The sequence below is a fragment of the Bos indicus genome, chromosome 15 (genome assembly GCF_029378745.1).
Source record: "Bos indicus isolate NIAB-ARS_2022 breed Sahiwal x Tharparkar chromosome 15, NIAB-ARS_B.indTharparkar_mat_pri_1.0, whole genome shotgun sequence".
In the NCBI taxonomy this organism is placed as follows: Eukaryota; Metazoa; Chordata; class Mammalia; order Artiodactyla; family Bovidae; genus Bos; species Bos indicus.
In genome coordinates this window covers 74,281,520-74,560,033 of record NC_091774.1, presented here as the reverse complement: position 1 = coordinate 74,560,033, position 278,514 = coordinate 74,281,520, and the positions used below count along the sequence as shown (strand labels likewise).

Here is a 278,514-nt window from a genome sequence, read left to right as displayed (position 1 = left end):
CCACTTCCATTTCCCCGCCCCCACGGCTGGACCACATCGGGGGTGGGAGGATGGGGATTTTCCTACTGTGGGAACACCTGCTCTGATCAGTTTGGTGGAGGGCACCCTGCACTCCCACCCCGGCTCTGCTGTGGACTGAGGAAAAGTCCTCTGTATTAGTTAGATGAATCCAAAGAGACTCAAGAGGAAGGCAGTGGTTTAGAGAAGACTGGAGTCCATTTCTCTCTGAGAACGGTTCATTTTGAGTCCACATTCCACCTCCTCAGGCAGCTCCCGGTCCTGTCCTGAGGTGTCCAGCACCTCCCTCATGCTTGGTCACTGGCAGGCCACAAGAATGCCCACATTTATCTTCAGGGGATGGACGAAAGCCACGTGCCCCCCATCTTAAGGCCGAGGCCCTCTGTGGCACGTGTCATGGGCTCGCTCCTTCTGGAGCACTGGGGCCCTGCTCAACACGAAGAGGGGAGACTGCAGCCTGGCCCTGTGCCCGGGAAGATGCAGAAACAGATTTCATTGGTCTACGGGCAGCCAGTATCCACTGCTCACCTGGCCACTAGGTACCCGTCCTTCCCACAACAGAACACAGGCACACCCTTTCTGAAGATATGGATCCCAAACCCCCATCTGGTTACACTTTCAGATCAAAGTGCAGGAGACCTGGGGAAAAAGGAAATCCTCTCCAGAGCCCCACATGACTCCTCACGGTGCACGACAGAAACTGTGAGATAATTCGTCTGCCCCTTTCCCACCACCCCAGCCTCACCTCTCCCCAGCTGAAACAGAGTAGTGGGAAACAGGAAATAGGAAAACCGCAACACAAACTCCCATGTGGAAAAGGGAAGAGGGAAACATTCAGAAGTGGCTGGGGCGTGCATGCTTGTGCTAAGTCACTTCAGTCGTGTCCGACTCTGTGCGACCCCATAGATGGCAGCCCAACAGGCTCCCCTGTCCCTGGGATTCTCCAGGCAAGAACACTGGAGTGGGTTGCCATTTCCTTCTCCAATGCATGAAAGTGAAAAGTGAAAATGAAGTCGCTCAGTCGTGTCCGACTCTTAACGACCCCATGGACTGCAGCCTACCAGGCTCCCCCATCCATGGGATTTTCCAAGTGAGAGTACTGGAATGGGGGGCCACTGCCTTCGAGGTAGGTAAATCCTACTGGCCTGAACAGTCAGGACTTGCTCTGGCAGAGGAAGCTAATCTGGCCAGTCCAGTTCTGGAAAATTCTCTCTTCCCCAATCTTCTGTGGCTACATCTGAAGCAGGTATTAAATAGTTTGGCCTCCTTGAAGGTTTCTTTGGGGCTCAAACAATCGTAATCACTGGCCAACTGCTACTTGCCTTGGCAATTCTCTCAACAAGCTTCTGGTCAAGGTGCTTATAACTGATTCCAGGGGCCAAGAATCATACCCAAAGATGTTTTCTCAACATGATTCTGAAAGCAGTTTTATTTCACTGTGGCCTGCTCTGGCCCGGCCCTCTTGAAACAGGTTGGAACCTGGGACCTGTGACACTTTGCTGCAGTACTTGCACCTGGACAAATGTTTACCCAGGTAACAAAATACAAAGAAACTGTAAGGGGCTAAAAATAATTGCATGATGTGCAGTGGGGGCAAATTATGGACAACAAGATTCAAAAAGACCAAAAACACCCCCACACTGCCACTTCGGAGGAGCCAGAAGCAAAAGCAGGGTACTACTGCGCATGCCCGCTTCACATACCCAAAGAGGTCATGTGAACCAAAGAGACAGGCAAAACACCTCAGCCACCCCCATCCCGACCTCTGGCCACATCCCTACCCTCACCCTGTATTAGGAACCAGCTCACCCCACCCCATCAGCGAACAAGAAGGAAGAGAATCTGCCTCTTGCTGCAGAAGGAGCCCCAGTAAAACCTTGCCTGAATTTCTGGTCTGGGCTCTGGTCAATTTCTATTGATTCACAGAGGCCAAGAACCCTCCTCAGTGATACTCTCACTCTAATTTGGGCTGTGTGGGGTGGCGGAGGGGAGGGGCAGGGAGGGGAATGTGGATTCTCCCACAGTAAGTTTGAGTGGGCAGATGATATCCTTAGTCTAACCTTGCTCCAGGGCGAGGCTTCCTGGGTGGCCTTGGAGAAAGGCTCTGAGCCTCATCAGCTGATCTCCTTCTGCGTGGGTTACAAAAAGGGGTGGCTCTCGCCCCTGTGAGGTCCCATGTTTCTAGATACTCCCTATTCTTTCCCATCACTCATGTCTTTCCTGTAATAATTTGCTAAAAGCCACAAAGCCACAGAGGATAGCAGACCCATGCTAACATTCCGGCTCTTTCCAACCGCTTCTCCTAGAGCTATGCGCTCGGTCAGTACACGATCAGCCTTCCAAAATGTCATAAACGTGATTTTTCCAAATGCTCTTCCAAAGCATAATGAGGGACTCTAACTCTCCAGCCTGCAATATTTATACCCTCCCCACAGGCAGCTAAGTCAAAATCCCTAAGTCAACGCCTGGCACCGCAGGAGCTTTTTTTAGGACAGCACCCCACTGCCATCACCAGATTTTGTTTATTCAGGGTAAGGTAAGGTTGCCATAATAAAGGGACCCAATAATGATTTACTGGCACAAAGAAGACGGGAGTGTGTTTCTCTCCTGTGTCATAGTCCGTGGTGATCATTCCAGATGGGCAGACTCTTGAGTTCCACGAGGTCATACTGGGGCCTGGGGTCCTTCCCTCTTGTTTCTCTGCCATCCCCTAGGCCACAGGCCTTGGCTTGAACACGGGGTTGCAGGCACATCCATTGGAGGAGGGTACGTATTAAGGCTGAGGCCTGGGAGGGAACACATTTCTCTTCCCAATCTATGCCATCGGCAAAAACCTACCTCATCGACATACCTAAGGACAAAAGCATCTGGGACACAGAGACTGCATGCCCTGGAGGAAGCAGAAAATCAGTGCTGGTGGACATCAGCAGTCTCCACTGCTAACCGGAGACTGGGAGCTGAATGAGTAGGTGGCTGCTGTGTGAGCCACGTGGCCTTGAGCCTAGGCTGAGAGGACTGTCCTCCTGGGCTCCCCTTGCCCCCTCAGCGCATATACACACACAGGCCACAACTGTTCTCCACCCAGAACCACAGGGCGAGCAGACCTCCCCGCACACCTCTGCTCGGTAAGCCTTGCCACGCCCCTACAGTTCTCTTTCCGGTGATGCCTGCCACCCTCCCTCGTGCCTGAGGGGCCTGAGGGAGACTCAGGGCAGGCCCCGAACCTGCTGGGAGATGGAAGCGAGTGCCTGCCCGGGTTCTCTGGGAAGCAGACGCCAAGCTGGGATTAAGTGTGCAAGGCTTCCATTAGGAGGCGGGCTGGTGTGACATGAAACACAGAGGGAGGTAGAGTGGGCTGGGGACGCCAGCCGGCAGGCTGTGAGGCAAGAATGAACCTGAGAGAAGGAGAGAGAGACAGGGTGTCCATGGACGGCCCTGCAGTCTGAGAAGGCTTCAGCAGAGCCATTGGGAGATCCTTGAGCTGAAGTCCAGTTCAGTTCAGTCGCTTAGTCGTGTCCAAGTCTTTGCGACCCCAAGGACCGCAGCACGCCAGGCCTCCCTGTCCGTCACCATCTCCTGGAGTTTACTCAAACCCATGTCCATTGAGTCGGTGATGCCATCCAACCATCTCAGCCTCTGTCGTCCCCTTCTCCTCCCGCCCTCAATCTTTCCCAGCATCAAGGGGTCAGTTCTTCACATCAGGTGGCCAAAGTATTCGAGTTTCAGCGTCAGCATCAGTCCTTCCCATGAATGTTCAGGACTGATCTCCTTTAGGATGGACTGGTTGGATCTCCTTCTAGTCCAAGGGACTCTCCAGAGTCTTCTCCAATGCCACAGTTCAAAAGCATCAATTCTTCAGCACTCACCTTTCTTTATAGTCCAACTCTCACATCCATACATGACTACTGGAAAAACCATAGCTTTGACTAGACGGACCTTTGTTGGTAAAGTCCACCAACTGAAATCCACCTACAAAGAAATCTCAAGTCTCCCAGGAACTGGGAGAGTTCTGTCTTAGAACCCCAGCCACCCGCGAAGTTGTTGGTGGGGAGCACGTCTAGGGGGAGGGGCCTGGCCTCAGCCAATGAAGGAGACGGACTGCAAAGCCAGAGCTGCTCTGTTCTGTCCCCCCGTCCCCAGAGGCTGCCACAGGACAGCACGGTGGGAAGTTGGGGACCTAGGAAGAGAACAGGCTTCGGAATAGAAAAGACAAAACACGTCATGATCCAGCTCGCTACTGACTAGCTGTGTGGCGCTGGGCAGGAAACTGAACCCCTCCGATCCTCAGCTCTCTCCTCTGTAAAATGCCTGGGAAAGGATGGATTTAGAGTGCTGGAGGTGCTCACTAAGTGGTGGTCTTTGTCCTCTCCCCTACTGTCTTAGAGAAGGTGTGGGCCTAGGGGCTACTCCAAATGTGCTCCCTAAGGGAGGACTCCCAAGTCCATGCTGCTGCTAGTCAGTAGCCGGGTCCAACTCTGTGACCCCATGGACCACAGCCCACCAGGTTCCTCCGTCCATGGGATTTCCCAGGCAAGAACACTGGAGTGGGCTGCCATTTCCTACCCCGGGGGATCTTCCTGACTCAGGGATCAAACCTGTGTCTCCTGCATTGGCAGGCAGATTCTTCACCACTGAGCCATCTGGGAAGCCTCCCAAGCCTATAGCTGGCCTTGATTCCCTGGGAGCAGACAACTTTCCCTCTCACCAACACCGCCCCCCCTCACCGCCCACCAAGCAGACCTGAAGTGGCACATGGCGGACCACAGAGGCCAATCTGGCTTTTAAACAAGTGCAAGAAAAACACCCTGAGAAATACTGCCCCCAGGGCCAAGAGAAACGTTTAGAAGAGGCTGCCAGCCAGGGCTGGGATGGCAATGTGCTACCTCCTCTGGGCTCTGGCTTGTTTGAAAACTCATCACCCAGGCTAGGGCTGCAGGCTAAAGCCCAGGTGGGGAAGGGAAGGAAGGAGGCGTCTCCTTGTACAAGCTTGTAAAGCCAGACGGCTGTAAAGCCAGACGGCTGGGCAGGCTTCCACCCGGCCCTGGCGCACGCAGGCTCCCAGCTCCCAGCGAGGCGCTCTGGCCCTGGTTTTCTCTCTCCTGCAAGGCCCGTACCCAGAGGACTTTGTATGTCACTTTGTACGTCGCCTCTCCTCCCCTCTACTCTCCACGGATCCCGTTCTCTCGCTCTCTCCAAGGCTGGCCCCGCTTCTGCTCAGTCTCGTGACATTTTCTGGCTCCTAACTCTGGATTTCCCCATCTCTCTCTGTCTCTGCATTTCCCCGAGGGCCTCATTCCTTCCCGTCTTTCTGGTTCTCATGCTCTCCTGCTCCCTCAGCCCATGTCTCCCTCTCTTCTCTCCCCTCCAACTATCTGGCTTCCTAGCCCAGCTCCTTGGAGCCGTGTGGTGCTTTGGAGCACACGGGGGGAACTGAGCCCTAGAAGTTGCACAGGCACCTCAGAGAAGCCCCTCCTGACTCTCTTCCTTCTTCCCCCGAGCAGAGCAAAGATGTTCGGAATCAGAGCGCATCCCCAGTGTAACGTGGGGGCCCCCAGCTCCCCAGACCCAGCCTGCTGCCTCCAATACAACAGCATCCCCATCTCCTCCCCTTCTCCCTCTCACTACTGCTTCCAACTTCTTTCTACACTCAGTCCAGGTGGGGCTAGTGGTAAAGAACCCGCCTGCCCGGGCAGGAGAGCAAAGAGACATGGTTTCAATCCCTGGGTCTGGAAGATTCCCTGGAGGAGGCCATGGCAACCCACTCCAGTATTCTTGCCTAGAAAATTCCCATGGACAGAGGAGTCTGGCGGGCTACAGTCCATGGGGTTGCAAAGAGTCGGACACAACTGAAGCGTGTTAGCACACGTGCGTGCATACTCAATCCTTAGAACTAATGTCAGTTATAGGCAAAACTAAGAAACCAGAACAAACGTCACTTTTATGCCAAAGAGTGGGAAATTCGTTTAGTTAACTGTGGGGCATCGATTCAACGTACTGTGCTGTGATAAGTTGCCTCAGTCATGTCCGACTCTGCGACCCCATGAACTGTAGCCCACCAGGCTCCTCTGTCCATAGGATTCTCGAGGCAGGAATACTCCTAGGCATGGAGAGTTGTCACGCCCTCTTCCAGGGGAAACTTCTCGACCCAGGGATCAAGCCCTCATCTCGCACGTCTCCTGCACTGGCAAGCAGGTTCTTTACCACTAGCACCGCCTGGGAAACACATCTATTCAGTAGGATTTTATTACAAATCATGATATACATCAATACTGATATTAAATACAAATCCAAGTAAGAAAACAAGCAGCTTAAAAAAAATAGTATTGGGGTGCTTCCCTGGCAGTCCAGTGGTTAAGAATCTGCCTTGCAATGCAAGGGACCTTGGTTCGATCCCTGGTATGGGAAGATCCCACATGCTGCGGGGCAGCTGAACCCATGCACGACGACTACTGAGCCTGCGCTCTGGAGCCTGTGAGCTGCAACTCCTGGAGCCTCACGCCTAGAGCCTGTGGTCCCCAAGAGAAGCCACGGCAGTGAGAAGCCTGAGCACGGTAACTACAGAGTCGCCTCTGCTTGCCACAACTAGAGAAAGACCACGAGCAGCAACAAAGACCCAACACAGCCAAAAAGTAAACAAACATTAAAAAAAAAAAATAGTATTTACAGCATAAGCCCATTTTGTGAAACATGTATATATGTATACATATATATATATACACACAAACACACAATAACATAGGCATAACCTCCAAAATGTTGACATATTTATCTCGGGGTGGTAGGAATATGAGTTACTTGTTTTTATTATAAGGAACAAATAGTTCTTGGGTAATGAAACATTAGAATAATTTTAAAGTGAACCAGGAAGTAGGCAAGATGAACATCAATCTTCCTCCCTGTCCCCTTACTCATTTTAACCCAACAAACTTTTCAGAAGTGACTACTGGGTGTTGGGTCCTGCCAGAGGCTGAGCAAGAACTGGAATAATGACATGTGGTCCCCCCAACATTCCCAGGTCCTGGCTAGGGTGACTCAAGGAGACCCTATAAGTAGGCCTTCAGCTGGGGTATGGGCTGAAGGTGGTGGAGAAGGAGGTTCTTCAGCAGGGAAAAGGGTACTGGCAGGAGCATGGTGCCCAGAGGGAGACACCTAATCGGGATCTCAGGCATTAAGGATGAACCCATAGGAAGGTTGGGGGCGCCTGGCTCTTGAAGAGCAGAAACAGGAACTACTGCTAAAAATGTAAGATAAGATGGGGGTGGGGGTGGAACAGGATGAGGGAACAGAATGGGAGGAGGTTCTAGGAGGGGTTTCTGAGCTTCAGCCACCCTCCTCCCACCCAAGGAGCTCAAACCAGCCTAACCAGGGCGGCTGCAGAGACTGGAATCAAAACATGGACCCATGGCTGCCTCACCACGCCAAGTGCCCTGTTGATGCATCCCAGCAATGGAACTGGCTGTTGATGGGGCCCACAGAGGCCAGTGAATTCCGGGGGTAAGGGCGAGGATAGCACCGAAGACTCCTATCCCCAAGGCCCTGAGCCTGGCCCCGCCTGTGAGCCAGAGGAGAGGACATTCTATTAGACCCCTGTTGTATGCTCAGTCATGTCGGACTCTGCCACTCCATGGACTGCAGCACGCCAGGCTTCCCTTTCAGACCCTGTGTGATCCCTTTTTGTTTCTTTGTTTTGTTTGCTCTGCCTTCTGGTTTTCTGCAGAGCCCAGGGCCACGACAGGTGAGGTGTGAGGAGTAAAAGGCAGTGCAGGTGCCCTGCAGGGCTGGGCTGAGCTAAGCACCAGTGTCCCCTACCACCAGGGGACACCCGAGCACAGACACACGGCGACCTGGAGAGACCCGAGTCGTCAGGGCATCCACCCTCTCCGTGTTCCTAATAACTACGCAGAGGAAAGCCTGGTCCTGGTGGCTCAAGGCTGGCGTGACCCCAGAGGGATGGGCTGGGTGGGAGTCCCAAGTGTGGAGAAGTGCTTTCCTTACCACCTACTGCCAGGGACGCCGGCCGCTGCTGGAAAGCACTGGAAAGACAGAGTCGTGGGACGGAAGGAGCACTGGACGCCGAGTCAGAGCTGGCTGCGCAGCGCCTGCTCTTCATGTGACTTTTCCCTGTCTGCCGGGTTTGTTTTCTCATCTGTAAACAAAGGCGGGGTTGGGGTGCGGGGAGAGACTCCGTGGTACCCAAGCGCCCTTCAAGGCTCTGACAAAAGACAGATTCCTTGCTGAACCTTGACGAGGGCAAAGGGAAAAGCTGGGGAAAAGGACCAAACCAAAAGCAGCCGCTGTTTGCTGCCCCAGCGCAGGGGCGCCGGGGGCCCTCGGACGTAGGCGACTTGGAGTGCGCGCGCGCACACACACACTCTGGCCGGCTCCCAGCCGGCCCTCGGATCCCACCACCCAGAGACCCCCGCCAGGGTCTCTCATTGCTGGCTGGGGCATCTCTCCACCCACTGCCTGGAAAGGGCGCGGGGTGAGTGGGGTCTTCCGTGGTGGGTACGGGGCGGTGACCCTGACCCCAGTCTCCCTGAGAGGTCAGTCCGCCCCAGGCAGGGGCTCTGCGTCCTCACAGCGCCAACCTTCAGCTCCCTAGCGGCTCCACCCCGTCCTGGACACTGGTGACGGAGAACAGTCCTGGGAGGCAGGAGAGCTCGGGCCGGCGGGTCCCCTGGGGAGGTAGGTCATGGACCCGCGCACTGGGGCTGCGACTTCGTACCGGTGACCGAAGCTGATGGAGTTACTTCCAGCCGGGGATTCCTGTCCGCCCCCCCATTCCAGCGAATTAATCCTCCCCACGTCTCCCCTAGTTTTGGGAACCTGGGCACTAAAGGAGTCCAAGAAGTCAAGAGCCTTGAGAAATGCACTGTGCAAATATATTGACTTTATTTGTCTCCGTTCGGGAGCCTCACAGACATATCTAGGTAAAAAGATCGTTAAATAAACGCCGTCAGCCATCGCAATGCAAAAATAAATATCAATCCTCCGGCCACAGCGCCAGCTGCGCTGCGCCCCAAGTCCCATCGGCCGCGCCTAACAATTATAAAAGTGTTCAGCGAGAGTGGGTCGGCGTGAGTGTGAACGGGTGTGCGCGCGGGGGGTGGCCGGGAGGGGTGGGCACGGTGGAGCGGTGTGCAAAAATCGGAGTTTCAGACCATCGGACAAGGGCGTGGAGCGACTCTCCGCGAAGCCCCAGGGACCCGCGGCGACTCAGTGCGGGTGCGCCTCCCCGCACACACTCACAGCAGAGTTCGTACTGGGAAGAGTTAAAAAATAAACATTTACAAGGGCAAAGAAAGGCGGCACCCCCTTCCCCGGCGCCCCGGCTTCCCGGCGCGCGCTCCCGCCCGGGGCCAGCTCAGCTCGGGGCGCCCGGACCAGTTTGCTGTCGGGTGAGGGTCCAGGCGGTCCCCCAACCAGGGTGCTCAGCGGATAGGGGACCCCGAGTGCAGGGCGCGGGGCCCCCTCGGGGTTCGCACGCTGGTCCGTCGCGACGCGCCGCCCGGGCGCGCGAGTCCCGGCTGCGGGCGGCGCCGGTCACAGGGCCGAGTCGGAGTCGCTGGAGTCCAGGCTGTTCCTCAGTTTGCAGCCGCTGAGCGGCTCCCTCTGCAGCGACAGACTCTGCGTGCTGCGGCGCAGGCACTCCAGGCTCTGCAGGAACGACTTCTTGGCCTTCTCCTCCTCCATAGGGGACGCCCCCTCCTCCTCCACCTCCTGGATCTCGTCGAAGGTCACCGGCTGCGTCTTGAAACGGGACTGGCGCGGCCGCCGCAGCCGGCCCTTGCCCTTGGACAGCTTGGCGGGCCGCATGGGCTGCGGGAACTCGTCGGCCAGGCACACGAAGTGCGGCATCACCGCCTGGTAGCTGGAGCAGATGCCCATCAGCTCGCCGGGCTTGGCGGCCGCCATGGCGCGGCCGGCGTTTTCGGGGTCGGCCGGCGGGGCGGCGGGGCTCTCCGGGGGCGGCCGCTGCGCCGGGGCCCCCCGGGAGGCAGCAGCCTGGGGCTCGCCGCGCGGAGGATCCAAATCTGCTGCGGGGTGGTGGCGGCCCTCACGGGCCCGGGTCGGCGCTCCTCTGGAGGGCGGGCGGGCCCGTCGGGGGGCGCGGGCCTCCGGGGCTGGGTGGGGTGGGGGGTGCGCTGCTCCGAGGCGCTCGCCGCCGCCGCTGTCGCCGTCTGCCCGGCGTCGGCCCGGCCCGCCGCTTATATAGCCGGCTCCTGCCCACACGGCTGCGAGCTCGGATGACAGCGAATGCCATTTAAAGCGTGCGCGCCCCGCGCCCTTCCGCCTGACGTCGCCCCGCCACTCTGGGAAAGTAGCGGCCCTTTCCCCGCCCCGCGCCGCCCGTCAACCCAGCTCCGGAAGGCAGGCCCCGCCCGCGGGCGTTCGGGAGCATCCGAGGCTGCGGAGCGGGCGGCGGGGCCCGGGCGCGGGGCGGTCGGGGAGCGAGGCGGTCCTGCCCGCCCTGGGATTCCCCAAGTCTGGACCAAGCGTGCTGGCCGCGGGGGCGCAAGTCAGCCCCCCCACCCCTGCCCCATCCAGCCGCCTAATCCCAGAAGCACACAATCGAGACGCTCGGTTGTTTGGCCTCGGGTTCTGGGCTGAGCGTGCGCGGGGCGGAGGCAGCTTCCCAGTCTTCCTTGCCGCAGGGAAAGCCAGGCCCCTCGGGCTCCCCAAAACCGAGTTCCGAGGAAAGACCGGATTTCTCCTTTGGATCCATGCCGCCTCTCCTCCCCACGCGCGCACACAAACACACGCACAGAGGCACTCATGAATACAAACACAGCTGATGACTCCAGTCCACTTCTCTCCCCTAATTGTCTTTATGTCTGTGTCTTCAACTACCTGCACCCTCCAAGTCCCTCGCGCACCCCCATTCATGCTCAGAAGAATGACACTTAGATATGGCACTGACAACAACAATAATGATAACTAACCATCTGGAGAGCTTTACTCCAAGCCGGGCAGGGAGCTGTGTTTTACATATATTATCCCACTTAATCTCCCTAACAGCCCTGTGAGGTAGCTGGTATTCTCGCAGTTTTACATGTGAGAAAGTGGAGGCACAGAGAGGATCAGTAGTCCACTAGAGACTGATGGACCGAGCCGTCTCCAGTCCAGACTCCAGGCTCTGATTGTCCCCTGCTAAGGGTTGGTGCCCACCAATGCCCCCAGGGCTTCTAAAAGTAGGCCCCCTGCCTGGGGTTCCCAGGCTCCCAAGAAAAAAACCCTGAGCATTGTTTTTGACACGTGGCCCTGGAGTGCCAGCACCCAGCTCTCAGGGCTGCTGGGAACGGAGGGAATCAATGGACTTCGGCCTCCATTCCTTCCACAGCCATTCAACAAAGATTTATTGAGAACCTGCAGAATACCAGCTCAGGAAAGTCCTTGCCCTCATGAAAGTTACAGTCTAGGGAAGCGGGCAGAGTAGACAATAAACACCTAAACAAGAAACGTACTGGGGGTGGAGTGACAGGGATGCAGACAGAGAGATGGGGGTGTGGAGGGGTGGGGGCGGGGTCTGCGGTGGCCAGGAAAGGCCCCTCAGAGTATTTAAGATGCTCCCTGCAGGACAGTAAGAGCACTGTGCTGTGCTGTGCTTAGTCGCTCAGTCATGTCCGACTACAGCCCCATGGACTATAACCCAGCAGGCTCCTCTGCCCATGGGGATTCTCCAGGCAAGAACACTGGAGTGGGTTGCCACGCCCTCCTCAATAATAGCACTACCAAGTGTTTTATAGATGCCACAGCTTTTGAGTCTTTTTTTGTACATTAACTCATTTAATGGGATCACTTCTATTTAACCCTCTCAGCAACCTTGGATAACAAGTACTTTTACTATCTCTATTAACAGATAGGAAAATCAAGGCACAGAGGAGCTAAGCACCTTTCCCCAAGGTCACACAGCTAGTAAGCAGCAGAGCTGAGATTCAAACCCAGAAGACTCAGCCCCCAAGACCCCTCATTTATGCATTCCGCTGAGGCTCTTTGCCCTGTGGAGGACAGAAGGAACCAGGGTGTGACAAACGGGAGGCAAGTGTTTCCCACAGAACAGCGCCAAGGCACTGAGGCGGTGAAGAGCGTGGCGTATTCCAGGAAGAGCAAGAAGACTCTTGTGGCTGAAGCAGAGCGGGCAGGGAGCTCGAGAAGTAACGGCAGTCACAGAAGGCCTTGATGATCATGCCGTGGAGATCGCCATTTTTTTTTTTTTTTTTTTTTTAAATAAAAACAACCTAGAGGGATGGGGTGGGAGGTGGGAGGGAGGTCTGAGAGAGAAGGGACATCAGCATACCTATGGCTGATTCGTGCTGATGTATGGCAGAAACCAACACACTATTGTAAAGCAAGTATCCTCCAATTAAAAATACATTTTAAGATGGGGAAAAAATAAAAGCAGGACTTAAATCTTCAAAAAAACATTCTTATTGGAGTACAGCTGATTGAACAATGTTGTATTAGTGTCTGATGCACAGCAAAGTGAACCAGTTATACATACACCCGCTCTTTCTTAGATTCTGTTCCCATATAGGTCATCACGGAGCAGAGCAGAGTTCTCTGGCTATACGGTAGGTCCCTGTGGGTCACCTATTTTATATGCAGCAGTGTGTGTCTGTCAGGAGGTTGCATTTTATCCTAAGGCCAGTGGTGAGGCGCTGGAGGGTTCTGTGCAGGGGAGCTACATGCTCCCATCTGTATTGTTAAAAGCTTACTCTGGCTGTGGAGTGGAGAGTTACCGGAGAGGGTGTGGGGTAAGAAGCAAGGATCCTACATAGAAGATCATCACATGACCCCCAAATATAAGACACGGAAGACTTGGATGAGAGTGAGGAAAATGGAGATGGAGGGAAATGGTTAGATCTGGGATTTGTCTGAAGACAGAGGTGAGAGGACTTGCTGATGGATTGGAGGGAGAGGGAGGGGTTGGGGAAGGGGGCTGGAAATCAAGATTGACATCTTTGCATTTGGCCTGAACAAATGTTAGATGGTGGTGCCGCTGACGGACAAACGCAGGTTGTAGGGAAGAAAAGCTCGCGGAGGGGCGGGCCCTTGTGCGGTCTGCAGGTTATGCATCAGAATCCATTACCCACTGGGGTGAGGCCTGAAATGATCATATCAGAATTGTATTATGACACAAAGATAAACTCAAAATGGATTAAAGACCTAAATGTCAGACCAGAAACTATAAAACTCTTAGAGGAAAACACAGGCAGGACACTCTATGACAAATCACAGCAGGATCCTCCGTGACCCACCTCCCAGAGAAATGGAAATGAAAACAAAAACAAACACATGGGACCTAATTAAGCTTAAAAGCTTTTGCACAGCAAAGGAAACTATAAACAAGGTGAAAAGGCAACCCTCAGAACGGGACAAAATAACAGCAAAGGAAACAACTGACAAAGGATTACTCTCCAAAATATACAAGCAACTCATGAAACTCAACACCAGAAAAACAAACAACCCAATCAAGAAGTGGGCAGAAGACTTAGACCTTTCTCTGAAGAAGACATACAGATGGCCAATAAACACATGAAAAGATGTTCATCATCGCTCATTATTCAGTTCAGTTCAGTTCAGTCGCTCAGTCATGTCTAACTCTTTGCGACCCCATGAATCGAAGCATGCCAGGCCTCCCTGTCCATCACCAACTCCCGGAGTTCACTCAGACTCATGTCCATCGAGTCAGTGATGCCATCCAGCCATCTCATCCTCTGTCGTCCCCTTCTCCTCCTGCCCCCAATCCCTCCCAGCATCAGAGTCTTTTCCAACGAGTCAACTCTTCGCATGAGGTGGCCAAAGTACTGGAGTTTCAGCTTTAGCATCATTCCTTCCGAAGAGAGCCCAGGGCTGATCTCCTTCAGAATGGACTGGATGGATCTCCTTGCAGTCCAAGGGACTCTCAAGAGTCTTCTCCAACACCACAGTTCAAAAGCATCAATTCTTCGGCGCTCAGCCTTCTTCACAGTCCAACTCTCACATCCATACACGACCACAGGAAAAACCATAGCCTTGACTAGATGAACCTTTGTTGGCAAAGTAATGTCTCTGCTTTTGAATATGCTATCTAGGTTGGTCATAACTTTCCTTCCAAGGAGTAAGCATCTTTTAATTTCATGGCTGTAATCACCATCTGCAGTGATTTTGGAGCCCAAAAAAATAAAGTCTGACACTGTTTCCAATGTTTCCTCATCTATTTCCCATAAAGTGATGGGACTGGATGCCATGATCTTCGTTTTCTGAATGTTGATCTTTAAGCCAACTTTTTCACTCTCCTCTTTCACCTTCATCAAGAGGCTTTTTAGTTCCTTTTCACTTTCTGCCATAAGGGTGGTGTCATCTGCATATCTGAGGTTATTGGTATTTCCCCCTGCAATCTTGATTCCAGCTTGGGTTTCTTCCAGTCCAGCATTTCTCATGATGTACTCTGCATAGAAGTTAAATAAGCAGGGTGACAATATACAGCCTTGATGAACTCCTTTTCCCATTTGGAACCAGTCTGTTGTTCCATGTCCAGTTCTAACTGTTGCTTCCTGACCTGCATACAAATTTCTCAAGAAGCAGATCAGGTGGTCTGGTATTCCCATCTCTTGAAGAATTTTCCACAGTTTATTGTGATCCACACAGTCAAAGGCTTTGGCATAGTCAATAAAGCAGAAATAGATGTTTTTTTGGAATTCTCTTGCTTTTTCCATGATCCAGCGGATGTTGGATATTTGATCTCTGCCTTTTCTAAAACCAGCTTGAACATCAGGAAGTTCACGGTTCACATATTGCTAAAGCCTGGCTTGGAGAATTTTGAGCATTACTTTACTAGCGTGTGAGATGAGTGCAATTGTGCGGTAGTTTGAGCATTCTTTGGCATTGCCTTTCTTTGGGATTGGAATGAAAACTGACCTTTTCCAGTCCTGTGGCCACTGCTGAGTTTTCCAAATGTGCTGGCATATTGAGTGCAGCACTTTAACAGCATCATCTTTCAGGATTTGGAATAGCTCAACTGGAATTCCATCACCTCCACTAGCTTTGTTCATAGTGATGCTTTCTAAGGCCCACTTGACTTCACATTCCAGGATGTCTGGCTCTAGGTCAGTGATCACACCATGGTGATTATCTGGGTTGTGAAGATCTTTTTTGTACAGTTCTTCTGTGTATTCTTGCCATCTCTTCTTAATATCTTCTGCTTCTGTTAGGTCCATACCATTTCTGTCCTTTATCGAGCTCATCTTTGCATGAAATATTCCCTTGGTATCTCTAATTTTCTTGAAGAGATCTCTAGTCTTTCCCATTCTGTTGTTTTTGTCTATTTCTTTGCATTGATCGCTGAAGAAGGCTTTCTTATCTCTTCTTGCTATTCTTTGGAACTCTGCATTCAGATGCTTATATCTTTCCTTTTCTCCTTTGCTTTTCGCTTCTCTTCTTTTTCACAGCTATTTGTAAGGCCTCCTCAGACAGCTGCAAATCAAAACTACGATGAGGCATCATCTCACACCAGTCCAAATGGCCATTATCAGAAAGTCTACAAACAATAAATGTGGGAGAGGGTGTGGAGAAAAGGGAACCCTCTTGCACTGGTGGGGATGTAAACTGATACAGCCATCACGGGGAACAGTGTGGAGATCCCTTAAAAAACTAGGACTAAAACCACCATGTGACCCAGAAATCCCGCTACTGGGCATGTACCCTGAGGAAACTATACTGAAAAAGACACATGCACCCCAAGATTCCTTGCAGCACTATTTACAATAGTGAGGACATGGAAGCAACCTAGATGTCCATCAACAGATGAATGGATAAAGAAGTTGTGGTACATGTACACAGTGGAATATTACTCAGCTATTAAAAGGAATGCATTTGAGTCAGTTCTAATGAGGTGGATGAACCTAGAGCCTGATATACAAAGTGTAGTCAGAAAGAGAGAAACAAATGTTGTTATACAAAGTGAAATAATTCAGAGAAAAACAAATATCGTGTATTAACGCATATATATGGAGAAGGCAATGGCAACCCACTCCAGTATTCTTGCCTGGAGAATCCCAGGGATGGGGGAGCCTAGTGAGCTGCCGTCTATGGGGTCGCACAGAATCGGACACGACTGAAGTGACTTAGCAGCAGCAATGCATATATATGGAATCTAGAAGGGCTTCCCAGGTGGCTCGATGGGTAAAGAATCCACCTGCAATGCAGTAGATGCAGGCAGACTCAAATTCCATCCCCGGGTCGGGAAGATTCCCCTGGAGGAGGGCGTGGCAACCCACTCCAGTGTTCTTGTATGGACAGAGGAGCCTGGTGGGCCACAGTCCACAGTGTCGCAAAGAGTCGGACAGGACTGAAGCGACTGAGCACGCGTGCACGGAATCTAGGAAGATAGTACTGATGAACCTATTTTCAGGGCAGCAATGGATATTCAGACATAGAGAACAGGCTTGTGGACACAGAGCAGGAAGAAGAGGGTGGGACGAATGGAGAGCGTAGCGTGGAAACACATACCGTACCATACGGAAAACAGACAGCCAGGGAGAATTGGCTGTGTGACTCAGGGAGCCCAACCTGGCGCTCTGTGACAACCCAGAGGGGTGGGAGGAAGTTTCAAGAGGGAGGGGACAAATGTATACCTGTGGCTGATATATGTCATGTATGACAGAAACCAAGACAATATTATAAAGCAATTATCCTTCAATTAAAAATAAATGTGCTGTGTGCTTAGTCACTCAGTTGTGTCCGACTCTTTTTGACCCCATGGACTGTAGCCCACCAGGTTCCTCTGCCCATGGGGAGATCCCCAGCAAGAATACTGGAGTGGGTTGCCGTGCCTTTCTCCAGTAAAAATTTAAAAAAAAAAAATTTTTTTTTAAAGAACTGTACTATGCGAGAGAAAAATTCATTTCTCTAATCCTAAAGCCACTGTATTTTGGAGTCAATGGTGCCCCACTCCAGTACTCTTGCCTGGAAAAATCCCATGGATGGAAGAGCCTGGTAGGCTGCAGTCCATGGCGTCACTGAGGGTTGGACACGACTGAGTGACTTCACTTTCACTTTTCACTTTCATGCATTGGAGAAGGAAATGGCAACCCACTCCAGTGTTCTTGCCTGGAGAATCCCAGGGACAGGGGAGCCTGGTGGGCTGCCATCTATGGGGTCGCACAGAGTCGGACATGACTGAAGCGACTTAGCAGCAGCATGTGAGAGAAAAATTCATTTCTCTAGTCCTAAAGCCACTGTATTTTGGAGTCCTTTTAACAGCAGCTTAGCAATCCTCTGATACATAAATTGGCACCAGATATGGAAAGGTGCCATGTATAAAAATCTTAAAACATGTGGCACTGGCGTGGCCAACAGGTGGTGAGTAACATGGAAACAAATATTGGAGAATGGAAAACCGGTGACCCTTCTTGCAGCTGCTGCTGCTGCCAAGTGGCTTCAGTCGTGTCTGACTCTGTGTGACCCCATAGACAGCAGCCCATCAGGCTACCCTGTCTCTGGAATTCTCCAGGCAAGAACGCTGGAGTGGGTTGCCATTTCCTTCTGCAATGCATGACAGTGAAAATTGAAACTGCAGCTACTCAATTGTGTCCGACTCTTAGAGACCCCGTGGACTGCAGCCTACCAGGTTCCTCCCATGGGATTTTCCAGGCAAGAGTACTGGAGTCGGTTGTCATTGCCTTCTCCGACCCTTCTTATGCTGTGACAAAACATTTAATAAAAAACATTACCTGTGGTAATTTGGAAGGCAGACCACATGCCTACTTGAGCATCTAATTCTAGAAAAAATGGTTGAAGTGAAGTGAACGTCACTCAGTTGTGTCTGGCTCTTTGTGACCCCATGGACTATACAGTCCATGGAATTCTCCAGGCCAGAATACTGGAGTGGGTAGCCTTTCCCTTCTCCAGGGGATCTTCCCAACCCGGGATTGAACCCAGGTCTCCTGAATTGTGGGCAGATTCTTTACCAACTGAGCCACAAGAGAAGCCCAGGAATGTTGGAATGGGTGGCCTACCCCTTTTCCAGCAGATCTTCCCAACCCAGGAATCAAACTGGGGTCTCCTGCATTGCAGGCAGATTCTTTACCAACTGAGCTAAGGTTAGAAAGAGCCGAAAACATTTGCATGTGTTGGCTTCTCAATGTTGCCTTTAGCAAGATATTACAAGAGATTGGCTAGTTTCGTTTACAATGAGAGATGGACAGAAAAGGAGATAATGTGGAAAATCATCCTATCCTCAGGGTTGGAAAAACCAATTGGGTTTTGTCCAAATGACAGGTGATTAGACCTCAGGGCTCAGAGCCTTTCTCAAAGCCTGTCTATTACAACAAACAGGAAGCCGAATAACAGAATCACACTTGCGGCAAAGTATTATATTAGGGGGGTTGCCTTGTCATCCCTCCAGGTCTGTTATTTCAGATGTCCTTAGGGTAACTTTCATTTAAAATGGGAGAGAAAGAGACAGGTTGGGCAACACAGACAAAAACTCCATGAAGAACAGAACTTGGGAGAAGGGATACATGTGTATGTATGGCTGAATCCTTTCGCTGTTCCCTTGAAGCTATCACAACATTGTTAATTGGCTATACTCCAAAACAAAATAAAAAGTTTTAAAAAAAGAACAGAACCTGGGGTATGGTTACTGCACATGGAATGACTAAGCAGAAGGACCTGAATGAAGCCTGCTACATTTTTGAAGGGACTGTTATCATCAACAAAATTGCAAGACCAGACTTGAAGAGCCCATGATGGTCCCAGCCTTAAAAAAAAAAAGCACCCAAGGAGGAAAGACTTTCAACATCCTGTGGGGTGGCAATCGAGAGCCACAGAGAACAGCCAAGGGCAAAGCTAGGGGCCAGGGAGACACAGAGGGGCCGCCCTTCAGAGCACCTCCTCCACCACCAGGGCAGGAATCCCCCTTGCTGCTCGTCCGAGTCACAGGTCTGAGCTTTCATTTGGGGAATTGTGAGCAGAAGTCAGACTCCAGTCTCACTTGCTTAAGAGGAAAATCCCGCCCGGGACTTCCGTGTTCCTCCCCTCATATTGGCTGTAAGCCCTAGAGGTTTCGTGTTAAAGACCGCAGTGCCAAATCAGCCCGGGTCCCCAAATGACCCTGTGGATTGGAGCTCTCTACTGACCCGAAACACTTCTTGTGGAGCTATTTTGTGAGAGAGCCATCAACTGGACACTTTTAAACTACTCTATGTTGGAGTCTCTCTTACACTGACTTGAATTATCCCAACCAGGAGAGCCATTAGACATCAGGCAGAGAAGTCAAGTGGGACTCTGGAACTTAGAGGAGGGCGGGGGGCAGATGGGGGCAGTTTAGGAGTCATCGGGGTGTAGATAGGGAAATGGGTAGAAACCCGCCTTCCAGACAGAGAGGGGCTCAGACGAGCCAACATGGAGAGGAGTGTGAATCAGTCAAGGATTCAGAGAACCAACGTCCATCAGGGTAATAGTGTGGACAGCAGGAGAATGGGTCAGAATCCGGGAGAAGGATGCTTCTAGAAGGAGGGAGATGATGGGAAGGGGAGTAGAGACGGGGCCTAGCCAGGCTCCACCTGAACTTACTGAGAGGCTGGGGCCACGCCGTCTGTGTCCCTGCCCTGTGGAGATCTCAGCTCTGAGGCAGCTTCCTCACAGTGGCCTTCCTGCCTACCTGCTTCAAGGGCCCTGCTCAGTCGCTCTGTACCACTCTCTGCAAGGCCTTCTCAAGTATTTGCGCTTGTCGGTGTAGCCTGCCTTCCCAGGACAGGCTAGGTTGCCTCCCCAGCCACCCTGGAACACAGGTGGTCCCTCTCCTCAGCAGGCCTGCACCCCGGGACTGCACGGGGGGAGAGAGACTCACCCGGGGCAACACTTACAATGTGCAAGCAGAGCTCTGTGCGTGCCTTATCAAGTCATCCGCACAGCACGCCTCGAGGGGGACCTTGCTCTCACTCCATCTTACAGATGAGGGCTGAAGGCACTTGGCAGCTGACTGGGGTCACCTTTGGTGTTAAAGTGCTGAAGCCGGCACTCAAGCCAGGTCTGCCGGACTCAGAAATCAGTGCTCATGGTTTGCAACACCCCATCTCGCCATTCCCCCATCTCATCATCCCCCCCTACCCTTTTTCAGTTTTAGGGGTTTTTTTCTATTTGAAATTTTGTTTCTTTGCTTACATATACATGTATCTATTCTTTTTCAAATTCTTTCCCCAGTTGGGTTGCTAGAGAATGTTGACCCAAGTTCCCTGCACTATACAGTGGGTCCCCACTAGCTATCCATTCCAAACACCATCCCTTTGATGCCATGGGAACAGCACTGGAGGAGAAGTCAGAAGCCCAGGTTGCAGCCTCAGCTCCATCCTCCACGTATCCTGTGGCCTGGAAACCACCGCTTCCCATCTCTGAGCCTGTTTCCCCATCTGAAGTGAAGAGGCCAGACTCTGCTTTGCTGGGGACCCCTCCAGCTCTGATAGTCTAGAATCCTCAGAAGGAAGTGCCGATGAGGGGACCCAGCTGCAGGAGGGAGATGCTTGCTCTGGGGCCAGAGCGTGGCAAGCAGCCAGGGCTAAGGCTGCAGGGGGAAAGCTGCCCCCCAGGGAGGGAGCTGCTGGGGAAGCAGATGGGGAGGAAGATGGCAGCAGCCTGGGGAGGGGCTTGTGCCATCACCTCCTCCACCATCCCCACCCACACTCTGGCTTTTGGGCAGAGCCAGGGTTTAAAAATAGCAACCACCAGTTCTTCAGCTATTAGCAGGGCTTCGTATCCAATGGAGCCCGCGGTACCTGATCCAGATCAAAAGGGCCCAGGGATGCTGTGTCTGTCCTGGGATGCAGAGAGGCAGGGAGCCACGGGGTCTACACAGAAAGGTGGGAAGGACCAGGTCAGGGCAGTGCTGGTCACAGGTCCCTTCTCTGCTTCCTGACAAGAGGGCCTGGCCCCTTCCTGTGGCACTGGCAGAGACCCATCGCCGGCTAGAAGCCTGGGTCAGCTGGTTGTGCCCTCAGACTCAGCCAGAAGTCTCTCCAGGGGGGATCTTGTGCCTCTAAGTGCTGACTGAGATCATGGTTATTCCAGATGTTGCTGTTTGGGTCAGTCTGTACTCTGGGAGTATTTTGGCTCAACTAATACTTGTTCACTTGTGTGTGTGTGTGTACATGAATCCAGGTGGAGATGAGTGATGGAGGCGGATGAATGTGGCACTGGGGCGGGGAGGAGTCAGCTGTGGCAGGCTAGTGACAGGGCCTTCCCCAGGTGGTCCTGCCTCCTGGACCACTGCGGCCCTTTTTACCCCGCAGAGGGCCCTCTGCACAAAGCCCGTGGCTTCAGCATCCTACCAGCTGCTTCTGCCTCACTCAGAATTAGCACTTGGTCTGGTACGATTGTGAGCATAAAAGTGACTTGATAATTTCGCTGGAGGGTTGCCATGACAATCCCCAGCAAGCTCTACGGGAGAGGGTGTTGGGTGTGTGCATAGGAGATGGGGAGAGACAGAGGCAGAGAGTCCACGAGACAGAGAGAGGAAGGGAGAGGGTCCAGGGAGATCCCCAGTGATATCCCCAAGTCAGATCTTCAGCCGCCAGTGTCCCCGCCCCAGCGGCCCTGTTCACGTCTCGATGAGCTCACTGTCTAATCTGGGCCTCACTGTACATAGGGCAATGGCATACCAGCTGCTGGCAGGCCGGCTGCCCGAGCTGGCACAGCAGGCCTGGCCCAGCCGGGGGAGGCACCCTGACAACCCCGACTCCCAGGATGAGCCCCAGGGAACACCAGCCTGGAGTTGGGGACGGGGAGAGTCTTGGGCACTCGGAGAGCCGGAGCCCAGGGAAACCTCCCAAGGATTTTGCCCAGGTTGTGGGGCCCGGCTATGCTGATGTGAATAATGGGAACGCACTTCCCTGCTGGGGGCTTGCTACCTGACACAGCTTTGGCAGCCCAGGGTGTGTGGCTCAGTCCTTCCCACGCGCTTTTCTTTTTTTTAACGTTTATTTGGTTGCACTGGGTCTTGGTTCTGGCACACAGAATCTTTAATCTTCGTGGCAGCAGGTGGGATCTTGAGTTGTGGCGTGTGAACGCTTAGCTGCAGCATTGGGGATCTAGTTCCCTGACCAGGGATCACACTCAGGCCCCTGCCTTGGGAGCTTGGATTCTTAGCCACTGGAGCACCAGAGCAGTGTCTCCCGCCACACACACATGCTTTCTTGCAGGCCTAAGCGTAGCCTCCCCTGGGCCCGTAGGGCTGGGAATCGCTCCGTGGCTAATGATGAAATAATGCACAATCTGTGGCCTCAGAGCTTGGCCAAGTAGTCTCCCCTCTGTGACCTCAGCAAAGCGCTGCTATCTTTGCCATCTTTTGAGATGAGAACAGAGGCTCAGAGAGGGGAGGAAACTAGACCAAGGTCACACAGCAAGCAGCAAGGCAGTGGCAGCATAAGGACAGAACCCAGTCCTGAACTTTAGCCCAGCATCGCTGCCCTCTGTGAGGACAGGTTCTCCACAATGGGTCCAGTGGGCACTGCCCTTGAAGGCAGTGAAGGCAGGGACACTGAGGCCCCGAGACATCCCTCCAGCTAGTAAGCATAAAACTGCGCTGGCAGCCTCGGATCCTGAGAAATTTCACAGCCTCTATTGAACCACGAGCCAGCCCCATGTGCCCCCTCAAACAAGCCCCAGCAACTTATTTATGTTCCAAGGTTAAAGAGCCAGCCGCTGCCTTGGAAGGAGATTCTCTGGTTATTGGCAAAACAGAGCAGAGGGCAGCAGAAGCTGGCCAGGAGCACAGAGGTAAGGGGGTCAGAGGTTTCCCCAGGCAGTGTCAAGTCCCAGCTGCATATGGCAGCCTTGTGAAGGGCCCCTAACCTCTGCTGTTGGAGCTGTGTGCCCCTGGGCAAGTCACCTCGGGTGGCAGAGCCCCAGGGTCTACAGCAATCAAGAGCCAGTGCACCCAGGAGCCCTGAGAGGAACGGATTTCCATGTTCTGAGAAGCAGCTGCCTGGGAACAGCAGTCCCGGAAAACAGAGGTACCCTCGTGCCTATCTCCAGTGAGGCTCAGAGCCATGATAAGTCGGATCTGAGCCAAGATGTGGACCTTTCAACAGTTATCACCGTGGGATGGCACCGAAAACAAAGTGAGATGGACTTTGGAGACAACCTGCAAGGAAGACGTGCATACTGCCTGAGCAACGGGTGACGTCAGGGGGGACAGGCGAACAACCCGTCAAGACAGCCTGCTTAGACACTGTTTCCAGGGTCTGCTAGAAACTTCTTCCTACCCTGTGAATATGGAAGACTTAGGCCTGCCCCATCTCTACCTGGGCTTCCCTGGTGGCTCAGCTGGTAAAGAATCTGCCTGCAATGCAGAAAACCCTGATTCGACTCCTGGGTTGGGAAGATCCCCTGGAGAAGGGATAGGCTACTGACTCCAGTATTCTTGGGCTTCCTTGGTGGAACAGATGGTAAAGAATCCACCTGCAATACGAGAGACCTGAGTTCGAGCCCTGGGTTGGGAAGATTCTCTGGAGAAGGGCATGGCAACCCACTCCAGTATTCTTGTCCAGACAATTCCATTGACAGAGAAGCCTGGCAGGCTACAGTCCATGGGGTCGCAAAGAGTTGGACACGACTGAGTGACTAAGCACAGCACAGCACATCCTTTACCCCAGTTCAGTTCAGTTCAGTCGCTCAGTCGTGTCTGACTCTTTGCGACCCCATGAATCGTAGCACGCCAGGCCTCCCTGTCCATCACCAACTCCCGGAGTTCACTCAGACTCACGTCCATCGAGTCAGTGATGCCATCCAGCCATCTCATCCTCTGTCGTCCCCTTCTCCTCCTGCCCCCAATCCCTCCCAGCATCAGAGTCTTTTCCAATGAGTCAACTCTTTGCATGAGGTGGCCAAAGTACTGGAGTTTCAGCTTTAGCGTCATTCCTTCCAAAGAAATCCCAGGGCTGATCTCCTTCAGAATGGACTGGTTGGATCTCCTCGAAGTCCAAGGGACTCTCAAGAGTCTTCTCCAACACCACAGTTCAAAAAGCATCAATTCTTCGGCACTCAGCTTTCTTCACAGTCCAACTCTCACATCCATACATGACCACAGGAAAAACCATAGCCTTGACTAGACGGACCTTTGTTGGCAAAGTAACGTCTCTGCTTTTGAATATGCTATCTAGGTTGGTCATAACTTTCCTTCCAAGGAGTAAGCGTCTTTTAATTTCATGGCTGCAGTCACCATCTGCAGTGACTTTGGAGCCCAGAAAAATAAAGTCTGACACTGTTTCCAATGTTTCCCCATCTATTTCCCATGAAGTGATGAGACCGGATGCCATGATCTTCGTTTTCTGAATGTTGAGCTTTAAGCCAACTTTTTCACTCTCCTCTTTCACCTTCATCAAGAGGCTTTTTAGTTCCTCTTCACTTTCTGCCATAAGGGTGGTGTCATCTGCATATCTGAGGTTATTGATATTTCTCCTGGCAATCTTGATTCCAGCTTGTGCTTCTTCCAGCCCAGCGTTTCTCATGATGTACTCTGCATAGAAGTTAAATAAGCAGGGTGACAATATACAGCCTTGACGTACTCCTTTTCCTATTTGGAACCAGTCTGTTGTTCCATGTCCAGTTCTAACTGTTGCTTCCTGACCTGCATACAGGTTTCTCAAGAGGCAGATCAGGTGGTCTGGTATTCCCATCTCTTGAAGAATTTTCCACAGTTTATTGTGATCCACACAGTCAAAGGCTTTGGCATAGTTAATAAAGCAGAAATAGATGTTTTTCTGGAACTCTCTTGCTTTTTCCATGATCCAGTGGATGTTGGATATTTGATCTCTGGTTCCTCTGCCTTTTCTAAAACCAGCTTGAACATATGGAAGTTCACAGTTCACATATTGCTGAAGCCTGGCTTGGAGAATTTTGAGCATTACTTTACTAGCATGTGAGATGAGTGCAATTGTGCGGTAGTTTGAGCATTCTTTGGCATTGCCTTTCTTTGGGATTGGAATGAAAACTGACCTTTTCTGGTCCTGTGGCCACTGCTGAGTTTTCCAAATTTGCTGGCATATTGAGGGCAGGTGGCACTCCTTTACCCCAGATGGCAGTTATGAGGATCAAAGCAGACTATTCCAAGAGAACATACTATGAGAATCCCTTCTTGCCCTGCAGGAGGGTGAATTTTAAAATGGATTCCAAAGAACGAGGATTGGAACGAAGTCCCATGGTGTGGTGTGCGGTGAGCCTGGCCTTGAGCTGACACACAGCGTCAGCCTTGTGAGAAGCTCCTGACCCACTCTGGGGGCCCAGAAAGTCCGTTCTCCCCAGCCCCTGCCTGTGTTCCTCCTCAGATACTGTCTCAGGCCACCCAGTGGACACGAGATGCCTGCTGCACCCTTGACTCTGCACTCTTGGGGGCTGGGGAGTCACTCCCAGGACCGCCACCTTAAGGCAGCCTCTCTCCAATGTCGCCCCTCCTGTAGCTGACCCTGGAAGGCATCTCCCCTTTCTTTCCTTAGGGCAGCAATAGCTGCCGTTTCTCCAGCCAGTCCCTCACAGAGACACCAAGAGGATGGGATTTAAAAGGACTGAGTTTTCCTCATGCCGGGCACCAACACAAAGCACTCTACCTATCATCTTAAGCTTATCCTTAAGCTTATCCTTAAGCTTAAGCTTATCCTCAAAGACAGGGGTTGCCATCTCCAAGAGTTAGCTGAGGAAACAAGCTCAGAGACGTTAGGGAACTTTCCCAAGGTCACACAGCCAGGCAGAGATGGAGCTAAGGTTTGCACCCAGGTCTGTCAGCCCAAAGCTCATCTCATCCATCAGCAGCTCCCACGATGGGGACTCCTGGACCTTCAGAGAGCAGTTCAGGGTGAGCCGGGTGCAGGGTGAAGAGGGAAAGAGCCTGGAATTCCATCTAGGAGCCAGGTTCCACTTCCCAACATCTTTTCCAGAGAGAAGACGGTGTCCTCTGGCCCCGGGCAGCAGTCGGGTGGGGTGGGGAGAGAAACGCAGATGCCATTCACACCCACTCCTCTTCCCCGTGGTGATGGCACCAGCAACTCTCCCCACCCACAGACACAGAGCAGGCAGTGCCCAGCCAGACAGTGGGCGCGCCAGGACCTCCCACGGAGGTGGGGTGGGGGGGACTCACATCAGCGCTGTCCGTCCAGGGGCCCTCTCCTGCATCTGAGGTTACTGTTTGAAGATATGAGGAAGGAAACCACAAAGGCTTGGCTGATGGGGGTCATGAGGCCAGAGGAAATGGAACAGAACTGTTGGCTGCCAGAGCAGGAAGGAACCTTCCAGATGAGCTGGGTCAGTGTTCGGAGCAAGGAGGGCCATGACCAGCATTTTTTAATGATGCATAACAGAAAACATCAGAGGACAGAAGTGTAATAAAGGATTGTTCCATGAAGCTTTAGTTAAATGTGTGTGTAAACCTTTTTCTTTTTTTAACCATGAATTGTGGTCAAAACAGCTACAAAAAATTGAATTGGTTCAACCCTGTATTCTTCAGATGGAAAAACTGGAGCTAAGTGTGGGGAAAGGGCTTTGGCCTGGGGGCCAGAGACAGACAAGACTCAGAAAGTCCTGATGCTGTGATGCCCCAGCCCCCAGGGGCCACCTTTCAGAGCCTCCCTCCTTACTCACCTTTTGGCCTTAAACACAATCAGCCTCTCCAACTCTTGCCCCAGGTTGCTCCCAGGCTAGAGTGGGAAGAACCCAGTGCTTTGCACTGAGGCACTGGGGTGGGGGTTGGGAGTGAGGTGATGGGGAGGGGCTGTAACAGAACATTCTCCTTCCTCTCACTGTCCTTTCTCAGTCTCTTTCCCTGTCTCCTTTCCCTCCCCACCCTGCTCCGTGGAAGTGAAGTGAAGTGAAAGTCGCTCATTTGTGTCTGACTCTTTGAGACCCCATGGACTGTATAGTTCAAGGAATTCTCCAGGCCAGAATACTGGAGTGGGTAGCCTTTCCCTTCTCCTGCGGGTGTTTCCAACCCAGGGATCGAATCCAGGTCTCCCGCATTGCAGGCAGATTCTTTTACCAGCTGAGCCACAAGAGAAGCCCTGGGAACACCCCAGAATCGGGTCCCTTTCCATGCTTCCTCCCACCTGCCCCAACAGTGGCCTCTGTACAGACTCTCCCCTGCCTCTCTTGGCCATGCTGGGCCCTCTCTCCCCCAAGGCCTGCTCCTAGACCCATCTACACAGAAGTCCCTCCGTCTCCATCACAGTGAGGTCGGCCCCAGCCGGCAGGGTGGAGGACCTTCATCCCATCTCCATTATTTGATGATGACAGCCACCCAGACGGAGACAGTTACACTGTCACACTCGATATTCACAGGAACCCAATATTCATTAACAACCCTGTTGACAGGTCAGGAAGTTTGCCAAAGGCCGCACAGCAAGAAACGGAGGGGCTAGCTCTAGACCCAGGCAGAGATGGCGCTGGAGCTGACACCTGGACACCCCCCTGCCTGGCCCATTCCTAGCAGCCTTTCCCCCAAGGATCCAAGCAGGGGTCATAGATCTGCAAGCGGGCAGGAAAGGGGCTCCCCGTTCCCCCCGTTAGAGACGCGTGTCCTCTGCAGGAGGAGTAATAAGGGGGCCTCAGAGAACATGTCCGATGTTTTTCCCTCCTGGGGTTGGAGCGCTCCTTTCCTCACTGGTGCTAAGGTAGGAGATGCTCGCTGTCCTCCACACTGTCATCCCGCCCCATCCAGGATCCTTGGGGCAATGGAACAGAAGAGTGCGTGTACCGCTTGGCTCCTGGGTCCCTGCCTGGGAGGGAGGGACGCCCGGAAGGTCCAGCGCCCCCTGCTGGAAGCTGGCCCGAGGCCCACCTCCCCGGCTCCCCCTGCGCCAGAGCAGCGGGCTTGGCAGTGACTCTCGGGGCAGCTGGTGGGTCAGAGCCTGCTGTGCTGTCTCCTTGAACAGAGCGCCCTGAGGCCTGGACTTGGTGAGGGGGCATCAGGAGTCTGACTGTGGCCGTGGATAGAAGCCAAGGTCTCCCGTCCAGCTCTGGCAGACATGTTGACCTCATGGCTGAGTCCCGCCATGAGGTCATTTTTTTCTTATGTCTGTTTTTCTTACGCTGCAGCACTCGAGGCACCAGGAAACCAGACATATTTTTTCCTCACTGCTCCCAGAGTATCTACCGGGCAGCACACCCAGGCCCCTCTGCCTGGGCCGCCGCCCTGGTCTCCCACAGGTCTCCCCAACTCCAGCCCCATCCCCTTGCTCCCTCCTGATAAACATACTTCCTAAAAGTCTCAGTGCTCAGAGGCTCCACACCACCAAAGCCTTCTGCCTGGGGCAGCTCCCAGACCTGATTTGGGCCCATCTTCCTCTCTCACTGTCTCTCTTCCAGCTCAACACTCCCTACCTGAGCCCTGGACACAAGCCACCTAGGGCTCCACCGTTCATGAGCCTTCAGGTTATCGCTCATTCTCCAGGTGCCCCCTCTACCGAGAAGCCTTCCAAGACTACTATCCCAAATTACATCCCATAGTCGTCCAACGCCTGGCGTACTCCCTGTCAGGACCCCTCATTCCACATTCACCTTGTTATTGAGGTTCTTCAAGTATGTGGCTTGTTTACTCAATAAATGACACATCATGTGACAACAATGCTAAAACGTACTGAGTGCTTGCTTGCTCTCTGCCGGGCACAGGACAGTCTCTCTTTCACAGACAGAAACTTGCTAGAACACTGGCCTGGCACATTATTGTTGCTCAAAGCATGGCATGAGTTTCTCAAATACACACAAACACACTGTTGGTAGGAGAAGTTGGGGCAACCTTTCTGGAAAGCCATTTACATTATGTATGCGTGCTCAGTTGCTCAGTCGTGTCCGATTCTTTGTAACCCCATAGGCTGTACGGGGTCCTCTGTCCATGGAATTTTTCAGGCAAGAATACTGGAGTAGGTTGCCATTTACCTACTCCAGGGGATCTTCCCGACCCAGGGATCGAACCCAAATCTCATGTGTCTCCTGCACTGGTAGATATATTCTTTACCACTGAGCCACTTGGAATACATTATGTATTCAAGGCCTTAAAAATATGTATAGCCTTCTGAATCTGGGCCAGGACCCCACTTTCAGGAATGTATGCTAAGAAACATACATGTGCACAAAGGTTTCACCACAGGATGGCTGCATAAGTGGAGGATTAATGCTTTAGTTTCATCAATTGTAAAATGGAGGTAAAAATAATGCCTAGTCTATGGCCTGTTTTGTGGATTTACAAGTCATGTGTTAATATATGTAAAGCACTTAACAGTGCCTGGCACAATATTCAGGCACAATATAAAAATGTTACTTCTATCTTCTCTTATTATTTGGGGCTATTTTTTCCTGTTTGAACAAACATTTCCTTTCTTTCCTTTCCTGTACCTTAGCTGCAGCATGGGCGATCTAGTTCCCTGACCAGGGATCAAACCCAGGCCCCCTCCATTGGGAGTGCAGAGTCTTAGCCACTGGACCACCAGGGAAGTCCCCTTCTTTTATTATTTGAATTGAGGTCTGATTGAGGCCAAATTCTAGGCTCTTAGCCAGAAGAGCACCACTCCACCATCCATTCTCATGACTTCCAAAAGCAATAGAATGGTTACGAATAGCGAAAACAACTCCAACGTCAACAATGACTGAATTATCTAAGACAACAGACTTGTTATATAATGATAGATCTATCTCTACAATTTTATGCTGTCACTCCTTAGGGAACAACAGTTAATGTCACACAGCAATTTACAAAATAAGTAGAAAAACACACGAGGGGTCAGTATGAAGTTGCTTTTCTTTTTTTCCAAGGATACAAATATGTAGAGAAAAAAATCCACTACAAAATGTGAAGAGCTGTCAACTCCAGCGTAAAGTCAGAAAAGATTTTCTTTTTTTTCCTTGTATCTTTCTTTGACATTTCTTACCAAGAACACATACTCCTTTTGTAGTTAGGAATAAAAACTAATTTTGAAGGAGAAAATAAAAGCCACTCTGGTTTACTTCTGTCTGTAATAGGAAGAATCGTGTCTCCCTTTTATATGCTCCCCACTGCAGCTAACACACAATTTCTGGGCATAAAAGCCCTGTCTTGAGCAGAATTCCTGATTCGAGACTGCCTGGTAATCTTGTTTACGCTTCCAGGCCAAGGCGTTCTGTACAGAACCCAGAAATGGCCTGCAAGGATAAGCAGACAATGTGACTGGTGGGGTGCGTCACACTGACCTGTGACTTGCTCACCAGGCTGGGAAACATCAGGAACTGACCCGGGGGTGGGGCGGGGGTGCGGGGGGAGGCGGGGGAACCAGGCCAGCGCCGGGGGCATCAGGAGACCCATTACCTGGGGAGCATGTGGTGAGGCTGCCAAGAGCCTCGATGCAAGGCCACTTCAGCGTCTGGGAGGGCTCTTCGGCTTGGGCTAAAGACCGTCCCAGGAGACACCAGTAGGTGCAGCTGGACCCTAACAGGATCAGCCTCTTTGTGCACAATTTCCCTTTTGCCCTTCCTCCCCGAAGGCTCTGGGCCTCCCCTCGCTGACTGCAGCAGAGATGCAGGCACCTAGGCACCCTGGCAAGGGGAAAGGCAGGGTCGCAGGGTCATCTGTCAGTTACAGTGGGACTGCCCGCCCAGCACAGGGGTTAGGGTCGGGGCTAGCAGGGCATGTGGAACGTTCTACTTAAAGCAATTAGGGTTAGGCTAGGCACATGACTATCGGGCACATCACATTCAGGATCTCACCCCTCACAAGACCTCGGAGAGGTGGCTGCTACGATGTCCATTTCACAGGTGAGGAGACTGAGGCTCGGGGGCTGATGGACGGGGTCCAAGCTGGCTCACTGGGAAGGAGAGATGGGATTCAAGGCCACATCAGCCTGGCTCAAGTTCAACCAGCAACGGCTCTGCAGTGTGTCTGACAGAAGTGGAGGCTGGGACAGAGGGTGTGTCAAAGTGAAAGTGAAAGTAGCTCAGTCGTGTCCGACTCTGCCACCCCGTGGACTATACAGTCCACAAAATTCTCCAGGCCAGAGTACTGGAGTGGGTTGCCATTTCCTCCTCCAGGGGATCTTCCCAACCCAGGGATCGAACCCAGGTCTCCTGCATTGCAGGCAGATTCTTTACTAGCTGAGCTACAAGGGAAGCCCCCGGTGTGTCAAAGCTCTTTCCTAATTCCACCCTCCCAGGCAACACAATGACACTCAGCGGGGCATGGGCCCGATGCAAAGGTGACTCTGAGGCAGTCTTGCCTGAAGTTGTCCAGCCAACTCCCTGGAGCCACTGGTGCAGAGCTCGGCTTGCTCTGTTTTCGGCAGCAGGATGCTACCTGGAGCTGCAGCAGGGATCATTGCCACGTACCCAGACACCTGGCTGGTGTGACATGGGAGACCATCCATATCAGTCCTCCGAGGGCTGCCCCTTCGGAGGGGCAGGCACTGCGACCTTCTGGGGCTGTCTGTGCCCAGGTTCCCTCTTGTCACCAGGTTCTGCTTTTAGCTGGGAATCTCAGAAGAGGTCAGAGAACCCCAGAGAGATGCAAAGGACACTGGCCTAGGCACCTGTGGGTGTTTACGCTGGTTCTGCCAACATGGCCCTGGGTGGCCGTCAGAGGAGCATCTGTCCAATAGGGACAGTGGTTCCTAACCACCCTCGCAGGACTGCCAAAGACAAGGGGCAAGGTGTGGAAGACTGCGCCAGCCCTTCTCTCTGCCCCCTCTCCCCGCAGGCAGAGGAGGCCTCCAGGAGGCAGACTGGGGGCCCGGTAGGGTCGCAAAGGGAAGCCACACATTCAGACTCCTCTTCATCCACTCCCCCACTCCTCTACCCCCAATTTTTGCCTCTAGGCTAACTGTCCTCCTTTCCATCTTCACACCAGGTGAAGAGGGGCTAACAGCTACCATCAGAGACAGAGTGCAGGGAAAAAATTATTGCCTAATCCCTTGATACATTTTCAGAGAAAACATTCCAGCAAAGCGTTATCTAAGCAACAAGGGCCTGGGGAGACCCTTCCAGGGGGCCCTCCTCCTCTCCAGGACTCTCCTGAGATCTGGCTGGATGCTCAGCTGGCCTGAATGGTCTGGGCCAGAGTTAGGAAGGCCCCCAGGGCATCCTTCATCCGCCCACCCGCCCCACAAACGTTCTCCAGGAAGAGAGGATACAGCCCTCCACCCAGAATGGCTTTTTGGAGGGTGTGGATTCCCTTCCCAGATGGTCCCAGCCACGTGCAGATGGGGGCAGGGGGAGCAGGGAGGGACCTCGCAGGCAGAGCCTCCCGGGGAGGGCCTTCCTGCCACAGCTTCTGAGAAAGGCAAGGCTGCTCCTGCAGGCTGCCGCTCGCCTTCCTTCCCAGGGGCGCCTGGAGCATCAGAGGTGCGGCTCGGCAGGCGGCAGGCGCTTGTCACAGCGCTCGCCCACACCCTTCCTGCAGTGGGCGGCTAATTGCAACCCGATCACGCGGCCCTCGAGAGCCCTGCGCCTGGCCCACCACTTCCTCCTGCTCACCCCCCCTCTCCAGGGGAAGAAGCTTCGTGGTTCCAGGCACAGACCCAAGGTTTTGCCGGCTGGTGAAGAGGCTGAGAATGCGTAGTTCCTCCAGCCCCAGCCCAGCATGGGGAGAGGGGGCACGGGGATGGGGGGTGCGTGGCGGTGGGGGTGCAGAGACCACCCCAAACACCAGGGATACCCAATCTCAGGATCTGAGCTACCCTCTAGTACCTGTTTCCTCATCTGTTTAAAAAAAACTAAGCAATCAAATTCAGAGAAGGCAATGGCACCCCACTCCAGTACTCTTGCCTGGAGAATCCCATGGACGGAGGAGCCTGGTAGGCTATAGTCCATGGGGTCGCTAAGAGTTGGACACGACTGAGCGACTTCACTTTCACTTTTCACTTTCATGCATTGGAGAAAGAAATGGCAACCCACTTCAGAATTCTTGCCTGGAGAATCCCAGGGACAGAGGAGCCTGTTGGGCTGCCGTCTATGGGGTCACACAGAGTCGGACACAACTGAAGCGACTTAGCAGCAGCAGCAAGCAATCAAATTTTGTGGTAACTCAGCAGTAAAAAAAAAAAAAAAATCAGCTTGCAATGCAGATGCAGGATCTATCTCTGGGTCAGGAGACCCCCTGGAGGAGAAAACGGCAACCCACTCCAGCATTCTCGCCTGGAGAATCCCATGGACACAGGAGCCTGTGGACTACAGTCCATGGGGTCATGAAGAGTGGGACACGACTGAGCAGGTGTGTAATAGGTCCAGTAAATACTCAATGCTTCCTTCTGGCTTTCACCTTTCCTTCCCTTTTAGAAACCTAGCATTTGTGTCCAGAGTTAAAAATGAGTGGGGTCAGAGGCCAGGATCCTGCCTGAGCACGTCCACACTTGTGGAGCCCACATGAGAACAGGGACCGTTCTCCTTTCTATCATTGGTGTAATGATATCACCATTACACAGAGGGCAGTGAGAGCGATCATGAGAGTGTCATCTAAAGAACTGCGATGATGACAGTGTCACACAGGCCCTGGTCAGCTCCAAGCTTGCTCATCTGAGAAAACGCTCTTTTGGGTAATGCTGGCTACAGAAACACTACCTAAGTTATGCTGAAGGCCCAGCCCAGCATGGGGCTCTGGCCACAGGCTGAGAAAGGCTTTTCTAATTTGGCACAGGAGCACCAAGCCAGCTGGAAAAGGCACCATTAGCCTGTGTTCCACTCTCATGAATAAACATCAAGATAATTTCCTTTCTGACCCCCTGACACAGGAATCACTGTATCTAAGAGCAGATTTCAACAGCACAAAACTAACAGGGCTCTCGTACAGGGGTTCCTTGAAAAGGAGAAAATGGGAGGGTGGGATCAGGGGACAGTTATAGACTAGGTCCCTCTGAGGAGAGCATGTGGGTGGAATCACACACATGTAAAGATTTCAACCAAAAGAATGCATCACTATGGAAACATTCAGCTTTTTCAAAGAAATAGTTAAGAAAATAAAGCAATCAAGACTCCAGATTCAACACTACAAGTGTTTATGACCAGAAAAGGCAAATGGGTCTCAGATATTCTGCAGCCAAGTAAAAGCTGCCAGAACTCAAGGAAGAAATATTCCCAGTGGGGCAGGGACCCATCACGTGTCAGGGCTTTCTCCGAAGCCCTCCAACTAGTCTTCTGCTCACTGCAGGGCCCACTTAACTCTTCTGGGGTTGCCATGACACGGTCCAGGAGATGGTGCCACTTACTGGCCAGGCCTAGACAGGTCTGCCACTCGCGGAGGGCAGGTCATGCCAGCCATGGAGGCAGCAGGGAGTGTGTCACAAGAAAATAGCAGGTTAATTAATGAGCTGTGACCCCAACTTATAGGAATCATCAATGCCACATGAGTTGGTGGTTTAGCTGACAACCACTTGGAACCTGATTTCAATATGAAGGACCCTGAGGTAAGTGTCAGACTGCTCCGAGGCCTGCTTTGGGGCAAGCTGCCTGTGGTCCATGTTTTCAGTGTGCAGTCTGCCCTGCTTCTTGGGCTTTCTGCTGACTGATCGGAGTCGTGGTGCTGGCCAGCATCATGAGGGAGCCTGATGCTGAATCTAGGCATTAGGGTCCCAAAATGGACTCACAGGTAAGAATGGAGGGAAGAAGGGACCACCCGCCTATGACAGAAAGGTTGCTTGGATTGGTCAGGAAACATGTTCTCATTCACCTGCCAGGAAGGCTGGAGGAGAATTTGTCTAATTCATCATAAAATGGATTGTATCCCCCCACAATGAGCCTCCTCTGTTAAAATGGACAGTTCTAGCCCAGTTGGCAGCAGAGTTTCTGACTAGGAGATGCCAGTGTTAAGGAGGTGCAGACATCTGCCCTGGTGCACAGGAGAGCCAGGGGACCAACAGGCTGGCATGGCAGTCAGCCCAGCCAGCAGGGCACTGAGGTGAGCTTGGGCTGCCAGCCCTGCAGGGGCAAGCCCTGAGGCTTGGGCCCAGAGGTGCCCACTAGACGATTCTGCCTAAATTCTGCATGGCAGGAGAAGCAGTTAGGGGATTAGCCTGTCCTTTATGTTCTGGTTCTGCCATTCACAAGTCCCATGAAATGACTTCACCTCTTGGAGACTCGGTTGCCTCATCTCTACAATGGGAACAGCAGCTGGTTCTGGCATGGCTTCAGGGAGGGTTAGGGATTATGTATAAGAAGCTCCCATGTTAGTTGCTCAGTCGTGTCTGACTCTTTGCGACCCCATGGACTGCAGCCCACTGGCTCCTCTGTCCGTGGGATTTCCCAGGCATTTCCTCCTTCAGGGATCTTCCTGACCCAGGGATTGAACCGAGGTCTCCTGCATTGCAGGCAGATTCTTTACTGTCTGAGCCACCAGGGAAGTTCCTAGCATGGTTACTAAATTGTCCTGGCAGGTTATTAAAGCTCAAAAACAGGGCAGCTAAAAAACCACACTTGTTTTTCCCTTCATGCTACAGCTGCTTTATTTGTCCCCTCAACTTTAACAAGTAATGCTGGCAAAAAGAGCTTTGGCCTGAATTGTTAGTTAAGATCTACAATCAGCGAGACACAGCAACAGGTTGGTGCAGTCTCCGAGCACGGGTATCCTTTGCCAGGGCCCTTTTACTCTACAGCGACCACCTCCTCGACATTTCAGAAAGGACATTACCTTAGTAGTAGGAAGAGTGGCTGTTCTGCCATCGGAGAGCCAGAAACAAAACCTCAGACCGCTGCTCTCAGATGAAGAAACCCAGGTAGTGGGCCAGGCGGTCAGGAACATGTTTCCCTGACAGACATGGCCGTGATGAGGGAAGAGATCAAATCTGCAGCTGACGCAATGCACGGCCCGAATTGGGAGGGATGTGGTAACAAGACTTGGAGTCATCTCCTGGCTCTTTCACTTGTGGGAATGGAAGAGGAATTTCCCCGGGGTCACGCATCCAAATCACAGCCAAAGCTGGCGGCACCTCCCTGGCCAGGTTGTGTGTGTGTGAACTGCAGGAAAGCTAGGAATTAAATAGGCTTTGTTTTTTTGTTGTGGTAATTTGTATCTCTCTCACAGGAAGGCTTACTGTGACACTCAGATTTTATAAAACATTTGGTATTTTTTAGACAAAGGAGCTACACACAGGAAACAACATTTAAAAGAAGAGACTCTGGTTCAAGAAGTCATAGAGCTCGACAGAAAAGCGCCTGGCAAGGCAAGGCATTCATCTGCCTCTGGCCTCTTATCGTGATCCTGGGGCTCATCAATCTTACAGCATGGAATGGAAACAAGACCAAAAAGCACGAAGGCTGGGTAAATTTTCCCCATGGGGCACGAGGGAAACTCTAACTCCCTCGCCCTACTTTCAGCCGTTTAAATCCATCCTCCTTCTCTCTGGTTTTCTCTGTCTTGGTTTGGACTGATCCAGCATGCTGCTCCTAAGTCTAGGGATCTGGAAGACACGTGCTTTTATGATGCAACAAGGGGCAGCCGCTTTGTCTGTTTTGGGAACCTTGGTGACATCAGAGACTAACCCTTGAATCTCGGGAGTGTGTACAGAAGACAACACTGAGTCAGAAGAAAGCCTTAGTCACGGGGCTCCTGAACTCTACAGGGAAAAGCACTATTAAGGTAACTGAGTCTGTTCCCTGCAGGACGGCTCCCGCTTCTATCTGGCTTGGGTTTAAGTGACTCAAGTAACTCTCCAGGGGGAAACTAATCTACGTGGAACAGCTGCCACTAGCAGGGCATTTGCCGCTCTTCAGCTGAAATTTCTCATGACATCACTCAATTCCTCCTCCCTTTGAGAGGACAGTTTCCTCTTGTATTACGAGGAGTCCAGGGGCAGCTTGGAGATACACTGGAGAATACCACCTCTGCTTTTCACTCAGAGGCCTGAAACCTGTCTGCATGTCTCCCAGGAAATGGACAGGCAAGGAGACTCGGTTAAATAAAGTGCTCCCAGAGTACGCAGCTTTCCATTACCATAGCACACAAGCCAACATGTTCAGGAGTCGAGGCAGACTTCAACAAAACTCTGTTTGGGTTGCAGCAGCTGTCTGCCTGCGGAAGGCTCCCGAGTCACTGGTGTGTATTACTATCTCCACTCTGCTGCAGGCACAAGGAGCAAAGATGTGGATTTACCCTCCCCCGGAGGCAAAGTCCATTCATATTTCTTCAACCAAAACCGGAGATGGCAGCGAGGAGGGGGGAAAACGGCTTATGGGCAAAATCATTGGTAAACACAGCCACAGCGGTTTTTAATCTGCCTAAAGAAAATATGTGATTTCACAATGTGATTAGGGATTAGTGTTCTCACAGTAAATGTATTTTGAACACGAACTGCAGGCTGTCATTTAATAGGACTCCGAGCTGGAAAGCAAATCCCATCCTCATCCTCCAGACAGCCACGAGAGCAGCTGGACCAGCCTCCGGAAGTGTCTTCATGGAGGAAGGTTTGCTCAGTCTCAGCGCGGCTTCTCTCTCCAGGATCTCACATCACCAGTGCGCCCCTCGAGGGTCAGGATAAACTGTCCGAAAGGTCAAGTTTATTCTTGGTTCTCTGGAGTGGTACTCTTTGGGCACTCGATGCTAAATGGAAATATGAATAACTCTGACATAAACACACTTACACTTTTATTCCAAAGCCATTTAAAACTTATGAGGACACAAACATATTTCAATTTTATCTCCCTTCAATGAGCAGCAATAGCTCTTCAAAGTCTTGTGGAGAAAGGTCGTCTTCTCGGAAACAACTCCCCACCCCCACCCTCACAGGGAGATCTTTTCATTTTCTTCTAAGTGCTATTCTTCCTCGCGGCCTCCTGCCATTTCTCCAAAGCTCAAAAGACAACACACAAATGACTGAGACCACAGAGAGGCACAAGGTGCTCTCCCATGCTAGGTATTCTTACATTAATTTGCACACCTTAAAAATGGCTTGGCCGAAGCTGCGGAGCTATGCAGCCCCATATGAGAGCCACTGGCTGCCTGAAGCTCTAGCTTAATTGAAAATGCAGTTCTTCAGCACTCCAGGCATATCTCAAGGGATCAAGAGTCACATGTCTGGTGGCGAGTGCACAGGGCTGCACAGATACAGAACACTTCCTTCATCACAGGAAGTTCCACTGGACAACGCTGCTCGAGAGGGCCGTTCTGTCAGCAGTATCAAAACTTCTTGGAAATGAGGTCAGTTTACTGCCTCGTGCTCCTTATAAAAGCAACTTGCTATCACCACATTTAATACAGAAATTAATCATCGTGAGCCCGTCAGCAAACTGCCTCCCCAGGACAGCGAGTCCGTGTTACCCGCACGTCCTCACCTGCCAGTCTGCCTGCGTGGCCCCTTCCATGATTAACAGGGTCCCATGATCCAAGGGTATCTTCACTCTCTCCACATACGTGTAGTCTCCATTGTCTTCCTAGAAAACAGCATTCATGGCACTGAATTTTTTTTTTTTCGCTTGTGTGATCAAGATGCAACAGAACACGACACTGGTCAAGAGAAATGGCAACTCCACCTCAGCCAGGCGTCAGGGCTTCATTTACCAGCTCTGTCACTTGGCAGCTGGCTGGCCGTGGGCAGGTTATTTCACCTCTCTGTGCCTGAATTTACTCATCTGTAAAAGGAAGATGTGGTATTACCTGCCTCACAGTGCTGCTGTGAGCCTCAGCTGATGCATGTGTGAATCACCTGGAGCCCAGCGGGTACTAGGTACAGTGTAATAGCTATTAGTATTCATATTATCAGCATCCAAACTGCAGAAAAGTACATTCTGGCCTATGAAGGAATTCAAAGTCATTTATACAATAATTCTTTACATCTGCCTTATTCTGCGCCCTGTGTTTTGACATGTGTTAGGAGAACAGGCTTTCAAACAAGATGTGGTGTGATGAGCTTTGACCACCTTTCACAGTTTATGCTAATTCACTAATTAATATCTATGTTAAAACTGATCATAACTCTCCCTGTAGCTACTTTGGTATTTTGGAGATACATTCTCATTTCTTTCCAGAACAGTCAACAGCCAGATTTTCTCAAAGAAGGGGACTCTGCCATGACCAGAACAGTGTTGCTAAACTGAGCCTGGCTGTGTAAGCCTTTGAGAAAGGATGGCAACTTGTGAGCACCTAGAATACAGATGCCCATATTTACACTGCCCTTTCTTCCAGAGCTCAAAGTCAATTCACGGACAACATCGTAATGTAGCTTCCCAGCACGGGCTGCGATACGGCCCACAGGCGGTGTCACTCCTCCGGCATCGCTAGGGGCACATTAAACAACTTCCTTACTCACGCAAGAGAGAGCACGTGGAGAGCTGAGACTGGGACAGACCCGAGTGTCCTGACTTCACTCCATTCTGAGCAGGCCCATCCATTCATCCGCTTCACTTCCAATGCAAGAGATTACATTTAAATTACTGCAGGACTGATTTCGCTGCAATGCTGTGTTTATGTTTATCATTGCAGGGGTGCTTCTGAGAATGTAACTGTTTACAATGATTTCCCCCAGGAAAATCAAAACCAAAACAATAATGAACTTTTATAAACAGTCTAGATTCCAGGCCCCAACCCTTGGCAGTGACTTTGTCAAGCACTGTCATAACTTTCATAAGCAGAAGACACAAGCAATGTTTGAAATAACTTTCAGTCTCAGTGACTGATTTTGTGTCTGCCACCTTCTGCTTTCCAGTAGCAAGCACCAAAACATTTACCTCTGAGCCCCAGCCAACCACAGAGGACTGGGAAGGTGACCTTGTCTGCAGTTCCAGCTCAGAAAAGCAAAAGGGTGCTCTCTGAAAAAAGGACTGCAGATAGATGTACGTCCTACTGAAGAAAAGATATCAGAAGGCAGTGCGCTGCTCATGATCAGAGGGTCCAAGGCTCCTTGATTTAGGCTGTAAGTCAGTCACCAGATCAAGGTTCGACACAGCTACAGACAGAACTGCTGCTGCCCTCTGTGTAACCCAGAAGTACATCGGGGCTTTAATCTATAAATCGAGCACTGGGACAGGAGAGTACAGCAGACAGGAAAGACACTTAACACAACAGGAAGACAAGTCTGAGATGATCTCCTAGAACATTAAAGCATTACTGAGATAATACTGTACATCAACTACACTTAATTTAAAAAAACAAAACACTAAGAAAGAAAAGCATGTCCTAGGAAGGAGGAGTTGTATATGCGACAGCCAGAGGCCAAGAAGCCAAGGCCCATCATGCACACACAGGTCTGTGAGACCAGAGGGCAGGTCTAAGGAGTGATTTGGAGAAGAAGTTAGGAGAGTCAAGAGTCAGCACTTTCTAATCCAGGGTTGCTCTGTCAGAGCCACTGTAATAAAATGCAAATCTGATCTCAGAATTCCCCTCCCTTGCTTAAAATACATTAATGACATCCCAAAGGTTTCAGGATGGAGTTCAAATCCATTAGCCTGGCACCCAAGGCCCTTGATGACCTGCCTGCTTCCTTCTCTTTAGCTTCATCTCCTACATCCCTTTCACGAGCACCCTGTGCTCCAAATAAATGGAACTCCTTAACACTTTTCCAAATGTGGGGAAAAAAAAGTCATTATTGGGGAGGAGGAGGTGCTAAGGCCAGCGGAAGAGAAGAGGTGAGCACTGTAACCCTATCTGGAAACACGAAGCAGGGAGACAGGATTCCAAACCCAGGAGGGGTATATCAGCACGGACTGAATGTGATGCTCAGCAGAGCCACGTGTCCCTCTCCAATTCTAAGATCTGAGTTCTTCAAATGAGAGAAAGCCTCAGGGTGGTTTGAAACACATCACATCCAGTATAACCCTTAGTTGTACCAAATAGCAAAAGAGGGTGAGCCTTTTCTTGGCAGGGAGCTACCTTGATCTGTCCCGGAAGGAGATGGTAACACCAGCACATCCATAGGGAGAGGTGATGTCATTACTCTGCTGCTCGTCATTTGTTCCTTCAAACAACCTTGGCTCAGCAAATGCATTCCTCGTTTCCTTCACAGGGGAACTTCCCGACCCAGGGATTGAACCCAGGTCTCCTGCACTGCAGGAGGATTCTTGACTAAGCCACCAGGGAAGCCCCCCATAATTCGCAGAAGGACACAGATGGGATAGAGGACAGGGGATTCTACCAAGGCAGCACTGGGCTCACAGACGCTTCCCTCTCCTGAGACTGGGGCAGCAAAAGACCACACAGCCACCCTTCAACGCAACCAAGATCCACAGAGACTTTTTCCACCAAGGAATCAGATAAAGGGCCAGAGGAGCTCACGTGGCTGAGCATAAGAGCTCAGTTGATAAATGGATAAGTGACAGTGGAAGCCTGGGTCTGACTGTTTAGAGGAGCAAGCTCACGGCTATTAAGCACGGTTGTTACCCAAACATGGCTCTGAAACCCTTTTGATTTACTCAGGTCTTTCTGCAAAACAAAACAAAACACATCCTCTAAAAAGCCCTGGCTTAGGATAAAATTTTCCATTCCTGATCCCCATTCAAAGAAACTTGTAGGGCCAGAGTCAGTCTACAGGGTGGGTTTTGCTACTGATATTCTTGGTTTCCCACACACTTGAAAACTCACAAGTAGATGGAAAAAGAAAAAGAAAAAAAAATTTTTTTTCACATTAATGCTAATCAACATTCTCACTTTCTCCTCAACCATAGCCAATTCATTTGAATGCTTAATTATACTTTTCAATGAATGCTAGGATTTTCCAAAGTTTCACAACTCTTACCAAGATCTGAGTCTATGCAGTTTCCTTTAGAAAAATGCTATTTAGGGGGAAAAAAAAAAGCCTGGATGTATTTATTGTCATATCATTACACACCACCCAACAGATAAGAAATCTAAACATTCTTCATTCCCTTGGAAAGGAAATCTTCACACTGTATGAGATCGATGTAGATCTTTCCTGTAATTATGGCTTTCTTGTCCTAAAAAGGTGTCTTAGAAATTACAAACATCAGTGCTTAAAAACCATCATTGGCATAGTTTTTTTCCCTACTGTAAAAGTTCACTAGAGTAAATGATACGCTTGTAATTACCTGTTCAATGTCTGCCTTTTTGATCTCTGATAAACTCCATGAGGGGAAGACGATGCTGTCTTTCCCTTTTGAAATATGCTCAACGCCTATCACATATATCAATAAATATGTCCTGAATGACTGAAGAAAAGCACCAAGAAGAAATAAAAATCACCTTTAATCCCATCATCCAGAATTCGTACAACACAAACACAGGGAATATTCTATACATACAATCGTGCACTCATTTTTAACACTGTCCTGTGAGCATTTCCTACATCTTAGATGTACAGTATTTCTTTAAAATGGTTATATAATATTCCTTTGCATGAACATATCCTTCCTCCTTTAAACTCATAAACTATTTTTTGACCACCTGGATATGTCAGGCACTGTGCTGAGGATACAGCAGTGAGGTACGCGTGGTTGGAAATAGATTTTAATATACCACTAATACTTTAAAAAAAAAAAAAGGAAAAAGAAAGAAAAAGCTACTGCAAGTAGATTTTGGGCAAAACATCTCTGAGTGTATTTCTAGGCTATATTCTTTTCTCTTTTTTGGCCATGCTGTGCGGCATGTGGGTTCTTAGTTCCCAGACCAGGGATCAAACTCATGCCCCTACATTGGGACCGCAGAGTCTTAACCACTGGAAGTCCCTAGAATAAATCCTTTAAAATGGAAAAACTGGGTCTAAGGGCATGAACTTAAAGGCACTTTGATTTATAGTATCAAACCGCTTTAAGCAGATTGTGGCAATTTATAACTCCATCTGGAAAGTATGATAGTACCTACCTTCTGAGCACATCACCAGTATGGAACATTATCAACTGACAATGATGAAAAAAGTTTAGGGAGAAATGGCAGCTCATTCTTCAGACATAAAGTTCTTTAATTACTAACCAAGTTCACCATTTTCTCATATGCTTATCTGCTGTTTGCATTTCTTCTACTGCAAACTCTGTTCCTGTCTTTTGTCCATTTTTCTACAGGATGTTCACGTTTTTATTGATCTGCAACCATATATAGTAAGATATTTCCCCTTTGTTATATTTTCTGTAAATATTTTTCTTACTTGCTATTTGACTTTTGACTGTATTTATGATGTTTAACACAGAACAGTCAAAAACTTTTACAATCAACTCTGCTGATCTTTCTTTGATTCCCCTTCATGGTTTTTATGCTTAGAAAGCCTTTTTCCCATTCTCAGGAAACCTAAATATACAACTGCATTTCCTTTCAGTTAAAAAAAAATTCTGTACTTTTTAGATTTAACTCTTTAATCCACCTAGAGTTGGCTCCCCACTCCCCTGGGTCCAAGTGTTTTTTCCTAACAATTTCCAGGTACTTAAACCAAGTCATCCCGCTAGACTTTCTGGACACCATCAACCATGGTGTAAGCTGCTAAAATGCCAGGCATGTTAGGGACCGTATGTACCCAGCACTGCTAATTCTTACCACAACCCTGCAGGGGACGTGATATTCTTCATTTTATTATAAGCAAAGGAAGCTGGAGGGAAAGTACATTTCTAAGGCAAAAGGCTGGCAGGAGACATGGAGGCAAATATTTGAACTAAGACCTGCCTGGTTTTAAAGTCTGTATTTTTTTTTTTTCCACCTTACTGTGCTCTCCAAAGTGCTTTCTTTCTTCTGAAATCCTGTAATACTTCCTGTCTGAACGACACGGCCCCTGTCTCTTCTGTAAGGGTCACAATTACCAGCAGGTGACATAAGCAAGCGGCGTGGGGCAGGTGCAACACAGCGGGGAGTGGGGACCATGGACACCAGGCAGCCCGGGACTTGTGTACCCTCTGCCGCTTCCTCGTTATTCCCCGGGTGTTGCCTGATCTTCTGGATTTTCTAGGGAAGCTGATAAATGCGATTTTTATGTGATCTCTCCTGAGTTATAAATTTTGCCAACTAACTTGGTTTCTTTAAAAATACTGGGAAGTATATACACAAGTCTGAGGACCAGTTTCTGCTTAAGAGCTGCCCAACTGAGCTGCTGGTGGACCCATCACAACTCCTTCTCTTATGCTCACCTCTGGCCATCCCACGTAAGCTCCCAAGCAAGCCCAGATGTCACCTGCCCAGCTTCTTTGACGACCCTTTGCCATTCCACGTGACAGTGTCTGAAACAAAGCTCAGTACACATACGCTGCTTCAAGTATCGTATTCTTAATCTCAGTGATCCCAACACAATCAGAAAAGGCCATGGATGCAAAATATGCTTCCAAATTAATGATCTTAGTCAACAGTGAGACATCTGGTTTTCCAAGTCATCTCTGATCTCCTGGATAAGCTACTTACCTAGAAATTCTTCCATCTTTTTATTAATAAGATGCTTATAATAAGAAAACAAATGAACAGAAAGGTCAAAACAAAGTAGAAGCCTGCTATCTGTTTCTCATTTCCAAAGCTCAGGAAGCACCTGACATGCAGTAACTATTATTACTTTGTTCACTGAAAGGCTTCAAGGCTACAGGAGCCCTTGAAGGCTGGAGAGGACTTAAGTTCATGGTGTGTATGTGTGCTAAGTCGGTTCAGTCATGTCCAGCTCTTCGCAACCCTATGGACTGGGGCCCACCAGGTTCCTCTGTCCATGGAATTTTTCAGGCAAGAATACTGGGGTGGGTTGCTAGGCGCTCCTCCAGGGGATCTTCCTGACCCAGGAGTCGAACCTGTGTCTTTTACGTCTCCTGCATTGGCAGGCGGGTTCTTTACCACTAGCGCCACCCAGGAAGCCCAGTGAGAAGGCGGACAGCACGTCTAAGGAGCAAAGAGCTAAGTCAGCAGTATGGTGCAATCACACAGGGAATCAAAGTCAGCTGGGCATAGATGTGGCGAAGATCTGAAATCTGGCTGGGAGAGTTTACAGTTTATACCCTGTGCTCCAGCAGGAGCAAGTAAAGACTTCTAAGCTGGAAAACAAACTGATGAAAGCAGCGAGCTCAGTCTTGGCTTTCTGCTCCTCTTTCTCTATTCTTCTGCTCTGAATTGATAATGGGCAATTCCATAGCTTTACATACTATCTAGATTATTAGTTTCAACTCAGTTCAACAACCGATTGTCCATGCCATGTGGAGCAAGTGCCTTAACACAGGGCCTCAGCCACCTCACCTGTGCGATGCAGATGCCAGCAGCATTGACTTCTTAAGATTCCCGGAGGCTGCCAGGGAAGCACTGAGAGCGGAGCCGGGCACAGACTCCATACTAGGCACCCGCTGTTCATCACTGTCCCTTCACCGTCGTTACTGTTGTTATCCTGACAATTCCCAAACGACACCTCTAGCACAGGCCTGTCATCTGAAGCCCTGACGCCATAGCCAATTTGGGAGCCTCAAGAATCTTGAATCTAGCATGTAGAAGAAGGATCTCTTGATTCCTTCACAATCCTCCCTAAACAAGAGCAAAACAAAATGCAAACCCCTGCTCCTCTTCCATCTGAGTAAATAGCACCTCCATCTACCAACTGCTTGAGCCAGAAACCTGGTTCACCCTCAAAAATACACCTCAAATTCATCTACTGTGTTCCTCCTCACTGCCACCATCTGAGTGCAAATCAGCAGTCTCCCAGTAAAAACACTGAACAACCTTTTAGTCTCCTATTCTTGCCTCTCCCTGAATTATTCTTCACACAGCAGCCAGAGTGTTCTTTTTAAAATATAAACCAGAGCATGTCACAACCTCATTTATTCCCATTGCGCTTGGAGTAAAATCTAAATTCAGAGCCATAACTGCAAGTCGTAATTACGCCTCTCCATTGAATCAACAGTTCTCCAGCTCCCGTGACATCCAGGAGGGCACAGTCCGTGTCTGCCACGTTTACTGCTATTTCTCCAGAGTTGAGCATTGTGCCCGACACATAGTGGGTGCTCAATTAATATTCGTGAGCAGGAGGAAAGAGAAGAAAGAACAAATAGAGAAAATAAACTGTTCCTGAAAATATCTGGCATCTGGTTATCAGAACTGAAGGAGAAGAGTTTAGAATTACGGATATCAGAGTGGAAAAAGGCATTTTAGTATTTTAGGCATGTGGTAAAGAGAGCCTGAAATGAAGCCACTGTTAGAAGGATGAGTTTTTCAGACCTTTCAAGAAAGAATTAAGAAGATTTGGAACTAAAACAATTGAAATGAGAGAATGGGGAAGAACTGAAAATAATTTACGATTAAACCTGTCCAAGAGAGTAGTGACATCATGAACATAATGCTACTTATGAGCAGGTAGAATTGTGGAGTTTTCTGAGAGAATAACAGTAAATCTACAATTTCAGGTTACAAGTCATGTGCTGTTGTAAGTAGAAATGTCTCATGACAAAGTGATGACTAGACTGTGAGATAAAAGTCAAAGCTGGAATTGAGATTCACAAGTTGCTCCACCAAAGAAGAAATGGTTGAAGCCATAACAATAAATGAAATCCATTTATGTATTCAATCAAAATACACATATACACACAGTGCTAAACGCTGGGGATGTAACGATAAAGGAGACAGAAATGGACCTTGCCTACATGGCATTTACAATCTACTCCTATTTTATAATTTCCTTAAAAGTTATGTAGACAAAGATGACAGAATCAAAGACAATCCTGAATATCCATATTTAAAGGGGTTGAATGTAAAGGGAAAAAAACACCGAAGGAGGCAGAAATGTAGCAGTGAGAAAAGTGTGAGAACAGCTAAGATAATACAGTATTTCAGAAGCCAGGAGGAGCAAGAAAGGGCAGCTAACCGACAGCTGAGTTTCAGGGAGAGAGATGCTGGATGCTGGTGAGCAGCATCACAAAGAGGAAGACAGTGACAACTGAGGAAAGGTCAGACTACTTGCTCTTCAGGACGATGGTATCACCGTATCGCCGTATCACGGTGAGATGGAGCTAGAGAGCAGCTTCCAAAAGTGAGTTAAGCTGTAGGAAAGGGAACCTGCAGATGCAGACAACTGATCCCAGAATCTGTGCTTCAAAAATCAAGAAAAAACCAAGATGTTGGAGCGTCTGCAGAATCAAGCAAAGGGTTTTCACAAGATGGTAACAGACAGAATAGGAATTTCCCTTGCTCTCTGGTCCAAGAATCAGATACATAGTCGAGCTGCTTGACAAGTATGGTTAAGGCTTTACTGCAGATTAAAATGATAATTGAAAACTAAATGCCAGCATGTGCTACAGCTGCTTAGACTGCTGGAGCCAAGTGTCCCTTCGCTGGCCCTGCTTCCTGAGTTAGGACCATGCCAAAATGTCTCCTCTTCTCTCTTTCAGTCTTTTCTTTCCAGCTTGTGTTCCCAATCAAACTACGGTGTGGCCTTGCCCTTGAGAACCTGGCTGGCTTCTAGACAGACTGATGGATTATCAAAGTCTGCAGCTATATTTGGACTGTAAAGTTGTTTCTACAATGCCAATATAAGAACACAGCTGGACCCCGTTGTTCATAGTGGTAATATATTTTTTAAATTTGACATAAACAAAACATATTAGTTATGGAAATTATGGAAACAAAATAAAGCTAGGACCCCACAAAGTCATCTCCACAGCTAGTCTGCTGACTCAGACCAAACACTTTCAGAGATGGCATCTTCAACATGATCTGAAAAACATTACTTTAAAAAAAGCAGCAGCTGGTTTTGAAATAAGATCTGATAAAGTAGGAAACTAGATGGGATAGCATAGACTTTTTTTTTAGGCTTCGCCATGCAGCATGCAGGACCTTAGTTCCCGGACCAGGGACTGAGCCTGTGCCCACTGCAGTGGGAACACCAGAGTCTTAACCACTGGACACCAGGGAAACCCTCAGGAAACCATAGATTTAAAGTGACTTGAGGTTATCCGTTCGAAACAGTTTTGAACTCACTTGCCACACAGAAATATTTGGGCTTTTATCAAACTCTTTTCCTGATTTTTGACGTGGATTTGGCAGGGAAGGTTCCAGTGAGGTGAGTGAGAACACTAGGCACGAGGGCCTGGCACGTGCAGTCGGCCAGCCCAGACAGGCACATCCAGTGATCGTAAGAGGCAAATGCAGTTTACACTGCAACACCTGTCACCAGTGTCTGTTGCTGATAGAGTGTTGGAGGTAGGAGGGTTGAAAAGTTACTGAATTAAGCAAAAACAAGGTTGGCTTTACTCTTACTGTTATAGTCACTCTAGCTATACTAAATGTGCATTTAAAACCAGAAGATTTAATGTAATGAAGATGCTGTTCTTGGTGATATAATATTTCCAAGAAATGCAACTTAAAGGAATTGCTATTTTGAAAGAGCTTCTACTCAAGACTGCAGCACCAGAAATAAATGCTCTCCTTCCTCGAAGAGCATACAGGACAAATTCCATGAAGCCTGACATCCAGCTGACCCTAGTTACCAGGAAAAGTGCAGGGTTCTCCAGTCATCCATTACATCAGAACACTTATTCCCAAACCATCCCTGGACATAACCTGATTAAACACAATCCCCCACACCCATCTCTGGCCCTGCCACTGGGTCTGCTGGAATTCTCATTCAGGGATGAGTAAACGCCCCCAGATCCTCAACCTCGTGCTCTGAAGGTTCCCTCTACCTCCTTGTCCTAATCAAAACCTAGCTCTCTCCAGAAGACTCCAAACTCTCAAAAACTCTCTCTCCTGTGGAAGGTGATCATGTCTCACATCGACAGAGTGAGCGGATACTCCTCATTAACACCTTCAGACCATAATTCCCAGGCATGTCTTAAAAATGCTTGCTCCTTTGAGCTCATGTCATTGAAGCTGTCCACCTCTCTCCTTCTCTGCCTTGGTCCCAGGAGGTATAACAATCTCTTAATTGGTCTCCTGGCTCCCACTCTTGCTCTTGTCTAGTCTGAGCTCCACGCAGTAGCAACTGACCTTGTAAAATTTCAATCAGATCATGTCACTCTTCCGCCTAACACATTTCAATGGCTTCCTGATGTACTTAAAACCCACTCCTTCCTGAGGATCCTGAGTCCTTGTGTGATCTGGCCCCGCCCACCCCTTCCATCTCATCACATGCCCCTCTCTGCACTTGCTCACTCTGCTCCTCTGTTGGGCCTCTTTCTCCTTCCTCAAACTCAGTAAGCTCTTTTCTGCCTCAGCTAAGCAGTCATCCACCAGGAAAATGTGGCTTGTGAAAGAAAATTACCAGAAGGCTCAGGAATAGTTTTTCAGAGCATGGCAAAGTGGAGGGGGGGGAAAACTACCAGTAAGGCAAGGTTTTAAAAAAGTTTGCAAGCAGACCTCATACCTAGTTAGGACACACACGAATTTGACAAATCACTTTGGAAAATGCTGTTCTCCCAAGATTAAAAGTGCTCTCAGTGGCAAAACCGGGAGGTTCTTTGCAAAGATTAGTTATTCCCAGTGGCAGTCAGGACACGGACTCTAGCCTGAGACAGCCCCCAAAGAAGCAAATGACGATCCCAACTCCCCAAAGAGCTCGTCTGTAGAGAACTGAGGTCCTACCAGGACTACTTATCTTTATCCACTTACACATGCACCAATTTATCCCCCACTCACTCACTCACTCTCTCCAAAACACTGCATGACCCTAAAGACAGGAGCTCAAAAACTCAACCTCCATTCCTGATCCACAGGCCACTTGACCCTCCCCAAGTCTCCCCTGCACCCCCTCAATGAATGCCATTCACAGGGTGAGGCAACCCTGGAGGTTAGCCTCACTGCCGTTCCTTTTCTTTTTCAATTTCCACATCTGAAAAGTCACTGTAGCATCCACCATTTATAACAGCTTAAAAATTCACAACCTTCGTAGTGCCTTTCATGGGAAAACTTTCCTATTACTCCCATAAAGTTGCTCCCAATTATCGTCCCCATTTACAAAAATGGAATGAGTATAAATGAAGCAGATAAGTGCTTTTTACAGGCATCAGTAACAGAAACAGGAAACGAAACCTGATATTTTAAATTTCATTAGGGACTGTATTAAAAAGATGATGGTTATCAACAGTTCCTTTCGAGTACTTCTTGTAATTTCTCAGAACAGATGCAGTAATCAGAAGATGGACTAAGAAGAAGTATGGACGCCTGGAAGCGCAGCAGTGGACGTGGTGGCTGAGGCCGCGGCTCGGTCGCCACCCCACGAAACACTGCACAGTCTAGTTTACCCGATTTTCAAATTTAAGCTAGTCAGCTTATATTATTTTGGATTCCAATATCCTCAATACTTCTAAAGCCCTGGAAAAAATACTGATATTTATGATTAAAATGACCTTTTTATATCCCACTCTTCCCAGTAGTGTGTAAACAGGGAGGTACTAGGAACTCGAATGCACTGGCAACTCTCAACCTCTCCCATCACAAGTGGTTTTACAAACATCTCTTTTGGTATTATGAACAGAGCTCTCATTCTTCAGAAGGTGCTAGAGAAAGGAATGGTTGGAGAAATTTCCCAACTTGCCTCAACTCAATCATCTTGAGGTAGATAGAAGCCCCTCACATTTTCAGGATTCAGCTGATAAAGGATAGTGCTTATGCATGGGTAATTTGCTAGAAAACAAGGCTTTTGGCATCTAAACCTCCAGTGCATCACAAACTTCCTATTATCTAATACTCACCCCCCCCAACTCAGCCATCACTGTTTCTATGGTAACCGACAGAGAAATAGCAGCCTGCCAAATGGCTTTTGTAGTTCCTTTTCCAGCCTGTTTTTCAGTATAGAATTAAAGCTATACTGGGAAAAGAACCAGACTAATCTTTATAACAGGGACACGACGCAGCCTGAAAAGTACAACTGGGTTTGGGACACAAACGTAGAAAAGCTTTAATGAGCCCACCTTGGGAGAATAAAAGAGGTTTTTGGTTTCTTAAAAAAAAATGTCTACAGAGGTATAGTTGGTAAGCTTTACTTTTGTCTTAAGATAGTATATTCTGATATTGGACAGAAGATAGATACAATGCTGTTCACTCAGGTTTAACTGAATTAACAAAACAAGGGATGGGTGAATGAAGGAAAGGCTACCATGTCTCCAAGTAGCTTATTATCATTAAAGGAAGTGGTAATTGACTATAAAATCAAAACAAATGAGCAGAGTTGACAGACTTGGACAGGGAGATGAGGATCAAGGATTGGCATCTTAGAGGAGTGAATGTTTAATCCTAGGGATGATGCATGCGTGAAGCCGCCTGAGCCAACTGCATGAATCAGAGGGACACTGATGCTTAGGGAAACAAAGATCTCCTTACCATCTCAGCACAGCGAGAAATTGTTAGGAATGCAATGTGTGGAACTGGGGCAGCTTTCAGAAGATCAGCGGCTACAGAGAACTACTCAAGGTGCCAGACTGCAAAACAGACAGCTGCCGCAGGGGTGGGGGAGTTTGAATGTTAAAAAAAAAAAAAAAAGGCTAATTCCCTTTGAAAGTGGCCCCGAACAGATGCTTTTCTGTCTCAAATCTGCATACTTGAATCAAATACAGGAAATCTCATGATTCCTCTATGTCAGCTTTAGGTGAGAAACTTTGACTCAAGTCAAACAGGTATTAACTTCTCCTTTGATAGGTTAAAACTAACTGGCTCTTGAAAAAGATGCCCTCCCACGATCTCTAGCACATTCCAAATGTCTTGTTGACAGACATGAAAATTACAATCTTTAGTGGCATAGCGCGACAGGTTCCTAGGAGCTACAGAAAGTCAGACTCCTACAAATTCCACACAGAAGACTAACTTGAATTACACTTTTTATTTTATGCTTTTAGCTTGAGTTATATGAATCATGAGTCATGTTCTCAAAGCTATCACCATAGTTAAGGAAGAAAAGTAGACAGATTTGCAATAACCATTTTCCTTTCAATCCTTCAGAAAAGGGATAAGGTAAAGATGATGTGCCCTAAGATACAATCCCAAAGATGTCAACCCAGAGAAAGGCTTCTGTAGTTCAAGTTTAGCTAGATTTGTGAAGCCCAAGATGTTTTAAATCTGTTAAAGAAACTTGAAGAAATTTTTCCAAAAGTTTAAACCTGGGTTTTGTTTATCCAAGAATGGAGTTTATAGGTTTTTGGAGAGGGGCAAGGCGGGGAGGTGGCGGGGGAGGGGAAGTAATTTTAAAACTGTATTCACTAATGCATGATTATAATTTCAAATATATTAGCCTTCAATTTCCCCATCTTAAACAAAAGTCAGAATTGAAGGAATATACAACTGCATCAAATTCAATCACAGTTAAGACCATGCCAGAAGCAACAACTTATTAATCAGTAACGTAACATACTGACGGAGAAGGCAATGGCACCCACTCTAGTACTCTTGCCTGGAAAATCCCATGGGCGGAGGAGCCTGGTAGGCTGCAGTCCATGGGGTCGCAAAGAGTCGGACACGACTGTGTGACTTCACTTTCACTTTTCACTTTCATGCATTGGAGAAGGAAATGGCAACCCACTCCAGTGTTCTTGCCTGGAGAATCCCAGGGACGGGGGAGCCTGGTGGGCTGCTATCTATGGGGTAGCACAGAGTCTGACAGGACTAAGCCACTTAGCAGCAGCAGCAACATACTGACATATTTGTATTTCTTCCCATATCTGTTACCTCAGTTAACTTTGTTTCAAGATCTCAGACAAATTTTCTTACTTATCAGATAGGTATGTTCATCAAATCAGCTACTACAGTTATAGTGCAAATTCCCCTGCTATTGACAGACAATTAAAGGGATTTAATCACATTTTCAGTGTTTCACAGCCTGTGTTTTCACTCTTGTTCATCAAAATAGACTCTAAGAAGCCTTGAGAAGACAAAGTTTCAGTAAGTATGGTCAGTGTCCCTCTTAGAGATTTTGTTCCAAATGGTTGCCCTCAGACACAATGCTAAGTGGTAGTTACATTTTCTATCCACCCATTAACCTATAATATAACTGAATTATATTTCCAAGAAATAATTCTTGATCACCATGAATATGTTCTCATATGAGAAAATGACCTTCAGCTGCCTAGAGGGGAAAAGGAATAGAGGTATTCTGGGCACCAGAACACTGTTAATGCTTCAGTTCAGTTCAGTCACTCAGTCATGTCTGACTCTTTGCAACCCCGTGGACTGCAGCACACCAGGCTTCCCTGTCTATCACCAACTCCTGGAGCTTGCTCAAACTCATGTCCATTGAGTCGGTGATGCCATCCAACCATCCCATCCTCTGCCATCCCCTTCTGCTCCCGCCTTCAATCTTTCCCAGCATCAGGGTCTTTTCAAATGAGTCAGCCCTTCGAATCAGGTACTTTGCATCAAATATTGGAGTTTCAGCATCAACATCAGTCCTTCCAATGAGTAACGCTTAACAGTTGGAAATTGCTTGTACAGTAAAACTAATTATCCTACAAAGCATGCTTCGGGAATTCTTAACCTTAAAATCTGGAAATAGGCCAAAAAATGTTTTTTAAAAAGGGTAATGGTGGTGGTGGTGGTAAATGTACGTGTAGAGAAAAACGGTAACTGAAAACTTAAATACCTGGCAACAAAGAAAGTCACTGCAAAGAACCAGAGACTCGGCTTACACCAAAGATTATCCTGGATCCACCAGAGTTTGCTGTCCACTCAGAAAGCTGGAAGGATAACCGTGGAAGGGAGACAGAGCACTAACAGGGGCCAGATCATCAGCTCCAGGAGGGGAAGGATGACTTCATCTCACTTACTCATGGCTATAATCCCAGCTCCCAAGACCAGGCCTGGCAAAAAGGTGGTGTTCCGTACGTCTGGCTTGAGGGTCTGAACTTTAAAATAAGACACCTGGTGTTTCTCTGCCATTCACACAACAGAGGACTTAGGAAGGGCGGGATGAACTCCTCACATGTGCGAACGTAGGATTTAATCAGGTGGAAGCCTGCATATAAAAGCTAACTGTGCCTGAAAGGAACATGGCAAAGGCTGGGGAGCCTGCTTCTTAGGCAGTTCTCCCTGGTACACTGAGACTGTGAAGCTAGTCAGAGTGCCCAGGGAGCAAGTTCACTCAGGAAGTCACTGGCAACTGACAACTACCCTCGATCCCCGCCAACACAGACCAAAGCTTCTGTGTAAACAAAAGCAAATACAACCCCATCGATGGAAGATATGCCAAGGAAAGGTGCTTAATGGAGTTAAGTGCAAAACAACACAATATGCTTCAAAATACCATGTTTGGAAACCCAAAAACATGTCAGGAAAACAGCCCAAGAAGTATATCTGATGAAGAACAGACACAAGCACTGACTGCCTGATAATTACGTGGTCTGGATTAGGTCATACTCAAAACACAGCCCTGTAGGCCGTCCACACTGACTGTGTCTGGTTTAATGTTATAAGCTAAATGACTGGGAGCCTTGGTTTAAAAAAAACACCCACACGCAAATCCTGGAAATAAGATAATTTGGTAGAGCTTTGCTCTTTTCTTAGAGTTCCTAGTATTTTTCTATCTATTTCAGTCCTAAAGTTCTACACTTCTTGATTAAAACAAACAAAAAAAAACACAAAGAGCCCTCATACCCCTCCAATGTATTAAAATATAGTAAGAGCTGGGCTGGACAACTGAAGTTATTCTACAGTTTAGTCACTGCTTGTCTAGTCACCTGGCTGGAACTTCCTCTCTGAAAGAGGTACCGTTCATCTGGATTTTAGGAACTGGCTAAGAAGGAATTGGGATGAGTGTGGTTCAGTTCAGTCGCTCAGCTGTGTCCGACTCTTTGTGACCCCATGAATCGCAGCACCCCAGGCCTCCCTGTCCATCACCAACTCCCGGAGTCCACCCAAACCCATGTCCATTGAGTCGGTGATGCCATCCAACCATCTCATCCTCTGCTGTCCCCTTCTCCTCCTGCCCTCAATCTTTCCCAGCATCAGGGTCTTTTCCAATGAGTCAGCTCTTCGCATCAGATGGCCAAAGTATTGGAGTTTCAGCTTCAACATCAGTGCTTCCAATGAACACCCAGGACTGATCTCCTTTAGGATGGACTGCAGTACTTCCTTTCAAAGAGGACAAGCAACACTGCCATGAAGAACACTTAGTTAAAATAAAGGCTCCTGAAGAAGGTTATCTTCCCTGAGCCTCCTTCCTTTCCCTTCTTGCCCCTACTCACTCGAGCTCTGCCTTCCAATTACTTGAGTAATGAATAATGTCTGTCTACCCCCATTTCCATGAGGATGGTGACTGTGTCTGTCCTTTCCACCAATGAAAATAAGCCTCTGACACCTGGCACATGGCAGGCAATTTCTGTTGCAGAAATGAATGAATGGCTTCTTTGGAAGTCAAAAGCTATCCACAGGATATAAGCCATCAGTTGAAAACATTTCATCAACCAGACACATACTCCAATCCCCTAAATCTGAAAATAGGAGCCTTTTAGGAGCCCAGCTTTTTTTCCCACAGATTATTAGAGAGCGGAAGGAACAGAAAATAAATAAAGGGACTACTCACTGGTGGGGGCTTCTTTCTCATCTCAAACATGCGTGTGGCACCAAAACTGAGTGAAGCAATGATGGGGCACCTCCCCAGTGAAGGTTCATCATCGCTGTGCCAGTCCACGCTGTCCTTCTCATTTCGGTAAAGATTGCAAAGCAAGGAGTTGAAGCTGTGGCCAGTGTTCTCTTCAATTTGGTTCTTCAGCATGAGCAGCACAGGATGCCACTGCAATCAACAGGTCAAGAGAAGGGGCAGAGACAGTTCACATGAGATACAAGGTGGCAGTCACAGGGAAAAACAGAAAGTGTAAAATCAGTCACGCTATAAACAGGGGCTTGGAATAAGCAAACCATCTGAAACGTAATAAGGCCAGAAGAGAAGTCGCATTCTCTCCCATTATGTCTATTCTGAAGCAAGCTGACCTCTGCGATTTTATTAAGGTGCTAAATTTGGTGTTGCAATGTCATGAAGACCAGGCCTATCCTCCCATCTCATCCTTTCCATGTTAAATGTATGACCCTCCAGAGAAGTAACTGTCAGTACACTCTGGGCGGTCGCCTCAGTAAGGCATGGAGGTGGCATGTGGAGCAGGAAGCCTGCTTTGTCACCACAGCTGATGAGCCATCAGGAGTCGGCAGATAAAGACTGAAGTCTGAGGGTGAAAGAGCTCTCCTTCGGGGTGGCCCTCTGTTCCATTCCTGTGCTGTGTATAGTCACTCAGTTGTGTCTGACTCTGTGACCCCATGGACTGTAGCCCGCCAGGCTCCTCTGTCGATGGGGATTTCTCCAGGCAAAAATACTGGAGTGGGTTGCCATGCCCTTTTCCAGGGGATCTTCCTGACCCAGGGCTCAAACCCAGGTCTCCTGCATTGCAGGCACATTCTTTACCGTCTGAGCCACCAGGATTCCATTCCCATTTTATCACAAGTGGCAAAATTGCTCTTTGAAAGGATATTTAATATTTCTAGAGTGGCAAACTTCCTAAGACCAGAACCCAGAGGGGAAAAACATCTACAGAATGGGAGTCATGAAATGGCTGTGAACCACAAAAGATTTAAACAGTCCACAGCCCTGCCTCCTGAGCACCGAGTTCACATCTGTAGTTTATATTCAGAACTCACCATCTTGCCATACATGCTTTAGGAAACTGTGACCCTTGACCTTAGGTTGCACTAGGGAGCTATAATCAGTGCAGCTCTTATGGTTCTGGTTAGAATTCTGTGTGTCTTGCCTTCCAAGGAACCTCAAGTGCTTTACGGAAGCTTCCTGTAGGACAGGGCTTCTCGCTCCACTACCAAAGATGACTGAGGAGGGAACTCCCTGGCAGTCCAGAGGTTAGGACTCAGCATGTTCACTCCTGAGGGCCCGGGTTCAACCCTTGGTTGGGGAACTAAGATGCTGCAAGCTACGTAGCACAGCCAAAAAACATTACTGAGGACCCCAAAGAACTTCTACTTGTTTGAGTTATAGCTGTGACAGCTACCATATTAAAAATTAAAACTAAAAAATTTTTAATTTTTGGTTAATTCGTTTAAAAAATAACAACCCCATTACATGCTAACCCAAGTAGTATTTTATGAAAATTAGCTTTTTTCCAATACAAAAAAATTAGTGAGAAGAGTGGCACTCTTTTGCAAATCTCTTCAATGTCTGATTTAACAGAAGAGAGTTGGTTCTAATATCTGCTTCTGCATTCAACCTGTTAAAATGTTTTTGTTGACACATACAAAGAAAACTGCCTTCACACAGACATGTAGTTTGAAAAAGGAAGAAAAAAATCTTTTCAAATAACCGTAGATATTCTTTGCTATTAAACCAAAGCTCAACTGTACTGATTTCTTAAAGGTTAGAGGCAATGTGGAATCTGAAACAACATCAACACACTTTTTATATTATTACATCTAAATCCATTGGTCCAACTTGCACTTTGAATGGATCTTTTAATCTTGCATGATTCTGTAACATCAAGCACTGGTCATTTGGAAAATACTGGCTCACTGAGTCATGTAGATCCTCTTACTACTGACGTGTTTCATTATACACCATAAAAAAGTCATCTCCATTAACATTACCACTGATCTCTTCAGAAAAAGCTAAGTAATGGGAAGGATACGAGTTTTCCCAGAATTCCTCACATTTCCTTGAAACCTCAACTTTTATTAGTATCAAACTTTTATTAAATCCTGTCCATTGTTTTCCTAGAAGTGACACTTCACTCACTTATGAGAAAACGTCTGCTGAATACTCAAGTCTGAATAGTGTGTGTGCACCAGCTGCTCTTCCAAGTAAAATGGTCCAGGATAAAAGTAGCCAGTTCAGCTTCTACCGTAAACAATCACACATAACCATCATAAATCACTTGTAGCAGAAATGCCTTATGCATACTTTCCATTTCATGAAACAATTTTAAAAGATCAAGATTTAATAAAACAACGCTTATCACTTCTTCAAAGGACACCCTTGAATGAAACCATCTTTTTTTTTTTTTTTTTACTGGAAGTGCACGTGGTAAAGAAAACAATGATTACTAGTACAGTCTGGTGGCAATGCCTTGATTCATACTGCTGCTGCTGCTGCTGCTAAGTCGCTTCAGTCGTGTCCGACTCTGTGCGACCCCATAGAAGGCAGCACACGAGGCTCCCCCATCCCTGGGATTCTCCAGCCAAGAACACTGGAGTGGGTTGCCATTTCTTTCTCCAATGATGAAAGTGAAAAGTGAAAGTGAAGTCGCTCAGTTGTGTCCGACTCTTAGCGACCCCAAGGCACCACAATTTTAGTCACCGTTGTTTTTGTATAGTGAAAACTCAACACAGTGAAAAATGTCACCTAGTCTTAGTAATCTCATAAAAATAATTTTGACCCTGTGGATTCCCAAAAAGAATTTCGTGGACTCCCTCCAGGGATCCACAGATTCTACTTTAAGGACTGCCACTCTAGGGTTTCCCTGGTGGCTCAGTGGCAAAGAATCTGCCTGCCAATGTAGGGGATGTGGGTTCGACCCCTGGTCCGGGACGATCCCACAGGCTGCAGAACAACTAGGCCCATGTACCACAAGCCACTGAGCCTGTGCTCTAAGCCCAGGAGCCGCAACTCCTGCAGCCCATGCACCCGAGAGCCGAGCTCTGCAGCAAGAGATGCCGCCACAGTGAGAAGCCTGTGTGCCGCAACCAGAGAGAAGCCCCCACTCTCCGAAACTAGAGGAGAGCCTGCGCAGCAACAAAGACCCAGCACAGCCAAAAATAAATAAATATTTTAAATTATTAAAAAAAAAGAACTGCCACTTCAGAGAACCCCTTCAGCGTTCATGTTCTGTGTTTTGAAGTGAAGAAATGTATGTTCAGCAAAGGAAAGCACAATATCATTCTTAGGTATATACCATGACTATTATCAGGTAAAACTTCCAGGAAGCATATGTGGGAATCAGCTTCACTGTCTTGTGGAAATCATGTTAAAAGCTGGCATTCCGTGTTACGGATAGAGGCATTACATTCTTAGCAGAGGATTTTCTTTATTTTACTGAAGTAACACTGGTTTATAACATCATATTTCTACCATGCATATGCGTGCGTGCTCAGTCGCTCAGTCGTGTCCAACTCTTTGTGACACTAAGGACTGTAGCCCGCCAGGCCCCTCTGTCCATGGGATTCTCCAGGCAAGAATACTGGAGTGGGTTGCCATGTCCTTCTCCAACCATACAGCACGTCCAGCTCCACCAAACACTCAGTTTCCATCCGTCACCACACAGGTGACCTCCACCTGTTGTGCCCTCCATTCTTTCCCCTCCCCTTCGGTAACCACTACTCTGCTCCTTGTACCTACATGTTTGGTTTGTTCATTTATATTATTGATTTTTTATATTCCACACATAAATAAAATCATACAGAATCTGTCCCTCTCCACCTGACTTATTTAACATAATATCTTCAAGGTCCATCCGTGGTCTCACAAAAGGTAAGATTTCATCTTTTTTTAAACGGCTGAGTAGTAGTCCATTTATAAATATAAGAGAGTTGGACCATGAAGAAGGTTGAGCACCAAAGAACTGATGCTTTCAAACTGTGGTGCTGGAGAAGACTCTGGAAAGTCCGTTGGACTGTGAGGAGATCAAACCAGTCCATCCTGAAGGAAATCAGCCCTGAATATTCATTGAAAGGACTGATGCTAAAGCTGAAGCTCCAATAATTTGGCCACCTGATTCGAAGAGCCAACTCACTGGAAAAGACCCTGATGCTGGTAAAGAATGAAGGCAAAAGGAGAAGAGGGCAGTAGGGGATAAGGTGGTTAGATAGCATCACCAACTCAATGGATATGAACTTGAACAAACTCTGGGAGACAGTGGAGGATAGGGAAGCCTGGTGTGCTGCAGTCCATGGGGCTGCATAGAGTTGGACACGATCTAGCGACTGAACAACAACATATATATAGACACACACACGCCCCCACATCTTCTTTATCCATTCACCTGTTGATGGGCACTTAGGTTGTTTCCGTATCTTGTTTATTAGGAAAAATGCTGTGATGAACACAGGGGTGCACATATATTTCAAATTAGTGTTTGCATATTCTTTGGATAAATAACCAGAAGTGGGATAGCTGGATCATACGGTATCTCTATTTTTAATTTTTTGAGAAATTTCCATAATGGCTGCACCAATTAAATTCCCATCAACAGGGTATGAAAGCTCTCTTTTCTCCATATCCTCACCAGCACTCGTTATTTCTTGCCTTTTTGATAATTGCCTTTCTAGCAGGTATGAGGTGATGATACCTTACTATGGTTTTGATTTGCATTTCCCTAATTAGTGATGCTGAGCATCTTATCACGTGACTATTGTCCATTTGTCCTGGAGAAGGACATGGCAACCCAATTCAGTATTCTTGCCTGGAGAATCCCATGGACAGAGAAGTCTGGCAGGCCACAGCCTACGGGATCACAAGAGTCAGACACGACTTAGCAACTAAACCACCAACACCACCACCATTATCCATTTGTATGTCTTCTTTGGAAAAATATCTATTCAGCTCCTCTAAGGCAGAGGATTTTAAGAACTACAATAACAACAAACAAAACTTAGATCATTAAATAAATGTTATTAAACTAACCGACGTTCAAGAGTGAAATTCCATAATAATGTTATCAAGCTGTATTTCCTATTTATTTTATGGCTTTAAGCCATCTTTAACCTGTATGTGGGTCAAGGAGTAACACTTTCATGGAACAACTGACTGGTTTGAAATTGGGAAAGGAGTACGACAAGGCTGTATATTGTCACTCTTTATTTAATTTATATGCAGAGTACATTATGTGAAATGCCAGGCTGGATGAAGCTCAAGCTGGAATCAAGATTGCTGGGAGAAATATCAACAACCTCAGATATGTAGATGATAACTGTCTAATGGCAGAAAATGTAGAGGCACTAAAGAGCCTCTTGATGAAAGTGAAAGAGGAGAGTGAAAAAGCTGGCTTTAAACTCAACATTCAGAAAACTAAGATCATGGCATCTGGTCCCATCACTTCATGGCAAACAGAAGAAGAAAAAGTGGAAGCAGTGACAGATTTTCTCTTCTTGGACTCCAAAATCACTAGATGGTAACTGCAGCCATGAAATTAGAAGACACTTGCTTCTTGGAAGGAAGGCTATGACAAACCTAGACAGCATATTAACTTTGCTGACAAAGGTCTGTATATTTAAAGCTATGATTTCTCCAGTAGTCATATATGGATGTGAAAGTTGGACCATAAGGAAGGCTGAATGCGGAAGAATTGATGTTTTCAAATTGTGGTGCTGGAGAAAATTCTTGAGAGTCCCTTGGACTGCAAGGAGATCAAACCAGTCAATCCTAAGGGAAATCAAACCTGAATACTCATTGGATGGACGAATGCTGAAGCAGAAGCTACAATACTTTGGCCACCTGATGTGAACAGCTGACTCACTGGAAAAGACCCTGATGCGGGGAAAGTCATTAGTAGTCATTAAGCATAGTCAAGGATATTTAGTTCTTTCTCAAGGGCTATAGATAACAGTTTAATCCCTAAGTCATATCTGACTCTTTTTGTGACCCCATGAACTATAGCCCACCAAGCTCCTCTGTCCATGGGATTCTCCAGGCAAGAATACTACAGTGGGTTGCCATTTCCTTCTCTAGGGGATCTTCCCAACCCAGGGATTGAACCTGTGTATCTTAAGTCTCCTGCATTGGCAGGCCATTCTTTACCACTAGGACCACCTGGGAACCTCGATACTGGGAAAGACTGAAGGCAAAAGGAGAAGAGGGCAGCAGAAGATGAGATGGTTGGACAGAATCACTGATTCAATGACATGAACTTGGGTGAACTCTGGGAGGTGGTGAGGGACAGGGAGGCCTAGAATGCTCCAGTCCATGCGGTCGCAAAGAATTGGCCATGACTGAATGACAACAAGAAGCAGCTTATCTTCATGGGGATAAAGATCAGATGCTAGAATCATACACTTAACAAGAAACACAAGAACATAAAGGAGGATGATAGCTTTTCGGCAATGTAACTGAGAAACTAATTAGCACTTCCTTGACTTGCTTAGGGACTGAGCTAACACCAAGTCTGCATTATGTTTCTAAGTGAATATATTTTTTTTTCTTGGTTATTTTTGGTGGTGAAGTAAGTAGAAAAGGAGAAAACAAGGAATAATGAACTAGGGGATTAATTTAGACTCTCCAACCAATACGCTATATACAGATCCCGCAGAACTGAAAGTCTAAATTAAAATCCAGCGTCATCTCACTGTTCAGTGAAGACATTCTATCCTTAAAAGACATTTGAGGAAAAGAGTATGAGAAAATACAAGGACCTATTTGGTGGACTTCAAACAGTGTATTGCAGAGACCCAGGTACCACAGAGACGCCTCTGGGACCACAGGAGAAGAAAGGAGGAGAGGTCAAGCTGGTGGGAATACCAGACAGTGTGGGTCCTCTTTTATTTCCACACAGTGGATTCATATAAGATTTAGCTTGGAAAAAAGACTAAGAGGGACTTCCCTAGTGGTCCACTGGTTAAGAATCCACCTTCCAGTGTAGGGAACATGGATTTGATCCCTGGTTGGGGGATAAGATCCCACATGCCGCGGGGCAACTAGCGAGCCCACAAGCAGCAACTACTGACCCCATGCGTTCTAGAAGCCACCCACCCATGCTCCACAATGACGGAAGCCTGCAAGTCGCAACCAGAGAAGCCCCCACTATGCTGCAACTAGAGAGAGCCTGCATGCCGCAATGAAAACCCAGTGCTGCCAAAAAAAAGACTAAAAGATGTTTAAGTACCTATGATTGAACCTCCTCCTGTGCTATGGAATACTAAGCTTGAGGTAAAAATAACTTTAAAATTAAACTAATATCCCCAACACATATATACACATTAGGGAATCATCCCTTAAAAAATCTGAGAAAGGGACGTCTGTTTTGATTTTGTTCCAGATGGTATACAAACTAAATCTATTAGCAATAAATACAAAGTTATGAGCCAGTCAAATTCAAATTAAAGAATTCTAATATGACATTATACTAGAATATGTTAATAATACAGCAAAATTAAATGTAGTATATGAATAACTGATTTTATTTTTATAGAAAAATTCTCTACATATATTTGCTTAAAAAGAAAAAAAAGACTAGAACCAAATCATCAGATGGAAGCACTATCCAAAATTTTAATATTCTTCATATTTATCTGCAGTTTCTAAATTTTCAGTAATAAACACATATTACTTACGATATAAGAAAAGCGTTGTCATTTAAACAATTCTTTTGAAGAGGTGACAAAATGTCCCCAAGCATAAGTGGTCACTGTATCTCAGCAGACCTTACATGTCTTACGTTTAATCTAAAGCAGTGGTTCTCAAGCAAGGTCAATTTGGAAGCCCCACAGATGTTTAGCAACGTCCAGAATCATTTTTGGTTGCCTTGACTGGGTAGGGGGTGCCTCTGGCATCTAGGGGGCAGAAGTCACAGATACTGCTAACCATCCTACAATGCACAGGACAAGCGAACAACAAAGAGTTATTGTGCTTGAAACATCGGTGATACCAAGGTTGAGAAATCCTGTTCCGAAAGATTAGCTAGAATGAAAGAACTTCTTTCCCACAGGCTATTTAATCCTCAACTTCTCTGCTATAACTGTTGACAAGAAGATACACTAATTCTGACAGAAACATAGCCAGCAGTTTATGCTGGACTGGCCTAGCTCAATTCTCCTCATGTTTTCAAGTCAATTTCAGATTTAAAGGGTCTCTCAGTACTTCCCTGGGTTACATTCTAAATGCAGCCTTAGAAACCAGAGCACCCATCCATCTCTTCATGTGAAAAAGTCATGTTCCCTTCAGTCAATATTTTATCCCTGAACATTTTAGTAAAATGCTAGTTTATGATAAGAAATTACTAGGAGTTCTAAATGTGTCACATTTCTCTTTATTCCAATGCCATAAGCAAAAACTCCATTTTCTTCAAAGTCTCCTTCAAAAAAACAAAAACAAAACCCACAAAAACCATATTATTATTTGCCAAAGGCAAAATTCCAAGGACTAAACAGAGAGCTATTTCTTGGATCTTAATTCCATTATCCGGATAAGCTTAATTTATACATTATACTTCGTCTTTCATGGACATTTTTAAAAACACAAGAAGCAGCAGAGACAAGCCAAAGCAATGATAAATATGAGAACTGCAGCCACAGAATGAATACAAAGTCAACAAGAAAAGCAACAGATTTTTCTCACAAATGGGAAAAGAGCCTGAGACATGGAAGCAAACATTCTGACTTCACTGGTCAGTCGTAAGGATTTGGGACCAGAGCAAATACGTACCAGGAGACACACAAGGGCTATGGCGGAAAAGCTTGGGGAAGGGGGAGATCAGGAAAAGAGACCATTCATTTCTCTGAAATCCTTGCGTCTGGCTCTAGTTTACTCTAGTTCCAGTTTTTTCCTCATCCTCTGACTTCATCTGTGGATCAAAAGCACACCAATGGTGATAAGCACAAAGACTCAGTGTTTGAACTCGGAGGATTTTTTGAACTAGGATCCACCGCACAGCTCTGCAAGGTCATTTATTGTTATTTCACAGTACTCTACAGTCACAGTATATCGTCTATAAAACCATACCAATAACAACATTCCAACATACGTGAGGATTTGGTTGCATAGTGATTCTTGAATAAGTGTAAGGAAGTTCTCCATACCATGCTGTAAGTCTTGGTTGCTGGTAAGTTACATCTAAGAAAGAAAATACAGGGCCTTTGAAAGGGTTCAATGCTATTTTAGGTGTACCTACCGAGTGCCAACACCCTGCCTAGTAATGGATAAGGAGCTATGAGAAATACAAAGGAAGAGGCAGGATGGGCTCTGACCCAAGGTTCCACCTTCATAAAGGGCACGGGACTTCAGGAGTGGCATGGGGACAGCTAAAAGGATGGCAAGAGAGGGTATATGGCAGAACCAGTACGGGTGCAGCTCTGGGGTGAGAATGGGTGTGACCCATTTGTGTTAGTGGTGACACAAACCAGAGTGAAGGAGTCACACCGCAGGACAGAAGGATTCACGTTAGGGAGGGTCTAAGATGCAGGACATGGAGTCTGAACCCTGGTAGGCAGGAAACTGTGGCATGAACGTCCATACAGGAAACAAAACCAACTGTTCACCCACGTGCCACCACTATCTAAGCCCTTTTAATTCCAAATAAAGAAAAAGGTGCTCTGACCCACCACAGCACATAGTTAATTTTAGTCAGAAGTTTTTGATGTCCACTTTATAATTAGAGAAGCAGCTACCCGCAGATTTGCTATTTTTCCCTACAATTGACTTCAACCACCACAACAATAACAATAATAATAAAAGCAGTTAACATTCATGGAAGGCTTTATACTATTCACAGAAGGCTTACTATGTGCCAAGCATTCTGTTAAGTATGTTATTAGGCACTGTCTCATTTAATTATCACAACAACCTTGCAAGATAGGTATTATTATTAGCTCTATTTTCTTGATCAGAAAAATTAAGAATCAGAAAATTATTTAACTATCATTTGTCTAAAATAAACAATCACTTTGAAAGAGCCAGCAATTGAAGCCAAGTCTGTCACCGAAAGCCCTGCTATAGAAATTGCTGGGAATTAGAAGCCTGCCCTCAAAGAGCCGACTCTCCTTATGATGCCTGTTACAAAAGTGATGCCAGTATACTTTGCCTCTTTCTCCACAGAAAATTTAAAATCACTCAATGTGCCAGGAAAAAAAAAGAAAGATTCTATGCTAGAGCACCGACACCCCCTAGTGACCACCTTTGGTATAGCAGGTACTGTTGCTTGTGTGGTACCCACTCCAAGCCAGGTCATCTTGACAAGCTCAGGAGAAGACTACAAATGCTGGAGCTAAAGGAGACTTCTAGTGAAACTAGAGTGACAATAAAAAGATGATAAAAAGAATGTATGCTGAACAGAATCAGAAAAAAATAAGTTCTGGAAGCTTCTATGAAGAAAGAGGGAAGCTGGCACTGTCTGAAGTAATGAACAGTGATCAAACACCAAAGGAGATAAGCATGTCAACCACAGCTCAGCCAAACCAAACTTCCTTCCTCTCCTTGAAGGCCCACCTTCCGCCACACACTGAGAACCACGTGCTGTGTCTTCTGCAAGGAACACGCTTCCCTGTCCCCTTTGGCGAGTTCCTGCCCATGCTTGGGTTCCAGTTAGGTTTTGAAAATCTGTGTAAGTCTGGCTGCGATGCCAAGAAGCAAGGGTACTGGAAAACAATCTGGAAAGGAGGGCCAAACACCAACAACTGTGATCCCAAGATATCCACTTACCGTCTCTGATGCCAGTCCTCTGCTTCCAGGGAACATCCCGACAAAGCTGTTCAAACACTGAGTCGGCCTCTTTCAAGTCAACAAAGCCAGGACACAAACACACCCTGGATGCAGAAAGAACAGTTACTAACTAAAGAACACAGAAGATGGGGTGGACTCCAACCATCAGCAGAGTAAATGAATCTGGACGAAGCTTCCTTTCATGGGTAGATGAAATCATCTTACCACACCCCCAGAGGGTGATATCACCCAGATCATGATGCTCCAGATGAAAAACCAATCTCTGCCAAGTTAAGACAGGCAATAAAACAGGCAATGAAGGATGAGGAGGTACATGATGGCTTTCACAGACATGGTTCAAATACTACCCCAGCACTGCTGAGCTGTGAAACCTTGGACAGGTTACTTAACCTCTCGGAACCTTGGCTTTTCTCATCTGTAACACAAAGATGATCTCACCTGACAGCATCACTGTGAAAAGCAGAATAATAAAATGCTTAGCCCTGTGTTACTGTAACAATTGAGAGTCTTCCGGGACTATGCCAATCGTAGGGAAAGCAATCATTCATAACTATAACAAACTAAAGATATCCAAAAGAGGATTTTTTATTTCACTGAATATACACTTATTTCAACAATGCCAAGTCAGCTCAGAATTGTTTTGGATATCTTTTTTTTCCTCTCCTTTACTGAGGTATAATATAATATACTGTAAAATTCAACGTAGTGTAATGTCTTCAAGGTTTACCCATGTGTACCACATTATCAAAGCAACATTTCTTTTTATGGTGGAATAAAATATCCCATTATACAGACATAACACCTTTTGTCTGTCCATTCACCAGCTGATGGAGATTTGAATTGTTTCTGCTTCTGTCTGTTTTGAATGCTGCTATGAACCTTCACACACAAGTCTTTGTATGGATGTATGTTTTCATTTCTCTTGAATAAGATACCTAAGCCTGAAACTGCTGGGTCATATGATAAAGGCATGCTTAACTTTTTAAGAAACCACCAAACTTTTTTTAAGTGGATTGTACTATTTTACATTCCACCAGGAATACAGGAAGGCTCTAGTTTTTCCACATTCTCTCTTATAATAACACTTATTACTGTCTTTTTGACTGTGGAAATTCTAGTGAATATAAAGTGGTATATCATTGTGGTTTTGATTTCAATGTCCCTAATATACTATTTCATTTTAACAATGCATTTGGATTTCTGGATAACTTTCTTAAGAAATGTTCTGAAAGATAGGAACATGCTCTTCAACAGCCTTGCTGGTAATAAATTTTCACTCTTTGAAGGTACGTTTGATTTTTTTTTTAACAGTTTAACAAGGAATTTATTAATTTTAACCAGCTGTACAATTTACAATGTTTGATCTGAATTATTATTTTTTCCAGTTTTACTGAGATATAATGGACATACAGCACTATATCCATTTTCAGTGTAAAGCATAATAATTTGGCTTACACATACGGTGAGTTGATATTTTAAAGAGCCAAAGCTCACCTGAAGCCATACCAGGTTAACAATGACATGTAACAAAAAGAATGCAACTGGTTTTCTTGTGTGACTATTAAACTTGCTCTAAAAGGGAAGTTCTGAAAACGGAAGTTCTGAAAAGGGTTGTAACAATGGCAGTGCCACTGGACTAACTATAGAGACTTGCAAATCCAAAAGCAACTCTTTCTAAGCAATTCACTTAGATACATAAATTCTGATTTATTTAAACATCTCATTAATTTACAGTAACATGGAAAAGGTCAGTTTTCATTCCAATCCCAAAGAAAGGCAATGCCAAAGAATGCTCAAACTACCGCACAATTGCACTCATCTCACATGCTAGTAAAGTAATGCTCAAAATTCTCCAAGCCAGGCTTCAGCAATACGTCAACTGTGAACTTCCAGATGTTCAAGCTGGTTTTAGAAAAGGCAGAGGAACCAGAGATCAAATTGCCAACATCTGCTGGATCATGGAAAAAGCAAGAGAGTTCCAGAAAAACATCTATTTCTGCTTTATTGACTATGCCAAAGCCTTTGACTGTGTGGATCACAATAAACTGTGGAAAATTCTTCAAGAGATGGGAATACCAGACCACCTGACTTGCCTCTTGAGAAACCTGTATGCAGGTCAGGAAGCAACAGTTAGAACTGGACATGGAACAACAGACTGGTTCCAAATAGGAAAAGGAGTATGTCAAGGCTGTATATTGTCACCCTGCTTATTTAACTTCTATGCAGAGTACATCATGAGAAACGCTGGGCTGGAAGAAGCACAAGCTGGAATCAAGATTGCCGGGAGAAATACCAATAACCTCAGATATGCAGATGACACCACCCTTATGGCAGAAAGTGAAGAGGAACTCAAAAGCCTCTTGATGAAAGTGAAAGTGGAGAGTGAAAAAGTTGGCTTAAAGCTCAACATTCAGAAAACGAAGATCATAGCATCCGGTCCCATCACTTCATGGGAAATAGATGGGGAAACAGTGGAAACAGTGTCAGACTTTATTTTTCTGGGCTCCAAAATCACTGCAGATGGTGATTGCAGCCATGAAATTAAAAGATGCTTACTCCTTGGAAGGAAAGTTATGACCAACCTAGACAGCATATTCAAAAGCAGAGACATTACTTTGCCAACAAAGGTTCATCTAGTCAAGGCTATGGTTTTTCCTGTGGTCATGTATGGATGTGAGAGTTGGACTGTGAGGAAGGCCGAGCACTGAAGAATTGATGCTTTTGAACTGTGGTGTTGGAGAAGACCCTTGAGAGTCCCTTGGACTGCAAGGAGATCCAACCAGTCCATTCTGAAGGAGATCAGCCCTGGGATTTCTTTGGAAGGAATGATGCTAAAGCTGAAACTCCAGTACTTTGACCATCTCATGCGAAGAGCTGACTCATTGGAAAAGACTCTGGGAGGGATTGGGGGCAGGAGGAGAAGGGGACGACAGAGGATGAGATGGCTGGATGGCATCACTGACTTGATGGACGTGAGTCTGGGTGAACTCTGGGAGTTGGTGATGGACAGGGAGGTCTGGCGTGCTGCGATTCATGGGGTCTCAAAGAGTCGGACATGACTGAGTGACTGATCTGAACTGAACATGCACTAAGGTGATGCTTTCAAAATGAAATAATTACTACCGCCTAACATACCCTAAACCGCATATGCTTTAATGTTATTGAAATCTACCTTTATATAGCAATACAATATAACTTAACATATATTATATATAATAATGCAGGATTAACATAATAATGCATACAGTAATAAGCAATCCCCTTCGTGGATCACAGTCTTGTCATGGTGAAGGGGTTTGTGTAACTCAATGAAGCCATAAGCCATGCTGTGCAGGGCCACCCAAGCAGATAGGACATAGTGAAGAGTTGTGACAAAACATGGTACACTGGAGGAGGAAACGGCAACCCACCCTAGCATTCTTGCTGCAGGAACCCAATGAGCAGTATGAAAAGACAAAAAGATAGGACACCAGAAGATGAGCCCCCTCCCCCTGCCCAGGTCTGAAGGTATCCAATATGCTCCTGGAGAAGAGCAGAGGGCAATTACTAATAGCTCCAGAGAGAATGAACTGGTTGGGCAAAAGCAGAAATGTCACTCAGTTGCGGATGTGTCTGGTGGGGAAAGTAAAGTCCAATGATATAAAGAATGGTATTTCATAGGAACCTGGAATGTTAGATCCATGAATCAAGGTATACTGGACATGGTCAAGCTGGAGATAGTAAGACTGAACACTGACATCTTACAGATCAGTGAACCAAAATGGATCAGTGAACTAAAATGAATTAAATTCATGAACAGGTGAATTTAGTTCAGATGATCATTATATCTACTACTGTGGACAAGAATCGTTTAGAAGAAGTGAAGTAGCCCTCACAGTCAACAGAAGAGTCCCAAATGCAGTACTTGAATCCAACCTCAAAAATGACAGAATGATCTTGGTTCATTTCCAAGGCAAACCATTCAACAATACAGTCATCCAAGTCTATGCCCCAACAATTGATGCCGAAGAAGCTGAAGTTGACTGGTTCTATGAAGATCTATAACACCTTCTAGAACTAACACACAAAAAAGATGTTCTTTTCATCATAGGGGATTGAAATGCAAATGTAGGAAGTCAAGAAATACCCAAAAGTGAAAGTGAAAGTCAGTCAGCCGTGTCCAACTTTTTGTGACCCTATGGACTATATAGTCCATGGAATCCTCCAGGCCAGAATACTGAAGTGGGCAGTCTTTCCCTTCTCCAGGAGATCTTCCCAACCCAGGGATCAAACTCAGGTCTCCCTCATTGCAGGCAGATGCTTATCAGCTGAGCCACCAGGGAAGCCCAAGAATACTGGAGTGGAGAGCCTATCCCTTCTCCAGCAGATCTTCCCAACCCAGGAATCAAACTGGGGTCTCCTGCATTGCAGGCAGATTCTTTACCAGCTGAGCTACCAGGGAAGTCCACAAAAAATACCTAAAATAACAGGCAAGTTTGGCCTTAGAGTACAAAACGAAGCAGGGCAAAGGCTATTAGTTTTGTCAAGAGAACACGCTGGTCATAGCAAACACCCTTTTCTAACAACCCCAAAGAGGACTTTACACATGGACCTCACCAGATGGTCAAAACTGAAATCAGATTATGTTCTTTACAGCTGAAGATGGAGAAACTCTATACAGTTAGCAAAAACAAGACCTGGAGCTGACTGTGGCTCAGATCATGAGCTCCTTATTGCAAAATTCAGGCTTAAATTGAAGATAGTAGTGAAAACCACTATACCATTCAGGTATGACCTATGTCAAACCCCTTATGATTGTACAGTGGAGTGACGAATAGATTCAAGGCGTTAGATCTAGTAGACACAGTGCCTGCAGAGCTACGGACTTTATATAGTAGGTGGTGACCAAAACCATCCAAAGAAAAAGAAATGCAAGAAGGCAGTGGTTGTCTGAGGAGGCTTTACAAACAGCTGAGGAAAGAAGAGAAGCAAAAGGCAAGGGAGAAAGGCGAAGACACACCTAACTGAATGCAGAGTTCCAGAGAACAGCAAGGAGAGATAAGAAGGCCTTCTTCAACGAACAGTGCAAAGAAAGAGAGGAAAACAATAGAAGGGGAAAGACTACAGATCTCTTCAAGAAAATTGAGATACCAAGGGAACATTTCATACAAAGATGGGTACAAGAAAGGACAGAAACAGTAAGGATCTAACAGAAGCAGCAGAGATTAAGAAGAGGTGGCAAGAATACCCAGAAGAACTATACAAAAAAGGTCTTAATGACCAGGATAACCATGATGGTGTGGTCATTCACCTAGAGCCAGACATGCTGGAGTATGAAGTCAAGTGGGCCTTAGGAAGCATTACTGCAAACAAAGCTAGTGCAGGTGATGGAATTTCAGCTGAGCCGTTTAAAATCCTAAAAGATGATGCTGTTAAAGTGCTTCACTCAGTATGTCAGCAAATTTGGAAAACTCAGCAGTGACCACAGGACTGGAAAAGGTCAGTTTTCATTCCAATCCCAAAGAAGGGCAATGTCAAAGAATGTTCAAACTATCATACAATTGCACTCATTTCACATGATAACAACAACATTATACTCAAAATCTTTCAAGTAGGCTTCAGCAGTACATGAACTAAGAACGTCCAGATGTACAAGCTGGGTCTCGAAGAGGCAGAGGAACCAGAGATCAAATTGCCAACATTCGCTGGATCATGGAGAAAGCAAGGGAATTCCAGAAAAATATCTACCTCTGATTCACTGATTATGCTTGCTAAAGCCTGTGACTCTGTGGATTACAACGAACTGCGGAAAATTCTTTAAGAGATGGGAGTACCAGACCACCTTACCTGTCTCCTGAGAAACCTGTATGGGGATCAAGAAGCAACAGTTAGAACCAGACATGGAACAATGGACTGGTTCGAAATTGGGAAAGGAGTACATCAAGGCTGTATATTGTCACCCTGCTTATTAAGAGTACAACAGGTGAAATGTCGGGCTGGATGAAGCTCAAGCTGGAATTAAGATTGCCACAAGAAATATCAACAACTTCGGATATGCAGATGATACCACTCTACTGGCAGAAAGTGAAGAGGAACTAAAGGGCCTCTTGGTGAAGGCGAAAGAGGAAGAGTGAAAAAGCTGGATTGAAACTCAACATTCAAAAGACTAAGATCATGGCATCTGGTCTCATCACTTCATGGCAAATAGAAGGGGAAAAAGCAGAAGCAGTAACACATTTTTTTTCTTGGACTCCAAAAATCACTGCAGATGGTGACTGTAGCCATGAAATTATAAGACGCTGGCTCCTTGGAAGGAAAGCTATGACAAACCTAAACAGCATATTAGAAAGCAGGACTACGACTTTGCTGACAAAGGTCCATACAGTCAAAGCTATGGTTTTTCCAGTACTCATTACAGATGTGAGAGCTGGACCACAGACAAAGCTGAGCACCAAAGAACTGATCCTTTCAAATTGTGAGGCTGGAGAAGACTCTTGAGAGTCCCTTGGAATGAAAGGAGATCAAACCAGTCAATTCTAAAGGAAATCATTCCTGAATATTCATTGGGAGGACTGACGCGGAAGTTGAAGCTCCAATACTTTGGCCATGTGATGTGAAGAGCTGACTTGTTGGAAGAGACCCTGATACTGGGAAAGACTGAAGGCAAAAGGAAAAGCAGGTGGCAGAGGATGAGATGGTTAGACAGCATCGCTAGCTCAACAGACATGAGTCTGAGCAAACTCCGGGAAACAGTGGAAGACAAAGGAGCCCGGCATGCTACAGTCCATGGGTTCTAAAGAGTCGGACCTGACTTAGTGACTGAACAACTACGACAATCTAACAATAATATAGCACTCACAGCACAGAAGTTGAGACCAGACTCAACTTTAATGTTAAACTACTACGTAGCCCCAGGACAAAGTATTGAATCTCCCTGGACCTCATTTCCTCACATGAAAAACTGGAGAAGTAATAGTTACACTATACCTGACAGAGAGGTTATGAAAATGTTTTGAAGCTAGTATAAAAGGAGGTATTACTACATATTTGCTCTCCAGGAATTTAAGGGGCAGATGTTACCTACTTTAATCAAGGTTAACATTCTACAAGGAAAACATTCTAAATATTTCAAAAGACTTGAAGTAAGTGATTAATTATAGTCCCTTTCTAGTGAGAATTCACTTACCTAGATATGCCTGTGGGTGACATGCTGATTTCATACACACCCTCTTTTCTAAAGAAACCAAGAAAACAAAGACTTATTAGTACCAAGGTAAACAACATACTGCATGTAGTGGAAGGAAGAGTTGTCCTTCGGAGTGCACAAAGTTCCAGCTCACCAAAACCACTTCCCGATGAGGGTGCACGATGAGGGAAATATAGCCCCACCTTCTTCTACCGCTGAGATAAAGGGTAAGATGGTGGTAACCATTACTGGCCTTGGGTATAGAATCCTAACAAAATCAGGCCATGAAGGCAAAGGCCACAATAAAGTAAATTCTTATTCTGTACCTTCATATTTCACCCATAATTCAGGTTGATGTGGCATAGGAATCTATCACACAAAGGGGTGCCAAATTGAGCATCCCCTTGGAGCCTGGAATAGAGATACACGGAACAAAAGTAGAAGGTCCTCATGATAGAGCTCCACCTCCTAGAAGTTGCCACAGACTCAGCATCCTCCAGGGTAATTACTGCTTGGAATCTCCTGAATACACCACCATGTGTCTGATCCCACGCTTTTCTACATGCTGGCATGTGTCCCCACTATCTAGCACCCCCAATCCAACTTGCCCCCAGCTTTGGTCCAGTGGAAAATTCTAATTCATCCTTCAAAATCTCAGCTCAGTATCACTTTGTCTAAGCCTTTCCTAACCTGTGATCCAGTCAAATAATGTTACATATCTCATCCTCTGTGACCACTGCACCTCACCTAGAAGTATACTGTTCCAAGATAGTCAGGATCACAATTTGTCAGACTACATGTCTATTTCATTTACTAGACTATGAGCTGCTGAAGGGCTGGAATGGGCGACTTTTCTGTCTCCTAGTGCCTAGCACACAACAAATGAACAGTAAAAAGTTTATTGAACTTAACCCAATATATGAAAGTACAAAACTGTCACAGAAGGGCACGTCATGGTAAGAAATGTGATCCAGACTGGACAGGTGTTTCCATCCAGATAGCTGTGTCAGACGCTTCTCACGGAGATAAGTTATGGAGAATAATATAAAGGGATAGTATTTACGTCATCCTTTTCCAGGTGACTTAGCAGTTCATAATCTCTGACCTGGGCCCTTAGGTGGATGTATAAGCCACTCTGAGTCAAAATGTAGGCAGTTATTATCATAAACATATAGCATGTTTCAAAATATTAGTCGGCTATAAAATTTCCTAGAGTGCTCATATTCTCAGTGCTATATTTTGGGCCATATTTAGAAAATGGTTCATTCCAAATATGAAGGATATTTCTGGCTATTAAAAAAATCTAGCATAGCTAATTTTAGATAAACAGAATTAACAAACCCTATGGTCAAGTAGGAATGCGTACCATCATTTTTTGTCTCTGTCTGGGAAATTCACAATTGTCCCTTTTTTTCAACCTGAATGTCCCATTTGTAGCTTAACAGGTTTCTTGGCTTTGTTTCTTTTCCTTACCATCGATGGAGGCAGTATCACATTTGTATTTGCAAAACAAAGACTGTTAAAGCTACCAGACTGGGTCTTAAGTGATTATATAGTCCAATCCCTTAATATTACAGGCAAGGAAACACAAGTCCAGAGAGACAATAATAACTTACCTAAGGACTAGTTACATAGCTGACTAGTGGCCAGGCCATAACTATACACCCTCTCTGAAAATATGATGATACTTGTGTTAGTTTCAAACTTTTCTAAGATATACAAGTTGACCTGCAAATAGCCAAACAGCTGAATACTTGCTCATGAGCAACAGTACACATTTAATGTTAATTTGCTAAAATAAAAGCATGCTTTCTACAGATAATTTATCTGCATTAGATGGAAATTGAGAAGCAGGACAAGAGAAATCAAAGCATCTTTCATCATTTTGAAAAAGAATATTTTTAGACACAGATCAATATAAGAGAAATGTTTATTATCATTTAATTGCTCTGGAACAATTCTGTGGTTTTAATAAATGAACTGTAAAAGCTTCTAGATTTCTAGCAGTTTTCATAGCACTGCTAGTAAATTGATACTAAAAGGTTTTTTGAAGAATCATGTTTCAATGACTCAGGAAAAAAATTCCTCTGTGTCTTTACCTAAGAGATATTTTAGCTGCTATCTGTATATATGTTAGTCAAACAGAGCCAGGAAATCTACACCAGTCAGAGTTTAGGGAACAGATATCTGGTTGCATTTTCCACACCATCAGCAAATTCGGAAAGGCTTCTCAAAAGACCAGGTTTAAAGATATCTGAGACAGGGATATCCCAGCTTAAAATTTAAGACACTAATTGACCATTATCTTTTCCAGATGGAAACACCAGGCCAAGGGAAAGATCTGGGGCTCTCCATTCACTGTAGGCAACGGTCCCAGGAGGGCAGCAGTGTACTTACTCAATCACTCGTGGCTCTGGGGCTCTGCGTACCCCCTGCAGAGAAACAGTCAGATATTATTTCTGAATGATTCCTAATCCTCAGGGAGGTTTCCTTGCAGAATTATGGTATCCTCTCATTCCTAGTTAAAATAAAGCAGGTTTAAAACTATCCCTGTTTTATTCTAAGCTCTTAGTATCCCACCAGAAACTTCTGGTTCTACTCTTCTTAGAACTACTCCAGAGTGACTAGTAGGCAGTAAAGGATGACAAAACTAGAATTAATATGTTTTCCTAGCAGTAAGCATTCTGAAAAACAAAAACAAAAACAAAAACATTCTTTCCAAGGGATTTTTAAAAACAGAAGACATACTAGGAAATAGGAGGTTTTAATCATTATTTATGCAATCGTTACTATAGCAAGATACCTGATTTTTAGCGCCTTTTTCCCATGTTATTAAAAACAGCAACTCTTCCCCGTTTCTTACATTTTTCCCAGCAAGATTAAGCAATGCAATAGCTAAAATTTCAATCCAATTCCACAGATACTTGATACACTAGCATTTTTACGACTGTTAGAACTTAGATAACTAATGCAAACTCCAGTCATGGTATAACCTCTCGTCACAGTACATCTCCTTGGCCAAAAAAAAAAGGGAATTAAAAATGCCTATAAATTGGGGGAAGACTACTAAGAATTCTCAGACATACTAAGAAACTAATACTCCACATTTCATTATTATTACAGGCCTTTCAGTTCTCTATTAGTGAGCTTATTCAATCACTATTTATTTGAGTGTCTACCATGTGACTGTTGCTTTTATAAATAAATCTTTGTCACTGTTGAAGAAGAAACAAGAATTTACCTCCTGGGGTTCTTTGAACACAAACTGTCTGTCAGACAGATGCTGCTCCTTGTTCATCCAGGCTTTACCAGGTCTCTGTTGGAGATTGTTCTCAGCAGTGGGAGCTGAAAAGAGACAAGATTCAAACCTTAACATCAATTAAAAGAGAAGGATACTGGTCCACACACATATACACACAAAAACAGGAGATCCCCACAGGTCCTTGCCTGGCTGAGCAGTGGCCTGGCTCTTAGCAGGACCAGCCCAGGCTCCCTGCACTCGGGCTCGCCGTCTTTTGTCCTCCATGCTGACCAAGACTGCTACTCTTAGCTTTCAGAAAATTTCATTCCTGATTCAAACTACACAATGGTATCTGTTTAAAGAGAAAGAAAGAAAAAAAAAAAGATGCTTTAAGTTGGGGTTGTGAAAGCTTTGACTACCAAGCTTTGACTATAATCCTTTCAAGTAGATGAGATGACTCAATAGCAATCAGTGCGTCTACATAAAATCAACTCTGAGATCACAACATCTCAATCAGGAGCCTACTAAGTTACTTGGGGATGCTGCTTTTAATGCTTATCTTTTAATGATTTAGCTTACCGCGGTGCTTTCACTTCATTCACAAGAAAGTAGATACTAAGAAATTCTATAACCAGGATCTCCCATGAACCACATTACTCTTATTGGTCCCCCAAGATGACAACATAACGGAACTGTGATATGCCACCTCCATGAAGATTCAGAAATAGGCTAAAACGCAGTTTCCCCGGGCATTTCCATACTCCATCATCACAGGCTCCATCAAACTTCCCTTGAAGCTTGTTAAAAACACCTATGGCCCGTCTCAGAAGATTTGATGTTGGATGGATACACGTGTCTGTCATTGAAACAAGCATTGTAGAAGGTGATGATAAACAGATATGTAAGGGCCACGAGGTTAAGTGGTTCACCCAGTGTCACTCAGGAAATCAACAGGTAATTAACGTTCAAATTTTACCACATTCCGGTCTTAAGTAAAACATCCACACCATAATGACCAGTAATATTAATTTGACATTTTTGCCAATAAAAGTCTAGCCCACATCAAATACAGAGCATACACATCCGCAAAACAAAACCAAACAAACGAAACGGGAACGTTGGGGGCACGTACGGACTTACAGTCCATTTTCTCATAGGTCCAAGACAACTTCACTCCAAAGTTCTCAAAGGTTAACAGGCTCTTTTTAATAGCTTGTTTAGCCTACAAATTCCCAGCCCCACTCCCAGACTTTCTGATTCAGGAGAACTAAGCTGGTCCTGGGAACCTGTATGTTTAACAAATTCTCCCAAGTGGTAAGCATGTTAAGTTTTCTTATTTAATAAGTGGGCAGAGGACAGAGGCTGCCATCTGCCCACAGAGTTAACGGCACAACAAGTATCTACTCTCCAGTTCCACATGATTTGTAGACGAAGCTCTCGTATGATATTTTCTCTCAGTTGAGGCCTTAAAACCAGCTATCATTCTTGCTGTGTTCACAGGGCAGCGATGTGTTATGTGCACCGCACGGCTGCTGAAAATACAGATTCCAGAAATCTGCGGAGTCTCGGAAACTATTAACTAACTCCTACCTTCCACGCCGAGATTCTTTACCCGAATTAAGCACGAGAACCGCGCTTCCAAGGCCAAGAGCGAGCGCTCCTGCGGCAGCCAAAGGACTAGCTTTGAATCCGAATCTGACCCTTCCCAGCGGCGTGGCCTGAGGCAAACGCCTTCCCCTTTCCGAGTCAGTTTCCTCCTCTGTCAACAGAGGAGCCAATACCTCTCTCATGGTCCGAGTGAGAATTAAGCGATGCTCGAAGGTGAGAGAGCCTGGTCCTCTCAATAAGGCTTAAGCAACTTCATTTTAGACCCGTTCCGCCCCACCCCCGGGAGGCCCTGACTGAAGTCCCCTGAAGAAGGGACCTCAGGAAGGTCCCCACAAGTCGCAGCGACAGGCCGGGAGGCCGCACCTGCCAGAGGAGCCGGGCGCGCAGGTTTTAAAGCCGCTCTTCCTAAAGCAAACCCCGGGCTGCCTCGGGCCTGTTCTGCCGCCGGCGGTATGTGGGGGTCTCCGAACCCCGGCCTGACACCAGCACTTCCCAACCGCAGGCCCACGGCGGCAGGCACGTCCCCTGACGTCACGCGCCGCCGCCGCCACCGCCTCTTCCGGAGCCACAGCCCGGATGTCCGGGCGGCTCGGTATCCCTCGAGCCGAAAGGGCCGTGTCTCTGACGGTGAAGACGGCAGCGCCGGGGTTCTAGGGTAGCACAGAGATTGAGGGTGCGGTGGAGCCCTGTTAAGGGTCGGCTGTGGCGATGGTGGGGATGAAGACGTTTCCTCGGCCGAAGTCCCACACCCCTAAGCAAAGACAAGAGACATCCAAGCGCCCGCTTCTTTGGTCCGTGCCGGAAGAGCGACCGAGCCCCAGCGGAAGGGCGAAGGCGTTGGGGAACCTAGTCATGATGCGCGGAGCAACAGGGTTTGACTTTTATCCTGAACTCCACTGAGAGTCTGAGATGCACCTCGTTTGTTTTCCCTGCAGCCGGTGCAGACTTCTGTCATAGCACTGAGAATAGGACCGCGCCCTATTTGCAAACAAAGTTTGCTTGAGAGAAGAGATTTGAGTTTCACGCTATGCACATTTTTACTTGGTGTATAATCTCGGTCGGGTACCCTGCTTTTTTTTATGAAATGGGCATAGCTTTTCTGTCGGGAGGATTACATGAGATAATGTATTTACAGAATTTAGCACGATGCCTGGAACACAATAGAAAATAAATGTTAAGTGTCTTCAATCTGAGTTCTTGAGACACATCTTTAAGTGGCCGTGTTAAATCATGTATCTTACAGTGTGAAAATAGCAGAAGTAGTGCTAAATTAACTACACCCGGTGCAAGTTATATTGTGGAAGTATTTAAAATGAACTTTGTGTTATATAGTGCTTAACCTGCTGGAAGCTCAGTATACCCCATCAACAACCCTACATTGCTGCTACTATCAAATCTAATTTCACAGCATCCGTTACTGTTTATTATACTTTGTGACATTGAAGGAGAAAGGATTTATCCTTGAACTGAGAGGAGAGAAAAGTGGTAGGGGCAGACTATAATTTTTATCTTTCCCCCCATCCCATAAACTAAGGCTTCAGATCAGATCAGTCAGATCAGTCGCTCAGTCGTGTCCGACTCTTTGCGACCCCATGAATTGCAGCATGCCAGGCCTCCCTGTCCATCACCAACTCCCGGAGTTCACCCAGGGAGTTCACCCAGACTCATGTCCATCAGGTCAGTGATGCCATCCAGCCATCTCATCCTCTGTCATCCCCTTCTCCTCTTGCCCCCAATCTCTCCCAGCATCAAAGTCTTTTCCAGTGAGTCAACTCTTCGCATGAGGTGGTCAAAGTACTGGAGTTTCAGCTTTAGCATCATTCCTTCCAAAGAAATCCCAGGGCTGATCTCCTTCAGAAAGGACTGGTTGGATCTCCTTGCAGTCCAAGGGACTCCCAAGAGTCTTCTCCAACACCACAGTTCAAAAGCATTAATTCTTTGGCGCTCAGCCTTCTTCACAGTCCAACTCTCACATGCATACATGACCACAGGAAAAACCATAGCCTTGACTAGACAGACCTTTGTTGGCAAAGTAATGTCTCTGCTTTTGAATATGCTATCTAGGATGGTCATAACTTTTCTTCCAAGGAGTAAGCGTCTTTTAATTTCATGGCTGCAGTCACCATCTGTAGTGATTTTGGAGCCCAAAAAAATAAAGTCTGACACTGTTTCTGCTGTTTCCCCATCTATTTCCCATGAAATGATGGGACCAGATGCCATTAGTTTACCCATAAACTAAGGTTCTTAGTGGTAAAGAACCTGCCTGCCAATGCAGGGGACATGAGACATGTGGGTCTGATCCCTGGGTCAGGAAGATCCCCTGGAGAAGGAAATGGCAAACTGCTCCAGTATTCTTGCCTGGAGAATTGCATGGACAGAGGAGCCTGGTGGTCTATAGTCCACAGGGTCAAAAAGAACCAGATGCAATTGAAGTGACAGCCCTGTCAATAAACAACTTGTCAGTGTCTTCTTCTGGCTCAGGAACCTTGCCTCTAATCCCAAAGGGTGTCATTTCTTTCTTTTCAATGATTGTGGTTTTAGAATGGAAAGAAGTCCTGGACTGTCCTCTAAGTAAAAGTTCTTAAAAATCACTCCATGGTCTGCTTGCACCCAAAATAACCTTTAACAGATTTAATAGAATCACCTGTATTTTTACCAAGTGTGCAAGGCAATTGTGATGCACAGAATGTTTGAAAACCTTTGGGATGCATGTAGGGTGACAAATATGTTCCAGGTTTTCTGGGACTGAGGGGTGCCCCTAGGATGCAGGACTTTAAGTGCTAAAGCTGGGCAAAGAGCCCTGGGCAAACAGATGGTAGGTCACCCTAGATACATGTGAGCATATAGCTTTCAAAAGATGTTCTTGATGGCTGTTGGCATCCTGGGTTTCCTCATTTCTATTTGCAGTATTTGTGTTTTTGTTTTTGTGGGTGGTAGTGGAGACCATGGGAGAGACAATAAAGGTAGGGGTGCATTGCCAGTCACCAGTGTTGATCTCAGCCCCAATCCTTTCTGCCTTGCTTGCAATACTGGAACGTTTCTTTCTTGCCATTTGGCCCAGTGTTAAGCTTCATCAGTAGAGGATGCTGGAGGAACATTAGAATGAGAAGGAGCTCTTTCCCCCGATTCCAGGGTGCTTCTCTTAGCTAGCTCTTCAGTACATGGTAGCCTGATGTGATTGGCATCTCTCTGCACTGAATTAGTTGAATTTACAGCCTTGTTAACTCTTGTGAAGTTGACATCATCTTCAACTGGAAGAAATGGGATCCCAAAACTTGAAATAGGGAACATCTGCTTGGACCCAGGTAAAATTGACCATATGGAACTCCCAAGCCACCCTGAGCCTCCCTTGGCAATGCAGCAGTTTGACCTCCTGTGTGTGAGGAGCCTGGTCATCCTCTGCTTAAAAGCCCCCTAAAACCCTCAGCTGGAGCAGACAACATGAAAAATACAGCGCCGGTCTGTGCTTCCTGATGGGTTGGGAGTGCTTCCGTATTTGTGCCTGGCTTCGTGTTCTCCTCAACATCAAGGTAGGTAGTGGCTATATATTAGAGTTTTCCTTTACCCCTTGTAAGTGAAGAAAGTGAAAGTGAAGTCGCTCAGTCATGTCCAACTCTTTGGGACCCCATGGACTGTAGCCTACCACGCTCCTCCATCCATGGGATTTTCCAGGCAAGAATACTGGAGTGGATTGCCATTTCCTCTTCAGAGGATCTTCCCAACCCAGAGATCGAACCCGGGTCTCCTGCATTGTAAGCAGACGCTTTACCATCTGAGCCACCAGGGAAGTCTTACCCCTTGTAGGTAATACCCAATTTCCCTCTCCGAATCACTATATGATTTCTGTCTCCTCTTTGAGTCCTGACTGTTGTGGTGTGCTTGTGATAGCAGGGGTGGGAGCAATAGCTAGTAAGTGGCTGGCTCCATGGTGGGCCTTCCACTGTAAGGGCAGGCCTTAAAACTGCCGCTGATTTGGATCCTTGTCATCCCCGACCCTTTACTCTTGCACTACCCTTCTTGGGTCTCTTCACCGGAGACAACCCTCCTGAAGCCCCAGTAGGTTTTTGCAGAATCCACTGGCTTGCCTGAACTCCAAAACCAGCATTTCTCAGCATGTGGTTAGACGACCATCTGCTCTGGAGTCAGTAGGGGATGCTTATAAATATGAAGATTATAAATATGCTTATAAATATGAAGATCCCAGGCCCCCTGCAATAAGATCCAGAGTTCGTGGATCTGGGGCAGGGCCCAACAATTTGCACTTTCAACAGTGCCTTGTCTCATTTTGTAAGAATTTTCAAAAATTCTCTTTACCCTTTGCTGCTGTGTGCTCTCTTTAAGTGATTCGTTTTCTGCCCAACATTTATCTTTGCCTCGGGATGGAAAAACTGATAGGTAGTTTAAACACTGGTCAGTATTCTTGCCTGGAGAATCCCAGGGATGGCGGAGCCTGGTGGGCTGCCATCTATGGGGTCGCACAGAGTTGGACATGACTAAAGTGACTTAGCAGCAGCAGCTCTGAAGAAATCATTCTGGGTAAGCTGCACACCACAGCTTATTTTCAGTTGCTGATTGTTACCCCAGACTCTTGCCAAACATTTAGTCCTGTGCTGCCTGTAGAGTACCTGCTGCTGAATTCTGTGAAAATCCAGTCCAAGGCAAATGATGGCCAACACACTAATAGCTCTCAGTGAAGATGTCATAAAGATATTCCCAGCTCCTGTCTCCGCTGCCAGAGGCTCAGCATTTCCTGGCTGGAGGCTGGAGGGTGTGTGCATGGAGTTTTTCGGGTCTCTGCCAACTTTACACCATGATGAGGGAGAGAGGATGTTTCCTCAAACTCTGGACAGGAATGCCTCCTGTTCAGTGCCCAGCATGATTGTGGATACCGCCGGAGATATGAACCACAGTGTAAATGATTTGTTGCTGTTGTTTAGTCGCTACATTGTGTCTGGCTCTTGCGACCCCATGGATTGTGGCCTGCCAGGCTCCTCTGTCCATGGCACTTTCCCAAGCCAGAATGGGTTGCCATTCCCTTCTGCAGGGGATCTTCCCAACCCAGGGATCAACGCCAGGCCTCCCGCATTGCAGGAGGATTCTTTACCAGCTGAGCCAGCAGGGAAGAGCAAGAATGCTGGAGTGGGTAGTCTATTCTATCTCCAGGTGATCTTCTGACCCAGGAATCAAACCAGGGTCTGCATTGCAGGTGGATTCTTTACCAGCTGAGCTACCAGGGAAGCCCCTCTTTGTAATTAAATAGTAGCAAATAATATTATTTGTTGACATTTCTTGAGAGGTTCTTTTTTAAAAAACACATTTATTTTTATTGTAACAAAGTTACTTGTACAGTTTTAAAGCTGAAAACTGAGAAACATCTTTCCAGTGAAACAAGAAAAAATTTAAAACAGGAACAAAATTACGATTTTGTTGTAGAGAATGTCAATTGCAAATAAGATACTATAGGTTCTGCTGATTCTCCCATTGAGTGGCAAGGCTCCAGGCATCATTAGAAGAGAATTCTATTTTAACAGTGTCATCTTAAGCTGCAAAGATGTCCATTATCCATCACAATTAAATATGCCAAAGGAGAAGCCATGTCATCAAAGTGCCCACTTAACCCACCCAAACATCTTACGAGCATCTTCCACGTCAAGCACTGCACCAATTTTTTCATGCTTACACCAGTATACTTTTCAGAACAATCTTATAATGTAGGTAATATATATATTATCATATTTCTTGTATATAATATAATACAAAATACTACCAAATAGTCCCATTTTCAAAGGAGAAAACCGAACCATCATGCTTCCTGATGGCACCATGCTGCTTCTGTACAGATGTACAGTAGAATGAAAGCCAAATAGCAAAGGCGTGACTGTTCCCAAACGATACATGGAGCCGTTTCCCAGGACCTTGTAGCTGGTTTCGTTCAGTGATTACAAAACTGAAGGGTTGGTAGCAATATTTCCCAACAGACCCTGGGTTATGGGTCATTCTTAATGGCTTTATCTAGATGGCTTAATCTAGATGGCTTAGCAGATTCCTCTTTAGAGTTACCTACTCTTCAGAACTGGAGAAGGCAATGGCACCCCACTCCAGTATTCTTGCCTGGAAAATCCCATGGACAGAGGAGCCTGGTTGGCTCCATGGGGTCTCGAAGAGTCAGACACGACTGAGCGACTTCACTTTATTTTTTCACTTTCGTGCGTTGGAGAAGGAAATGGCAACCCACTCCAGTGTTCTTGCCTGGAGAATCCCAGGGACGGGGAAGCCTGGTGGGCTACCGTCCATTGGGTCACACAGAGTCGGACACGACTGAAGCGACTTAGCAGCAGCAGCAGTCTCCAGAACTGTGTGAACTCTATTATTTCAAGTGTATGAACTGTGTCTCAGCCTCACTATTTCCTTGGTGAGTAACTTCAGAAAGGTTATTTAAGCCCTTCTGACCTTAGTTTCCTCATCTGTTAGACTGTGTGAAGATTTGCTCATACGTTCACTAATACACTCGTTTAATCAACTAATAATGAGTACTGACTAGAGCCAGCACCATGCTAGATGCGATGGACAAAGTTGTGGTCAAGATAGACCTGATTCCTCCCCTCATGGAGGTAATAGTCTAGCAGGGGAGGTAGACACTTAAAAAACAGATATTACAGTTGTGGTATTTTATATGAGACATGGGGGACCTAACCTAGTCAGTAGTGTCTGCATTGTATGCTGAGTCCTGGGTTGACAGGGAGTTCTGATTTGGATCTTATTCAGCAGGTAGGTCAGCAGTTGGTGCTTGGCTGGTCCAGATTCGTTCCGGCTCCACGTGGTCTCTCATCCTTGAACAAGCTCACTAGGCATGAGTGGTGTCAGGGGAGGTGTATGTAAACACATACAGTTCAGTTCAGTTCAGTTCAGTCACTCAGTCATGTCCGATTATTTGCGACCCCATGAATCGCAGCACGCCAGGCCTCCCTGTCCATCACCAACTCCTGGAGTTCACTCAAACTTACATCCATCGAGTAGGTGATGCCATCCAGCCATCTCATCCTCTGCCATCCCCTTTTCCTCCTGCTCCTAATCCCTCCCAGCATCAGAGTCTTCCAATGAGTCAACTCTTCGCATGAGGTGGCCAAAGTACTGGCGTTTCAGCTTTAGCATCATTCCTTCCAATGAACACCCAGGACTGATCTCCTTTAGAATGCACTGGTTGGATCTCCTTGCAGTCCAAGGGACTCTCAAGGGTCTTCTCCAACACCACAGTTCAAAAGCATCAATTCTTCGGCACTCAGCTTCCTTCACAGTCCAACTCTCGCATCCATACATGACCACAGGAAAAACCATAGCCTTGACTAGACAGACCTTTGTTGGCAAAGTAATGTCTCTGCTTTTCAATATGCTATCCAGGTTGGTTATAACTTTCCTTCCAAAGAGTAAGCATCTTTTAATTTCATGGCTGCAGTCACCATCTGCAGTGATTTTGGAGCCCAAAAAAATAAAGTCTAACACTGTTTCCACTGTTTCCCCATCTATTTCCCATGAAGTGATGGGACCAGATGCCATGATCTTCGTTTTCTGAATGTTGAGCTTTAAGCCAACTTTTTCACGCTCCTCTTTCACTTTCATCAAGAGGCTTTTGAGTTCCTCTTCACTTTCTGCCACAAGGGTGGTGTTATCTGCTTATCTGAGGTTATTGATATTTCTCCCAGCAATCTTGATTCCAGCTTGTGCTTCTTCCAGCCCAGCGTTTCTCATGATGTACTCTGCATAGAAGTTAAATAAGCAGGGTGACAATATACAGCCTTGATGAACTCCTTTTCCTATTTGGAACCAGCCTGTTGTTCCATGTCCAGTTCTAACTGTTGCTTCCTGACCTGCATATAGGTTTCTCAAGAGGCAGGTCAGGTGGTCTGGTATTCCCATCTCTTGAAGAATTTTCCACAGTTTATTGTGATCCACACAGTCAAAGGCTTTGGCATAGTCAATAAAGCAGAAATAGATGTTTTTCTGGAACTCTCTTGCTTTTTCCATGATCCAGCAGATGTTGGCAATTTGATCTCTGGTTCCTCTACCTTTTCTAAATCCAGCTTGAACATCAGGAAGTTCATGGTTCACATACTGCTGAAGCCTGGCTTGGAGAATTTTGAGCATTACTTTACTAGCATGTGAGATGAGTGCAATTGTGCGGTAGTTTGAGCATTCTTTGGCATTGCCTTTCTTTGGGATTGGAATGAAAACTGACCTTTTCCAGTCCTGTGGCCACTGCTGAGTTTTCCAAATGTGCTGGCATATTGAGTGCAGCACTTTCACAGCATCATCTTTCAGGATTTGAAATAGCTCAACTGGAATTCCATCACCTCCCACTAGCTTTGTTCGTAGTGATGCTTTCTAAGGCCGACTTGACTTCACATTCCAGGATGTCTGGCTCTAGGTCAGTGATCACACCATCGTGATTATCTGGGTTGTGAAGATCTTTTTTTGTACAGTTCTTCTGTGTATTCTTGCCATCTCTTCTTACTATCTTCTGCTTCTGTTAGATCCATACCATTTCTGGCTTTATCGAGCCCATCTTTGCATGAAATATTCCCTTGGTATCTCTAATTTTCTTGAAGAGATCTCTAGTCTTTCCCATTCTGTTGTTTTCCTTTATTTCTTTGCATTGATCGCTGAGGAAGGCTTTCTTATCTCTCCTTGCTATTCTTTGGAACTCTGCAGTCAGATGCTTATATCTTTCCTTTTCTCCTTTGCTTTTCACTTCTCCTCTTTTCACAGCTATTTGTAAGGCCTCCCCAGACAGCTTTTTTGCATTTCTTTTCCATGGGGATGGTCTTGATCCCTGTCTCCTGTACAATGTCACGAACCTCCGTCCATAGTTCATCAGGCACTCTATCTATCAGATCTAGTCCCTTAAATCTATTTCTCACTTCCACTGTATAATCATAAGGGATTTGATTTAGGTCAGAAATATCAATAACCTCAGATATGCAGATGACACCACCCTTATGGCAGAAAGTGAAGAGGAACTCAAAAGCCTCTTGATGAAAGTGAAAGAGGAGCGTGAAAAAGTTGGCTTAAAGCTCAACATTCAGAAAACGAAGATCATGGCATCTGGTCCCATCACTTCATGGGAAATAGATGGGGAAACAGTGGAAACAGTGTTAGACTTTATTTTTCTGGGCTCCAAAATCACTGCAGATGGTGACTGCAGCCATGAAATTAAAAGATGCTTACTCCTTGGAAGGAAAATTATGACAAACCTAGATAGCATATTCAAAAGCAAAGACATTACTTTGCCAACAAAGGTCTGTCTAGTCAAGGCTATGGTTTTTCCTGTGGTCATGTATGGATGTGAGAGTTGGACTGTGAAGAAGGCTGAGTGCCAAAGAATTGATGCTTTTGAACTGTGGTGTTGGAGAAGACTCTTGGGAGTCCCTTGGACTGCAAGGAGATCCAACCAGTCCATTCTGAAGGAGATCAGCCCTGGGATTTCTTTGGAAGGAATGATGCTAAAGCTGAAACTCCAGTACTTTGGCCACCTCATGCGAAGAGTTGACTCATTGGAAAAGACTGATCCTGGGAGGGATTGGGGGCAAGAGGAGAAGGGGATGACAGAGGATGAGATGGCTGGATGGCATCACTGACTCGATGGACGTGAGTCTGAGTGAACTCCGGGAGTTGGTGATGGACAGGGAGGCCTCATGTGCTGCGATTCATGGGGTCGCAAAGAGTCAGACACAACTAAGTGACTGATCTGATCTGATATGATCTGAATGGTCTAGTGGTTTTTCCTACTTTCTTCAATTTAAGTCTGAATTTCACAATAAGGAGTTCATGATCTGAGCCACAGTCAGCTCCCGGTCTTGGTTTTGCTGACTGTATAGAGCTTCTCCATCTTTGGCTGCAAAGAATATAATCAATCTAATTTCAGTGTTGACCATCTGGTTATGTCCATGTGTAGAGTCTTCTCCTGTGTTGTTGGAAGAGGGTGCTTGCTATGACCACTGCGTTCTCTTCACAAAACTCTATTAGTCTTTGCCCTGCTTCATTCCATATTCCAAGGCCAAATTTGCCTGTTACTCCAGGTGTTTCTTGACTTCCAACTTTTGCATTCCAGTCCCCTATAATGAAAAGGACATCTTTTTTGGGTGTTAGTTCTAAAAGGTCTTGTAGGTCTTCATAGAACTGTTCAACTTCAGCTTTTTCAGCGTTACTGGTTGGGGCATAGACTTGGGTTACTGTGATATTGAATGGTTTGCCTTGGAAACAAACAGAGATCATTCTGTCGTTTTTGAGATTGCATCCAAGTACTGCATTTCTGACTCTTTTGTTGACCATGATGGCTACTCCAGTTCTTCTAAGGGATTCCTGCCCACAGTAGTAGATATAACGGTCATATGAGTTAAATTCACCCATTCCAGTCCATTTTAGTTCGCTGATTCCTAGAATGTCAGTGTTCACGCTTGTCATCTCCTGTTTGACCACTTCCAATTTGCTTTGATTCATGGACCTAACATTCCAGGTTCCTATGCAATATTCCTAAGCATCGGACCTTGCTTCTATCACCAGTCACATCCACAACTGGGTATTGTTTTTGCTTTGGCTCCGTCCCTTCATTTTTTCTGGAGTTATTTCTTCACTGATCTCCAGTAGCATATAGCAGGTCAGGAGAGGTGGCAGTGAGGAGATACCCCTCGTCCAATGTGAGAAACCCAAGTAAGATGGTAGGTGTTGCGAGAGGGCATCAGAGGGCAGACACACTGAAACCATAATCACAGAAAACTAGTCAATCTAATTACACGGACCACAGCCTTGTCTAACTCAATGAAACTAAGCCATGCTGTGTGGGGCAACCCAAGATGGGCGGTTCATGGTGGAGAGATCTGACAGAATGTGGTCCACTGGAGAAGGGAATGGCAAACCACTTCAGTATTCTTGCCTTGAGAACCCCACGAACAGTATGAAACACACACAAGACCTCTCCAGTCCCAGGTTTCGAACCACTTCTTCATTTATTGGCTAAAGCAAGTTAGCCCAGGTTCAAAGAGTGGGGAAATAGACTTTACCTCTTGATTGGAGTTGTAAAGTCACATCCCAAAGCGTATGGAAAATGGGGGGAAAAGAGTGCTGAAGCATTTTTGCAACCATTCTACCACACTCCATGATGGGGAATATTGGAGAAACAGAAAGTTGCTGCAGGAATAGAGGGTGAGGGAAGCAGTTTTTTGAGATGAGGTAGTGGCTCCAGTGGTAAAGAATCCACCTGCAATGCAGACCTGGGTTTGATCCCTGGGTTGGGAAGATACCCTGGAAGAGGGCATAGCAACCCACTTCAGTATTCTTGCCTGGAGAATCCCCATGGACAGAAGAGCCTGGCGGGCTACAGTCCTTGGGGTTGCAAAGAGTTGGACACGACTGAGGAACTAAGCACAGCACAGAAAGGAGTCAGATTGTGCAGGCCTTGAGAGGCACAACAAACTCTGAACATTAATTTATATATGGTATGAAGTATATGATTAACATTAAATGTTCAAGGGCCCTTCCTCCCTTACTTTCCATCTCATAGAAAACTTTGAAATGATTGTAAAGTCCACATGTTTTAAGAAGGTGAAAGATTTATACAATCTAAAGAGAAACCAGAATATTGGCCCTTTTGTTTCTAGATGTGTCCCAAAGCAGGGACTGTTTTCTTTCAAGTGACTAGGATTCTGGTCAGAAAATAGTCAATAAAAGCTTATTACTGAATAAATTAAAAGTACCTGAAATTATTAAGTTAATGATTAGTGGACTAAGTCCCTTAATGCTTTAGAAATAAATTATCCACTTTGTAGAAGCAAATCCATTATGTAGAGAAGCACAGAAGTTAAATTGATCTGCCTAGGTCTTTTTCCTGGAAAGAACCAGAGATGACAGAGCTTTAAATAGAGTATTCATCCAAGGTTTCACTTATAACTTCCCCATAGGTTGTGTAGTGCTTGCCAGTCACAGTAGGCTTGTCCAATTGTCAAATGCAGCCAACATCTGCACAAGGGTGGATGCATGAATGAAAAAAACATAGTAAGCTATCAGCATGGGGTGTGTTAAAAGTGGTCTTATATTTTTCATCCTTCTAGTACCACTTGCTGGGCAGAAACTACATTTATAAGGTATGAGTCTGCAAGGATTCTTCCAGAGCAGAGCAGTGGCCCGGGGAGATGAGCTAGTCGGTAGAACGTTAGGTAGGAGAATCTGGCTCCATGTGGTGAAAGTACGTAGAGATTGTTTTTAGAAATTAGGTTGGAGATCCTGAGGGATATCTGCTATAAAACACTAATAAAAGATGAAATGCTTTTCAATAAATAAATTAGCCTGTGCAAAAAAAGATTTCTTCTGAGACCAGGTGGAGAAGGCAATGGCAACCCACTCCAGTACTCTCACCTGGAAAATCCCATGGGCAGAGGAGCCTGGTGGGCTGCAGTCCATGGAGTCGCTAAGACTCAGACATAACTGAGCAACTTCACTTTCACTCTTCCTTTCATGCATTGGAGAATGAAATGGCAACCCACTCCAGTGTTCTTGCCTAGAGAATCCCAGGGACGGCGGAGCCTGGTGGGCTGCCGTCTATGGGGTCGCACAGAGTCAGACACAACTGAAGTGACTTAGCAGCAGCAGCAGCTGAGACCAGGAATAATGTGGGAATCTGAGTCCAGAGAGATGAGTAAGCTGGGACATACACACTCCTGGGTGGCCAACTGCTTGTATATTCCTGGGGAAGGGGGCAGATGGGTTGGGACAGGATGGAGACCAAGCTCAGGAAGGAGAGTTATAGCAGACACCCGCGTAAAGCTGGGACCCAGGAAGGAGTCAATACCAGAAAGGGGTGCAGAAATCTCACAGAGGCCAACAGCAAGAAAACCTTTTTGTCTTGGCATTAACTAAGGGTAGGAAGAACTCTTCCCTGAGAACTCATGGCCACTAGCCTAATTTTCCATGGGTTTAATTGGCAACCCACTGCAGGACTCTTGTCTGGAAAATCCCATGGATGGACAGAGGAGCCTGGTAGGCTACAGTCCATGGGGTAACAGAGAGTTGGACACGACTGAGTGACTTCACTTTTTTCTTTCTGTAAGGATGAATTAATACCATTTGTACAAATTCCCTGTCCCCTCCCCCACACCCAGGAACAGAAACCCAACAGCTGCAAAGCTGAGAATTTTAATATAAAGCAGGTGAAAATCAGTAATGCCCCCATACCTGATGAAAACAAACACAAATCTCCAGGAAAATTTACAATCAATAAGATTCTGAATAATTTCAATAAAGGTCTAATGAAAAACTCACAAGAATGATGAAAAATATGGGAAAAGTCAGCAGAAACAACATCTACAGAAAGTACTGGATTATTGGAACTATAAGAAACACAACATAATGGTGTTTAATATGTTGAAATAAATAAAACAATTAAAGACATAAGTATAGTTGAAACCATAAAAAATTCAAAGCTTTTTTTTTTTTTTAAAGAACCAAATGCAACAATTAAATTTAAAAACTCAGTGAAGTCCCTATTTTTCAGTGGGACATGGTAGTAGCCAGCAGGCACTATTAGAGCAGGAAAAAAAAAAATTATAAATAAATTTTCTTTGAAGACCCCGGAGATATTTGGATGCAATGACTAGCTTACCTAAAATTTTAAAGAAAGAGCCCTCCCTAGGTGAGCTGGCTATGTTCTTCCCCTGGGACATTTTCCAAGCATGACAACTGATGACTGGCATTGCCAAAGACAGTGGTATTTCTACAAGGGGAGAGGCTCCAGCAGATCTTTTGACAGCCACTGGGGTGGCGTGATGGCCTGGATGGAGAAGCACTCTCGGATGCATGACCAGTTCCCCTGACAGGGCATCTGCTGAGTACACTGGCTGCACAGAAGGGTAGAAGTCTGGGGTGAAAAGACAAGGTGAAACCTCTCATGGTCTTACTTTGCTTGAGAAGCTAAATTTTCAGAAAGATGAGCCCACAAGAAACACATGCCAGGTTTCCTTCTGCTGACATGTCAAATGCCAGTGGCAATGAGTATAAGGAAAGTGGTAACCTAACCCCAGCTCAGCTCAGGACTCATCTGGGCTGAAGTGATCGGTCTCCATCCTATCTACTAGGTAGGAGGCAAGGCTGCCTAAAGAAAGACAGCGTTGACTTCAGCCTTGGTTCTTTTATATAGAATCTCTGGCATGCAGTATTTAAAAATTGTGGGACATGTGAGGAGGCAGAAAAATGTGACCTCTTCTCAAAAGAAAAAAATAAGTAGATCCACAGATGATCCAAATATAGGACTAAGCAGACAAGGACTTTAAAACAATTATAATATTTATAAAAATAGAGGAAGTGGGCAAAACATGAAAAAGGGAGTATTTAAATAGATGACTAGAAATTAAAGAATCAAATGAACATTCCAGAGGTGAAATGTATTAATACCTGATATTACATGGATTTAACAGCAGAAAGTACCTTCAATATGGTAGGATTAGTGAACTTAAAAGATAGTTGATAGAAAAGAAGCTAAGCAGAAGTAACCTGAACACTCTTACTATATAATCCAGTAATCATGCTCCATGGTATTTACCCCAAATGAGTTGAAAACTTTTGTTCACATAAAACCCTGCACACAGATGGTTATAACAGTTTTATTCATAATTGTCCAAACCAGAAGCAACCAGTATGCCCTTCAATAGGTGAATGGATAAACAAACTGTGGTGCATCTGTACAATGGGATATTATTCAGCAATAAAAAGAATAGAGCTATGAAGCCTTGAAAAGTCATAGAGGAAACTTAAATGCATGTGAAGTGAAAAAAAAAAACAGTCTGAAAAGTCTGTGTACTATAGTGATTCCAACTATAGAATTTTGGAAAAGGCAAAACTATCGAGACAAAGATCATGGATGCAGGGGTCTGGAGGTGGAGGAAAAGGGAGGGATAAATAAGCGGAACATGGGGTTTTTAGGGCAGTGAAACTGTTCTTTATGATACTGTAGTGACGGTCACATCACACACATTGTTAAAAGGTCCGGGAAACCCTAATGTGAATTGTGGACTTTAGTTGATAATCACATGTAACAATATTGGTTCATCAGTTGCAAAAAAACAAACCACACTGATGCAGGATGTTAATAAGAGGGGATATATATATACATATATGTACAATAATACATATAATTTTGGCTGTACTGGGTGGCATGTGGATCTTAATTCCCAGACCAGGGATGGAACCCACACTCCCTGCAGTGAAAGTGTTGAGTCTTAGCCACTGGGCCACCAGGGAAATCTCTCCAGATAACTTTAAATTGCATTGTGCATGCACTGAAAATGTTCAAGAGTAAAGACAATGAAGATAAAGAATGTAAAACTTCCAAACTAGTACAGGAGGAAAAATGAAGTAAAAGAAAAAAAAATTTAGCCAATCAAAAAGTGAGAAAAAAAGAAGCATGAAAGAAACCAAGAGAAGAAAATAACATTATAGAAGTCTTCATGTTTTAAGAATCATAAGTTACACAGGAAATAAACTTGCCTGTAAAAAGAGACTACCAAATTAAAAGAAAACTACCCCCCCCCAACCCAGGTTTATTTTGCTTACAAAACATAAATATGTAGACAGAGGTACCTAATTTGATATCACAGAAAAGAGATTTTAAGGCAAAAGCATTAGCAATAAGGATGTTAGTACACGACCAAAAAGTTCAACCCACCAGAAAGTCAAAATTCTAAAATTTATTCATCGAAAAAGATAGCCTCAAAATGTATAAAATAAAAATGGATAAAACAGGGGAATTTGACAAATTCATTACAGTGAGAGAATTCAAAACACTTCTCTCAATTACTGACAGATCAGGCAGATAAAAGTTAGTAAAGAGATGGAAGATTTGAATACAATTAACAAACAACTTAAAGGACATATATTGAAAAATAACTATTAGAAAATAGACATTCTTCTTAAGCATACTTGGCACATTTAAAGTATTGGCTATACCTAGACACAAGTCTCAAAAACTTCTGAGACTAGGTAATAAGTTTACATTTGTTAGGGATTAGTTTCCTACAGTGTGTAACACACTCAGTGGCTTACATTAAGACTATCTTCTCACAGTTCAGGAGGCCAGAGGTCCAAATTCAGTTACTAATCCAAAGACTGGGCCCTGTATCTTCCAGAACTAGGGGAGAATCTATTCCCAGCTCCTAAGAACACTGGGTGGCCGATGGCACTCCTTGGCTCGTGGCTGCATTATTCTAATCTCGGGGTCACATGCTCGGGGTCACACTACTTTCTCCTCTTCTGGTTGTGTGTGTGCTCAGTCGTGTCCAACTCTGTGACCCCATGGATTACAGCCTGCCAGGCTCGTCTGTCCATGGAATTTTCCAGGCAAGAATACTAGAGTGGGCTGCCATCTCCTACTTCAGTAATCTTTCTCTGCTACTCTCTTATTACGAATATTGTGATTCCATTTAGGGTCCATCTGGATATCCTAAGAAAATCTCATCTCAAGATCCCTAACTTAACCATACCTGCCCCTTTTCCATATAAGGTAACACTTACAGATACAGGGATTAAGACCTGATATCTTTGGGTACCATTCTTTATCATACACTCACTCCTTGGAAGACAAACCTAGACAGCGTATTAAAAAGCAGAGACACCACTTTGCCAACAAATGTCTGTGTAATCAAAAAGTGTTACTTGCTCAGTCCCGCCTGACTCCAGATGTGAGAGTTGGACCACAAAGAAGGCTGAGTGCCGAAGAATTGATGCTTTTGAATTGTGCTGCAGACGACTCTTAAGATTCCCTTGGACAGCAATGAGATCAAACCAGTCAATCCTAAAGGAAATCAACCCTGAATATTCATTGGAAGGACTGACGCTAAAGCTGAAGCTCCAATACTTTAGCCACCTGGTGGGAAGAGCTGACTCACTAGAAAAAGACCCTGATGCTGGGAAAGATTGAAGGCAAAAGGAGAAGGAGGCAGCAGAGGATGGGATGGTTAGACAGCATCACCAGCTCAATGGACATGATTTGAGCAAACTCCGGGAGTAGTGGAAGACACAGGAGCCTGGCGTGCTGCAGTCCATGGGGTCACAATGAACTGGACATGCCTTAACATATATATATATGTTGAAGCTATACAGGCTGGATTCTTATGCTAGGCTGGATTCTGAGCAGTTTAAAATATTAATTTGTGCTCAAAACAATCTATGAGCTAGGCACTATTATTCCCATTTTTCAGAACACAAAACTGAAGTGGAGAAAGGTTAAAACTATGTCATATTCACATGTTCTTTGATTACAGTGCAATTATTTAGAAATCAACAACAAAAGATTTAACTTTTTATTTTGAAATAACTTGAGATTTACAGAAAATTTGCAAAATAGCACAAAGAATTTCCATTTGCCTTTTGCTTAGATTCTCTAAATGTTAACATACTAATGCATTTGCTTTATCATTTTCTGTATACATATTTTTTCTGAATCTTTTTCGATTAAGTTGCATATATAATGTCCCATTATCCATAGATGCTCTAGTGTGTATTTTCTAAAAAGCAAGAACTTTTTCTTAAGTAACCATAGTACAATGATCAAACTCAGGAAATTAACATTGATATAATGCTATTATCTAATCTTCAGACTACTCAAATCTCACAAATTGTCTCAAAATTATCCTTTGTAGAAGAAAAAAAAATTTTTTTTTCAACCAGAATCCAACCCAAGATCATGTCTTTTGCATGTTTCTTTTGTCTTCTTTAATCTGAAAGTTTTGACAAGTATAAGGTGGCAAAGTATAAGAAAGGCAAAGTGTTTTTTGTAAAGCTAAATTTATTCAATTTAAATGACTATTTTTTATTCTGAGATTATGCTCTTCCTATTTTAAGGGTACTAAAGTTTCTTTACTTCTATATGATGATGCCAGTGGCAGATGGTGATTTGGGTTTTTCTGGGTTTTTTTTTCTTTCCAATGTCCTTGGCTGGCAAGTTTAAAAGCTAGAAACACTTTTAAATATGCCAATTAAAATGGCTGTTTGTTTTGTTTTGTTTTGCAAATTTCCTGGTGCTTAAAACTCAGAATCTGGGAACCACAGCCTAGGTAAAGATCCGCCTTCTTGCATATTCCACAACACTGAATTAATTTCTTAGCAAGTTCTCCAAACAAGTTAGGTATGTAACAGGATAAAAGTCTTAATATATATTAAACCAGTGCAAAAATGGCCTTAATTTCAAGCACCAAAGAAATACATTTTCAATCAACATCACAGTTATATCATCTTTCATTACAACTAATTGTATCAGTACCTATAGGGTAGCTATTTAAAAGTGTAATACCACTTCCCTAATATCATCACTGCCCTAGGAGTGGCCTGGTGTCATTCACGTGAGCGGTATTGGTGCGGTGCAGAAACAAAGATCCTGGGGTCCAAGAAGGCCACCTTCCTGGGTCAGGGTTTTAGCAGCACTGGAAGGCCTGCCCATTGGTGTACATTTTGACCTGTTTACCTTTAGAAATCATACCACAGAGCACTCAGTGTTTACATACATTTAAACTGAGAAGACGTCTGTATTAGAGGAAAGCATATTTTAGTGGGCATCATGTGTCAAAAATAACTCCATTATTTTTACGTCATTAGCTACCCTTGTGAAAGGAAAGTTCTACATAAATGTACAAATATACTTTTAGAAAACCTTACAGTGTGCTCTGCAGATTGCATGTGTCTTCCCATATCAATGAATCCCCACTCCCTTAAAAAGTTAAAAACAAAACCAAAAAAAAAAGTAGCTGGGCATTTTAAAAAAAGTACATTTCAGCGCAAATACAAGAATCATCATCACCGGCATTTTCGACCAGATGAAACTGTTTAGCCTTATGTCTGACTCTTTATCATTCACTGATTTGCTATAATCATGTTCCTTCTATTAATAGTAAGCAGTTCTTGCTAATGTTAGTTCTATATCCATTTGATATGAGCATTTATGTTAAACTTCAAAATAACTCCCGGTGGCATCCAGAACATATGTCAGGAACTTCTGAAAGCAACCTCTGTTTTCCTCCTAATTATGACAACATTTAGCTTTATCAGTAACTGTGAATAAGCATGACAACTGAAGATTTGGAACTGGTGGGTGCCTTGCAGCAGACACGCTTAGGCTGGCGCATCTGCCGAGTTCCTTGAAGGTGTTACCATGCTCAGTTCTTCTTCATTTTTTTAAAATAGCGAGCCCGGAGGGATTTGTTCACATTCATGACTATTTTAAAATACAACCAGGAAGGCAGGAGTGAGGTTACTGAGGCCTAGGGAAAGAAACGAAGAGATATGCAATTAAGGCCTGCAATCTGAATTCATTCGACATATAGGATCTTATGTCTTACTATATTACTATTTTATTTATAGATAGATTTAAGAGTTCTTGGATGTACAGTGGAGAACATGGAGGCCTTGCTAGTAAGTCTAAACAATGTATATATGCTAATGTATCACATACTAATTTTGTGACTCGAAGGGAAAGAAAACCCCAAACCAAAGTACTAATTTGGGACTTAAAAATCGACATACCATAAGATAATGGATGAAGTATCCACTGGTCCGGGATTGCACGCCAATGGTTTTAATGGCACACTTCACAAACTTCTCCGAAGAGGGCTTATCCAAAGTTGGCTTTCCGATTTTAGCCAGTTTGGTTGCAACAAAGAAGGGCAGGACACTCTAGAAAGGCAATATACCCCACAAAAAACATGCCATTGGTTAGCAAGGCCATAAACTCAGAATTCACTGTGATGCTTGATTGCTCTTAACAGCAGAAACATTCTGAAAAAGTATAACATTTGTATCTTTAGAGAGAGACAGAAGAAAAAAAGAAGCAGCTATCTAAAGCTACCTTGATAGAAGAAATGACTGCATAAAACAAGTTTAAAAAACAAAACAAAACAAAATCTATCACTTCCCTGGTGGCGCAGTGGATAAGGATCCACCTGCCAATGCAGCGGACACAGAAAGCTACAGAGCAACGAAGCCCGTGAACCATAACTACTGAGTCTGCACGGTAGAGCCTGGGAGCTGCAACTACCAGCCCACACGCTGTGACCGCTGAAGTCCAAGCGCCTAGAGCCTGTGCTCCACGAGAGGAGCCACAGCAGTGAGAAGCCTGGATGCTGCAATGAAGAGGAGCCCCTGCTCACCGCAAGTAGAGAAAGCCCGAGCGTGGCAATGAAGACCTAGCACAAATAAATAAATAAAACAAATATCAAAAAAAACAAAAAGCCTTCCCTAAAAAAAAGAAAAATTTCTTCATTGCCGTGCGCATCCACATCCACGGGGTCACAAAGAGGCGGATGCGACCGAGCGACTGAACTGAACTGACCGATCAATACAACAGAGTTCGAGACTAGAGAAAGTTAAAAAATAAGCAGAAACACACTTTTTTGGGTCTTTAAAAAGAATCATTATACAAATCTAGAGCAGAGATTTGGAATAGGATGCTTTCTACTCTGATTAAACAGCATGGTTACAGAACCACCACACAGGAGGTTTTTGACATTTTATGCCCCTATAGAGATAATATTAACTTTCTCCCTACTTTAAGCTTGTTCTATCAGCTTTGGCCCATCTAAAATAAAAAGACATTTCACACTCTCAGCTTTGGGCTACCCACTTTTCTCCCCTAGTTTCTTACCATTCTGCTTCTGAGTTTTATGAACTTTGCTGTTGATGAGCTAGGACCACCATCTGTCTTTGTGTTTTTCCTTTTTGCTTTGTTGTGGGGGAGACAGGATAACATTATGGAAACAGCTCGGGCAACTAATAGACACTTGACAGCACTAGTGTGGGATGACAAACCTGGACGTTACCTTTCAGGAGAATTAATTTTTTATTACTATTCATTATTTAGGGGAATTCGTTCTTTCTGATGCTTGCTATATTTTAGATATGCTTCAACACAGAACGCAAGGAAACCCTACTACAATGACTCTTGAGTCATGACACAAGAGGTCCCTTCTATACTTTGAAATTACTTGGGCATGCTTGTATACCAAGGAGTGAATGTACTCTCTTTATCTGAAATGTGTGAAAGGAAAGGGTATGAATTGCAATGAAACTTCTATTAAGGAAGGGGATCTATTTCAGCACATGGTGGTCAAAATCAAAAACGTCATTACTAAAGGCAGAGACAAAACTGAAATGTGCTCCCGTCTCGAGATCTTCTTCCTGCTAAGAGCGGGGAGTCCCCATATCTGTCTTTTGTTATTTTTTCGTCACTCCCAAGTATGAGTCACCCTCCTTAACAGGTGACCCGAAACTGCAACCCACCTAACAGAACCGTGAAGCCAAGGGCCTAACCACTGTCCTTCTCCAGCTTTTTCTTACTCCCTGCCATCACAAACCTGACACTGAGCAAACTAACTTCCCAAAGTGCTTCAGTACCTGGGCCAACTCTGACCAGGTGACTTTTTGGTGTTTGACAGTTTGTTTACTGGAATTCGGTTTCCTTGGTGGCTCAGATGGTAAAGAATCCGCTTGCAGTGCAGGAGGCCTAGGTTCGATCCCTGGATCGGGAAGACCCCCTGGAGAAGGGAATGGCTACCCACTGCAGTATTCTTGCCTGGAGAATTCCATGGACAGAGGAGCCTGGTGCACCATAGTCCATGGGGTCACAAAGAGTCGGACACAACTGAGTGATTAACACACACACTTACTGAAATTATTACTTTACACTTATTCTTCACTTAAAAAGCATTTTTTGGGGGGTCAAACAGATCCTTATTTTTAACACCATGTTGCTAGAAGGATCCAGTATATGACAGTACAAACCAAAGAGAGATCTCAGGCTAACACACCGTATGAAATGCAGAGCTCAGGAGGCTCTGACAATGGGTAGGGAAAGAAAGCTTGTTCATCAAGCTGAGCAGCAAACAGCAGCGAGAATGTATGCATGTACTCTGACTCAATAATGAAGAACCTCAAGCAAATGCCGTCACACCTCTGTGCCTTGGGTTTCTTGGTTACAAAAAAGGAAAGATTAAAAAACAAAAACAAAAAACCTTTCTCATATACAGATCACAAACCTATCAAGAGTGAAGTTTCGAGCCTCTCAGTATAAAGGTGGTCCACTAATGATACGTTCCAATTACATTATCCTATTCTAATCCTCCTGGCCTCCCTCCTCTTGGGGCAGCGTAAATAAGACTGTTCTGATCTTAAATTAAGTCGCACTGCCTGGGTGAACCACTTGATGGTGCCAAATGTTAACTCATCGTCCAGTTACAGCTCCAGCTTGTCTGGAGGAGGTCCTGGCTCTGGAGGTGGGGACAAGAGACACACATTCTACTCTGGGAAGGGTATTTATTTCTACAAAGGTTTAAAATGGAAGCAGTTCACATGGCCTAGCAGAGGATGGAAAGGATTCGGAGATGGGAGTTTGTCAGGTAAACGAATAAGTGAAGAACATTTTGGGTAATGGAAACAGCAGGAGCAAAGAAAAGGAGACACAGGGCGCAGGACGTTCTCAGGGACCTGCAACAATTCACTACGTCCACACAGGGAAAGGCACGAAGTGGTGGCAGGAGGAAGGCTAAAGAGTACAGCAAACGAAGTCCAGTCACCGATGGTATGGATTTCCAGAGCGGAAGTTCTGTGATGGCACGGTCTTATTCACCATTATATGCTTAGCCACTGCCAGTGCCGCACATGTGTTAAGAGTGCCAAGAATATCTACTGAATGAATCAGCAGCAGAGCTCTCGGGACAGCCCTGAATATACTACTGGGGTCCCTTTCTACTGCTGCAGTCCAGAAAATTAATGACACCAGAAAGCTGACAACATGATATGAGATTTTAAACCACAACTTTAGATATTCTGACACTTAAGATTATCTATCTATCTATCTAAACAAAAGCAAACGTATAGCTTTTGCTATAGCTCACCTAGAGTTTCTAAAGCAGTATTTCAAATCACATAACAGTTTCCCTGGTGGCTCAGATGGTAAAGAATCTGCCTGCAATGCGGGAGACCTGGGTTTGATCCCTGGTTTAGGAAGATCCCCTGGAGGAGATCATGGGAGTCCACTCCAGTATTCTTGCCTGGGGAATTCCATGGACAGAGGAGCCTGGCGGGCTTTAGTCCACGGGGTCCCAAAGAATCGGACACAACAGAGTGACTAAGCATAGGACAGTATAAGGAAATACCTAAAGGAAGTCAACCCTGACTATTCACTGGAAGGACTGATGCTGAAGCTGAAGCTCCAATACTTTGGCCACCTGATGAGAAAAGCTGACTCACTGGAAAAAAACCCTGATGCTGGGAAAGATTGAAGGTAGGAGGAGAAGGGGATGACAGAGGATGAGCTGGATGGATGGCATCACTGGCTCAATGGGCATGAGTTTGAGTAAACTCCAGGAGATAGTGAAGGATGAAGGACAGGGAAGCCTGGCGTGCTGCAGTCCACAGGGTCGCAAAGAGTTGGACATGACTTAGTGACTGAACAACTACAAGGAAATATCTTATAGGTCAAAATGTCATCTAAACAGTTAAACTAAAACCCAATAAATGATCATTAATCCACCTTTCCTGTCTTTCCTGTCTATGCAAGGAAACATTATAGTGAACAGGTCAAGAAGATACCCATACTTTCATAGGAAGTATTTTGGGCAGAACACAACAAATTTTAAAAGTTGCTTAAGCTCAACAATTTGCTGTGATAAATACAGTCAGCCTGGAAACAGCTTGACCCTTGACAGCTATAGATGCAGGCACATGCCCTGGTCTTTACACCAAAAATCATTAACTAGGCCATAAAGCAAAACTGTTGATGTTTCACCCTTGCATCAGCCTATTTAAAAAAAAAAAAATCCCTGGAGATAAATTTTATATCCTTTTACCTCACCCATTGAGTAGCCTGCTGAGGTATCTGGTCTTTAGGGAACAGCTTAGGGGGGGCCCTCGATTCAGAACTGGAAGTTTAAATACAACTTAATGTCATAGAATAGGAGAAAGATGGATGACCAGCTCTGCACGGCAAGTGTTCAAGAATCAAACACCAAACCTTCTAACTTCACAAGGTAGTGATCTTTCATGTCGTCATCTATGTCCCGAACATGCCTTCTCAAATTTAAAGATGATTACAACAACCCCCAACTATGCTTTGGGAAACAAGGATCCAGAGAACACCAGGCTCCAGTCTGTTTGTACAATATGGAATTCTCAATATGGGGTCTGATCTGTCTTTTATGAGCATTACGTTTACCAGGGAAGTCGGCACACATTCTCAAGGCAGAGGCTGCAGCTCCTAGGAGGCGTTTCAGGGAATCTCTTCCCTTAAGTCTGTATACTCATCCTCCATCGCAGGTCTGATATCCTCCAGAAAATCTGAATGATCACATACCTAGATCCTAGTTTTGGAAAGGAAAGTGAAGTCGCTCGGTCGTGTCTGACTCTTTGCAATTCCATGGACTGCAGCCTGCCAGGCTCCTCTGTCCATGGGATTCTCCAGGCAAGTATACTGGAGTGGGTTGCAATTTCCTTCTCCAGGGGATCTTCCTGACCGAGGGATCGAACCCAGGTCTCCCGCATTGCAGGCAGACTCTTTGCTGTCTGAGATTGGGCTATTTCACTTGCAGACCATGAGATAAGCATTTTCACCAAAGGGCCCTTGATTATCTCATTGGCAGAAACAAATCCTTGGACTTTCTAGAAAATGTTAGGAAAAAGGAATCATTCTGATGGTGCAGAGATCCCTGATTCCACGCCAATGAGCAAAGGCCCCACAGTAACATTAGCTACAAAGGACCTAAGCACAAAAGAAAGGAGTTGAAGTGTTGTGCTCTGCACAAAGATGATCCTTGATCAACACTGGCTGGCTGATAATCTTACAAATGACCTACTTCCATATATGTGGAATTTGTACATTAAAATGCAGAGAACCAAAGGACAAACAGTGTAATCTCACCCAAAAAAAGCATGTATTCAACAACAAGCGCTTCCTAAGCACCTACTAGAACACTGATTTAGGCCCTCGGAATTCAGTTATGAACAAAGACAGAATCCCTGACCTTACTGAGCTTACATCTTAGTTGGGGGAAGGCCTGGTGCGTAGAATCCACAAACAGACGGTAAAAGAATGTCTAAGACTGGCAAGTGAGGATAAAAAAGGAAGAAGGGAAATAAACCTGAGTGAAGGATGGAGGTGATGGGGCTGTTACTGCAGGTGATCAAGAAGGGCCCTCTGTGATATGGTAACATATATGTGATCATATCACATATAAACAAAGATTACAATGAAGGGAGAGAGCGAGCCAAAAGGATACCTGGATAAAGAGCCCTAGACTGGAAGAACAGCAAGTGCAAAGGTCCTGAGTGTGCTTGGAGTGTCTGAGGAACTGCAAGGAGGTTATACAGAAATAGCAGGGGTGGGGGCAAGCTAATGTGAAATGCTTGCAATCAGAACAAGGTAGGTCATAAGAACTCATGATTTTACTCTGAAAGAGATGAAAAACCACAGGACAATTTTGAGCAGAGGAGTACAACGACCTGGATTATGCTTTGAACAGATCACTCTGCAGGAGCGGACTGTGGGGCTGGCAGGGGAGGGAGTGGGGAGGCCACACAGGAAGAGACTGCAAAAGGCCCAGCCAAGAGGTCATGGCGGCTCCGGCTAGCAGCAGGGGTGGGTCATGAGAAGTGGTCAGGTAGTGGACGTGTTTACAGGATCAACTCAAGTCAGGAGGATTTCCTGATGGATGGAATTTCGGGTGTAAAAGAGAGAATAAGCTAGATACAAGGGGCAGAACATCAGCTCTGAAATCAATAGACCTGGATTCAAATTCCACTTGATCACTTACTAGTCGTGAGATTTTGAGCAAAATATTGAGCTTTTTTTTTGAGGTTTCTTTCTTGGGGTATACAGCATCTTCCTTATTGCATTATTACAAGGATTAAATAAAACATTGTCAGTTAGAAAGTGTGGGACTTGAACTCTCGTATGTATTAGCAATTATTTTCCAAGTTTTCTAATATTTATATTTTTCATAATGGATTTAGAAAGAAAAACTTAGCTAACATTTAATATCCTGTAAGAGGTATAAGAACACCATTTGCTATAGAAAAATGACTCTGATAACCACCTGGATATCTGAGTCCTTTATGGATACAGATTTAATGTGTTTAAAGAAGGGCTTCCCTGGTGACTCAGGCAGTAAAGACTCTGTCTACAATGTGGGAGACCTGGGTTCAATTCCTGGGTCAGGAAGATCCTCTGGAGAAGGGAATGGCATCCCACTCCAGTATTCTTGCCTGGAGAATTCCATGGACAGAGGAACCTGGCAGGCTACAGTTCATGGTGTCGCAAAGAGTTGGACACAACTGAGCGACTAACACTATCACTAAAGGACACTTTGGGTTTTTAGTTCTTGTGGTGCAACGTTACTAAAAAGGCCAAGGAAAAACAGCCATGATCACTGACAAAAATAAGGATTCACCTAGTTGGAAGGGGTCTGCGTCCAAAGATCCCAACGGGACTAATTTTATTATTCTTAAAGATATTTCTCAAAGTTGGTACAGTTGACCAGATATACCTATCTCCTGTGAGAATCTTTCTGCTGCTTCATTGTTCTCTGTATTTAGACTCCATTTGCACTAAAGACATACACCATTGCCTTCTTTTATTGTCATTGGCAATTAACAAGAAGAATGTATGAGGACTTACATTTTCATTCCCAACACCTATTTCTCCACGTTGAGCTTTCTAGCTCGTTGAAGCCTCGTAGATCTGTCTGATTACGCTAAGCAATAAAATGCTTTAACAAAATATACACAAAGAATATCTTCTTTCATTAACAAAATAAACTGGAACCTTGTTTGCTCCCTCACTTCAATTTGTCTGACTTGTTTTCTAAATTTATTCTAAAAACTATGTTTTTTAAAGAATTAGCAAAATTGCCAACTCTCATCACCGAGGAGAAACAAAGAACTGGAAGGCAGGATTCTAAGAGAATGGAGCCCTGAGATTTTCTCCATTATTATAAGTTCACATTTAAATGGAGCATTCTTTTGTAATTTCGTGCTAAGTGCGACAAGCCCCCCCTTCGTTTTTAGGCCAGACCGGCTGAAACCTACACCTACCTTCTTCGGGTCTGGATGGTCTCCACCTGCATCCTCACCTTTCCTCTGGTAAAGAGTCAGGTAAACTAAACCTGGGCTTCCCTGGTGGCTCAGATGGTAAAGAATCCGCCTGCAGTGAGGGAGACCCTGGTTCGATCCTTGGGTCGGGAAGATTCCCCTGGAGAAGGGAATGGCAACCCACTCCAGTATTCTTGGCTGGGAAATCCCATGGACAGAGGAAACTATAGGATCGCAAAGAGTCGGACGTGACTGAGCAACTGACTTTCCCTTTCAAACTAAACCTAATGGGTGGCTTCAGTTAGCAAATGATCCCCGTGTTGAGAACATTTCCAGAGACCTGGCTTTCCAGCTCCAAGCAAGAAGACTATGGTGCAGGATAACACCCCAGGGAGAAGCACGGGGGCCTGGCAGAAAGAGCACAGACCTAGGCGTTACTCAAACCCATGCGACCAATCCGGAGGGGGAAATTCCTAAATTCCCTATACCTCCCCCATGCCCCCAACACAGCATCCTCCTTTAGAGTCTTCATAGAATGGACAACTATGTGAAACCATCTCATTCATGTGTGTGTTTGCTTGCTTATTGTCTGTCTCCTTCCCACTAAATATAAACTCTGCCACAGCAGGGACTCCATCTGTCTTTTTGCCATGGCAGCCCCACCTCCCCAGCAGTTCCCTCTCAGTATTTTGAGAGTAATATTATGAGAAAGAGTTCCCTGATGGCCTAATGGTTAGGATTTGGGGCTTTCACTGCCATGGCCCGGGTTCAGTTTCTGGTCGGGGAATTCAGATCCCATAAGCCACGCAGCTCAGCCAAGATGAGAGATACTATGAGATCAAAAATTAGAACGCAGGTGGTAGGTTAGATAAGAATACTACATCAATGTTAATGGTAAAGTTGGTAACTGTATTGTGATTAGTTATTAAGGGTATCCTTATTCTTTGAAAATACATTGAAGGATCTGGAGGTAAAGAAACATGATACATGCAGCTCACCTCTCAATGATAAAACAAATGGAACAAAATATTAACCACAAGTGAATCTGCATAAAGAATACTGGGGTGTTCTTTGTACTATTCTTACAAGCTTTCTACAGATTTGAAATTACTTCCAAGGTGAAAAACACACACACAAGAAAGCCTGTGAAAGTTTTACAGAATAAGTGTTCAAGAAGTACAGTTTAAGGATGTCATCTTAGTTTCAGCTCTTTCTTACTTGCTTGGCGTTAAGAGATGGAGCCTGGTACTGGGGCCCACCAACTGGCCAGTTAGATCACTTATGACTTTGTCCTCTGAAAGAGTTAAGTATAATTTTGACTGGGATTTAGTTATAGGGTAATAATGAGAACAGATCATTCTTACTGACAGAGCAACTTTCAATGAGATTTACAAGAATGTATTTCTTAGCCTCTATTCTAACGTCAACAGAGTCAAAATGCACCTCTAAGATGTTTCTTATCACTTGTTGTTGCTATTGTTTGTGTTTCCAGGAAATGCTTTGCCAAATCTATTGGCAAATCTGAATTCATGAAGGAAATGTTAAATGCTCTTACAAAATTATAGGAAAGAAGTTGAAGGAAAGATGAGGAGAGCAAAGCAAAGAAAAAAAAATATAACAAAGGAATGAATAGAAAACAATTCAGAATCTGAAAAACATTCTCTCTCCCTCTCTCCAAAGAGCAATCTGTCATATTTCCACGTGGACACAGACCTAGAAAGCGAACTTGTCTTCTAAAGATTAGAAGAAATGGAAATGTGACATCATAGCATTAGCCTGGAAACCCTCTAGATAGAGAATTTGAAAATTCAAGACCAGAGGCCTATGTGAGCAACAGAAGAAGCTCAAAAGGCCTTAAAAACAGAGGACCGTGTATCACCACACATAGCCATGCACAGCCAGGGTCCTGCATGAGGCCAGCAGAAGGCAGCTCTCTGGTGTGCACCACACTACAGGTGCCATAACAGAGACAGACAGGATAAAAAGCCCCAGTACACTGGATACAGTGTATCCAAGAAAACACTGGTTGGGAGGGGATAGGGGGAGTTTGGGGCCAGAGAGTATCAGACACAGATATGTAATAAGAAATGAGAGAGGGGCTTCCCTGGTGGCTCAGGGGTAAAGACTCCACCTGCCAATGCAGGAGACACAGGTTCCACCCGCGGACCGGGAAGGTCCTGCATGCCGCCGAGCAACTAAGCCCATGCACCGCAACGATACAGCCTGTGCTCCAGCGCCCAGGAGCTGCACCGACTGAGCCCATGGGCTGCAATTACTGGAGTGCGAATGCTCTAGAGCCCATGTTCCGCAGCGAGAGAGCAGCCCCTGCTCACCACAGCGAGAGAGAAGCCCGCACATCAGCAGAGACCCAGGACAGCCAAATAAATCCATTTTTCAAAAAAGAAAGAAAGAAGACAGCAAAAGGTTTCCCAGGTGAAGTGAGGCCGAAGCCCTGAAAGATGGGCAGGGAGAAGGTGTGAAGAGGAGACTGGCAGAGGAGTGGGGGTGAGGGCGTGCCGGCAGCGGAGGAGCCAGTCACGGGCACCGCTGAGCGCACAGCACATGACAGACGTGACAGGGTCCGCTCTGGCTGGAATTCAGGGTGGGATGATGGAGCGGTCAGAGGCGATGGCCTCATGGGGTCTGAATCCAACCCTGAACTTGATGGGCAGCCACCGGAGGACTCTGAAGGAAGGCTACACATCCCGGTTGTTTTGAATCAGATCACCCAGGAAACGGGACGTGGGAAGGAGTGGAAGGGCAACCAGCTGATGAATACTCCTCACCTGAAAGACTGCCCAGACCACACACCACCAGAGAAAAACCAATACTCTGTAACGGAGCTGCATTTAGACCGGATTTTTTTTTCTTATCCCTTCGGTCAGAGTTAACATGAGAGTCTCTTCTACTTCAGCATTCTGATGTGTTCATGCAGAAATGACTACTTTTCCTCACAAACATTGCGGTTTTTGGTTTTTCACCAAGTTCACCCTAAGTCTAAACTTTGAGTGAATTCTCATGAAGGAACACAGGGATCAATGAAATCACATCATTGATAATTCATCTTTAGGAAAAAGAAACGTGTATCAAAGTAAAATATTTCCGAAACAAATGCTAATGTGTTTCTATAGTAGCTGCTGGTCACAACAGATCAACAGGCAGTGAATATGCAGAAAAGATCTTTGAGGGAAATCAGACCTGGAAATAAGAGAAGAAACAGCCTTGTCTGTTGACGGAATTTTGGAAATTGCTCGTCTGCGCTGACAAGGCCTAAGACTGCCTTTTGTCAGTGAAACACTTGGCAGCTTCTGGTCACACTGCCTCCAGGTCACTCACCAATGGACCTTTAAGATTCCTACTGCGTCTCCATAGTGTTTAAAAATTATTAGTTAATAGCTTGAATATAATTGATTCATCAGAATGAGAAGATGGCATGACACAGTGTGGCACATGAGGCCTGACCTCCCCGAGTGTTTTACTGATCTCCTGTTACCAAAATACAACACATTCTGTGTAGCAGGTTCAGACTATTAGCATTAAAATAACTGGTGTCAAGAGACGGGGAAGTGGGGAGCATATAGTAGCGCCATATAAAATTCAGGAATCTTAAAAACCCTGACCTCCCAGGGTACCCTGTATTCATGGGGAGCTGCAGACTGGAATAACACCAAAGAACTATATATGGAAGGATCCCTTCAAAGGATCCCTCGAGGGAGACATTTAGAGGAACAGGCTCTAAACTGACCCTGGAAGATGAGGAAATATTTACCCTAAAGATATCCGGGAGGAAATGGAACTAAGCAGTCCAGCACCTTCTGCCTGACCAGATGGATCCAAAGAACCTTCCTGCAAAGCAGGAGACATAGGAGACGTGGGTTCAATCCCTGGGTGAGGAAGACCCCCTGGAGGAGGTCATGGCAGCACACTCTAGGACTCCTGCCTGGAGAAGTCCATGGACAGAGGAGCCGCGCAGGCTCCAGCCCGTAGGGTCACAAAGAGTCGGACACGAATGAGTGACTAACACTGAGATCATTAGGAGATGCTGTGAAACACACAGAGACATGAAGTGCCTAGCACAGTGCCTGAAAAGTATTCCCTCTAACATTAGCTATTTGTATTGTGATTGATCATCTGGGGCTTCAGGGTACAAAAAGGAAAATACTAGGCTCACAGAATGGAAAGCCATAATGAAGACTGGGTGTGTGAGGAGGTGGGCGCAGGCCGTGGGCAGGAGCAGGAATGAGATAAGGATTGCAATCTCCCAAGACATTGATAAAAATGTGGCTAACCACGGAAATACTGTGAGCCTTCATTTCTTTGTGTTGAGTGATAGCTGATTTGAGACTGATACCCATAAAAGCCCCTTCACTGGATTCGTTTTGTATTTTCACAGCATTGTATCTGTTAGCTACATAATAAAATCAAAGGTCTCTCTAAAAATTAAGTCAAAATAGATCAAAGGCCTAAATATTAGAGCTAAAACTGTAAAACTCTTAGAGGAAAACATAAAGGGGAAAATCAACTATACTTCAATAAAATTTTTTTTAAAAAACCCAGCTGAAAAGCCTCATTGATTTGGCAATGGTTTCTTGGCTAGGACACCAAGAGCACAGGTAACAGGAATGAAAAATAAGTTGGACTGCATCAAACTTTAACACTTTTGAGCATCAAAGGAGACTACCCATAGAGTGAACAGGTAACCCACAGACTGGGAGAAAATGTTTGTAAACCATATATCTAATAAAGGGTTAATGTCCAGAATATATCTAGAAATCCTACAATTCAAAAATAAAAAAGCAAACAACCTAATGAAATAATGGGTGGAGAACTTGGATACTTCTCCAAAGAAGATAGACAAATGGCCAGTACACACTTGAAAAGATGCTCAACATCATTAATCCTTAAGGAAATGCAAATCAAAATCAAAACCACAATGTGATACCACTCCATACACATAAGCATCAGCTCAGATCAGTCGCTCAGTCTTGTCTGAATCTGTGACCCCATGGACTATAGCCTGCCAGGCTCCTCTGTCCATGGAATTCTCCAGGCAATAGTACTGGAGTGAGTTGCCATTTCCTCCACCAGAGGATCTTCTGGACCCAGGGATCGAACCCATGTCTCTTGCGTCTCCTGCATTGGCAGGCAGATTCCTTACCACGGTGCCATCTGGGAAGCACTCATAAGAATGGCTATTATTAAAAACAAACAAAAAGAAAATACCAAATATTGGTGAGGATGTGGAGAAATTGGAACCCTTATACATTGCTGGTAGGAATATAAAATAGGGCAGCTATTATACTGTGGAAAACAGGAAGGTGATTCTTCCAAAAAAGAATTATCATATGATCCAGCAATTGCATCTGTGTACATATCCAAAAGAACTGAAAGCAGGGTCTCAAAGAGATGGGTGTAAACCCACGTTCAAAGCAGCATTATTCACAGCAGCCAAGAGGTGGAAGCACCCCAATGTCCATCAACAGATGAATGGATAAACACACGTGACATATAGCAGTAACAGAATTACATTAAGCCTTAAAAAGGAAATTCTGACACATGCTATAACATGGATGAACCCTAAAGACATGTTAAGTGAAATAAGCCAGTCACAAAAAGACAAATACTGTAGGATTCCACTCCTATCAAGTGCCTGGTGTAGTCAAATTCAGAGACAAGGAGAATGGTGGTTGTCAGAGGCTGGGGGAGGGTAAATGGAAAGTGACTGTTTAAAGGATACAAAGTTTCAGTTTTGGACAACTGCAAAAAATCCTGGAGATGGAAGGTAGTGATGGTTGTAGACAATGTGAATGTACTTCACGACACTGAACTGAATACTTAAAAGCTACAGAAATGGTGTTTTTGGTGTATATGTTACCACAATTTTAAAAAAGTAAAAAAATCACTACCATACCTATATCAACCTGGTAAATGCAGTCATCCTCACTTTAGTAAAAAGTTAGCTTTATTCAGCACTTTCCTCTCCTATCATTAATAAACAGTGGCACTCCTTGCATACTTGGCAGCTAAGAGATACTGATGGTCTAATTCTTTCAAAATAAAATCATAAGCACTTACAATTACTATGCACCAACTGTTTATGCTGCATAGTTCTACTTTAGGGTTCATTGATTTAAAATTCTAGACAATAACTGTTTTAAATCTAGACTTAAGGGCATAAAGGAAAAGAAACCATCTCTTTAATGGTGTGCTAACGTCACATTCACTTACCTAGGAATGTGATTTTCTTTCGTTGCCAAGACAGCAACAGTTGCTGTGGAAACCACACAAAAACAGGGATACTTAACTGAAACGAACTCTACTCACCTGCACAAAGATGCCCTTGCTCTTATATTCCTCATGGAGGCATTGAGAGAAGAAATCTACAAAAGCCTGGGAGGGGGTGGGAGTAAGAACACACACATTACATCAATCGGCCTGATCTGTAGCCATGGAAACAAAAATAATCAACTAACCATTTAACACTATAATTTCTAATCATTCTTTTCACTTCAAATGAAGAGACCTTAAAAAAAAAAAAAACCCTCAAAACCTCACGTTTTCTTTATTTGCCACTTAATTAAGTATTCTTTCACCAAATATAATATCTAATTCTGATTGAACTGGAAAAGGCTCTTCTTATCTTTTCTGTTTTCAGAAAATTACTTTCCAAGAAAAAAAACCCTCTTATTATATAACAAAGGATACGTTCCTCTTCCCCACCTGCCATTCGAACAGAAACACAGGATGAATTCTGTTCAAGTCTGTTCTATGGGGATTTTGTTGTCAGTAAAGAGAAGAAAAGAGCAAGCATTCTCTTTGTCCTTTGGGATGGCAAGATCCAAGAAGTGCAGAGATGAACGTGACAGCCCATCTTCTTCCAACAGAACAACTCTAAATCTATTTGTAAAATATACCATTTTTTCAAATGTGGACTCAATCTCAGGCTTGAAATGTATCAATGATGACTCTACTAGAGTCCCTGTTAATAATATTAATAGTCTTGTGCCTGTGGAGCAGAACAGGCAAGAAGAAGTTTACCAATCACTTCAAGAAACATGGTGTTCATTTTAAACATGCCTACTGTGTGTTTCAGAGATATAGAAAGCAGGTAGATTCCAGGGTGGGGGGTGGGGCCAAACTTTTCAGTTTTTCCAGGGGCTGAAAGGCAAGGGAAAAGAGGGCAGGTATTTTGCTCTTTTTTACCCCCTGCACAGTGCAAGTTCTTACTGTGCATTTTATTTTGCTCATTTTCCCCTAAAAGCAGCATCTCAGTGGTCACCTTTACTTCAGAGATGTATCCTATGCTTCAACAATGTATTTGAGAATCATGCTATTGACCTGCAGGCAGTATAAAATGCATTCTAAATCACTACTGTCCTGGTAGCAGTGTGAAGAGGTGAATGGTGGTGTGGTATAGAATTATGGAATCTTACAGAGAGCTCTGGAAATTCTTATCTCACTTCAGAAGTGGCAGTAAATATCTCTGAATTTTGAATAATGTTGCCAAACATTCACAGTTTCGCGTCTATGTTGTGTCTGCTATGCTTACCTATGTGCTGACTAGCTGCAATCCTGCTATTCAGTTCTGCGGACTTGGCACTCAAGCTGTATGCTGAGTCATTCATGAACCAAATCCCCAGTCTTAGACTCACTAACACCATGTTCTGATCAGCTGAGCTAACTGGCTCAGACCAGCTCTCTATTGGAAAGTACAAACACCAATTTTAAAACCAGTGAACTGTGAGGGAAAAAAAAAATATCATCTGCGGATCTGAGATCTTGGCGCTTCAGTTCGGCTGTAAAGTTGATACCAATCCGTCTATCTCCAGCTCCAGCTCTTCCGAAACTAGGCTTGGCTATTTTCCTTTTCTCAGTCCATTTGAAAATGGCTAAAGAGAGAACTTCAAGAAAGTCCATCTCTTATTTTTCAAACTGAAAACTATTCTTTATTCTTCTTCTGACACCATTTACTAAAAAATTGTTCACCTTGGTTGCAGAGTAGATGGTCAACAGCGGGACTGGGTACCTGCCAGTGGCAGAGGAGATGTTCAGAATTACGCCTTTAGATCTAAAAAAAGAAGATGCAAGTGAACAGAGTGAAATCAAATATACAATTGTAAGTTACAGATTGAGATATATAAAACTATTTGAAATAGAATAACCTGGCTGTTTTTCTAACCCACCTCTCTCCTTGCCTTTCATCAGCAAGTGCTATGCTTGGTCAGCAAAGAGGCATAACTCAATCAACTAGAAACAGCTCTTCTTTGCAATTAGCTCACTTCTCAGTCTTAGTAATCTGGAGCATGACCGGATTAGATCTTCGGTCTTCTCGAGTTGATTTCTATCCTCTGAGGTCTTCTCTGGCCATAGCACCAAGAATTATCACCCTTAAAAACACCCTCATACTCCTGGTATGCTTTAATTTGGCACCTTATCACATACTATCATGCTGCAGCACTTAATCACTCTATGATTATCAACATTTGTATCCCTCATAAAACCCATCAGCTTCTGGACATCAGAGCTCTTAACTTATGCTTTTCCTCAAAATACTCTGCCTGTGGTGAGCATGTAACAGGTACTTACATGAATGAATGGCTATGCCCCGCCTTCTTATCTTCCCCAGGTGGTAGGCATTCAGGTGCTAAATGAAGAGCTGACTCTAAAGTCATGCTACTCCATAGTTCACCAAATCATATTCTTTTGCCAAAAGGCAAAGCTCAATTACTACTGTAACTTTTAGAAACTAGTGAGATTTCAGAGTCAGAAAGTTACCAGGAACGACTCGTTCTACAAATAAGTAAAAATTAGTTTGAGAAAAGCAATGCTGCAAATACACATGTTGTTAGCAGTTGTATATGGCTTGAGTAAAGTGTGAAATTAGGGTTTTAGGAATTTTAGACAGAATTAACAACCAACTTTTGGTCCTCAAATCCATTCTCCCCGGGGAATTGGTCCCCTTATTCAGCTACGTCAACCTGACCCTGCCTGTCCCCTGCCCTCTAGACCAGGTTCCTGTCCTTCATCTTTCATGCTCAGTCGCTCAGCTGTGTCCAACTCTGTGTGACCCCACAGACTGCAATCCGCCAGGCTCCTCTGTCCATGGGATTCTCCAGGCAAGAATGCTGGAGTGGGTTGCCATTCCCTTCACAGGGAATCTTCCCTACCCAGGGATCAAACCCGGGTCTCTTGCATCTCTTGAGTTGGCAGATGGATTCTTTACCACTGTGCTACCTGGGAAGCCTTTCTTTCAACTTGAAAGTGAAAGTTGCTCAGTCGTGTCCAACTCTTTGTGACCCCATGGACTATACCATCCATGGAATTCTCCAGGCCGGAATACTGGAGTGGGTAGCCTTTCCCTTTTCCAGGGGATCTCCCCAGCCCAGGGATCGAACCCAGGTCTCCCTCACTGCGGGTGGATTCTTTACCAGCTGAGCCACAAGGGAAGCTCCAGAATACTGGAGTGGGTAGCCTATCCCTTCTCCAGGGGATCTTCCCTACCCAGGAATAGAACCGGGGTCTCCTGCATTGCAGAAGGATTCTTTACCAACTGAGCTATCAGGGAGGCTTGCTGCTGCTGCTAAGTCACTTCAGTAGTGGCCGACTCTGTTCGACCCCATAGACAGCAGCCCACCAGGCTCCCCTGTCCCTGGGATTCTCCAGGCAGGAACACTGGAGTGGGTTGCCATTTCCTCCTCCAATGCATGAAAGTGAAAAGTAAAAGTGAAGTCGCTCAGTCGTGTCTGACTCTTCTCGACCCCATGGACTGCAGCCTACCAGGCTCCTCCGTCCATGGGATTTTCCAGGCAAGAGTACTGGAGTGGGGTGCCACTGCCTTCTCCAATCAGGGAGGCTTACTTTCTCATTATTCTTGGCCTGAAATTTACTTCCCAAGGCCTTTTTTTTTTTTTTTTCGTATTTTTTAAAAGGACTATATAGGCCCTTCTTATGCAAAATAATAAAAGAAACAAGATCAAATGGCTTCTAAGTTATTTTAGACATAAATCTGAGAAGAAATAATCCCGAAAGGTCATTCAGTCCATCTGCCAGCCTCTAGGCAAGATGCCACTTCAACCATCAAATGGAAGTCTGGACCCTCCACTTAATGAGTCACTGAAAATGAGTTGTTTTTTTGCTTCTGTTTTTTTGAACTGAAGTCTTTATTAGTAATATACACTTTCCTAAGTGGTGACTCAATTAACAGGTTGGACATAGAAATCAAATTTCAAATTTTCTGAAGAAAGTTCGAAATATTTGGTCAACGTATTAATTATACCATTCTTGTAGTTTATGCCTGTGTCTCTCACACAGACAGAAAAGGCTTTTCTTTTTAAATTTTAAGAGTAAGAATGTCTATCAGGACTTAGAACCCAATTATTCTAAGATAAAAACAGGTGAATTAGCAATTAGTTATCTAGTAATTTCATTTTATCTATATTTGTGAGAAATTCCTTTGATTAAAAGGGGTTAAAAACCACCTTTGTTACTGAGACTTTTAATACAGTATTAATTTATGATGTTTAAAATATCTTTATATTATATATTATAATATATAATATATATATATATATTAGGGTGTTAAAAATATTCTGAAATTAGACTGTGGTGATGATACACTCTGTAAATATACTAGAAACCACCAAATTGTACACTTTAAATGAGTGGATTTTAGGACATGTGAAATATAGCTCAATAAATCTATATATAAAGAGAGTGAAATATATTTATAATTTATTGGAATGTGTTGCCTTTGAGTTAAAAGCAGATCCCAATCAAGTAGAAGCTATCTCCTGCAGTACAATCTGCTTTCTGAGAATAAGCCCGAATCTTTGCACCTCGTCCTGAGCCCCAAGCACCCATGCGAGTTTAGGTGGTGTTTATTTTAACATTTTCTCAAATAACCAGGAACTGCTATATCCTCACTCATCACAGCAAGTGAAGAAAACCCATTCTGAAGTGGTTGTAGAAGATGATGTTTTTCACTGTGGCTGGTCACTGCTGGTTCAATCAGTGGGACTCTGGGCTAGATAATACTCAATTTGGCTAAAAGAGCGGCATGTGCCCTCAAACAAAAATCTTACATTCTGTTTCTTTCCTTTCTCACAAGTGAAATACAATTTAAAGTCTTGTAAAAGTTAAAGTTTAAAAGTTATTAAAAACATTTTTGGGGAGTTGCCCGTGATCCAGTGGCTAAGACTCTGAGCTCCTAATGCAGGGAGCCTAGGGTTCAATTCCTGCCCAGGGAACCAGATCCCACATGCTGCCATGAAGACTGAAGATCCTGTGTGCTGCAACGAAGACCCAATGCAAGCAAATAAATAAATATTAAAAAAAAACAACCCATTTTTAAAAAGGAAATCTTGACCTCACCAAAATAGATTCCTAAAATGCCACTCACCAAAGCAATGATTTCAATACAGGAAAGTTCATTGCAAGATAATAAAAACCTTGTTTCTGCTTGCAAAATTAATACAGACCAATAGTCAAATATGGTCTGCCACAATTCTGCAAGCATGTGCTTTGAATTGTTTACTCCTTGAGGCAAGTGAGATTTTTGTTTCTCAAATATTCTACCTTAATTTAAAAATTTCCAGGAGGTAGAGTTAGTTTGACTTAAGTGAAAAGTCGGAATTGAAAGATACTTCATTCAAAACACAATATTTGCACTCTAAAATGCATCAAAAAGTATAAAGAGAGAATGCACTAGACCTAAGTAAACATGAAGCGGAGAGCATGTATCACTGGACCAAAATGACGCGGAGAAGAAAACACCCTTTCCACAAAAGCGCTGCGCTGCAAAGCAGCACACGTCATTCGTTTGTCTTGCAAAAGCCCTCCTGCACACAGGTCTCTCTCTCTCTCCAAGGACGATCATATTCAACTTAGTTTTGTCTGGGTCACAAACAGCACCTTTGCAGAGTGGTCTTACTCTCTGTACTGTATACAGTATCTATTCTTTACGTAGAGATGGGGATGAACATTTGGGACCGAGAGACGAAAAGGACCAGCCTCTGAAATCAGCTACTCTGTCTAGTGCTAATCCCCCATCTAAGCAGAATTAGTGACGTCAAACTAGTTTCCATGGCACAGCCAGACTCAGGACAACTCTGTTATATCAAGCAGAAGAACAAAATGGGCTGAGCTTAATTGCACACAGAAACAAACATAAAACCAAACCCTGGCTAATCTCTCATTTTCTGGGGAATTGGGGAACAATTCTAAGATTGGAAGGTACATTAAGAATATTTGCTGAAGTTCCATAATGAAGACTCCCAATGCTCATATTTCTCAACATTTCCAGTCTGTTATGACAAATATCCAAATAAACAAGTCCAGTAATATTTTCTGTGATACAACCTTCTTAATTCATCATGCTGCTTACTTGCTAACAGCCACACGATGGTGTCTCAGTGGCATGTTATTGAGGATCTGCTAGAATTAAAATACTGCAAAGACAAAGCAGAAACCACCACTGCTGATAAGGAAGCACTTTTTCATCTAAAAATATTCTCTTCAATGACTAGCCCTCCCACCAGCCAGACATTAAACACATATAACCCTATGAAATTCAGTTCCTTGCATTTATAGCCTTCTATCGTTATGCTTTCTAGAATTTCCTAAGTTCGGTGAAATTCCCAATTAGAAAACTCTCCTTAATGATCACTTGGATGAAAGAGTTACCAAGCCTCTTTTCTTCTACACATGCCCCACTATTCTATCAGATAGCTGTAGCATCCTTGTGCACAGCTCTTAAACAGTATTGTCATGGAGGAAGTGACAGGTCTCCCATGAAATAAATCTCTGATTTCCACCTTCCTTAGGACTCTCATCATTGCTCCATGCTGCATGTGAGGAGGGAGGCTTAAATGTTGCTGTGAAGCACTGGAACACAGAGTTGGTCCTGTGGACAGCTTACAGGATACACAGGGTGATGGCAGAAAAAGGAGGGTTGGGCAAAAAAGACTACATCCCAGTTCTTCATATTTTCACTTCTTATCAGGGAGAACTTAAGTCTGCTCTTGGAGGGTCATTACTTTTTTTTTTTTAAAGCTGAAACATAACACTGAATATTGGTACAGATAGTTCTCTAACAGGTTCTCAAAAAGACAGAGAAACATATCAAAACAGAGTTCCATGTCAGAAAAGAATCCTGGATCACGGGGGTCAGGTATATAATTAGAACCAGTGATCCAAATACATTATACAAATATTGCTTTGTTGAAGAAAGTTTGCAAACATTTCCCACATGAAAGAGAACTGCCTGCCCTAAAACACCATAACATGTCATAATTCCACCTTAAGTAATACAGTATGAAAGGGGCTATTTTTAGCTTTTCCATGGTTGTTATGGCAACCACCTCCTGGCTCCAGCTGTACACAATGTTTATAATTCCAGGGAAGTGGAAAGAGCAAGGTTCCTCCATAACATAATTTTGTAGTTTCTACTTCTATGGTAATAATAATACCTTAGTTTGATTATAGAGACTTGTTTAGTGATAGTCAGTTGGCCCTAGGCTATAGTTCTAGAGAGTGTGGGAAGCCACATACATCAGAAGCAGCATCAGTGAAAGGAAAAAAAAAAAACAAAACAAACCCACCACAACAAAGAACTCTGCTATTCCTCAATGGAGATACGAAACCTACAGCAACCAGCCATAGGAAATAGATCATTTGGGGATGGCTCACAGGGCAGGCTATGATCAAATCACTTATAATGTGTAAGTAAGAAGGCTTTGAGATGATCTGTGAACTTGGAGTCTTTCTTCCCTCTTGGGCACACAGATGACAACGCTTCTGGTCTCCCCTGCAGTTAGCTGTAGCCTGTGACTGAGTTCTAGACCATGGAACGAGCGCAGAAGACGGGGACACCACTTGCAGGCCTGACCCATGACACTCTCTGTAAAATCATCCTTCCTGTCTCTTCCCTTATTTGCTGGCTGGTGCAGATATTTCTGCAGAGAACTGCAAGGCCTATGGAAAGAGTACCATGCTGTGCTTAGTCGCTCAGTTGTGTCCAACTCTATGCGACTCCATGGACTGTAGCCCACCAGGCTCCTCTGTCCATGGGATTTTCTGGGCAAGAATACTGGAGTGGACTGCCATGCTCTCCTCCAGGGGATCTTCCCCACCTAGGGATCAAACCTTGGTCTTCCGCATTGCAGGCAGATTCTTTACCGTATGAGCCGCCAGGGAAACCCAAGGGAAGAGTAGGCCCCCCTCAACTCCAGATGAAGGAGCTTGAGATCCCTGCATTGACTGTGTAGAGCAGAGTCCTGACCACTGATCCACACCAGGCTGTGATGTGAGGGGAGGATCAACCTTTAGAATTTTAAGTCATTGAGATTCTGGGGTGGTCTGTTACAGCAGTTAGCCTGCCTTGACTAATACAACAAGTAACTCCTTCAATTCAAACAGACAGACCTGTTCCTTCTCCTATCCCAAAAGTACCAATTCATAAAACCCCCTTACATTGCTGACTAGTTCTTTAGCCGTGATAGCTTTCCACCAGATCACTGCACAACCTTGGTGTAAAATCAATTTGATTTCTTAAAGACAAGGATCCAATTCATCTTCCATATGATGAACTTTACTCAGTGAAATGGATGGATCCTTTCTTTTGCATTCTTTATCTAAGGCTTCAGCTACAACTCTGATGGTGGCTCCTAGGTCTACAGAGACGTGTGAGCACTTTGTATCATGTATTAACTCATTATGTAGCCTCATGGCACTCAGGTTCTTTGAATCTCACTTTTTATGTCAAATGAGGGGGGATTGGTTTCAATTAAAGTACTGAAATTCCATGATTCTTCAAGTCTGATTCGTCCTAACCAGTATCTCTCTAGATATGGTTTTTAACAACACACTTAAAAATTCCTCTGTGGAATGTATTTTCTTTTTTAATGGGTAGAATACTACCCTGAATTTATTCTGTGTCACTTGTAGATATCCAACTAGAATTAAGCTTTGGACCCAAATTTCATGCATCTTGAGTTCTACTATGTCTGCCCTAATTCTCTATAATCTTTCAGGAATCTGGTCTGGTTTGACCATCTTCACTTTCATATCATCACCATCAGGGGCATGCTCGACCATCAGTAAGTAGTTAAAAGGTTTTAAAGGGAAATTTTACTAAAACAAAGCAATTGAGACATTAAAAAATCACACATAAAATGCAATTACAAACAAAGAGCCTTACTAAAAAGTAGCTACCAACCAAATGGATTCCGAACTTCAGTTTCCTCATCTGTACAATGGTGGGAGGCTATCAAAGTTATATAAGCAAACACCTATCGGGTTCTCAGCCTGACACCTGGCAAAGAATACGTAATCGACAAACATAAGCTGTAAATCTTTGCCTGAAGCTGGTCATGGAGACTCCTTCACGGAAGTAGGGTCCCTGGCTCTTTGCAAAGCTGTGATTCCTGTGGCTCTCTCCCAAACTCAAAGCCATTTTGCACAGCAAGGATGACTGTGAAACCCTAAATTTAGCAAATGACCAAGCAAGCCCATCTCTTTGCAACAGGTTTGCTTTGAAAGCTTAGCCATCACTCAGACTTCTCCAAGGGAGGAACAGAATTTAATTCCCATCTTATACTTCCTGCTATTCCTAATGTAAGGACTTAGCAACACATTTCTCAAGAGAAATGAAGACATCTAGCAAATCCTAGTGGAACCCAATACAAATACAGCTGAAGCTAGAGGACATAGCCTTTTTTCTCCAAGGGCAGGGGAGGGGAGGCTGACCCCTTAAGATCACTTTATAACATGCCTAAGTTCCTCATACATCCTTTCTCCCATAACAGAAAAACCAGAGGATGGGGGGTCTTGCTTCACAAAACTCCACTGAGCTGGGCTCTGACAGCATATCGCTTTAAGAAGGCATTCCCGGGAATATCCCAGGAACTCTATCCACCCCCTCAGAAGAGCAGGCAATTGAGTTAGTGATGGTGACTCAGGCAGGCTTTTTAATCCTGATGTAAAGGAACCACCACCACCCTGGTGAGGGAAATAAAAAGGGAATCGAGGGGAAAAGGCCTCCACCACCGGATGACTCATGCCCTACCGTGTGACTCGCCTGGCACATTACTCTGTCACCAAGACATGGAAGGGAGGTTCATTAGTCACTTTAATGAAATTTTCAAAGAAAGGATTCTCCCTATAAATAATCATGAGCTTGAGTGTTTGTGTGTGAGCTTATGACTCACCTTTCTACCATGCCAGGCAGGACCAGCTGTGTCATCTGTGAAAGAGAAAAACAAAACATCCATGGTGACTGAGGATGCAGGCCACTGAGAGTGGAGAGAACTTGCCCACACAAACAAGGGGGGAATCGCCGAGCTGCTTGCCACTTCTACAGACAGCAGTTTATTTTATAGACTTTATACATTGGGTTGGCCAAAAATTTCAATTGGGTTTTGCCATACCTTCTTATGGAAAAACCTGAATGAACTTTTCTTTTTTTTTTTTTTTGATAGATAAGAGATGGATTTATTTACAGAGAGACACACTCCACAGACAGAGTATGGGCCGTGCAGAAGGCAAGAGCGATCTCGGGGGAAACACACTCCACAGAAGTACAGGCCGTTGTAGAAAGCAACAGCGGCCCCGACTGAACGTTAAGAGTGCGTAAAAAGGAATCTGAGGAAATTACTGGAGACAACACTGTAAACACTTTCAGTGAACCTGGCTAAAGTTAGTCTTGCCTGAAATGTAATACTGGCATGGAGATCTTCAAATAAGTAAGGACTTACGGTGAAATCCATGTCTCCCAAAATACATTCTCAGTAAAACGACATACATTACAAGAAATATCCTGCCTACCAAACTTACTTAAGCTTTCTAATCTTAACAGATCAAATAATTTTTTTTCCTATCAAAAAACCTTTAGGAGAATGCCATAAAGTGACATGTAGGCAAATATTAAGTCTATTTTCACATGCATTTCTTCTCCTGCTCAAGCTAATTGTGAGTAAAATGCACCCTTAAAGAAAGTTGATATTATCTGTCATCTTAAGTAACCAACAATGAAAAAAGGGGCGCTAGCATTTTTATTTTTTATTGGCCGAACCAAGCAATATGCAGGATCTTAGTTCCCTGACCACGGCTTGAACCTTGGCCCTCTGCCGTGGAAGCACAGAGTCCTAACTGCTGGACTACCAAGGAATTCCGTGGACACCTCATTTTTAAAGGACTTCATGACTGTTGCCTAAATATATATACTACGACGAGAGAAACTATTAATACTTCTAAACTCTATTTTAAGATATTATTAACTCAGAAAAGTTAAGATATCCACTGGTTTAGTCAAGGCCACATCACAGTTAAGCACCTAAGTTGGAACATGAACTCTGGATTCCTGCACACCATCAGTTCAGGAAAAAACAAATGCTGTTTTGTTACAGAGAATTTTGCATGCATGCCAGGCACAGGAATCTCAAACTTTCTATCTTGAATAACATTATGCCTTAATTAAAATACCATTCTGACAAAGAGAGCATTCTTTTCCTAGAAACACTTCAAAGAAAGAAAAAGCATCCAGCCTTCACCAACATAGAACCTGCTCTGCAGAGCTCTCAACTCAGAGGTCAACTTTGGAGCTGCTGCATACACTTTTCCAGGAAAGATGTGAATTTGAACCGACACCACATCATAATAGGAGAACACACTGCCAACTTCTAAACAGACAAAGTGGTGTCTTCAAAACCTAGGAGGATCGTTTCACCAGAATATCTGATGTGGCCAAATCTTCCAGGTGAAAAAAAGTAGACACTGTAAGAAAAGAGTTTGTCCTGAAGCTTCTCCAATCTTCCTCCTTCTGTAATGCTGTAATCGCATATAGTTCAGTTCAGCCACTCAGTCGTGTCTGACTCTTTGAGAGCCCACGGACTGCAGCACACCAGGCTTCCCTGTCCATCACCAACTCCTGGAGCTTGCTCAAACTCATGTCCATCGATTCAGTGATGCCATCCAATCATTTCATCCTCTGTCATCCCCTTCTCTTCCTGCCTTAAATCTTTCCCAGCATCACAGTCTTTTCCAATGAGTCAGTTCTTTGCCTCAGGTGGCCAAAGTATTAGAGTTTCAGCTTCAGCATCAGTTCTTCCAATGAATAGTCAGGACTGATTTCCTTTAGGGTGGACTGGTTGGATCTCTGTGTGGTCCAAGGGACTGTAATCTCATATAAGGTGATACAGATAACGAACCTAGCACAGACAGCCAGCACAGAGTAGGCCCTGAAAGGAAACTGCAGCCCTTGTTGCCGGTGTGTACTCTTCTTTCAGGACACAGCACCACTAAGTACCCAGGACCCCCTTAAGCTTGCTGTGCTTGACAGTTGAGAGCAAAAAACGGTAACACATTTTGAGGTCATCCAGTTCAACTCACCACACAGAAGTTTCTGGACTGCTGCTGCTGCTGCTAAGTCACTTCAGTCGTGTCCAACTCTTTGTGACCCCATAGACTGCAGCCCACCAGGCTCCCTCATCCCTGGGATTCTCCAGACAAGAACACTGGAGTGGGTTGCCATTTCCTTCTCCAATGCATGAAAGTGAAAAAGTGAAAGTAAAGTGGCTCAGTCGTGTCCGACTCCTAGCGACCGCATGGACTGCAGCCCACCAGCTCCTCCGTCCATGGGATTTTCCAGGCAAGAGTACTGGAGTGGGGTGCCATTGCCTTCTCCAGTTTCTGGACAGTTTCAGCAATATTGTCCTGCAATCTGCATATCATCCTACATCACAGATAGCCTCCCATGCTAGTACAGACAGACATCAGGCATGGTGACAGTTGTGGGGGATTTTTCTTTGTAGGGATAGACTATATGCATTTTTAGCAGTATCTGAACACATACTTTACTTAATACATTTCATCAGGGGACCTTAATGCTTAGGCTCATGTATTATAAGGAGGTTCCCAGCATTTTGTGAGAAGTTGTTAAACAGTTCCCCCAATGTCCTGAGATCCCCAGAAACCAGATGAGAAAGAAGAAGACTGATAATAAAACATGTTCTCACCCAGGGGTCGGGGTGTGCGCATGCACACGTGCATTTGGGGTGAGGAGTGAAACTTGTTATGTGTGAAGTAGCGAAGTGGAGTTGACAGGGGGCGCCACTGACCACCTACCTTTACCGAACAAAAGGAGAGGAGGAGGGATGGGATTTGCAGGCAGTGATCAATCTGGAGAACTACCAGGAAAGTCTACAAGACCTGCTGATGGAGTCCTTTATTCTGACCAAGGATCTAAGTACCACTTGAATATTTAATAGCTGGTTGTGCAGAGTTTTAAAGTTCAATTCAGAGTTTCCCCCCCCCCCCCCAAGACATAAATGTACACACTTAAATACAGTCCAATAAGAAATAGCACTTTAAGCTGGGCTATTAAGGAAATACAAATGCACACTTTGGGAGCTATTTTTTTCCTTACACTGTGTGCATGTCATCTATGAAATGTCTCCTTTCTGAATGGTAAAAATTACCCAGGAAACAATCAGAGACAAAATAAAACCTTGTAAGATATTATCTTATTTACAAAATTATACCAACAGCATGCTAAACATTCAGTCAGTCCTGATGGTTGTTAATGTGTAGATAGCTTCAAAATATATTCACTTTTTCTCCCAGTTTCATTTGAGATATAATCTACATAACTTTTTTACTAGTTTAAGGTACATATCGTGAAAGTGAAGGAGGAGAGGGAAAAAAGTGGCTTAAAACTCAACATTCAAAAAACGAAGATCATGGCATCCGGTCCCACTACTTCATGGCAAATAGATGGGGAAACAGTGGAAACAGTGACATGCTTTATTTTTGTGGGCTCCAAAATCACTGCAGATGGTGACTGCAGCCATGAAATTAAAAGACACTTGCTCCTTGGAAGAAAAGCTATGACAAACCCAGATAGCACATTAAAAAGCAGAGACATTACTTTGCCAACAAAAGTCCGTCTAGTCAAAGCTATGGCTTTTCCAGTAGTCATGTATGGATGTAAGAGTTGGACCATAAAGAAAGCTGAGTGCCAAAGAATTGATGCTTTTAAACTGTGGTGTTGGAGAAGACTCTTGCAAGTCCCCTGGACAGCATGGAGATCAAACCAGTCAATCCTAAAGGAAATCAGTCCTGAATATTCACTGGATAGACTGATGCTAAAGCTGAAACTCCAATACTTTGGCCGCCTGATGTGAAGAACTGACTCCTTGAAAAAGACCCTGATGCTGGGAAAGATTGAAGGCAGGAGGACAAGGGGACAACAGAGGATGAGATGGTTGGATAGCATCACCGACTCGATGGACATGAGTTTGAGCAAGCTCTGAGAAGCCTGGTGTGCTGCAGTCCATGGGGTCGCAAACAGTCGGACACAACTGAGCGACTGAAATGAACTGAACTGAAAGTATACATCATAAGGATATATGTATATATTGTAAGATGATTACCACAATGAAGTTTAGTTAACAGCAAAAATACAGAATGCTTTACTATCTGTGTGTCATCCTTGCGCAGGGGCCATGCTAATCTTCCCTGTATCATTTCAATTCAAGTATCTCTGCTGCTGAAATAAGTCTTTCTGTTCTTGTTACTCAGTCACTAAGTTGTATCTGATACTGTGGACTGTAGCCCATCAGGCTCCTCTGTCCCTGGGATTTCTCAGGCAAGAATACTGGAATGGGAAGCTACTTCCTTCTCCATAGTCTTTATACAAGTGAATTAAAACTCAAGAAGTTTTAATAACACAAAGGAAGAAGCAGTGTTTTCAATGCCTGACTATTAAAGGGCCAGAAATACTTATTGCAATCCTCATTTGAACAAATGATTCATCATCAAAGATGGAAATTCATGCATGAAAAGGTTAAATTCTTTTGTATTGGTCATTGGTTTCTCCTCTTAAATTCTGTTTCTAAATTATTTCTCCTTGCCATAAAATAGAGTATCTCCTTGGATCTGTCAGATATAACAACACTGAAAAGCCTAGGAAGAGTTAACCTGAAATCCGCAGGCTTTTATAAGGCGGATTAATGCCTTCGTCTATACTTAAATTATCTTTCTTTCTGCTCAGAATACATGTCATAATAAATTCAATTTCAAGTGTTCTTTGTTGGGGTATGTGCATACAAATAATTCTTAATATTCTGTGTGTAACTAGAGAGGCTTCACTACGTTAACATCAAATTAAATTCTCTTTAACGTCAAGTCTTACATAGGATATTTAAATTAAGCTATTAGTAGTCTCATTTTACTTTATATGCATCAATTGGTATCTTGATGGCTGGTTATTTATGCCATATACCAAGTGTTTCTGTGAAATCTCACTATCTGAACTCCATCTCACAGCTTACAAGCTGTTTCTGGAGTTAACTCAATATGCTAATTTTAGGCCATCTGCAGGTGATAATTGCTGTACCAGGAAAAATTTTGTTCCTCTTAAGATACTGCTAAAATAAGATTACCATAACTTGTAAGTTCAGTGGTTAAAAATATCAAAAATAGTAGTAAACATGACTTCTATACTTGTTTTCTTCTACGTTATTTCCAAAAGTATACAGCAGACGATATAAATTTAATTCTTTCCTCAAAAGTAAATACAAGTCCTATAATAGCACCTCTACAACAATGGCAGCTTCAAATTCTTGCAGAAAAAAACAAATGTTTCCTATTTATAGAGACGTATTTTTTAGGGACAGTTTCATCAATCCTTATCACAAAAAAGTCCTAGAAGCCTAACTCAAAGGGAGAAAGGCCGATACATGCTATTTCACACCAAGATATTATATCATTCTGCATGCAAGTCTGGCATAGTCTTCACCAATGATAGCTCAATTGAGAATTCCTCTTGGGGACACCACATATTCTATTTCAAGAGTTATATATTTACTGCCACAGCTATGTATGTTCTGGCTGGGAAATAAGTAAGAGGCTGATGTAGCTCATACAAAAATCAAAATCAGTATTATTAGATCATTCAGTTGAGGTAACCTGACTCAGAAATGCACTGGCTGACCTAGAAAGTCCTTTAAAATGTTACATTAAAGTGTATCCATCTTAGTATTCTGAAATATTTCTTCTATTTTTGGCAATCGCTTGCATTGCTTTTGCAATCAGAAGAGCCCCCACAACTAATGTTATTTCTAAAAGAAATTAACACGAATAAATTTTTTTCTTTTTCATTTCTCTGGCATCAGTAATCAAGAATTTGTAGGAAGAATCTCATTTTATACTCAAAAGCCAATCCAAGTTTCCCACTTTTTTAGTTTGGTATGAAAACCGATGCCTACACAAGTGAATCATGCATATTATTCCACAAGCAAATTACTTTTATATCATGTAACCTCTTGTGTTTCGTCATTTGTTTGGAGAGAACAGTATAAAGAAAACATTATCACATAATGCTCATAGAGATAACTAAAAACCCAAATGAAAAGATTAAAATTCAAGATACTTGAGTTAAAATAAGAAAACAATATTGACACCTGTATCACCATTATATATAAATAGGAGGTAAAGTAACAACTCGCTCTAGAATCTGGGCAAAGCCCCAGGAATCCAGGCTTCTTGTACAAATAGTTAGGACACCACAAACAGCCGCTTTGTCCACTGTTGCCCTGCCCTCTAGCCTAGAGAAACCTGCAGAGAGTAAACAGGATCTGAATTCACGCAACTGAAAAATGAACCCGCACAAACGAAAAGGAAATAGATACAAATGCCTGAAGCACATTTTTAGTTGGAATCATTAACAGTAACTTTTTAAAACCACAACATAATAGCGCAAAGAATTACATAAAGTAACAGCGATGTTACACAATGCCTGCTTTGGAGAAACTGGGTGGTAACTCTACTGGAAGTCATACTAGAATGACACAGCACACATTTCCTTTGGTGAAATGTATAATTTGAGCTCTGGTACCAAGAATACCGCTTAATTATAAATTCTTAGAATCTCATATGTATGGCCAACAGAATACTTACTGTGCAGGGGGTGAGAAGCTTAATGAGACTAAGTTTTTAGACGGCTTTGAGATCTGAGTATTATTTGCCTCTCCTCTACCAATGTTTAGGTCTTTGTAAAGTTATCAGCTCTTCTTGCCAAAGTTATCAACCCTCTTTTGCCATTTCCCCCATCCCATATTACTGAACTTGAAATTCAACCCCATACTATAAAAAACAATACTTTTTCTTTGATAATAAATTCTGGTTTAATTTTTTTTTTAATGACTTAACAAAAGAAAAAGAAAAGAACTTTCCAGAACAGAGAACTGGATGCCAACTAATAATGAAGAATCTAAAGCCATAATTTTTAAACTCTAAACAAAAATGAAAATAAAAAGAACATATATACCATCACACACTGTTTTTCCAAGTTTGTTGTTCAGTCATTAAGTTGTGTCTGACTCTTTGTGACCCCATGGACTGCAGGTCACCAGGCTTCCCTATCCTTCACTATCTCCCGGAATTTGCTCAAACTCATGTCCATTGAGTTGGTGATACTATTCAACCAATATACTGAGAGTTTCTATTACTGACCTTTTCTCCAAATAAGCTGACTTCTCCAAAAGTGATAGATTTGGAGGAGAAAAGAAGCCCTAAGTTTCTCACAGAGATTTTTACACATTCACTCATTTATAATGCATTTCTTCTTTAAACAAACTTTACCTGGAGCTACAAAGAACCTTGGCGTCTCCAACTATTGCCTCATTTTGTAAAGATGAAAATCGTGCAAAGAGTGGTGGTCCTGTATTTTGGCAAACCCATTATTTTGTATTTGTGCCTGAAGCAGCCCATTACTCTGAGACTCTTAGGGCTAAATATGCTCCCCAATTTGGAAATTGTTAACAGGTTAATGATAACTACTTTCAGATGGATTTAAAGGCTCTAGATATTAACCTGGAATGTGTTTCTTCTGAAAAGCCCTGGGCAGGGGCAGTGGTAAGAAGCATACTCTCCTTCCTACAATTGATTAATTTCCTATTCTGTTAACTTGAATTCTTGGGGCAGAGTCGGAGGATAACTTCTTAGCATAATCCCTAAATTAAATATAACTAGACTGCTAAACAGACTTCCCTAGTGGCTCAGACGGTAAAGCGTCTGCCTACAATGTGGGAGAGCTGGGTTCAATCCCTGGGTCAGGAAGATCCCCTGGAGAAGGAAATGGCAACCCACTCCAGTACTCTTGCCTGGAAAACCCCATGGATGGAGGAGCATGGTGGGCTACAGTCCATGGGGTCGCAAAGAGTCAGACACAACTGAGCGACTTCACTTCACTTCAGACTGCTGAACAGATTCTCCTGATGGATTTCCAAATTAACAGAGGGCTCCCCCTACTGGTACTATGTGACATACCAGAGGCAAATACATGTTTTTTAAAAAAGTAAACAACTATTTTTCTTGCATGTTTTCATCTGTCTGTCCATCCAAACATTTATTACTATTATCTACTCCATGGGCAGGACATAGCATTATGGCTAAAGTGATATTCAGTGAATACATAGTTGTATCATGAGAAAAAAAAAATTGGCTTTTCAAAAGCAGGCAAAGGGTCTCATGTTCCAAGTGATTTGATTTCAGACAATCACAGGGATGGAAGAGATGGATTTAAGTCAAAGCCATTCTAATTCTTCAAGTCCTCCAAGCAAGCAATGATTCCATTTGAGCAGGCTGAATACTTGGAGTTACTGAACGGGGGGAACCGTGAACTCAAATGCCTAAAAGGGCCAAGTGGGTGACACAGAACAGTTCGGTGGATCAGACAATAGGGGCTCGTGGGGACTGCGGTGATCTGCAGAGTGCAAGAGTGCAGGCCCGGCTATGGAGCACGCTCCGCTGCTATTCAGTTCTGATCACTTGCTGCCAAGCAGCAGTTCAGGTCTGTGTCACCCTCGTTTCAAAATTTTCCCAAGAGAAGCTAGAGAGCTGGGAAATGTCCTAATTTTGAACACACTGCTGGAGCCAACCAAAATGTATTAGTAGCCCACGTCCAGCCCACAGACTATGGATTTGTAACCTCTGACCCAGAATCAGAAGGAACTCACCTTTTACCCACTACCCTTCTGGCAGATCCAACGCTTAGGAAGTTCTCACAGCTCATTTCAGGGTAAATATCAGCAACCGATCTAAGGCCAACCTTGCAGAGCCCCACAAAGTAAGTGTGAGGCTTATTTCCAAAGGAGTAGAATTTTCTGTTTTTAAATGTATTCACTGATTTATTCAAAAAGCATTTGCTGTACACCTGCCACATGTGAGAGCTAGGGCTGGGAAATGGCAGAGAACAAAAAGGAACTGGTCCCAGACCTTACAACGTCTAGAGACACTCGACGAAGAAAGAAATGCTAAGGGAAAGGGAAACATACAGCGCGCAATGAAATAGCACAGCTGAGAGACTTCATCGAGCCTGGGAGGCTCTCTGCCCCTTCCCCAACACTAAGTGTGCAACGCTTTAGCTGAGAACTGAAGAGTGAGGAGAACTAGTAAAGTGGGAGATGAGCGAGTCTTCTATGCAGGGGGGCCAGCCTGAGGGGGCGCTAGACTGAGACTAGTTCAGGAGACGGAGCACAGCACTTGCAGGAGAGACCTGAGTTGAAAGGGAGACGTGGGGAGGAGCCAAATCAACGCAGGCCCTTCCCAACAGGTCACGTTAAAGGTTCTGGACTTGAGGGAGAGAAGTCACGGAGGGATTTAACAGTGGTGTGATACGACCCAGAGTACAATAATAACACTGGCTGGAGCACAGAGACTGGACTGGAGAAAGATAACCTGGCTGGTTAGGGTACTTGAGTGGTTCTCACTGAGAAATGAAAGGCGCTTGGAATCTAGAACGAATAACTGGGTGACTTGATTTGCAAAACAGTTAGGAAGCTGAGCTAACTGGCCTTTATTGGGGTGTGTGTGTGTGTGTGTGTGTGTGAGAGAGAGATGTCTGGAAGGAATCATTGGGTGAGCTGATTTGCAAAACAGGAGGTTGAGCTAACTGGCCTTGATTTTGTGTGTGTGTGTGTGTGTGTGTGTGAGATGTCTGGAAGGAATCATTGGGGGAGCTGATTTACAAAACAGTTAGGAGGTTGAGTTAACTGGTCTTGATTGTGTGTGCGTGTGTGTGTGTGATGTCATGCTTCCCTTCTCCACGCTAAACATCTCTACTTCTTTCAACTACTCCACTTTGGCTGATAATCTGATGAAGGAAGAATTAAATTTTGATCCCCTGCTTAAGACTCTTCCTCCCCATTCCCAAATAAAACAAAACTGAGTGGTACTTCACTGTAAGTGGAAATCGTTAATAAATTTTACCTTGGATCCCCACCCACCTATTTCTCTGCTTGGAGAAAGGTAATAAAGAAAGTAGGACAGCCCCTGTATTTGTCAGAATGATAGTCTGGAAATTTCCTAAGGGATCTGAGTGATAGGTAGGGCCACTCCCTATTGTCCAGCATATTCACCAAGCCCAGCAGCAGCTTCAGGGCCCAGCACCTTCAGAAGGGATGGCTTTCACATTCTTAGATAAGCTATGGAAAGGGCTTGGGCTGTGTTCATTTGAAAAGGAGTGACGAGTCTATGGTGTCCTTGAGGTTCTTATATACTGTCATTAAAGGAATCAAAGAACCATCAGGCCTCGAGGAGGAAGACAATTCTCAGTTTGGCAGATGTTACAACAAGTGATCTCAAATCAGTGACAAACAGCACGGAGAAGATCCATTTTGGATCTAGTCTTTGGATTTGGTGCTGAGTGTGCTACCTGATTGAAAGTGGACTTGGATTGATATATACCTGCCTCTGGAGTTGTGGCGTGTTCCCCCTTTTCTATGATTTCTCTAATAATAACCAATAGCAATACCACAATTTCATCTGCAAACTCTTTCAGTATTCCAAAATGGAAACTTCTTCCAGGGATAGTGAAGTGAAAGTCACTCAGTTATGTCCGACTCTTTGCCACCCCATGGACTGTAGGCTGCCCGGCTCCTCTTATCCAAAGGATTCTCCAGGCAAGAATAATAGAGCGGGTAGCCGTCTCCCTTCTCCAGGGAACCTTGCCAACCCAGGGATCGAAACCAGGTCTCCTGCATTGCAGGCAGATTCTTTACTGTCTGAGCCACCAGGGAAGCCCCTCCAGGCATAAAACCCAAACTACCGTAGAAGTGTGTGGTTTAATATCTGGAGGTTTAATTATCTCTAAACTCTTACCATTTCTGGTCTGAAGGTCATTGATCTTGAGGAGAAATGAGCCTTAACCTTAGATTTTAGTCACAGAATATGTGAAACCAAAGAAAGCCCTGGCCAGGAGGACCTTTCTTCCAGTTGAAGGCTGAAAGGCTTCTGAATTCCTCTTGGATTACCTCAACTAACCTGGTAAAGGGAAAGCCCAGTTAAGCAAGTCACTGAGAGAGAAAAAAAGCAATGATTCTAAATTATTGAATAAGATGAAAAGTGAAACGATCAGATGGGACTGGAGGGGTCTAGAGTCACCACTATTTTTATTAACATTTCTTCCTCCATATTCTGTGGACCACTAATCGCCACTTCATCCGGCGATGACCTGTAAATCTTTTGGCCAGGATATTGCAGTTTTATTATTCCTCTGTTGGAATGGGGGACTTCGATGATTTTTATCATCATCTGACCTATTGATACAGGGACAGGAACACATGGACCAGGCACTAATCCTGCAATGTCAAGCCAGGTCATTCAATGCTCATGGTACAGCACAAGACTTCCAACCAGATGCTGGGCCCTACCCAGCAAATATCTCTAAATTAGGGGCACAAACCCAAGGTCACAGGGCAAGCTCATCTCTCTGACCTTTCCTGGCATGTTTCTCAGCCAGTCAGCCCCTAGCATGTGGTTTGCTAGGAGATATAACTTGAACCATCCCTGATGGACAGAAGATGTCATTCTCTTTCATATATAAACCTTTTCAACACACTTATTAAGGCTTTAGGCCATAGACATCCATGCCCTGGGTCCCCTGATGTCCAACCACCAGAAAACCTTATAAGATTCTAGACCAACTTTCATCTCTAAGTTAACTTGGAGATCCAAACAGCCACTGCTACTGAAAACGTAGTCCTGGACCTGCAACATAACACAGTCAACTGAAGGACAACAGAAACAATTCATCAAAATACACTATAGGGCAAATCACAGCAGCACGAAAGAACACTAAACCTGGGAGCTTCAGACACATGACTCCATCAAGGTGAATGCCCCTTCTCAGTATAAACAAGATCAAAACACATGCCTTTAAATACACACTGCCATGCCACTCTGCCACTAGAATTGTCTTTCTAAAATGTACACCAGATCACACCTTATTTCCACTTTAAGGCTCTCTGCCCTCTTGAGCACAGCACTCAAGAACCTGAACAATCATGTCCTAACTTACTTTCCTGGCCTCTGGTAAGCCACTGCACACCACTCACCTCCTGCTGTTTGAGTCAAACTATGGCCATACTTGAACAGTCAGTCAAATGTGCTACAAACGACCCGGATACTGCCTACGGTACAGTGAAAACCGACTGGCTGTCCTGTAGATGGTACTGATTCCATGATAAATAAATCAAGCATTTTGAACTGTTTTTCCACTAAAAGCACCCATCACAAACAGACAGGAAAATACATATTTACATGAAAGATAAATTAAAAGATTCTTCATTCTTTGGCTGAACAAAGAAGCGTTTCTGAAGAGCAAACTCCCTTAGTGCTTTGCAAATGGGATTTGACGTGCAAAAAGAGGTTAACAGACAAATTTTTAAAGCATATATCCATCTCTTCTGCTGGTGATACTTCTCATCAGTATGGCTCACAATATGATGGGGTATGATGTTTAGTAAGTTTGGCGTTTGTCTCCATTGACTCCTTTCGTGGGAAAAAGCATCTATGCCCGTGGGAAAAAGAAAGTGGAAGAAGACGAATGGAGAGGTGGGAGGAGTATTTTATCATCTGTCAAGATACCAGGACTGATGTCTTGTTATTATTTCATCACCATGGTAAAGAAAACTGAGGATCCTCTCCAGTGCGGTGGACTGGTGGTGCTTCATCCACACTTCCCGCCCCTACACTACTCATCTGTAAGTAGGGCCATGAGGTGACGACCACCAGTACATGTTGATCGGTGCTCAGATGCTGCTCAAAGGATGAGGTGTGTGACCACAGAGCACAGCAAGCTGACCGGTTCTCAGAGATCAAGATCAGGACCTTGGCCTTTTTATCACTACTACTCTGTAGATTGCCAGCCCAAAGTGTATGCTTTGGGAGACAGAGGCAGCCAGGGTTTCTTTTTCTTTTTTGTACAATTTTTTTTTTCTTTTACATTGGAGTGTAATTGTTTTACAATGCTGTGTTAGTTTCTGCAGTGCAATGAAGTGAATCAGCTGCTGCTGCTGCTGCTAAGTCGCTTCAGTCGTGTCCGACTCTGTGCGACCCCATAGACGGCAGCCTACCAGGCTCCGCCGTCCCTGGGATTCTCCAGGCAAGAACACTGGAGTGGGTTGCCATTTCCTTCTCCAATGCATGAAAGTGAAAAGTGAAAGTGAAGTTGCTCAGTCGTGCCTGACTCTTAGCGATCCCACGGACTGCAGCCCACCAGGCTCCTCAGTCCATGGGATTTTCCAGGCAAGAGTACTGGAGTGGGGTGCCATTGCCTTCTCCGAGTGAATCAGCTACATGTATATCCCCTCTCTTTTGGACCTCCCTCCTTTCCCCCGGCCCTGTCATCCCACCCATCTAGGTCATCACAGAGCATCACAGGTAGGTCATTGTACAGCTCGCTGTGCTATATGGCAGCTTCCCACTACCTGTTTTACAGCTGGTAGTGTGTTTTTGTCAAACCGAGTCTCCCAGTTCAGCTGACCCTCCCCATCCCCCACCATGCCCACACGTCCGTGCTCTTCAACTGTGTCTTGATCCCTGATGGGGAACTAGGTTCATCTGTACCATTTTTCTAGATTGCACACACATGTGGTTAATATGTGATACTTGTTTTTCTCTTTCTGACTTCAGTCTGTATGGAGATTGCAGGAGAAGATACTAATTAATAGATATAGAGCAAAAACTTTACACTGTTTCTCTGACAGAGGAATTAAAATGATCAGGAGACTAATGTGGAGCTAGCACTAACAATTCTATAAAATACAATTTAAAAACACTTGAACATATTTTTCATCATTACTTCATTATGATACATTATGAAACATATGTACATAATACAACTCATTATTTTTTAAAATTAATTGATTTATTTTAATTGGAGACTAATTACTTTCCAATATTGTAGTGGTTTTTGCCATATATTGACATGAATCAGCAATGGGTATACATGTGTTCCCCATCCTGACCCTCCCTCCCACCTTCCTCCCCATCCCATCCCTCAGGGTCATCCCAGTGCACTGGCCCTGAGCACCCTGTCTCATGCATCTAACCTGGACTGGCAATCCATTCCACATATGGTAATATACATGTTTCAATGCTATTCTCTCAAATCATCCCACCCTCGCCTTCTCCCACAGAGTCCAAAAGTCTGTTCTTTACATCTGTGTCTCTTGCTGTCTCGCATATAGGGTCATCATTACCATCTTTCTAAATTCCATATATATGTGTTAATATACTGTATTGGTGTTTTTCTTTCTGACTTACTTCACTCTGTATAATAGGCTGCAGTTTCACCCACCTCATTAGAACTGATTCAAATGCATTCTTTCTAATAGCTGAGTAATATTCCATTGTGTATATGTACCACAGCTTTCTTATCCATTCGTCTGTCAATGGACATCTAGGTTGCTTCCATGTCCTAACTATTGTAAACAGTGTTGCGATGAACATTGGGGTACACATGTCTCTTTCACTTCTGGTTTCCTCAGTGTGTATGCCCAGCAGTGGGATTGCTGGGTCGTATGGCAGTTCTATTTCCAGTTTTTTAAGGAATCTCCACACTGTTCTCCATAGTGAGTGTACTAGTTTGCATTCCCATCAACAGTGTAAGAGGGTTCCCTTTTCTCCACACCCTCTCCAGTATTTGTTTGTAGATTTTTTGATAGCAGCCATTTTGGCTGGCATGAGATGGTACCTCATTGTGGTTTTGATTTGCATTTCTCTGATAATGAGTGATGTTGAGCATCTTTTCATGTGTTTGTTAGCCATCTCTATGTCTTCTTTGGAGAAATGTCTATTTAGTTCTTTGGCCCATTTTTTGATTGGGTCATTTATTTTTCTGGAATTGAGCTGCAGGCATTGCTTGTATGTTTTTGAGATTAATTGTCAGTTGCTTCTTTTGCTATGATTTTCTCCCATTCTGAAGGCTGTCTTTTCACCTTGCTTATAGTTTCCTTCATTGTGCAAAAGCTTTTAAGTTTAATTAGGTCCCATTTGTTTATTTTTGCTTTTATTTCCAGTATTCTGGGAGGTGAGTCATAGAGGATCCTGCTGTGCCTTATGTTAGAGTGTTTTACCTATGTTTTCCTCTAGGAGTTTTATAGTTTCTGGTCTTACATTTAGATATTTAATCCATTTTGAGTTTATTTTTGTGTATGGTGTTAGAAAGTGTTCTAGTTTCATTCTTTTACAAGTGGTTGACCAGTTTTCCCAGCACCACTTGTTAAAGAGATTGTCTTTTCTCCATTGTATATTCTTGCCTCCTTTGTCAAAGATAAGGTGTTCATAGATGTGTGGATTTATCTCTGGGCTTTCTTTTTGTTCCATTGATCTATAATTCCATCTTTGTGCCAGTATCATACTGTCTTGATGACTGTGGCTTTGTAGCATAGCTTGAAGTCAGGCAGGTGATTCCTCCAGTTCCATTCTTCTTTCTCAAGATTGCTTTGGCTATTTGAGGTTTTTTGTATTTCCATACAAATTGTGAAATTACTTGTTCTAGTTCTCTGAAAAATACCATTGGTAGCTTGATAGGGATTGCACTGAATCTATAGATTGCTTTGGGCAGTATACTCATTTTCACTATATTGATTCTTCTGATCCATGAACATGGTATATTTCTCCATCTATTTGTGTCATCTTTGATTTCTTTCATCAGTGTTTTATAGTTTTCTATATATAGGTCTTTTGTTTCTTTAGATAGGTTTATTCCTAAGTATTTTATTATTTTCATTGCAATGGTGAATGGAATTGTTTCCTTAATTTCTCTGTTTTATCATTGCTAGTGTATAGGAATGCAAGGGATTTCTGTGTGTTAATTTTATATCCTGCAACTTTATTATATTCATTGGTTAGCTCTAGTAATTTTCTGGTAGAGTCTTTAGGGTTTTCTATGTAGAGGATCATGTCATCTACAAACAGTGAGAGTTTTACTTCTTATTTTCCAATCTGAATTCTTTTTATTTCTTTTTCTTCTCTCATTGCTGTGGCTAAAACTTCCAAAACTACATTGAATAGTAGCAGTGACGGTGGGCACCCTTGTCTGGTTCCTGACTTCAGAGGAAATGCTTTCAATTTTTCACCATTGAGGATAATGTTTGCTGTGGAATTATCATATATGGCTTTTATTATGTTGAGGTATGTTCTTTCTGTGCCTGCTTTCTGGAAACTTTTTATCATAAATGGATGTTGAATTTTGTCAAAGGCTTTCTTTGCATCTACTGAGAAAATCATATGGTTTTTATCTTTCAATTTGTTAATGTGGTGTATCACATTGATTGATTTGCAAATATTGAAGAATCCTTGCATCTCTGGGATAAAGCCCACTTGGTCATGATGTATGATCTTTTAATATATTGTTGGGTTCCATTTGCTAGAATTTTGTTAAGGATTTTTGCACCTATGTTCATCAGTGATACTGGCCTGTAGTTTTCTTTTTTTGTGGCATCTTTGTCTGGTTTTGGTATTAGGGTGATGGTGGCCTCATAGAATGAGTTTGGAAGTTTACCTTCTACAATTTTCTGAAAGAGTTTGAGTAGGATAGGTGTTAGCGCTTCTCTAAATTTTTGGTAGAATTCACCCGTGAAGCCATCTGGTCCTGGGCTTTTGTTCGTTAGAAGATTTTTTATTACGGATTTTTTATTACAGTTTCAATTTCCGTGCTTGTGATGGGTCTGATAAGATTTTCTATTTCTTCCTGGTTCAGTTTTGGAAGGTTATACTTTTCTAAGAATTCATCCATTTCTTCTACGTTGTCCATTTTATTGGCATATAGTTGCTGATAGTAGTCTCTTATGATCCTTTATATTTCTGTGCTGTCTGTTGTGATTTCTCCATTTTCATTTCTAATTTTGTTGATTTGATTCTTCTCCCTTTTTTCTTGATGAGTCTGGCTAACGGTTTATCTATTTTATCTTCTCAAAGAACCAGCTTTTTAGTTTTGTTGATTTTTGCTATAGTCTCCTTTCTTTTTCATTTATTTCTGCCCTCATTTTTATGATTTCTTTCCTTCTACTAACCCTGGGGTTCTTCATTTCTTCTTTTTCTAGGTGTAAATTTAGGTTAGGTTTTTCTTTTTTCCTCTCTGCTTCATTTATTTCCACCATTCTATCTTCCGTCTCACTTATCCTCTCTTCTGCCTCAGTTACTGTTGGTTCCCTCCAGAGTGCTTTTGATCTCAGTTATAGCATTATGCATTATTGACTGACCCTTTTAAAATTTCTTCTTCTGCTGCTGCTGCTGCTAAGTTGCTCAGTCGTGTCCAACTCTGTGCGACCCCATAGACGGCAGCCCACCAGGCTCCCCTGTCCCTGGGATTCTCCAGGCAAGAACACTGGAGTGGGTTGCCATTTCCTTCTCCAACGCATGAAAGTGAAAAGTGAAAGGGAAGACGCTCAGTCGTGTCTGACGCTTAGCGACCCCATGGACTGCAGCCCCCTAGACTTCTCCATCCATGGGATTTTCCAGGCAAAAGTACAGGAGTGGGGTGCCATTGCCTTCTCCGAATTTCTTCTAGGTCTTTGTTAAACATTTCTTGCATCTTCTCAATCCTTGTCTTCAGTCTATTCATCTGTTACTCCCTTTTGTTTTCAAGATTTTGGATCATCTTTACTATCACTGTTCTGAATTCTTTTTCAGGTAGACTCCCTATATCCTCCTATTTTGTTTGGTTTGGTGGGCATTTATCATGTTCCTTTACCTACAGAACATTTCTCTGCCTTTTCATCTTGTTTAGATTGCTGTGTTTGGGGTGGCTCTTATGTAGGCTGGAAGTTTGTGGTTCCTCTTTACTGTGGAGGTTCCTCCCTGTGGGTGGGGTTGGACGAGTGGTTTGTCAAGGTTTCCTGGTTAGGGAAGCTTGTGTCAGTGTTCTGGTGGGTGGAGCTGAATCTCTTCTCTATGTAGTGTCAAGTAGTGAGTTTTGAGGTGTCTGTGGGTTTGGTGTGACTTTTGGCTGCCTGAATTTTAATGCTCAGGGTTATGTCCCTTTGTTGCTGGAGAATTAGCTTGGTATGCCTTGCTCTGAAACTTGTTGGCTCTTGGGTGGAGCTTGGTTTCAGTGTAGGTATGGAGGCTTTTGGATGAGCTCTTGTCAATTAATGTTCCCTGGAGTCAGGAGTTTTCTGGTGTTCTCAAGTTTTGGATTTAAGCCTCCTGCCTCTGACTTTCAGTCTTTTTCTTAAAGTAGCCTCAAGACTTCTCCATCCATACAGTACTGATGAAAAAACATCTAGGTTAATGGTGAAAAGATTCTCCACAGTGAGGGACACCCAGAGAGGTTCACAGAGTTGCATGGAGAAGAGAAGAGGAAGGAGGGAGATAGAGGTGACCAGGAGAAGAGGGGGAATCAAAAGGGGAGAAAGCAATTTAGCCAGTAATCAATTCCCTATGTGCTCTCCACAGTCAGGAACACTCAGAGAGGTTCAGAGAATTACATACAGAAGAGAAGAGGGAGGAAGGCAATAGAAGTGACCAGGAGGAGAGGAGGGGGAGTCAAAAGGAGAGAGACAAATCTAGCCAGTAATCAGTTCCCTAAGTGTTATCCACAGCCCAGAACACCCAGAGAGATTCACAGAGTTAAGTAGAGAAGATAAGGGGGAGGGAGGAGATAGAGGTGACCTGGGGGAGAAAAAGGAGAGTCAAAAGGGGAGAGAGCAATCAAGCCAGTAATCACACCCCTAAGTAAAAATAGGTACTGCAGATTAGATTCTTAAAAGTACAGAATTGATAACAAATACCAAAAAGCAAAGATTAAAAATCTAGAGTAGAGGTTAGACTCTCAAAAATACAATATTAAAAATACAAAACAAAATCACAAAAATTATATAAAAATATATGTATATATATATAATTTGTTTTAAAAATAGGGTCTTTTTTGCAAGGTAATAGTAGGTTATAAAAATGAAAATTAAAGGAGTAATAAAGAACTTAAAAAAATTAAAAGAATTTAAAAATGATAATAGTAAAATATATCTAGGAATTTCTCTGGAGCTGTTGAAGGCAGTGTAGGGTAAGTTCAGTTTCAGATAGTTCCTTGTTCCAGCTTATACTTCTCAAGGTCTATAGGCCCCTTCCAATGCTTAATCAATGCTAACTACAGGGTTTTAATCTGTTGCACCTGTTCCCTCTTCTTTGTTTATTTTGGCTTCCTCTGTTTGCAAGTCTCTTCAGTGTCTAATTTCTGCCCTGACACAAGGAGGCAAAGGTGGTCACTTACTTAGGCTCACTTGTTCAGTTGTGCTGTGGGGAGGGAGGGACACTGCAAACAAATATCACTGGCATGTGTGGCGAGTGCTCGAAGTGTATGGACCACACTGGTTTTGCCCCAGCTCACAGCATGTGTGCCTTCCCAGTCTACATTGCTCAGCCTCCAGGTTGCTCTGCAGGGGAACTGTCCAAAGCAGGCCCTGGGTTTCGTGTGCTTCCCAGGTCTAAGCTGCTCAGGTTCAGGTTCTCAGGTACTCCACAAAGACACAGATTCGGCTGCGCATGCGGTTTGTGCCCTTCCCAGGTCTGAGCAGCTCAGGCGACCAGGTGCTTGGCGAGCACACTGTCCCAGGTGGTCTGTGCGTCTTATCACCTCCCCAGTCCCAGCCGCTCAGTTTCCCGGGCGTGTCGCAAGAGCACCATCTCAGGTGTGCTGTGTGTGTCCTCTGCGACCCTCCTGGTGGATGTCAACCGTCCAGGATCCCAGGAAGACTTGCTTAGCAACTGGGAGCCTGCTCGCAGTTTGGTGGAGGATGCCGTCTCTGGGGCCGAGATTGTCCCTCACCTTCCAGCTCTGGCTGTCGCCCACCTGCCTCTCTGCCTCTAGGTCGTGGGGAGGTGCCGGTCTGCAGATGGCTAGCTCTCCTCTGGTATTAGCTTAGTCCTTTGTTCTGTGAGCAGGCCAGGCTGTGCCTTAGGTTAGAGCTTTTCACAGTAAAGTCCTCTCTCTCTCTTTTTTCTCTCTGGTTATCCCACAGTTCGGGTTACTGTCTCACATTAGCTCCCTCAGATTGTCCTCAGGGCATTCAGGCCCAGTTCTCAATGCCACCCACACCTCCCTGTTCAGCCCCCGCTCGCTGGTGGCAGATTCACATCTGGGCTACTTCTGGGCTACTTCTCTGCTGGGAGTTGCAATTAGGCACATATTCTGTGGGTTTTTTTTTTTTTTTTTTCTCCCAGTTATGTTGTCCTCTGAGATTCCAAAACTCCCCACAGACCCGCCGGTGAGAGTGTTTCCTGGTGTTTGGAAACATCTCCTCCTTCAAGACTCCCTTCCCAGGATAGTCTCCATCCCTAACTCTTTTGTCTCTCTTTTTGTCTTTTATATTTTGTCCTACCTCCTTTTGAAGAGAATGGGCTACCTTTCTGGGGGCCTGGTGTCCTTCGCCAGTGTTCAGAAGTTGTTTTGTGGAAGCTGCTCAGCATTCAAATGATCTTTTGATCTTTTGAATTTGTGGGGGAGAAAGTGGTCTCCCTGTCCTATTCCTCTGCCATCTTCAGACCACCTCTCCAACACTCATTATTTTTAAGCATTTGGCCAAATATATTAGAAAGGATTATCAAAACCATATTACACAGTCATTTCAAAAGGCAAAAACCATAAAACAAATTATAGACCACAGTGATCTTAATTTTGATAAAAAAATTTGCTTGCTAAAAAAGTAATAGCTGCATACATTTACTCAACATCTTCACCATCTCTGAGTTTAACAAAGTAACAGAAACATTTTTTAGAGCCTTTAGTATGCTCTGGGCACTATTCTAAGAGATTTACACATATTACCTTGTTTAATTCCCAAAACAACTCTGTAAGGTAAAGAGAATTATCCTCAATTTATAGATGAAAAACTGAAGCACAGAGGGTAAGTAATTCACTCAAGGCTGTATTACTAGTAAATGATGGAGTTATTTAATTAACTTGAAACCTTACACAGATTATTGAAGAATGATTACATTTACATAGCATGCCAAGGGAAATACCTTTAAGACTATACAGATATACGCACATTAACCATGTTTTACAAGCATTAATTTTGTGCACGTGTGTCTTGAGCCAAAGCTACTCACAGATTCACTTGTTTGTAGTTTGCCTCACATTGAATCTTACTTGAGAAAAAATCTTGGTTAACCACAACAAAAAACATAGAGCAACTATTTATTTTATAAAGTTATTTGTCATCTTACAATGTGATTCATCTGAGGTGCCTTAGGCAGCACGCTGCCAGATGTCACATGGTGTGCACGCATCAACGCTGTCGCTTTCCTTCTGGTGGACCTGCTTGACCTGAACCAACTATATTGCTAAAATCACATAAAGACTGAATTAACTACACGCTTTAACAGCGACATATACATTACACAGGGAGAAGCACAGCTATCCATATATGAAAAGTTGAACAAGGCATAATAAGATTTTATTCCTCTGAACTTGGAATAAGATTTTAGGGTCCTTGAATTTGAAATCAACTGTGTAAGGGGTTATGACTTCTCAGGACATGAAGACCCAAGGAGAACTTTTCTTTAAATATTCACAATTAAAAAAAAAAGGACTATGCCATATATATAATTACATTCTTATTTATATTTATCTGGTCAGTCCAAATAGTTTTGAGCTTTTTTTTTGGGGGGGGGTTTCTTAAATTAGTATATGAGTTAATGAAAATATTAATAATTTTGCTGTTCCATCAGTATGTTTAAATTTAAACTACCTGATATTACGTATGGAAATTCTGCCTTAAGCAGTATTTTCTGCTGGTCTGGTACGTATAATCAAGGTATACTATCTCATTGTAGTTACTGTTAAAATAAAAGGGGAAATGGAAATTTTCTGGTGGTCCAGTGGTTAGGACTCCAAGCTTCCACTACAGGGGGCACAGGTTCGATCCCAGATTGGGAAAATAAGATTCCTCATCCTAAGAGAGGTAGGGAGGGATGGTTCTGAGATGCTCATACTTGCTAGCTATTCTTCCTTTTAGCATATATTAGCTGTGGTGTCTTTTGTTGGCATATACAAGTAACATGGCTATAATGGATGTCTAGCAACTAGAAATGAGAGTAATTTTCATGTGTGGCTAATAAAAATCATTCTCATTACTCTGGGGTCCCACATACAATGCTTTTCCACAACATTTAGCTCATCAGCTTACGTGGACCACAGGAGATATGGACTGGAAACAGTAGATTAGCAATGAATTATTCATAGGTGAAAGCTTTGTAAAAGAATCAATCTTTAGTCTAAGTTAGTCTGCATATTCCAAGGACTCACTATGTTTTTGTAGAAGTGTTTATATATAAGAGGCATTTAATAAATGTTCAGTTGCTAAAAAGGAGAACTATATAGATATCTGTTTGGTATTTAGTTCTTTCTACTTTCTGAAAACGTAAGGAAATAAATTGTTTTCATCTGGAATACATACTTGAATCAAAATAAGAGCTGACTGAAGTGAACAAACTGATTCAGTGCTTTTAAATAGAAAGATCCAGAAAAAGGTGACATACTTATAAAGAAGCTATTTATAAGGATGACATATTTATTATAAGTTTCCTTACCTTGCTAACAGAAAGGACATTAACACTTATCAGTTTCTTGATGGTCTGCAAAAGAAATATTGATCATTTTATATAGATTTGATCATGGAAGTGACCATATTATACATAAGATAGATAGAGATATATAAATAATCCAGAGATGCACTGAAAGTTTCCCCAGATATAGTATAGACCTTGGAAACTGACAGGATTGGGGGTAAAGAGGCAGCTTATACTTTACTCTCAGTATTACAGTATTTTTCAACAATGCAGTGATTCATGCTAGTATACAAAATCCAAAGTATACGTACAAGTGAAATCTGCAAGTGAAAAAACCACACTAAACCTAAAATAAATATGCAATTTCCTCTCCGCTAACATGGAAAGACGAAACTATTGAATCTAATATTTTCAACAATTTTTAAAAATTTACATATTCTTTCAATAATACGTTTTCTAGTTTTTATTAAAGAATTAGACATGCATCAAGTATATAGCTTTCATTTTGGTAGAGCTAGTTTACCTGAATCCACTATATTGCTGTATACTATTAACACAATTATGGCTTTTAAATTGGTGTTTACAATCCTGATACTTAAACAGAGCTGCTTTGATGTAATAAAAATAATAATAATAATAATAATAATAAAACTGGAGCTATTATTGAATGTAGCGTTGTGCAGATGAGATGATAAATATTTTCTCATTCAATCCTTCTAACATCTCTGTAAAGCTGCCTATATTATAGGCAAGGGAACGGAGACTAAGGATGGTTGGGTCATTCCCTGGGGATCTCAGGTAGTGAGTAGAAGGACCAGGGTGTGAATCTCAGCTGTTAGATGGACTCCAGCGCTCAGTCTCAACATTATACCATATTGCCTCACCTATGCCTGCACGCATTCTTTCTATGACCACAATCTACAAAAAACAACTTACATTGTCCAAGTCAGGAATATCCAAAAAGTATTCCGGATACTCATATGACATTCCCACATTGTTCACTGAAATAAAACAAGATCATTAGCTAGCTACTATACATTTTGTAGATTTGACATAAAGAGATTAAACATAATGAGACTAAAATGATACATATAATTACATAAAATGTTTATGTCTTGAGTGATCTCTCTATCCATAATCTACCTGTATGGACAGTTCAAATGTCTCCTCTTTCACTAAGCCTTTCCGGATCCAACCCCTGGCAAAAGGACTTTTTATTGGCCTCCCAATTTGCATAGCCCATTGGAGCATGTGTGCATTCCGCCTCTGTAATACACCTGTAGATGCTGCTTAACCTCTCTCTCTGTGTGTGTGTGTTCAGTCGTGTCTGACTCTTTGTGACCTCATGGACTGTAGCCCACCAGGCTCCTTTGTCTGTGGGATCATCCTGGCAGGAATACTGGAGTGGGTTGCCATTTCCTCCTCCAGGGGATCTTCCTGACCTGGGGATCGAACCTGCATTTCCCACAGCTTCTACGTTGGCAAGCGGATTTTTCACCTCTGAGCCACCTGGGAAGCCCAGAGTACAGTAGAAAGAGCGGAGGATACAGTTATATAGGAGACTAAAAACTTGAGTTCTACTTACAACTGTTTCAGAAAATATGTGACTTGGGATAAGTCACGCATGATATGCATCTCAGTGTCTTCACCTCTTAAATGAGAGCACATTTTAATCATTCAACAAACATTTGCCATTCAATTGTGTGCAAGACACGTGTGAAGAACCAGAAAAACCATAAACAATAGTTTGCATCATGGAGCAAACTATCCAGTAGAAAGAGAAAGACACTAAACAAAAAGAATTAAACAACTATTTCATTACAAAGCACAGAGTGCCATGGGGTCTGTCCCAGACCTCATCTGGGAGGTGAGGGAAGGTTTGACATTCACAGAGGTTAAATAACTTGCACAAGACCATAGAGCAAAGTAAGGCTAGGATTCAAACTGAGAATATTTGACTTCAGAGGTGTCTTAACCACTTCTTAAAGCCATCCTATGACTTCATTCCTTATTCAGCTCAGGGGAAAAAAATGTCAGTAATAATTAGATAATAAACAGAAATCTGATAGCAATGTTTAATAAAACTGTAAGGTATCAGAAAAGAAAGGTTTCAGTAGCAAAAAGATAACGAAATTCTGATCATTCTGCTCAAGCGTATAAGGAATTATGCCAGATAAACCTGAGAGTAGTAACAGTAACTTTTTCAACAGACTAACAAAATTAGTGGCTCAAAGGAACTCAGTAAAGGTTCTATATTTAGCAGCAAGCCAGTCACTTGAGGCTGTGACTCTCAAGATTTTACTGGTACAATTCGGTCAGGATGGCTTGAACAAGATCACAGAAACCTGTCTGAAAAATTTGTAAGCAAAGGACAGTAGCAAAGCAAACTGTATTTAATTAAGATTCATGACCATCTGAATAGGGATGGTATCTAAACAGAAAAATAATAGCAGGTTCAAATCCATTTTTATTTTATTCAAAATGTTCTCCGCCCACCAGGGGTTCTAGGAATCAATTCTTTAAAGACCAGCAGAACTAGTTGAAGGCGCGGGTCTGTGTTCATTCGACTTTGCCTTGACCATCCACAAGGTTATAAAGGATGAATGACTTATTTACAGAGAAACAGCAACAACCAAAATATCTGTTAAAATGTTAAACTATTCTTTAGGAAGTCAGTGTTAGATTACAGGAGTCCTCAAGGAAAGGGTTTTGCCGAATTGTAATGTTCTTTGGGAAAGAAGATTCCATCACACACTGCGAACTCCATCTTTCTTCACTCTCTTGTATCTAGAAAACTTTCTAGCTGTAGGTCTCTGGATCTAGAATCTAGACCTAGATTCTAGGTCTCTTTCTAGTCCATGGCAATACTAACGTTACTTTTCAAAATGCTGAAGAAAACTGAACAGTGTTACTATAAATCTTTTACAGTCCCGATTTGGATTTAGAAGGAAAAAAAAAAACCAGGAACTTTGTAAGCAGCACCATTAACTTTTGCCATCTTGCCAACTTGTGTTACAAGGGCCAAAGTCAAGCTGAAGATGCCCATACGTAACTAATTAAGCAAGGAAGTGATACTCTGGGTAAGGTTGTATCTACAACACAAAGACTTCAGATCTGTCTCGCTAATTGAGCAAAGGAAAGACATCACAGCTATCCACTCACATGGTGAAAATGTGATCATCTATTTAATACAATTCTAAAAGAAAACACAGTCAACACTGAGACCTTTAATCCAAAGAAATAAATGGTATTATGTATAAGGGCTATGCCTTTATAATCAAAAATAAACACAGGGAAAAAAAGTCTTAAAACTGGACTAGATCTTTCAGAGCACTGAGCCTGACTTTATGAGCCGAAATACCTGCCAAGGTCACACTGGCCAAGTGGTCCTTTACTCTTAAATCTCTTGCTATCTTATTAGTCGGACCTTTCGCTGGTGGAAGATATGCTACCTGTATTCTCTCCACAGTAAGTAATCACTTCAGAGTGCTATTATTTAAGAGTTCAAGAAAAACAACTGTTGCTCTCAAATGTTATTTCCATAAACTTGCACAACGGTGAGAATCTTTTGGAAAAAGTAAACTCATTGCAATTTTATTTTGAGACGTCAGGTGGCAGCAACAACCAAACAGCAGGCAGAAAAGGCAACCAAACAAGCAGGGACTTGGAAAAGGAAGAAAACAGGCTTTGGGTAGGAGGGAAGGGTGGAAATATTTACATTATAATTTAATCTCATTAAGAATGGGTACATGCAATACCATCTTCTTATATTACAGGATTCATTACAGGATTCGCCAAACCAAACAATGTCACAAGTTGTTCCAACATCATTCAGATAATTGAAAATCCCTTTTAAACGGTAGTGTTTTAAATTAGCATTAAATATCTGTTCATTAGTAAGTTTCCTTGAATTCTTCAAGTCAGGCACCAGAGGCAGATTGAACATTTTTGTTCAATGACCTGAAAAATCCTTTTAACTCATGTAACACACCATGTCTTTCAGAAAACAAGGTATTGTATGTACATGTAATCTCAGAATGCCGAGCACTACCCCAGCAATCATCACAGGACCATGAACAGAAACTCTTTCCCATCCATTTCTCAGTGGAGTTCTGAGATTGGGAAGAGCTCAATGGAAGAGATGAGGCAGATGGAGAAGAGAGGTGAAGACAGGCCAAGAACAAGGACAAGGCAAGTGGAAAGAGAAGGAGGTGGCAGATCCCTGCAGAGGAGCTGTTCGTGTGCTAGGCTCAACAGTGCTCTCTCCACATCTGCTATCCAGAACTTTCAAAAACACCGAAACCACAAACCATTATATTTTAAAGACTCGGAAAATCCACAGAGTATTTCTGAATGTTATATAAATATTCTAAATTACACCATACTGCTGCTTAAAAATCATTTCCACCTATCATACTTTTAAAAAATGATGAGAACATACACAAGATTTGTTTCTTCTGAATTCATTTTCTGCTCCTTCTACCCTTACTGGGCTTAGCATCCTTTATCAAAACCAGCTGCTGTACAGATAATGATGTCATTAGGAAATTCGATTTCTGGCATCTGGGTTGGGCATGAGGGAGGAGCAAATGACAATAAATTGCTAGAGAATAAAAGTCCATCTGAACGAACACAATAATAACAGATATGGGTAACCACACACAGACCACCTTCAACCTGCTGCCTCTTCCAGATTAATCACACATAAGACATTAAGGCAGTTTAAAAACACACTGCCTAATGATGCGGTTTCCTAATACGTAACAAGTAATGCAGTCTTCTCTATTTCTCTCTCATCACATCAAAGTGGAAAACATGATACTAAGTTTACATTTTGGTCACATTTGTAGTTGGATACACTAATGCAGTTCATTCATAAAAAACTGAATTTTAAAAAATCCTGCCACCTCTCTTTATTGCAAAAGATACTGAATTTTTAAAAATGCAGACCCAAGTAACACCATGAGTGGAGAAAAACTTCTCTTATTTTAAGCTCTCGAACCAGGAGGGGATGGATCTCAGAGTCCAACAGACCCTGATTTCAGTCTGCAGCTACCAGGTCCTAACAAGGTGCAGGTGATTTCACTCCAGTAAGCCTGTTTCCTCATCACCTTTATATATAAAACAGGCATAACAATTTAAGCATTAAATGGGATAATACACATAAAAGGTTTAACCCAATGCCTGGAACATACTCTGTCCATGGAATTCTCCAGGTTACCCACCCATACTAGAGTGGGTAGCCATTCCCTTCTCTAGGAGATCTTCCCGACCCAGGGATCAAACCCAGCTCTTCTGCACTGCAAGCAGATTCTTTACTATCTGAGCCACCAGAGAATCCTAAGTGAAGCCCCTCAAAAGTGTGGCAGTGGTGGGCTTCCCTGGTAGCTTCCCTCATGGCTCAGTCAGTAAAGAATTTGCCCGCGATGCAGGAGACCTGGGTTGGATCCCTGAGTCCGGAAGATACCCTGGAGGAGGGCGTGGCAACCCACTCTAGTATTCTTGACTGGAGAATTCCATGGACAGAGAAGCCTGGCAGCCTACAGTCCATGGGGTCACAAAGAGTTGGACACAACTCTGGGTGAGCAACTAACACTTGGAATATACTAGTCTGTTAATAAGTGGGGAGAAAGAGTTGTTAATTGCTGTGTGGTCACTTATTCAACAAGTGTTTATTGAACTCCTATTTTGCACCCAACACTAGGGTAGGTGCCGGGGCTGCAGCACAATAGCCAAGGTCCCTGTTTTTATTGTACGTAACCAGCACTGAAGTGGAAGATCCATCTAAAAGAGAGCTCTAGGCAAGAGTTAACCAGGATAACTTTACACGGATTGAATTTATCCTAACTGCTCCTGTTCCCTCTTTACTTCATTCAAGTAATCTAATCTTACAGTCTGCGGAGTTTGGAAAGTGATGCAAAGAAAATTCCTTCTTTGCCTTATTTAACATATTGCTGTAGCTAGCACATGTTCAGACTCTGACAGATGATATTTGGAACAGCAAGTAAAACATTTTGCAAACTTTACAGTTTTCCTACACTTGTGAGTAGCAATTTCTAAATAAAAGAGAGTTTACAGGGCTTTAAATCTACAGTGCTTTTACTCAGAAATTGAAAAATTAAGATTGAGTCAGAAGCAACACAACAGAACATTTCAGCTCCACTGTTTAATTACAAACTGCTACGTGATGCTCATTACAAAACCATGTAAGATTTGCCATCCATCAAGTTGGAAGAGAGAATGAGGACAGAAGGATGGGAGAGGGTTGGTAGTTAAAGCTCAGTGAACAAGAGGAATGTGTGTCAGTTTCATGAATGATGGTTCTGCTTACATTTCTGAAATCACAGATAATTGCCCAGTTTTAAGCTAAAGGTTTTGCTTTAATTAATACCACTAGTGGGTTTTGAGTAAAAGGAAATACATTTGAATTCAACCTTCTTCTCACTTTAGAAATCCAATCTCGTTCAATACATCTGATGGAACTGTAAGGCACTATGAAAGTGAAAGTCACTCAGTCGTGTCCTACTCTTTGGGACCGTATGGACTCTACCCACCAGGCTCCTCTATCTATGGGATTCTCCAGGCACGAATACTGAAGTAGCTTGCCATTTCCTTCTCCAGGGGATCTTCCCGACCCAGGAATCGAACTGGGGCCTCCTGCATTGCAGCCAGATTCTTTACCAACTGAGCTATGAGGGAAGCCCATAAGGCACTATACTAGTCTCCTAAAAATTCCATGTACCTGTTCTGTTTGCCATGATTGGCTGCATCAGGCTTCTGCTTCATTCAGCCCAAAGGAGGGCATTTACACAAGATCCCACTGTCTACTTGAATCTCCACTTTGCTTTCTCACAGCCTTCTCAAGTTTAACATAACTCAAAATGAAATCGTCATTGTTTTCTACAGAATTGCTCCTGGTCCATGGTCTCTTGTCTTAGAGAAATAGCTCCCAGCTACTCAAGTCGACCTGAAAGTTGCTAATTAGTAACTGTATAATCTTGGACTGCTTTTGAATGACTTTGGCTACCTGATGCAAAGAGCTGACTCATTAGACAAGACTGATGCTGGGAAAGACTGAAGGCAAAAGGAGAAGGGGACAAGAGAGGATGAGATGGTCAGGTAGCATCACTGACTCAATGGACATGAATTTGAGCAAACTCCAGGAGACAGTGGAGGACAGAGTAGCCAGGTGAGCTGCAGTCCACAGGGTCACAAAGAGTCTGACACGACTTAGCGACTAAACAACAAAATAATCCTGGACAACGCATTTAATCACTGTAAGTCTGTTTCTTGTCTGTTAAGTGGGATAGAAATATTAATATCTATCTTATAGGATTGTTGGGGATTGAATGAGATTCATTAGCATGGTGCATGGCATATAAAAACACTTAATGAATCTTGGCAATAATAATTAAAAGCAAACTGCTACTATTCTTGACTCCTCAGTCAGGCAAGACCTCTGATGAGGACCTCATCAGAAATTAGTCCTATTTCTATTTAAACATCTCTCCAGTCAATTCACTTCTATCCATTCCCACCACCATCATTCTAATATAAGCCACCCTTATCTTATATTTCATTGCTGAAATAGCCTTATCGGTCTCCTTGCATCAATTCTTGCCTCTTCTACTCGGGAGTCAGAATGATCTAAAGTGCTAGAATGATATCAATTTACTGCTTACTCTACAATCTCTACACTGTCCTGCCAAGAAAGTCCAAACGTATCAACCCGGATTTCTAAGCCTTTTGTGGCATCACTTAATCTCCAGACTCTAGCAGTACAATCTGTGCTCTGGATTTACAGACCTTCTGTCAACTCCTCAAACCTGCCAAGCACATTCACCTCAGGGTTTTTATACATCCTGTTTCTTCTACCTGGAAACATCTTTTCTTGCAGGATTAATCAACTTTTAGGTCTCAACTTAAATATCACTTTCTCGGAGAGATCCTCTCTGACACTCTTAGCCTTCTCAGCAATTTACCCTTTCATTACATGAAACCTATTCCTAATTACTTGTTCAGTGGCTGTCTTCCATGAAAGCAAAAACAGTATCAGTTTTGCTTACTGCTATCTCTCCGCAATTTTACTTGTTGAATGAGTTGGGGCATGACTATCAACAAACAGGAAGGGACTTCCCTGATGACACAGTGGATGGGACTCTGCCTGCCAATGCAGGAGACAAGGGTTCAAGCCCTGGTCCAGAGGCCTCCACATGCCATGGAGTAACCAGGTCTGTGAGCCACGACTACCGAGCCCACGTGCTACAGCTACGGAAGCCTGTGCACCTAGAGCCTGTGCTCTGCATAAGGAGAAGCCACTGCAGTGAACAGCATCGCAGTAAAGAGGAGAAGCCCCTGCTCACCACAACTGGAGAAAGTGTGCACACAGCAACAAAACCCCCAGTGCAGCCAAAAATAAATAAATAAGTAAATAAAATTATTTTTTAAAAATAGGATCTGCCTGTAGCAGGGGGATGGGGAGGGTGGGGTGGGAGAGGAAGACAAACAATTAAGAAATGAAAAAATGCTGTATTAAAAAGAATGCTGTATAATATAGTTTGCCTGGTCCTTGTCCCAGATTCCTGAAGGGAAATGACTAAACCCTTGGAATGTCTTTGTTATTCATGGCGGGGCCTTTGGATCACATCTGAGTTTAAGCTAACCAGACAAGAAACCTGAGGTCAGTCAGTGGTGACTAGAGCTGGGGCTTTGAGCCAGCCCTGCCTGTGGAAAAGGGATGGGGGCTGGAAATTGAGTTGAATCACTTGGCCAAAGGTTTGATTAATCATGCCTAAATAATGAAACCCCAATAAAAACTCCGGGCCCTGAGGTCAATGGAGCCTCCCGGTGGGTGAACACACCAATGTGTGGAAAAGGTGACGAGTCCTGACCCCACAAGGCAAGGGCACAGAAACTCTGTGTCTGGACCCCTCTTGGACTTGCCCTTTGTGTCTCTTCGTTTGGCTGGTCCTGATTTTAAGTTGCTGAACCTGAAAGGGTCACGGGAAACCACAAATTCGTGGCCACCGGGTCAGAAGTGCAGGTGGCCTGGGGACCTTCAAACTTACAGCTCGTGTCTGAAATGAATGCAGTCTATTTGGGGACTGTGTCATCGTACCTGTGGGATCTACACTAACTCTGGTGGTTTGGGACAGAACTTGATTGTATTAGAAAAGAGAAGTTTTGGAAATGTCTTAAACCCCAAGAAGGCATGAAAATTATATCCTGGAATAATAGAGTAAATTCACCCTCTCTACAAACTATCATCCTACCATCCTACAATGCTCCTCTAATCCTTTCTTGCATACTAAAACAATAGCCTCTGTCCTTTCTTGAGCCAGAGTCATTTTATACCTGGGCTACAGGGCAAGGGGAAAAAAAGGAAAAGGAAGAAGGGTGTTTCCAGACATCCAAAGTTTATCACTGGTGCTCTCTCAACTAACCTTATCTTGCCGTTCTATTTTTCATCCTCTCTCTAGGCACCCTTGGGCTTCCCTGGTAGCTCAGTCAGTAGGAATCCACATGCAAGTCAGGAGACTGGAAAGATCCCCTGGAGAACAAAACGGCAAGCCACTCCAGTATTCTTGTCTGGGAAATCCCATGGACAGAGAAGCCTGGTGGGCTACGGTCCATTGGGTCACAAGACTTGGACACGACTTGGCAACTAAACCACCAGCAGCACCTAAGCACCCCCACTGTTCATCAGCCTACCACTACAGTTTCCTCTTTAAGCCTCGCTGCTCCATTTCAAAATGATTTCTCCACATCTTTCATTAACTAAAATAGTCATTCCTCAAGGTGACTCATCCAGCAAGTAGACAGTAAACTGAACACACTAATACCAATCAGATGAAAATGAAGATGTCACTGCTCTTTCAGAGACATTTACATTTCAAAAGAAGGCACTTTAAAACTAATTTCTAAATAGTAAAGTTCCTGAGAATGGCAAGAAGATCATCTGTAGCTTTACATATTTTAAAACCCTCTGAAAAAGCAGCAAGACTCTTCTACTTGTAATTTCCTTCATTAACTGGGAACCGAGAGGCCACATAATAACTTCCCAAAGTGCTTAAGATTTCTCCCCTCCCAAGGTTCCTAGAAAAGTTTTCCTCAGCCCAGTTCCTACCCCCCTGTGGTCCCCAGTCTCAGCCATCTGTTTCCTTTTCCTCTGACACTTTGGGGACTGAAGTACAACAAAGCCTTCTAGAGATCTCAACCAAACTAATTCCCTGGGAGTTTGCCATTTTGAAGCTAACTGGTCCTTTCCCCCAAGTAGCTAATAATATTTTTGGTCTTTTGTTAAGAAGCTTTGAAAATTAAATATAAACAGTTATAGAGCTACAGGACTGATCTTAACTATTAATCTCTGCTCAAACTATCTTTTAAGATACTTAATTCCCAACACTCAACTATTTTCCATCCCAGAACAAATACTAAGTTGTAGGGGGGAAAACAGAACACAAATGCTTCTGATGTTTTTCCCATAATCCATAAGGCTGCATAGGTAAGGATAATCAAGAGATATTTTTGCATTCAGCTGAGAAGGGAAGATACCAATTAAAAAATAACCCACCAAATACATTAATAGAACAATTATTTATTTATGAAGGGCACAGGAAGAAAAGTGGAGAAGGCAATGGCACCCCACTTCAGTACTCTTGCCTGGAAAATCCCATGGACGGAGGAGCCTGGAAGGCTGCAATCCATGGGGTCCCTGAGGGTTGGACACGACTGAGCGACTTCACTTTCACTTTTCACTTTCATGCATTGGAGAAGGAAATGGCAACCCACTCCAGCGTTCTTGCCTGGAGAATCCCAGGGATGGGGGAGCCTGGTGGGCTGCCGTCTATGGGGTCGCACAGAGTCGGACACGACTGAAGTGACTTAGTAGTAGGAAGAAAAGAGAAAAACATCTATCTCAGATTTTGCAATCAACTGACTCTTATTGTCTATATATGCTGTTGTTATTTAAATGCTGCCTCTTAATATAATTATGGGCACTGTGTAGAGACAGAAAAAAGTTCATGGGTAATCAACAGGTACTAAGCCATTACAGATCGACACCCGGTACCAACAGATTTTCTGGACTCTACAAGTTACATAAATAATGACATGGGTGGAGAGGACCTTAATAGCACTTAGCATAGGGAAACTCTTGGTCCAGGATGCATTAAAAGCTTGAAAAAAGCTATGGTTGATTTTTTTTAAATGAATCACAAACTAAGCATCTTTTTCCAGAAGGACCTTTCTATTTTTGCCTCTAAAATAAAGAATGCCACTGTTTAAAAGTAAAAAAAAAAAGTCAGAGTGGAATTTGAAACAAGTATTGTCTGTGGCATACTTCAAAACCAAGTCTACTCCCTTGGCCTTGGTAAAGTATGCCGACTGAGATGTAGTGCATGAAGTCCTCCAAACCGACCTGGAACACACGTGAGCGTCTCTCTTGAGGAATCAACTGAGCATTATAACAGTCACATTCTGTTAACCAATTGTTTGCTTGCTGAAAGCAGGACTGATGTCATTTTCTCTAAATAGCTGGAGTTTGTTTTTAAGTTTTCTTAAATCTGTGTTTCTTGGCATTTGCCTGACAGAAGACAGGAGATGTTTGCTTATTTTACACAGCAGAGTAAAGAGTTCATCGTCTCAACCTTACACATTTGCAGTCTGATCAAGTTATGGTAAGCTTTCAGTATGAATTCACAGAATTCATGGCCCTTTTTTTCCCCACTTATCTTATTGAAAAATTAATATTTCTTTCCTAACACATAGTGTTTATTTTCTATTGCAATTCTGAAAATAGAAATTCTCTATTAAGCACTGACTATGCTTTTAGTGGTCAATGCTATTCAAACAAATGGAATATACCTTGGTGATTTTTATTTCTTTTTATCATTACTGGTTTCATTAAAATTTTTTCAGTAGAAAAAAAAATCTTTCTTATGACTTAATATGGATTGATTGCTAAATCTTACTAGAAATCAATGTATATGTTTGTTATTTTAGGTAATATTATAAGGTGAGACTGACGTTAAGCAGAGGAGGAAGGAGAATAAATTATTTTATCCTTCTTAGACAGAGGTGGGGGTATAATGGGATCTGGACTGGGGTGGGGGAAGAGGGAAAAAAGTGAAGGGGCTATATGTTCAGGTAATAATAATAATATAAAAAATCAACACCAGACCCCTCCCACAAGTTCTAGATGGTTACACCCACACTAGAGAAAGAACTATAAGATTTAGGTTGAAATATGACCTAGTAGTAAGATAAAATTTAGCTCATAAGGACATTTTAATATTTTCCTCAAAACTCTTGGCAAATTAAAATTACAATGCAATATATCTGCTAATAAATGTCAATAATAATTATACAAAGCTCATGATTAAGGAGATAGTTCTGACAGAGTAGGAAGAAAACAAAGTGTATAGCCAATTAATAGTATAATGAATGTGAAAGTGCTGCTATAAACTTTAAAGGAGCATTAGCTCTAATTATTTTTATTATTGAGCTGTAACCAACCTAAGAAATCAAAACTTAAGTTGTCTATGTATGTGTGTGGGGGCCTAAGGATTCAATCAAATCGTTTAATTACAGTATAACTTCAAAGCCACACTGTTAAGATTTTAACCTCAACCTCAGCACTGCTGAGATTTCAGCCTGATCATCCTTTGCAGAGGGAGTCTATCTGAGCATTTGAGCATGTTTACCACCATTCCCTCCCGCTCTGCACAGGGGCCAACAGAGCTTCCTCCTCTCTCCTCAATTAGTGACAACCAGAAGTGTGTCTGGATATTGCCAGACACTGCAAACTGCCCAGGTTAAAAGCCATGTCAAAGCGTAAGGAAAACCTCACAGTTATATTTATGGCTCTCCCACACAAACTGAGGATGAGAGACAGCCAAGATGAACTGGAGATAGATGTCTATCACTAGGCATGTGTGTGGCTCAGATGGTGAAGAATCTGTGTGCAATGCAAGAGACCAGGGTTCGATCCCTGGATCAGGAAGATCCCCTGGAGAGGAGGGAATGGCTACCCACTCCAGTGTTCTTGCCTGGAGAACTCCATGGATAGAGAAGCCTGGCAGGCTAGAGTCCACCCGGTCGCAAACAGTCAGACACTACTGAGCAACTGACACTTTCACTAGGTATGGGTGGCTCCCGAACATCTAAAATGTAGCTAGTCCGAACCGAGATAATGTTATAAATGTAAAACACACCCTATGACCTGAAGACTTGGTATGAGAAAAAGAATATAAAATGTTTCCAAAAGTGTTATGTGGATTACTTGGTAAAGTGATAATACTTTGGATACAGTGGTTATACATTACTAAAATTAGTTTCGTTTGTTCCTTTTCATTTATTAAAAATGCGGCTACAAGACAGGTTAAAATCACATACCTGGCTTGCATTATATTTCCAGTGGACAGTGCTGAACTTGTGCAAAAAACTACCCCTCCTCCACACTAGTTCCAGGCAGCCCGTGATGACACAGAGCTCTGTCCCAGTTTTCCTCTTTACTTTCTCTCCATTCTCCTTGGATTAGCTCCAGTCTCCTTTCTCCAATGAGACGACTACTCAGAGATGACTGACCTCTAAGCTCTATCTCTAGTTCAGAGCTCTACTAACAGCTAGACCCATATGTCCAACTATCAACTTGACAACCCCAACTGGTGGGGAGGGGATGAACTGGGAGATTGGGATTGACATAAGTACACTTCTGTTGTGGTTTTGTTGCTAAATTGTATTTGACTCTTTTGCCACCCAATGGACTGTAGCCCACAAAGCTCCTCTGTCCATGGGATTTCCCAGGCAAGAACAGTAGAGTGGGTTGCCATTTCCTTCTCCAGGGGATCTTCTGGACCCAGGGATCGAAACCTGGGTTGGCATTGGCAGGTAATCTCCTGCATTGGCAGGCGTATTTTTTACCACTGAGCCATCAGGGAAGCCCATATATACAGTACTATATATAAAAGAGATAACTAATGAGAACCTATTGTATACCATGGGGAACTCTACTCAGTGCTCTGTGGTGACCTAAATGGGAAGGAAATCCAAAAAAGAGGAGATACCTGTGTACATATGGCTGATTCACTTCGCTGTACAGTAGAAACTAACCCAGTATTGTAAAGCAACTATACTCAAATAAAAATTAATTAAAAAAGAACCCATTTGGGCATCCTAGAAGAACCCCAAACTTAAACGATCCTTGTTCCCAAAAAGCTTCCTTTTCTAGGATTCCCCATTTTATTAGATGGTATTACTGACACAGATGTTCAAGCCAGAAACCTGAAGGTCATCAAGGGTTCTCTTGCATCGCCCACATGTAGAGTCCTGCTTCCTCCACTCCCTTCGTATTTCTGGAATCATCCTTTTTCTTACCCTACCGGCTAGGCCAAGTCACCATTATTTTTTCCCATATCAACTCTGCCATTCCTTTTATCCTCTTTATTACACCCTGCCCTCCCTGTCTCAACACTTATCCCATAGATAACTATTTTTGATCAGGGTTGTCTTTCCATTCAGAAGATTACACTACATAAAGCTGGGTGCTTTCTTGTTTATTGTTGTATCTCCAGTTCACTGACTGGTGAATGAATAAAGAAGGGTGGAAACTGCTGACTCGCAGGCTGCAATTTACTAAGGGGCTGGACTACAAAAGCAGTGGTTCCATTAGCATACATGGCCCAGGAAAATATCAATTCTTATGTCTAAATATTAATGCTTACGTACTGACACAAGTCCTAGGATTCTGGAAGTGGGTACCCTGTACCTCATCCTTCATAGATCTACCTATTGTGCCTAAACTCACGCTGTAGACTTTCTATATCTGGGTCGGGAAAGACAGCTGAAGAAAGCCTTCTATAACACTCCAGCCCTAAAGGAAATCAACCCTGAATATTCATTGGAAGGACTGATGCTGAAGCTCCAATACTTTGCCCACCTGATGCGAACAGCTGACTCACTGGAAAAGACCCTGATGATGGGAAAGATTGAAGGAGGGAGGAGAAGGGGCTGATAGAGGATGAGATGGTTGGATGGCATCATCGACTCAATGGACCTGAGTCTGAGCAAACTCCAGGAGACAGTGAAGGACAGAGAAGCTTGGCATGCTGCAGTTCACGGGGTTGCAAAGAGTCAGATACGACTGGGCGACTGAACAACAACAACTGCACAGAGTGTGGTCGTGCAGTATCTTTATTTTAAGCCCAGGACGTCTGGCAGCGAGCTTAAAGCAGCAGTGACGGGGCTGGTACATCACTGCTGAGAAGGACGACGGTACTTTTAGTACACTGCTGCAAAGTACCAAAGTACAACAGTGCTCAGTAGAGCTTTTCAGGTACTGTATGGACTGTATAAGATTAAAAACATGTTCTTTGTTTTTTGTGTGTTATTTGTGTGAAAAATATTATAAACCTATTACAGTACAGTATCACATAGCCAGCTGTGTTAGCTGGGACCTAGGCTAACTTTGGGGGACTTACTAACTGGACTTAGGAACACGCTCTCAGAATGGAACTCGTTTTTGGGTAGGGGATTTACTGTAGTGGCTAAAACCCAGGTGCAGTTCTCAGCCTCTGTGTGACCTCAGGCAAGTCATTCATCTGAGTCACATCTTCTCATCTGGGGTGATAGCTCCCCTCAGTGGGCAAAAATTGTTTTGGGGGCGTGGTGTGAGCTCTTAACCTTTCTGTATAGGTACAGCACGTAAACAAGATCCACAGTGTACCTGTGGTACTAAAATTTCATGGGAGGGAAGACTAGTGGAAAACAATGTCTAAAAAGACTCCTTGTTGGGGAGAGGGTAATACTGAACAAAGGCTAAGAAATACCCCTCTAAGCCTGTATTTCCTCAACTATAAAAATGGGTCAGCATCACCTGCTAAAACGATTATAACAACATAGCTATATTAAATACATACCGAGAGAATGAAAGAGTGGAAATAAAGCAGGCCAAGAAAACAACCTAAATTGTAGTCATCATTAAAATACAACACAAAACATAAAGATTCACGCATATATAAATTAATATCATCTAATGATCATTTGTATTAACAAGACAATTTTCTTTTCACTAGTTAGGCCACCAGTTGAACACCTAACATTCAAAATGAAAACAGTACTAATCAATAGATATAAGAAGAATCTATAAATGTGACAAAGATACAAACCTAAAACACCAATCTCGAGACCTGCCAAGCTTGTTTTAATTTTGTCATAAATATCTTCTAACGTAAAGTCAACAGCAATGGTCTTTGTTTCCACTTTGAATTTTTCTCCTAGGGAAAAAAACACAAATGGAGAGAGGAAAATTAATATATGGCAAATAAGATTCAAGCATTTGATGACATTACTCTTTCAAACACTTTCCCCACCCCAACTTGAGATGAAATTTAGATCAGGATAATTTTAAGCAATCGTGAGACCATCTAAGAGATGCTATAGAGTCAGCACAATAGTTCTGAAATAAAAATTCCAGTGAATGTTCCTTAATCAGTTCTCCTATAAATCAAAATGATGGCTTTTTAGACCCTTAGGTACAAACTATAAAACATGGTTCATATCATCATGCTATATACTCTTTAAGTATCTCTGGCTTTATGATTTTAATTGCAAATTGGTAACTTCATTCTTTCTTCAGTCTCTATGTCACAAAATATTGTAAAGTGGGATCTATTAAAACAAAAAACCCATATTATTAATCTGGAAATAAAAAGAATATGATATTAGAATTTGGAAACTTGGTTAATGATAAATAGTGGCTACATTTAAAAAGCCCACATAAAATGCACAGTAATGGAGCCAGAGAGTGACACAAGAAAGACCTGTGTTCCACTTTGCACAGGACTATTCAGGTCTAAACAGAGCTAAGGGAAATAACAAACTGAGAAGTGAGACACACTGGAGAAAGCATCCTCATGAGAAGGAACGTGTCATGTTGATTTCTGCCTTCACCAGTGAGCTGCTCTGAGAGCATGGCATCAACGGTGAGGTTACCGAGACACGGCTACCAATTTCTCTTCCACACTTATTTGCTTTGACTTTGAGCAAGTCTATGGGCCTCTGCATCCTCTTTTGAAAATGAAGGCACTAATACTCATTAGTGCTGTCAACACAAAGGTACAAAAATATGACCTTATTACTATCAATACGACTATGTACTGGCATACAGGAGGCAGTCCATAAAGTCTCTAAGAATGTTTATTCTTTGGAACTGGATGAGAATTCAAAAGAATTAACTTAAAAACCCTACTTCCAAAAATAAAATGTTCTTCCTTTGAAGTCAATGCCGGCTCATCACAGAATATACAGCATTAATCCACAGAGATTTCTGTTCTTGACCTAAAAGGATTTATGTCTGAAACTAAAACAGCTGGTTCACGACAGATTTATTATTAGTTAGACTCAATGAAAAGTTATCGACCCTAGATAGGAATCTATGAATAAACTAGAGAGGATAATAATTGACCTGGAAAACACCTTATCTAGTGTTAAAGGTATACCTACGATTCGAATATAAATGAGTTATGATATGTGTTCATGTAATGGACAGCCAGATACAGGGTTTTTCCCCATAGCTGGTCCAACATGTCTTATCACAGATGGTTCACAGAATTTACCACAAGTAAGTAAAGAACTCTTGCCTTTATTAGAGCCACCGATTCACAAGAAAAAAGACTAAAATCAAAAGGCTGAAAGAAACGTTTTATGGAAAGTAAAACTTTATTCCAGAGGTAAAATAAGATAAAATTTATCTATTTATTTAAGAAAAGCAAAGTCTGTTTCCACACCAGCACTATACGCTGACATTTAGGAAAATTTCTCTCTACTAATAAAAGCCACCTAACAGCCACTGAATCAAATTTACTTTTAGATCTCAGAAGATTTGGTGAGTGTACTTACATGGCACAGCCTTATATGCATATGGCATAAGTAAGTTTTCTTATGTCGTCATGGCTTTTGATGCAAGTTTTTCCAGATACATAAAAATTTGAACTTATACCTGAATTCCTCTGAATCCTGCTCTAGTCCAGTTAACACTGTTTTCTTTCTCTTAACTTTTCTTCACTGTCCCTATTGTGGGCTTTTCTTCTTTTTAAAACATAGGTCAGATCCTGTCACTTCCCTCCTTGCAAACCTCCAAAGGGTGCCATCTCACATCCAGGAAGAAACAAAGTCTTCAGCAACAGCCTGATACCAAACTCATCTTTACCCACCTACTCTCCGGTCACTCCTCAGCCTTGTTCACAGGGGTCCTGGCAGTTCTGTAGACACAGAATCTTCTCCAAATACACTCAAGGCTTTTGCACTTTCTATGCCCTGTCTGGAATGTTGTTCCAGATCCCGCGTCTCTGTTGGGTCAGAGAAGTCTTCCTTGACCAGCCTTTGAAAAATGCAGCTACTCCTCTCCTGCACTCCGTCTCCCCCTTCTCTGCTTTTTTCCATCCCATTGTGCTTACCCCTCTCTAATCTATGTACCTTGTTAATGTACATGTTTATTGTCCTCCGCTCCCTCCAGAATTAAGCTTGTGAGGACAAGGACTTGGGTCTGTTTTGTTCAGTTGCTCAACAATGTCACAAGGCTCCAGGGTCCTTCCACCCTTTCTCTTATTCCTCTAGACTGGCTCTTCTCTTGGTTTCAAGAAGGCCACTGCCATTCCAAACAGCCACGCAGGCAACGTTCAGAATCAACAACGGGACATCCTGTTTAGGTCCCTTTTATAGTGAGGAAAACTCCCCCAGAAGAATCCAGGAGCCTTCCCTCACATTTCCTTTCCCGAGGTTATCGGCTATGCATGCTCTTGACCAGGTCTGTGGACCAGCTTTGAGGGCTCCATGAACTACCCCTCAAACCACCACCACCAAGCTGTGTGAGTCAAAAATAGAAGCATGTACATAAAAACAGGACAGGAGATGCCACTCTCTGGGCCAAGGCCCTTAGAAGAGAATAATGACAGATGTTCTAAAAGGCTGGGGTGGGAGACAGCTGGCTTCCTTAGGAACTGTGGAAATAAATCTAGGCATCTCCCTGCTTCCCATAGCCTATCAGCTATCATCTGGCCCTGCCAATAGAAGCCAACGCAGATGAACAGGAAACCTCCGTTTTAAACACGAGCACAAGGCTGCAACAAGCACCTGGACTGTGAGTGGGGACCATCATCTTCAGGTTTGAACGAACCTTTGGGCCACCCCAATATAATCTTCATTTCCACGTTCACGTCTCCTGCCCGAGGCTCTTCATACAACTACCAGTCTACAGCTCAGCAACAGCCCACCACTGGAGAAGAGTAAGAACTTCACCGAAGCTTTGGAGACATACTTCTGAGTACCCTGATCCTTGTCCACCACAACGGTCCACGACATGACTGCCTCTATTGTCTTTCTTCCAAGGTAGAAGCTCTGATACGTTAAAATCAATACCCTAAGGGCTGTGGGATAAAGATATATAACAATTCCTCCAATTATGTCTCAGCATTTTTTTTAAATCACATAAAATACTTTTTTTTTTTTCCTTTTGAAAAGCAACTTTTTTCCTTGAGGCACCTCTCTTTGTTGGCTTGAGAAATGAAATTAAACTCGTCTCTTGGTATCCATGTATTTCTTGGTATCCATTTGTTTCTAGGATGCCCTGTGAATATAAAAATCCACGGAGGCTCGAGTTCTGTATTCGGCCCACCATATCCACTAATTCTGCCAACCCAGGATTGTAAACATAACACGTGATCCTGGGGTTGGCTGAACCCACCACGTGGAACTCATGGACACAGAAGGTAGTGAGTACTGCCAGTAAGATCTGGGCCAGAGTTGACCAATTTCCCATGCAGGATACATGAACTAAAAATCAAGTTTGAAAGCAAAAGGGATATTTTTGTAACCCTCCATAACATTTCTTTCTTCTTTCAAATAAAAAGATAGTTAGAATTAATTAGAAGTCAAACATCACACAGTACCTTTCTTCTAAAAATGCTGACTGTGCTGCTTTTGTTTTTAAGTGACCTCTTTTTATTTCAACATGTTACTTTGTTCTTACAAGATTCCATTCTGGTTTTGTGAAATCTCACCACAGGAAAAAGTATTCTTTTCAAGATCTAGGTCTCTCACTTAGGTATTTAGAAAAAGGAAGCTTAACAGTTGCTTTTATTTCTTTAAAGTCAAAACAAAACCAATCCAGGAACTTTTGAAAAAATTACCATAAAATTTAAAATATTAGCTATTGAAATAACTACTTTTGGCAATTAATAATCTGAAGATCAATATAGTTCAACATTTTGCCAAAAGTAGAACCATTTTTCTATTCAACACAAAACAACACTTTTCACTTAAAGTACAGTTTTTACATATTTTAAATATTTTACATATTTTAAAGCACAGTTTTTACATATTAAACCAAAGTAAAAGCAAAAGTGCTGATTTACAGTCTCCTCCTGTATTATTGGAACTAAGAATACAGACCTGACGCCACTCATCTAGACTCTAGGATGTCCTAAAGAACTCAGAGGTACCATGTAAAGTGCTTAGGGCTGCAATTAATAGTCTACCAACTGAACAGGAGTAATACCTGATAACAGCTACTACAGTAATAATTCTTAAGTTATCATTTACTAAGAATCAACTGGACGCCAAAAAGTTTACTAAACGACATATGCCACTTAATCTGCAGAAGAATTTACTGGCATCTTGCTGAAACTCACAAGTGACTATCATCGTAAATTTCAGTTTTCATCATTTGAAAGGCTATCATTTATTTATTTTTTTTTTAATTTTGAAATAATCTCAAAGTTTCAAATACTGTACAAGGAATTTTTCTCCTGAACCATGCTTCATTCAGTTGCTTCAGATTCCATCATCCATAAGGACTTCAGTGTAGCCGTTCTCAAACAGTGACCCATGACCCTGATGGCTCTTTAGAGTCAAAATTACCAAGACATTATTTGCCTGTTTTAGTTGGTGATAACTGCCAATAGCACAAAAGTAACGGTGGGTAAAACTGCTCGAGGCTTCCCAAGAAACCTAACTATGTTAAAAGTCACTGTGTTCTTCACATACCAGCAGTAAAAAAGAAAAAGGTCAGTTTTGGTAAAGAATGGCTCCTGTAAGAAGCAGTAAAATACTTTTTATTAAATCTCTACCCTTGTGGATACATCTTTGTAATGTTCCATGTGACAAAACGGGAAGTCTACATAAGACACTTTTTCTGTGTACCCAGGACAGTGGCCGTCCTGAGAAAAAGCAAGCACCGTTGAGCTGTGGGCTGAATTAGCTGCCCTTTTTCAGGCAGCGTCATTTCACTTTAAAGAACAACTGACAGAAAAACTATGCTTATTCAGGTTTGGCAGACATATCCGAAGAATGGGTGAAGCTAGCCTGGCACTTCAAGAAAAGCAACACGATTTACTGTCCATGGTAAAATCGTAGATTTTAAATGAAAATTAGAATCCTGTAAAACTTGTATCCACCATCCTGAGACTGAAAGAAAATATTTTTTTGATGAGATTAGGACTGATATTAGTAATTGTAATTTGGCGGGGGGTGGGGCACAGGGAGGGGAACAGTGTCAACATTTATAAGATTTGCAAAACTCAGGAACCAATATTTTCCAAAGACCAATCATAAAGTTAAAAAATCATGATGGACAAAAGACCTATTCAATGTGGGAGATAGACATATGGATTTTAAGGTAATGGAGTATGAAAAGTTCATTGATATATTTTCAGATTCCATATCACAACTAACCTTGAAGAAATTTTCACTTAAGGAATGTTGATGTAGTAACCAAAAAAAAATATCCACCATTATCTGAAGAGGCTACCCAAATCACTTTCTCTTCTCCTACTACATATTCATGTAAACCAGATTTTCTTCTTATCTGCTGTGCTGTGCTTAATTTCTCAGTCATGTCTGACTCTTTGTGACCCCATGGACCACCAGGCTCCGCTGTCCACGGGGATTCTCCAGACAAGAATACTGGAGTGGGTTGCCATGCCCTCCTCCAGGGGATCTTTCCGACACAGGGATTGAACCCAGGTCTCCCACAGTGCAGGCAGATTCTTTACCATCTGAGCCCCCTGGGAAGCCCAAGAATACTGGAGTGGGTAGCCTATCCCTTCTCCAGGGGATCTTCCTGACCCAGGAATCAAACAGGTGGATTCTTTACCAGCTGAGCTACCATGGAAACCCTTTTTTTTTTGAACTTCAACCAAAAGAACATATCTTCACATAGTGAATGCAGAAACAGATCTGCAAACACAACTGTCTTCTATGTCAGATATCAAAGAGAGTTTTAAAAATGTAAAATAACGCCACTCTTCTCACTGAATCTTGTTGTTTCAGAAGACAGCTATTGTCCTTACTAAAAATACATTACACTAACATAGAATGGGTTTACTGCTATTACTTTTACATGAATTAAAAATTTATTTTAAAAAATTAGCCAGCTTGACTTTCTAATACAATAAACATTGACAGCTGTATCCTACATAAATGAAAGCTCTATGGGACTCTCCACACTTTTTAAGTGTATAAAGAGGTCCTGAGACTAAAAAGTTTAAGAATGTTCCTTTCATATTTAATTCCTACAGTCTCCTAAATATTATATAAGCATCAAAATTAAGAAATTAACCTCGATACAGTACTGCCTTGTAATTCTTGGAATCTATTCAAATTTCATCAATTGTCTCAACGATGTCCTTACAGCAAAAGGATCCAAACCAGAATCACCCATTGCATTTAGCTGCCGTGTCTGTTTAGCCTTTCAACCTGGGAATAGTTTTCCGGTCTTTTCTTGACCTTTATGACTTTGACACTTTGAAGATCACAGGCCAATTACTTTGTAGAGCATCCCTCAATTTAGGTTTGTATGTTTCCTCATTATTAGATTCGGGTTATACATCCTTGGCAGGAATATCATAGACATGAAACTGTATTTCTCATTGTACCCTATCAACTGTCCTATTACCCATGAAGATACGTTTGATCTCTTTTTAAAATGGTAACTGCTTGGCTCTTCCACTGTAAAGTCACTATTTTCCCCTTTGTAATTACAAATATTTTGGGTTTTTTGTGGGGAGAGATTTTGAGACTACATAAAATTTCCTTTCTCATTAAAATTTCAATTTATGCCTTTATTATTATGAGTCTGGGTTCATAACTTCCTATTTTATTCAATAATTACCATGTCTATCATTTTAATTTTAATGTTCAATTTATCCAGATTTGACTAATGAGAGGGAGTCTCTTCAAACTAGTTTCTGTGTCTTTTTGAAGCATCCTCATTATTCTTTGAATACTTTCCTGCGTTCTGGCACAATAAAATATTCCAGGCTCACCTTCTATTTTCCCTGCCCCAGCCCTGGAACTAGCAATGTCTCCAAGGAGCACTGCACCCTTTATTAGAAAACAGTATCTGGAAACCAAGATATGAGTGGTGAGTTTACTCATTATGACTGGAGTGTAGCTGCTCCCAGCAAAGAACATAAGCTTTGGCAACCCACTTTACAGTGTCACAGGCATGATATGAATACATACTGGGCAGTGGCCCCCAGGGGACTTAGTTGCCACTGAGAGACACTTGCTGAGATGAGAGACACTACTCTACTTTGATAGAGTAGCCAAAGGTGCTGCAGGCAGGCCTTGGGTTCTTCTCCAAAGCCTGGAACACTGTAAACGGATCCAAGTATCTTAGATACAGGTTTCCCAGGTGGTTCAGTGGAAAATAATTCACCTGCCAATGCAGGAGATGCAGCTTCAATTCCTGGGTCAGGAAGATCCCCTGTAGAAGGAAATGGCAACCCACTCCAGTGTCCTTGCCCAGGAAATCCCATGGACAGAGGAGCCTGGCTGGCTATATGGTTCATGGGATCCCAAAAGAGTCAGACACAACTTAACAACTCAACAACATCTTAGATACACAAATGTCTTTGATACATAATGTGAAATAAAGGCCGATGAAACACTGTAGTTTAAGTCTTAGTTTAAGAAGGGGTAGCTTTATTTGGGGCCTTTGCTTGGTAGATTAAAGTATGAAGTAATATTTGAGCTGTGAAGGGCAAAACAGACTCTTGGTTACCTATGGAGTTTCATGCTAAAAACATATAAGCAACTCCACATACTTTGCTCAAAGTATTTCCAGAAAGTACACTAAACAGACATTGAAAAATAGATCCCATTTGCCCACAGAAACAATTTTATAATTGGAATTTCTGGTACCAAAATCAATCATAGCTAAGCCCAATAATGTAACATAAATACACAAACATATAATACCATTAGCCTCTATAATAATTTAAAACAGTAAAATTATGCCCCTAAATATTGATTGCCTTAAGGACCCAATTTACTTTAAAGTATGTATTTAACATGTAAAATATGTAACTATCATATCATAAATTTGGTCTTAAAACATGTTGGTCCCACTTAATATACAATAAAACTGGCTCCCTAGACTTTAGAATGATTTGTGTAGAATGGACCTTTAAAAAAAAGTTCAAGGAGGTATGAGTTAAACCTTTTAATTAACAAGTTTCTCTGCAGCAGACAGAGACAATATCATTTCTATTACCCTTATGGTTGCTTCAAAGCAATATAGTAGAAGTTCAATACATATTATTACAATGTATATATCATAAAGGCAAAGACGAAGTGTTTTCTCAGTACTTAAAAACAGACCATGGAGAAGGCAATGGCAACCCACTCCAGTACTCTTGCCTGGAAAATCCCATGGGAGGAGCCTGGTAGGCTGTAGTCCATGGGGTCGCTAAGAGTTGGACACGACTGAGTGGCTTCACTTTCACTTTTCACTTTCACGCACTGGAGAAGGAAATGGCAACCCACTCCAGTGTTCTTGCCTGGAGAATCCCAGGGATGGGGGAGCCTGGTGGGCTGCCGTCTATGGGGTCGCACAGAGTCGGACACGACTGAAGTGACTTAGCAGCAGCAGCAGCAAAAACAGACCAACTGAGATGGATATTAGACTGTAATATCAAAACACACGGGTTGAGTCAAAAAAATTATTAGAAGAGTCCCTGAACTCCATAAATTTGTAGGCAAAATACTCTGTATATATACATATTTTTTATAGAAATAAGATTTTTATTTGGAATCACAAAGCAGTCATTACCCTCAAAAGAATAAATGTTTTTGGTTTAACAGCTCCCCAGAAATAACCGCTGTGAATGGTCTGTTATCCTATAGATCTTTTTTTGATGCATATGGACATATACACACACAGAGTTGGTTCTTGAGTTTTGTTATTTTTTTATTTGTACATATGTGGCATTGGCAGGCTGGGTTTTCTGGTTTTTGTTTTTTGTTTTAAACAACAGTAAGACCAGGCCTTATCTAAATATGTTACTCTCTAAATGCTTTTTAAATAAAGATGGCCTTTCAGGTCAGTACCTACTGAGAGATGTTTTTAATTACATAGAATTTCTGGGCCGCAATTTAAGAAGCCATTCAAAACACAGTATGAGCGGGCACAGATCTAAAGAAGAATTCATTGTCTTAGAGAGAGGGAGTGTAACCTGGCAAGTTATAAGAAACAGAATGTGAGAAGCCAACGAATGTGGAGGAATTTTATAGGTCACCAAGGCTTTGTTTAAAAAAAAGAGAAAGAGACAAAATAAGGACCTAGGAAACTACAGAATGTTCATGTTTGTTAGCACCAAAGCCAAAAGCAGTTTGACCACAAGAAGTGACGGTTGCAACTAAGGCTGCTCCCTCACATACGCCCGTCCCCGCTTCCAAGACCCTTCCCCAGGCCAAAGCCGTGATAATAAAGGAGGAAAAAACATACATGCACTACTGAAGTATGCAGAATAAATCAAAATCCAAGGCAAGGTTATCTGTAGTCTAGTTAAGGCCACCTTGGGAACGGTCTGGGTGAGATTCGGGAAAGACTGTAACACAGGCAACAGACAAAGGCATGAAGTCATTAAAGAAAAACCTGAGTAAGACATCAAAGAGCCCTACTGAGTCAAAGCATTCAAGACTATTTATGGGCGCTGGTCACCTCTTCTACTTCTGGAACTGCAGTCAAGACAGGCAATGAATCACATGACTGCTGCTCTGGCCGTCCGTATCAAGGTCTGGAAGCAGTCACTGACCAAGAGGAGGTGGCTTATGTTCCCACTGCCCTGCGTTTAAGCTGGTCTGTTAACACAGAACCATCTAGAGCCTACCATCTCCGCTGAGAGGCGGGGCCCTGTCTCTAATCAAACAGAAGAGTGGATTAGGGAGTCACTGACAGACATGTGGACCATTTCTCATATCTCACTACTACAACGTGTGCTGAATATCCTGCACCTAAATCTTCGTGCAGTTAGCTACCTGAGTTTTTCTGTAAGATAAATTCCTAGATGTAGAATGGTCAGGGTATTTGTGTTTTTAAATTGGGTACAGGAGAAAAAGGAATCAACTTCGGCTCTTTTTTCTTTTTCCATGATTTTATTTGTTGACGGCTGTGCAGGGTCTTCACTGCTGTGTGGGCTTTTCTCTAGTTGTGCCAAGCAGGAGCTACTCTCTGGTTGCGGTGTGGGCTTCTCACTGGAGGCATCTCATTGCAGAGGGTGCTCGGGCTTCCGCAGTTGTGGTACATGGGCTCAGCAGCTGTGGCACAGTAGCTTTAGCTGCTCCAAGCCATGTGGGATCTTCCCGGACCAGGGATGGAACTTGCATCTCCTGCACTGGCAGGCGAATTCTTTACCACTGAGCCACCAGGGAAGCCCTCGGGCATACTTTAGATTCTAGTTTTCCACCTGGGTATCTGGTGAGAGAGGCCAGGATCAAGAGGCCTGGCAGCTGGGAGTCCTCTGCCATAGTTCTGGCTCTACCATCAAAAGCTCTGGGGCCTCTGGCGAGCACCTCAAATTTTCTGGGGCTGTTTCCTCCCCTCAAAATGACTGGCTGCTCTCTCAGTCATGTCTGACTCTTTGCAACCCCATGGACTATAGCCCACCAGGCTTCTCTGTCCATGGGATTTTCCAGGCAAGAGTACTGGAGTGGGTTGCCATTTCCTTCTCCACAACTTTGGCTTTTTTAGTCTGAATTAATTAGTTCATGAATTTCAGAAAGCCAGAAGCATTTCTGTCATTTTAAAAGAAAAAAATAACTCCTCTGGTCAAGACTGGCTCCCAGGTCTACAAGAATTATAAAGAAAGCCAAGTTGCAAGCAGTATACCATATAAAGAAATAAAGCATTGGGCAGAAGAGAGCATTGGAATGCTCGAGAGACTTGCATGTAGGAAAATGAGAGTCACTAACGAAGATCATGGCATCCGGTCCCATCACTTCATGGGTAATAGATGGGGAAACAGTGGAAACAGTGTCAGACTTTATTTGTGGGGGCTCCAAAATCACTGCAGATGGTGACTGCAGCCATGAAATTAAAAGACGCTTACTCCTTGGAAGGAAAGTTATGACCAAAATAGACAGCATATTCAAAAGCAGAGACATTACTTTGCCAACAAAGGTCCGTCTAGTCAAGGCTATGGTTTTCCTGTGGTCATGTAAGGATGTGAGAGTTGGACTGTGAAGAAGGCTGAGCACCGAAGAATTGATGCTTTTGAACTGTGGTGTTGGAGAAGACTCTTGAGAGTCCCTTGGACTGCAAGGAGATCCAACCAGTCCATTCTGAAGGACATCAGCCCTGGGATTTCTTTGGAAGGAATGATGCTAAAGCTGAAACTCCAGTACTTTGGCCACCTCATGTAAAGAGCTGACTCATTGGAAAAGACTCTGATGCTGGGAGGGATTGGGGGCAGGAGGAGAAGGGGACGACAGAGGATGAGATGGGTGGTTGGCATCACTGACTCGATGGACGTGAGTCTGAGTGAAGTCCAGGAGTTGGTGATGGACAGGGAGGCCTGGCGTGCTGCGATTCATGGGGTTGCAAAGAGTCAGACATGACTGAGCGACTGAACTGAACTGAACTGAAGATGAGTTTTGGAAAGGTTCATCCAGCACAGGCTGAGGGAGCTTGGCCAGAGGCAGCAAACGCGAGGTATCCTGGCAAGGCTGCTCCCTTCATGGAAATGGAAATGCCAGACTTTTCACTTGATGCCCCTAAACACACAGACTCTCTGGGCAATAGACGGCACACTCACGAAGGGAACTTCTGGCTTTATTTTGCCTTCCTCTCTACATCTGCCAACAGGAAGCAGTGACACTGATAAGTATGCTACCTTCACCATAGTTATACTTCCTATAACAAATAATCAAAACTGGACATTCAGTTTTGTTTGCTGTCATTCAGTCTCTCTGTTGTGTTCAACTCCTTGCAACCACAGCATGCCAGGCTTCCCTGTCCTTCCATCTCCCAGAGTTGGCTCAAATTCATGTCCGTTGAGTCAGTGACGCCATCTAACTATCTCATCCTCTGTTGTTTTTGTTTACCAGCCTCTTAAACTTGATTTCATGCAAGTTTACCCTTGAAAGGTGTATTTACTCTGAATATTCAGACAAAATCAGGTTTCGGCTTCTAAATCTTGGGTCAATTCTCCAAGAGTTTCTTTTGGAACTGCGTTTAAGCTTTCTGTCTTAGACACACGTGCACACGGATTCTCTCCGCCCCCTACCCTGGCCAGCACCCTTTGGCAGCAATCATGAACGCACTGCTGCGAGCCACTCCAGGTACCTTGCCCCTTGGCCACTGAGGTCTGGCTACAACCGATTCCACATTCAGTAGCAGAGCTGAATACGTTCCTCTGACAATTTGGAACTCTCGTGTTCTATTTCTCTCATCTCACAGTGCTCCTCTAACAAAACCACAGCGGCGACCTCTGAGTGCTTGCCACGTGCCAGGCACTGCGCCAAGGGTTTTCCATGAATCATCTGATTGAATTCCCACCACAATCCTAGAACACTGTGCTAGGACTGCCTCCATTTTAAACTGAAGTGAAATAGCTCGTCCAAGACCAGAGAGTTCTGTCAGAGACCGGGTGGGACGCAGCGCTGGAGAAGGCGTCTTACTCACAGTCCCACTCTCTCTTGATGGCATCAGACGCTGCTTCCGGATTAACTGAGGCTGCTAAGCCTTCCATTTAGATCCACATTTTTTGTGAGGAACAAAATAACAACATTTTTTTTCAGTTTTAGGATGACTTTTGCCATGCTGAGGTTTATTGCTACACTTAACCCATAAGTGTACTTTTGAAACTCTCAGTGTACGAATATCTGGAAATATGGCCCGCCACACCTTGAGTTTAGCTAGTCTCCTGTTGATGATGTCATTCAAAACTGGGTAGGTTAAATCATCTAAAAAGCATAACCTCCAGAATTAGGAGATCGGGACTGAGGTATCTGCACTGCGTGAAGCAGATAGCTAATGGGAACCTACCGGATAGTGCAGGGAGCTCAGCTTGGTGCTCTGTGGTTGACCTAGATGGATGGGATGGGGGTGCTGGGGTGGGAGGGAGGTGCAAGGAGGGGATATATGTATACTTATAGCTGATTCGGAGAAGGCAATGGCACCCCACTCCAGTGCTCTTGCCTGGAAAATACCATGGACGTGTGTGCTGCAGTCCATGGTGTTGCTAAGAGTCGGACACGACTGAGTGACTTCACTTTCACTTTTCACTTTCATGCATTGGAGAAGGAAATGGCAACCCACTCCAGTGTTCCTGCCTGGAGAATCCCAGGGAAGGGGGAGCCTAGTGAGCTGCCGTCTATGGGGTTGCACAGAGTCGGACATGACTGAAGCGACTTAGCAGCAGCAGCAGCATAGCTGATTCACTTGGTTGTACAGCAGAAACTAATCCAACATTGTAAACCAACTATAAACTCCAATTAAAAAATAAAGCATATCCTCAAAAAAATATCGGAGAAGGCAACGGCACCCCACTCCAGTACTCTTGCCTAGAAAATCCCAAGGACAGAGGAGCCTGGTAGGCTAGGGTCCATGGGGTCACTAAGAGTCAGACATGACTGAGCGACTTCACTTTCACTTTTCACTTTCATGCACTGGAGAAGGAAATGGCAACCCACTCCAGTGTTCTTGCCTGGAGAATCCCAGGGACAGGGCAGCCTGGTGGGCTGCTGTCCATGGGGTCGCACAGAGTCTGACATGACTACAGCGACTTAGCAGCAGCAAAAAAATATATAAATAAATAAAGCATATCCTCCAAAGTCTCTTTATAAGGCAGTTAATACTACAGACATTCATTCACTCATTCAACAGATATTTCTTGAGTGCCTTTTATATGTGGGAATATTAGCCATGACCCAACTAATCTGCTTGCCTCAAAGCTTGGAGCTTTGAGTTTATTGCAGGGTAGGGGGAACTAGGAAAGAAACAAGCAAAAATATAATTCATCATATTTGATAATAAATGCCATGGGGGAAAAAAATAAAAGCAAGGTGAGAGGGACAGGGAATGACTGAACAACAATTCTTTTAAAATGAGACTATTTTTTGAAGCTAAGAAATTCTATTCCTAATGTGTTAAACTGATAGAACACTGTTTAAATTCCATGCCAATCCTAGTCTATGATAAAATCATAGTATCACAGGTAATTAATGGACTGAATTAGACAACTGACTGAATGTTGAATGCTCAAGAAGTAAACTTTATTTACTTGTATTTACTATACTTTTCAATTATTTCTAAGCAAAAAATGAGTACTTGAAATTTTTCCAACTGACGAATGTCATACAATTTAATGTAAAATATAAAAACATAATGTGTCTATCATTAATAAAGTCCATGTCTCTCTATATGTATTTCAACCAAATTTTTAGGAAGTCTCACTGGCCATTTTGAGGAAATCAATTCATGTATCCTAAAGGTAATAAACTCAGGCAGACCCCTGGCAGTCACAGAACTGGGACCTCAGCCAATACCCTTCTGTAGCAACATTTCCTTTTTGCTTTATAAGCTTCAGTAATGACCACAGGGTCACTGCCATGAAGAGTTACCTTGAAGAGCAAGAGATCTTTTATCTCCCTTTTATCCTCTCCTGTTCCGCATTATCAAATGCCACCAACAAATAAGACTTAGTGACTGAAAGTCGCTCAGTCGTGTCTGACTCTTTGGGACCCCATGGATTGTAGCCTGCCAGGCTCCTCTGTCCATGGAATTCTCCAGGCAAGAATACTGGAGTGGGTTGCCATTTCCTCCTCCAGGGGATCTTCCCAACCCAGGGATTCAACCTGTGTCTCCTGCATTGGCAGGCAGATTCTTTACTGCTGAGTCACCAGGGAAGACAACAGTAATTATACTTCTCACTTAGCTCCCAAGAAAGCAATTAACATATTATACTGGGAAAGACAAATACTGAAATTTAAGCTTTCCCCTTACATTCAGAAACTTCTCAAGTATATTATCTTGTTTGATCCTTACAATAATCCTCTAAGTTACAGAAAGCAGATATTATCAACATCACAGATGTGAATACATCTGTCCGACACAAAGCGCAACAGACAACCAGGTGTCTCAGGCGGCAAAGGTCCTCAGGGGAGACCAGAGATGGAGCCAGGTCGCCCAACAGTCAATCCATGGTCACAGAACCATGTTCTGTTAACAGTACTCGGTATTTAATAGAGCATTCTGGATTAAAAACAATGTTGTCAATTGATTGCACACTCCAAAATGGAACATTTTTTAAAAAGGTATGGATTCCAGCTCGTTTAAGAACCTTGATAATCCTTAATAATTAAGACCCATTAATCATTGATACCTACAATAAGAACTAGTGAGTTTTTATCATCCACACAGTGTATTATACTCCATGCCATGTACTTTGCACTACTTTGGGCAAGTTCCACATGTTTAAAAGTACATGAGGGTGAAGTAAAAAATGATCAGTTCCATGTCACGATTTTAAAATACGAGATAAACTGTAAGTTCTGAAGGTCAGAAAGTTCAGGATGAACGTCATTAACTCAATTACAAGTTGTAAAATATTCCATCATCTTTTAAAACTTTGAATCAATGAAAATAAACTTTCTACACCTCAAAGGGATTTCAGCAAATACTTTATCTGCATACCCTGAAATGCACATTTTTTATAATTTCATACCAAAGAGATTAGGGTTAGCACTAGTTAACAATACAGAAAAAATACTGCTTTTTAATAAAAACTGATTTGCATATATTATGTAAAGAATATTTCCAAGCATAAATAAATTTTATATGTATATATTTATACAGCTTCTTAATTTAGCGGGGGAAGATAAACAGAGAACTTAGAGTAATAAATTGCAGAGTTGCCCACAAAAGTCGATTGGTGAAAACATCATAATAGAATATACACCTGTGGCCATGAAGGGCAGAGTGGAGGCTTTAAAAAATACATTCTTAGGATCATTAGTGACATGGGGCGGTGTACTCTGTACCTGCGCTGCCAGGATCCACCCCCCAGATCTGCAGTGTGACCTCAGCAATGTGAAACAGAGAACAGATACAAGTTCCCTATTGGTGCACATTAAATGACAACAGGCATTCATCAGCCTCCAGATTCTGTAGGTCAAGAATCTAGGCATGGTATAGCTGAGTCCTCCACTCAGAGTCTCAGAAGTCTGTGATCTCACCTGAGGTTCAGGCTTTGCTTTCAAGCTCACTGGCTGTTGGACAGAACACTGCTCCTTGCAGTTGTAAAACTTGGCCTCTCTGGTCCTAGAGGCCACTTGCCATTCCCTGTCACATGGTCCTCCCCATAACAAGGCAGTTTGCTTCTTCGAGGCCAAAAGAATAATTCTGCTGCTTCAAATCTCTTCACCTCAGGGAAGGCTTGAGCCAGCTTGGAAAGAGCTCACCTAATGAGGTCAGGCCCATCAAAGATAATCTCCTTTTCAGTTCAGTTCAGTCGCTCAGTTGTGTCCAACTCCTCGCAACCTCATGAATCGCAGCACGCCAGGCCTCCCTGTGCATCACCAACTCCCGGAGTTCACTCAGACTCACGTCCATCGAGTCAGTGATGCCATCTCATCCTCTGTCGTCCCCTTCTCCTCCTGCCCCAAATCCCTCCCAGCATCAGAGTCTTTTCCAATGAGTCAACTCTTCACATGAGGTGGCCAAAGAACTGGAGTTTCAGCTTTAGCATCATTCCTTCCAAAGAAATCCCAGGGCTGATGTCCTTCAGAATGGACTGGTTGGATCTCCTTGCAGTCCAAGGGACTCTCAAGAGTCTTCTCCAACACCACAGTTCAGAAGCATCAATTCTTCGGTGCTCAGCCTTCTTCACAGTCCATCTCTCACATCCATACATGACCACTGGAAAAACCATAGCCTTGACTAGACAGACCTTTGTTGGCAAGGTAATGTCTCTGCTTTTGAATATGCTGTCTATTTTAGTCATAACTTTCCTTCCAAGGAGTAAGCGTCTTTTAATTTCATGGCTGCAGTCATCATCTGCAGTGATTTTGGAGCCCCCAAAAATAAAGTCTGACACTGTTTCCACTGTTTCCCCATCTATTTCCCATGAAGTGATGGGACCGGATGCCATGATCTTTGTTTTCTGAATGTTGAGCTTTAAGCCAACTTTTTCACTCTCCTCTTTCACTTTCATCAAGAGGCTTTCGAGTTCCTTTCACTTTCTGCCATAAGGGTGGTGTCATCTGCATATCTGAGGTTATTGGTATTTCTCCCGGCAATCTTGATTCCAGCTTGGGTTTCTTCCAGTCCAGCGTTTCTCATGATGTATTCTGCATTGAAGTTAAATAAGCAGGGTAACAATATACAGCCTTGACGTACTCCTTTTCCTATTTGGAACCAGTCTGTCTGCATATAAGTTAAATAAGCAGGGTGACAATATACAGCCTTGATGTACTCCTTTTCCTATTTGGAACCAGTCTGTTGTTCCATGTCCAGTTCTAACTGTTGCTTCCTGACCTGCATACAGATTTCTCAATCTCCCTTTAGAAGAACTCAAAGTCAACTGATGAGAGACCTTATTTGCATCTGCTAATTCCCTTCACCTTTGCCATAAAATATAACCTAGTTACAAGATGTCCTGCCTACACTCAAGGGGAGGGGATTCTATGGTGTCTGTGCACTACAGTACATGAATCTTTAGGAGCATCTTAAATTCTGCTTACCTCAGACAGGCAACCCTCTGTATCTGACTTATATCACCTTTCAAATGGGGATAACAACAGTACCAACTTCAGTGTTCCTTGATTCAATGAGTTGATTTCTATAAAGCTCTGAGAACAGTCCCCAGCACATTTAATGATCAGAGAAATAATTGCTGTTGTTCAGTTGCTAAGTTGTGTCCCACTTTTGCAGCCCCATGGACAAGCAGCATTCCAGGCTTCTCTGTCCTTCACTGTCTCCCAGACTTTGCTCAAATTCATGTCCACTGAGTCGGTGATGCCATCCAACCATCTCATTCTCTGTTATCCCCTTCTCCTTTTGCCTTTAGTCTTTTTCAGCACCAGAGTCTTTTCCAATGAGCTGGCTCTTGGCATCAGGTAGCCAAAGTATAGGAGCTTCAGCTTCAAGCATCAGTCCTTCCAACAAATATCCAGGGTTGATTTCCTTTAGGATTAACTGGTTTGATCTCCTTGCAGTTCAAGGGGCTCTCAAAGTCTTCTCCAGCACTACAATTCAAAAGGATCAATTCTTCAGTGCTCAGCTGAATTTGTATGGTCCAGTTCTCACGTCCATACAAGACTACTGGAAAAACCATAACTTTGATTATACAGACCTTTGTCAGCAAACTGATATCTTTGCTTTTTAATATGCTGTCTAGGTTTGTCACAGCTTTCCTTACAAGAAGCAAGCATCTAATTTCCTGGCTGCAGTCAGCAATCACAGTGATTTTGGAACCCAAGAAAAGAAAATCTATTAGTGCTTCCACTGTTTCCCCAACTATTTGCCATGAAGTGATGGGACCAGATGCCATGATCTTAGTTTTTTTTAATGTTGAGTTTAAGCCAACTTTTTCACTCTCCTCTTTCACCCTCAAGAGGCTCTCTAGTTCCTCTTTGCTTTCACCATTAGAGTAGTATCATCTGCATATCTGAGATTGTTATTTCTCCCAGCAGTTTTGATTCCAGCTTGTGACTCATCCACCCCAGGATTTCACATGATGTACTCTGCATATAAGTTAAATAAAAAGAGTGACAATATACAGCTTTGTCATAATCCTTTCTCAATTTTTAACCAGTCAGTTGTTCCATGTAAGGATCTAACTGTTGCTTCCTGACCCCCATACAGGTTTCTCAGGAGACAGGTAAGGTGGTCTGGTATTCCCATATCTTTAAGAATTTTCCAATTTGTTGTGATCCACAAAGTCAAAGGCTTTCTCATAGTCAATGAAGCAGAAGTAGATGTTTTTCTCAAGTTCCCTTGCTTTCTCTGTGATCCAACTATGTTGGCAATTTGATCTCTTGTTCCTCTGCCTTTTCTAAATCCAGCTTGTAAGTCTGAAAGTTCTTGGTTCATGTACCATTGAAGTTTAGCTTGCAGAATTTTGAGCACAACCTTCCTAGCATGTGCTGCTAAGCTGCTAAGTCACCTCAGTCGTGTCTGACTCTGTGTGACCCCATAGACGGCAGCCCACCAGGCTCCCCCATCCCTGGGATTCTCCAGGCAAGAACACTGGAGTGGGTTGCCATTTCCTTCTCCTGTGCATGAAAGTGAAAAGTGAAAGTGAAGTCACTCAGTTGTGTCTGACTCTTAGCGGCCCCATGGACTGCAGCCCACCAGGCTCCTCCGTCCATGGGATTCTCCAGGCAAGAGTACTGGAGTGGGGTGCCATTGCCTAGCATGTGAAATGAGCACAATTATATGACAGTTTGAACATTCTTTGGCATGGCCCTTATTTGGGATTGGAATGTAAACTGATCTTTTCCAGTCCTGTGCCCACTGCTGAGTTTTCCAAATTTGCTGACATACTGAGTGCAAAACTTTAGCAGCATCACCTTTTAAGATTTTAAATAATTCAGCTAAAATTCCATCACCTCCACTAGCTTTGTTTGTAGTAATGCTTCCTAAGGCCCACTCGACTTCAAAATCCTGGATGTCTGGCTCCAGGGAGTGACCACACCGTTGTGGTTATCCAGGTCATTAAGACCTTTTTTGTATAGTTCTTCTGCATATTCTTACCACCTTTTCTTAATCTCTTCTGCTTCTGTTAGGTCCTTACCATTTCTGTCCTTTATCATGCCCATCCTTGCATGAAATGTTCCCTTGCTATCCCCAATCTTCTTGAAGAGATCCCTAGTCTTTCCCATTCTATGGTTTTCCTCTATTTCTTTACACTGTTCATTGAAGAAGGCCTTTTTAATCTCTCCTTGCTGTTCTCTGGAACTGTGCATTCTGTTGGTATATCTTTCCCTCTCTCCCTTGCTTTTCGATTCTCTTCTTCCTCAGCTATTTATAAAGTCTCCTCAGACAACCACATTGTCTTCTTGCATTTTTATTTGGGATGGTTTTGGTCACTGCCTCCTGTAACAATGTTATGAACCTCTGTCCATAGTTCTTCAGGCATTCTGTCTACTAGATCTAATCCCTTGAATCTATTGGTCACACTCGCTGTGTAATCATAGGGGATTTGATTAGGCCATACCTGAATGGCCAATAACACTTTGATAAAAGGAAATAAAATACTTGCCCATAGATTGTTGGGGCCTCCTCACTTTTATCTGGCCCCAGTTAGAGTTAAGTTGATGTAAAATTGCTAAGTTTTACTTAAGATATCTTGGTTTCTTTTTATAATCCTTTTAAAATAACTAGAAATAGTGGGACCCTCAGGCTTGAACTGCCACATAGTAACTCTCGGCAAGAGCTAACGTCTTTACACAGGGCCAGAACTCTCTGGCTCTCCAGACCTGACCACTCCTTCTTGCCTCATTCTAGCCCAGCTGACTCATTTTCATTACCTTCCTGGTCTCTAGAAGCATATGCATTTCTAACCTGAGACCTAAACTCATCCCTTTCAGCTTATGTCCAGTGAACAATATAGACACAGAAAAGATAGGCATGTAGTAAAATATTTTTTTTGAAAACAAAGATAAACTTAAAAAACTTAACTGGTGGAAAGCAAAAATTTTACTTTCCATGCCATTTTTTTTTAAGCCAAAAGAGTATAAGCCAAGGAATCCAAACAGAGCCATCTAAGACACATTTTGTAGCAGTATACAACAAAAACAAACTTGAGATTTAAATATATTCCTTCCAAGAGTATGAAAAATCTATCCTGCACTACAGATTTTGGGTTATAATGCTGGGTTAACACCCAGATTCATCAGCTGTAAGGAATGCTAATGCTCTGGTGCAGGATTTTGACAGCATGGGACGCTCTGTGTACACAGGAAATCTGTGCACCTTCCCCTCAGTTTTGCTGTGAACCTAAAATCACCTCTAAAGAATAAAGCTTATTTTTTAAAACTACAAAATATTTTTAAATCTAGTAAGATAAAATCTTCTCCATAAAATAGTCTTTAATTTTTTTAAACATCTTCAAAAAGGCTTGAAAGTATTTTCTTTCCCTCCAAACAAGCATCTGACAACGTAAAACCCATTCACAAAAAGATTTAGAAACAGCCCATGTTCCCACGATGCACTGTTCTCCTCAAGAAAAAATAGCCACTCCTATGGATTTATTCTCCATTCATACTGGATCACACTTGGAGAAGGAAATGAATGTGACCCAGAAGGAAACCCTGGATCACACTCCAGTATTGTTGCCTGGAGACTCCCATGGACAAAGGGACTGGTTGGACACGACTGAAGTGACTTAGCACTGGATCACAAGCTAGTACATTGGCTATTTTACTTGCTTTTAAAAATATATCAATATTTCTAAAAGTCTGTGCAGTAGGACTTGATTTTCTTCATCTACCAAAAGCAGCTGCATTGTGTAAAAGTCCCAGAGGCAATGCTGTTGTGTAAAATGATGATTTAAGTAACATTAAGCCCTTTTGCAAAAATCATCTTGTAGTTACGCCAAGAGAAAATTCAATTAATAATATTTTAACTGTGTGAAAGGGTGATGAAAAGGAGGGAAAGCCAAAATGTACTTTAATAAATGATTTGCTTACGAAGGGCCATGTGAACTTACATGAGTACACATATCTGTTCTGTAACATTTTTAAGAATGAACTTTTAAGAGAAAACAGGGGTGGGGTGCGATGGGGGAGTTTACACTATCGATTTCCCATTTAACGCAGTAATCTACCATATTCAGGCTCCACTACCATTAACATGATCTTTAAAGTGTACTTTAAGTCTCCTCACTACAACTTCTGGCAACGTGGAGCCATGCCAAGCAAAAGAAAACTGCCAGGTGAAACAACTTATAAAATCTTTGTTAAGTCTGAAAAATGTTAAAGCAGTTCAGTAAAAAGATTAGATGTTCAGCAATATATATATATATATATATAATACATATAAATTATATATATAAATTCATAAAAGTACTAAAAGTTAAGACATAAAAATAAAGAGGTAGCTTGCAGCCTCATTAAATGTTATTTTTTTTACTTTGTTGTGTTTTGTTTTGAAAATGGCACAGAAGGAATTAAGGTCTTAGGTGCCAATTCTGAATCTGCTAATGTATAACATTTGCAACATGATCTTAAAAAAATGTACTTGATATCTCTTTATCAAAGACCCTGTAAGAAAGAGCCCTGCTATGTGTATGCCAAAGAAGCTATCAAGAATATGAGTCCATTCATAACAGAGATGCGACAGAAATGCACACACACGCACACGTGCTCCAAAAAGACACATACAGGATTGTTCCCGGTAACATCACCGACAGGAACAACCCAGATGTCCATCACCATTGGAACAGACAACTAAACTGCGGTATATTCACAAAGGAATGAAAATAAATGAACTATACTAAGGATTCACTCAGTCGTGTCCGACTCTTCGACCCCATGGACTATAGCCCACCAGGCTCCTCCGTCCATGGGATTCTCCAGGCAAGAGTACTGGAGTGGGTTGCCATTTCCTTCTCCAAATGAACTATAGCTCCATTTAAAAATATAGACAAAACTCACAAGCATAATGCTGAGTTGAAGAAGCCGAAACTCAAAAAAAATATGTACAGAAAGTCCAAAGAAGTCAAAGCTAAATGATAATATTAGAAATTAAGACAGTGGTTACTTTGGGGGAGGAAAGAAAGAGTAATAATCGGGTGGGAGCATGTGACTCCCTCAACTTCGTATTCACTCACTAACCTGTACATGAGTATTTTACTGTTTTTTCTGTATCCTAAGTTTATATTTTTTTTTCAGTATTAATATTTATAGGTATGTTTCTGTTACAAGGCTTCCCTTGTGGCTCAGCTGGTAAAGAATCCACCTGCAATGCGGGAGACTTGGGTTAGATTCCTGGGTCGGGAAGATCCCCTGGAGAAAGGAAAGGCTACCCTTTCCAGAGTACTCCAGTACTCTGGCCTGGAGAATTCCATTGACTGTATAGTCCATGTGGTCACAGAGTCAGACACGACTGAGCGACTTCCACTTTCACTTTTCTCTTATAAGACAAAAGCAAAATTAATGAATATTTATAAAGTGTACCTCTGTGAAAGTTTTAGTGTTAGTCTCTTGGTCGTGTCTGGCTCTTTGCGACCCCATGGACTGTAGCCTATCAGGGTCCTCCGTCCATGGGATTCTCCAGGCAAGAACACTGTAGTGGGTTGCCATTTCCTTCTCCAGGGGATCTTCCCTACCCAGGGATCGAACCTGGGTCTCCTGCATTGCAGGCTGATTCTTTACCACTGAGTCACAGGGGAAGCCCTAAGAATACTTAGAAAAGTGTACCTATACCATACCAGAAGTATATTTTTCTGAAGATGAGGCATATCCAAGTGATACAAATGTTCTACCACACCCTGCAAATGAAACAGAATTTCTCTCCAGATGTGCTGCTTAGAAAGACTGTCAAGGTTAATAGAGGCTGCAAACTCAAAACATCCTCAGGGACCAAGACATTTCCCAGCTGTGTGAGAGGCATTGTGCAGGCACTGTGTGCGTGTAGAGAGGATGGAACTCACTGGACAGGACCGTCCCCGCCTAAAGGCAAGCAGGTCACAACTCAGTTGACAGCTGCTCTACAGAAATGCTGGGCCTAGGGTTAACAGATCATTTGGATTTTCAAAAACATAAATTAAGATTTATGTAACTAAGTGACAAACACTGATTTTTTAAAAAGAAAAACCAGCCCAAGAAAACTCATCTAAAAGGTACCTGTTGGAGATAGCAGAGAAGTTTATTATGGGAACAAGTCCTTATGGTACTAGCAAGCAATGTCAGATTGGGGTTCAAGATACCAGCAAAAGGTTGACTTTTAGGGAAGAAAACATTTCTTCCTCTGAAAAGGAAAAAGTCTAAGTATATAGAGACATATGCTGAGTAATTGGGTCCTTTGGTAGAAGGAAACAATAAGGAACAGCAGAGAAGGTGTGGGTTTCCAGCAATGGTTTCCAAACTTCACTTTCAACAGGCCCTTTTATCAAAAGCCCACAGAACTCCACGTACAAAATCCATCAAAGCAGGGTGGCCAACACTGAAGCAGAAGGAAAGCTGGAGTCCCACCCATGAGGGCACCCCCTATCTTACTGCAAGTCCAATATCCAACTCCACAGACCACGACTAAAGACACACAAAGGATGAATAACAGCCTTCTAGAACCTTCCATGCCACTCAGAAATGGAAGCCCATAACATGGATTCTCTCTATACTTAAGACACCTTGAGAATCTATATTAATACCATAAAGGATAACTTGGAGGAAAGGGGTGAATAATGAGAAGTGTTACCTAGGAGTGGAAAGAGAACGAGACCTGCAGTTGCTGCTAAGTTGCGTCAGTTGTGTTCGACTCTGTGCGACCCCATAGACGGCAGCCTGCCAGGCTCCTCTGTCCCTGGGATTCTCCAGGCAAGAACACTGGAGTGGGTTGCCATTTCCTTCTCCAATGCATGAAAGTGAAAAGTGAAAGTGAAGTCGCTCAGTCGTGTCCGACTCTTAGCGACCCCATGGACTGTAGCCTACCAGGCCCCTCTGTCCCTGGGATTTCCCAGGCAAGAGTACTGAAGTGGGTTGCCATTGCCTTCTCCAGACCTGCAGTTAGTTGGTCTGTAATTAATATTCACACTGCCTACTATGTGACCTTGGGTAAGCTAGTAGGGTGTCCTCATATGGTTCTAACAATCAACTATGAATGTTTATTTCACTACTTATTCAGGAAATATCTCAAACATTACTAGAAGACTATTTGCTTTTAGTCAAAGCTTGTTTTAATATCAACGGTTTTATAGTTACATTAGGGTTTTCCTAATTCAAAGTCCTCCTTAAATACACAGTTAAACATGGCTTTATCTTAAAGAAAAAGAATACATCCATTCAATCAAAATGCTCACACATCCTTTAAATGATCCAATGATAGTAAATGTAATAGGCAACTGCATTCAAAAATAGTCATAATGCAAATTTAGCTTAGCCTGTTGTTTTTTCTCTTGATGCTAGGTTATTCTGACATTAAGTTTTTGAAGCGTACCTCCCCAAAGGTTATCATTCAGTTCTCAGCCACACCATTCAAAGTATATTTAAGAACATGGGGGTAATGGAAAACACAGTGCAAGAGGCCAAAGATCTGAGCCCTGTCCGCCTCTGCCATTAATTAGCTGTGACTGGGCTTCTCAGAGCTGGTTTCCATATTAATAAAATGAGGATTTTAATCCATCAGTTGTTCATCAACAGAGATGCCCTTTTAAAACAGTGTGGAGTGTGCTTTTCAAACTACATATACCTAAGGAGATCCAACCAGTCCATTCTGAAGGACATCAGCCCTGGGATTTCTTTGGAAGGAATGATGCTGAAGCTGAGACTCCAGGACTTTGGCCACCTCATGCGAAGAGTTGACTCATTGGAAAAGACTCTGATGCTGGGAGGGATTGGGGGCAGGAGGAGAAGGGGACGACAGAGGATGAGATGGCTGGATGGCATCACTGACTCGATGGACGTGAGTCTGAGTGAACTCCAGGAGTTGGTGATGGACAGGGAGGCCTGGCGTGCTGCGATTCATGGGGTCGCAAAGAGTCGGACATGACTGAGACTGATCTGATCTGATCTGATCCCTAAACATGATTCTATGTATTCCACAAAAGTGAATATATTTATATTTGTGGCTTAATATTTTAATCAGCTACTGAAAAGTGATTGCATTTTAGATCTTATACGTCTCTACAGCATTAAACAGAACGAATGTATAATAAAAGCTGACTCTATATCAATATTCTATTACGAGTAGACTGATGTCATAAAACATTAATTCTATTGTTTTATAATAACAAAGGAATAAAGTAATTCAAAATTTATGAAATTTCCTGTCAGTTTTAATGGACTCATCTCCTCTTTTGATTCCAGTATTAGATACAGCAGTAGATTCTCTAAATTTGATTTGTAGTTATTTTAAAGATCAGCATATAACATAAATTATACATTTAATAACTGATGGTATAAAAAGATTATTAAAACAATAGATAATTGACAAGAAAACACAGAACTTCATTTGCCAGAAAAATCAAGATAAAATGAACCTTTTCCATAAAGCTTTCAAAAATACTTTCTTTCTGTGATGAAAAAGAAAGCAATCCCTATATAAGTCCGCTGAACTTTATGTTTTAAAGAATATGCCTTTCTACAAATTCTTTTATTAAAGCTGAAGGCTGTACCCCAAATTACAATTATCCACTTAAAACAACAACTAACAATTTAGAAGTGGGAGGAGAAACACCAATTATCTATTTAAATGGGAGCCATTTCAGAACACCTTGGACCCACATTTCCCTAACCAAGAAAACTGTTTCATACAAAAGTCATGGAACCATCGATAACACAATTGGAAAGACCACTTACTGTTTTAAAGAAATCACACAAACACAAGCAAATATTTTAATTAAGAGGTATAGCTAGTGTCTGGCCATGGTGCAGTACTCTCCCACATGCCTAGTGCCAGCTGTAGAATAGCAACATTCAAGCAGCTGCCTTAATTGGAGATGCAGACCAACACATGCTAATTTGGCAGAGCCAACTAATTGGTAGGTATGCTACATTTCTAACAAAATATCCACCCATATTACAGATGTTGTTCTCTGCTGGAGTAAACGATTGGTAACAAACAGTAATGAAGTTGAAATCAGCTACATTTGGTGAAATTGTTAGTTGGACAGCTTTAGAACATGATCCTGCATTAGCTTAGAAAAACACTTGTGCCATAATTGGAACGTCAGCTAAATGTCAAAAGCATCTTTCTGTGCAATATTAAGAATATGATGAGGTTTCATAATGACTCTTCAGCCAACAAAACAATACTTGCTAAGTGGACGCAATACCCGCCTTAAGTTATGCCAGGCCCCATGCAAACATTTGCAAAAGAACTGAGTCTTTTTTTCTCTTCAAAGTTTAATATAGACCAAACATTTATAGACATCTGCAAAGATAGTAATTATGCTTACCAGGACATCTATAATGGTAGGGGGGGAAATGGGGAGGGGATCTTCTGCTTATAGCCATGATGGTGTAACAAAAACCAGATTTACTCCACCACTTAAAAAAAAATGATAAAATATATGAAACAATGGTTTTTAGACACTGGACAATAGGCAGTTCAGGAGAGGAATACCTAATAAAAGGGAAATAAATAAGGTGACCCTTACGGTTGCCCTAGCTTACTGCCCAGTTAGGTTTCCTGGACTGGAATGAATGAGAGAGAACTCACATAGATACCAGCAGTGTCTCCTGAACTAAGGAAACAGACTTGAGCACTTGGGAAACACAGAGTCTGTAGAGTTAGCAGAGTGAAGAGAAAAAGTGAGTGAGAGCAACAGTAAGAAAGATTTTATATATATATATATATATGTAGTGGATCCTTCAACAACTCGGAAGTCAGGGCACTGACCCGCCTGCGCAGTTGACAATCAACATATGACTTTACAGGAGCACTCCACATCTGCATGTGCGCATCTACAGATCATGTAGTACACACTGAGCAGTTCAAACCCGTGTTGTTCTCTCTCAAGAGAGGGAGAACATGCTGTAATCTTCACATTCTAGAAATTAGAGGGTGACTATTTTAAAAAGAGATAAGGAAGATATTAAAAAAGATCTAAATTTTTATATAGAGAGAAAAACACAATTTCTGGATAAAAAAATATACACTAATAGGATTAACAGCAGATCAGACGCTGCAGAAAAAAGGTTAGTAAATGTAAGATAAAGCAAGAGACACCATCCAAAATGAAATACAGAGAGAAAAGAGATTGAAAAAAGACGAAAGAGCACGCTATGAGTGAGTTGCGGGACCACTTCAGTCAGTTTAATATACTATAACTGAAGTCCTAGGAAAAGAGTGAGGGATAAACAGCAGACATTTGACTGGCAACTAATAGTTATTTAAAACTGTACTAATATAAACTTAAAATATGAAATATTTGTAATAATTGGTAAGAACCCAACTTCTCCGTAAACCTCTAATTAAGGTAAATACTTGGCCAAATTAGAACTGGTTTTTTAAAATACGTCTTCTTGCTGATCATATCACAGTACAAAAAATAATGCACTGTAACATTTCATTCTTTTAGCTTTTAAATTTTCTACCCAGCTTTTACCAGTTAGATGCATTATCACTGTTTCCATACACAATTTAAAGTCATGAAAACTGATGTCTTTATTAAAGGGTTATTAGCTCTTCTACATTACAGACAATGCTGCAAATCATCTTATCTTAATCACTCTTCCTGTCTCCTGTGTAAAACTTTCAAACGCCATCTCTGACGAACCTGGTGTCAAAAAATGATTGTATTGCTCTGTAATGTCATTGGAAATAAACCTCTAAAACTCTTAATTGGCCTTAAGATACTATACTAGTATCATGGTGAGTTAAATAATGAGGAATGTTTGGTTAACTGGCCAATTTCTGAATACTAAAATCCCTAAAAAAAACTCTAATTAGGATATCAAGTTCAGTGTGGTTATGTGCATCATCTTCTACTAAGAGAATACAGTTAATACATTCTAAGTTATAAGTGAAACTGTTAATTTCTCATCTAAATATATATGCATATACACACATACCTATATATAAATGGGCTTATAAAACATATTAAAATCTACAAGGAAAGCTTATGAATTAAGCCATTAGAAACCACTTCTTGCAAAGAAACTTGATCTTTGATAATATAATCTTCTCTTTATAAGAAGACTCTGCTGCTGCTGCTGCTGCTGCTGCTAAGTTGCTTCAGTCGTGTCCGACTTTGTTCGACCCCATAGACGGCAGCCCACCAGGCTCCCCCGTCCCTGGGATTCTCCAGGCAAGAACACTGGAGTGGGTTGCCATTTCCTTCTCCAATGCGTGAAAGTGAAAAGTGAAAGTGAAGTTGCTCAGTTGTGTCTGACTCTTAGTGACCCCATGGACTGCAGCCTACCAGGCTTCTCCGTCCATGGGACTTTCCAGGCAAGAGTACTGGAGTGGGGTGCCACTGAAGAAGACTCTAAAAACAAGCTATTCCGTGCCTTCAGTTCCTAACCTGGCCAGGTTCCTTATCTACCCAGAACACTCTTAATTCCGAACAACCAGTTAACTTTTTGAGTTTTTGTGTTGACTTTTGTTGTGCCCTTGAAACATTTTTTTAACAAAAGTTTCTTGCTTCTGAGAAGGCCAGATTTCATAATTACTATTTCTTGCAGCTATGCTTTATTTGAATTACTGTCACTCCAAACCAGGACAGTAATCATTTCTTGTCTTGGGCACCTATGGCTTATGCTTATATTTTGCTGTAATCACTAGTCTCCTGGCAACTCTTCATGATACTGCCTGTGTAAACATAAGCCTCAAATTAAAAATAATAAAATTATTTAAGATATATTTTATATCCAAACTATCTCTGGTGTTTCCCAGAGAGCCACTGGGCAGCACTATTGAGCAAGGGGGCTATTAGGAAGAACTAGATATATTATACTCTGTATCTTTGATTTAGCTTAACTCTAAATAAGAGTTGCCCTGTTTACTAAACCCATAATATGGGCAGATCCATGAAGTAACTAATAATGAGTATGGCTCAACACTTGTACATTTTCCAGGGTAGACAGAACATATTCAAGATCTTGTGAAAAGGACTGGCACAACAATGCAAACAATATGATTTCTAAATATTAAATACTCTTATTAATTGGTGACAGGTTTAAAACACACTTTATAAAGGTCCCTGGAGATTTATTTACCAATGCCTTTAGTGTCCATCATAAGGCTCATGCCCTCAGGATAATCACTGACTGAATCATTAAGTGGCTGTATATTATACTCCAATAGGGGATTCCATTCTGACACTGTTAACTGCTGTAATAAATTAACCAGAGACCATCAGTCTTATTAACAGGTGGTTTCTACTTTTCCTTCAAGAATGCTGAAAGGCCAAGCCATAAGCTGGAGGTGAAAAAACTGGGTCTCTAGGATGAAACGTTCAAACAATAAAGCCTTGACTATTGTGGACTCGTGGATCAGGCTTCCTGTCCAGTGTAACCCCACAGCACCACCAAGAGCAGACTCTTAGACAGAATGTACCAGGGACCTAAGTCAGTATTTGTAAGACTCTATTTTACTCAAAAATCAGACACCTTGTAAAACCAGGCTGCTAACCCAAGATCCAGCAGAAAAAGAATTAATTTTGCAAGACTGAATGGAACCCATGAGGGAAATTTAATTGGTTTTGACAAAACCTCTTTCTCCCCTTCTCACTAATTCTCATGGTGTCTGGCTATACTTGGGCATACTGAAATGAAACACTCTTTGATATATTGCTCCAACCAAGCCCTCTGGATTCAGGGGAAAAAAAAAATAATTCTCTGAGAAATCTTCATATAGCTTATAAAATGTGGCAGACTGTATTTTCCAAATCAAGATTTTATTTTCAAAAAATATCTCCCTTCCCACATGTTCTCCAAAGTTACCACGTCACTCCCCCACTAAGACGCAGCATCTTTTCCTCCTGGGTTGAATCTGAGACGGCCCACTATCGCTTTGAGCAACACAGTGCAGCAAAAGTAACACCGTATGAATTATGAGAGTAGGTCTCCAAAAAGACATCAGCTTCTGCCTAGTTCTCTTAGGACATGCACTCTGGAGAAAAATGGCTACCATGTAAGAAATCCAACTCCCGTGAGATGAACATGCTGGAGAAGCTACATGGAGGCACTGAAGTCAACAGTCCCAGCCATGTCTAGTCTTCGGTCACATCCTGCCATGGCAGCAAACTGTGAGAAGCCGTCTCAAATCTTCCAGACCAGACAACTGAGTTATCACTGGGTGACCTCAATGATGCCCTGATGCATAAAAGAACTGTTCCCTGAGTCTTGGCAAAATTCCTGACTAGCACAATTTGTGAGCATCTCAAATGGCTATTTTACACTTGTAAGTTTGGGTAGTTTGTTATGTGGCAATAGTAACTTGAATATAAACTAGTGATTTGTTAGGTCAATTTAAAGATGGGAATCATATAGAAAATACAACACATACTCATTGGCCTTGCCTGCAAAATAATCAGAACAAAGGTCAAGTATTACACATGTCTTTACTGAGTTTTTTTTTTTTTAATATTTATTTGGTTGCAACAAGCGGGATATTCTACCTTCATTGTGGAACATGGGTCCCGAGTTGCTGCATGTGGGACCCAGTTCCCTGACCAAGGATCAATCCCAGGTCCCCTGCCTTGGGAGCATGATGGAGTCCCAGTCACTGGACCACTAGTGAGGTCCTGAGTCCTTTTAGTTTACATGGTGATGTAATTATTTGCATAGGCTCAGGAGGAATCTACCTTTCTCCTACCAGGATATAAATTAGATTAAAACAAATTTATAACTATCCATGCCAGAAATGTTTCATTTAACAGTACATCTCACTTAATTAGGCATGACAAACCCACAAGGAAGGAACAAGGATTACAGTTCCGTATGGGGAAACAAAGTTTCAAAGACCTCCCAGTAAACCATCCTGGTACCTCCTCTATGACTTGAAGGGAGTCTTACAGGGAGCACAGAATGTCGCTTTCTGAAGACCAACAGCACTGAGTTACTTGGGGAACTTGGAGTAAGACCATAGGTAATATGATCTTACCAATAGGCAAAATTGGTAGAGGCATACTGGACGGTCTTCTTGGTTCCGGATGGCTTATGACCTTGAAATAGGTGAACTCAAAGGGCAATAAAGATATTTTTGGTACTAGAGAAGTGATAAAAGAGATATGTGACTCTAGGGAATACATGAGATTAACTCTATTCCTACAATCATACAGTTCTAGCTTTATTAAAGATAAAACAAAAAGATCTTTATGTGTTCAAGAATGTTTTATATTCCTTGCTGCTACTGCTAAGTCGCTTCAGTCGTGTCCGACTCTGTGTGACCCCATAGACGGCAGCCCACCAGGCTCCCCCATCCCTGGGATTCTCCAGGCAAGAACACTGGAGTGGGTTGCCATTTCCTTCTCCAATGCATGAAAGTGAAAAGTCAAAGTGAAGTCAGTCAGTCGTGTCTGACTCTTAGTGACCCCATGGACTGCAGCCTACCAGGCTCCTCTGCCCATGGGATTTTCCAGGCAAGAGCACTGGAATGGGGTGCCATTGCCTTCTCTGAACAATACTGATGGCACATCAAAAAAACATGGGTCCAACATGTTGGGTCAAGTCTGCACTTTAACTGCACAGATACGATCATAGTTAAAGATTAAAAAAGTGAAACTGATATTGTTCACCTTAACCTATTCCTCTGTCGACTATTTACCAGGAAGATTTGCCAGTAAGTTTTCTAAAAGCTTTACATTTGAAGAAATAAAGTCATGAAATTTTGGGACCATCCTAAAGGTTTTCACCCTGACATAAGTCACACACAAGAGACATCGTATTTGTGGTGACTCAGACGGTAAGGAGTCTGCCTGCAATGCAGGTGACCCGGGTTCAATCCCTGGGTTGGGAAGATCCCCTGGAGAAGGGAATGGCAACCCACTCCAGTATTTTTGCCTGGAAAGTCCCATGAACAGAAGGAGCCTGGCAAGCTACAGTCCATGGGGTCGCCACGAGTTGGACACAACTGAGCGACTTCACTTTCTTTACTTTCTTTAATCAAAAGACAGAAATGTCTTTTGAAATCAAAGTTGATTAAACTATATGCAATGAGAATTATCGACTGCTGCATAATAACATGAACTATTAACATTTCCTTCTCTATATTCTATGAACCATTAGGTTGCTCTGAAAGCCAGTCTCTCTTGCACTGTGCTTTATTGCAAGTAAAGCACAACTCAACTCAGAGTTTGACATTTATTCAGGAGTCTTTTTTCTTTGACAAATCAAAATCAATAAAAATACTTAATATATTCATAATCCTGGCTAATAATGATAATAAAATAAGCTTATTATATGTGTGATGACTTTCAGCTTGACTTAATTCAACAAGTGACAGGTATCCTTACAAAGAACTACAATTTCATCAAAGCAGTCAATCCTGGGAAAGCATTTAACCACTGCTGGTGAAATATTTAGTTCCCTACAATATTATATATAATCCTTTAAAATTTTTTTCTGAAGAGCTTTGATGAGTAGGCTGTCCTCCACGTACACAAGCAATTACATCTCAAGGCACAGAATCCCCAAATTTACATAATAACAGTAGAGAGTTAGATGGTAAGAGGGGCCCTATTTCTCTCCACTTGGTTTCTTTTTCAGTCTCCTCCTTTCCTGTCTTCAGGAAAGACTTCTCCAGTGAGACAAGGAAGAAAGAAGGATGAGTTTACCCACTGGATTGAGTTTAAAAGCTGGAGAGAGAGGGCTTCCCCAATGGCTCAGTGGTAAAGAATCCACCTGCAACGCAGGAGACAAGGGTTCGATCCCTAGGTCGAGAAGATCCCCTGGAGGAGGAAATGGCAACCCACTCCAGTATTCTTGCCTGGGAAATCCCATGGACAGAGGAACCTGGTGGATCACAGTCCATGGAATTGCAGGAGTCGGACACGACTGAGCGACTAAACAACCAGTATTCTTGCCTGGGAAATCCCACGGACAGAGGAGCCTGGTGGGCTGTAGTCCATGGGGTCACAGAGTCGGACACGACTGAGCGTGAGCATGAAGAGAGACAAGCTAGCCTAGTTAAACAAACCTGCTTGACTTCTGTTTCCTGACTGAACTCTGGCTTGTACAGAAATTGGAATCAGGAGTGGAAGCCCAAAATACAGACCTCAAGACACTTTTATGTTGGCTTGATTTCATGCAGCAGCATCACTATTAATGGTGGTTGCCCATCGTTCAAGTATCTACTGAAGAAGTGCCTTAAGAGACCAAGCAGCTCCTTGGCACAGACCTTTCAGTTTGGAAGAAACAGTGACTACAAAGACTGGAAAAGCAAATCAAAATCACATGGAGACATCATCTCATACCTGTCAGAATGGTGATCATCAAAAAGAACACAAGTAACAAATGTTGGTGGGGATGTGGAGAAGAGGGAGCACTCCTAAACTATAGGTGGGAATGTAAACCGGCACAGTCACTGTGGAAAACAGAATGGGGGATTCTCAAAACACTGAAAACAGAACTGTGTTATGACCCAGCAATTCCTTCAGTCGTGTCCGACTCTGTGAGACCCCATAGATGGCAGCCCACCAGGCTGCCCCGTCCCTGGGATTCTCCAGGCAAGAACACTGGAGTGGGTTGCCATTTCCTTCTCCAATGTGTGAAAGTGAAAAGTGAAAGTGAAGTCGCTCAGTCATGTCCGACTCCCAGTGACCCCATGGACTGCAGCCTACCAGGCTCCTCTGTCCATGGGATTTTCCAGGCAAGAGTACTGGAGTCGGGTGCCATTGCCTTCTCCATAACAGGGTTAGATACTGAAATTCTCTGGGAGCACAAGTACAAAGTCTAATCCACAAAGCAAAACTTATACACAAAAATAACTGTCAAGTTTTTTTTTTTTTAATATACAATTGGTATAGATCTGGTATGTATTGGTAGAAATATGGAAAAATGTATTGGTAGAGATCTGGAAAAATCTGGGTGTGAACAGATTCTATGGGTATTAGACTAAGGAAAACAAAATGCAGCACCAGACTGGTGGTAGTTTAGTTGCTAAGTCATGTCCGACTCTTGGAACCCCAAGGACTATAGTCCATTAGGCTCCTCTGTCCATGGGATTTCCCAGGCAAAAACACTGGAGTGGGTAGCCATTCCTTTCTCCAGGGGATTGTCCCAACCCAGGGATCGGTTATATGAATCACTTGTGAAAGACTCAGGATATAAAGGTTAGTTTCTACAGCTGAAAAGAGCTGTAAGAGTTAACTTTGACTCCATGATGGTCCACATTTAATAACATTGCTGTTGTTGTTCAGCTGCTAAGTTGTATCCAACTCTTTGCTCTCACATGAACTGCAACACACCAGGCTCCTCTGTCCTCCACTCTCTCTGGGAGTTTGCTCAAACTCACGTCCATCGAGTCGGTGACGTCATCCAACCATCTCATCCTCTGTCGCCCCTTCTCCTTCTGCCCTCAATCTTCTTTTCCAGTTAGCCAGCTCTTGGCATCAGGTAGCCAAAGTACTGGAACTTCAGCTTCAGCATCAGTCCTTCCAATGAATATTCAGGGATGATTTTCTTTAGGATTGACGGGTTTGATCTTGCTGTCCAAAGGATCCTCAGAGTCTTCTCCCAACACCACAATTCAAAAGCATCAGTTCTTCAGCACTCAGCCTTCTTTGTGGTTGGCTCTCACATCCATACATGACCAGTTGAAAAACCATAGCTTTGACTATATGGACTTTTGTCGGCAAAGTGATGTCTCTGCTTTTTAATATGCTGTCTTGGTTTGTCATGGCTTTCCTCCCAAAGAGCAAGCATCTTTTAATTTTAAGGCTGCAGTCACTGTCTGCAGTGATTTTAGAGCCCAAGAAAATAAAATCTGTCACTGTTTCCAATTTTCCCCCTTCTATTTGCCATGAAGTGAAGGAAACTGATGCCATGATCTTAGTTTTTTGAATGTTGAGTTTTAAGACAGCTTTTTCACTTTCCTCTTTCACCCTCATCAAGAGGCTCTTTAGTTCCTCTTTACTTTCTGCCTTTAGAGTGATATCATCTACATATCTGAGGTTACTGACATTTCTCCCAGCAATCTTGATTCCAGCTTGTGATTCATCCAGCCTGGCATTTCGCATGATGTGCTCTGCATAGAAGTTAAATAAGCAGGGTGACAATATACAGCCTTGTCATACTCCTCTCCCAGTTTTGAACCAGTCAGTTGTACCATGTAAGGTTCTAATTGTTGCTTCTTGTCCTGCATACAGGTTTTTAAAGAGACAGGTAAAGTGGTCTGATAGTCCCATTTCATTAAGAAGATTCTACAGTTTGTTATGATGCACACAGTCAAAGGCTTTCTTGTCGTCAATGAAGCAGAAGGAGATGTTTTTCTGGAACTCCCTTGCTTTCTCCATGATCCAAGGAAAGTTAGCAATTTGATCTCTGGTTTTTCTGTCTCTTAGAAACCCAGCTTGTACATCTGGAAATTCTCAGTTCATGTACTGCTGAAGCCTAGCTTAATGGATTTGAGCATTACCTTGCTAGCATGTGAAATGAGCACAATTACATGGAGTCTCAACATTCTTTGGCATTGCCCTTCTTTGGGACTGGAATGAAAACTGACCTTTTCCAGTCCTGTGGCCACTGCTGAGTTTTCCAAATTTGCTGATATACTGAGGGCAGCACTTTAACAGCATCATCTTTTAAGATTTTAAATAGCTCAGCTAATAAAATAGTAGTAGTAGTAGTGTTAGTTGCTCAGTTGTGTCCAACTCTTTGTGATCCCATGAACTGTAGCCTGCCAAGCTCCTCTGTCCATGGGATTCTCCAGGCAAGAATACTGGAGTGGATTGCCATTCCCTTCTCCAGAGGATCTTCCCGACCCAGGGATCAAACCCTGGTCTCCTGCATGGCAGGCAGATTCTTTACCATCTGAACTACAGAGGCCACAACTTCTCATGGCATAATGTAGAGTCAAGAATCCAAAGGTTTAAGGAAGTAGAAATGTTGGAGTGATCTATAATGGCAATTTCCACACACAATCCCTCCACCACCACACCCCCAAGAGGGCCCAGCAGATATTTCTTCAGTGAAGCACCAACTTGCTTATTATATGGGCAAGAGGTCAGTAGTGTAGCCCTTTATTGGTCTGCCAGTCATAAAATTCACTGTGTTGCTACAATGTAAGAACTCCCTATTTTCTTTCTCCAGCCCCTTATTTATTTCCTTTATGGTGCTTACCACAAACTGCAATTATTTGTCTTTTTTGGGTTTTATTATTTTTTCCTATTTTTTTTCTGTATCCTCCACTTACGTATCATTCCACGAGCACAACGACTGCATGTACCTTGTTCACTACTGTATCCTGACTGCCTAACATATACCTGGTACACAGGCATTCAATACAGATCTGCTGAAGGCATAAACAGAGTCAGTCCGTCTTTGCCAACATTAAATTCTGGGCCTTCCTTCTTCTGGAATACATACGTTCGGGAAAATATGATCCCCTCACAGATGATTTACGTCTGAGTTGAAAACTTGTACAAACTTATAAATCTCCTCTGTGTATTTATTTTTTCAGCCTAGAACAGATGACCTGGTTTGTTGATATCACCTCTCCCAGTAAATTTATATTATGCCCAGAAAAATATTTTTCAAAATTTTCAAGAACTAAAAAAAATTTTTTGCTCACAATAAAGGTCATTTCAGTGCCTTCACAATCTGTTTCTGCATGAAAAATGTTTGAACAGGATCCTGCCTTTTTCCAGAATCACATTTCTGCCCACAGTCAGGTGTCACCTCATATCACAAGTTAACAAAATTCTCAAATGCCATTAAAGTATATCTTCTGACTCATGGGGCAACTTTTGTACAGCCTGGAGCACTTGCTGTGAGTGTCATGAGAAAGCTTTTCTTGCTTCTGTGTCAAATAGAGGGTGGAGTCATTCATAGTATAGCATTTCAAAATTCAATGTTCCGTTTAATCAAAAGCTTCTATTTTCAGCCTGTGAACGTTTATTTCTAGCAACTACTAAGTGCTTTCACTAACAGGTTTACAGACACTCCCCACAAACATACACACAATGTTTTATCACTGTAAGAGTTATTACACACAGTTAACTACAAGTGACTAAGTAAGAAGCAGCACTAAGATCCAGGCAGTATGTTGACATCACCTACTGCATGAAGTAAATACCTCCAGCTCCTTAGTGTCACAGGAGCACGCCTCAATTCCAATTCACACCTCAGCAAAACTGCAAGATTCTGTATGTCTTGGACCTTCAAGGTTGCATTTACACGGTTGAAACTTTGAAAGTTAAAATCCTTAAATACCAAAGACGTATTGGATATCTCACTTTTGCAAAGATCTGTGCCCTCAACAGGGCTTTAAAATTTTTTTAATATACTTTATATTACAAAGATCTGTTTTTCACCAAAAGTGTCTCAACGTGTAATTTGTCCAAAAGGACCAGCTATGGTCTGAGTAGAAATAATAACAAAATATACACCTCACAAGGTTGCTTGAAGGATCAAAGAGGATAATACATGTGAGAGAATAAATAAATAATAACATACTACATAAATGTTAGTAGTAGATAGCAATGTTAATAATAATATGGTATATACAAACTTACATAATGTTATATGTCAATTATATCTCAATAAAGCTGGGAAAACAGAAAAATACAGTAGAAATCTTTTCTCTTCTGAAAGAATTAGGGCAGTTTTTTAGCTGGATACTCAGAGAAGTCAGTTAAAGCAAGGAATTCTAGAAAATGATAAGCACACATAACCATTTTGACGGGTTCTAAATGTAAGTTATAAATTACTTACACCATGAGTAAGTACAATTCATTCACCAATTCTCTGTGTAGGGGACCAAGTCCTTATCTGAATTTAGATCTGCAGTCTGGAATTCCAGTCTTTCTTACATATACAACACCCCCACACCCAGAACGCATTATCTATAATTGCAGTTTCAGTTCTTAATGCAGCAAAAACTTCAACACATATGAAACAGTCCAAACCGTTTTTCCCCCAATAGTTTGCATTTTTCTTGTTTTCCCCTAAGTTAACAGGCAATTTCTAAAAGAACTTGCTTTTCTCACTTTTTTTCAGAGCATTCAACTTGGTTATCGTGCTCACCCTTTTACACTAGTAACTCATCAGTGTACAGAATGCTTAATAACAAATGCACCCGGCATAAGTCTAAAAACAAATAAAACTGACTGTTAACAGGTAAACCATTAGACCCATAGGAATAAAAGTACACAAGCATCATACTGAGAAGCCTACCAGCCACAAACAGCATATTAGGAAGATGAGTTAACACATTGTACCAAGGAAATGCACAGCATTGGTTTAACCATCTGGTTGGTTAACGAGATGTCAGATGAAAAGAGTTTTTGCCATATTATAATTCAGGTCTCAAGCACAGTTGTCTAAGAAAAAAGTCCAAAATAGTTTCTCTCTCACGTGTATATATGCGCTAGCCTTTTGCATTTTTCCTCAGGGAAGACAGTGAAGTCAGGGACTTCCTTGGTGGTCCAGTGGTTAAGACTCTGTACTTCCACTGCAGGGGGTGCAGGTTCCACCCCTGGTTGGGGAACTAAGACCCCACATGCCACATCGCATGGCCAGTAAATAAAGACATTGAAGTCAAAGAGCAAAAAAACAAAAATGTTAGAATAATTAAAAGGAGCAACAGAAAAAGAATGCAGATGTTTAAGGAGAACATAATCAGAGAATCTGATTCTTCACAAAAGAACTTAAATGAGTCAGTAAAATACATTTTAAGCAACTTATAATGGTACTACATTAATTTGAAAAAATTGATCCACCTTTGAAACACCCCATTAACAGCAAAAAAATAAAACAAAAAAAAACAAAACAAAAAAAGAAGCTTTATGAACCATAAATAAATATGTTAATGCTAGATATCTGCTTGAAAACATTAAATTTAGGCTACCTGTACTCCTTTTGTGAAGGGTATATAAGGGGAAGGGTGATGTGAAGACTTACTTATCTCACTGGAAACCTGGTTCAGTTTGTCCTGTGATCTGCTGATAAGGACAATTTTCATTCCACGCTCTGCTAACTGAAACAATAAAAGAAGACACTGAACAGCTGAATCACATCTGTGTGTTTCACTTTAAAATGTAAATTAGATATAGTCTCATTTTAAGAAAATCTGACCCACAGATAATTCAAGTTAAGAAACAAATACACCCCCGAGTGTAATGAATGGGCAAACCAAAATGAAGACTTTACAAAAAGATTCCCCAAAGAACTATCTTTCTCAGTCAAGCAGTGTATAAAAGTCAATGGGTTTTAGAAAAAGGAAGACTTTTATTTTGTACCTGTCCATACTTAATTTTTTTAATCATAAGTATCTATTACTTCTTTAATTTAAAAATTAGCTTTAAAAGTTTTTGTCTTAGACTGGGTAGATGAAGACTGTAGAACTGGCAAAGGAAACCACAGTTAAAATGTTGGGGATGCATAAAAATAGAATCAATTTTAAAGTTTTTATTTAAATACTATACTTTATGGACTACAAAGGCAAACTAAGACAGTTAATTGGATGACTTAATAAAGCATTTCCTGAGGAGTACCTTCCGTGTACTTCCCCAGCGCTGTATAAGTACTGCACAAAATGAATAAGATTTTCAGGAACGTGGTTTCTACCCCCAGACACCCATAAATATAGGGGCAGAAGAAAAAACACTGATATACACAGAATTTTTAGTGAACTACTACAGACAGTATATAAATGAGAATAAATTATGTGCTTTGAACTATAAATGATTTAGTAAACTAATTTTCCAGTCCTAAATCCTAAAGTCAGCTTTTATTAAGTAAAAAAGTGGTATAGCAAATGAGAAGATATGGAACATTTTTTTATAAAAAATAATTAAGATTGGTAATAACTTGCTGAATTAATCTCTTATAAAAACACTATAAAAAAAACCCCATGAATATATACCGAGAGTTCTTTTTTTTTTTTAATTAATGGAGAGAGGAAGAACAAGGAAAAGATCCTATCTATAGAAAAACGGCATCTAATATAATTGTAAAAGGAAAGATACCATTTAAAAATCACCATTTTAAAACTACCCTAGTGATAACTAGGCAAAAATCAGCAACAGATGCTGCGGTGGAAGATTGTTGAGAAATGAGGTATGCATACAAAGAATCATCCTACAGATTCCTCATTAATTACAAAGGGGGAAAAGGTACTTTTATAATAGAAAATTATGGTAGAGAGCATCTTAATACATGATTTATCTCAACATAATCAATAAAGGAACGAATGGACTTCTTGTGGCTCCTGATAAGATAAACTCAAAAGAATACAGTACCACCTGTGTAACATTCCTGCTAAAAAATGTTTATCACCTGTGCAGCGTTTCTGCTAAAAAAATTTAACTTGAACCACATCATGAGGAACTGAGCAACTGAGCACACACGTACACAATCACGAGGAAACAATCAGACAAATCCAACTGAGTAATCTACAAAACAACGGGCCTGGATTTTTTCCAAAATGCCACTGTTATAAAAGAAAAAAGGCAAAAAAGCTGGCGGGGGCGGGGAGGGGGCTGCGAGGAAGGGCGCTAGGGAGCTCTCCTTGTCAAGAAATATGACATCTAGATGCAACGCATAATCTTTAAATGGATTCTGGAATACAAAAAGCTCTATAAAAGGCACTATTGGGATAACGGGGAAACTTGCATATGGAGTGTATATTGTACAGTAGTATGGTGTCAAGTTAAATTTCCTATCCCATGTGTGATCACTGGACTGTAGTTACAAGAGTGAACATTCTAGTTTTCAGAAGCTTCATGCTGAAATCTTTAAGGGTGAGTTGTTACAATGTCTGTAAGTCCCAAATGATCCCACCAAATTACAATGATAAAGTGAAACGGCAAAATGTTAACAACTGGTGAATCCTGATGAAAGGTGTATGAGTGCTTGCTATATTCTTCTTGAAACTTTTCTGTAGATTTTGCATTAAAAACAGAAGGCTGAGAAACCAAAGGATTTTTTTAAAAAAACGCTTTTGAAAGGATAAATGAGAGAGTCAATGGATTGACCAGGATCTCCACCACAATCAGACAATATCTCAGGATATCGGTGCCTCTGTGGAACCAGGACTGCATGCCTTAACAGCATGGCCAATGCTTCTGGCCTGTACAGTTTTGTTCGAACTATTATGATGTCCTCCCCTTGGGTTACATTACAGACAACTGGAATCCTCTGAGGGTGTCTGTCAATATCTGTCAGTCACAGTCCTTCTTGTGAAAACGATACCATGGGCTAGTCTGCAGATTTAATCACTCTCTAATATTTTATCTACCTTTTGGAAAATAATCCAAAGCAATTAACTTTAAAGACTGAGAATGGTCCATAGTTACACAATATAAAATAAAATTACACTAAAATGTTCACAATTCCAACTAACCAGGACAAAACGTTTTACACACATTATGCCCCAAAAGTTGTTTTAAAGTTGTGTTTAAGCATAGTGTTGCTAACAAGGTGGAAACAAAGTACCTCTATTATATTGTATAATGCTCTATTGGTGCTTTTAACTTCAAAATCAAAATTACTGTAAGAGAGCATTCTATATTTGTTCTTATATTTTTACACCAAAAGAAGTCTTGAAAATTACTTACCTTTTCTGCATATGATTTTCCAATTCCATCAGTACTACCTGTGACAACTGAGAGAAGAAAAAAGTAACAGTTTAGTTTCAGAATCACGATGTAAAACTGATCATAGTTAAGACCCACCAATTAGACACAAAAGGGCCTGTGTGATATAGCTGACCCTTGAACCACATGGCTTTGAACACCAAGGGTCCATGTATATGCGAATTTTTTCCAGTAAATACATAGTACAGTACTACACGATCCAAGGTTGGTTGAATCCACAGATATGAAACCTCAGAAGCAAAATTTCAAGATACTGAGAGCCAACTGTCAGGTTATACTTTGATTTTGAACTGCATGGAGGGTCCGTGACCCTAACCGACCGTGCTGCTGACGGGTCAACTATACTTTTGATGTAAAAGATGGAGCAGTTACCAGTGGTTCAATATTAGGAATGAATACCCAGCACAAAGCTAAAAATAAAAAAACTGCACTTCTAAGGGCTGACGAGGATGTAAAGCAACTACAACTCTCATACAATGCTGGTGGCACTATAAATTGACACAATCATTTTGGAAAAATGACTTTGCATTACGTCCAGAAATAAATGTGCCTACCTATGACCTAACAATTTCCAAGAGGTAATAAAAACATCATGTCTATCAAAACAATGTCCATGGTAGCTTTATTGATGCACAGTTGTGCAAATATTAAACTACGAGAGAATGAGTAAGTAAATTAAGGTATATTTACACAACAGAATACTAAATAGCAATTTTTTAATAAAAGAACTATTAATACATGCAAAAGATGAACAGATCTCTCAGACATTGCTGCTGGTGCTGCTGCTAAGTCGCTTCAGTCATGTCTGACTCTGTGTGACCCCATAGACGGCGGCCCACCAGGTTCCCCCATCCCTGGGATTCTCCGGGCAAGAACACTGGAGGGGGTTGCCATTTCCTTCTCCAATGCATTAAAGGGAAAAATGAAAGTGAAGTCGCTCAGTCGTGTCCGACTCTTCTCGACCCCATGCTCTGCAGCCTACCAGGCTCCTCTGCCCATGGGATTTTCCAGGCAAGAGTACTGGAGTAGGGTGCCATTGCCTTCTCCATCTCAGACATTATATTGAGCCAAAAAATCCTGAAATAAAAGTGTACAAGCTGTTTTGATTCCATTTATCCAATTCCAAAAAGGGAAGAACTAATCTATAATGATAGAAGTTAGAATACTGGCTACTCCTGGGTAATGGGGTAGATGACAGGGAAAAGGCATTAAGGGAATGTTCAGGATGTAGGAAATATTCTATATCTTGATGTGTATGTGTGTATGTAAAAATGCATGGAGCTGTACAATTAAGTACACATTCTGCCTATTATCGGAGAAGGCAATGGCACCCTACTCCAGTACTCTTTAAAGCTCTAAAACCTTATGTAGCATAAACATTTGAAAATGATAACGGTTCAGACCACACCATGGTATCTTACCTCTAAAATACTGGAATCACGTTTATTAACAAATTCATAGCATGGTTGTGAGTAGCATCCCGAAATGGGCTTCCCTATGGCTCAGACAGTAAAGAACCTGCCTGCAGTGCAGGAGACCTGGGTCTTAATCCCTGGGTCAGGAAGATCCCCTGGAGAAGGGAATGGTTATCCACTCCAGTATTTTTGCCTGAAGAATTCCATGGACAGAGGAGCCTGGTGGTCTACAGTCCACAGGGTCACAAAGAGTTGGACATGACTCAGCAACTAACACTTTCCCTACTTTTACTATTCAGAAATATGGCAAACATATCTAAATTCTTCCTAGTCATATCTTTCATAATCATATATGAAATAATAAAACAGGTTATGAAATCATATCTATGTCTGTCTCCATCTCTGTCTCTCCCCCTCTATCAGCTCTCTGCTTAACCGCTCAGTCATGTCCAACCCTTTGTGACTCCATGGACTGTAGCCCACCAGGCTCCTCCATCCATGGAATTCTCCAGGCAAGAGTACTGGAGTGGGTTGCCATTTTCTATCTACTCTATCAGCTTCTGTTTTTCTCCCTCTGCCTCCCTCCTTCTCCCCTCCCTGGCATCTGTTGAATATATTAGATCATACATTTAACTTAAGGACTTCCCTGGTGGCTCAAGCAGTAAAGCGTCTGTCTACAAAAGGGAGACCTGGGTTCGATCCCTGGGTCGGGAAGATTCCCCTGGAGAAGGAAATGGCAATCCACTCCAGTACTACTGCCTGGAAAATCCCATGGACAGAGGAGCCTGGTAGGCTACAGTCCGTGGGGTCACAAAGAGTCGGACACGACTGAGCGACTTCACTTCACTTTTAACTTAACCAGCCTGTCACTGGCTGATTGCATCCTCCTGATGTCATTTAACATGTTCATCTGTCCACTAATAGTTAGGTGATCAAATGCAGGTTTAATTTTTTGGGTAAGAATACTTTATAAGCAATAGTACATACTTCTATCAGGAGGCACATGTTTGCTAATTTTGCTTTTTGTTACATAAGCAGCCAATGATGTTCACCACTGAGATACATTATTTAATTAGACTGCAAAATGGTGATACTTCCATAAGCCTCTTATCCTTCTCCATCAGAGGGCAGACAGAATGAAAACCACAATCACAGAAAACTAAACGAACTGATCACATGGACCACAGTCTTTTCTAACTCAATGAAACTACAAGCCAGGCCATGTAGGGCCACCCAAGACGGATGGGTCATGGTGGACAGCTCTGACAATATGTGGTCCACTGAAAAAGGGAATGGCAAACCATTTCAGTAGCCTTGCCTTGAGAATGCTATGAACAGTATGAAAAGGCAAAAAGATAGGACAGTGAAAGATGAGCTCCCCAGGTTGGTAGGTGCCCAATATGCTATTGGAGATGAGTAGAGAAATAACTCCAGAAAGAATGAAGAGATGGAGCCAAAGCAAAAACAACACCCAGTTGTGGATGTGACTGGTGATGGAAGTAAAGTCTGATGCTGTAAAGAGCAATACTGCATAGGAACCTAGATTGCTAGGTCCATGAATCAAGGCAAATTGAAAGTGGTCAAACAGGATATGGCAAGAGTGAATACTGACATTTTAGGAATCAGTGAACTAAAATGGACCGGAATGGGTGAATTTAACTCTGATGATCATTATATCTATTACTGTGGGCAAGAATTCCCTAGAAGAAATGGAGTAACTATCATAATCAACAAAAGAGTCCATAATGCAGTACTTGGATATGATCTCAAAAATGACAGAATGATCTCTATTCATTTCCAAGGCAAACCATTCAATATCACAGTAATCCAAGTCTATGCCCTGACCAATAATGCTAAAGAAGCTGAAGTTGAACGGTTGTATGAAGACCTATAAAACTTTCTAGAAATAACACCCCAAAAAGATGTCCTTTTCATTACAAGGGACTGGAATGAAAAAGTAGCAAGTCAGGAGGTACCTAGAGTAACAGGCAACTTTGGCCTTGGAGTATGAAACGAAGCAGGGCAAAGGCTAACAGAGTTTTGTCAGAGAGTGTGCTGGTAATAGCAAATACCCTTTTCCAACATAAGAGAAGACTCTATACATGGACATGACCAGATGGTCAATACTGAAACCAGATTGATTATATTCTTTGCAGCCAAAAATGGAGAAGCTCTATACAGCCAGCAAAAACAAGACCAGGAGCTGACTATGGCTCAGATCATGAACTCCTTATTGCCAAATTCAGACTTAAATTGAAGAAAGTAGGGAAAACCACCAGGTATGACCTAAATCAAATCCCTTATGACTATACAGTGGATGTGAGAAATAGATTCAAGGAATTAGATCTGATAGAGTGCTGGAAGAACTATGGACAGAGGTTTGTGACATTGTAAAGGAGGCAGTGATCAAGACCATCCTCCAGAAAAAGAAATGCAGAAAGGCAAAATGGTTGTCTGAGGAGGCCTTACAAACAGCTGAGAAAAGAAGAGAAGCTAAAGGCAAAGGAGAAAAGAAAGATATACCCATTTGAATGCAGACCTCCAAAGAATAGCAAGGAGAGATAAGAAAGCCTTCCTCAGTGATCAGTGCAAAGAAATAGAGGAAAACAACAGAATGGGAAAGACTAGATAGAGATCTCTTCAAGAAAAGTAGAGATACCAAGGGAATATTTCATGCAAAGATGGGCTCAATAAAGGACAGAAATGGTATGGACCTAACAGAAGCAGAAGATATTAAGAAGAGGTGGCAAGAATACACAGAAGAACTCTAGAAAAAAGATCAAGACCCAGATAACCACGACGGTGTGATCACGCACCTAGAGCCAGACAATCCTGGAATGACATCCTGGGCCTTAGAAAGCATCACTACGAACAAAGCTAGTGGAGGTGATGGAATTCCAGTTGAGCAATTTCAAATCCTGAAAGATGATGCTGTGAAAGTGCTGCACTCAATATGCCAGCAAATTTGGAAAACTCAGCAGTGGCCACAGGACTGGAAAAAGTCAGTTTTCATTCCAATCACAAAGAAAGGCAATGCCAAAGAATGCTCAAACTACCGCACAATTGCACTCATCTCACACACCAGTAAAGTAATGCTCAAAATTCTCCAAGCCAGGCTTCAGCAATACATGAATCGGGAAATTCCAGATGTTCAAGCTGGATTTAGAAAAGGCAGAGGAACCAGAGATCAAATTGCCAACATCCGCTGGATCATGGAAAAAGCAAGAGAGTTCCAGAAAAACATTTACTTCTGCTTATTGACTATGCCAAAGCCTTTGACTGTGTGGATCATAACAAACTGTGGAAAATTCTTCAAGAGGTGGGAATACCAGACCACCTGACCTGTCTCCTGAGAAGTCTATGCAGGTCAAGAACCAACAGTTAGAACTGGACATGGAACAACAGACTGGTTCCAAATAGGAAAAGGAGTACATCAAGGCTGTATATTGTCACCCTGCTTATTTAACTTACATGCAGAGTACATCATGAGAGATGCTGGGCTGGATGAAGCACAAGCTGGAATCAAGACTGCCAGAAGAAATATCAATAAACCTCAGATATGCAGATGACACCACCCTTATGGCAGAAAGCGAAGAAGAATTAAAGAGCCTCTAGATCAAAGTGAAAAAGGAGAGTGAAAAAGTTGGCTTAAAACTCAACATTCAGCAAACTAAGATCATGTCATCCAGTCCCATCACTTCATGGCAAATAGATGGGCAAACAATGGAAACAGTGACAGACTTTATTTTGGGGGGCTCCAAAATCACTGCAGATGGTGACTGCAGCCATGAAATTAAAAGATGCTTACTCCTTGGAAGAAAAGCCATGACCAACTTAGACAGCATATTAAAAAACAGAGACATTACTTTGCCAACAAAGGTCCGTCTAGTCAAAGCTATGGTTTTTCCAGTAATCGTGTATGGATGTGAGAGTTGAACCGTAAAGAAAGCTGAGTGCTGAAGAATTAATGCTTTTGAGCTATACTGTTAGAGAAGACTTGAGAGTCCCTTGGACTGCAAGGAGATCAAACCAGTCAAACCTAAAGGAAATCAGTCCATGAATATTAACTGGAAGGACTGATGCTGAAGCTGAAACTCTAATACTTTGGCCACCTAATATTAAGAACTGACTTGAAAAGACCCTGATGCTGGGAAAGATTGAAGACAGGAGGAGAAGGGGACAAAGAGGATGAAATGGTTGGATGGCAACACCGACTTGATGGATGTGAGTTTGAGTAAGGTTCAGGAGTTGGACAGGGAAGCCTGGTGTGCTGCAGTCTGTGGGGCTGCAAAGAGTCAGTCACGACTTAGCAACTGAACTGAACTCAACTGATACTTGAATTCTGTCATCCCATTTTAACTTATTAGCTGGAATATTTTCATAGAGAAACAACTCCTTATCAGTTATTTGATTACAAATGATACAGAGTTTGCACAGAAGCACGAGATAAATGTTGGATTTTTTTCCTTTACTTACCAGTTTTCAAAATAAATTGGTTCTCTGATACCTCTTCAAAGGTAACTCATGTGTTTTTATGATTGTGATTTTGCTTACAAGAAACATTATTAACTCATGCTTTTAAACATCTGTAGTGGAATCCACCTATAGGAAATTAAGTATCATATGAAAGTTCCTCCAACCTCATTAGCAACTCTGTTGCACATTTCTGTAACTTTTCATCTTCTGAGTATTTTGGAAGTATGGGGACCCAAATTTTACACTGTATTCCTGTCACTGATGCACTAATGTTTCACACAAGAAGGATAAACATTTTCTAATTGTTTCCAATTCCCTCCTTTTCCTGTTCTCTGTGATAAACTTTCCTGCTCTCTCCCAGATGTCCAGAACCTCATCTCCATGCCTCTTTCTTCATAGCTTGTTCAGACTCCACCAACCAACTCCACTGTTCAGATCAGTTCAAACAAACCCTTTCTCTCTTCCACATCTTTGCATGCACTTCTCTTGCAGCACTTACCACTCTCGACTTGGAAATGTGTTTCCTCACACGTCTTAATTCTCCTGCTGGATTCTAGGCTCCTTGCTGTGTGAGGTGCACAAGGTGGGTGCTCAGTAGACATGTGCTGAATGCGCAAGTGATGCTCACAGGTAGCTGCTCTTACAAACTACAAAACAAGGCTTAGACGATTTCCCTGAGAACCTGCTTTCTCAAAGTTCTTCATGATACAAGTACAATACCTTATACTCTCCTAATCTGTCTGCCACTCAACCTGTCTACTCACAGAGCCTTCGGTACCTAGATTATTCTATTTATACTCAACAATTGTGGAGCAAGCAAATCCTAGATGTGATTACAGCACTGAATCATTGGCAACATCAGACTTTCTCAGATTAGGTGTTTTTAAGTCCCTTAATATGAAAAACTCAAAAAATAAAAGACAATAAATTCACCACAACTAATGCATCTAGAATTTCTGGCTGTAATATACAAATTTCAAAAGAATACAGGTGACTCTGGTGTGTCTGTGTGTGTGAACTGTGAACTCCAGGCTGACCTCAACCAGCATACATTCAGGTAAATCACTTCAGTCGTGCCCAACTCTTTGTGACCCCATGGACTGCAGCCCACCAGACTCCTCTGTCCATGGAATTCTGCAGGCAAGAATAGTGGAACGGGTTGACATTCCCTTCTCCATGGGATCTTCCCAACCCAGGGATCAAACCCATGTCTCTTAAGTCTCCTGCACCGGCAGGCAGGTTCTTTACCACTAGCACAACCTGGGAAGCCCTCAACCAGCATACCACACTTTAAACACAGTCCTGCCAAGCCTAGAATATGCCAGGATAGAGATTATAAAATTTGTCTGATGGGTATCAACACTTCATCAGACTCTCCAGTTTCTGGAGTTTGTAGTGGGCATTGGGCACCATTAAGAGTACCAACCACATCCAGGACAGAGGTCTTCAGCCAATTCTCTCACCAGTAGTGTTATCTGCTCTCAGCGCACAAGAGAGCACTCCCAGGCATGATCCTCAGTCAAAGGCAGCTGCCTTGCCCAAGCTTACAGCCCTCCCCTGGGTAATACGTGCCTAATTTTAACCCGTCCACACAAAGGTCCAGCTCCCTGACCTCACTTAGGGATCTCTGATGGGCCATGGGCTCATGGGGCCATCCCATGGGATCTAGTGTAACTCCAGCATCAGTTTGACTTCTCCCTCTGCCCTACCCTGCTTCCTTTGCTTACTCACTTTTAGGTACCATTTCTAAAAACATCCCCCTACATACCTCCCCTATACACACATCACAAATGTCCAAGTCTATTTCCTGATGGACTACTGAGAGCCTACAAGTCACGCTCCCTTTTTTTAAAAGTGATTTTACTTAAATCTAAGAAATACATAACTTAGCTTGAAAAAGGTTTTAGACCTTAGCTTTTGAACTTAGCTTCAAGAGGTTTTAGACCAAAAAACAAACAAACAAACAAACAAAAAAATGGGATATTATCTGTATCCTTCTGCACCTTCCTACTCTATCCCCAGAAACAACAATTTTCACTGCTTTTAATTGCATCTCCTTGTCTTTATATGTTCTAAAGCCTGTTATACTCTAATTCCCTGATTCATTTATTTTTATATTACTTAACTCATTAGGGTTGAAGAGAATCTCCACCCCTTTAAATTTCCCCATCCTTCCAATGAAGTTATGTCACAAGATTCTGCCAACGGTTAGTCATTATGTTATTATAATACTGTAACTCAATTCTGATATTAACCCAGAGTGCGTACAGATCCTACAGGTTAAAGACAGCGAAACTGCCCACGCGGCAGGCACCAGCCACAAGTTCAGGCGGCCTTAGGCCACCCACACTTGTGACTAGTTGGTTACAAGGTTCAGGTTCTCACAATTTCTCAGGTTGAAGAATTCACTAGAATGACTCACAGAACTCAGGATAACTTAGACAATTCATGATTACAGCTTTATAATGAAGGATACAAATCAGGACCAACCAAGTGAACAGCCACAGAGGGCAAACTGTAGGGGGGGTTCCCCAATGTAGAGGTTCCAGAACCTCTCTGAATAAGGGGAGGTCACTCCTCCAGCCCCGCCCCAGAATATCAGTGTGTTCACTCACTAGGAACAGCAAGATGATTTTTGCAAGAAGGGCTTAATGTTACTTAAATCAACATTTTACACAGCAGCATTGCCTCTGGGACTTTTACACAAGGCAGCTGCTTTTGGTAGATGAAGGAAATCAAGCCCTACTGCACAGACTTTTAGAAATATTGATATATTTTCAAAAGCAAGTAAAATAGCCGATGTACTAGCTTGTGATCCAGAAGTCACTTCAGTCATGTCCAGCTCTTTGTGACCCTATGGACTATAGTCCGCCAGTCCCTCTGTCCATGGGAGTATCCAGGCAATAACACTGGAGTGTGAGCCACTGTTTCCTTCTGGGTCACATTTCCTTCTCCAAGTGTGATCCAGTATAAATGGAGAATAAATCCATAGGAGTGGTTACTTTTTCTTGAGGAGAGCAGAGCATCATGGGAATACAGAGTTCTCACTGGGTTTCATTACAAAGGTGTGGTTGATTGAATCATTGGCCACGGGGCTGAACTCAGACTCGAACCTCCTCATCCCTCCATAGAGGTTGGAAGGTTCAGCTGGTATCCCATTCAAGGTTGGTGTTTCCAGCAGGACCAGCCCCCATCTCAAAGCTCTCCATAGGGTCCCACCATGACGGATCTCACTAGCATACGTTATCAGAGCCCACCATGAATAACAAAGACACCCCTATCACTTAGGAAACTCCAAGGATTTAGATACTCCCTCCCAGAGAGCAGGAACAAAGTCTGTCAAATCCTGTATTATTCAACAATTACTGTGGCTAGAAAAATATATCATCCACTAGTGAACCAAACTGCATAGCAGAATTACATTTTCTTTCCTAATCAGTGTTTTAAGTGCTGCACTCAATATGCCAGCACATTTGGAAAACTCAGCAGTGGCCACAGGACTGGAAAAGGGCAGTTTTCATTCCAATCCCAAAGAAAGGCAATGCCAAAGAATGCTCAAACTACCACACAATTGCACTCATCTCACATGCTAGCAAAGTAATGCTCAAAATTCTCCAAGCCAGGCTTCAGCAATATGTGAACCGTGAACTTCCTGATGTTCAAGCTGGTTTTAGAAAAGGCAGAGGAACCAGAGGTCAAATTGCCAACATCTACTGGATCATGAAAAAAGCAAGAGAGTTCCAGAAAAGCATCTATTTCTGCTTTATTGACTATGCCAAAGCCTTTGACTGTGTGGATCACAATAAACTGTGGAAAATTCTTCAAGAGATGGGAATACCAGAACACCTGATCTGCCTCTTGAGAAATTTGTATGCAGGTCAGGAAGCAACAGTTAGAACTGGACATGGAACAACAGACTGGTTCCAAATAGGAAAAGGAATACGTCAAGGCTGTATATTGTCACCCTGTTATTTAACTTCTATGCAGAGTACATCATGAGAAACGCTGGACTGGAAGAAGCACAAGCTGCAATCAAGATTGCCGGGAGAAATATCAATAACCTCAGATATGCAGATGACACCACCCTTATGGCAGAAAGTGAAGAGGAACTAAAAAGCTTCTTGATGAAAGTGAAAGTGGAGTGAAAAAGTTGGCTTAAAGCTCAGCATTCAGAAAACGAAGATCATGGCATCCGGTCCCATCACTTCATGGCAAATAGATGGGGAAACAGTGGAAACAGTGTCAGACTTTATTTTTCTGGGCTGCAAAATCACTGCAGATGGTGACTGCAGCCATGAAATTAAAAGACGCTTACTCCTTGGAAGGAAAGTTATGACCAACCTAGATAGCATATTCAAAAGCAAAGACATTACTTTGCCAACAAAGGTTCGTCTAGTCAAGGCTATGGTTTTTCCTGTGGTCATGTATGGATGTGAGAATTGGACTGTGAAGAAGGCTGAGCACCGAAGAATTGATGCTTTTGAACTGTGGTGTTGGAGAAGACTCTTGAGAGTCCCTTGGACTGCAAGGAGATCCAACCAGTCCATTCTGAAGGAGATCAGCCCTGGGATTTCTTTGGAAGGAATGATGCTAAAGCTGAAACTCCAGTACTTTGGCCACCTCATGCGAAGAGTTGACTCATTGGAAAAGACTCTGATGCTGGGAGGGATTTGGGGCAGGAGGAGAAGGGGACGACAGAGGATGAGATGGCTGGATGGCATCACTGACTCGATGGACGTGAGTCTGAGTGAACTCCAGGAGTTGGTGATGGACAGGGAGGCCTGGTGTGCTGCTATTCATGGGGTCGAAAAGAGTCGGACACGACTGAGCAACTGATCTGATCTGATCTGATCTGGAGTTAAAATGGCCTTTTTCTTGCATTTACATGGTTTTCCTTTTAAATGTTCCCCCTATCTCTAAAGGCCTCTCAGTATAATTTTCCACACAATCAACCCCATCGGTTTGTTCCACGCTTCTTTTTTTTTTTTGGTTTTCTTTCCCTTCAAGATCACCTTCACAGAGCACTCCAACTTTCATCCTATTCCAACCTGGAATAGATACTTTGTGGGCACAGCTGTGGTTCTAGAACCTAGTCTTGGGAATTCTCTCGGACTCTCTCTCCTGGGTTGAAGCTCTTGTTTTTTTAGATCTTGTTCTAGTCCCTCATTATGGAGCACATCTAAGTTGACAAACAAGGAGGCATTTAGATACATTTTGTAAACATTTTGAAAAGTAATTATTAAATTTTAAAGTCGCTTTTGTTGTTCAGTCACTCTTGTCCAACTCTTTGTGACCCCATCGACTGCAGCACATCAGGCTTCCCTGTCCTTCACCATCTCCCGGAGCTTGCTCAAGTCATGTCCACTGAGTTGGTGATGCCATGCAACCATCTCGTCCTCTGTCATCCCCTCTCCTCCTGCCTTCTATTTTTCCCAGCATCAGGGTCTTTTCCAATGAGTCAGCTCTTTGCATCAGGTGGCTAAAGTATGACTTATACAAAAAAAAAAAATCTGAAGATAATACAGAGTGTTCCTCAAACTCCAAGCTAGTTCTTCTTATTACTAACATCTTTACATTAGTATGGAAAATTTGTCACAATTAATGAACCAATAATGATATATTATTATTAACTAAAGTTCATATTTTTTTTCAGGCAATCTTGTTACTGAGTGTCCTTCTGTTCTAGGATGCCATCCAGAATTTTAAATTTAGTTATCACATCTCTTCATGTGACAGTTTAAGAGGCAATTTTTTTAATCTTTTGTATCTTTAAAAATATAGTCTATATTCTAACTTCAAGTGTAGTAGTTTAACTAGTATGAACAAAGATGCTGCCTGTCATCAGTAAACAAAGGATGCTGAGGTCATGAGGTCATCAGGCCATCAGCCACTGCAGCTGCTCCCAACTGTGCACCCTCAGGGGATTCAGGATGGAGAAAATCAGGATACTGGCCTGTTAGGGTGCATATCAAAGGAATGACTTCAATAAACCCAGACTCTGGCATCTTCCCATACATGAAAAAGCACTAAATTCATTAACTTGAGAAGTCTGCTTTTCTTTAATTAACAGCAATCTTTTGATTACTTGTTTTTTTATTGCAAAAACTCATATATCCTGGCTCCTCCCTTACCTCTTTGGAACAGTCACTCAGAGCTAAGAGGCTGTCTCCTGGGCTTAAGCCCTCAGTATGTCTGCCAAATAAAACATAATTCTCAAATTTTTGGTTGTGCATTTTTTTAAAGTCTACACTTGGATTTGAAACAGGAGATCATTTTCAACAAAAAATTAAAAACAACCCTCCACTGCACCAGTACTGCTTAAAAAGAATGCTTCACCATTCTAGTTACAATTTGCAAGAAGTCAAGTGAAGTGAAGTCCTTCAGTCGTGTCCAACTCTTTTCAACCCAGTGGACTGTAGCCTACCAGGCTCCTCCGTCCATGGGATTCTTCAGGCAAGAATACTGGAGTGGATTGCCATTTCCAATTTGCAAATGACCTGCTTTTTTGTCACTGGGGCTTTTAGGATTTTTAGTTCATCTTTAGGACTCTGTGATGGTAATAGAACTTGGAGTGGGTGCTTCTCCATTCATTGGTGCTAGGCACTGATGGGACTCCAAATTCATGGTCTTCAATTCTGGCAATTTTCTTAGGTATTAAATATTAATTATTTGATAATTTCTTCCTCACATTGTCTTCTAGAATTTCCTTTAACCAGAGTTTGGACATAACAGTTTCTTTATTAATTTTACTTTTCTTCTTATTTATTTTCCTGGAAATCTCTTCAACTTTTATCCTCCAAATTTTGTATTGACTTTTAAAATTAGGTTGTCAATTTTTTAATACTGAAGAGCTCTTCTCTATTCTGATTGCTCTCCTTTTAAAGCAGCAGCTTGTTCCTACTATACATTCATTATCTTATCTCTAAGGACATTAATTAGACTTTGTTTATACATTTATACTTTCTTCTACTTTTTTATTCTATTTCCTCTAAGTTATTTTTGATTGTTTTGGTTTGTCTCATCTTGGAGACAATAACACGGCAATGAGGGTGTATGGGTGGGGTGACTATATTGGGGCCCCCACTACAGGGTAATCATTGGGCAAACCAGCTCTTTGTTTAGGGGATCCACAAGTCAGTATTGTTATTGAGTCCAAGCTTGCTCTGCTTGCCACATGATAGGCCAAAAAGTCTGCAGACGAGGTGTTGAGGGAAGGAATACGACTTTATTCAGACAGTCAGCAGACCAAGAAGATGACAGACTAATGTCTCAAAATAACCATCTTGTGGGATCTAGATGCCAGATTCTTTTACAGAATCTGAACAGAGTGGGAGGAGGTAAGGAAGTAAAGTAAAAAGACTATTAATCTTGCAAATACCTCCTGGAATGGCCAGTGGTGGGAGGTGGGGGGCGGGGCAGTGGGAGGGTGTCAATTTCTTGTTTTTGCAGCCATTCACAGAAGGGGCTTCCCTGGTGGTTCAGAGGTTAACGCGTCTGCCTGCAATGCAGGAGACCTGGGTTTGATCCCTGGGTCGGGAAGATCCCCTGGAGAAGGAAATGGCAACCCACTCCAGTATTCTTGCCTGGAGAATCCCAAGGATGGAGAAGCCTGGTGGGCTACAGTCCATGGGGTCACAAAGAGTTGGACACGACTGAGCGACTTCACTCACTTTCACCTCACAGATGGGCTGGGTCAGATTGTCTCTCTGTGAGCTGAACAAAGACACTTCTGTTTAAGTCAAGCAGAGGGACAGGGTTACCTGAGGCAGGCCATTATGTATGATTATAATAACAATAGCAACAAAAAGCAAAGGTTAAAGTCAAAAAAACTGATCCAACATGGAGTTGAAAAGGACTCTTCCAAATACAGATAACAGTATCTGTATTTTCTCCAGGACTCTTTGATAAAATCTCTTCATTCCCCAAATTCCAGTTTTCTGGCTGCTGAGTAGTTGGGCAGCTGTCAGTCTGTATGTAGCCTCATCTCTTAACCTCTGTTCTCAGTCTGGTCTCACCTCTGCTCTCTTCTGTGCCCAGTTTTTTGGACTCACAAGCACATCTGGTTCAGTGCCCTTCCTCATCCTTGTCTTTTGAATTCCTGTGCTTTTCTGGGGTCCATAGCAAACTTGCTTGCTTCTCAGTGGTGGACCATCTGTGAGCTCTTAGACAGCTGCTCTGTGAAGTAAGTTGTCGTTCTTCCAACTTTACTCTCTGTGACTAGGAATCAAGGATTTCAGGAGTTCCCTCATTTCATCCTAATGGTGCTTTCTGTTTCTTATTCTCCTAATAATTAGGAGAATTATTAGGAGAATTATTCTTATTATTTCTTATTCTCCTACACATTCCAAGAGATAAAAGGCTAGAAAATACTGTTACTTGCCTATTTTGAAACTGGAAGTTCCCCAAGGTCCCTCTTAAACATATTAAAGTAGACTAAGTTGAGAATAAGATACTAAACACACTTCTCAAAAAGATTTGGCTTTATGCTCCCAACAAAAACATTTTTTTCCTATCATCTCCTATTAACTATCAAATTTAAATCAAATTAACAGTTTTTAGAAACTATTATGTGTATGACTACAGAGACTACAATGATGCATAAGACCCACTGTGGATATTAGGTATTCTATAAAGCACCCATTTCATGCTTACTGCTTTAACTATTAAGTAGAAATGAATATGACTTTAAATTGCATAAGTATTAAAAATTCAGCCTCTGATCTTTTTAGATAGATTAAAAAATATCACTTTCCTCTATTCAGAGAATTCTCAGAACCAAATACAGCACTATATAGTTACACAAAAGTCAGACACTGCCTCACAAGTGTATTTTTTTTCCTGCAAAAATAGAAAAGTATAAAAATTATTTTTATAGACACAAAGAAACAAAACATAAAACTGGAAACTGAGAGCCTCTCTTCGTCATCTCTATAAGCACCACTGCAGATCTATAATAATCCGAGTCATGTACAATGGCCAGGCAATGGGGGATCAAGTATAATTTCCCCATCAAAGGAAATGACAAATTCTTTAGTTCTCTAAGTCATGACAGGTAACATGCTTGAAATAATGTACAAACATGACCAAGTCATCTGTCAAACTTAAGTCAATTGCAAAAGTTTTACTTTATGCCAAAAAAAAGATTAAATTTATCTACTTAAGGCAGGGAGGATGGGGATAAGGATGTCTTTGCTTTTAAAGATATATTCTTTGCTTTAAAGCTAAAGCAATACTGCAACAGTAGTAGCAGAGATAGCAGCTCATGGTTGGATAGAAAAAAATCCTTAACCCAAGTTGAATATTTTTTTTTAATTTTATAAAATAATAGTGTGAGTCTCACTAGATGCTCCATATTGTCTGGGTAGTCAACTCTTCATCATTCACTTTAGGAAGCTAAATAAAGCACATCTGAAATCAAAAGTCTTTTGGCAGTTGTTCTAGGACATTGGGGAAATACAGGAAAGAGGTTACTATTTTTTACTCTTCTTACTGTCAGTATTTTTTAACCATGTGTGTGTATTGCCTTTCCAAAAAAAGAAGTCTTTTCCTACCAGGAATAGAAAGATGGTGTAAACTGATCCAACAAATTCTCCATCTATTCTAGTTTCCGAAGTATCAGCGTAGCATTGCTTACATCAATGTTTCCTAAGGTCACTTAATACTTTCTTAAAACTGATTTTTTAAAAATTAAATTTAATAGAAAATGGAATTAATATTTACTTAATTACTTGATTTGGTTAAAGACCACCAGTTTCAATTAACATAAATAGAATATTAGTAGAAAATATGTATACAGAAAACTATTAAAAATTTAAAGTATTCATCAATGCAGTACCTAAGATCATCTCTTGTTTGGTCTTCTGGGAAACACCATCTAAGCACTATTAACCCTGATATTTCTACCACTTTGCAATGAAAACCAAATGAAACAAAGACCAGTTTCCAAATCACCCACATTAGAAGTACTGCTTGCTTTTTGTGCTTTCTTAAAACAAAAAAATTAAATACAGCCACACCAAAAGAAGATGAAATATGCAATAACAACCCTGGGGACCCATCCTTCTTACGTTATATACACATAGGGGCCAGAGCCTGCTAACTGTCTTCCTCAGTACCCATCCTTCCTTTCCTTCTTGGTAGCAATTGTGGCCTGGAATACAACCTCCCCAGCAGCTAGGTGCAGCCATGTGACTAAATTCAGGAAATAAAATGCAAGTAGTGTTGTGAGGGACTTTTTGAGAAAGGCTGTGTTAAAGGAGTGACTCAGCAGGGAGAAGCTTCTTTCTGCCCTTTATCCAGCCAATTCAAAAGTGGTGGCTGCTACTGCTAAGTCACTTCAGTCGTGTCCGACTCTGTGCGACCCCATAGATGGCAGCCAACCAGGCTTCCCCATCCCTGGGATTCTCCAGGCAAGAACACTGGAGTGGGTTGCCATTTCCTTCTCCAATGCATGAAAGTGAAAAGTGCAAGTGAAGTCGCTCAGTCGTGTCCGACTCTAGCGACCCCATGGACTGCAGCCTACCAGGCTCCTCCGTCCATGGGATTTTCCAGGCAAAAGTACTGGAGTGCGGTCAGCTGGATTAAAACTCAACATTCAAAAAACTAAGATCATGGCATCTGGTCCCATCACTTCATGGCAAAAAGATGGGGAAGAAGTGGAAGCAATGACAGATTTTATTTTCTTGGGCTCCAAAATCACTGCGGATGGTGACTGCAGCCATGAAATTAAAAGACACTTGCTCCTTGGAAGAAAAGCTATGACAAACCTAGACAGCATATTAAAAAGCAGAGACATCATTTTGCCGACAAAAGTCCATATAATCAAAGCTATGGCTTTTCCAGTGGTCATGTACAGAAGTGAGAATTGGACCATAAAGAAGGCCGAGCACTAAAGAGTTGATGCTTCTGAACTGTGGTGCTGGAGAAGACTCTTAAGAGTCCCATGGACTCAAACACCATTTTTATGATCTCATTCTTCCATCAAGAAATGACAATGTTTGTCTATAGCCAATTATATAAAACCTGGAACATAAATCTATTCATGTCTCCCCATTGCCACCACCCGGGCTACGAGAATTCACTTCCCACAAAAACCACTGCAACAGACTTCTAACTCACTCACCTGCTCCCTTTCTTATTCCTCTCCAAATTACTCTCCACACTACAACCAAAGTTATTGGTCCACTGGGCAAACGTGACATCACTTGCCTGCCAAAAACCTGTCAATGGTCTCCCACTGCCCTTAATTCTTTACAAGGTTTTCCATGAGTTGACCTTACCTCCCATCATTGTCCCCCTACCACCTACTGCCCTGGTCATGCTGAAAATTGTCTAATTCCTACAAAGTTAACACGCTCTTTTTTCACAAATGCGGTTTCCACTACTCCCAAAATTACTTCCACCAGTTTCTCTCTCCCATCCTTAAGGGTTTGACTTAAACGTTTCCTCTCCCTTAGACCTTCCTTGACCTCTAGGCCAGCAGGATCTCATAGCTCCCTGGCCCCCTGGTACTCTGTACTTACCCTATTTGACATGCATCATACAGACTTCCATAAAGGTCTGGGTCACCACAGTCTAAAGGCTAGCATAGGGTCTGGCAAAAAGTAGATGATGTTTCACAAGATGAGTGAATGATAAAAAAGGAGATTATGAAGGAAGGACTATCTTCTTGTGACACTCTCCACTGCTTCACCTACTTTTTTTTTCTTTTTTTTCATAAATAATGCCCAACCATCCACTGCACAGAATCCCCAGCACTCTTCAGCCCCTCTCATTATCAAGGATCAGTGGTCTAAAATAAAATTTAAGAAATGTCACATTCAGAAGTTTAACTTCATTTATGATAAATCTATAGACATACATTTTCAAAGGATTCCGAGGGGGTCCTTGAAAAGAGATGATTTTCAATGCTAGAGAGAACTACTTCACTCAAAATGTGCCAGGGTGGATGTGAACTGAACAGATCCAAAGCAAGATTAGGGGAAGAGGGGGCGGGAGGATGAATCACTTGGGCTTAGTAAAGCATGCCAAATTACCAAAGTTGTGACAGATCTCTGTTCTTGTCATTAAGATTGGCTTCTTCAATTAACACTTGGTGTTCTCAGATTCCATATTGCTATGAATAAGTAGGGAGTTTTCAACAATACACAGAATAAGGCTACAGGTGTCACCCACCCCATAATCCAACGGCCTCAGGTATCACCCACAGCCCTATGGGTTGTGAGAGTCTTTATGATGGCCAGGGGCAGAAGTGAAGTCAGAGGAAGAAGGTGGGGGCAGTCTGGGGGAAGGAGATTTTAAAAGGCTTATGTTTTCATATATAAATATAACACCCAAAACCAAATTCGCAAGCCTTTGAGAAGATGGAAACTGACAACTATAAAGAATATCCCAACTTGGCACCCAGAAGTGTCTTGCTTGTTACAGATTATATAAAATACTGGCAACTGGCCAGGGCTCAGCCTCCAGATTTTAGAGAGTCAACAAAAATGCTTCAGTTTGTGTAGGTTAAAAATACTCTACTCTTTCTGTCCTCAACTTGCCAGGAACAGTTATTTTTAGTAAGAATCCAATCAACCTTACCAATATCAAACATCAAAAATAGACGAGAGGAACACTGGAAGCAAAGGTGCTATTTTTAGCTTCTTCTGTTCCCTGCCACCACCCACCCAACTCTGACTGCAGGGCGCAAGCTTAAGAGCTTAGTTATTCTCGGCAGATTCCTTCTCCTGACCCTTACCCACCCTCCCCTACTAACACCTGAATGCAGAGAACACTGGATTGATTAAAGATTAATACTGCCGCAAACCATGACAGCTGCGGTTCCACTGAGTGCTTTTGGGGGGTGGGGAGAATAGAAAATGACAGAGAGCTTACATCAGTATTCCTCTTGGGGATCTATTACATGGGAAGAAAATTGCTATTTCAATTCCCTTTTGTTGCTAAAAATAGCAGTCTCAATTGATTCAGGCAAACAGAGAACTGGCTTAGCCAGGGCTGAATTTAGAAACCACTGAAGTCCCGAAGAGCAAATGCAAACGTAGTCTAACACATGCCAGCTCATATTTAACAAAGAACAAAGACGAGAGGCATGCGGCCTGCAAGTTAAGAAAGCAGCAGCAACTTTCTGCATTTTTCATTAAAGAGAAACAGTGAAAGTGATGCAAAATAAGAAAGGACAATTATAACTTGTTCTCCTCATCATATTTTAACAAAAAAGAATCTTATAGGAAAAAAATATCAGATTATACATCAACCATGATACTGTGGGCATTTCCCCTAACCTCATGGTTTGGGGAAACGGACATCTTCTCAAGCACAGTCTATTACTATGAAAGGAAAAGGCCCAGTTTACAAACATGCTATCCCAGGTCTATACAGGCCCCTCTCCCACTAAGCCCTGTTGGATTCCCTACTGAACAGGCCTCTCTCCTACCTGTCCCTTCTCTTCTCTTGACCCAACCAAATACTGCAGACAGTTATAATTTGCCACTCAAAAAACCAACAAACAAAACAAAAACAGAAGAAAAGACTCCAAGCACCCAGAGGTTCAGAATAGAGAAAATGAAGAAACTGCAAAAAGCAGAATCAGCTTAAGTCAGTTAATCCCCTGGGCTGACTTCCAGGCAAGGCCGTGTGATACATTCTGGTAGCACCAAAACCCCAAAATATCTTCTGCCTGATTCTTTCACTTTACTTGGTTAACTGAAAACCTTCACAGATAATGATTTATTTCAGTTACTACCACATCTTCAAAAATGCAAACTCTCGTAGAAGAATTAAAAGGCCATCAATCCGTGTGCTTCAGCATGATTTTGTAGATTCAAACTGCTTCATGGCTTCCTTTGGGAGTTCCCAAAACGTGACAGGGAAGGGGCTTCCCGACTTGAGAGTAGGAATTGTGACTGGAGACGAAGTGGTAACGACTTGGGAATTACAGGCCTAGTAAGACACCAGCGAGGAAAGGCTGTAGGCTTTTGCCATGTAAGTACAAAGGGCATAAGTGAACGGGTTAAGAACATGGGTGCTAAAATCAGAGCAGCAGGGTTCAAGTCTGCCATCTGTCAGAAACTATCAATGTGTGAGTGTGTTCAGTTGCTCAGTCGTGTCGGGACTCTTTTCAATCCTATGGACTATAGCTTACCGGGCTCCTTTGCCCATGGGATTTTCCCTGCAGGAAAAATAGAGTAGGTTGCCATTTCCTCCTCCAGGGGGTCTTCCAGACCCAGGGATCGAACCACATCTCCCATGTCTCCTGCACTGCAGGCAGATTCTTTACTGCTGAGCCACCAGGGAAGTCCAAAGCCATTAACTGCTGCTGCTAAGTCGCTTCAGTTGTGTCCAATTCTGTGCGACCCCACAGACGGCAGCCCACCAGGCTCCACCGTCCCTGGGATTCTCCAGGCAAGAACACTGGAGTGGGTTGCCATTTCCTTCTTCAATGCATGAAAGTGAAAGTGAAGTCGCTCAGTAAGTGTCCGACTCTTCGTGACCCCACGGACTACAGCCTACCAGGCTCCTCCGTCCATGGGATTTTCCAGGCAAGAGTACTGGAGTGGGGTGCCATTGCCTTCCCCAAGCTATCAACAGTTAACCTCTATTGTCTCAGTTTCTCTATAAAGTGAAGACAACATTATCTGTCCCCAGAACATGAACCCATTACACAACAGAACACTGACTTACACACTTGGAACTAATTAAAACAGTCACATTTAGCAACAATGCATGTACACACACAGAGTCCAAAGGGCTTCCGGTGATGCAGAATCCAACTTTACTTTTCATTATTCCTAACCAGCCCCTTAACCCTAGGCAGTTTGTCTGGTGTTACCCAAACATAACATGCCAGGGGATGGACTGCATGTCATGCCCCAGTCACTTCTCATGTTGAGACGGACATTTCTCTTTACTCCCCACCCCCATCAGCCACCACCCAATAATCTGAACTTCTAAGCTTTACAGACCACAACAATCATTAAGTCTGGTTGACTATGTAGCCTCTGGGATGTCAAAGCCCTGATAATCTATTATTTGAGCCTAAATACTGCTCACAAGTTCAAAATAACTGAAAGCAAAGAAACAGAACTGAAGTTCTCTGACTTTTTAATCCGCTTCTAATACTAATGATTAATTAGATCATAAAATAAGCCAAAGAAGGCAATTCCTTGACAGTCCAGCAGTTAGGACTCCACACTTTCACTGCTGAGGGTCAGAGTTCAATCCCTAGTCAAGGAACTAAGACCTCACATTCTGCACAAAAATAAGGCAAGAAAAAGAATGAGTTGACGGCAAAGTTACAAGATTCTTATCTCTATTACATTATGTAATCCTGGCTCCATTTTCTTCTTCATGTGGAGTAGGTAACATTCAAATGACAACTGTCCAATCTACGTAAGTATTTTATCTTCAACATAATGCATAACATCCCCTCTACGCCTATGTAAGAAATGCACATCTTGTAAATGCCGACAATGCTGGAAGTTACTTCAACAAGTCAAAACCGGAACAGTCCTTTACCTCAAAATAAGACATATTAGTCTTGATACATCTTATGATTAAACACACTTAGTAACAAAGCAGTACACTTGTACGACAATAGTGTCTACTACATGAGTGTTTTTTAAATATGTAACTCAGGCCTGATAAAAGTGAGTTATACTGAAATCTACTGGGGAATTCCAATAATTAACTTCTTTGAATGGTCTGCATTCTTACAACCCAAGGTACATGTGTGTATGTGTGCGTGTGTGTGTGTACGGTCTAGTGTAGATTATTTGATTATTTCAACCTAACTCATCCAGGTTAACTGTTTTTTTGGAGGAGGGGTGACCCCTTGGCACTCTGGATCTTAGTTCCCAAGTTCAGTTCAGTTGCTCAGTTGTGTCCGACCCTTTGTGACCCCATGGACTGCAGCATGCTAAGCTTCCCTGTCAATCACCAACTGCCAGAGCTTGCTCAAACTCATATCCGTCAAGTCAGTGATGGCATCCAACCATCTCATCCTCTGTCGTCCCCTTCTCCTCCTGCCTTCAATCTTTCCCAGCATCAGGGTCTTTTCAAATGAGTCACTTCTTTGCATCAGGTGGCCAAAGTACTGGAGTTTCAGCTTCACCATCAGTCCTTCCAATAAATATTCAGGACTGATTTCCTTTAGGATTGAATGGTTTGCTCTCCTTGCAGTCCAAGGGACTCTCAAGAGTCTTCTCCAATACCACAGTTCAAAAGCATCAGTTCTTCGGCGCTCAGCTTTCTTTACAGTCCAACTTTCACATCCATACATGAGTACTGGAAACACCATAGCTTTGACTAGAAGGACCTTTGTCGGTAACCAGCCAGGGATCAAATCTGTGCCCCTTGCACTGAAGGCATGGACTCTTAACCACTGGATTGCCAGGAAAATCCCCAATTTAAGCTTTTAACCATATTCTTCGTATGAGAAATGGGTAAATTCCTCCAAAACAAAGCAACTGCAAATTTTAGTCACCTTGATAAATTAAGTCCCTCCCAACTAAGAAGCTATCCTGCTTTCAAACTGGGTTTATCACAGTAACTGCAGTAAACTCATATTTTGAGCCAGAGTCTCCTAGTGAATAATTTCTGCTTCTTCGAGGATTAAATAATTCCCTAGGTCTAAGTGTTCATGTTTCAGCCAAAGAGGCCTCACCACATCCCTAGGGACTTTACACCTAGGAGAAACCAAGTTCATACTGACTCAGGCCTGGTCAAGAACTTCAAAACACTACCAGCAACTACACTTCAATAAAAAATAAAAATAAAAAAGAACTTAAAAACCACTTCCCCAAAAGATAGTTTGGTAAACAATTTATGATATACCTTGAAGACTGGCAAGCATCAACATCAAATTTGAGGAAGGAAGTGAAGAATGCGAATTTATTCTCTCCAATGTTTTTTTTTTTTTTTTTTTTCCTTATCTCTGTAGAGACAAAACCATGGAAGCACACTTTCCTCCCATCAGAGATCTAACTGAATTCTCCTTCTAATGTCTAGGAAAAACCAAAACTGCCAAGGAAATTATGCTAAGCAACTTAACAACTATCACACTTCTCAAAATGAACACTCAATGAGATACATTTTCAATCTCATGTTTTCAAAAGAGCTTCATGTAACCCAACTCCATTTTTCTCAGTTACAGAGATGTTCAGATCAGATTAGTCGCTCAGTCGTGTCCGACTCTTTGTGACCCCATGAATCGCAGCACGCCAGGCCTCCCTGTCCATCACCAACTCCCAGAGTTCACTCAGACTCACGTCCATCGAGTCAGTGATGCCATCCAGCCATCTCATCCTCTGTCGTCCCCTTCTCCTCCTGCCCCAAATCCCTCCCAGGATCAGAGTCTTTTCCAATGAGTCAACTCTTTGCGTGAGGTGGCCAAAGTACTGGAGTTTCAGCTTTAGCATCATTCCTTCCAAAGAAATCCCAGGGCTGATCTCCTTCAGAATGGACTGGTTGGAACTCCTTGTAGTCCAAGGGACTCTCAAGAGTCTTCTCCAATACCACAGTTCAAAAGCATCAATTCTTCGGTGCTCAGCTTTCTTCACAGTCCAACTCTCACATCCATACTTGACCACTGGAAAAACCATAGCCTTGACTAGACGAACCTTTGTTGGCAAAGTAATGTCTCTGCTTTTGAATATGCTATCTAGGTTGGTCACAACTTTCCTTCCAAGGAGTAAGCGTCTTTTAATTTCATGGCTGCAGTCACCATCTGCAGTGATTTTAGAGCCCCCAAAAATAAAGTCTGACACTGTTTCCACTGTTTCCCCATCTATTTGCCATGAAGTGGTGGGATTGGATGCCATGATCTTCGTTTTCTGAATGTTGAGCTTTAAGCCAACTTTTTCACTCTCCACTTTCACTTTCATCAAGAAGCTTTTTAGTTCCTCTTCACTTTCTGCCATAAGGGTAGTGTCATCTGCATATCTGAGGTTATTGCTATTTCTCCTGGTAATCTTGATTCCAGCTTGTGTTTCTTCCAGTCCAGCATTTCTCATGATGTACTCTGCATAGAAGTTAAATAAACAGGGTGACAATATACAGCCTTGACGAACTCCTTTTCCTATTTGGAACCACTCTGTTATTCCATGTCCAGTTCTAACTGTTGCTTCCTGACCTGCATACAAATTTCTCAAGAGGCAGATCAGGTGTTCTGGTATTCCCATCTCTTGAAGAATTTTCCACAGTTTATTGTGATCCACACAGTCAAAGGCTTTGGCATAGTCAATAAAGCAGAAATAGATGTTTTTCTGGAACTCTCTTGCTTTTTCCATGATCCAGCAGATGTTGGCAATTTGATCTCTGGTTCCTCTGCCTTTTCTAAATCCAGCTTGAACATCAGGAAGTTCACAGTTCACATATTGCTGAAGCCTGGCTTGGAGAATTTTGAACATTACTTTACTAGCGTGTGAGATGAGTGGCATTGTGCAGTAGTTTGAGCATTCTTTGGCATTGCCTTTCTTTGGGATTGGAATGAAAACTGCCCTTTTCCAGTTCTGTGGCCACTGGTGAGTTTTCCAAATGTGCTGGCATATTGAGTGCAGCACTTTCACAGCATCATCTTTCAGGATTTGAAATAGCTCAACTGGAATTCCATCACCTCCACTAGCTTTGTTCGTAGTGATGCTTTCTAAGGCCCATTTGACTTCACATTCCAGGATGTCTGGCTCTAGGTCAGTGATCACACCGTCGTGATTATCTGGGTCGTGAAGATCTTTTTTGTACAGTTCTGTGTATTCTTGCCATCTCTTCTTAATATCTTCTGCTTCTGTTAGGCCCATACCATTTCTGTCCTTTATCGAGCTCATCTTTGCATGAAATCTTCCTTTGGTATCTCTAATTTTCTTGAAGAGATCCCTAGTCTTTCCCATTCTGTTGTTTTCCTCTATTTCTTTGCATTGATTGCTGAAGAAGGCTTTCTTATCTCTTCTTGCTATTCTTTGGAACTCTGCATTCAGATGTTTATATCTTTCCTTTTCGCTTCTCTTCTTTTCACAGCTATTTGTAAGGCCTCCCCAGACAGCCATTTTGCTTTTTTGCATTTCTTTTCTATGGGAATGGTCTTGATCCCTGTCTCCTGTACAATGTCACGAACCTCATTCCATAGTTCATCAGGTACTCTATCTATCAGATCTAGGCCCTTAAATCTATCTCTCACTTATAATCATAAGGGATTTGATTTAGGTCATACCTGAATGGTCTAGTGGTTTTCCCTACTTTCTTCAATTTAAGTCTGAATTTGGCAATAAGGAGTTCATGGTCTGATCCACAGTCAGCTCCTGGTCTTGTTTTTGCTGACTGTATACAGCTTCTCCATCTTTGGCTGCAAAGAATATAATCAATCTGATTTCAGTGTTGACCATCTGGTGATGTCCATGTGTAGAGTCTTCTCTTGTGTTGTTGGAAGAGGGTGTTTGTTATGACCAGTGCATTTTCTTGGCAAAACTCTATTAGTCTTTGTCCTGCTTCATTCCATATTCCAAGGCCAAATTTGCCTGTTACTCCAGGTGTTTCTGGACTTCCTACTTTTGCATTCCAGTCCCCTATAATGAAGAGGACATCTTTTTTGGGTGTTAGTTCTAAAAGGTCTTGTAGGTCTTCATAGAACCGTTCAACTTCAGCTTCTTCAGCATTACTGGTTGGGGCATAGACTTGGATTACTGTGATATTGAATGATTTGCCTTGCAAATGAACAGAGACCATTCTGTCGTTTTTGAGATTGCATCCAAATACTGCATTTCCGACTCTTTTGTTGACCATGATAGCCACTCCATTTCTTCTGAGGGATTCCTGCCTGCAGTAGTAGACATAATGGTCAGGAGTTAAATTCACCCATTCCAGTTCTCTGATTCCTAGAATGTTGACATTCACTCTTGCCATCTCTTGTTTGACAACTTCCAATTTGCCTTGATTCATGGACCTAACATTCCAGGTTCCTATGCAATATTGCTCTTTACAGCATTGGACCTTGCTTCTATCACCAGTCACATCCACAGCTGGGTATTCTTTTTGCTTTGGCTCCATCCCTTCATTCTTTCTGGAGTTATTTCTCCATTGATCTCCAGTAGCATATTAGGCACCTACTGACCTGGGGAGTTTCTCTTTCAGTATCCTATCATTTTGCCTTTTCATACTGTTCATGGGGTTCTCAAGGCAAGAATACTGAAGAGGTTTGCCATTCCCTTCTCCAGGGGACCACATTCTGTCAAATCTCTCCACCATGACCCTCCCGTCTTGGGTTGCCCCATGGGCATAGCTTAGTTTCATTGAGTTAGACAAGGCTGTGGTCCTAGTGTGATTAGATTGACTAGTTTTCTGTGAGTATGGTTTCAGTGTGTTTGCCCTCTGATGCCCTCTTGCAACACCTACCGTCTTACTTGGGTTTCTCTTACCTTGGGCATGGGGTATATCTTCACAGCTGCTCCAGCCAAGCACAGCCATTGCTCCTTGCCATAGCACAGGCGGCTGCAACGGGCGCACCATAGCCACCATAGCCACCATAGCACAGCCGAGAGGAGCCACCCCATGTCCGAGGTCAGGGGCAGAAGCCGGGAGGACCCCATGCCCGAAGGGCGGCAGCCAAGAGGAGTTACCCCACAACCGAGGTCAGGGGCAGCGGCCGAGAGTACCAGACTGCGATGGCACAGGAACGGCCGAGAGGAGCTATCCCGCGTCCAAGGTCAGGGGGGGCAGTCGAGAGGAGATACCCAGCGTCGGAGGCCAGGGGCAGCAATGAGAGGAGTTACCCTGTGTCTGAGGTCAGGGGCGGCAATGAGAGGAGTTACCCCGTGTCGGAGGTCAGGGGCGGTGGCCGGGAGGGAGGAGCTACCCCACGCCCCCACGCCAGAGGCCAGGGGTGGTGGCCAGGAGGAGCAACCGCAAGACCGAGGCCAGGGGCGGTGGCCCGGAGGACCAACCCCACATCCAAGGAGCCGTGGCTGCGCAGGCACAGGAGGGCCTAGAGGAGCTATCCCACAGAGATGTTAGTCTACATAAAACAGGGGTGTGTTGACTAGCAGTAAGGAAACCTTGGTTCTAGTCCTAGTTCTGTTAGTTTAGTGAATCTAGACCACTAGTTAAGATTTCTGAGCCTAGTTTCAGCTTTTTTTTAAGTGTTGTTGTTGTTGTTGTTCAGTCACTCAGTCGTGTCCAACTCTTTGCAACCCCATGGACTGCAGCATGCCAGGCCTCCCTGTCCCTCACCATTTCCTGGAGCCTGCCCAAACTCACGTCTATTGAGTCAGCGATGCCATCCAAACATCTTGTCCTCTGTTGTCCCCTTCTCCTCCTGCCTTCAATCTTTCCCAGCATCAGGGTCTTTTCTAATGAGTCGGCTCTTCACATCAGATGGCCAAAATATTGGAGCTTCAGCATCAGTCCTTCCAATGAATATTCAGGACTGATTTTCTTTAGGATTGACTGGTTTGATCTCCTTCAAGTCCAAGGAACTCTCAAGAGTCTTCTCTAACACCACAGCTCAAGAGCATCAATTCTTTGGCACTCAGCTTTCTTTATAGTCCAACTCTCACATCCATACATGACTACTGGAAAAAGCACAGCTTTGACTATATCGACCTTTGTTAGCAAAGTAATGTCTGTTTTTTAATATGCTGTTTAGGTTTGTCATAGTTTTTCTTCCGAGGAGCAAGCGTCCTTTTTAACTGCAGTCACATATTATATGAATAGCCAGGACTCCATGGTTCCACGACTATGATAAATATGAAGTTATGGTCATGACTTCTTTCTCACCTTTAACTACTGAAACAAACACACATCCACAAGTTTTAGAAACAGGAGACATCAAGTCAGAGTTATGACTTACAATAATAAAGTAGAACCTGTAGCTAGCTCATCTTTAGGAAGTCAAGAAAGAAAGAACATGAGTAACTGAATCAAAAACTCTTTCTAACTTTTCATTTTTCTTGCAAAAACAGTTAACAAGAAAGGTAGAAAACTTGAGGCTTGTTTTATAACTTTATTTCACCTGTGAACCACTGGGGTTCCAGAAATGGTAAAGACCAGTGAAATGATTTTCTGCTTGTCCTTTGAAGTCTGCTTTATTCAAGTTCATAGATAAGCCCTAGTCTCAGATGCAATTAGGTAGCAAGTATAGCCGTCCGGGAGCATTATGGAATCAGAGGAAACATACTCTCCTCCCTTCCAGAAGCTACCTCCTACAAACAGAGCTTCTAACAAAAGCCTGATCTAACATGCAATCTCATGTATTTTCCAGCAGTCCCATTTATTTACTTATATCCCTTTTTATTCTGCAGAGGACCCATGGAAACTCACTGATCTCTAGTTAAAGTTTCCACAACTTGTTCAAATATAAATTATTTAACAAAGCCTCATTGTTTGAACTGAGCTGGAAAAGAGAAAGAATAAGGTCTCTGGTGCCTAATGTTAAAAGTTGTGTTGTTTACTGACTTATCTACCTTACATGTAAGCTGGAAGGATGAGTATCACCTGCTACTTAATGATTTGAAAATCCTTTCAGTTCCTCACAGGATTAGGATTCCTCACTGCTCAACTCGAAGATTTCGGTATTCTACTAGATTCTAATAGATGTACAGTAGCCCTTGGTTTTCTTAATTAGTCATTGATCCTTAAGAACCAAGGGCATCTGAGGCAATTCTTTAAATGTCACGCCTTTCCATGCCATCTGCTGGCCTCTAACTAACTTAATGCTCAATTGCCTTCCCTTTTTAGTTTTTCAGAATGAACATGACCTTTAAGATGCTGGTATACTGTAGCACTGTTTGCAATAGCAAAATCAAAACCATTCAACAATAAAGGACCACTAAATAAATCACTTCCCAAGGGGCTCAGCAGTAAACAATCCTTCTGCCAAGCAGGAGATGCAGGTTTGATTCCTGGGTTGGGAAGATCTCCTGGAGAAGGAAATGGCAACCCACTGCAGTATTCTAGCCTGGGAAATCCCAGACAGAGGAGCCTAGTGGGCTACAGTCTGTAGGGTGGCAAAAGAGTAGGATATGACCTACTGACTTAACAAAAACAACAACAAATAAATTACACAGAATATATAATTGAAGAATATATATAGGGTATATAGCATATTTACTATATACAGTATATAATTATGGCATGTATAATAACAGTATATCTATATATATGCCTACTGTATATAATATCTATGATATATGATAATATACCCATATAATGGAAATACAATGCAGCTATCAAAAATTATAGCACCAAAGAACAGCTTTTGGCAGTGAAAGGTGTCTACAATATGTTTCTAAGTGAAATGGAGAGAAAAACATGAGGAGCAAAATTGACTATATTTGTTTTAACGTTTATTTCTCCTGAAGACCCTTAGATGGAATTTCTAATGACCACTATCTATTGATGAGCCAGAAGAAGCTTCTCAAAATCCTAACTTAAAAACAAGTCAATTCCCAATAGTAGGAATGACAAGTACAATCACTATCTTTTGTATAAAAAAAAAGTTTCACACACACATGTGTATGTTCGTACGTATGTTGGAAAAAGTCTTGAAAGTCTAAAAGGTCATACATAGGCCGAGAAGTTGACAGTAGCTGTCTCTACGTAGAGGGCTGTAAGTAAGTTTTATTTTCTTCTTTTTACCTAGCTGCATTTTCTAATTTTTCTATAATAATTAAATGTATTTCTTATGTAATGCTTTTATAGTTTAAAATTCAAATAAAATTACATGCTGTAGGTGCTAACTTACACAGAATTACACTATGCAAGTCACTATACTCTATTATGTGCTTACTGCCACAGTGAGATGGTCTGTTTAATTCAGTTAGCATTTAAAACCGAGACTAGAAAAACACGTAACAAGCTCAAGCTTTCTAGAAATGAAACAAAATAAAGAACTGAACCTATCCTACCACTTCTGGAGAAGAGGACGGCCATGCCCACTGTACACTCCCTGCTTCAGTTTCTCTCTTCCAACTTGAGACCCAGAAGTATAGCAGGGAAAACAAAGAGAAACAGGACTGATCAAAGGCCAAAAAGGATAAGAGCATACTGAGAGGAGAATTTTGCGGGTTTTCTACTGTGTATTGTAATACCAAAAACTTGGAGAAAGAGAGTTGTAAAATTCAGCATCAAGAGATGATGGTTTATTCTATGAGGGAAGTTCTTCCACCACCTGATGTGAAGAGCTGACTCATTGGAAAAGATCCTGATACGGGGAAAGACTGAAGGCAAAAGGAGACAGGGGTGACAGAAGATGAGGTGGTTAGATGGCATCACCGATTCAATGGACATGAATTTGAGCAAACTCCAGGAGACAGTGGAGGACAGGGAAGCCTGGCGTGCTGCACTCCATGGGGCTGCAAAGAGTCGGACATGACTTGACAACTGGACAACAACAACAATTTATATCAACAAAATACTTTATAATCAGGAGTCACTTTCCTAGCTGTGCTCAAGATTCGAATAGACTCAAAGTTCCCACAGAGTTGCCTCTAAACAGGATCTTCCCTGGAACCTTCTACTCAGATTTCAAAGACAATAGAGCCAAAATAAAAACTAAATACAGAGAGAGCCACTTCTGGTGAGTCAGCTGATACCATATAACATAAGAATAATGAAGGCAACACCTCTACTGAAAATAATCGAGGAATTGCTGCAATATTTTACACTGAATTTGTTGCCTCTTGGCCTTTAACGGGCTACAGTCTTCTCTTCATATTCCACCTGATTACACAACCATCACCTTCGCTGAGAATAAGCAAGACATTGTATCATAACCTAGTCCTCCATATAGCGTATGTGTAAGCTTACCTTTAGGTAATAACTGTGGTCTCACACTTATATACTGTACAAATACAATCTGTTCTTTGAATCATTATGTAAAGCAAACTCTCCAATTAACTTAATAGAAGCCTTAAGAATCTTTTTGGAATGCAAACATCCTCCCTCCTACTTTAGCTAATTTTTGTAAATTTATATTCTCTTACCCCAGGTTTCCTTAAGAATGGACCACACCTGTATTCTGACAGATTGGCAAGCTTCTAATTTGGGACAGCATGTGTACAAGAAACCAGATGGAAATGTCATAACATTTGTTCGAAAAGAGCTATTCAGACACTATCTAAATGAGCCTCATCTTGGAAACTCAGTCTGTTAGATGGCCAATGCTGAAGCTAGGAAAATCATTTTTCATTTAATTTAAGAGATAACCAAGTGAAAACAAAACAAAACAAAACAAAAAATGCTTGCCACTGCAGGAGATGTTGGAGATGAAGGTTCGATCCCTGGGTCAGTCAGGAAGAGCCCCTGGCAGAGGAAATGGCAACCCACACCAGTATCCCTGCCTTGGACAGAGGAGCCTGGCGGGCTACAGTCCACGGGGTCACAGAATCCAGCATGACTGAGCAAGCAGCACACACATGCTCTAGGAGCAAAGGATCCTAATGGTACCTGACGAGGAGGGTATATGCTCGAGGCTTAGTCATCGGACGACTGTCTGTGCAGCATGAGAGAATTCTGGACCAAATCACACCTAACGGTGAAACCAAGCTGCAGAGATCAGGGGTGCCAGTGTTCGTACATGCCACCTCAGGCCCACCTCATGTCCCGGATTTCCCCCTCCTTCCTTTGCTGAGGCTTTAGGGGTTCCACTAAGCATTTCTGCCCCATTAGCACTACACTCAGCTACTCAGTCCTCTGGACCAGAGAATGCGATGCTGTCTCCCTGGTTGCCTCTTGTTCTTAAAAACAAATAACCCTGGTCGATGCCACACAACAACCTCAACTACAAAATGGCAATAGTCATCGTATGTAACCAAGAGATTAGGATATGAGTAAGGGTATCAAATCATTACAACAGCTCCTTGCACATAATCAACATTATACGTGCTCATTATATGTGTCAGCCATTCTATTTTATTATTATTACTATTGAGAACAATGTTTGATATAAATCTAAACTTTTATAAAACTGAGACATGAGACCTACCCTGGTGGTCTGGTGGCTAAGACCCCACGTGCCCAGTGCAGGGGGCCCAGGCTCCGTCCCTGGTCAGGGAAGTGGATCCTGCAGGCCACGACCAAATGCTGCGTGGGCCGCAGCGAAGAGCCAGTGCAGCCAGATAAAGAGATACGTCTTTTCAAATAGGAGAGATACGAGCATGCTTTGTTTTTTAAACAACGAATTTACTATATTTATGAGTTGCCCCTTGCTTTCTCTTGATTGCAGGGATTCTCCTTCTGCTGTGGTTGTATCTGCTACTCAACCATCTAGAATTAAAAAAAAAAAAAGGGTCTCCTAACAAATTAAATGATAATGTACATATTTAGAGATAATGAGGGACTTGTTTTCAACAGAATCCAATAGGCTTTCTGCCACACAGAGTAACCCCTAGGCCCTTAGGCAGCTATTGCTCATGCACAATAATGCCAGTCCCTAGTTGGGTCAAGACAAATAAATAAACATACACACACTGCATACAAATACACACATAAAATAACACTTCTGGAGAATGCAGCCAAAAGCTGAATGGGCCCAGGAAGAGAACCTCCAATGCACGCGCACCTCTTTTTCTTGCCTACAAGCTCAGTGATCTACAATAGTTTGCCCATAGATAATAAGCAGAAATGCGTAAGCAGCTGCAGAGAGGTGAATGAACTGAGTGATGCTGAAAATCTGTGAATTGAAGTATCTAATACATGAATTAAAATTAAAAAAAAAATTCTCGTCCTCCAAATGGTTATATGAACAAAGCAAAGGGAAAAGGAAAGAGCTGGAGGGAAAAATGAGACAAAGAACAAAATCTGGTCTGTGTGACACATTTATAAAACTGAGGGCCTGTCAGCAAGACACTAATGAATATTTCTGCAGGATAAAAATGGCAACCCAGTGTCTAAAAATAACCTCTTGTGCTGCAGACCTGTCTGGTTCAGCTACACCACTGGAATACAAACACCCTCACTCACTAGCACATTTCTACTCAGGGTTTCACAAAGAAGGAAAAACTGAACGTTTTGTTAGCAAGAGAACATATTTTATGCAGTTTTCAATCAGTTATGCTCTCTAACACATATCCATTTGAATTTGAATTTAAGATTAAATGATTCTCATTTACTAAAAAAAGGTAAAATCAATGGTAATAGCCATAAACTATTAACTCATCTTATACAAAAGATTATTTCCTCCCAGCTCAACGATAGTGAAACACAGTGGCATCATGACCATCTCGTGATAATAGCCTAAAATCGCAATTTGAAAATAAAATCATGAATTATTTCTAAGGCCACTAACTTAAATGGCAGATCTAGTCAAAATGCTATCTTCAAATGACTCTGGAGATGGGGTGAAAAACCCATTATCTCATTTTGTATCGGAATTCTACAATAAAAAGCTGTGAGCTCAATAGAAAAGTGAAGTTACTGTCCTTCACAAGCAGCACTTTAATTCACCAAAGCCATCCAACTTCCTGGTTCCTGCCTTATGACGTCAGGATTCTGGTCTCAGCTAAAGGCTGCTTTCAATACGAAAAGGTACACACCTCTAGAAGGTTATCCCAGAATACTACTATCATGCCACTATTTTTAACAGTAAAAATTAATTAACTCTCCGTAATCACACACAAATGACAAATGACACATGATCCTTATAACCACATCCAGTTGGGATAAATAGGGGGGAAAAATGGATATCTTTCTCAGGGGCCAATGAAGTTTTCACAACATAATAATAACAAACAATGCCTGACTCTTGAAAGTATTTGATTGTGCTACTCACTTCACAGTAAACAACTAAAATACCTATATCCTCCAATACACATCCACATGCTTCATTATAAACTCGCATCTCGATCTGATAATGGCAGTTTCTTAATTAAGGAAGGAAAAAAGCACAAACAGCCATGAGATAAAAGCAATTTCATTGCTAGTGTTTATCAGCGATCTCTTTTTCATAGTAGGTATCACAAACTTAATAACTCTTGATTCCCACTTCAGGCTTGCTCCTCTTTTCAGATTCCTCATGGGACCACCCAATCAGCTGCTCGAGCCAAAAGCCCAGAAGTCCACTTTGATTCTCCTTCCCACATCCTGTATCCAATCCACCTACAAGACCTGTCTATTCTATCTCTCACATACATACCATGCACGAGTACTTCTCACCCCCTAAAGCAGGGATCTCCAATCTTTTTGACACCAGGGACCGTTCATGTGGAAGACAACTGTTCGGCAGATGGCAGGCAGGACGACAATTTGGGGGTGACTCGAGCACTTACATTTATTGTACACTTGATTTCTATTGGGCTTCCCAGGTAGTGCTAGTGATAAAAACCCAACTGCCAACGCAAGAGATGCAGGTTTGATCCCTGGATCAGCAAGATGCCCTGTAGAAGGAAATGGCAACTCGCTCCAGTTATTCTTGCCTGGAGAATTCCATGGACAGAGGACCCGGGCAGGCAGCAGTCCATGGGGCTACAAAGAGTCAGACACCACTGAGCGACTGAGCACTGCTTCCTATTTCTCTTACTATGACATCAGCTCCACCGCAGATCATCGGGTCTTAGATTCCACAGGTCGGGGACTCCTGCCCTAAAGTACCACCCCCCAGTTCAAGGCACCACCATTCACATCTCCCTTAGATGACTGCAAAGCTCCTCAGAGCCCATCCAGCTTCCATCCTTGGCCACTACAGTCTACTAACCACACAGCAGCCAGAGTCACCTTTATGAAATCACATGGCATGTGATCACACCTAATGGCTTCACAGGACATCAACCCCACTCTTGAATTCCTCCATGATGTCCCAATACTCAGTGCATAAAAGCCAAAGTCCTTCCCAGGGCCTGTGGGATCTTTCATGGCCTCATCCATGCCGAACTCTTCTACTACCATATCCCCCATACACTCCACACCTAGTCACACAGCTCAGCCAAAGGCCTTCCCTTTTCTCTAGCTCACGAAGCCCAGTCCCACCTGTGGGTCGTCTTACTTGCTTTTCCCTCTGTCTGGAACACTCTTACTCGTCACCAGATTGGCTTCTTGTCATCATTAATACCACTCAATATCATGCCTTCAGAGAGGCCTTCTTGACCACCCTACCTAAAATATCCCCACCACTACACCATGTGCATACCAGTAATTTTCTATCCTCTTTATTCTAAAAAAACTACAGTATAAATGAATCATCTGTGGCAGCAAAGAATACAAACTCAAATTCCAAAGGAACCAGACAGGTACAATAAGGGAGTAAAGCTGGTAATTACCAGCTAACGTTAGAAATGCAGCATTAGCAGGGTTTCCCAGGTGACTCAGATGGTAAAAAATCTGTACAATCAAGAAACTCAGGTTCAATCCCTGGGTTGGGACGATCCTTAGAGAAGGGAAAATGTGGAGATGCCGACCGAGTACAATCACTTACTCTTATTCAAGAGAAGTCAAATATAAAACCTCCTAGATGAAATTTTTCAGAGAGAAATAAACTAAATAAGGACCAATTTAATTTCCAAGCAGAATTTAGAGAAGACATAGAGGGCACAGGATTGGCCAAAGATTCTCGAACTAAGAAATGGTCTTAGGGTAAATATCAGGCCAAGGGTTTGCCCCTAAAGGTTTTTGAGATCTTGGAAATATTTAAGGTATTATCTAATAGATTCTTCTCACCTACACAAAGGACATGTAAGAGTCATAGGACCTCCCTTGTCTTACAGATGGAAACCAAAGACAAGACGGTCGTAGAAAAAAAATTATGGATGTAGTTTTGGGGATTTAGAATCAACCCCCAATAAAATGCACAGAAAACCCTCAATGCTTTTAAGAAAACTGTAATGCTAAAAGTACTACCATCTTGAACTAAAAGAGAAAAAAAAAAAAACAGTTCAAAATGAAAAAAAGTGTCTGGGGGTCCCAACTTCATACAGATGGGAAACAGGTTGACAAAGCTACTCAGCTGCGAATATAACTCATTTCTTCTGAATAAGAAAAGCAGCAAGAAGAGAAAATCAAAACCCCAAAGGTAGAGCTAACAGCCTCAGAAAACAGTGTATTAGGGGACAACTCCCAGGCAGCAGAAATGGGCACAGATCATGGAATGTTTCCAAAACGTGGAGTGAGAAAACTGGCAACGGAATCCCCAGCTGGATTTCAGAACTGCTGTGATGGCTATGTTCTTCTCGTTCTTCTTTTTGTTTTTTAATTTTAGATTGGAGTATAGTTGATTAACAACATTGGGTAAGTCTCAGGTGTACAGCAGAGTGTACAGCTGTACCTATACAAATGTTCATTCTTTTTCAGATTCTTTTCTCCTATAGGCTATCACAGAATATTGAGTAGAGTTCCCTGGGCATCCCTGGGCATTCTTCCTTTTTCTAAATGGCAGTAGCTATCACAGTTTTCCTGTTCCTGGCCCACCAGTGTATGTTGGGCATGGGTGGGTATGGAGTTTACAGACCTCTAAGAAGAAGCTGTGCCAGAGCAGAGATGCCTGAGAAACTTTACACGCATCTGTGAAGTGAAGTGAAGTAACTCAGTCGTGTCTGACTCTTTGCGACCCCATGGACTGTAGCCTACTACAGTCCTCTGTCCATGGGATTTTCCATGCAAGAGTACTGGAGTGGGTTGCCATTTCCTTCTCCAGAGGATCTTCCTGACCCAGGGATCGAACCCATGTCTCCCGCACTGTAGACAGACGCGTTACCATCTGAGCCACCATTGAAGTTTATTTAAATAATAAGATCCTAAACTTGAAGAAATGGGATAAAACTTCTCCAAAACCTCTGAGAGAGGGGTAAATATATTTTGCATGTAGAAGAAATGTAAACTGATCTTATGCTCAGAGGGCTGACCACAGTAGATCATTTCCAAGATGGTTCCAACAATACCTCCCATCTTGGGCCACTTTGCTAGGAGAATCTGCCATTAGTCCATCAAAAGGTGGAATCTCTTCCTTTCTACTTGATTCTGGCTGGGTCCTATGACTTGCTCTGACCAACACAATGTAGCAAAAGTGACACTGTAGGATTGCAGCTCAAAGCTTTAAGACATCTTGCAACTTCTGTTTTCACCTTCTTGGAACAGTAATCTCACTGCCATGGAAGAAAGCTCTATCCAGTCTAGAGAATGAGGAGTGACCATCTAGAGAGGCCACACAGAGGAGAACTGGCCCCTCAATGAGTATCAAGGCCCCAGACACAGAGGTGAGTCCATCTTGAACATTCTAGCCCCAGTGGAGTCGCCCCAGCCATTATCATGTGGAATAAAGTTTCATCCACTGGGCCCTGCCCAAATTCCTGATCCACGAATCATTAGCAATAACACACTTGGCTGTTTTCTTAAACCACTGAGTTTAAGGACAGTGTGCTATATGCAATGTGGATTCCCTGGTAGCTCAGTGGTTAAAAGAATCTGCCTGCAATGCAGTAAGCCCTGGTTATATACAATAGGTAACTGAAGCACTGGGGAGAAAAAAAAAAGGCCAGTCTGAATATTAAAAATCTCTTAATTTTTTCAATTTTGAAAAAACACCTTTTAATACTTTTAAACATTCACATTTACATTCACATTCACATTAAACATACAAACATTAAACATTATTGTAGGATAATAACCTAGGATTCATTTCTTCCTTCATCAAATATTTACTGAGCACCTAATATGTGCCAGGCACTGTTCTAGGCCCTGGGAAGACAGCAGTGAATTAAAGCCCCAGGGAAACAGCAGAAGCAAAGATGTAAAAGTGGGGACAAGTGAGGGGAAACAAGGACAGATCTTTATGGACCTGTTTTAATAAATAAAATCACAGCTAGTTAGCACATCAGTAAAGTAACTTAGTGTTTGCTAAATAACTAAGTCTAGTTTTACCTTTCTCCCTGGAATTGTTACTAGGATGCTTTATCACTGTACCAGGAGCTATTTTTAGCCCAGCCCTTCTTCAGGCTGAGCGAGAAGAAAAACAAGGACAAGATGTAATACCACTAGTAAATTTTGTACGCCTCAGTTTTCAGGTATCTTCAATGTACTAAATATATTCCCTGATTATAACAAACATTCTCCCACCTCTGCTCCTGCCCTTCCCCACATACTTCACCTGGAGGATCCCATCGCCCTTATCAGTCACTGCTTCTCTGGCTCTTCCATTGCATCCTTTGCATACATACAGCATAGTATCAAACATGTCATATTATAATTTCCTATTTATTTAATTTTTCCCATTAGGTTGCTCATTCCTCCAGGGAAGGGCGATTGTTCTATTTTTAACCTAGAAATCTACATATCATCATGCTGCTATTCAGTCATGTCCGACTCTGTGCGACCCCATAGACGGCAGCCCACTAGGCTCCTCTGTCCCTGGGATTCTCCAGGCAAGAACACTGGAGTGGGTTGCCATTTCCTTCTCCAATGCATGAAAGTGAAAAGTGAAAGTGAAGTCGCTCAGTCGTGCCCGACTCCTATCGACCCCATGGACTGGAGCTCACCAGCTTCCTCCGTCCATGGGATTTTCCAGGCAAGAGTACTGGAGTGGGGTCATCATAAATGAACAATAAATGTCTATTGAAGGAGTCTTAAATCTTTGATTAAATCATGGCTCCCTCACCTGAAAAATGAGGCTAATAATCCAACACTGAAATTCAACATTCAAAAAACTAAGATCATGGCATCCAGTCCCATCAGTTCATAGCAAGTAAATGGGGAAACAATGTAAATAGCGATAGACTTTATTTTTGGGAGGCCTCAAAATCACTGCAGATGGTGACTGCAGCCATGAAATTAGAAGAAGCTTGTTCCTTGGAAGAAAAGCTATGACAAACCTAGACAGCATATTAAAAAGCAGAGACATTATTTTGCTGACAGAGGTCAAAGCTATGGTTTTTCCAGTAGTCATGTATGGATGCAAGAGTTGGACCATCAAGAAGGCTGAGTGCCAAAGAACTGATGCTTTTGAACTGTGGTGTTGGAGAAGACTCTCGAGAGTCCCTTGGACTGCAAGGAGATCAAACCAGTCAATCCCAAAGGAAATCAGTCCTGAATATTCATTGGAAGGACTGATGCTGAAGCTTAAGCTCCAATACTTTGGCCATTTAATGTGAAGAACTGACTCATTAGAAAAGACTCTGATGCTGGGAAAGACTGAAGGCAGGAGGAGAAGGGGATGACAGATGATGAGATGGTTGGATGGCATCACCGACTCAATGGACATGGGTTTGGGTGGGCTCCAGGAGTTGGTGATGGAGAGGGAGGCCTGGCGTGCTGCGGTTCATGGGGTCGCAAAGAGTCAGACACGACTGAGCGAATTAATTGAACTGAACCGGATTAAAAGTCAAAGGAAACTTCATTTTAATAAAAATCAATACAAATTTTTAGCAAGTGTTTGGTGCTCATCAGCACCCTCTAGAATCAGTTATTACAGTAGCATCAGTCGTGTCCGACTCTGTGCGACCCCATAGATGGCAGCCCACCAGCCTTCCCCATCCCTGGGATTCTCCAAGCAAGAACACTGGAGTGGATTGCCATTTCCTTCTCCAATGCATGAAAGTGAAAAGTGAAAGTGAAGTCGCTCAGTCGTGTCCGACTCTAGCGACCCCATGGACTGCAGCCTACCAGGCTCCTCCGTCCATGGGATTTTCCAGGCAAAAGTACTGGAGTGGGGTGCCATTGCCTTCTCCAAGTTCAAAGTGAACCAGATCTTAAAATGGTAATTCATTATTTTAAAGGGATAAAATAAACATAATTTTTAATAAAGAACTTAAATCACAGTCATGTCATGTCAAATCACAGTCATATCAAAATTTTCCCTCCAAATTTGCAAACTTCCCTCTAAAAATCCACATATACTTTTTAAAAAAAATGGTTCAGTTTGGCAGTGTTGCTTTAAGGTATTTATATTGTTTCACACAAGGATAGTTCAAGTGAAAGACACCATGCCTTTTGAAGTTTACTATGAAAAGATCCTTGCTCAAAGAGCTGCATTTTTAAGATTTTTAAGTCAGGTATCTTTATTTCTAGTTGTCCTCCGTATGCCTAAATTTTAAGAATCACTCTCGTGCAAAAAAAAAGTTTACATAATATATACTGCATTAAAATAAGATAAAGGAAGCATTATTTCTTGAATATGTTGAAAATACTCAATGAAACTTCACTATAAAGACAATTGGCCTGGGTTTTTTAAGAAAAAGAAAACCCATGTTTACGATTTCTCAGATATTACCCACTAACTTACTTTCTCGAAATACATCTTTAAAATTTCCACTAACACAGAAACTACCATCAAATCTCTTTTTATGTTTCCCCATCAAGTGAGTGATCCAGTTCTCTGACCCTAGAACTGCAGAGACATGGAGGAAGCCTGTGGCCACCATCTGTCCATCAGGCGGGAGAATTCAGCACCCCCTAAGGCTGAAGGAAAGTTATGACCATCCTAGATAGCATATTCAAAAGCAGAGACATTACTTTGCCAACAAAGGTCCGTCTAGTCAAGGCTATGGTTTTTCCAGTGGTCATGTATGGATGTGAGAGTTGGACTGTGAAGAAAGGTGAGCGCCAAAGAATTGATGCTTTTGGACTGTGGTGTTGGAGAAGACTCTTGAGAGTCCCTTGGACTGCAAGGAGATCCAACCAGTCCATTATGAAGGAGATCAGTCCTGGGTGTTCTTTGGAAGGAATGATGCTAAAGCTGAAACTCCAGTACTTTGGTCATATCATGCGAAGAGTTGACTCACTGGAAAAGACTCTGATGCTGGGAGGGATTGAGGGCAGGAGAAGGGGACGACAGAGGATGAGATGGCTGGATGGCATCACCGACTAGATGGACGTGAGTTCGAGTGAATTCCGGGAGTTGGTGATGGACAGGGAGGCCTGGCGTGCTGCGATTCATTGGGTCGCAAAGAGTCGGACACGACTGAGCGACTGAACTGAGCTGAACTGAAGACTGAAGATCCGCTAGCCCAGAGCGGCACATGTACCAGCCCACGTTCTGAGCATGCGCCTCTGCAATGCGCTCAGGGGCTCAGGCACGTGCGGTTACCACGCCCGCTGCTGAAGCCTGTACACCTGAAGACCACGTTCAGGCCTGCAGTCAGAGCGCAAGGCAGCAGCCCCTTTTATTCAGAAAAAAAGGGAGCAGTGGTCAATTCCCAACTCTCTGAATGCCTTAAACATATGTACGTACAGCAACAAGATGTTTATTGTTTCAGTTCCGTTCAGTCGCTCAGTCGTGTCTGACTCTTTGAGACCCCATGAATCGCAGCACGCCAGGCCTCCCTGTCCATCACCAACTCCTGGAGTTCACTGACTCACGTCCATCCAGTCGGCAATGCCATCCAGCCATCTCATCCTCTGTCGTCCCCTTCTCCTCCTGCCCCAATCCCTCCCAGCATCAGAGTCTTTTCCAGTGAGTCAACTCTTCGCATGAGGTGGCCAAAGTATTGGAGTTTCAGTTTTAGCATCAGTCCTTCCAATGATTATTTACATCCACTAAATTAATTCTGGGTTTTCTTTTGTCTTCTTCAAAAATTAAGGAAAAAAAAAAAAGTCATTGTTTGAGTTCATTCTAGGAAGCAATCTCCAGTTATTACCTCCTCTCAATTTTTGCTAAACTTGCCTGACGGTTCATAAACTGAATATGGCATCACAACACAGACAAAAGGCAGCAAAGCCTGGCATCAACTACTTTTTTTTTTAAAGCAATGAAGTCAAAGCACAAAGAATAAATTCCTCTTTGAATGTTCAACAAACTCATGAAGAGGAGGACTTATGTGTCATATTCTTGCTTATGGGGGTGACAACAAGCTCTTTCTTTTATGCAGGAAAGAGTTATGCAGCTTTGCTCTGACCTGGATGTGTTACATCAACTCTCTGCTGCTTGTTACCTGGGCTATTTGACTGCCCTGTGTTTTCTCCACTGGAGGGCACAGTTAGCTAAAAGAAAATTTGGTGAAACCTAATTTAGTCTGTTCTACAGTTTCAGGAAAAAAAAAAAAAAGTATGGGTGAGAAATGAGGTTAAAGCTGCTCTCAGAAAGGATGTTTCAGTAATATATCTGAATTTTACTTATCTCTGTTCTCCTTGAAAACCATTATAAAAGATAATCACTGATTGGCTAACAGCTAAAAGAAAAAAATATATTCCAAAACACCACTATCTATAATGTATAAATAAAAGATGAGGTGGAAAGAAAAGAATGATTTTTAGAAATGGTGAAAATGACCCACTTCAGGTACAGAGTAATCCAAGGAGTAAGTGTAAACAGAAATTCTCCTCTTCAATAAGCATATATATGACTACTACAGTCCCTTGGGCTCCCCAGGTTCAGTGGTTAAAAAAAAAAAAAAATCCACCTGCTAATGCAGAAGACGTCAGTTTGATCCCCGGGTTAGGAAGATCCCCTGGAGAAGGAAATGGCAACCCACTCCAGTATTCTTGCCTGGGAAATCCCATAGACAGAGGAGCCGGGTGGGCTACATTCCACGGCATTGCAAAAGAGCTGGGCACGACTCAGTGACTAAACAACAGTCCCAACAAGGCATCACCATGAGGTTGTAGTAATGAATTGCTCAGTTCTTTTGCAATAACATAAATCATATGCTCAGCAAAAACAGGGTTTTTTTAAATTTTTCTATTTTTTGCATTATCATTTTAGAGATAAACCCACAAGGGATGCTATTCAGCAATTCATTTATAGCTGCCTTTTCTTTACAGACCCAACCAATCATAAGGGTGTAGTTTCAATACGCTTAAGAAAAAGATCAGTAAAGAAACACATAAATACTGCACTTCTAGATAAACTTAATAAATGTACAGCTTTCAGAGGAGCTAATAAAACAACAGTCCTTTGTTGTTTTAAAAATGGCTTTTGAATAAAACTGTTGCTAGGCTTCAACTTATCAGTAAGTTTTCTAAGTTTTTATTGTGTCGAAAGTAAAGTGTTGGAAGACCATGGGTATTACCTAGGGAATCACATTTTATTAGGTCAAATGACAAAGCATTATCACCAAGTTTTTTATTATAGATAGACTCAATTTTTTAAAGTAGCAAATTGGGCAAAATAGCTTGGGTGGGATTAAGTCTTCAAAAGATCATCTAAATACCATGTATATTTAAACAAATTATTCATGTTATTTTAAGTGTTTCACCAAAGAAATCTTAAAGTTCCAGTTAGGGTCTTCTACACCATTCAGTGGCAGCCAGACCAATCCTCCTCAGTTCTAAGAGAAGAAGGAATTCCATTTGCCTGACAACACAGTTGGTCACTCCAAATCCTTTCCCCCATTTATTTAAATCCTGGTTATCTGTATGAAGAATATTCTAGGCAGAGGGAAAGTTAGTTCTAAGTTTGTACTGTAGATGCACAAGGAACAGCCAGGAGTCCAGCAAGGCTGGAGTGGAGACAGGCAATTCCATTCAGGTCTGAGTTCAAATGTCACCTCATGAGAAAACCTTGCCTAACCACTCTATATCAAATTGTGAACATCTGTTGGATCATCATAAAAGCAAGAGAGTTCCAGAAAAACCTCTACTTCTGCTTTCTTGACTATGTACACCAAAGCCTTTGACAGTGTGGATCACAACAAACTGTGGAAAATTCTTCAAGAGATGGGAATACCAGACCACCTAACCTGCCTCCTAGGAAATCTGTATGCAGCTCAAGAAGCAACAGTTAGAAGTGGACATGGAACAACAGACTGGTTCCAAATCAGGAAAGGAGTACATCAAGGCTGTATATTGTCACCCTGCTTATTCAACTTAAATGCAGAGCACATCATGTGAAGTGCCGGGCTGGATGAAGCACAAGCTGGAATCAAGATTGCCAGGAGAAACATCAATAACCTCAGATACGCAGATGACACCACCCTTACGGCAGAAAGCGAAGAAGAACTAAAGAGCCTCTTGATGAAAGTGAAAGGGAAGAGTGAAAAAGTTGCTTAAAACTCAACATTCAGAAAACTAAGATCATGGCATCCAGTCCCATCACTTCATGGCAAACAGATGGGGAAACAATGGAAACAGTGACAGACTTTATTTTGGGGACTCCAAAATCACTGCAGGTGGCGACTGCAGCCATGAAATTAAAAGAAGCTTGCTCCTTGGAAGAAAAGCTATGACAAACCTAGACAGCATATTAAAAAAGCAGAGACATTACTTTGCCGACAAAGGTACATCTAGTCCAAGCTATGGTTTTTCCAGTAGTCATGTACGGATGCAAGAGTTGGACTAGAAAGAAAGCTGAGCGCCAAAGAATTGATGCTTTTGAGCTATGGTGTTGGAGAAGACTCCTGAGAGTAACTTGGACTGCAAGGAGATCAAACCAGTTAATCTTAAAGGAAATCAGTCCTGAATATTCATTGGAAGAACTGATGCTGAAGCTGAAACTCCAATACTTTGGCCACCTGATGTGAAGAATTGACTCTCTGGAAAAGACCCTGATGCTGGCAGGAGGAGAAGGGGACAACAGAGGATGAGATGGTTGGATGGCATCACCGACTTGATGGGCACGAGTTTGGGTAAACTCTGGGAGATGGTGATGGACAGGGAGGCCTGGCGTGCTGCAGTCCATGGGATCGCAATGAGTCAGACACGACTGAGCGACTGGACTGACCTGACTGAACCACCCTATATAAACTAGCAGGCACAACACACTTCCTCTCCTTGCTCCTCTGATATTCTCCATCATCTACCTTGCTTTACTTTTCTTCTTAGTCTATCTCACCACAAGACTTACCAAATATCTATTTTTTTGTTTACTGTCCATTCTTCCCTATTAAAATGCAAGTTCCATGAAAGGCAAGACTTGTTCACTGCTAACCCCCTCAGAGTCGGACATGACTGAAGCGACCTAGCAGCAGCAGCAGCAACCCCCTCAGCACATTGCGAGGTATCTGGCATGCCAAAGATGATAAAATATTTGTTGAATCAATTAAATGAAAGAATAATTAAGGGAGTATGGAAACAGCTGGACAACAGATGATACACTATCCATGATAACTGTTATGCCTGATATGGCGTGCCAGTACCAAGTAAGGAGCAGATACAGTGGTAATATAAAAATGTAAGAAGAAAGAAAAAGAAGCATAAAGACTACGAAATTAAAACCAGTACTACTAGCTGTCCTAGTCTTCTAATACTTGCCTTTGATCCATTATCAAAGAGTCAGATTCTTTTACTAATCAGCCATAAAATCTTACCTTAAAAAATAAAAAAAAAATAGTCATCTTTCGAAAAAACCAATGAATGTTTCACCTCTTAAAGAGGAAGGCAGGGAAAGAACACACACATATCTTCATTCACAGGGCAAGATCTGAGTACCTTATTGAATCTGTCTTATCAGAAGGGACATACATACCCACAGAAAGAAGTGCAGCTTCCCTTGAGCCCCAGAGGTGGTGCAGGGCCAACCTGAGTCTTGGTGGGCCTGTGAGGTTGAATTACTTATTGTACTACAGTCCTTTTAGACTTGGTTTCTGCACTACTGCTATTCAAGATGAACTCAAACAATACCTTCTTTTTAAAATAGTATTTAGATTCACACAGCAGGTTCTCCTGGTTCTTAAACTCAGCATCAGTAAGGCCATATCCCCACCTGGGATATAAAGCAGAATCCATATTCCTAAGCTCCTTGTATCTTTGCTCCAGCTTTTCAGTGACTCGAATGGTGTATTTCCCCATTTGATCTATATTTTTTTATTGTAATTTTATTTGGCCACAAGTGGCATGCAAGATCTTAGTTTCTGGACCAGGGATCAAACCTACATCCCCCACAGTAGAAGGGCTAAGTCTTAACCACTAGACTGCCAGGAATGTTCCCTAGACTTTAAAAATAAGAGAATTTAAATAACATTGACTCTCTAACCTTATACTTGATTGCTGTCCCGAATCAGGAATATCTGAAATGGATGTCATGGTGGTGGTTTAGTCGTTAAGTCATGTCTGACTCTTGCAACCCCATGGACTGTACATTGCCTGCCAGGCTCCTTTGTCCATGGGATTCTCCAGACAAGAATACTGGACTGGGTTGCCATTTCCTTCTCTAGGGGATCGTCCCAAAATAGGAATCAAACCCAGACCTCCTGTATTACAGGCAGATTCTTTACCAACCGAGCTACAGGGGAAGCTCAATATGGGAAAATGGCAAAGCTAAGAATACACTGCCAGGGTGATGAATACTATTGACTTCTTATTGGCTTCTTATAATGCAATTAGAGAGAAGTAAGCACTAAAGATGTGCTTCCCTGGTGGCTCAGTCAGTAAAGAATCCACCTGCAGTGCAGGAGACCTGGGTTCGATCCCTGGGTTGGGAAGATCCCCTGCAAGAGGGCATGGCAACCCACCCCAGTGTTCTTGCCTGAAGGATCCCCATGGACAGAGGAGCTACAGTCCATGGGGTCACAAAGAGTTGGACACGACTGAGTGCCTAAGCACAGCGCAGCACAAGCACTAAGGACAGGAGAAGATCCACACAGACATATACCCAACTCACCTTCACTTCTTCACCCTCTGTCTTGATCTTTTTCCAATTTAGTTGAACCACACTGGGTCAAAGCCCTCAGATTACTAGGTACTCCCTAAAATTAAACAGTTACTTAGACCAAATGGTGGCTCAGATGATGAAGAACCTGCCTGCAATGCAGGAGAGGCAGGTTCGATCCCTGAGTCAGGAAGATTCCCCTAGAGCAGGGAACGGCAACCCATTCCAGTATTCTTGCCTGGAGAATTCCATGAGTATCTTACTCCCTTCTCCGGGGGATCTTCCTGACTCAGGGATCAAATCCAGGTCTCCTGCATACCGGCAGATTCCTTACCATCTAAGCCACCAGGGAAGCCCTGTCCAAGTCTACAGGACCTTAAATCAATCATAAAATTTTTACTCCACAGAAGAAAATCTCCCTCCTTTTCTACCAAATCTGTAGGTTAGGATGCTTTCAGCTGCAAGTAACAGAAATAGTTTTAAGAAAAATGGGATGTGTCAACTCAAAATAACAGGAAGTGTCAGCCACTCCAGAATGGATGAATTCAGCAGCTCAGGGACAGAATCGAAGACCCAGATGCTTTCCTTCTTTCTGCTCGAAGACCTCAGTGTGCTGGTTCTTTCCTTGGTTTGTCCCCTCTGGTCCCAAGGACGGCTACGGGCATCACACCCTCAGAGAAAAATACCCTTCTTTCTACCTCTTCTGAAAGGGGAAGAAAGCCTTCTCAGAAGCCCTCCCCCCAGGACATCCCCCACATCTCAGTGGCCAGAACTGTGCTCATGCCCATTCGTAACCCAACTTGTGGCAAGGAAAGAGGAATCATCAAGATGAGTGTAAACTACTCAAGACTGGGCCCCTGGGGCTGAGGAGAGGCCCAACCTCCTCTGAAGTGTATGGCTGTCCGATACCTACATAAATTTGGCATTCTGTCAACATGCAACCAACCATATCTGCCACAACTTCCTCAAATGCTGCCCTCCCCTGTACTGACCTTGGGGAAATCATGTCCGGTTTAGTAGGTCAGAATTCAATTACGGAGAGGAAGAGATTAAGTCATACCTTAATGCAACCATAAGCCTATGAGGTTTATTCAATATTTAGTCAGTCATCTGTATTTATAAAAAGTGTAAAAACACTTAACATAGGCCAATCCATCAACCACCCGGAGAGGTAGCAAAACCCTCAACCACAATGAAAGAGTCTAACATAAATCAACTTCTGCCTCCCATCTACTGTATTTATTATTTCCAGGAAATAACTCCTCCTTCTTGGGCTTTATTCGTTGTTTTGTTTATAGAAAATGAGGGGCTTCCCTGGCAGTCCAGTGGTTAAGACTCTGACTTCCAATGCAAGGGGTGCGGGTTTGATCCCTGATCGGGGAGCTGAGATCCCACATGTCTCAGGGTCAAAACAATAAAACAGAAAACAGAAACAATACTGTGACAAATTCAATAAAGACCAAAAAAAAAGTCCACATAAAAAACAAAGACCTTAAAATAAAAAACTTTTAAAAAAATTAAAAAAAAAAAAAGAAAGAAACCAAGGGGAAATATTATGATGGGAATTAGAGCTAAGCTGGTGATGCCCTGTCCACATCCACTCTGGCCACACCATTGCAGAGCACGTTCCAAGTGTATCTCTTTGTCCAACCGCGTTATCTGGTAGCTGAAGCCAGCAAGTGCACAGTGGACCTAAGTGCTCTTAGATTAATGCTCCTCCCAACAGCCCTCAACCAGTGACTAATGGCCATGGGGGTATAAACATCTGAGCTTCTAGACCGTGCAGGTGAAGAAACTCTGAAGCTTGAGCTCTGCCTTAGCTCCGGGTGATCACAGAGCCTCGACAATACCCCCTGTACTGGCTGTGCTCCTTTTCCTGCCTCCCTCCCTATTGGTGTTTCTTAGGATCACCTTCCAAAAAACTGATTGCACTTGATTCCCTGTCTCTCAGTATCTACCTCTGGGAGAACCCAAGGACAGGAATGCAAAAGGAGAGAAAAGTTAGTGTTTCCATTTGAAGAAATATTAAGAAGCTTCCCCCACAAAAAAGAATTCACAATTTCTTTAAAAAGTAATATATTTTGAAGCAAATATTTTTAGAAGATTTGGATGTTTATATATAGTCCTAATCTTTGCTATAGTTTTTAAAATTAGATTCAAAGTACACCTGAAAACTATTTCCTCATATCAAAGATAATACTTTCACTACAGAGATCTAGAAAGTACTGTTATGTCATCAATGTCATAAGTGATGAGAATCTAGCTTAAATGAAGGTTGCAATAGAAAACTTTTAACTAAAGAAAAAGTACTCTCTGAATATCTTTAAACCTGGAGACAAAAACAATGGGCTATTGGATTAGAAATGACAGGAACTTATAATTACCTCTTACAGTAACACTTATAATATAGTAATGGAACTTTAAGCAGTTATGTCAGACTTGAGAGTCTTCCAGTTACAATAGAGTTGAAATGACACTTCAATACCAATAATTTAAATATATCCTTAACCCTTGATACCTAATCACAGCTTTTACATAAGTTAAAAATAAAAGTTGAAGTTTAATAATGGTTTCTAAAATTTATTTATTTGGCTGTGCCAGGTCTTAGCTGCAGCATGTGGAATGTAGTTTCCTAACCAGGGGCTGAATCTGGGCCCGCTGCACTGGGAACATGGAGTCTTAGCCATTGCACCACCACAGAAGTCCGTCTAAATTTTCTGTAAAATACAAGATGTATTAATGGCATATAATTTCTTACAACTATAAATGACTGCTGAGCCAAAGGACTGTGGTAAGTTACCCAGGCTCAGTCCAGTGCTAATCTATAGGAAGACTGCCGGACATCCACACAGAGCCACAGAGCAATCACTATTTTCCTCCCAACCCTGGTCCTTTCCTTTGTGTTTCCAAGGTCAGCATCACCATCTGCCCGGACACATCTATGGTGGGGGCCCAGGACACATCTACGGTGAGGGCCCAGGACTTGTATCCGTGTCTCTCTTGTCTGACTCCCTCACTCAGTCTCTGCCCCCATGACCTTGATCCAAACCACCATGATTCAGCGCCTGGCTGACCACCAACACAACCACTGGTCTCCTGCTAGGCTCCCTATCTCCTGGGTGGCTCTCTCTGCATGCAGTCTCCAACCTGCCGCAGTAAACTGTTCAAAATACACACTTGATCATGAGATCTACTGCTGGAAATCTTTCAGTGACTCCCCACTGCCCTCGGATAAACAAAACCCTCACAGGCTCTCAAGGTCCTTTAGGACTGGCCCGCTGCCCCTTTCTCTAAGTCTTATCTCTTGCCTCTCCTCTCCCAAGGACCGTCTGCCCAAAGTTTCTGAAAGGTGTTACTTTCCTCAGGGTCATCACCCAAAGTGTTCTCTCAGCTGGAAAACTCTCCCGTTCTCCCACTCCCCTTACCCACCGATTCCTCATTCATCAATGCAGTCTGCAGACAGGTCACAGGAGTTCCAACCCCAGAGGCTCCTCCACGTAACCACCTATGTGACTTCAGACAAATGACTTGACCTCTCTATTGTTTCCACTGGATCATAGAAAAAGTAAGGGAATTCCAAAAAAAAAAATCTAATTCTTCTTCATTGACTATGCTAAAGCCTCGACTGTGTGAATCACAACAAACTGTGGAGAATTCTTAAAGAGATGGGAATACCAGACCATTTACCTGTCTCCTGAGAAACCTGTATATAGGTCAAGAAGCAACAGGCAGAAACAGACATGGAACAATGGACTGGTTCAAAATTGGGAAAGGAGGGAGGAGCCAAGATGGCGGAGGAGTAGGACGGGTAGAACACTTTCTCCCCCACAAATTCATCAAAAGAGCATTTAAACGTCGAGTAAATTCCACAAAACAACTTCTGAATGCCGGCAGAGGACATCAGGCACCCAGAAAAGCAACCCAACTCTTCGAAAGGAGAGAGAAGAAATACAGCTCCACCCACCAGAACACCGACACAAGCTTCCCTAACCAGGAAACCTTGACAAGCCACCTGTACAAACCCACACACAGCGAGGAAACGCCACAATAAAGAGAACTCCACAAACTGCCAGAATACAGAAAGGACACCCTAAACTCAGCAATTTAAACAAGATGAAGAGTCAGAGGAATACCCAGCAGATAAAGGAACAGGATAAATGCCCACCAAACCAAACAAAAGAGGAAGAGATAGGGAATCTACCTGATAAAGAATTCCAAATAATGATAGTGAAATTGATCCAAAATCTTTAAATTAAAATGGAATCACAGATAAATAGCCTGGAGACAAGGATTGAGAAGATGCAAGAAAGGTTTAACAAGGACCTAGAAGAAATAAAAAAGAGTCAATACATAATGAATAATGCAATAAATGAAATTAAAAACACGCTGGAGGCAACAAATAGTAGAATAACAGAGGCAGAAGATAGGATTATAGTGAATTAGAAGATAGAATGGTAGAAATAAATGAATCAGAGAGGATAAAAGAAAAACGAATTAAAAGAAATGAGGACAATCTCAGAGACCTCCAGGACAATATTAAATGCTACAACATTTGAATCATAGGGGTTCCAGAAGAAGAAGACAAAAAGAAAGACCATGAGAAAATACTTGAGGAGATAATAGTTGAAAACTTCCCTAAAATGGGGAAGGAAATAATCACCCAAGTCCAAGAAACCCAGAGAGTTCCAAACACGATAAACCCAAGGCGAAACACCCCAAGACACACATTAATCAAATTAACAAAGAACAAATATTAAAAGCAGCAAGGGAAAAACAACAAATAACACACAAGGGAATTCCCATAAGGATAACAGCTGATCTTTCAATAGAAACTCTTCAAGCCAGGAGGGAATGGCAAGACATACTTAAAATGATGAAAGAAAATAACCTACAGCCCAGATTATTGTACCCAGCAAGGGTCTCATTCAAGTATGAAGGAGAAATCAAAAGCTTTTCAGACAAGCAAAAGCTGAGAGAATTCTGCACCACCAAACCAGCTCTCCAACAAATACTAAAGGATATTCTCTAGACAGGAAACACAAAAACGGTGTATAAATTCGAACCCAAAACAATAAAGTAAATGGCAACGGGATCATACTTATCAGTAATTACCTTAAACATAAGTGGGTTGAATGCCCCAACCAAAAAACAAAGACTGGCTGAATGGATACAAAAACAAGACCCCTACATATGTTGTTTACAGGAGACCCACCTCAAAACAGGGGACACATACAGACTGAAAGTGAAGGGCTGGAAAAAGATTTTCCATGCAAATAGAGACCAAAAGAAAGCAGGAGTAGCAATACTCATATCAGATAAAATGGACTTTAAAACAAAGGCTGTGAAAAGAGACAAAGATGGTCACTACATAATGATCAAAGGATCAATCCAAGAAGAAGATATAACAATTATAAATATATATGCACCCAACACGGGAGCACCGCAACATGTAAGACAAATGCTAACAAGTATGAAAGGAGAAATTAACAATAACACAATAATAGTGGGAGACTTTAATACCCCACTCACACCTACGGATAGATCAACTAAACAGAAAATTAACAAGGAAACACAAACTTTAAACGATACAATAGACCAGTTAGACCTAATTGATATCTATAGGACATTTCATCCCAAAACAATGAATTTCACCTTTTTCTCAAGCGCACATGGAACCTTCTCCAGGATAGATCACATCCTGGGCCATAAAGCTAGCCTTGGTAAATTCAAAAAAATAGAAATCATTCCAAGCATCTTTTCTGACCACAATGCAGTAAGATTAGATCTCAACTACAGGAGAAAAACTATTAAAAATTCCAACATATGGAGGCTGAACAACACACTGCTGAATAACCAACAAATCACAGAAGAAATCAAGAAAGAAATCAAAATTTGCATAGGAATGAATGAAAATGAAAACACAACAACCCAAAACCTGTGGGACACGGTAAAAGCAGTCCTAAGGGGAAAGTTCATAGCAATACAGGCACACCTCAAGAAACAAGAAAAAAGTCAAATAAATAACCTAACTCTACACCTAAAGCAACTAGAAAAGGAAGAAATGAAGAACCCTAGGGTTAGTAGAAGGAAAGAAATCTTAAAAATTAGAGCAGAAATAAACGCAAAAGAAACAAAAGAGACCATAGCAAAAATCAACAAAGCCAAAAGCTGGTTCTTTGAAAGGATAAATAAAATTGACAAACCATTAGCCAGACTCATCAAGAAACAAAGGGAGAAAAATCAAATCAATAAAATTAGAAACGAAAATGGAGAGATCACAACAGACAACACAGAAATACAAAGGATCATAAGAGACTACTATCAACAATTATATGCCAATAAAATGGACAACGTGGAAGAAATGGACAAATTCTTAGAAGAGTACAACTTTCCAAAACTGGACCAGGAAGAAATAGAAAATCTTAACAGACCCATCACAAGCACGGAAATTGAAACTGTAATCAAAAATCTTCCAGCAAACAAAAGCCCTGGTCCAGACGGCTTCACAGCTGAATTCTACCAAAAATTTAGAGAAGAGCTAACACCTATCCTGCTCAAACTCTTCCAGAAAATTGCAGAGGAAGGTCAACTTCCAAACTCATTCTATGAGGCCACCATCACCCTAATACCAAAACCTGACAAAGATCCCACAAAAAAAGAAAACTACAGGCCAATATCACTGATGAACATAGATGCAAAAATCCTTAACAAAATCCTAGCAATCAGAATCCAACAACACATTAAAAAGATCATATACCATGACCAAGTGGGCTTTATCCCAGGGATGCAAGGATTCTTCAATATCCACAAATCAATCAATGTAATACATCACATTAACAAATTGAAAAATAAAAACCATATGATTATTTCAATAGATGCAGAGAAAGCCTTTGACAAAATTCAACACCCATTTATGATAAAAACTCTCCAGAAAGCAGGAATAGAAGGAACATACCTCAACATAATAAAAGCTATATATGACAAACCCACAGCAAACATTATCCTCAATGGTGAAAAATAGAAAGCATTTCCTCTAAAGTCAGGAACAAGACAAGGGTGCCCACTTTCACCATTACTATTCAACATAGTTTTGGAAGTTTTGGCCACAGCAATCAGAGCAGAAAAAGAAATAAAAGGAATCCAAATTGGAAAAGAAGAAGTAAAACTCTCACTATTTGCAGATGACATGATCCTCTACATAGAAAACCCTAAAGAATCCACTAGAAAATTACTAGAACTAATCAATGACTATAGTAAAGTTGCAGGATATAAAATCAACACACAGAAATCCCTTGCATTCCTATACACTAATAATGAGAAAACAGAAAGAGAAATTAAGGAAACAATTCCATTCACCATTGCAACAGAAAGAATAAAATACTTGGGAATATATCTACCTAAAGAAACTAAAGACCTATATATAGAAAACTATAAAACACTGGTGAAAGAAATCAAAGAGGACACTAATAGATGGAGAAATATACCATGTTCATGGATTGGAAGAATCAATATAGTGAAAATGAGTATACTACCCAAAGCAATCTATAGATTCAATGCAATCCCTATCAAGCTACCAACAGTATTCTTCACAGAGCTAGAACAAATAATTTCACAAATTGTATGGAAATACAAAAAACCTCGAATAGCCAAAGCGATCTTGAGAAAGAAGAATGGAACTGGAGGAATCAACCTACCTGACTTCAGGCTCTACTACAAAGCCACAGTTATCAAGACAGTATGGTACTGGCACAAAGACAGAAATATAGATCAATGGAACAAAATAGAAAGCCCAGAGATAAATCCACGCACATATGGACACCTTATTTTTGACAAAGGAGGCAAGAATATACAGTGGATTAAAGACAATCTCTTTAACAAGTGGTGCTGGGAAATCTGGTCAACCACTTGTAAAAGAATGAAACTAGAACACTTTCTAACACCATACACAAAAATAAACTCAAAATGGGTTAAAGATCTAAACGTAAGACCAGAAACTATAAAACTCCTAGAGGAGAACATAGGCAAAATACTCTCTGACATACATCATAGCAGGATCCTCTATGACCAACCTCCCAGAATATTGGAAATAAAAGCAAAAATAAACAAATGGGACCTAATTAACCTTAAAAGCTTCTGCACATCAAAGGAAACTATTAGCAAGGTGAAAAGACAGCCTTCAGAATGGGAGAAAATAATAGCAAATGAAGCAACTGACAAACAACTAATCTCAAAAATATACAAGCAACTCCTACAGCTCAACTCCAGAAAAATAAATGACCCAATCAAAAAATGGGCCAAAGAACTAAACAGACATTTCTCCAAAGAAGACATACAGAGGGCTAACAAACACATGAAAAGATGCTCAACATCACTCATTATCAGAGAAATGCAAATCAAAACCACTATGAGGTACCATTTCACGCCAGTCAGAATGGCTGCGATCCAAAAGTCTACAAATAATAAATGCCGGAGAGGGTGTGGAGAAAAGGGAACCCTCTTACACTGTTGGTGGGAATGCAAATTAGTACAGCCACTATGGAGAACAGTGTGGAGATTCCTTAAAAAACTGGAAATAGAACTGCCTTATGATCCAGCAATCCCACTGCTGGGCATACACACTGAGGAAACCAGAAGGGAAAGAGACACGTGTACCCCAATGTTCATCACAGCACTGTTTATAATAGCCAGGACATGGAAGCAACCTAGATGTCCATCAGCAGATGAATGGATAAGAAAGCTGTGGTACATATACACAATAGAGTATTACTCAGCCATTAAAAAGAAAACATTTGAATCAGTTCTAATGAGATGGATGAAACTGAAGCCTATTATACAGAGTGAAGTAAGCCAGAAGGAAAAACACCAATACAGTATAATAACGCATTTATATAGAATTTAGAAAGATGGTAACAATAACCCTGTGTACGAGACAGCAAAAGAGACACTGATGTATAGAACAGTCTTATGGACTCTATGGGAGAGGGAGAGGGTGGGAAGATTTGGGAGAATGGCATTGAAGCATGTAAAATATCATGTATGAAACGAGATGCCAGTCCAGGTTCGATGCACCATACTGGATGCTTGGGGCTAGTGCACTGGGACGACCCAGAAGGATGGTATGGGGAGGGAGGAGGGTTCGGGATGGGGAACACATGTATACCTGTGGCGGATTCATTTTGATATTTGGCAAAACTAATACAATTATGTAAAGTTTAAAAATAAAATAAAATTTAAAAAAAATTGGGAAAGGAGTATTTTGAAACTGTATATCGTCACCCAGCTAATTTAACTTATATGCAGAGTACATTATGTGAAATGCCAGGCTGGATAAATCCCAAGCTGAAATCAAGATTGCCAGGAGAAATAACAATAACCTCAGATATGCAGATAATGCCACTCTCACGGCAGAAAAGAAACTGAAGAGGGTGAAAGCGGAGAGTGAAAAAGCTGGCTTAAAACTCAGTATTCAAAAAACTAAGATCATGGCATCCAGTCCCATCACTTCATGGCAAATAGATGGGGGAAAAGTGGAAGCAGTGACAGATTTTATTTTCTTGGGCTATAAAATCACTGCAGACAGTGACTGCAGCCACAAAAAATAAAAGACGGTTGCTCCTTGGAAGGAAAGCTCTGACAAACTTAGACAGCATATTAAAAATCAGAGACATCACTTTGCTGACAAAGGTCCATATAGTCAAAGCTATGGTTTTTCCAGTACCGATGTAAGAGCTGGACCATAAAGAAGGCTGAGCACCAAAGAACTGATGCTTTTGAACTGTGGTGCTGGAGAAGATTCTTGAGAGTCCCTCTGACAGCAAGAAGATCAAACCAGTCAATCCTAAAGGAAATCAACCCTGAATACTCATTGGAAGGATTGATGCTGAAGCTCCAATGCTTTGGCTATCTGATGAGAAGGGCCCAACAAAAGACCCTGATGCTGGGAAAGATTGAAGCAGGAGGAGAATAGAGCAAAAGACGATGAGATGGTTGGATGACATCACTGACTCAATGGACATGAGTTGGAGCAAAGTCCGGGATAGAGTGAAGAACAGGGAAGCCTGGCATACTACAGTCCATGGGACTGCAAAGAATCAGACATGATTTAGCAACTGAACAACAACAACTCTCTTATCTTAGCTTTCTTTCAGTAAAATGGGGGTATTAATGAGACCTACCTGATTGGAGCAACTGAATTAACTGAGGCACTTAGAAGAGCATCTGGTACGTGGTAAGTTTTTTCATTTTGTCTTATTCCCATTATTAACCATTACTATCATCATCATCTTTCCTTCCACATGTTGGATTAAATGTTACTTCTTCCAGAAAACCTTTAAACCTCTGAAGAGGTACCCCCATAGCTGGCTCCCAATAAACTTTTTGGAGCTGCTTTTGTAATGATCAGTGTCCTCTCCTGGAACAAACAAGGTACAGGCCAACACTTTCTTACTCTCTACTAATCCCCAGCTCCAGTGCTGTATGCCCAGGATATAGTCAGCACATAATGCATATTATCTGCTGAATGAATGAACAAACTGATTCCACTGTTTAATCACTACAAATGTCAACGAGATGGCCCACTAAAATCGGAATTTCTTCTGGTTAAACCCAAGCCCATTTTGCTTCTTCATCATTTGGAGGACTTTAAATTTTTTTTTTTTTTTTTTTTAAGAAAATGAATATCCTCTCCTGTCTATTGGCCCAATCAGTATCACTTACATTAATTTTGTAAAATAAATAGAGACAATTTTGTAAAAATCCACCTTTAAAGAAAGATTTTAAATGTTCTTGTCTATAAATGCAATAAATATAAACTAAAAAATGGGACCACCAAAAAAAACTGCAAACAGAAAATAAGAACATACTGTTCTCTCAATTCTTTATAGTGAAGAAGCTTTCAGAGTCTTCAGCTGTTCCTCCTATGGTCTTACCCAAAAGCAAAGTAAACTTTCCATTATTTGCATCTACCAAAACCCATTCTTATTGGCCCCCTACCCTCACCTGATCTCCAATTAGTAAAGGCTGGGTATGCTGCTTGTAGTTCTCATTGCATAGCAACATACAGAAGTTTCAAGTTTTGTTTGCTTTTCTCATAATCTATTTTGAATGCACAAACACAGAAGTAGCCTAAAATAGAATCTCCATTTAACTGTAAAATTACATGTAAATATTTGGTACAGAAATCACTGGGAAGTTTTAACACTATTATAAACCAAGCCCTGGTACTAAGAATAGCTTATCTGGCTAAAAAGCCTGAATGTATAACCCACTGCCTTCTTCCAAGACTAGCCCGATCCCAGCCCAGTGCTTCCCAAAACGCATGAGCTTAAGAATCAACTTAATTTGTTAAAAAAAATACATTTCCCCAAGTTCTTTTCTTAGAGATTTTCATTGAGTGGGTTTAGAGTGAAGCCCTAGGCTCTATTTTTAACAAGCACCTCCAATTGATTCTTATGTCCCATGGATATTGTCATGACAAAAATACGGTAGAAATAGACCTTTCACTTTCAGGTAACATTTGAGGAAGTCTCGGACATATAGACTCTTGGACAGGTACTGCAAACTTCCTCATCAGGAGCTTTCGCAGGAGCCTGGAGTTAGAACACATGGATTCAGTTTCTTCTGTCATTTACTAGCTGTGTACCACTCCTTAGAGTCACTGCCGCTCCCTCTGGTCTTGGTATATGACTTGGTTATGGAAATCATCTGAGAAAACTTACAAAAGCAATTTGTAAATTGAGATGTCATCATTATGGTAAAATTTCATTAATCCAGCCTCCTCTAATTTAGAATGTGTGAACATCGTTGTCTAACCTGCTGTGGGTTTTTTTTTCCCCCCTTGTCTATAAGGAGATCATCCCCTCCTTTCTCAAGACAGGCAATGACAGGTATTGAAACACATAGATAAGCAGCTGCTCCCTGTTCCACAGCAAAATTATTAGACTGAATGTGCAAGATTAGGGGAGCTTGTTTACTTTATTAGCTCCGTTGATGTGACAAGATGGGAGTTTCAGTGATCATTAAAGCAAGCTTGGCAACATTTCCACTGGAAGTGAGCTTGGTAGTGAGCAATTACCACCAGGCATTACAGTAAAATCAATCTGGAGAATTAGGGTTTTTTTTTTTAACATACCAGGAGGGTTAAGGGAACTTTAAAAACTAGAATTTAAATTTCTAAAGGAGACTGTATACCCTTTCCTGGCCATCTTGAGACGCATATCCTAAAACCTATATAATATTTCCTTGGCAATTTAGTGTCATCAACGTCATCTGTAGTTAAGGCTAGAGGCGCAGCCACGGCTATAGATAAGACATACTGGATCGATTCACTTGGCCTAAAGCACCATATATAATGAGGAAGTCCCCCGATCTTAATGTCCATGTAGGCATGTACCAAGAACAGGAAATGATGGTATCCCTGGGGCTACGGAGACGCGGCATTTCTTCCGAGTTCAGGCTCTTGTAGGGAGAAGGCTTTATGCGCCACGCCAGCGGTGGGCATGTGTGATGGAGTTCGGTTTTGCCGACTTCCTTGCTGTTACCAGCATCGCCTCTGCTGGTCCTCCTTACTAGTTTTCCTCTCTTAATTCATCCCTCACAAATCTGTTCTGCTGTCAGAGTCTGCTGCTCATCATTCCTACCATTAGTTTTTTCAAGATACTTTTTTTTTGTTTTTTGGAGGCTGGGCATGTCAGATCTTAGTTTCCCGACCAAGAATCAAACCCGCGCCCCCTGCAGTGGAGTCTATACCACCGGACACTAGGAAGCCCCTCTCCTACCACTGCTTTTAATCAACCCACCACTGACGCGTCCCCCATTTTCTGCTCTTTGCCACTGATCTTCTTGCCTAGATATTCTCTGTCATGTTCCCTGATACCCATAAACACACACAAAAGGTTGCATTATCATCTCACCTCTTCCACCTTCTTTCCCTAATAGTTCAACTGAAGAGGTCCTTCCAGTTTTGGCATTCTCTCATCAGTCTCTTATGACTTTTCAGTTTTCTCAAGTTTCTCAACTTCTGTAGATGATCAACCAACTGCAGTATTCACTTCTTTCCATAATGGGAAAAAAATGCATATACTCAATGCTCTGTGGTTAACTTTCTAGCAGTTATTAACTATATACACTGACCACTCAATGCTTTTACTACCAAAGAGATATTCCAGGAAATTTAGCCCAATGTCCCCCAAAAGGTCTGAAGGCTCTAGAAGGTATGGGTTCGTTTTATCAGGCCTTTGAAATAACAAAACTACATTTTGGTCAATACATCCTGGAATTCAATTTTTTCACTAATTAATCTCAGCTTTACAAATTAGCAAACTTTACTAAAACCTTCATTGGGAAAGACTCTCTTATGAAAGCAAAGTCTACTTGTAACAATTTTTAAAGACTTGAGGGGTCTTTCCTGGTGATCCAGTGATTGGGACTTGAAGGCCTAGGTTCAATCCCTGGTCAGGGAACTAAGATCCCACAAGCCACATGGTGCAGACAAAAGGAGGTTATGGACTCTGTGGGAGAGGGAGAGGGTGGGAAGATTTGGGAGAATGGCATTGAAACATGTGAAATGTTATGTATGAAATGAGATGCCAGTCCAGGTTCAATGCACGATGCTGGATGCTTGGGGCTGGTGCACTGGGACGACCCAGAGGGATGGTATGGGGAGGGAGGAGGGAGGAGGGTTCAGGATGGGGAACACATGAGAAATAAAGGAATAAAAATTAAAAAAAAAAAAAAAGAATGAGGGCATAAAAAAATAAATAAATAAATAAAAATAAAATATCAAGCCTAATTTTAGCTAGATTTCACAGAAGAAAAGGAAACTGAAAGGAAGCTGAAGGAATTGCTGAATTTCAAATGATTGTTTCTCTAGCACAGGAAAAATTAATTCCTAAAAGACCCTTCCAAAGTTAAAAAGGAGTGAAAAAAAAAAAAAAAAAAAATCTTGGGTTTAAATACTAAATATATTACCAAATTTTTATTAATACTGAAATGTTTATTAAACTGGCATAGTGGTTGGCTTTATAACACATGTATGAAAAAAGATTAGCTTATTACCTATGCTACACAGGATGGGTTTCCTTGGTGGCTCAGTGGTAAAGAATCTGCCTGCCAATGCAGAAGATGCAAGTTCGATCCCTGAACTGAAAAGATCTCCTGCAGAAGGAAATGGCAACCTATTCCATTACTCTTGCCTGAAAAATTTCACGGACAGAGGAGCCTGGCAAGCTACAGACCATGGGGTCACAACAGTCCGACATGATTTATCAACTGGGCACCACACACACACACACGCACAAAGACATCTTTTTGCTCTCACTGCATTTCATACTTTCAAAACTGTTGTCCCAGCTCTGCTGCAGTAATTCAATAACCCATCTTTGTCTAGTCAGCCTTGGTTTAATTTCAACCAGCTTTTAAGGCATCACTTCAGGTTTTAAAACAAAGAGAAAAAAAGGTGTACAAATTAGTTTTGCAAAATATAACCCACAAAATGGAAAACATCCCACCCCCGTCAAAATACATCTCAAAGAAAATATATTCATTCACTATATATAATTTATTGTACACTCTTGACAGGTTTATAGTTAAGAACAAAGTCATGTGTGCATGCACAGGTGCACACAAACACACAAACAACTAAGAAGGTAAAGTCTGGAAAAGCCCACAAAAAAGGATAAAACTAGAGCTACTAGAATTCCAAAAGTACATGATGGCTTCCATCTGGGCAGCTGCACAGAAACATTCAGAATGTGGACTCTGAAAAGTAGGTAGAAGTTCATCAACAGGAGGCATAAGGAAGAGTGAACAACAGAAGGAGGGTCACTCCAGGCAGAGAACAACGTTCAACAACCGCTGAAGCCGCTGAACGTCTTTGCAAGAACAAAAGGACACAGAAGCAGAAAGAAGCAAGTGAGTACAGGCGTGTCTGGGACACAGAAAGCCATGCTGGGCAGTGTGATTCCAGGGTCTCTACTATGAGAACACCTCCCTGAGGTTATAGTCTATATTTTGTTTTTAGACTAAATAATCTCACTTTTAGAGGTGGGAAGACCACAAATAGCTCTTAGATTTATAACTAAAAAGAGAATGTAGAAAGAGAAGAGAATCCCCCACACAAAAAAAATACATTATCCCTCAAAGATACTGGAGTACCTGAATATTTTCATTCATTCAATAACTAAGTATTAGTGTTTATGTGCAGGCTCTGTTCTAGGTGCTGGAGATACAAAAGCGAACAAAAAAGATCTTTGTCTTCATGGTGCTGCCACCACTCTAATAGGAGTAGACAAACACGAAACATCAGAAATGAACAACACCTGCAGAATGGGAGATGGTGACAAACGACATAAAGCCCAAGTAGAGCAGGCTAACAGGGTCAGAAGAGGCATGAAGGAGATTGGATTGTTGGTTTAAAGATAGAAGGGAAGGTTTCATTGAGAAGGTGATATCTGAGTAAAGACTAGAAGGAAGGAAGAAGCCTTAGCCAAATGGACATCTGGGGAGGAGCGTTCAAGGAGAGGAGATAACCAAAGGTCAAGGCAGCAAGGCCAAGCATGTTTAAGGAATCGAGTTCAAGGAGAAAGTGCAGCTAGAAGGGAGGGAGGGAAAAAGAGACAAAACATGGGCAGAGAGGAGAGGTAAAAGAAGGCAGGAGGCAGGTGGTCAAAAGCCTTGTCAACCACAGGAAGGATTTTGCATTTTCATCTGAAGATATTGGAGGGATCTGGGCAAAGGATCACATGATCTGACTAGAGCTTTTCAGGTTCCCTGGCTGCTCTTTAAGATACGATTATAGGGGAAGCAAGATGGAATCAGTGACAAGAGGTTGATATTATATCACGGCAAGAGATTTTGGTAGCTTACAGCAAAGTGATAGAAGAAACTGGATTCTGGGTATTTTGAAGTTAAAGTCAACAAGGTCTCCTTACAGACTGTACATGGGTCCCAGAAGAAGAGTTGAAGATGACCTAAGGTTTTTACAAATGTCATTGAAAAGTTGCATAGGACCAGATTTTTCTAAGCCCATCATAGCTTAGGTTCACTAATGGGAACCATATTGGTAAACCAAGATTTTGGTAAATCTTTCCATAAAACAAGGAATTCTCCTGCAGTAGCATGAATCACCTTGTAACTGATCTATTCACAGCTTCAGATGTCCAATAGTTTACCTGCTGAGTGAACTACATTATTTCGTGGTTTCAACAATCCCCTTTTATCAAATAAGAACAATGTGTACAAATAAAGATACCCTAAATATGTGTTCCTTGATACCCATAAAAACACACAAAAGGTTACATGAGACCCTCATTATCATCTTATTGTCATAATAATCCCGAAAAGTTATTGGCCCTATTTAATAGATGAAGGAAGCTATGCTCAGAGGTTAGCAATCTTTGCCCAAGGTCAAACAGCTTAGCATGTAGCAAAGCTCACATTGCACTGACCCCAAAGCCAAACTTCCCCTTAGCACTACGGTTACCCACCGCCACACTCTTGAGAGGCAGTAATGGTTCAAATCTTTCTTTTTTTTTTAAGACCTTCCTCTTTTCTTGCCTTTCCTCTCTTCCTGCAATGACGGCATCATTTAACTAGAAATAACTTCACTTAACACCAGTAAGGATAACTTTTCAGAAACTGGATAGTCTCCCTGGAACTGCCAGTTAAGAGACTGGGCAAACGCATTGTTTCACCAGACAAAATCAATAACAAAACAAAGTGAGGCAGGCTTCTCAACTATCACACCTCAGTTCTATGGAGTGACCTAGAGAAAGCAATGACCTGGTTTCCAGGTTCATTCAACAACCTTATCATCTGGTCCCTGATTAAGAGTAGCACTTTCCACACCATGGTGATTAGATATCCCCCAGGGAGACATAGTCTTTGAAAGATGATAACCAGAAAGTGCACAGAAATGGCCTCCCTGACTATAAAGTATGATTTTGCCTTTTTAAAGGCAATTTTAACGGAAATTATCTGAATAATTTGTACTGATCTAATTCTGTGGCAATACAACAGCTTTGGAAAGATCACAGACACAAAAATTTATGTTTAAATGTTGCAACTCAGGGATGTCCCTGGTGGTTCAGTGGCTAAGACTCCACGCTCCCAATGCAGGGGACCCAGGTTCGATCCCTGGTTAGGGAACTAGATCCCACGTGTGGCAACTGAGAGTGTGCATGCTGCAACTAAAGATCCTTGGACGGGTTCACTGGGACGACCCAGAGGGATGGTACGGGGGAGGGAGGAGGGAGGAGGGTTCAGGATGGGGAACACATGTATACCTGTGGCGGATTCATGTTGATATATGGCAAAACCAATACAATGTTGTAAAGTTAAAAATTAAAAAAAAAAAAAGATCCTGCATGCCACAACTAAGACCTGGTACAGCCAAATAAATAAAAAATAAAGTTGCAATTCAACATTACCCTTCTGCTTAAAATCCCCACAATTGTTTTCCATGTTCTTAAACTGCCCTGGTCACTGGCCCCTTCACCCAGCTCCACTCCCATCTTAAATCAGGCCTACGCTTTTTTGGCTCCAGGAACTCAGGTCTTATTTTAAGGGGACCCTGCTCCTTCTCCACTCAGGAGCCTAGCACCTCCTGATCCCCCTGCTCTGTCTGCTACTCTTCACTTCCCTTCAGCTCTCAGGTCAGACACCACTCTGACCTTCCTGCGAAAGGTGCCATAGAACCAAGAGCGTTGCTCTTCACCACTTCACAGGGCAGTTTGCTCTTCGTTCCTGCTGGCCATCCTCCTGGTCCCTGGCCAGAACTCAAGAGGATTTGGGCAGTGGATGGACAAATGAATAGTGTTGGATCACACTCTCCACCCGCCCTCCCTGCCATAATCACCATCTATGCCAGAAGGCAGAGATACAAATTGCTATAATATTTCAGTATTTTTATTTTCAAGATCAAAGAGCAGGAGAGAAATGGAATGAAGGATCTATGCTACAGACTGAATTCCTATGTTAGGGACAAAATATATATGTTGAAATCCTAACCCCTGAATGTGATGGTATTGGAGGTGGGGGTCTTTGGGAGGTGATTAGATCATGAGGGTGGAGCCCTAACAAATGCTATCTGTGCCCTTACAAGACACCCCAGAGAGTTCCCTGGCCCCTTCTGTCATGGAAAGATAGAGCAAGAAGACAGCTATCTATAAACCAGGAAGCAGTTCCTCACCAGACACAGAATCTGCCAGCACCTTGATCTGACTTCCCAGCCTTCAGAAGTGAGTGAAATGTTTGTTGTTTAAGCCACTGAGTCTACAGTATTTTGGTATAGCAGCCTAAAGACACACTATTAAATTTCTTTGAACTCATCCTTTATCTACAAAGTTTAAAGACAATGGAATTGACTGATTCAAATCCACTTACCCATATATTCTATTCACTAAATTTTTCAATAATTTTTTTCTGAAACCGAAAGAAATAAATTTCTTCAACCAACAAAAATAAACAGAAAATTAGTTTTGAAGCTCAACACTCTCAACTGCAGTAGCAAAGGTAATCTCAGTTTTCTGAAGATGGAGTCAACCAGCTATTAATTTTTTCTTACTAAGCCTTATATTGTCAATTAGCTTAAGTGATAGGTACATAATGCTGCTAAGGTTAACAGTATTACTAGTTCAGTTCAGTTCAGTTGCTCAGTCGTGTCTGACTCTTTTCGACCCCATGAACCGCAGCACGCCAGGCTCCCTGTCCACCTCCCGGAGTTTACCCAAACTCATCATTGAGTCGGTGATGCCATCCAACCATCTCATCCTTTGTCATCCCCTTCTCTTCCTGCCCTCAATCTTTCCAGCACCAGAGTCTTTTCAAATGAGTCAGCTCTTCGCATAAAGTGGCCAAAGTATTGGAGTTTCAGCTTCAACATCAGTCCCTCCAATGAACACCCAGGATTGACCTCCTTTAGAATGGACTGGTTGGATCTCCTTGAAGTCCAAGGGACTCTCAAGAGTCTTCTTTAATACCACAGTTCAAAAGCATCGATTCTTCTGCACTCAGCTTTCTTTATAGTCCAACTCTCAGATCCATACATGACTTTTGGACTAGTAACAATAAGTTATCAAGCATTTATATACAAGGGCACTGCACCATCTGCTTTACATAGAGCAAGTATTCTCATTTACCCTTTACAACAATACTATGAAACAGCACCAGTATTATCCCCATTTTGCAGATGAGGAAAGTGAGATTCAGATATCTACTACTTTACTCAATGCTACACTCTAGTAAGTACAGAGGAGGAGCTAGACTCCAAGTTCAGGTTTGAGTCTCTGAGGTCTCACGTTCGACCCTTTAGAAGAAACTTAATATTGCACAGAAAGGAAGAACAAGAGGGAAAACGAAAAAAAAAAACACAAAGCAGGAGACAATGGAGACCGGTGTAAGGTTGGAGGAAATAGCTCAGAGTACAGAGGCTGAATTTCTCATTCCAGGAAACCATCCTCTCTGGTTTTTCCTCCAAATAAGACTAGGGCATGCTTTTAGGTCCCATCCTCCAGCTGCACCTGCCATCTCTTACATAGCTGGAGCCCAAGGGCTTTAAGGCTGCCCCCGAGCTTGCTGGATGGCTCAGCAGGTAAAGAATCTGCCTGCAATGTAAGAGACACAGGAGATGCATTTTCAATCCCTGGGTAGGGAAGATTCCCTGGAGAAGGAAATGGCAACTCACTCTAGTATGCTTGCCCGAAAAACCCCATGGACAGAGGAGTCTGGCAGGCTACAGTCCATGGGGTCGCACAGAGGTGGACACGACTGAGCACACAGCACCCTGCCAACTCCCATCTGGAGACTGTGTTCATTTAGGCCTACAGACTTCCTTTTCAGAGCTGAAATGCAAAATGAATAAATATTTTTAAGAACTTTTATGACTAAGTTCATCTGTTTCTCTGCCTTCTACCACCTGCCCTGCTCTAAAAAAAAAAAAAGACAAAACAAACAAAAATACCCAGCATTACTTTCATTTTCACTCTGGTCAAAGTGCCAGGTTTATCACTCTGGCATTCTCAAATGGGTTTAGTGACTCTCTGGAGGTTCAGCTTGGGAAGTGTAATAAACTCCCTGTTGACATTCAGGAAACTGATAGACCGGGTCACCTTTGTTTGCCATCTTCTTTTCATAACTTGCTACAGAGATTTTCAAACAACTTGAAACTCTACTTTCACAGGACTTTGTTCTTGGAAGGAATACAGAAAGTGTCACATGACAATGGCAGGCAAGAGAGACTTACCTACTAAACCGGCTAAACTCACCCACTAGAGACCTAGCGAAATCAGAGTAATTTACTTGCATGGGACTGTAACCGGAGAGAATGAAGGAAGGGATGACCCAGCTCTTGATAAGCTAGAGGATGGGCCAGGTAATGGGCGGTCTTAAAAACCCACTAGACTAAGGAATCTATGGTCTGGAGTATTTTTATGGACTGCAAAGTCCAACTGTATTTCAAGGATTTTCCAGGCTTTTAAGTTTAGAAGACCTGGTATCTGATCAATGTGCCAATTACTGTGGGAAAAAATAAAAAAGGAGGACCCACAGTCCCTGCCTCTCAGATTCTAAAATCTAAGGTGAGGGGGAGGAGAGGAATTAAACATACTCACATGCAGAGACTTAAGCATGACAAGTATAAAAATATACCACCAACTCAACACACATTATTATATAATACTTAAAATAATTGGTTAAGGAGAGGAAGATGTTAAACATCAGTATTAGAAGGCAAAAATAATTGGTTAAGGAGAGGAAGATGTTAAACATCAGTATTAGAAAGCAGACAATGCCTCTCTAATGACAGCAAGACCCCCTAAAACCAAACTCCCTTACTGAGTTTATGATTAATCTCTTTATCCAAAACTTTATTTCTTTTCTGGTCCCTTCTACCTCAATCCTGTGCTAACAGAACACCAATCAACCAGAATCAGAAGACTACGATCACTATTGTTAACATCATTAACATACTGAAACTGCTGTTGTCAATATCATTAATGTACAAACTCAAGTTGTTCCTCCAGGGCAAGGAGAGCTCACAGACTCCTGTGCCATGGGCCACCTGGCCTGAGAATTGTAAACCAGACCCTGCTGCTGCTGCTCCTCGGAGAAGGCAATCGCAAGCCACTCCAGTACTCTTGCCTAGAAAATCCAATGGATGGAGGAGCCTGGTAGGCTGCAGTCCATGGGGTCGCTGCAAGTCACCCTGACTCCCAAAACTATGATTAAGAAATGTTATGGAAACGTCACTAGATGATGATTAATCCCAGCCTCTTTAAAAAAAAAAAAAAAACAAAAAACAGAAAAACTCTAAACACAAAGTCAGAGTGGATCTGAGACTTGTCTCCCACACGGGTCTGCTGCTTCCTTGCTGAGCTGCTTCAGTCACCTCCGATTCTTCGTGACTCTATGTAGCCTGCTGGACTCCTCTGTCCATGGGATTCTCCAGGCAAGAATACCAGAGTGGGTTGCTATGCCCTCCTCCAGGGGATCTTCCCGACCCAGGGATCTAACCCACATCTTTTACATCTCAAGCATTGGCAGGCAGGTTCCTTACCCCCAGCGCTGCCTGGGAAGCCCCAGATAGACCTTCATCGTGCTGCAAACACCAGCTGTCAGTTTGGCTTTCAGGGCCACAGGCACAGGAGCCCTGACATGGTTACCCTAATACTCGGTTGAACAAATTACCTGTTTTTAATTACAACTTAACCCTAATTACTCAAGTATCATGTCTGCTGCTTTGTTTTCCAAATCATTTCAGTTTTTGTTTTCCAAACACTCCCTGAATTTGGAGAGATAAAGGACAAAGTATTTTAAGATTCAGGCCACCACATGTAAGTAATGTTACAAGTAACAACTTGTTCATTTCTTCTACGTAAGTATTTAAAAAAGAGAAATTCCCCAACAAGTAAACTGGATAATATTTCACTTTATGATCCTCTCTGCTAGATTACCAGTATTCGAGTTCAAATCTCATTTCTAATCTTTTAAACACAGCCCTTAATTTATCAAAAACCTTCCTCTGAGGTCAAATCTTTTCAATATAAATATTACTCATGAAATGACAAGGTCACAACACTTGGCTTTTCCTATGGATTATTATATAGATAACTTAGATCCTTTAAGTTACCAGCCACTGTCGTCAATTTTAGATAGTTAAAAAAAATTACCATAAGTCTTTAATTACAAACTATAAAACTTATTCATCCTCATATATGATTTTCTAAGACACTGGAGTCTTATTCCACTATTTCAAAAGTCAACAAGTTTTCCAAACCAGACAACCAAGAACTCAGGCTTATCAACAGTGAAATTATAATCTTGATTATAACAACGTTAAGCACTTCACTTGCTTTTTCAATGATGAAAAAACAGTAAGTTTTAAAAATATGTATTATGTTAATAGATGCTTATTCTTTCCTACTTGAGATGTTTTTTGTTGCAGTTCCAAAAGGTTAATTTATGTTTTTCCTACTAAGTTGTTGAAATGTTTGAGTGAATAAAGTTAAGAATACGGAGTAATATTATTTATATACCTTATTTGAGCCTAGCCTGAAAGCAACCCCTAACCAGCCCAAAATTCAACAAAATGCTCTGTGAATTATATATAAAACCAATCATAACTTAAAAAATCAATTATAAAACAGCAGAATGAATAACCGGAGAATGGCAATATCACTTGGTTTAAAAAAAAAAGCTAATAAAAACAAAACAAAGGGAAAGAAAATCAACAAAAAAGGCAGAAATGGAAAAAACCAAAACTTTCTTGTGGAATTTTCCCAACTTCTCTAATCTGCCCTTTCCCTTACATCTTCAGAATTCTTGCGTAGAGGGAATGGTAAACCAGACACCCTAACACGCGAAACTATGATTAGGTTTGTTTAACTCACTCTGTGGGAATACTCTTTCCTGCAAATCTCCTTCTGCAGAAGGCATTTCTGACTTCTACATGAAGAGTTACCGTCTTGAAGAAACAATAATTCTTGCTAGTCATTAGGACTCCAGGATAGTTTAGCCAAGAATTAAAAAAAAAAAAAAAGATTTTTAAATTATATGAAATAGGCCGAATCCAAGGTTCCAAAAAGCAAAAAGACTTCTGAAATTCTGTCCTTTCTCCACCCTCGCCCCCCAAAAGGCAACAGAATGCTTTTCATCCTGGGCACAGGACCTGTATTCAAGCCAGAGACTTTTTGTTTCAAAAACTCTCCTAAGAGGTAGCCTGTGACTGAGGAAGCAACCAGCAAGACAACTAACTCCCTGGACCCGGAATGGCTTAAAAGGCATAAGCCCCAGCGAGTTGAGGCCAGATTTCTCCCGCACCCAAGTGGCACTTTAGATTCGCTGAATTAAGCCAGCAGTGTGTTTAGTACTTAAAAACTCTGCTGCTACTGCTAAGTCGCTTCAGTCGTGTCCGACTCTGTGCAACCCCATAGACGGCATCCCACCAGGCTCCCCCGTCCCTGGGATTCTCCAGGCAAGAACACTGGAGTGGGTTGCCATTTCCTTCTCCAATGCAGTAAAGTGAAAAGTGAAAGTGAAGTCGCTCAGTCGTGTCCGACTCTTAGCGACCCCATGGACTGCAGCCTACCAGGCTCCTCCATCCATGGGATTTTCCAGGCGAGAGTACTGGAGTGGGGTGCCATTGCCTTCTCCGTTTAAAAACTCTACTACAAGTCTAAGCAAGGCAGGCGACGGCATGAGGGACAAGCGGGTACGCAAGACGCAGGAGCCTCAGAAAGAAGGAGAGGGGAGCTGGGGACGCGAAGGCCAAGCGCCGGGCCCGTAACTAGTCAGCGCGAGCCAGGCCAGGCCCAGAGCCGCGCGAGCCGCAGCAGGAGTCGGGGGAGGGCGGCGCGGAATTCGACTCACCTGCCCATTCACCGAGCCTCGGTCCGACCCCCGACTCGTTACCCAAACCCCAAACCCGAACGGCCGTGAAGAGAAAGCATGAGATACGCAGTGCCAGGTAGGCCACGGTGCCCACGCCCACCCAGTACAGGAAACCGGTGGCAGGCAAAAAGCTCTCCATGCCTTTCAACCAGGCCTCACTACCTTCATGAATGAAAAAAAAAACACGAATGAATGAATCCAGGAAGAGGTGCCGGCAGTGACGGTGAGCACGACAGTAATAGGCGCTGCGCCCCCGCCTCCGTCGCCGCTTCGAGCCTAAGCCCCGCCCACAGCACCATATCCGTGCCGCCATTGGTGACCTATCGTTCGCTCTGCGAGCAGCGCGCCAGTCATTGGCTGACTCTAGCTCCACTGCCCCGCCCACGACCTCCCCTTCTCCCACCCGACCGCGTATCCTTTCTAAGCTGCTGATCGCTCACTTGCCAATCAAACTTCAGCCTCGCCCAACGCGTCACCACGCCCCCAGGATTCCTCCGCGGGTCGGGAGGACTTCTCACCCCACCAATCGCCCAAGTCTCTCATTGGCCGGAGGAGTCCTCGAGACTACGGGAGGTTGTGCTCCGATTGGCCAATCAGACCCAGTCTGGTTTGAGCTCGGGTTTGAGGACCCAATGGAAGGAGAGACGGCGCTCGTGAATAGCAAGATGGTAGTAGTAAGTTGAGGCGGAGCCGTGGTTTTGTTTTCACATCTTCATTAAACAACTCGGTATCATTGTCAAATGTGCTGTCGTTGTTCCCTGAAGCTTTTCCGAATAAACGCTTGCCTCTCCTGTTTGCGTGCGACTGCACGACACAGCTTCACTGCGGTTACACATCCGTGTGTGAAGTGAAGTCGCTCAGTCGTGTCCGACTCTTTGCGACCCCGTGGACTGTAGCCTTCCAGGCTGCTATGTCCATGAGATTCTCCAGGCAAGAATACTGGAGTGGGTAAAGGGCCTTCTAAATGCCAGACCTCCGTCCCGCGCCCAGCATTAAACCACAAAGTTCCCAGAGTCCTGGATGAAGTTCAAGGCAAATAAACTTCATGGAGTCGAATGATTACAATACACAATGGCATGAGAACTATAAAATAAATGAAAATATTATGGGAACATGGATTGATGAACAATGAGATGAGGGAAAGGCTCCATGTTTTAACAGGATTTAAAGGACTGTTGAGATTTTTCCTTTACTTTCTTTTTGTATTTCCGGGGTTTTTTTGGTGTGTGTGTTGCGGGGAGGTGGGGGCGGGGGGGGGGCAGGGTGTAAAAAAAGTGTGCAGTCCAAGGAGGGGTACGAAAACCACCTCGATGAAGTTACAGAGTAGAACCACAAAGTTTAAGAAATTGTATGATGCTGTCCAGTGATTCACACGCATTTTTGTTTCCTTTTCTGGCAGGGATTTGTAAATCATATAAGATACCTGAAGTTTTCTCTGATCCAGTGCGTGCTAAGTCCCTTCAGTGGCGTCTCACTCTTTTAGACCCTATGTATTGTAGCCCTCCAGACTCCTCTGTCCATGGGATTTTCCAGGCAAGAATACTAGAATGGGTTGCCTTGCCCTCCTTCAGATCTTCCTGACCAAGGGATTGATCCAGGTCTGTTATATCTCTTAACCAGTAGGGGCTGCTGAAGGAAGACTTGAGAGTTTCCTAAAAGGCAGGGACTTAAGCGTAATAATTCTAAAGGTCAACAGTTCAATATATACTGAAGCTAAAGTCATAATTTTGTAATATTTAAGAAACTTATTGCTCCCTACAAAACCTCCTCCTCTTGTATGATTCAGTTCAGTTCAGTCACTCAGTCGTGTCCGACTCTTTGCAAACCCATGAATAGCAGCACACCAGGCCTCCCTGTCCATCACCAACTCCCGGAGTTCACCCAAACTCACGTCCATCGAGTCAGTGATGCCATCCAGCCATCTCATCCTCTGCCGTCCCCTTCTCCTTCTGCCCCCAATCCCTCCCAGCATCAGAGTCTTTTCCAGTGAGTCAACTCTTCACATGAGGTGGCCAAAGTACTGGAGTTTCAGCTTTAGCATCATTCCTTCCAAAGAAATCCCAGGGCTGATCTCCTTTAGAATGGACTGGTTGGATCTCCTTGCAGTCTAAGGGACTCTCAAGAGTCTTCTCCAACACCACCTTTCAAAAGCATCAATTCTTCGGCACTCAGCTTTCTTCACAGTCCAACTCTCACATCCATACTTGACCACTGGAAAAACCATAGCCTTGACTAGACAGACCTTTGTTGGCAAAGTAATGTCTCTGCTTTTCAATATGCTATCTAGATTGGTCATAACTTTCCTTCCAAGGAGTAAGCGTCTTTTAATTTCATGGCTGCAGTCACCATCTGCAGTGATTTTGGAGCCCAAAAAAATAAAGTCTGACACTGTTTCCACTGTTTCCCCATCTATTTGGCATGAAGTGATGGGACCAGATGCCATGATCTTCATTTTCTGAATGTTGAGCTTTAAGCCAACTGTTTCACTCTCCTCTTTCACTTTCATCAAGAGGCTTTTGAGTTCCTCTTCACTTTCTGCCATAAGGATGGTGTCATCTGCATATCTGAGGTTCTTGATATTTCTTCTGGCAATCTTGATTCCAGCTTGTGCTTCTTCCAGCCCAGCATTTCTCATGATGTACTCTGAATAGAAGTTAAATAAGCAGGGTGACAATATACAGCCTTGACATACTGTTTTTCCTATTTGGAACCAGTCTGTTGTTCCATGTCTAGTTCTAACTGTTGCTTCCTGACCTGCATATAGGTGTCTCAAGAGGCAGGTCAGGTGGTCTGGTATTCCCATCTCTTGAAGAGTTTTCCACAGTTTATTGTGATCCACACAGTCAAAGGCTTTGGCATAGTCAATAAAGCAGAAATAGATGTTTTTCTGGAACTCTCTTGCTGATGGCAATTTGGTCTCTGGTTCCTCTGCCTTTCCTATAACCAGCTTGAACATCTGGAAGTTCCCAGTTCACATATTGCTGAAGACTGGCTTGGAGAATTTTGAGCATTACTTTACTAGCATGTGAGATGAGTGCAATTGTGTGGTAGTTTGAGCATTCTTTGGCATTGCCTTTCTTTGGGATTGGAATGAAAACTGCCCTTTTCCAGTCCTGTGGCCACTGCTGAGTTTTCCAAATATGCTGGCATATTGAGAGCAACACTTTCACAGCATCATCTTCCAGGATTTGAAATAGCTCAACTGGAATTCCATCACCTCCACTAGCTTTGTTCGTAGCGATGCTTTCTACGGCCCACTTGACTTCATGTTCCAGGATATCTGGCTCTAGATGAGTGATCACACCATCGTGATTATCTGGGTCATGAAGATCTTTTTTGTATAGTTCTTCTGTGTATTCTTGCCACCTCTTCTTAATATCGTCTGCTTTTGTTAGGTCCATATCATTTCTGTCCTTTATTGAGCCCATCTTTGCATGAAATGTTCCCTTGGTATCTCGAATTTTCTTGAAGAGATCTCTGGTCTTTCCCATTCTGTTGTTTTCCTCTATTTCTCTGCATTGATCACTGAGGAGGCTTTCTTATCTCTCCCTGCTATTCTTTGGAAGTTTGCTTTCAAATGGGTATATCTTTCCTTTTCTCCTTTGCTTTTTGCTTCTCTTCTTTTCACAGCTATTTTAAGGCCTCCCCAGACAGCCATTTTGCTTTTTTGCATTTCTTTTCCATGGGAATGGTCTTGATCCCTGTCTCCTTTACGGTGTCATGAACCTCTGTCCATAGTTCATCAGGCACTCTTTCTATCAGATCTAGTCCCTTAAATCTATTTCTCACTTCTACTGTATAATCATAAGGGATTTAATTTAGGTCATACCTGAATGGTCTGGTGGTTTTCCCTACTTTCTTCAATTTAAGTCTGAATTTGGCAATAAGGAGTTCATGATCTGAGCCACAGTCAGCTCCCGGTCTTGGTTTTGCTGACAATATAGAGCTTCTCCATCTTTGATGAATTAGATATAATCTTGTATTGGATTATATATTATTTCTCCACTCCCTCTTAGAGGATTAATTACTGTTCTTCATAAACTGTCAGTTGCCCAACAGAGTGTGAGTTAAGCTGGCATCATATTTTATTTTAATTGAATCTGGTAACTTTGGTTGGAGATGCCTGTCCAATTCAACTGAAATCTCACTACTCTCTCCTACCTCACCTTTCTCCTCTTTCTCTTTTGTCAAAACCTTTACCTATAGAATAGCCCCAGATTTATATATCCCAATCATCATTGCTCACCAACAAAGGGCCCTCCACATATTCAATTCCATCCTTCTTAGAATAGGGTAGAAGGAGGGGAAGAGGGTTATATAAGCTAAAAATACATATCTTGCTGCATTTATGTATGTATATATTTTATGCATATATACTCACAGTACAATTTATGATTATTGGGAATACTATACTATGAATCTATAGGACATAGAACAGTACCTGGAACTTAGAGATACTCAATTATCTAATAGATAAGTAGAGGTAAAGATTCATTCATTCAACAAACACTATTCTGGGAATTCCCTGGTAGTCCAGTATATAGGATCGACCGGTTTGATCTCCTTGCAGTTCAAGGGACTCTCAAGAGTCTTTTCCAGCACCACAGTTCAAAAGCATCAATTCTTCAGCGCTCAGCATTCTTTGTGGTACAACTTTCACATCCGTACATGACTCCTGGAAAAACCATAGTTTTGACTGTATCGACCTTTATAGGCAAAGTGATATCTTTGCTTTTTAATATGATGACTAGGTTTGTCAGAACTTACACAGATATACCCAACTGAATGCAGAATTCTAGAGAATTGCAAGAAGAGATAAGTAGGTCTTCTTAAATGAATAATGCAAAGAAATAAAGGAAAACAATAAAATGGGAAAGACTAGAGACCTGTTGGAGCTTCCCCAGTGACTCAGCAGTGAAGAATCTGCCTGCAATGCAGGAGCCATAGGAGACTCGGGTTTGATCCCTGGGTTGGGAAGATCCTGGAGGAAGAAATGGCAACCCACTCCAGTATTCTCTCCTGGAGAATCCCATGGACAGAGAAACCTGGCAGGCTATAGTCCATGGGGTTGCAAAGAGTTGGACACAGCTGAATTGACTTAGCACACATGCACGCAGAGATCTCTTCAAGAAAATTGGAGATATCAAGGAGATTTCATGCAAGGATGGGCACAGTGAAGGACAGAAACAACAAGGACCTAGCAGAAGCAGAAGAAATTAAGATGAGGTGGCAGGAATACACAAAAGAACTGTACAAAAAGGTCTTCATGACCCAAAAAACCATGATTGTGTGGTCACTCACCTAGAGCCAGACATCCTGTAGTGTTAAACTCAAGTGGGCCTTAGGAAGCATTACTAAGAACAAAGCAGGTGGAGGTGATAGAATTCCAGTAGTGCTGTATAAAATCCTAAAAAAATGATGCTATTAAAGTGCTGCACTTAATATGTCAGCAAATTTGGAAAGCTCAGCAGTGGCCACAGGACTGGAAAA

General features: G+C 42.8%; 3 protein-coding genes and 1 non-coding gene across 8 annotated transcripts; all 4 read right to left on the bottom strand.

Annotated features, from left to right (window-relative positions):
- Nucleotides 1–8,886: 8,886 nt before the first annotated feature.
- C15H11orf96 (chromosome 15 C11orf96 homolog) lies at nt 8,887–10,188 on the bottom strand. Its single transcript, XM_019975660.2, has one exon. It carries the CDS (start codon nt 9,931–9,933, stop codon nt 9,562–9,564), a length of 372 nt encoding a protein of 123 aa, XP_019831219.1. The 5' UTR covers nt 9,934–10,188; the 3' UTR covers nt 8,887–9,561.
- Nucleotides 10,189–37,172: 26,984 nt separating this feature from the next.
- Nucleotides 37,173–78,708, bottom strand: ALKBH3 (alkB homolog 3, alpha-ketoglutarate dependent dioxygenase). Of its 5 annotated transcripts, XM_019975295.2 has the most exons (10): nt 78,521–78,704; nt 76,756–76,901; nt 76,550–76,653; nt 75,706–75,740; nt 73,309–73,356; nt 66,123–66,226; nt 64,450–64,538; nt 55,311–55,520; nt 38,260–38,358; nt 37,173–37,528 (listed from the first exon to the last, which is right to left on the bottom strand). In XM_019975295.2, exons 2-10 carry the CDS (start codon nt 76,832–76,834, stop codon nt 37,436–37,438), a joined length of 861 nt encoding a protein of 286 aa, XP_019830854.2. In that variant the 5' UTR covers nt 76,835–76,901; nt 78,521–78,704; the 3' UTR covers nt 37,173–37,435. The 5 variants fall into 5 exon arrangements, with proteins under 5 accessions (XP_019830854.2, XP_070660187.1, XP_070660186.1 ...); XM_070804086.1 differs by lacking the exons at nt 37,173–37,528; nt 38,260–38,358 and adding an exon at nt 42,102–54,859 and having other exon boundaries at nt 78,140–78,708; XM_070804085.1 differs by lacking the exons at nt 37,173–37,528; nt 38,260–38,358 and adding an exon at nt 42,102–54,859 and having other exon boundaries at nt 78,521–78,708.
- Nucleotides 78,709–95,482: 16,774 nt separating this feature from the next.
- HSD17B12 (hydroxysteroid 17-beta dehydrogenase 12) lies at nt 95,483–273,280 on the bottom strand. Its single transcript, XM_019975274.2, has 11 exons — nt 273,004–273,280; nt 202,786–202,832; nt 200,129–200,204; nt 160,285–160,392; nt 145,055–145,119; nt 144,140–144,184; nt 121,471–121,505; nt 113,252–113,333; nt 111,590–111,655; nt 97,712–97,861; nt 95,483–97,449 (listed from the first exon to the last, which is right to left on the bottom strand). Exons 1-11 carry the CDS (start codon nt 273,161–273,163, stop codon nt 97,345–97,347), a joined length of 939 nt encoding a protein of 312 aa, XP_019830833.1. The 5' UTR covers nt 273,164–273,280; the 3' UTR covers nt 95,483–97,344.
- Nucleotides 125,715–125,817, bottom strand: LOC139176198 (U6 spliceosomal RNA). The gene has a single exon (XR_011560653.1). It is a non-coding gene; the product is annotated as a U6 spliceosomal RNA (small nuclear RNA).
- Nucleotides 273,281–278,514: the final 5,234 nt, after the last annotated feature.

Coding starts and splice junctions, on each gene's coding strand:
- ALKBH3 (XM_070804086.1), bottom strand. CDS start 76,834: ATGGAGGACAAAAGACGGCGAGCCCGAGTGCAGGGAGCCTGGGCTGGT. Junction 73,357..75,705: donor CCAGAGCCACGAGTGATTGA/GTAAGTACACTG, acceptor TGGTTTCTTTAG/AAAAGAGGGTGTGTATGAAA. Junction 66,227..73,308: donor TCACCCACAGGCATATCTAG/GTAAGTGAATTC, acceptor TTCTGCATCCAG/GGTGTGTTTGTGTCCTGGCT.
- C15H11orf96 (XM_019975660.2), bottom strand. CDS start 9,933: ATGGCGGCCGCCAAGCCCGGCGAGCTGATGGGCATCTGCTCCAGCTAC.
- HSD17B12 (XM_019975274.2), bottom strand. CDS start 273,163: ATGGAGAGCTTTTTGCCTGCCACCGGTTTCCTGTACTGGGTGGGCGTG. Junction 113,334..121,470: donor CTGCCTGGCATGGTAGAAAG/GTGAGTCATAAG, acceptor TTCTTTTTTTAG/ATCTAAAGGCGTAATTCTGA. Junction 97,862..111,589: donor GCAAGGGCATCTTTGTGCAG/GTGAGTAGAGTT, acceptor TTGCCTTTCTAG/AGTGTCCTGCCCTTCTTTGT.